This window comes from Trachinotus anak, unplaced genomic scaffold (assembly GCF_046630095.1).
Source record: "Trachinotus anak isolate AG129_WGS33_773 ecotype Australia unplaced genomic scaffold, CSIRO_AGI_Tana_v1 ptg000016l, whole genome shotgun sequence".
NCBI classification, from domain to species: Eukaryota; Metazoa; Chordata; class Actinopteri; order Carangiformes; family Carangidae; genus Trachinotus; species Trachinotus anak.
This window is the reverse complement of record NW_027273867.1, coordinates 23,059,965-23,348,322: the sequence shown is the minus strand read 5'-3', so window position 1 is coordinate 23,348,322 and position 288,358 is coordinate 23,059,965. Positions and strand designations below refer to the sequence as shown.

The 288,358-nt window shown below is 40.9% G+C and overlaps 1 protein-coding gene and 3 long non-coding RNA genes across 5 annotated transcripts; 1 reads left to right on the top strand and 3 right to left on the bottom strand.

Annotated features, from left to right (window-relative positions):
• The first annotated feature begins 56,674 nt into the window (after nucleotides 1-56,674).
• On the top strand, nucleotides 56,675-266,272 carry grin2da (glutamate receptor, ionotropic, N-methyl D-aspartate 2D, a). 2 transcript variants are annotated; one of them, XM_071500199.1, is made up of 20 exons: nucleotides 56,675-57,805; nucleotides 138,903-139,557; nucleotides 140,743-140,818; nucleotides 141,931-142,068; nucleotides 148,247-148,513; nucleotides 155,321-155,508; nucleotides 160,316-160,456; nucleotides 191,836-191,950; nucleotides 203,716-203,921; nucleotides 208,138-208,306; nucleotides 214,030-214,183; nucleotides 229,632-229,757; nucleotides 232,258-232,370; nucleotides 234,985-235,101; nucleotides 235,729-235,889; nucleotides 240,071-240,140; nucleotides 240,840-240,957; nucleotides 252,853-252,914; nucleotides 254,305-254,475; nucleotides 261,289-266,272. In XM_071500199.1, exons 4-20 carry the CDS (start codon nucleotides 141,988-141,990, stop codon nucleotides 264,481-264,483), a joined length of 5,454 nt encoding a protein of 1,817 aa, XP_071356300.1. In that variant the 5' UTR covers nucleotides 56,675-57,805; nucleotides 138,903-139,557; nucleotides 140,743-140,818; nucleotides 141,931-141,987; the 3' UTR covers nucleotides 264,484-266,272. The 2 variants fall into 2 exon arrangements, with proteins under 2 accessions (XP_071356300.1, XP_071356301.1); XM_071500200.1 differs by lacking the exons at nucleotides 56,675-57,805; nucleotides 138,903-139,557; nucleotides 140,743-140,818; nucleotides 141,931-142,068 and adding an exon at nucleotides 146,295-147,407.
• LOC139634506 (uncharacterized) lies at nucleotides 111,868-123,824 on the bottom strand. The gene is made up of 3 exons (XR_011693970.1): nucleotides 122,125-123,824; nucleotides 116,576-116,659; nucleotides 111,868-115,663 (listed from the first exon to the last, which is right to left on the bottom strand). It is a non-coding gene; the product is annotated as an uncharacterized lncRNA (long non-coding RNA).
• On the bottom strand, nucleotides 132,585-139,157 carry LOC139633998 (uncharacterized). The gene is made up of 3 exons (XR_011693878.1): nucleotides 139,026-139,157; nucleotides 137,710-137,794; nucleotides 132,585-135,163 (listed from the first exon to the last, which is right to left on the bottom strand). It is a non-coding gene; the product is annotated as an uncharacterized lncRNA (long non-coding RNA).
• LOC139633999 (uncharacterized) lies at nucleotides 192,819-195,706 on the bottom strand. Its single transcript, XR_011693879.1, has 3 exons — nucleotides 194,889-195,706; nucleotides 194,335-194,406; nucleotides 192,819-194,226 (listed from the first exon to the last, which is right to left on the bottom strand). It is a non-coding gene; the product is annotated as an uncharacterized lncRNA (long non-coding RNA).
• Nucleotides 266,273-288,358: the final 22,086 nt, after the last annotated feature.

The window sequence follows — 288,358 nt, the reverse complement described above, 5'->3', positions numbered from 1 at the left end:
CACACACACTCGCCTCTCGCTGAGTATACCTCATCCAGTTTGGTATGCCCCATTTGCCATCTCATTTGCCCACCGAACCACGTCTCTCTGTGTATTGTGTTGTTCTTTTTCACAGGCTCTAATTAATGTTGTGTTGCCCCTGAGAGTCGTTTGCCTCTACATCACCGCCGCGTGCTCTGTGGCTAATTACAGCGGCATCATGGCGCAATGATGTAACGGACGAGCGATGCAGGTCAAGACATTGTTTTTAAAAAAAGATCCCACTGTCTCATTTGCATATTGCTGCTGAAAACACTTGATCACCAAAAGTGTCGTAGCATCAGAAGGAGAATTAAAGCAGAGTTTCTGCTTGATGTGAGTGTGTCGCTGCACTGAAAAGAAGAATGTAGGTCCTGAAGGAAATACCTGGAAATCATGTGTATTTGCACATTGTTTTCAGCATCTCTCACAGTTTACTAGCAGATCAGGTCAGATTTCTATAGTATTTTCATCTTTCTGGTCAAACTACAAGATCATGTCCAGATTTCTTATTTCATTTGTCATTTTTCAACATGAGTGAACTGTAACAGCTCTGACGTTCATGGCCAAATCTGGGTTGAAACCAGCTCTTATTCTGTATTATTTATTTTGTTCCATCTTAACAACAACTCTTTTTTTCCTCCTCTTTTCCCTCCTCTTTCATATTGATACAGCTGGAATAACAGCTCTGTAGAAAGTCAGCCAAATTGTCTTGTACTGTCCAAAAACATTATTTTGCATATGATACTTTTTTTGTGTTGTCAGTGGAGTAGTGCAGAGTTAATGCACTCCTCATGTTGTATAGAGGAGGTGCCGGTGACTGATTGTGCAGACGTCAAGCTGTGGAAACTCCTGCAGCTGAATTAGTTGGGAGAGATGTCAGTTACAATTCCCAGGAAGCTTTGCAGGAATAAACATCCAGTCACTGAGCTGCTGGCGTATGTCACTGACGCTGAGCTGCAGCCAAAGACATATTTGAAATACCTGATAAAACGTTCAGCAGTTTATATCAGTTCACTTTCAGATTTTAGGTCAGTTCTGGAAAAATAATGTTCTGAACTGCTCTGATTTTTAATTAATTTACGTATATATTTAACATTCCCAGTGATTATATGTTACATTTCATACTGATTTTATATTGATTTATTCTTTATACTTCTCCTACATTTTTGAGGATCGTAGAATAATAATACAAAATATAATAAACAAATAAATGATGTTAAATTGTTATAGGTTAAAATGAGACTATATTGAGGTTTTCTACACTGTGGTATTGCTTAAGGAAAAGATAAGTGTTTAGCACTTAGCGACTCAGTGTACACAGATTATTGTTGGTATTGCAGTCATGTGATTTATGTTTAATACATTTCTGTTCTTAATAATACTGAGGTTGAAAAACAAATCTTGATTTAAATGTAAAAGTTGTCTTTCAGGTGGGGACATCAGCAGACTGTCGTCAAAGACACGTGTGCTAAGGAGACTTTTCTCAGAGGCGAAAAGGCCAAAGGTTTTCTAGGAAAAAGGGACCCTGTGGGTATGTTACATCACATCATGGAAAACACACACACACACACACACACACACACACACACACACACACACACACACACACACACACAAAAGGCCTCTGTTTTATACTAGTTTGCCTTACCCTCTTACATCACAGGTTTTACCCTTTTATCTCCACCCCTTTATTGACTGAACTCTCTCTTTCTCTCTCTCTGTCTCACCTTCTTCTTATCCTAGAATTAACTCGACCTTTGACCCTGACATTCCTTCTCCTTCCCTGTTCTCTGTCTCTCTGAATTTATCCACATCTCCTCTCCTTTTATCCCCTTTTATGTTTCATGCAGTTATTTCTTCCTTCCTTTTCCAACCTTTCCTATAGATCATTACATCCCTCCTTTCCTTCCCGCTTTCCTTCTTTTCCCTCATAATTTGTCCTTGTTGCTCCTCTCCTCACGCTTTTTCCTACTCCCTTCCTTTCCTTGTTTCCTTACCTTTGTTCCTCTCTTCAATCTTCCCCCTCCTAATTTGTTCTCATTCCTTTATCTTCTATACCTTTCTACACTTCTTCTCCTCCCCTCTCCTACTCTCTCCTCTCCTCTCCTCTCCTCTCCTCTCCTCTCCTCTCCTCTCCTCTCCTCTCCTCTCCTACTCTCTCCTCTCCTCTCCTCTCCTCTCCTCTCCTCTCCTACTCTCTCCTCTCCTCTCCTCTCCTCTCCTCTCCTCTCCCCTCCTCTCCTACTCTCTCCTCTCCTCTCCTCTCCTCTCCTCTCCTCTCCTCTCCTCTCTATTGGAATTCATCAGCCTCCCTCTCCTCTAAAATGCTTCTGGCTGTTTCTCTGCATCTGGCTGCCGATTGGATGTTGTCATGGAAACGCCTGTTGAGGGGGGTTGTTGGTGTTTGGGGTGTGTGGGTGTGGGTGTACGGGGGGGCGACGAGGTGATGCTCTGTCATGCATCAGCACGTGTACATGCCTATCTGTGTGTATGTGAAGGCTTAAGTGCTCAGGCATGTTTGTACTTGATGAGTGTGTAGAACTTTGCTGCACTTGACGCACACGCACAGTGTGTGTGTGTAATGATGCATGTGAAATGGATTTCTCACAGCGAGTATGTGTGTCTGTGTGTGTGTGTGTGTGTGAGACAGAGAGATAATTAGATAATGTTTGTTCATTCACCTTGCATGACATGTGTGTAGGCATTTCCTACACCTCTGAATACTATTCTGTGTGTTTGTGTGTGTGTGTGTTTACGTCACGTTTGACAGCCTTTACATTAGTATTCTGTTTCATGGTGAGTGTGTGTGTGCATGCTGAAGAGCTGTTTTTGGACACGTGTGTGTGTGTGTGTGTGTGACAGCAGCCCACCTGTTTCCACATCAGTATTCATGCATGTCAGAGACAATGCTGTGCAATGTTGAATTTCCACCTAATCATACTTTCTGCATGTGTGGGTGGCATTAGCTAAAGGCAAGATGAGCTTACACACACACTTAAGCTCCTTCTCCACATCAGGGAGCAGCTCAGCTGGAGCTGGACCTGTGTGTGTGTGTGTGTGTATGTGTGGGTGTATGTTTGTGTGTATCCATGCCCTTAGCTGCCAATAAAGGGCCACAGGAATGAGGTGATCTGAGGAAAAACAAGGATGGATATAAAATGCAAATTTGGCTAAGACTGGATTGTAAAGAATTAAAGAGAGCATGGCGGCACCACTCCTGCTCTCTGCTGGATTAAAAGTGACATTTAACAGAGGAACAACAACAAAAACATACTTAATCTTTATAGTGAGGAACCGTGTATGCAATACAATAAAGTCAATAAAGTGGAAGCATTGTGAATGATAATACCAAGACCGGCCATATTTTTAAGAACTTAACAGGATTGTCTGGAGGTAAAAGAGTAAAACAACATCAGTGAGTATAATATTTAGATGAATTGTAAGGTCCCTCTGAGGGAACGCAGCAAAGAAGAGGAGGGGTGGGTAAATACGTTAGATCCTGTCTTCATCTTTGTTGATTACTTGGCTTACCTGTGTTTAAAGCAGCAAATCTGCAGGTTAGAGATAATCTGGTTCACAATCACAGTAAACTAGAATTACAGCCTCGTGGCTGTATCCCTTCACCACTCAGATGAGTTTCAGATTACATCCCTGTTTATCCATAAAATATGAACCATTTATGTGAAATATATCATAATTGCTCTGTGAAGTCTTGAGTTATGGCTAAAAGGTGTTTTGTGAGGTCACACTGACCTTGACCTTTAACCTTTGACAACCAAAATGTAATCAGTTTGTCCATGAGTCCAAATGAACATTTCTGCCAAATTTGAAGAAATTTCCTCAAGGTGTTAAGGACATATGGTGTTCACAAGGCCAAAACCACGTCGTGTGAGGTCACTGTGACCTTGGCCTTTGACCTTTGATGACCAAAATCTAATCAGTTTGTCTGTGAGTCCAAGTGAACATTTGTGCTAAATTTGAAGGGATTCCCTTGAGGAGTTCTTGAGATATTGCATTCACAAGGCCGAATATCATGTTTTGTGAGGTCATCTTGAGCTGGACCCTTGACCTTTGACCTTTAACTGGGATTTCTCCCAGTGTGCCCAGCGGTCAGTTTGACGAAACAGGCTTTAATGCAAAAACAATAAAATCAGAAATGGATTTTCATTGTCAGTGTTTGTGCTCCTGTGACAGTAGAGCATTAATCTTTATATTGAAGGCAGGTTGCTGAAGTTTATAAGTGTTTTGGCCGAGTGGCTCTGTCCATGGTACTGAAAGGGGATTATGTTAAATTAACTTTTAACCTGAATGATAGTTTTGTTGTGTATGAAGCTGCGAAAGCATCACACATACACTCATCTGTGTCCCAGTTGTTTCCAGTTTAAAATTTTTCCTTGTACTTGCTGCGAAAGCTGCTTGATTGGGAGGGGGGAGAGTAGGTAGAGGGGTTGTGGGTGGTGGGGGGGTGGAGTACATGCTTCATTAACTTGCTGTGTTAAGTGGCAGATTGCTCTGTGAGCATCTAAATTAGGTTCACGGAGAGAAAAAAAAAGCATATTTCAGACTAAGCCTCAGTGAACCCTTTCTGCTCTCCTGCCATCGCCCCTCCCCCTCCTGCTCTCCTCGTGTTTTTTTGTGTCTCTGTGGGGAATCAAAGAGTGATTAGAGGGAGGTGATGTTTCCCGTCTTGTTTGGTTTCGGCGGTGCAGGCGCCATCATCACCGTCATCATCGTTATTATGAGCAGCGGTGGTGCAGCGCGAGGCTGCTGGGGTTTAATTGGCTGCTCCGCTACTCGAGGTTAGCCTCATTTGCAGGCCTTGTTATCTGTGCGGGTGTGTTTCTGTTTGTGTTGTGTCATTGAGGTGACGCTGTGACAAAGTTGGGAGTGAGAAAGATTGCCAAAACAAAGTTTGGCCATCTGGCTGGTCGGCCATCGCGGTGACTGAGAAGTTAATGGACAGACTGGGCTGATTCACAGGATGATTCAAGACCTTTTGCAGGGAGGGAACATGCTAGAAAGAAGGACCTGCAGTGTACAGTGAAGGGGGACCATGTGATCTACTGTGAATGAGTTCAGCTTTTTCAGACTTCATCACATAAAAACACAGGATGGAGCCTGGGAGCAGTCGACCAGGCTTCAGACTGACAGTGTGCTTGAGCTAAGTAAGGCTGGATTACCAACCGGGGACAGTGTGAAACAGCCCCGAGGCCACAGACCCTCAGGGGAACAAAAACCCCCAGGTTCGTTCTTCTGGTTTCAATTGCAAATTACCTCTGTGGGAGACAGTCCTGACACTTCAGATAGAAAGGTTTAGAGAAGCGACTGTGGACTGCTCTTCACTGGATTTGGGGAAATTAATCAAATATGTGTTTGACAAACCTACAGATTAGTCACCATCTTTAAAACCAAATCTTTAATTCACAGTGTAAGAAAGCTGTTTTAATGAAACATAAATCTCCCCTTTGTGTGTTGCCTCTGCTCTCCAATCCTCCACTTGCTGCTGTGGACAAAGCAAAAGCAAACACACATTTATTAGAAGCATGTCGAAAATGGGAAGTGTGTGTTGTTGGGTGGCCCCTGATTGCGATGATTCATATTTCAGGATATGTGTGTCGCACAGGGACCATGCATGAGTCTAATGCCACATTACTCCCACGTGTCGTCACTTTACGACTCCCGCAGAGTCGTCTCACATGATTCTCGCTCCATTTTTGGACTTAGGTAAACTACAGGGACCTTGACTGACTGGCCCCCTGGATGGCTGGTGTGTGTGTGTATGTGCGTGTTCTTGTAGTGTTTCTATTGAGAGCTGATTATAGTAATAAGACCATCATGGGATTTGGTATATGGAGAGAGGATCCAGTGGCTGGGAGCTGAGCCGCACTGCTGCTGGCTTCAGAGGAGATTTACGGGTCTGTGTGCTTTCAGGGAGAAGGCAGGAGGTGTGTGTGTGTGTGTGTGTGTGTGTGTGTGTGTCCATCTTACCACCACTTTCCTGCTGTTGTGATCCACAAAGTGTCTCCTGTCTCTGTGTTACTACTACATCCCGTCATGATTTTGCCATTTCCTCTCAGTCCCCCTCCCCTCGTGGTGACTCGTCACTCTTCCCATCCCCTCTCATCACGACGCCTCATTAGCCTTCATCTTGAAGGCCCTCCTCCTTTCCCAAAACCCCACTTCAAGGGTTTTACCCATTGTAGCCAGATGTCAAACACATTTCAGATGCTCATTACCCGTGAATGGATAATTATTTTCTCTGTATCTCTCTCTCTTTCACACACACACACGCACGCACACACATACACACACACACACTTTTGTCTCTGTTGGGAGGCGGATCATTACGCCTGAGTGCTGCAGTGGAAACAGTGTAATTACTGCACGTCCCGTTCAAGTACTTTCACTGTTACTTTACTGATAAACGCATTTACAAAATTCATGATCATATTCAAATGATTGTAAAAGAATTAAACACAGGTTGAAACAAGACTAGTCCACAGTCTGGAGCTAATACCGACATGCTCACGAGTACAACTGAAAAGAAATCATTCACCTCCGGCACAAATCGGGGTATTGGACATGCCAACTTTTAGAGTTTGCAGAAATTTGATGGCGCTCACTCAAAATTCACCACAGTGATTAGAATTCATCCTGAGGGAAGTGTGACTGTCTGACACAGGTTTCATGGCAACCCATGCAATAGTTGCTGAGACATTTCCTGTAAAACTGCATAGAGATGAGAAGGGAAGGTTTTAATTGGTGAACTTCGGCTGTTTCCTCCTGTGTGGAGTGAAGATCATTTTATTTTAAAACATTTAACAACATTTTTAGCGAATGATTTGTTGGCCCACTGTCAATAACGTTCCACAGGTTGGGAACCACTGTTCTAAAATAAGCTGAGCTCCGGCTTCACATAGAACGATCAGATATGAGAGTAGTGGTGATTTTCTCATCTAACTTTCGAAAAGACAAGAAAGTGAACAAGCATATTTCCCACAAAAAAGGGTGTTTAGAGTTGTTCCAAATGGCAACAGGTAAAGGTGGAGTGAAAGCCTGCAGTCCTAGTGTACAAGTATCTTCCAACACATTCTGCCCAAATTCCGTCGACTGAAAAGTGTGGCTGGAGGTGGTTTCAGATGCTATTCCACGGTCCTCTTGAAACTGACAGCTTGACGGTGTTTTGTTTTTCTTGTTTGCACTAAAACCTGCCACTGGGGTTTTCAGATTTATTCACACTAGAGCTTTAGCTGGCTTTGTATGGACGTTTTATTAGAATAACCTCCAGCCCTGCATGTACTTTAAATTATATCAGCATGCAAACACATGCACAGCTACACTATTTGCATCTATCCATCCATGGAAAAAATACATCAGGAGATTTCTTTCTGATAAAGGGAAGGCAGCAAGGGATCACCTGCACTTTCTTCTTCCACTCTCCACTCTCCTCCCGTTCTACCTGCTGCTGAGATACCTCCTTTCATCTTCCATCCCCCTCATTATGTCCCCTTTTTTCTTTTTTTTTAAGACTTGAACACCAAATTGCTCCTTTCTGCTCCTCTCCGCTCTCTGTAGTGTTCTCCTTTCCATTTTCATTCCTTGCTGTCTTCTTCACTCCTCTTGCTTTCAGAAATAATCCCTCACATGCAGCTCTTTTACCATCACTCTCCCCACCTCCAAACCCTCATCCCTTCCCCATTCGGCTGGATTCAGCTGAGATGAATGAACAGTGAGTAACAGCGGTGCAAATGACATCCACTTATTTAATATGGAAATAAAGGCAGAGCTGTGTGTGGGTCAGAGTGGGATCAACTGGCAAATTGGATCTTTTGTTCCTGGGATTTCAGAGCCGAGATACCTGGCATCTGAATAGGAGGCTGCTTAATCCTCTGTATTGTTTTCATGTCTGCTGTGTTACTGTTGTTAGTCATGAACTATGCTAGTAAACTGTAAGTTACTGCTCCTGGCCCAGAAACAGACCTAAATATAACCACCCAGGTCAAACAAAAGAGATATAACATGTTAATTGGTTACCTGCAGAGGTGGTGGGAGGATTTAACCACCTTCGGACAGAGCCAGGCTAGCCCCTCCCCTCATTTTCTCAGCTTCATGCTAAGCTAAGCTAACAGCTGCTGGCTGCAGCCTTATTTAGTGGACAGATGGGTATGAATGGTATCAATCTTCTCATCTATCTCACGGTTAAGTGTTTTTCCCAAAAATATCAAACTTTAATTAAAGTTGATTTCTCAAATATGTGTCTTTGACATCTTTGTCTGCAAATTTCATTTTCACTATGATAGAATAAATGGACAATCATCACAACCTGTGCGGCAAGAAACTACATTTGGTGGCAGAGAAAACTTATCCCCTTTAAAGTTAAAACCACAGGCTACATGTAAATTGTCAGTGCTTTCGGTTATTCTTTGCTGCTGCATCCCTCAGCTCAAGTTTAATTTTTCTGCTTCCTTTCCTTTTCCTTCGTCTGATGTTGTCTCATCTTTGGAATGAGAGTTTTGTTATTAACACAATTAAACTGTCTTCATCTCGGAGCACTTCTGTCACACATTGTTCTGAGGAGCCGCTATGATTGGATTGTGCTGAGACTGATTTGATTGCACTGCAGGGTCCTCCACAGTGCATCTGTCTCTCCCTCTTCCCCTCTGACATACAGTCAACACAATCTTCGCTGTGCATTTCTTCTGCTGCAGCCGTCATAATTTCCCCGACCCCTCTTTGCATAAATTCTGTCTAACCCATTTGCTTACTAATACGCTGCACCAGCCTGTGCATAATTGTGCTCATTTAGGCATTTCAGAAGCTACGCTGCCTTCCGCCCTTCCGTCTCTGAAGTGCCTCTGTCTTTAGAGATTTCTTATTTCAGTGCAGTGAGATATTCTACACGTCGACAATCGGGAACATTTTAGTATGTAAATTATCCCCCCCTCTCTCCTGCAGCCCCCCTGCCTACCCTCCTTATTTGCATTGCTAACTGCAGCTGAATAAATGTGTGATGAGTGTGTCAGTGAGGTTGTCATTTCAAAGCCATTAGCCAGCCGCTAACACGCTGATTGAAAGGGAGATGAAGGTGCTTCGCCCTCCCTCCTGCCCTCTGCTGAACTGTCCGCCTCTCTCTCTCTCTCTCTCTCTCTCTCTGTCTCGCCACAAATTCTACATTTTATCACTTTGGCTGCGCTTTAGATGAACCATGATCGAGAGTGTTTTTGAATGTACTCAACATCAATGGTCCAGTAGCATAAACCAAATAAGAAACACTTTTGTTTTCAGCTTTCAGAAACAAAGGAACATTTATTTCTGATCAATTTAAAATCCCCAGATTTTGGAGATGCGTGGATTTCAACAGACAGCAGTGATTTGAAGGGTTGTTATCGAAGGTTTGCACATCCAGCAGACATGGAGAAACATTAACATTCATTCAGAGCCATATTTCTGTCCACCTGATGAATTTAAGTCCAATATTCACTCTCTTTATCTCGGTTTGGTCTCCTCAAGCTGGAATGTACACTTCAGTGGAAATACATGTGCAAATCTTTGCAGAGAAGGGTGTTACTGTAGGTTGCAGCAGAGCGGAGATGCTCACTACCAAAACGTGGATTGTAGACCTGCTCATAAAGCAAGCTGACTGGCTGATCCAACATGCTTTGCTTCTGTTAGAGTTTGGGCATGTACTTCAGGCCTTTTAACTGATCATAGAAATTGGTTAGCAGTTGGCAAACAGTGTTGAGGTGAATCGACTGGGGTGGAGTGTGAATCAGGGAATGCTAACCTGTGGAATGCCACACCGCCATGGACCAGTTGTTGTATAAATGGAACCACATGTGAGTCCACACGACGGAGAAAAGTCTGCAGCTACAGACACAGACAGTGTGTCTGTGCCTTAAAACCTGCACCAATGCAGCCCTAAAAACTCCAGCTTTAACAAACTGGTTCTTCTGCTGCTTGATCTTCCACTTCCTTCACCAGTGAGTGGTTAATTTTGTCTGTGGGTTTGTTGAGCAGGTTCTGTGCAGTGGGTCTTTCAGGTGAAACAACGCTGATGAGAGAACTGAGACTGAACGAAGACCAAAGCAATGAGGTGATAAATGCAGAGGAGACCTGCATCATCAGGATCATTATCCGTGGGTTTGATCTGCTGGAGCTTTAACTTTACTCACTTACTAAAGCTTTATTTAGGAATCTGCTCCATGTGAGCAGAATTAAAAAAACACTTAAAACTAGATTTTGACGCCAGACTCCTGAACAAGACGGGGAAACATCCTCAGGTGATAATGCAGGACCTGCTTGTGTTGCCAAAAAGCAATTAACGTAAAGTAAACATGAGAGTGGGGGGAATGCCCCTGCAGAGCCACCAGGACGCTCTGTCCTCTGCTTTTCCCAGTCTTTTAAAATTTCCCATGTGGTCACTCTCCTCCTCCTTGACTCCTTCACTTCCTGCCTCCATCTGTCTGTCCTCTGTCTCTCCTCTCTTTGTGTGTTTCATCATCTCTGTAATGTGTCTGGGGCCTCATGGACCCTCAGCACCAGTGGCGAACATCAAACATACCCCCCCCCCCCGTCTCATTTCTGCTATCTCCTGTGTCTCTGTATCCCCTGTCATCTCTATCTCTTCTCTACAGCTGCTTTCCTCTCCTCTGTCAGTCTCTCTTGTCCCTCTCCGTATTTCTCCTCTTTGTCACCTCTCAGATTGTCAGGCATCAGCCTGGAAGCCAAATCTGGCATCGGCCCCATCCTATCATCCCATCTGTTAGAAGGAAGGTGGCTGACAGCAAGATTGAGAGAGAGAGAAAAGTGTGTGTGTGTGTGTGTGTGTTTGTGCCAGTGTCGGTTTGTTGCCACAGTGCACAGATGTGGACGTGTCAGAGTGTAAAAGTCACTCACACTGATGCACTATGTGTGAGGAACACATGGGAAGAGACTGGCGGCCTGTAATGTATCAATGCTGGGGGGGGGGGGGGGGGTTCAGTGTGTGTTTGTTTATGTATTCATGCAGGAATATGTATGAGTGGAGATGCAGAGGGTGCACACATCTTAGCACACCTGCCCAAACAGAGCATACAGTAGACATCACACATGTGAATAAATATAGATAGTTTTGTGTGTGTGTGTGTGTGTGTGTGTGAGTGAGAGAGAGAGAGAGTTAGAGAGAGAGAGAGAGGGAGAAAGAGATACCACATGTGAGAGAAAGTTATGTGATGGAAAAGTAACTTTGCACTTACCTTTATGTATTCAGGACTCTCACATAGTTATGGATTGTTTGTGTGTGTGTGTGTGTGTGTGTGTCTCTGTGACACACACTGTCCCACTAACGAAACGACAGCCCATGGATCCTATTTCCAGCGTCTCTGCAGCACAGTGCTGCCACCCTCTGGTGTCTTCTCACCACTGCAGAAACCAACACAAAACAACAGACCACAAACCTTCATTTTCTTACTATTACACGACACTTTTTATGATCACGAAAATCTATCTAGTCTCGCGCTGGACAGTTCTGAAAGTTCTTGATTAAAGTCTCCACTTCGCCACAGAAATACACTGTAATCTGAGTTTTTCTGGACTATTTTTCTGGACAAGAGTAAAGAAGGTGCCAGTGCAGCAAGAATGATTATGTTTACATTTTCTTGTCTTAATTATAGTGGAACTAAAGGTCTTATTCTTTCTTTTACCAAGACAGAGACACTCATTTCCAGAAAATTGCTGAAATAAATTGATTTTTTTTTTCTGGGACTCATTTTCAGTATCTAACTGAATACATCTAACTCATGCACAATGCATTATTCAGAAAAAAGAATTAAATAATCTCTCCCCCATGAGGAAGAAAATGTGGTTTATTTAATGCAATTTAGCACTGTAAATTTTAAATTGGACATTTTCTCCATGTTGTTGGGAGCCCCTGAGGGTCATTAAAGGACCTGCCAAACACACCAGTAGGGAGGTTGATAAAACTTTAAAACTTTGTGGAAATACAATCAACATATTACAGCATATATCACATAGAAATCTTAATTTCATTATATATTCCGAGTTCTCAGACCTGTACTGTACCTTTAGAGAAAATGTGGATGCACCTGCTTTACACTCTTTTGACAGAAACAGATTTTTTTTGGGTCTCAGTTCTTGAAAGACATTTTAGACGCCTGATATACTGTGTTAATATAACAGTGGCTAAATGCCCAGAATCTGCTCGCTCTGTCCCAAAGACTATGTTTCCGGTCTATAAATTTTGCATGACAGTTACAGTGTTAATGATATTACAGCATGCTCGTTAAATTCATGAATATTTATTACCACTGTGACCATCTGAAACTTGAAAAGCAACCACCAACCTTTTCCCAATCCTAGAATAATTTATTCTGGTGATGCAATATTGATGTAAGGGTCTAATATCCAGTAAGTCAGAGGATAAATGTAAGCAGGCGCTGTACTGCCTGTTACGTTCAGGGTTAGTTCCTCTTGGCAGCTTGAGGTCTCTTACAGAAATGTGTGCCAAACTAATATAAAATAAAGCACCTGCCTGCGGCTTGGGATGGGCCTGTTTTTTAACTTTGTTCTATAAAAACATCTACAACGAGCCGACGTGGACTCTCTGCAGTTGGCCAGGGTTACACACAGGAACAGCAGCAGTACGTACACAAAGGTGTCCTGCTGAAACACAAATTTGCTTCAGAGAAAAAGAAGATCTTTGCAGCTGAGAAAAGGACCTAAAAGAATTAATAATAGAAAGCTATGGGAGCCTGAGGATCTGTTTTACTTCTTTCTTTTTTCTTTTTTTTTTTTGCAATTCTAACTCCAATTCTAACTCGCTGCAGTACAATGTGCAACTGTAAGGAACTAGTACTCATTCCAGGTGAACCTTTTGATCTAACATCTCTTCATTAATAATCACATTAGCAGTTTATCTGATATCATGAAGAGCAAATTAAGGATATTTAAGGGATTATTATTAACAGTTTTAATGTCAAGGCTGATTGTACAGGATCGAAAAAAATAATATCCCCAAAAAACAATAAAGGCACCCTGAAAAAAATTGCATTTTTCAGTAAAGGTGCATATTGATGGTTGTTATAGTGAAACATTGCAAAACATAATTCTTTGAACGTATGAACGAACGGGTTTGAATTAAGATAATAACTGGTGGTCCTGCAGACCACACTTTGAAAAAGGCCGGTTTTGTCTGAAGTTTTTTTTTTTCCCAGAAAGAATCTATCATTTCTGGCGGGTTAAAATCAATTTTTTGACTAATTAAGGGGTGTGTTCAAGCTAATAGCACCCAGTGTTTTTCATTTCTTTTAGTCCCCACACTTCCCCCCTTTAACACAGGCTTTCTGTCAAACCTATTACGAGTCCAGAAAACCCCATTAAGGCATAGAGGACATTATACAACTGCTGTAAAACCAGGGAGTGCCCTTTTAAATAAATTGCAGTAAATGTATTGTTCTACTTACCATCCATGAGCTGTGTCCTTAATAAAGTTGAATTGAAGTAAAGTTGTAGGTAGGTACAGTACTGAAGTAGATAAATGTATTTAGTTACTGTGCATCATCTGTGGTTTTACTGGGATGCATCAGAGTGTGTTAAAGCAACCTGTGCGGTGCTTAAAATCCAAGCCGACTCAGCAAACCTTAGTCAGATCCTGAACGTGGAAACCAATTTACACGCCTGGTCGATAATGTGGAATAAGATAACATTTTGGAAAGCAACGTTGAAAACACCCAAAGCAGCAGAGAGCCTCTTTCTGTTTCTTTTTTTTTTTGGCAGGAGAGCGCTCTTCACTTGATCACATAATCACCGCCTGATTATTTTCAGATATGAACAGATCAACAGGATGCTAATGGGAGATGATAGCTTTGTTTACCAGAGGACCAGAGTCGGGGAATGTGTGTTGTGGGTGTGTGTGTGTGTGAGGGTTTCTGTTTGAATTAGACTGTCGCCACAGGATAGTGTGTGCGTTTGCGTTGTGTTGTGTTTGTTGCTTATGTGCGTGTATGTGCACATTAACTTTTGAATCAAATGATTGAGATAATGATCCTCACTGTTCGCTGCATACAGATTTCTCTGTGATGTCTTGCTTGGAATGATAAGGGCACTCGAGTTTTACAAACATCACAGATCTAAGTTTGACTGTCAAATAATTAAGACCTCCTATACTTTATTTCTAATTTCCCTGTCCTTAGAATTTCAGTTAAAGTTAAATCTTAATATCTTGATAAATTGTAATTGCTAATATATCAACTTCAACAGTGACACATGCAGTTAATCAGCAGGGTTGCCAGATTTGAGTCACTTTGTTTCATTTTGTGGGTAAAGTGGTTTTGGGCAGCTTGTGATAATTTAGGCTATTTTTTGTATCATTTGGACAATTTTCCTGAAAAAAAAGGTATAGATGCAGTTCGGCATAATGGACAAACATAGCACTAAGTGAGCAGAGGCTGCCAATGAATGCAGTCATGCACTCATGCAAGTGCTAGCATCCGCTGTAATAATACAGACATAACAACAGAGAGGGCTGAATGTTGTAAAGGGACAGATACAGCATTAATGGTACTATGGGTTCCTATTGAAAAAGTAAGCCAAGCTGTGGTGGTGGAAGGAACACTTTGAGGAACTCCTGAATGTGAGGAGCAGGCAGAGTTTAAAGACTATCCCTTACAGAGGTTGCTGAGGTAGTCAAGAAACTCCTCATTGGCAGGGCACTGGGAGTGGATGAGAGTCAGGCTCTGGACACTGTTGGGCTGTCTTGGCTCACTCACCTCTTCAATGTTGCATGGAGGTTGAGAACAGTACCCATGGACTGGCAGACCAGGGTGATAGTTTCCATTTTTAAAAAGGGGAACTGGAATGTCCTTTCAAATTATCAGGGTATCACACTGCCCAGCCTCTCGGGGAAAGGTTATAACAGAGAGCTGGAAAGGAGGCTCCAACCGATCATCAAACCTCCAATCAGGAGAAGAAAGGCAGAATCCATCCTAATCATGGAACAGTGGACCAACTATTTACCCTGGCAAAGCTGCTTGGGGGTCATAGGAGTTTGCCCATACAGCATGTGCTTTGTGGACTTGGAGAAGGCCTACGACTTGGTCCCTGAGTCTAGTGGGGGATGGTGTGGAAATATGGGGTTCTATGAGCAATGGTCCATGTAGGGAACCCTTCAGGTTGGGATGGAGTTTCTGCCCCAGGTAAGGGGTTTAAGTATCTTGGATCTTAATCACAAGGGAAGTTGTGATAGTTCGGGAAATTTACTTGTGGATGAGTGCGACATCAGCAATAAAGCAGGTACAGGCTGGACTATTGATGCCCACTGTGATGAAGATGGAGCTGAGCCGGAAGTCGATGTACGCTCTAACCCTCACTTATGGTCATGAGCTCTAGGTAGTGACTGCAAGAATGAGATTGCAGATTCAAATGGCTGAAATGAGTTTTTCCCCTGCAGGGTGGATGGGGTCAGTTTTAGAGAAAGGGTAAAGAGCTCCAACAGGTTTCTGGGTGCCTTCCTTTGGAGGTTGTGTAGCTGGTAGGAGACTCCAGTGTAAACCCAGAACACGCTGGAGAAATTATATATCTCAGTTAGCTTTGGGAACATATCCCACAGAAGGAGCTGGAAAATGTTACTGGGGAAAGGGATGTCTGTGTTGCTATGCTTAACCTGCTGCCACCGTGAAGAAAAGTGTCAGAAAATGGAGGGATGGACAAGCATCTGTGCATCTCAAGGTAAATTTTAGTTTAAATGTGTAAACTAGAGCATGTGTTCTCGCTTTTTGGGCCAAATCATACCAAAGACTTGAAATGCAGCTGCCTGTCTGCTCAGCCCTCATCTTTAACACGCATTGATGGGAGATGGGGGAGTCGGGTAGCAAAGAGTAAACTCGTCCCTTAGACTGACATCCTGTCAGATGCAGCGTGTACATTGCCTAAATTGGCCAAAATGTCATCTTCTTTTAGTTTGAGAACTCCTGTCCTCAAAATATGGTTCATTAAAATGTCTCTGGATGTCAAAACATGTTCAATAAGCTGATCCAAATATATTTTAAATGTACTTTTTATGGTTTTTATTAGTAATAGTAATGATATAACCACCATCTATATATGGTAATGACAAGCTTTCTGAGAAAACCAGTGAACCTGAAGTGATTCTGCTAACGAGAGAGAAGTTTCTGGCAGTCTCAGAGAAATGTCAAATGGAAAAATCAATCTTCTGGTGCAACTGAATTGCAAAGTGGCTGCATGAGTAGCAAATTGGGACCATTAGTTGACCTTTACAAATTAATTTCACAGGCATTTCAGATGTACAGTTCAAGAAGTGCTTAATGAAAGCTCTACAGCCTCACAGGCACGTCCACAACTTCCAGCAAGAAAAACACACGGTTACAGCCACAGGAAACTGAACCCTTACCTCTGGTAGTGTCACTTTATTCCTTCACCTGCTTAGCTACAGAGGACACCTTGATAAATTGCCCCTGAAATAATCTCCTGTGAGCCGTCATGACATGCTGTTGGCAAACAATCACCCAGCCTCATTAGCATTGTGTACTGACATCAGTGCAAATCTCAGCTGAGAGCATTAGCATGCTGTGGAGTATTGATGTCTTGTAAATCAACATTGGTGGTAAATACAGCAGGTAGGACAAGGACTGTGAGCATGACTCACTTCCACTGGTGTTCAGGGACATACATCAGGGAGGAGAAGAAACACTGAACTGGAAGGGCAATTTAATGAGACAACCAAGCTCTTCAGACGCTGTGAGAAATTAGCCTGTGCATCATTTGACGAGCAGGGTCCCAGCATGGCATTTAAATCCATCTCCATCTTGCTCACAGATGCCTCTTGGTGGTTGTTGGTAGACGCAGCAACTATTCTTTTAAAATTTAAGTGCAAATGATCTTAGCAGAGTCTTTGCTGGTAGCAGTGGTGCTAATATTGCAGTGCAATCTGGGGTGACTGTGCGACACAAAACTAGCAACCACTAAGAGTCAATTTGGAGTGTTTTCAAGTGTAACTTGTCTCGGAGAGCTACTTACAGCAACATTTTTACTGTAGCAGCCAAATTCACATCATGCTTTTCACTTTGTTTTCTAATTATCTTAAAATATCTTAACATAGCTCATGAATGCAGTGTTTTTTTATCAGTGAATTCTCATGAATTGAATGTTGGAGCATTGAGCCCCTGAGATTCATTCAGCCTGAAAACACCGCTGTGACGATCTGACGATGGTGGCAATTATTTTGTCTTTTGCTGGTGAAGTAAACAGTAGAAATAAAGCTTTCTGTGTTGCTTTGCTAGAGCCCTTTGCGTTGTGGCCCCCTCTGCATTTACTGGCTCCATTCAAAATCAATGACAGGGCTAAAGTTTTTTGGTTTTTTTTCATGCAGGGCTAAAGCCAGTCTGATCACGGCCTTATTTTTATCATGTCCCTCTGGAAACTGAGAGAGAATAAGAATATCAACTTCATAAAATGTCACAAAATGATAACTCCTACCAGAGTCCCCCTGAAGTGGACCTGAGCTGCACAGTGGTTAAATGGATCAGCGACGCCATGTTGTAGTTGTGTGCTTGTTCACCATAAATTTACAAATATGTGCAGAATGGGTAAAACGCTCGCTCTAATTCAAATGGCAGATGTCTCCTTTTGCAGTGAAACTCTTCATTAGTTGTGCTTGTTGAATGAAGTGATTTTGATTCTGTGTTGCTGCCTCCTCTGGGCTCGGGGCCTGGGGCAGCTGCACTCATTAACACACATGCACACACACACATGCATGCACATCCGCCCCTCCACTTTACCTGGAATGACCATTTTCAACAGATTTGGGGGAGTCCCCTCAGAGGCATTTTCCCTTTGTCACACATGTGCAGAGTGTTTTTGTCAGCTGCTGGGCACAAAGATGTGGACTGAAGGATGTTATTCGAAATTTAAAGAGTAATCAATGAGGTTTAAACTGCCCCTCAGCTAAAAACAAACAAAACAGCCATAGCTGTGGGGGGTGATGAAATTCCTGACCAGAAATCTGCTTCACCAGGTGCTGATAGCGCCTGGTATTCAGAGCTCGCTTTTGGCTCCATTCTCCATTTTGGAATAAACTTCTTCCCTGAGCTGCTGCTGTCAGTGAAGGAAAATAGTGTTTTCATTTCCTTAAAATTAAATTTGCAGCATTTAACTACTACACTGAAGTATAGTAACTGTATTTTTCTATGTTCTTTTAGTTTTTCCTTGAATTGATTTTGTTTTTACTCATACATTTATATAGTCCAGGCCCTGTGTATCTGGACAGTTACACATTTGATGTTCTTCAGACTTTGTATTTAATTGGAAATAAAATAATATATAATACATAATACTATATTAAAGTGCCAAGTCCCAGCCTCAGGTTGAACATTGCATCAATACAGAAAGAACTGTGTGGGATATATAAACCATTTAACACTTGGTGCCCAAAGTTTAGTGCCTGAGAAGTAATTGGACAGATACTCATGAAGTCAAACAACAACAGATTTAACATTTTTGGAAAATCCTTTGTATTCAGCGACAGCCTTAAGTCTTTGACCCACAGACATCAGCAGACACATCCTCCCTGGTGATGCTCCCCCAGGCTTCACTGCAGCCTCCTTCAGCTCTTGCTTGTTCTGGGGCCTTTCTGCCTTTAGTCTGGTCTTCATCAAGTGGACTGAGCTCAGGTAACTGACTCCACCAGCCTCATGTTTACTGTCCTGCTGAATGAAATGTACCTCAGCATTCATCCTGTTGCTTCTGTCAGCAGTGAAATCACCAATGAATGCCCAAGCTGAAACATACTGTATGTCTGTTTGCCACTATGTTTCTGTGAGAGGAGCCATTTGTAAGTTTTGCTATTGCTACGTAGCCAACATTAGCATCAACAGCTGTTTACTTACCGGTCTAGAAGAAAAGTTGTGAGTTCAGCATCAAACTTCACTCCTTTACTCTCCAACAGCTGTCTCCAGAGGTGGAAATCAACATCAATGTTAACTCTTGTCTCTATCATGTCTTTTCTTCTACTGAAATTAGCATGCTAACCAGCTAGCCCCAACCCATCTGTCAGTTTCTGATCGTGACCCACTGTAGCCTCCAATCTCCTCTGAAGAAGTAGCACTGCTCAGAGGGTGTTTTAAAACTGTTGTCTTTCAAACACAACAGTGACAAAAGCTCTTGTCAAGTGACGATCACCACCACCTGCTCCTGATGAGAAAACATGTTCAGCGGCAGAGAAGACTCACAGGTGACCCCTCAGACTGCAGCCTTTATGTTGTCGAGTCTTGCCAGGTGTTCACATGTTGAAGTGAATTCTCTGAGGTTCAGGTCATAAAGTCGTCTCTTGATCACTGAAAACGAAACGTGTCATGCAAAGGAAACATGCAAATGATTGTCCGCACATCCACAAGACTCGTGCTCCTTGGTTTACCAGGTCGTTGGCCATTTTTCAGTTTTCCTGTTAGCAAATGCTGACATTGAAATAACACAACTGCCCAAGAAACCTTAAGCAGCTAATGTCCAATTACTTCTAAACCCTTAAACTTGGGGCACTATGTGTTCAAAGAGCTTTATGTCCCACACAGTTCTTTCTATATTGATTTGAACTGACTCAAATTAAAGCTGAGACTTGGCGCTTTAATGTACTTTTCATTGATTTATTTTAAATTGAATGGGTTGAAACTTAGAGCCTGAAAAACAAAAGATGTGTAACTGTCCAAATACTTACAGTCTGGTCTGCATTCCTTCTGTAAAGCTCTTTGAATTGCTTTGGTGTTTGCAAGGTGTTATACAAATAAACTCTCCTCACCTCGACATTTCAGAAGACATTTCTGCTTCAGAAACCAAAAAGTGTTGAACTTGGCTAAAAAAGTCCTAAAACAAATGACAAAGCAGTTACATTACTCTGGTATATTGCACGGTGATGTATTATCTCTCCACTAGACATTCCTCTAATTCACAACTGTTCTTTTCCCTCTTTTGAAAATGTGACTTTATTGATTCTATTAATTAAAGGTTGTCATACAGCTGGAGGAGATGTGAGCTGTGGGATAGAGGAGACTTACTGTGTGTGCGTGAACTGTATCATCACACACTCAGACCTCACTGAGGACCGGGGAAAATCAATATAATAAGTCCTGGGCAGAGCTGTCCAAGTCAAGTGTGAGGTCCTTTATGGGAACATGTCAGTCCAACGAAAGGCTTCACAAGCAAATTGCATGTTTGGTTTTGTTGTATTGACAACATGATAAGATATTATAATATACAACATGACAGACTTTGTCAGGGGTAGAACAATAAAGTCCTGGTATGAAGATGAAGGTGTTAAATTACTTGGCATTTCAACATTTTCCTTCCCTTTCAAAGAAGGTTTAATTGTACGAAACCGAGTCCTCTCAACACATAATTACATTTCAAAGGTGTGGAATTTTACTGTTGGTATTTTAGTAATTGTTCTGAGGTTTTGAGGAAAATTGAAATGTTTCGGTTACAGGTCTGTTGTTTAAAATTACAGTAACTGACCGGTAACAATTGGTTAGCAAGTTGCTGCTGCAAGTCCTACCACCTTAAAGTACAGTAGTTTTAATGTAATGTAATAAATCGCTGTTTATGTACAGGTACCATAGAAGTAATTTCAGTATTTTTAACACTGGTACTGTAAAAGATTGTTAATTTTCCCCAGTGTCCTTTTCTAACATTTCGTTTCCATCCAAATTCAGCACAAATTTGAACAGAATTTTGAGCAAATTGGGAAATGACAATTAATGCATCCACTACTGTAATGTGAATATTAGGAGGTGGTTCGTTGAGAGAAACAGTTGTGTGATACTTAAGTTTTTTGTTCATCAGGATAATCTTCACTAATGAACACAGCTTTGTGATTTTTGAAGCCTAAATACAATCATCAGAAAAGTTAGTCCATAAACAAGGCACACCACGGTCGCATGACTTCAACATCACCAGTATTAAACTTCCAACTAGCTCTGACCTCCTCTACAAAAGCCTTTCCTCTTAAAAATTAGTATCAGTTTGCAAATGTGGAAGTATAAACACAACAAGGCTGTGAAGGTGGACTGGTGAATAGATTGGTTTTCGTGTTCGGTGTGATGACATTTAATATCCCTGACAACCTCTGTAGTCTCATCTAGTCACTTGTTAGCGACCAGCCTTTTTTGACAGATGTAAAAGCTTAAAGAAATCAGGACTAGGGTATTTACAGGTGTATTTTATGTTGTACAGTTAAACACATAGACTTGAGAACGAAGGAAGGGGAGGTACTAAAATGCCAACAAAGAGTTTCAGGACTCACCCCTGCAGCAGTCGATATGAGATTTCTGTTTGCTTCATGACTCAGTTTGAGAAATGTTAGTCTCCTCTTCGCTCCACACAGATTTGATATTTTTCTTCACTGAAGCTTTTTGGTTTGTGTTTAAAAAGGGCCACCCGTGCGTGTAAAATGCAAACTGTATCCCCACCCTTTTGTGTTTGGATTCCTCCAGAGTTCTGTTAACTGCACGAGACAGATGTTTGCCTATGTGACTTTATGGTGGAAGAGGATGCTTGTTGCAGTCCCTGTCTTTCACTGATAGAGGTTTATTAATGTCATAAACACAGATGACACTTGTCCTTAAATACCCCAGATTTGTATTTTTGTGATAAACAGGCTTGGAGAGCTGTTTTATGAGGCCCAGCAGATTTTGAACATGAAAACAGACCACGTTAATGAGTTATGAGTAAGGGTTAAGAGGCTGCAGCCGCTCACAGCAGCTCATTCCCCCAAACACAGAGAACTTATTATTCCTGCCACAGAACAAAAGATCCTTCAGAGGCCAGAGAAATGTTGTGTATAGGATTCATTTAGCTCTCCACATCAGCACTTTCTTTCTGTTTCTCTTCCCTGGATGAAACGAGGGTATGTACAGGAATGTGTCTCATTTGGTTTACCTCTGCCCAGAAGAGGTAATAATGCGCTCCAAGATGCACTGCAAATGAGAGATTTTTATCCTCTTGTGAAACGCCATGAGGCGAGCGAGTGTTGAACTTGTGTTCAAAAAAAAAAAAAAAGAGGACAGAAAAGACGTTTTATTGTTACAAACTTTTGAACCTTTGGAGAATTCTTCTTTCCTTTGCTTTTATCCGAGAAGTGCAAACCTCTGCACAAACCCGCTGAACTCAAAATATACCTGTACCGTCAGTCTGTGGATGGTGTTGCTTTGTTGTATATGTTGTATAATGTATTAGGTGGAGGAGCTGGTGGAGGCTGCAAGGGAAAAGGACGGCCTCTGTTCTGCTCGCCCTTGTCCAGACTAGCAGCATTAATAATGAATTAAAGATGCACAGATGGATGGACAGTTTTAACAAGCATATGCTGTAATACAATGCTTCACCTCTATTTTTTGTAAAGGCAAAATTATCTCAATAATCAGCAGCAATCACAGCATGTTCAACTTCTTGTAAATGTTCTCTACTAAGGCTGATTATCAAACTTCAATACCATTATGTACCAACCAAAATGGTTTAATACTATTGAGGATTGAAAAATGCCCGGTCATTTGGTACCAAATTGATACTACAGGAGTAAATCTCAGTAAGAATGCAGCATGTTTGGACCAATATCTTATAGTTCTGGTTCTGGCTGTTTATTTACACAAACACATTTGAGTGTATAAGGAGGCCGAGCTTAAAGATAAAACTAAAGTAAAACTCAATGTGGCCAATGTGTGCCATTTCCTTTTTGTTCAGATGGATTTGATGAAATAGGTATTGAAGAAAGTATCACTGAGAATTGGTCTCCAAGTCAAGGTATTGGCACGAGTACCAATATTGAAAATTTTTTAACAATACCCAGCCCTACTCTCCACCACCCTTCAACAACCCCGACCTGAAAGTAATCAGTCCCTGTCTTCAAATATAAAAAGACCCAAGAGAAAAATGTGTTTTTCCAAGTTGTCTCAGAGAATTTTGCCACAATCAGTCATTCTGAAGCAGCTGTCAGATAGTGCATCATTACTGAGTGAAACACAGCAAACACACTTTTTAAACTGATCCTGATTCTGAATGAGCAGCATTAAATTTAACTGAAAGAAAAAAACAACTGTTTTTATCTACAGGATTAAAATGGTGAGACGTTATCAACTGACAACCGACAAAAACTTGACTCTTTGCAACCCTGTCACCTAAAAATGATGTCCACATATATATTACTGAACTGTGGTGGCAGAAGTATCGCTGGCTGGATTATATTCAGAGGCGACGTAGTTTTTGAGGGAATGAATGCAGAGTTGCTGGGAGGTGTTTGGGTGGATGGTGGTTGAATAAAGTGCAGGACTGTGACAGCAAAGACAGGGGTTCACTTCCAGAGTCCCATCCGTGTTTAGGTTTAAAAACACTTTGGATAAGTCAAGGAAAGATTGTTTTCTGTGAATATTTTAGATATAAATGACTTTCCTGAAATGTAGATTAACAACATGTCCTCATTACATTGATAGAAAACATTTTCCTACAAAACATATTTGCTGATTTGAGTTGTATGGAAACATATATTCCAGGAGACAGGGTTGTTTACTTGTACATCCAGTATCAACATTTTTGCAACTTCCCCTATTACATATCCTCATTATGTTAACAGAAAACATAATTTGGTCTGGTCTGCAGTATGTTTCCTTCAAAGCAATGAATTTTGTGTTCAGTAATGCCAAGGAGACAGAGTTTCTCTGGTTCACAGGGTCAGACCTGAGCTGGTTGTACCGGCTGCAGAATGAATCATGAGTTAGAAAAGAAATTTGGCTCATTTTAATAATGATGTTGTTTCATCTGTTTGCATTTTGTATGTCACCTTGATAATCATGTTTTTTTTCTGTAAGAAACTGAACAGATTTCTAACTTCTAACCTTTTATTTCTTGCTTGCATCTAGGGCTGAACGATGTAGTGATTATTTTGGCAGATATTGCGATTGCAATATGAGTCACGATTTCAACTGAAATAATCAATTATGCATTTGAATTTCACTAATGGTTTTTGTTGGGTCTTGTGCCAAACAAGCATATTCCTTTAAGTCTGGAGAATATAATTTGCAGGCCGGGGCGTCTCTGTAGCATCACAGTGCCATTTGGATATTGCACTTGGCTACAGTGACATTTCAATAATATAAGTTTTAACACAAAAATAATGCAAGAAGCTTTAATGTAAAAAAGAAATTTCTGAAACTGAAATTAAAACTGAAATATATTCTCATTAAGATATATATAGCCTGTGAATATTCTCAATTGTCCAGGTCATGGTATCTCAAAGGAGTTTTAAATCGGAAGCAACGACGTTGGACCAGTCCCAGCCTGGTCAGGTGCGAGAAAGAACTGATGAAGCCTCTTGGATGAGAGGTGAAACGTCTTCCTAGACAAATAACCAAGTCCAGTTGCTTTCGATTTAAAACTCCTTTGACATATATATATATATATATATATGTCAAAGGAGTATATACAATCCAAACACAATAATACAACAAAGAATATTTTCTACAGACAGACAGGCTGAGCTGCATAAGGTAATATATTAGATGATATATAAGATATTTTAAAAAGACTTTTCTTCTTTCCATGTTCATCTGTACAAACAATTGTACCCTTCTTATTAGTCATTCAGTATGAGAGCATCAGCTAAAGATTAAACCTGTCACTGGATTAGCTATTCTACCTGAAGTCCAGAAGTACAACAGCGCTTTATTAAATGTCAGAGCACAGCTTCACAGCTCTTTGGAAAACATGATGAGTTTTATTTTCCTGTCTTCCCGATGTTCTGTCATCATGGCTTCAGTGCAGCCTTTTGTTGGTTTTTGATGCTACATGTTCAGAGGCTTTTCCACACTGTAGAGCAGTGCAAAATGTGTGCACAGAAATGTTCACTGTCTTGTCACATTTATATGAAAATGAACACATGGTGCCTGAATCTGAGAACCAGCCGACATATATCAGTCTAAAACGGTTCACTCTGCCTTGCATGACTAAACACTTTCCTTTTAATGACTCTAATAGATGTGTTAGTACTTCTCCTCTTCCCTTTTAATCTCCTTGCTCTCTGCTCTTTCCTCCTGTTATCCTCTCTCTTAGCCAGGGGGGAATTGATGGAGATGTGTCGGGGGTCCAGAACCACAGGTGTTTGGGAGCTAGCCGGTAATGAATGGCTTCCAGCAGCATGTTAATCATGATTAACAAGTGAGAACGGCCCAGGAGGCAGCAGTGCCTGACAATAGAGCGAGCGACCAGGCGTGGCAAACGGTGGCCCTGGCACAAAGTCCTCGCAGAGCTGCATGGTGGGGGAGTTCGGCCAGCCAAGGACGGACACGTTGACACCCTTCCGTATTTCAAGAACCATGGACTGTCTCTTTATGGGGCCTGTAAATCTGTTTTCCCACTGAGGCAGCAATATGGCGGCCTTCATTATTTGTCCTCATGGGATGAGATGAAGAATGTGGTAACATAAGACTGTATAAAGAGTAAAAAATATATCTGCCTGTCAAGTCGGGGTGGATCTGTAGGCCACAGTAAATGTCACATTTAAAATGATCTACACTGTAGAAGAGACTGTTCGTGGTTAACTGAACACAGAAGCTACAACTGGACCTACAGTGGCTGCAGAAAGTTTTCAGACCATTTCACTTTCTCAGACTTTATTGTGCTGTAGCTTTAATGTTAAATGGATAAAATTACCACTTTTGACTATCAGACTCCACTCAAACATATAATGGCTAAGAACATGTTTTCACCTTGTCATTCAGGGCTATTGAGAGAAGACTGATGGGAAAAATGGTGATTTTATCCATTAAAATTAAATTTACAGAACAATACAGTCTGCAAAAAGTGAAGAGGTCTAACTACTTTCTGAATCCACTGTATTTATTATTGAAACTTTGTGTTCAAACAGTCTTTATCTGTTTGTAATGAGAATGTAGCTGGAAAAAGCAGCTTGTTTTTTAATAATCCCGTCTGTAAACAGTTAGTGGAGCCACTTCAGCTGAGTTTCACTGTAAAGATGGAAACAGACACCAACAGAAAAGAGTGACATCAACTAAATCATAGTCTGTATTTAAGAAGATAAGTTGAACCAACTTATGATTTAAATTATGAACTTGCTAATAAATTACTAGTAACTCATTTTATTTGTTGCATCTCTGCAGTTCACACCTCCTCCATGAAGTATAAAGCAGAGTAAAACTCCTGTGAAAAATTAGCAAAATTATATCCTTGTGTAAGTCCTTTATCCTCAGTGTAAAGTAGTGGTGGACAAAGTATTTAGGTCATTTACTCTGAAGTACAAATGCATCACTATTATCATTATTATTGTTACTCATACATTTAAGCAGCATTTAAGAAAACAAGAGATCCACAAGTTCCTAACATCTGCCCTCACTATATTATCAAATGTGTATTATTAATATGATGTCAATATTTCATTTTTAAAATATCACAGTTATTGTCAATACCAGTATATTGATCGATCCATTTATTATTGGATTTGTAATCTGTAAGAGAATAGAGAGAAATGCTCATCCACATCACCCAGAGCTCAGAGTGACATCTTGAAGTGTCTTGTTTTGTCCAAAACCACAGTCAAAACCTGAAAATGACTCAGTTTGCTAAAATGAAAGTACGAGTACTTAGGCTTGCACATGTATTTACAGTAGACTTTATATGATATGACATGTTAAATGTGTGCATGTATATGATTAGTAGATGAATCACAAGTATATGCATCTATATATAAAGTATAATGTAGAATGAGTTTCCTCCTCTCACTTTTTCTTTGCGTATTTTATTTATTTATTAATTTTTTGCGTTGCATTTTTGTGTATGTGTCTGAAGATCAGTAAACTGAGTGAGAACAACTTGTTTGCCGCCTCTCTGACAGATAACTTACTAACAGAGCAAGTGACTGGATTTGGACACTTTGAGAATGCAAACGATCAAACCTCCTCATGGCATGTTTAAAAACAAGCAGCAAATGCAATGAGACAGTGTTTCAGGTCCAGTGTGCAGATCACATTCTCAAAGGCATCCATGCATTGTTTATTTTTCCCTTCACAGGAGGCCTGAGGGGGAAGGAAATTACCTTGTTGCTCTTCAGCGAGCTGCTATAATAGCTCCGTGTATTGTCCGTATGGCAGCAGTAAACATGGACGCCAGAGCGAGAGCTGCTGTAGGCAGGTGGGACAGGTGCTCATGATAATCAAGTGGGAGTGTGTGTGTGTGTGTGTGTGTGTTTGTTTGTGTGCATGCAGGTAAGTCTGTGCTTCTGAGTGTTTCACTGAACCATCTGGGTGCACTTTCCTCCAAATGTGAGTGTGGAAGTATTCCTGTGTGTGTGTGTCACTTCACATTTTTACTTACATCCAACTTTGTGTGTGTGTGTGTGTGTGTGTGTGTGTGTGTGTTAGCATCATACCAGCATGCTAATGAGAGGGATTACATTTCCACGCCGCATTAGGAGCCTAACCCGGCGGGGTCAAAGGTCAGGGATATATTTACTGAGGGCTGTTATTTGTGGCTGTCGATCTGATCGACTTGTCTCATCTGTCAGAGCCCACATTAACCTGCTGACCTCTCTGCCTCTACACCCATTTATGAACATGTTTGACTGTAAGTCTGATTGACTTTAGGGGCACCAACAAAGATTTAGAAATTTTTTTAAGGACATGCTCTTTCTCATCAGGGCTACTGAGATCTTCAGAAATACACTTGCCTTGATGCCAAAAAAAGGTAAATACAAAGGTCTGCACATCCTGTGTGCATTGCCCTCTTTTCTAAATGTCATACAATTAAAGCTGAGTGTCAAACCCCAATACTTTTTTTTGCAGCTGTCAGGCTGAGTATCTAAATCCTGCACTGAATGCTTACTCATGTTCAACCCATCCTCGCTTATCAGTTTTTCATTAAAACATAATTTTGGCACATTTCGAGCTGCGTTATATTTCAGCAAAGTTGTCGCAAGATGTAACGTTTGAGAAAAAGTATTGACTTTTAAGAAATGATGAACAGATTTGTCTTAGAAAAATGTTTGTCAAGGAATCAAAAAACTAATTGTTAGGTATATTATTTTACACTGATCATCAGCATCAACATGTACTATAAACTGTACCAGAAGCCACTTGATATGTCAACTGATACAAATGCAATAAGCCGATATCTGTATCAGTTTATACTGCATGTTGGCCAAAATGTAACAAAAACACGAAGTACAAAAACAGCATCAATTATTTTTGTATTTGGTGTTCGTTAAATAGTTTCTGTGCCAGAGAAAACTTACAACGTTACTGTACAACTGCAAAACATCCCGATCAATTCTCACATTATAAAGCAGCTATTTGTTTTGTTAGTTTTGCTATCGCTATATAGCTAACATTAGCACTAACTGTTTACTTGGAAAACAACAACCTTGTTTTGTTACTACTTCTATCACTTGTTTTTTCCTACTCAAGTTAGCATGCTAATCAGCTAGCCCTGGTGTGGCCGTACTGCCTCGCCACTTTCTGACACCGTGTCACCGGGGTGTCCAGTCTGCCCTGAAGAAGCAGCGCTGCTCAGAGGGAGTTTTACAACCTCTTGTGTTGTAAACGTAAAGATAGATGAAGCTCCTGCCAAGACCGAAAAGTAAACAGCTGTTTATGCTAATGTTAGCTATGTAGCAATAGCTCAACTTACAGATAGTTTATTCTAAGTGTCTATTTTCCATCTTAAATAGTGAAAAAACACCAAACCACAACACCAGCAAAGCATTAAAAGCATTCATAACTTAAACTACTTGTTTTAAGATCTTTGCATCAAAGAACTGAATGTGAATGTTAGTGAATGTTAAAGTCACCTGTGTTACTTCAGCAGTGAAGTAACACAGGTGCAGGTAGCATGCTAACTAGCTAGCCCCAGCCCAGTTATTGCAGTGCCCACATTCTCCACCATAAACTTAGACTTTTGATAGATTGGATACTTTTTAGGCTTTATGGGAAACCAACACAATCTTAAATTACATATAAACAGTTTCAAATTTAAAAAAAATTGAAGTTATCTTACAGTTTAGCAGATTTTCAGTTTATGAAAAAACATCTTCATATTTGCTTTCCAACATTCGTCAATGAGTTTAAGTGGACTGGGATTCGGTTCCAGATGTTGTGGACTGTTTGATGCTGCAGAGAGACGTCCAGTGCTTCATCTTCCTCTTCTTCCTCTTGGATCCGTCCCACTTTACTTCGTACACAGAACAAAACTTTACAAAAGACTCAAATGTGTCCAAAACCAATAAAATATCAAATTCCTCTCATAAAATCTATCCCACCTCTCGAACGCATGTTGAAGTGGGTTTAAATTTCAGTTGTTATGACAACGCCAGCGTGGCGGGCAGCATGGTTGCAGCAGTGTGCGACCAGCAGTCTGTCCGTCTGTCTGTCCTCTCTGCTTCTCTGCCCATGTGTCTGCCTGTTCGCCCTCCCTAATTATCCCCTGAGGACAACAAAGATTGACTGAACCGAACTCTGCGGTTGGCGAATGACTGATCAGCTGTCCGTTGCCAGGGTAACACGGTCTCACTGTATGCAAACCTGTCGACCTTTGCAGCTGTCTGTCTGTCTGCCTGCCTCTTAGAGTCCGTCAAACCCTCTGCCTCCCTCCCATGGCTCCATCGCCTGGGTGTCGCTTTGCCGGTTTTCCTTTGCGCTCCATTAACGTCCGCCTGTCTCTCCGTCCACATCTTCAGTTACATCTCTAACTTGTCTGCCTCTTCCTCAGCCCACCCGTCTATCAGTCTACATGGCAGGATTTGTTCATATTGAATTCACAAACTCCAGGGTTTTTTCACAGGCAACATTTGAATTTTTTTGCTTTCTTTATCACAGGCCATCTGAGAGAGGGAGGGAGAGAGGGAGAGATAGCAGAAAGTGATTCATCAGGAGCCAGAGCCTCGATTCCTGAATGGGGATCCTAGAAAACAGCTTTCCAGCTTATCGCTGGCTGATAGCAGATCTGTGATTGGGAGGTTTGGAAAATTACATTTTCAGTGACAGCTTTGCCAGCTGGAAGTCTTTGTGAATGAAAAGAAATGATGTTTCCAGCACTGTGGTGCACAAGCTGCCACAATAATGTGTCACACGCTCCGAAGGCCTTGGATGGTGGTTGTTTGGCGTGACATGAAACTGTGATCATTGTTGTAATCTCCATGTTTGCACATTTTATAGCAGTGTTGCAGTTTCACACTCAGAGGTCAGCTCAGCAGTGTTCTCCATACTACTCCTCTTTTCAAATAGTAATGAAGTATTGTAGGGCCACATGCAGGCAGAGGGAATATTGATTTGCATGATTGGACTGTTAAAGGAACACGTCACCTAAAGTCTCCTCCAAAAACATGTCAACATGCAAGAAAATGTCTATAACCTTTCTGCAGTCCACTTCTACTGTTCAGTTAGAAACAAGAGTAGCTTCTTCACTACATCACAAAATACACAAATTCTGTTTCAGTTGAGCAAGTTTTTTTAGCCTTAGCTTAGCATTAGCTTTTTTAGCTTGTTTGTTGTGTTACGGTTAAGATGGTTGATATTTGTCCCTATACCTTCGAGGTTTTGATGGATTCACTTGGTTCCTCGTAACCCAGATCAAACTGGGGATCCTAGTCGGGTTACGTTTTGACGCAGTGATAAAAAGCAGTTTTGACTGCAGTTGCTTGATGGTTTGTGTTGGTGTTTCACTTCTATAATATATTAATTACTTACTTTATTATATATAATATATCGTATGCATATTTGTTCATGTATTTATTATATATAATATGTATACAGTGACTTCTGTATTGAAAAATGCTCCAGATGTAAAATAGCTGTGGTTGCTTGCCTGCTCTCTGTGTGACTGGGACATATTTACCTTAGATTAGCGGTGGCTGTTATTTGTGCATCAGTAGTCATCATGGGGTCATTCAAAAACACTAATTTTGTGACTCCTTTCTATTCAGGATGCAGTATTTAAAATGTGTAGGTAAGTCACAGGCGTCTGGTCATTATAAGAGAAAAACAAGACACACGCTGCACACTTAGACACACATTTTCTATCCATTAAGCCCAAGTAAATGTCGTGAGAGAGCTTGTTAGGGCCGTCGAGTGCCTTAATGTGCTGGGGGACGACATGAGTGATGGAATAAAACAAAAGAGGGTTGGCATCATGCTTTTTATCCTCTTGTGTGTTTAGTGGCAGACATGTTATTAGTTTGTACTCTGATTAAAGACGGGACTTGTCTAAATGCCCGAGAGTCACTCATCCTATTAGCCCTCTCAAGCTGGTTAGCGCTTTATTCAATCTCTACCTTATTCTTTTTTTTTTTTTCTGATTACTCTGCAGATCACAGTGATGGCTTCATTGATTAAATGAATATTCATTCTTTAGCTTATTCCTCTCGGCACAGAGGCGACATTTGTTCACTGTGTTATCAGGAGACTGGACTGTACAACCTCTTCGACCTAATTTTATCAAGCTGTAATTAAGAAAAGGATAATGTACCAAAGATGGATATCTGCACATGATGTAACTATCAACACAACCCTTCCAAACCATTCCAGCTGTTAGGAAAGTAAATCTGTTTTATGTTGTAATAACAGTGCTGTAGTTAATGGGTGAGGACTTACATTACTTCCTTTCCTTTGCTTTTTAAAGTACAAGAGGCACAGTTCCTACAGCCAGAGGCCATTTTATATTAATTACAGGTAAGAATTTACAGAAATGTTTCAACCCCCCCAAACTGTTGTTTTTACTTCTTTTGGAGGGTAAAAACAGTCAGGAGGGTCAGACCCCCCTAATCCAACCCCTAATTCAAACCCTGACTACTTGCACATAGTAAACAGTGTTAATGGACTGATTAATATAAAAGAATAACATGGAACTACATCATGTGGAATCATGTAATATGAGCCTGTGTGCTCATTGCTGTAAAGACGTCGTCATTTCTGAACAGTGCAGATTTGACTTTATCATCCCCGAACAAAGCCACAAGTTTTTTTTTCACTTTGTACTTGTTCCCTGAAGCTGCCTGGTGATAAAGTAAAAAAAAAAAAGCATTTGAATCTTTTTTTTTTTTTTTAAGAAAAAAGATGTCAGAAAACGAGCAGATAATGTCATCACTCAACTCATAGCTGGGGCTGCTGGGAAGATTCAGCAAGAAACAACATTTATTTCATCCCAAAGACGTCAGGAACAATCATGCTGACTATGATGATGAGAGAGGTTTTCACAATGGCATCAAACCTGATTAAAATTCGTTCCACATAGGAGGACGAGAGAACAGCGAATGTGTAAGGCTCAGATGTAGGTGCACTTGTTTTATTCCTGTTTGTCTGGTGGAGAGCTGTCTGCCCTCATGATGGCTGTACGATATGAACAGTGTCACAGTGATGCTAATTTCAAGAAAACCAAACCTGAGGAACCGGGTGGTGAGTGTGGGCTGCAGGACGTCCATGAAAGCGTAGAAAGTTGACCTTATGTCCTTGCAGCCTTAATTTGCTACTTGCATTTTATACAGACAAGTACCAGTTAAATGGTGTTAGAGCCTCAGCAGGTCGGTTAGTGTGGTATCAGTCTGTACCATACGGTATTCTGCTCTGTAGGCAGGAGATTATGTGGAGCGCTTTGAAGATGAAAACCTGTTTTTAGAAAATAAGTTTTGGTTAAACAGAGAAAAATATATGTATATATCAACACAGAGTTTTGTTACTGAGCCCTAATGATTTTAATTTCACGAAAAAGAAATCTACCATCTGTGTGAAATCACCTCATTATTTTCCAAACACAAGTCTATTAGTTTGTATTAATTACAAAGCTGAGCATCACTTTCTTGATTCTTGCGCAGCAATCTGCCTTAATGAGTCTGGTTTTATAATATTAATTTCCACTTCATTCCTGAAATGAGAAAAGAAAACCTGAGTGATTACGTCACTGTGTTTGTCCCTTTTTAACCAAAATGATTGAAGAGTAAATCATAGTGGGAAACAAACTTTTTTCTAGCAAGAAATTGCTGTATCTCAATTTCATACTTAACACTAATCACAGTTACAATTAGCCTGTTAATAGTAGTTTTACATTTTGAAATAAGTGGTCCCTCATTGTCTGAGTGCTTCAACTCTTCGCTGCAGCTCCAGGACAGGACACAACCTTTGTTAAAAATATTCCTATGCCTTAATGTTTGTCTTATGGCTACATCTCTACTTTAAATGTTTCCAGTGCCTTGTGGGTAATTTTACTTAAACTCTAACACTTGATGTCTTGACTTTAGAATAATTAACCCGCGGGGGGTGGAAGTAGCCTGCGGATACAAACACTGGCAGCTCCAGGGGGTAAGGCAGAGGAAAATTTGAACTTAAATACCCAGAAATCCTTGTTTTTTGATATTTCTATCAAAAGAAAACAGACAACATGAAGTGAAATAAAAGATATACTGTTGGTGGAGGGAGCACTCAGTGTTTGGACTGAGGACACACTAAAAGACTTTCAATTGAGCAATTAATCTACAGGGTCTTGGAGGTGGTGGAAAGGTGACGTGATTATCAATCTAACATAATTATGCTTTTAAGAAATTTTAAACACAGAATAATGATGCTGAGGTGATGATTTCTCCTTTTTCCTCCTCCAGGTTGATCCACGATGTTTGGGTGCTGAGCTGACAGAAGCCTGCTGAAAACCAGACATCCTCTTAAGAGCAGCAGCTCCTCCGGTAATCTCCCCTTTATTCACCGCTAATTGCGATCATTATTCCGCAGAGGCAGCAGTGATTCCATTATAGCCCTCGCTCCAGTCGAGAGTCCTCCACTTCAGTTGCTCCCGTCTGAATCCCCCTATGGCTGTCAGATCCTGCGCAGTCCCCTCAGATCCCCTCAGATCTATAAACATCCCGAGCAGCAGCGACAGGGGAGCAGGCGACCAAAGACTGGAGAAGAGAACAGCGCTGGGCGACTTTTTTTTTTTTTTGTGGAGAGGAAGAATTGAACGAGACTACAGGAGTGAAATAGCTGAGACACATGCTCCTGAAGGGAAATGCAGTCATCTTGCACGTGTCTTTTTTATTTTTTATTTTATTTTTTTAGGAGTCACGTCTTTCTTTCATCTGTTCTTTCTGGTTCAGTTCATCTTTATAAAGTGGTCACAGAGGTTAAGGAGGTGGTCTTATCACTGAGAGTGAGTCTGTTTGAGTCCCACAGCAGCTTGGAGAAAGTAGGTTGTTCGCAGTAAAAAGCTGCCGCAGTGCTGCTGAGCAGGGAAATGAAGCCAGGAGACAGTGATGCAGCTTCAGGGCAACTGTGTTTAAACGAGACTGCAACAGCAAATATGTCGTGTAGGAAAGTGCGTCAGGATTATGTTCTCTGTAAACGTAGTGAGGATATGTTCTTTATGTATTTGGCAAGTCACAAAAACGCCGATACTGAACATGTCAAACCTAATTTTTTCAGCCAAAATATGCATTTGTAGTGACTAGAGCATTATTAAACTGTTTTGTGGTTATGATTAGACCCTTACGGCACTTGGTTAAGGTTTGGAAAAGATCCTGGTCTGGTTGAATACAGACAGTTCACAACTACCGTCAGACTGCTCATTTGCAATTGGACACTACAGTGACTTGATATCAGAAATTGACGAGACAGTACGGCCACACTGGGGCTAGCTGATTAGCATGCTAACTTGAGTCAAAGAAAAGAAGTGATAGAAATAGAAACAAAACAAGAAGGTCGTTTTCCAACACTGGAGACAGCTCTTTGTGAGTAAAGAGTTTGATACTGAACTTGTTTCTTCAAGACTCGTAAGTAAACAGCTGCTAATGCTAACGGAAGCAAAACTTACAAACAGCTCCTTTAAAAAACTTTGCCTTAGCCTTAATTCCTATTGATCATGATGACATTTTATTTACCAGCTTCACTGCAGGACATCAATAGATTTAATCGCTAGATATAGATTTAAAATGTCCACCAGTCCATGAAGCACTGAAATATGAGTTTTAAAAATCCTGCTGTTTCCTTCATGTTTCCCTTCTAATTAAATTCGGCAAACCTTTGACAACCTGCACCTATTTTTAGCGAAATGTTTCAATGTTCTAAGATCTCTGCAATTAGTTTGATGAGGAAAATGTTATTTATAAGAAACTTCTTGTAACTGCATGTATCCACTCTGGTTCAGGTGAAGTCAAAGGGACAGTTACAATGGCCAATATATATATATGTGTATATATATATATATATATATATGTGTATATATATATATATATATATATATATATATATATATTATTTTATTTTATTTTTTTCTTTAGTGAGCATGAGTTGTACGGTGAATGAACACCAAGATTTTCTGTAGGCTGGTCATGGCAGAGTCCTATTTAGAAAAGAGGATTACTCTGCAGCAAGCTGCAGCCATTTTTTCGGACCACCAACCACAGTTGGACTTTTTACAAGTTTTAAACAGGAAAAGCTACAAAGGTTACATCGGTTGACTAGTTTAGTAAATGGAACACAAAATGCTGTCCTCAAAATGTATGCAACAACTGTAACTGAGCATCCAAAAAAGTTCTAACACAACTCTCGGGTGTATCCAGGTAAAAGCCGTGATCCCTAGTGATGCAGATAGAGAAGAGAAAATCAGTTAAAAGACGGATATTAAGCCTTGAAAATCAGGTGAGGCTTTAATTATGCAAAGGCAGTGATAATCAATACAGTGGTTGCATCCCTAATATATTTTTTCCGCACTGTCTGACTCTGAAACAGCTTCAAAAAAGTCCATGTATCCACTTACAAGATGAGACAAATCCAGTGTGCCTCATGCTTTATTCAAAATGTACGCCAGTGTATTTTAGCCCGAGTCTGGACTGGATCCACATCTGTGACCACATCTTGGCCGAGTACTACAAAAAGCATCGGAGCCAATCTGTCAGGGACACGACCACTTCATTGGAAATCAAATCCATCATCCCTGATGTTGGCTGGAGGGGAAAAAAGGGAGTTTCATTAAAGTGGAGGCAGCGCCATTGGTTAATTGACAGACACTGATGGAGTTTCCTCGGAGTGTAATTGTCATACTACTTCTCATTTTTGCAGCATCTAACATCTCAATCACACACACACACACACACACACACACACAAACACACACACCCTTTAGCTTGTAATGGAAAGATTAATTGACTTTTTGTTTAGGGATAAATCCTGCTTCCCATTACATTGTTGAAAACCTTTTTTTTAATCAGTTATAGATTACAGTGACATACTTCCACTCTGACTCTAAAGCCCCTTGATGCTCACTACCAGTCTGCACTCAGGTTCATTACTGGTGATGTTTATTACACTCATCTTTGCATCTTGTACAAAAAAGGTCAGGTGGTACTCTCTCTCTGTGAGACATGATTTGTACATGTATTTGTTTATTTACAAGGCCCTAATTGGAAAACTGCCTTCAGATATTACGTCCATGCTATTTCGGTCCACTGGACCAGATTACACCAGGACTAATGACTGGCATACACTCCGTGTCCCTCGAGTTCATACTGAGCTTGGAGGAGCTGCTTCTGGCTTCTTTGCAACATCCATCTAGAACTCACTACAAAGCACTTAAAAAAATGAATTCAATAATTAATTCAGTATCTCTTGGTCATTTGAAATCCATAACTTATAACCTTTTATCTTCTGCTTGTACCTGCTTTAATTGATTTTGTTGTTACATTATTTATTAATTGAATTTATATTCATTTACTTGATTGTTCTTCTTTTATCTTTTACCTTTTATCTTCTTGTATCTTAATTATCTCGTACCTGCAGAGTGAGAATTATACAATAACAATCAGGGGGTCAACGAAGGGGAGCCTAGTACAGCACAGACACATGCTCCAGTGAACTGAAGTGTTATAGTTCTTATAGTATCTTATTTGTTTAACTTAAGTTTTCAAATACATGCAGTGGAGTAGAAAATACATTTGGCTGACCCATAAATTTGATCACTCAGTCAGTGATATACACCATTATAGGGCTGGACCTGTTGTTGTGGTCCATCCTAAAAGGTTAAAGACTATCTTAACCAATACAGCCACACAAAAGACTATTAAAATGAAATAATAAACTCTATATCAATGTCAAAACGTATTTCTGCAACAACTAATCCTCCTTTGTCACACTGCTCATGACTGAACACCAGTGTTTGTTAAAATTAGATAACACATAAGATTTTATATTGCTAATGAAATGTCAAGCTAACATTGGGAATGGAAGGGTGCGCTGTCAGCTAAAAAATATTAGTTAGCTAAAGTGTAACTTAAGGCTAAAGTTAGAAAACTAGCTAACATTAGTCTTCATTTGTGGATACTTGACTCAGTCCAATTCAGAAAATTACTGAAGGTAAGAAAGTGTATCAAAAAAACTAGGAGGTGCTTACTGCTACTTACAATTAGCTATGTCTGCTTAACACACAGGAGCAGAGAGTCGAGGATGGAGCCGCTGATGGAGTGAGGCAGACAGATGAGACGTTCAGCGAATGTTAAGGTTAAGAAATGGTACGTTCCACTTTAGGGGTGTCTGAAAAAGTGTAACAAGATTCTACAAGATCCAGGCATGAATATGGAAAAAATATTGTAATTACAGGTATGTATGAACTTTGTTTTTACCTCTTTTACCACCTTTTGGGGGGGCCTTAGTCTTAATCACAGAGCCAAATACCCCCATAATTCAAACCCTGTGCTCGATGTCATTGTAATATGGACATAATAATCATCACATCCAACCCTTTCTCTGACCTCAGTCTAAACCTCACTCTAATTCCCTGCAACACAACTGTGTGAACAGTTCACATCCCCACATTGTAATCTTCACCTTCAAACCACATCTAAACAGCACTTTGATGGAATTAGGACTCCCATTCCAAAAATGTTCTCATAAAGAAGTACACAAACACACACATATAAACCCTTAAATCAAAGGCCATGGATTAAATTTTCATATTTGCAAACGGCACCCTAATTGCCTGAATACCGTTTTTAATAAGTGTGAATGCATATTGGGATTGTGCAAGCAGAAACACACATGCCAGCGTAAAAAATCCTCCTGCACATAAGGAAGTAATTTACATATCATTTCTTTACCCGGACCCAAGAGAAATCAATAAATTAAAGCACAGAGCTGGTGTAAAGTCCTGAACAGAAAGGAGAATATGGAGAGGAGGGATAGACAGAATACACAGGAGACGAAGCAGATATGTAAATAAGGAAGGCGAAAGAGAGGGATGGATTAATAACTTCAGGAATTAAGAATGGAAAGGAAGGTGCCGTGAACAAGGTAAAAAATTGAAGTTGATATTGAATTTACAAATCTGTCAGCCCACTTAGAAAACACACAGCATCTCTGCTCCAGGACCTCGTCACGTTCGGTGAGTAAAGTAGCTCCGAGCCCCCTCCACATGGTGAAATCACAGTCAAGCTGGAGAGAGTTGTTGAAGCCATCTGCCTCATTAGAAACGCCCTGGCATGCACGCCAGACGCACGCCATGTCCTCCAAGACTGAGGATTTAAACGACATCCTGCAGTACCTGTGGCATGAGCACTTAAAAAAAAACAAAAAAAAGAAAACCTCCTGCTCCAAATATTCTGATGTTCAGGTCCTTGAAACTTATTAAAGAAAACCTCACCGGTAAACTTCTAAAACACACAGGTGTTGGTGAGAGAAATTAGATTTCCTTTGATGCTTACAGAAACACTTTCTCTAGATACATGCTTTTCATCTGCTAACCATGATGTTGATTGATCTGTGTTGACTGATTGTGGTGGAGAAATCCCGACTGAGGATTTATGAGGACAAAAATCTCCCTCTTTGCCTGGAGGGAATCTCATTTCGCAGGCTGGTCACAGGTCCAAATCAAAGTCGGCTGAATTACAGGCTCTCTCCTGGGTCTGACTGTATTGAATAACACTGATCATACACAGGTACTGTATGTTCACACTGCAGATAGATTCTTTTCTTATCTAAAGAGGATTGACTGAGCATATATTTACTTTTCTAGTGCGTGGCCCTGCTTCGCTCTAACACAGTTAGGGCGCCTGGGAACAGCCTGGCCTTGCACAACTGTGTGAAATGACTGATGAGTTGAAATGGTAAGCGACATGTATTGTAATAGATATCTATATCGCATTCAGAGAATGCCAATAGAAAATTCTGTATTTGCATAACACATGTTGTCAATTTGCAGAATGTGTTTTCATAATTCGCTTGTGTTTTGTCTGTTTGCGTGTTTTCTTCAGCTGCAGTTGAGCTCGCTTGTCCGGTGTATTTAGGGGGAGGTTCAAGGTGCAGATTAAAAAGCTCTTTTCTTTGGTGCATCTCAAATTCAGCTATAGTTTAATTTTCCAGCAAACAAACATAATTTTAACAAAACTTAGTTTAAACGATAAATGTTTTTATGACACAAACAATTGGGAATGGCTCATTGACGTCCTGTTATTAATCACATATTTGTAGAATATTACATTATAGAATAGAATTCTACAATTCAATTCAATCTTTAATTCAATTTTATTTGTATAGCGCCAAATCATAATATACATTATCTCAAGGCACTTTACAGGGTAAGGTCAAGACCTTACTTTCAATTTGTTACAGAGAAAAATCCAACAGTTCCCACAAAGAGCAAGCGCTTGGCGACGGGGGAGGAAAAACTCCCTTTTAACAGGAAGAAACCTCCAACAGAACCGGGCTCAGGGTGGGGGGGGTCTGCCTTGACCGGTTGGGTTTAGGAGGAGATAAAAACAGAACTACAGAACTGGGATTCCCCTGGTGGACCCTGATGGTATTGGAAGCAGGCTGACAAATAATTGGCAAAACAGAACAATTTTAGTAAAAAAAAAAAAAAAATTTAAAAAAAGTAATGCCAGTCGAATTTTTTGTGTTGTTGCCGGCCGGATCTCTGTGTTGCAACAACACATCATATACTTATTTGCTGTTTGTGCACGAAATGATTCAACCATAGCAAAAACTGGAGCATTAAAATGCTTAGCTGGTTCGCAACAGGAAGAATCAAAAGGAAAGAGAGTCAATAGGCAGATGGTGAATTGACAAAAGTTCGCTCCTCTGTCGAGCAAAAAAAAGAAAAATTGAGCTTACTACATGTTTCCTCTGCTCTCAGTTCAGCCCTGAATGTTTGATTGTTGCCATTCAAATAAAAAGAGGAGACAGTGTTTGGCCTCCGTATTATTACAGGGTCGGATGTGGGCTGCCGCCATTTTTGAGTGGTGCATGAGTGGAGAATGACTACATTTTCCAAAAAATGTAGAAGAAGAAAGAAAAAGAAGAAAAAATAAAACACGCACAGTGGAGACGAGACATTACTCATCTCATTTAACATGACGGTGTCAGTCATTAGACTTGTCGCTGCCACCATTTCCCTCAATCGCCATTGCTCCACTGTTTTTTGCGTTTGACAGATTTTTCACATAGCAAACAACTGAAGAGGCTCATCATTTTTCTGCTGTTGTTACGTATTTGTTTATGTGTAAAAACCTCACTTCACTCTCTGGATGAAACGGGAAATCAGAGCTTTGCTTTTGTAAGAATAATGATTTCTAGGTCGACCGATGAACCACAATGAAAACAATCTACAACTAAAGTGAAGAGACTAGTTTCTCGGGCTTAATCGGCCTCGCTAAAATAAAAAGAAAAAGAAGAAGAAAAAAGAAAAGTTGTTTATTTTTCCACTTATTTAGATGTACTGATCCTGTACAAGGTTTATAAGAATTGTGATTACTCTCCACGCTCACTATTTTCTCTGTTCTGTCTGTGATTTGATGTCAGTTTTTCTATTTGTTCCTTTTTGTTGTCATCTCAGTTGCAGGTTGAGCTAAATGTGATCTGAGACTGTACAATATATTGCACCACAGTCATGAGCTTCACTCAAGGACATTTGGACAGAATCTAATGAGTTTGGTATGAGTAACAGTGCAGATTTTTATGTCTGGTCTGAGATATGAATCAGTCGTGTTTCAGCCTGTTCTGTGTTCTGTTTGTGAGATCCAGTTATTCTAATAGCACGTGTGACACCATGTATGTCACCAGTCTGCCAACACCACCAGATTCCTGTGCTTTTATTATACTTGTTAAATGAAGCATTTATGGCTCCGAAGTTCCTTCTGTGCAGCTGAAGCCATCTGTGGTGTGTCCTCTCTCAGCTTGATGACCTTCAGCAGCCAGTTAGTCATGACACACAGACTTCACAAACCAGTCCACAAAGAGACACATGAAATGGAAAATTGAATGTTTTCACCTTCTCAATTCAAAATATAATAATAATATATATATATTTTATATAATACAAGACATATCATGAGAGAAATCAGTCAACACCATGACTGAGTGTTTCCACCTTGAACTGCAGTGAACCGATCAAAACAGATTCAGGCAGCCAGGGATTCATATGTCACATAACCTAAGGAACCAATCCTGTCAGTACAGAGAGCGAGAGTTTCTATTAACACAACCACTAACACTGTGTCAGCCACTGCCCGTTACAAGCTAACAAACAACATAAACAAATAAAAGAGGCTAACTATGCTAACTGTTCTGATCCGTCTGCTAATCTCTGATTCTGGTCTCAACAGACTCCTCATCTGAGTCTGGGTCTGACTGAGGCTCAAACCTGTGGCTGAGTCTCTCTGATGTTTCCTCCTCTAACCATCTTCATCCTCTCTGCTCTTTCACCTGGAGACCTGGAGCAAGTAGGTGGTGGGCGGGGCCTCAAATGAAATATTATTAAAACAAAATATTCATTCATATCATAGCAGAGTATTTTACATTATCGTCTAGTTTAAAACATGTCTAGAGAGGAACTTTAGATTGTGTTTTACTTTATTTATCAAAGTAGTTATGGAAGAAATGCAATTCATAAAGGGAAACAGGCAACTTTAAAACAGATGATTTTTAATTGAGACACATTAGTTGTATTGGAGACTCGATTTAGATTCAGCTTCAGCCTCCTGTGCTGCTGATAATGTCAGTCAGCTCTGTTGAAGACAGCTGGTGAGCAGGAGTTAAGGAGTTCACATGATTTTATCCCCTATCTGCAGCCGAGAGTCACCCTCATCAACTTGCAACTCGCTGCATGAGCTTTAAGCAAAGATCAAACTCCTTCAAATGTTTCTGAGTTTAAGTGGCAAACCTGGGGCAGGTTTTATGATGCACTGGGTGCACTTACTTTAACCCAAATCACCATCTTGTCCTAAATCTAACCAAGCCATAACCATTACTATAGTAACCATGGCGACCAAGGTAGGTACGCTGCTTTAGGTACAGCCGTATGTTAATTATTATAACCATGACAACCAAGGTCCAGTACGGCTGTCACCCCAGGGGGGTGCTATTTAAGTACAAGTGACGTACTAATGCACATGTGTTGGAGAAGTGTTAGTTATAAAAGCACGGTATGAATGTGTGTGTGACCAGGTGAATGAGACCTGTAGGGTGAAGCACTTCGAGTGGTTGTTCAAAGGATTTATTGCAGGCCTGTTGCGTCAGACTGGATAAATGCAGCACATTTAGGTGTAATGTCTTTCTTCAATCAGTCAAACTTGATTTCTATAGTGGTCAAATGCATTGACTTCATCCTCAGCGAAGAGCTGTACAGGTGTCTCATTAATTAGCCTAATGAGACTGTTTATATGTACAGACTGAAACAACGGAGGCCTAAAGACACAGAGTAAAAATTAAGAACAGTTCACCCTGTTAATGTGAGGTAAATACCACCATATAATCTCAATTTATTGTAAGAATGTGATTAATCAGGTCACTAACAAGATCTAGACGCTGAGTTTCTGTCCGGCCGCCGTTATTCACATCCTGCTGTGGCTTTTTAATTGGTTCAGTTCAAGTGGAGTAATTACCAGTGACCAATCACCACCTGATTGCAAATACCTGCTGAATATAGTGTGGTCACAACATTTTTCCCACCTTTAAGCGTAACCACTGTTGCCTGTCATTATTATTGATAACACCATTACCGACACAGCTGTTCCTGGTCTCTCTCTCTTCTCTCCTCTCTCCTCCCCCTCCCCCTCTTTCTATCTTCTCCTAAACCCAACCGGTCGAGGCAGATGGCTGCCCACCCTGAGTCCGGTTCTGTTGGAGGTTTCTTCCTGTTAAAAGGGAGTTTTTCCTCCCCCCTGTCGCCAAGCGCTTGCTCGTTGTGGGAACTGTTGGGTTTTTCTCTGTAACAAAGTAAGGTCTTGACCTGACCCTGTAAAGTGCCTTGAGATAATGTATATTATGATTTGGCGCTATACAAATAAAATTGAATTGAATTGAATTGAACCTGAGCACTGCCTGAAACAACTGACTGGTGTATCATGAAATGTAGGATACTGATGAGTCCAAAAGTTACACTGGTTGTGCTTAATCTCTGCCACATGTTTAGGAACCTTTAGCTTTGTATGTTTATTTATTTATTGAGCCAATCACAAATCTGCTTGCCTAATACAACTTATTCAGTCTAAAAAACTGGACTATCCTTTTTACTATAATGGAAAATATGGATGTCATCTTTCATCACATCATCAGATAGATATCAGAGATAGAAAACAAGTTCACACTGTGATCCAGACCTTATCATTGGCTTATCACAGTGATGGGTCTTATGTTAGGAACCACTGACTTAAGCTGAATCCCTGCATATCTTTGCACCACTCCAACTTGATTAGGTCTAATCACATGTAACTGAAAACAACGGTTTGGTTATGTGAGACCTTTCATTTAAAATAATCCTATTTGATAAGTTGATGATATGTTTTGAGTGTAAAATTAGCAGTTCAATAACTGTAGTGAAATAGAACGATATTTTCCTCTGAATTGTAGTGGAAGAAAAGTATAACATGACATAAATTGGATGTACTCAACTAAAGTAAGAGTACCTCAAAATTGTACTTAATTGTACTTCCACCTATGCTGAACTGGGAGACAGTGCTGGAGGATTTCTCTCTCAACAGACCAAAACAACACCAAGTGTTCAGAGCAATGAATAGAAACTTTAATGAACTGGATACAAATCGAATCTCTTTTGTGTTTTATCTGCTGCAGAATCAAAGTGGACATGATTTTACATGATAACATCATAGATTATCACTTTAAATGACATTTGCCATTGACAAGACAAAAGAGGAAGCCTGGAGTCAGTCTTCATCAATGCAGCTGATAACTGGTGTTCAGCTCTGCTGCTCAAAGTAGAAAAAAACACAATCCATCAACCAGCAGCTAACTGACATTTTCCTCATTCTGATGACGTTTCTATAGATCAGAGCTGCACGGGTTTGATCTGGTGAGTGAGCGTGTTAGTGATGGTGGTATTCTTGGAGTTGCTCCCTTGGTGAGTTTAAAATGATTATGAAGGATCTTGAGGCAGACTTTGACGAGAATCTGCCTGTGTTTGCTTTGGCCGGGACATGTTTCGGCTTCATTCTGCTGCTCCGCTGCAGCCTCCCTGAGCGCTGACATGCTGTTTTCACAAATGGCTTTTTGTCACTGATTTCTCAGCCAGGTCTGTCCTGATGAAGACTTTCATACTCAGGGGAAGCACCCAGATGGCAATGAAACTGCTCCTTATTTTCATTCAGACTGTGATGTTTGAGGATTTATAACCTCTGAATAATTACTTGACATCCCATTAGGACTTTTAAAGTTCAACATCATATAAAAAGATTTGATCTAAAATGACATTCTTTTGGATTCATAATGTACTCTGAATAATTAAAACTAAAATTAAATTAAAATATGTTATAGATTGTGTTGAGGGTTTTTAAGCCCTTAACCAAAGAAAAACGATTCTGAAGGAAGCAATAATTGTACATTAAGTGACAGAACATAAACAATTGTGATTTGGGCTGGGTTTTGAACTTCGATACTTTTATGGACTGACTGATTTGGTTTGATACTATTGAAAATGAAAAAAAAGCCTCATCATTCGATACAAAATTTTGATATAAATTTTGATTTTGATAATGAGCCAATCAGCATGCAGCATGCAAACATCTAATAATCCTGGTGATTGGCTGTTTATTCACACAAACACATTTCAGTGTGTAACACACCAGGACCATAATATGTGTTGCATATTTCTTTTTGTTAAAGTGGATTTAAAGAAATCGGTATCCAGAGAAATATTGTTGAGAATTGGTATCCGAGTCAAGGTTTCGGTATCAGAACTGATATCACACATTTTGGAACAATACCCAGCCCTAATGGTGATGCAATGCAGTGCAACAAAACTCAAAACACAAAACAAAACAAAACAAACAAACAAAAAAAAAAACAGTTTTGCAGATGTTTTACAAGATTCATTCAACACATTTGTGAGGCCTCAAAAATACACACAGTGTGTTTGGTTAAGAAACATCAAATGTGAATTTAAATATCACTATGATGTTTTGAAGGATAAGGCTCAAGAAATTCCATTAAAAGATAAAACAAATAATTAATTGACCCCACTAATAATTATTGTATCTCATTCCTCTGTGCCATAGAGCTCCGTTGTTTTCTACACATTAAAAACAAATACATGAGCCACACTAATGAGTTGCCTGACATGTTCCTTCAATACCATGAACACATGCTATTGTTTACTTTAACCAAATCTCACTACTCCAACCTGCTGATCCAAACACTTGCTAGAGCACCAAATGTGGATTAATCCGCAGCTGAAAATAGTCCCCAATAAATACACTATTTACTCCTGTAAGATTTGCTAAAAAATTACAATTTCCAGCTGTTTTATGAAATTTGAGATTTTTTTTGTTTCTGTATTTTTGTTGTTGTTTTTTTAAAGTGAATGTTTTTGGCATTTTTGCCAAAATATTGTTGCTGCTATATAGTATACAACTTTACTACTTGGTAACTAATACCAAGACAATAAGAAAACGCTCTTCGAGAGAACATTTAACCGTAAGCTCACCAACATTGGTTTCTTCCACTCTTTAATATGTCAATAACACTGCTAACTGCCCATCTGTTTAGCTCCAAACCAAATGTGATTATTTCTGCTACCACAGCAGCTGTGTAAGCAAATCTCTAAATCTGCAATATTAAGAGGTAAACAATGAGGAACTTCATGACTCACCCCAAAGTGGAAACAGAGGAAATGGTTCTGTAAAACAGACCTCAAAACAACCCCCTTGCCCCATGACTGACGTTAGCATTTCAATCACAACAAATTAATGGATTATTGACTAAATTAATCAAATGAAAAGAGAGACTAGGAAAAAAAACATCACTGCATTGTAAGAGGATGAGGCTGCACAGATATTTAAAGTGTTCACTGAGCCTTTTAAGTGAAAAGAAAAAAAATGCAAACACTGTTTTAATTTGTATACTGTAATCCTCCATATAGATTGAATATCCTTTAAAATAGGACAGGAGGACATTCATGTTTTCAGTGGCAGAGTTCCAAGTTAATTCATTCCCCCGTTAGTCGAACAGATCGTTTTGACTTTCACTGTGCTGTTGAAATTTTCAAGATGATAAATGTGCAGCTTTTGGATTATCTTATGGTAATGTGATGCTTTTATTCATTACCGACAACACACACACAGAAGTAACCCCTGCATTCATTAAATGCTTTGTTTGAACCCAGTTCTCATTGTGGAGCACAGGATCCAGATAATAACTTTGAGTTGTTTCAATAAATTACACTTAAACAAAGTGCTGCATCTCCCACCGCGCCCGCTGACCAATAACAGATGAGATGTTATGGCCAGTTCTCGCCAGCTTTTTTGGCCCTTGTTTCAGGCAGACCTGCAGTGTTCAGGCTACTTTTTTAATATGTGTTAAGCCACATGTGAGGAGTTCTTGTCCAAAATTCAATATTATTTCAAATGGCAAAATAGGTAAAACATTGTTCAGTTGGTTGCAATCTGCAACCTCACCACTAGATGCCACTAAATTTTAAACACTGGTCCTTTAACTTGATTTTATATCATTTATGTTTTCTTATACTACTTATGTTTTCTTGACAGTTTACAGTATAAATATAACAAATATATGAATTTCAAGTCACAAGTCAACAGGTAGCAACAAGATTTGAACGAAAGAGGTGAATTTTGTACCATGACAGTTAAACGCTGCATTTTTTTTCTTTTTACTTTTTTTTTTTTTTTTTTTTTTTTTAATACCTTGGCAGATTTTCACCCTGCTGACATTTCACAAACCCCATGGACATCATGTCAGTGTCAAAGTCTCAAAGACTTTTTCCTGCTGTCAGGACAAAGTCAATTCTTGCGATGCTAATTTCTTCTACACTTCAGTTTTGTCCACTGTGGGACAAACTGACAGGATCGTAAATGTCACAGAAATTGCAGGCAGGGCCGCAGGGCCTTGTGCACTTGTTTGACAGAGTGTTTCCACAAGCTCAGATTTCCTGAGTAAAAAATAAATACATATAAGAAGAAGAAAATGAGAGTTGACCTGATAAAGTCTCAGGGAACAAGAGCCTAATAACACCTGTTGGTTTCAGGGTAAGAACTGAAATTTAAATATCCAGCCTCAGTTCCTTACAATATTAAACGTTATGTCATCTGTCATTAAGGTTTAATTCATTCTCATGGTTCAGAAGAAAAATGTTGTTCTTCACCCTCTTCTTGAATCTATCACTGTCAACCTGCCTTGACAACTTCTACATTTACTGTTACTACATTTCCCAGCATGCATGTCATTTTCCTGAGAGGTTATACTGCACTGAAAAAAGAAATACAGGCAGTGTAACAACATACAGAATCTTCCCTGCATATCAAAATCTCAACAAGTCCTCCAAGGGTTTGTAATTCCCCTCCTTTAAGGATGGTTCAGGTTCAGGCAAAGCGCTAGATTAACCACTTGGTGGAGGTTTGGGAAGGATCACAGTCATGGTTAAAACAAGACTTAGGATTCTGCAGGCATGTAAGTGGCTCTGTTCTCAGGCACAGTGAAAGGTTTTCAGACGGTCACATATGTAACTGTCATTTCAACAAGCTTTAAAGGACTGTATTTCAATATGAAGTAACCATAAATAATAATAACTTCATATACCTTTTAAAACTGAGTAACAAAGTGCTTTACAGTAAAAAGAACAAATAAACATAATAAATCATAAACTTAAAACACGATAAATAAGAACAATTGCAACAAATATCATAAATTAGCCTTAAGAGAAAAGTGAGGTTTAAGGAGAGATTTAAAAGAAGAAGCTGAGTTTGTTTTACATCCTCAGGCAGTGAGTTCCACATCTGAGAGGCATGAATAGCAAAAGCCCGGTGACCTTTAGTGACAAGTCGTGATTTTGTAAAGGCTATTAAAGACCTGCCAGAAGATCTGAAACTGCAATCAGGCTCATAGGGAATTAGCAGATCACATATATAGACAAGCCTGGCCATTCAAGGCCTTAAAAACAAGCAGGAAAATATCAAAATCAATTTAAAAACTCACAGTGAAGGGCAGCGAGGCTCAGTGTGACGAGGCTGATTCTCTTAAAACATGTAAAAGCCTGTAAGCAGTGGTTTGGATCCGCGGTACTCTTTTAGAATCAGGAGTTAAGGGTGTTGTAATAGTCGAGTCTGGAGGAGATAAAAGTACGGATGACCTTTTCTGGATCTGCAGATGAAAGACCAGACTTGATCTTTGTGGAATATCTCATTTGTACAAGACAGGACTGAACAACTTCAGTCACCCGAGTACTGAAGGACAAATCTGAGTCAGAAATGACACCCAGGTGATTAGATACAGCACAAAGATTAGAAAAGAGATGGTTAATGCTGCTAATGCCGGGGTGGTACAGCTTTTTCAGGGCATACTGTTGCTTATCGTCAATATCATATCTGCACATGTATATAGTAAACAAAAGGAGACCGAGAATAGGACCCTGTTGGACACCACAACTGAGAAGCAGTCCCAGTGCTCTGCAGTGAGTGAAAACCAGACTGAAATTTTTCTAAAAATTGATTATTAAAGAAATAAGTTGTAAGGAGAAATTGTTTTGTAAAATTTAATATTCTGATAAAAATGGCAGTTTAAAGATGGGTCTAAAATTACTTAAAACAGAGGGCGTCCTTCAGAGGGGATAAGTGCATGCTTAAAATTACAGGGAAAAATGCCAGTAGAGCCAAGGATAAAATATCTGAAGTACTGCTTTTAAAAGTGGGAGTGCTCCCAAGTGGGAGCCCAGGCTGAAGGGCAGGTGGATGATTTCAACAGTGCCTGAACGAGGGCAGAAGATGGGAAGGAGCCAGCATCATGCTCTCTGAATTCAGTGTTAATGTGCTGTCGGATCTCCACTACCTCATAATAGAAATAATGAAGACATCCTTCACAAGCCCCTGGGGAGGATTCAGCCGGCTGGATAAGTAAGGGACCAATCACAGAGTTTATGGTGTTAAAGACATTTCTGGGATTATGACCGTGTTTATAGCGATAAGATGTGAGAAATAAGAGCTCACACTGATAAGTGGACATCAGATGTTTAAGAGAAGCAAGGGGATCAGTTTGTTTATCCTTCTTTCATTTCTGTTCTGCCTTTCTTTATTGTCTTTTTGAATCCCTTATTTCCTCATTTAACCAAAGAGGATTTTGACTTTTTTTTTTTATTCTGACAGGAGCTATCGAAGCTACAATATTTGTGCAGGAGCTATTACAAACACAGCAAGGTCCATAGGTAGTAAAAAAAAAGTAGCTGAAGAGAACTGCTTTGTGAGCAGAGATGGCAAAATCAACAATCAAATCAAAATCTTCCACTCAGAAACCACAAGAGAGCAAAAGGTCGAGTGTATGCCCTTTATAATGGCTGCGATGCTTGACATGTGGAGTGAGATAAAAAGAGTCTGAAAGTTTGATAAAGTCAGAGGTGAAAGAGGAGGAAGGTCTGGAAATTTCTGAATGAAACCAGAGCTACTTTTAAGACATCTGTAGATAAAATGGACAATGAGTGAGACTGGAGAAGAACAAAAATGATTTATGTGTATCACTGTGAGCCCCCATCTTGACCTTCAATCAATCAATCAATCAATCAATCAATCAATCAATCAATCTAGACTGGTGGAATATTAAGAACTCTGGGGGATGTGACTCAATGGGCAAGGGGCATATTCATGCAGAAAAGGGGTTTCAACTGAGGGGATGGAAGAAGTGTGATTGTTTCTGTGTGGACTGTGAGTAAATTCTGGTTTTACACACGACTATTCAGAGATCTGACAGTAAGATGTGTGAGATGGGCGAATGTGGGTGATAAAACCAGCAGCAGCAGGACCTGGTCAGGACTATGAAGTCCAGAGTCAGGATGAGTGGCGGGGTTTGTTTTTCTGCTCCTGTGCTGTTCCTGATCCTGTCAGATCCTGTTTGGTCCAGAAGGAACCAAATTTACTAATAAAGCCAAACCCAGTGTCAGTTGGCTCGGTGGAAACTAAAAAAGATGGTTGAATAGAGGCTTTGTCTCTCTCTTCCAGAAGTCCTGACAGGCTGTGTGCATTTCTCTGTGGACTGAGGCTTTGATACTTTCACAGTATTAATATAGAACCTACCTCCTCACAAACACATGGACATCTACCTTTAGACTGGATGGGACCTTTAACTGGTTTGTCAGTTCATGTCAGCACAAATGATATCATGTTCAATCACAGTTTGGACAGATGGGGGAAAGTCAAGGAGAGTCTGAATTACCTCTTCCTGCCTGAACGACAGCGTTTTATAGCTCCTAGGAGTTTTACAGGCCTAATGATAGAGTCTCCAACAATTAAAACCACAAGCTGCTCAGTTTCAGGGTTTCCTCTGTACACTGAAAACTTTGGATGGAGCTGTGGGCGAAGAGTTAACAAGCTGGTTGGATGGAGCTGAGCTGGGTGATTAAGCATCTGAGCTGATGTTTGTGCCGGGGGAAGCACAGGTGGTTGTGGTGAAGAAGTCAAAGCAGGTGAAGTCGGGGTGAAGTCAGGATAGGAAGTAGGTCCTAACTACATGTTGAACTATAGTTACTGAAATAATATGGAAACAAAAACGAACCAAATATAATTTTAACCTTGATGTATAGAAATTTTCCACTATTAAACTCCTCTGTATCTGCTAGAAAAACTGGATGTGATGTGAATTATTACACTGTTAGATTCATCAAACCCAGAAATCTAAAGTACTTCAGCAGGACCTGTTTCATTTTAGCAGCTTTAAACCGTGTGCAACATCTGTACTCGAAACCATAAGCGAGCGAGGAAACAACCCCCTGAAATACTGTATCTGTGGTTGATAATGAATCTCCCCAATGGCTCCTGTTTTGATCATTCATCACAACAGGGTTTTAATCTTTGCTCAGGTCACAGGAGCTGCGTTCTCTCGACCTTTTCCTCTGCCAACAACCACAGATACATCATCACCTGTGGGAGCATTGAAGAACCCATTAGAGCGGATGTTATCACAGACCCGTCCTGCAGGTCAGAGGGAAAGCATGACACACACGTGACAATGGAGGTTTCCCAACATCCAGACCAAATGAAAGTGATGATATTGGCACATTAGTTTTTGTCTTACACACACACACACACACACACACACACACACACACACACACACACACACACACTTCTATCTTTGTGAGGACACTCATTGACATAATGCATTCCCTAGCCCTTTACCCTAACCTTAACCATCACAACTGAGTGCCTGACCCTAACCCTGACCCTAACCTTAACCTAAACCTAATTCTAACCATAACTCTAAAAAAGTCTTAACCCTCAAAATGTGATTTGAAGGTGTCTCAAAAAGTGAGGACTGGCCAAAATGTCCTCACTTTCCCAGAATGTCCTCACTCTGTTAGTAAAATACTTTTTTTGGTCCTTACTATGTAGCAAGTACAAGTACACACACACACACACACACACACACACACACACACATGCACCAGTGTTTCCTCTGTTTCCTGTAGCAGCTGTGACGTTTCGCTCTGTTGTCAGAGCCGTGTTAAAGTGCAGTTCTTTCAAAACTTTCGAGCCCAAACTTCAGCCTGTCCTTGTTTGTGTTGTGCCCTAAGTCGACTGTGATTCATTCTCCCGGTTCCTCCGGAGGTAATTTTCTCACAGTTGTAGCCCACAACTGCTGAATGGAAGTGGGAAAGAAATGCACACACACACACACACACACACACACACACACACACACTCTCTCTGCATGGTAGAGGCATGATGCAGAGTAACAAAGCATCAGCTTGTTGAGTGCTGTTCAGCCTGTGGGAAACCTGCTCTGGGTCAATGTGAACTTCCAGGTGTTTTGTTTCTTTGTGACTATTGGATTGTTAAAATGTTGTTCGGAAGTAGATTAATAGACCATAAAGCAGGGGATGCATTAGGGCGGGGCCACTGTGTGATTGACAGACTGTACCACACACAGCCATCCCTCACTCCTCACACTTTTCATTCATTCCTCAGCTGTAGTGTCCAGTTTGGCGAAGATGGTTGAGAGGAGATACTCTCATCACTTAAAGATTAGCCAATAAGCTTAGGTCAAGAAAGGTCTGGACATCTGTGTTTAAACTGGGTTAAGGTGAATGATCTTTGAACATCTGGTGAAGGAAGTGAAGCAGCTCTGACATGTTGAAATATATTGAAAACTTTTGCCTTTTGAACAAATGCAGTCAAGTTTTAACCCGCACATGTAGATGAATGTTGACCTGATAAACACAAACACCATCTCTACTGCAGAATGTAACCATCAAACAACAAAGCACGCCACTGTGACACAAGTGGCAGAAAAACCTCGTCCCATTACAGAGAATGTTTTCATCTGTCTCAACCTCTGCTTGTTTTATGGACGTCTACATTACACAATACCATTGTTTTAACAGCGTTCAGTGTGATATGAGGATAGAAACTGATTCACAATAAAATAATGTGACAAGCATGTAGTAGAGACAGGTCTTATGTTACTTCACTCACAGAAATTTTGCTTTTCAGCCAAAGTTTTAAAACGAGACGTCTAGACGTGTTTTGACCTTCAAATGCCTAATGGGATGCTGGGACTAGTTCTGGGCCGACTGTGCAGCAACAGGAGGGAGACATGATGATATTAGTGTGAAGCTGTATCCTGGAGGCAGAGGTGGAAAGTAACTTAGTACATTTACACGAGTATTGTACCTGTGTACAATTCTACTTTTACTTTGAGTACTTCATAACACTTTTTGACAACGTAAGTTACTTTGAAGATGAAGATTTAAAATACAAAACATATGAAATCTTATAATATAAGACACATTGTTACATATTAAACCACTCAACAGTAACTGAAGTAGTCAAAGGTCCCATATAGTATAAAGGTATATGTCCATGTGTTTTTTGATTATAAAGAGGGTCTAGGTTCCTCAGTCCACAGAGAAATCCACACAGCATGTATTCAGAAACTCAGCCTTAAAACAAGCCGTCAGGACTTCTGGGACTTTGTGATGTCACAACAAAGCAGTCACCGTCCACCTGCACCCACCATCCCACCTTGCAGGATTTGGTTTCTCTGAGTGTTTACCTGAAATCTGCTATATTTTTATTTTGTCACTCAGGAAACAGTCAACCAATCAGAAGAGAGGGTCAGATTCTCTCCTCTGATTGGTTCACCAACCTGCTGTTACTAGAGCTGCAGAGAGAAGCCTGAGAGAGGAGATAAAACTGCAATGAGATGGTTTTTGGTTCTTAAAACCACAAATATATCAACACTTCCATTAAAAAGTATGGAACCTTTAAAAGTTTTTCCACTCAGGTAGCTGCACCATTAAAGCAATGCTCACACTTTAATAATGTATTGTAATAATTATCCAATAATGAAATGTTACACATCCCTCTAATGAGAACTTTTACTTTTGGCACTTTAAGTGAATTCTCAATTCTCCTTTTACCACCGCAGGAAGAAATTACAGCTGAAGAAATTACAGCTCTAATCACAGTGAGATTCCAATGACAGGAAAAGATTTAAGTTACAGCGAGTGATGGCTTCGCTTTTGTGGTAAGAGTGTGACTCTGCATGTAAGAGTGTGAGCTCTGTCTGTTCACGCAAAAGGGTGTGAGGGTGTGCGTGGTTTTATTTGTGCATGTCCATGTAGTGTCTTAATCTGAGGAGTGTTTTTGTGCGTGAATGTGAGCGATACCCTCTTTGTATTATCCCCAACAGTCTCTCTCCAGTTTATTTGCACTCTGGCAGGCAGACAGGCGACAGGCTTTTTAGAGCCCAGAAGTCGATTCCCAACGTCCAATTTACAACAGCAGCACGGCAGCGTAAACAAGAAGGAAGATGGCCGCCTGTCTGTCTGTCCGAGCCACCCTCTGATAATTAGGGCCTATTTTTAAATGTCTCCGAGCCAGCTGACCGGCTGCTGCTCATCTTTTCTATATTTATGAAGAGAAGACAACATGTACCCTGACAGCCGGGGAAAAAGAGCAAGTGTTTAGAGGGAAAGAAGGGAAACACACACACACACACACACACACACACACACACACACACAAACTGGCAGCAACATCTTTTTCTGTCTTTATCTTTCTCACACACACAAACACACACAGGTCCATTAACGATGATGCACTGGTGGAAAGTAAAAGCAAGGTTTAGGTGAAGGTTTGAGTCTTGATGAGAGAACATTTTTCACATTTTAAAGCTAGTTTCTGTTTGATGCTGGGAAAACATTACAAATGAACTCCAACCCTGAAAATTATAAAATCTTAAAAAGTAATTCCTTTTGAGCTCTTGATTATGAAGGTGAGAGCAAGAACAGCAATGTGGTTTCCATGCAAACGTCTCCCGATGAGAACGTTTTGTGTTAATTACACATGGAGGAGAGTCATTTTGACAACAGAGGAAAGTAATAATTTGCAGAGATACAAATGATTTTAGATTAAATTAATTGGCCAAAAGATTTTTTTTTCTCTTTTTGAGAGCTAAATCTGAAACTGCTATTATCTTCAGCGGGACAATGTGAATGGAAGTTGGCAGATTTGGTTGTAAAGAACAAACCCCGGTGGTAATTATCGTCCGTCCCCCTCCGGGCAGGAGACAGAATGAAAAGTTCTGCTGTTGCCACAATTAGAAGACAAACTTAACAAAATGTGGATCTGAGAGGAGCCGTGAATGCTGATTCAAAATCAGCACATGAAACAGGAAGTGTATTGTTTCAGGTGACAATGTGTGACAGCGTAGTGAAGGCTAACAAAGAAAAGAGGGAGAGAGGGAGGTGAAGAGGAGGCGAAAAGGAGAGAAATTTCAGTAGAAAGCAGAGAGTAGAAACTTTTAGCTTTAAATCTACAGAATTTCTCAGCCTCATGAACTAAAATGATAATAAAAAATGACAAATATCCATCACAAGTTACAGGCTGACAGTTACAGTGCAGGGTTTGTCATCGTTTGCAGTTGCTGTCGTAGACTGTAAATAAAGGTGGGTATAACCTCCATGATGTCACCCACAGGTTTCTGAAGAAGCTCAGAGCGGGCTGCTCCACCGTCGCCATCTTGGCAGTGCCTGAGTACACCTAACAAAGAGGTGGGGTGTGTGTGGAGCTGAGGCTTTGGTGCGTGCTGGTTTGTTGCAAGCACACAAATTCACCCCTGTACATGAAGCTCTAGAGACCCAAATCGTTTTTTTTACCAGGCTGTAAACATGTTTATTTCTGCTGTAAAGTTGAACATTTTAACACTGGAGTCCATGAGGACTGACTCACTGTTGGAGCCAGACTCTCGTGGTCGTTTGAGGAACTATAGTTTCAATTCACTTCAGTGTTGGCTTCATTTTTCAGAATTTGCTGCTTGGTTGCTATAAGCATGAGGATGAGAACATGTGTACACAGGTTGATGAAAAAAACAAATTAAACATTTTAAACTCCACCTGTCCCGCTGCTGCTTCACTGCATGTTGCACATGCTCAGTGGTGGAGGACGTGCTCACATCCTGTAGGTAAAAGCAGCAAAAAGACTCTGAATATTACAAACAACCTGCTTTCAAAATGTTATTGTAAAACTACTCTACATATATATTACACGTGAAACTGGAATAGAAAACTGTAGCAGGTCTACTTTTATAATGAAATATCAAAGTCTAACCTTTTTTTTCTCCCTTAATTATGTCTTTGTCTCTGTAAATGCATTAATGTGTAGCTTTACACTATGATATATTTATACTGTTACTGACTGTTGTAAACTTATGCACTGGGCTCTGGGTTAATAAAAAGTTGACAGGTCAAAAATTTGTGTCAAGATGTTTAAATAACAATGTGTTAATGATATTAATTGACACAATAAAGTATATACAGTATATACAGTGTAGTATCTGCAGTAAAAGTTTTCCAAAATGGCTTTGTTCATAATTATACATTATATTTTTGAATTATAAGATTGGTGTATGTATTGTGTAACTGTAAGTAGCATTTTAAATGTATACTTGGCCAGTTTATAATTAAATGTATCTCCTTTACAAACAGCTGGATGGTTTAATATAGTGGTGAATCATATTCTAGCAGCTCATGTGGTTTGTCAGTGGTTTGTCACAGTAGAAATAAAGCAGCATTAAATGGAAATACACAAATAAGCATAACTCAGTGTTCACTTCTGTGATTGTGCTACATGTTGCACAGAAAGAAGCCACCTCAAAGTCTTTCTTTGTTATTTATTGGAGGTTAATGAGCTGCCAACAACAACAACTAAACTTTATTTTATGGTGATTCAAATCAAAGAATCTCTGAGTTTTTTCTGAGAGTTTTTTATGATGCAATCAGCAGATGCACAGTTTAATACTGTAAAATAAATTTCAGAACAATAGACCATCAGCTACTTGTGTACATTGTGTACATGATTAAACAGATTTTATTTTATGTTCACTTCACTTCAGGCTTTGTCGTTCACAGGTTAAATAATGTTTCCTTCCTTTTTCCAGTCATTTCCTTCTCTTTGTGCTTTTTCTTGGATGTTGACATGTCCTGTCAAATCTGAGAGGGTGGAGACAGAAAGCAGAGGAGGTGAGAGGAGGAGAGAAAACAGAGGAGCAGGGATGGATGGGTGAGGGAGAGAGGGGATGTAGGAGATATGAGAGGGATGAGGGAAAGTGAGGGGAGAAGAAGGAGAGAGGAAAGGTGGTAAGACATCCTTAGGGTGGGATGGAGAGAGAGGTGGAGGTGAGAACAGGATGGGTGGATGAAGGAGATGAAGAGAGATGAGGAATGAAAGAAAGAGAGGGGAAAAAAGAGAAACATTCAGGTAAAGATACAAAAAAACACATCATCCCACAACAGGCAACTTAGTTTAGCATTCAACACGTGTAGTGAGGAAGTGATGAGGAGAGAGAGAGAGAGGGAGAGAGGGAGGAGGAGGAGAGAGAGGGAGGGAGGTAGAGAGACGTTGCTAGGTGACGGAGCGTACATACTGAATTTTAACAAACTAACGGGAGAGGAGAGAGAGTGAGGGGGACAGAGAGGGAGCCGAGCAGTCAGCAACATGTAGCCTCTCCGAGCGGAGGACAGGTCGACGCTGTGTGTGTGATCCGCTGCCTTGTTGTTGCTGTTGTTGCTGTTGTTGTTGTTGTTGTTGTTGTTGTTGTGGTGAGGAGGAGCAGGAGGAGGAGGGGGTGTGATGTGTGTTCCTTTCACCCGGAGGAGGACATTACCCCGCAACAGTAGAATCGATCAGGCTGTGTGCCGCAGGAAATGTCCAGCGGAGGGATGGACGGATGGATTGTGGTGCACGGAGAGAAGCCGCGGAGAGCAAAGAGAGAAGAAGGAGAAGGAGGAGAAGAAGAGAGTCGGGCTCCTGAGAACAGTGAGTACATGCTCCTCATGTCTCCGTCTCCGTCTCTCTCTCTCTCTCTCTCTGTCTCTCTCTGTCTCTGTCTCTCTCTCTCTCTCTCTCTCTGTCTCCTCCTGTCTTCTGCGCTGAAGGTGAAGATGTTTCTGTGTCTCCGGGTTTGTCCTTCACAGTCCCGGTGCCTCTCGCGGGGCTCCGGTGCGTGTTTCCCCGCCGCCTCGCGCTGTGGACGGACAGCACGCAGCCGGCTGGTGCGCGAGGCTTTGACCCCTCTGTCATTGATGCGCGTGCGCGCCGATGTGGCCGTGCACGGCTGTCTTTCAACCAAGACGCGCACACGCACACACACACACACACACACACACACACTTGTACATGAACACCGGTGCGCAATCCCTCCATCCCTCCACCGCGTCCTCTCACACATGAAGTCTGAGCACAAGTTGCAGCCAGTCAGTCAGTCAGTCAGTCAGTCAGTCAGTCAGCCAGTCAGTCAGATGCGCGCAGCTGTGGCTCAGATGTGACATTTGTGAAAAGCCGCTACGTGCCTGCGATTTACCCACCGGTTGTTGCGCATATGTGCGTTCTCTCATCTCTCCTTTCCCCTCTCCTCCTCTTCTCCCAAAACCTCCTCCCTCCTCCCCCCTCCTCCTTTCAGTATTATTAGCTGTAGGGCAGTTATCAGATCCAGGATCAGTCCCCCCCCCCACCCTCTGTGTGTGTGTGTGTGTGTGCGCACACATCAGCAGCTGGTGCAGCAGCAGCAGCAGCAGCAGCAAGCTGTGTGTGTGAAGATCACTCCCCAGGACAGACAGGGGAAATTGGGATTCAGAGCTAGGAGTGTATACCCCCCCCCCCCCCTCCTGCTCCACCAGCACAACAACACACACAAACACAATTCCTGAAAGCATGGTGAACAATAAAACACTGCTGGCATTGATGAAAATGTACTTTCATTGTGTGTGTGTGTGTGTGTGTGTGGGGCTGATTCAACAGTTTGCCTGTACCCTACGCTTCACTTGCGGCCCCCGCTGTGAATTGAATTTCCAGTCATGTAGTGTAAACGTATGTAGTGTTTGTGCTGGAGTGCGGTTGAGCCTGTAATGGAGTTGGAGGCTGATGGTCAGTGTGACATCAGCGGTGAAGTACATGCATGAAACATGTGGCTGGGTGCGTGGAGACGGTTCCCGCCCTCGCTGCGACGCCTGCAGGTTTCGTCCCCTCCTCTCCACTGAAAAGCATCAAACTGAGACACCACCTGCTCTGATGGGTAACGTCTCTGAAATATGAACTCGACCGACTATTTCCCCTTTTCTCCTCCAGTGTTTTCTCAAACAGTAGCTGTGCAGTGGCTCTATGGAAAGCGGGCAGTAACCATGCCAACTATCTGTCTTGTGTGTTGACTGACGTTTTGGACATGTTTGTGTGACCTTGTGCCCCAGGAGGAGAAGTAAAGAGAGGGAAAAAAATTCATCTGTGCTGCACTGTTTTCCTGCTTCCACCATTTTGAGTCCACCGACTGCTGAGGCAGCAGAGTTTTCCCGATGCTGTTTCTGAGGCCAGCAGACTGTTTGGCTCAATCCAGGCATTTTATCTCTTGTTCGGTGCTTAAGCTGGACAAGGTGCGGTGGATAAAGATGATGGCCTCCTGGCTGAGACTCTCAAAGGCTGCGAGACTTATTCCATATTCACTCTCACTCTCCCCCTTTTTTTCTCATTTACTGCCGAGGCATCATGTGAGCCTCAGGTCATTCACACAGCATTACTTCAAAGGTGATGTGGATGAGGATGGCTTTTTTTACACATCAGGTGCCTTAAAGGTCCCATATAGACTAAAAGGTAGATGTCCATGTGTTTGTGATTATACAGCAGGTCTAGGTTCTATATTAATACTGTGAAAGTATCAAAGCCTCAGTCCACAGAGAAATGCACACAGCCTGTATTCAGAAACTGAGCCTTAAAACCAGCCGTCAGGACTTCTGGAACTTTGTGATGTCACAACAAAGCAGACACTGATCTCAGCCATGCCATAAGCTCAGCCCACCTTGATCCACAATCCAACCTTGCAAGATTTGGTTTCTTTGGAGCAGTGGTTCTCAAAGTGGGGTCCGGGAACCCCCAGAAGTCCTTGAGGGAGTTCCTGGGGGTCCCCAGCAAAAAGGAGACTGTAATTCCATCTATAGTTAATACAATGACAGAATGTATGACTATTGTGGTCAAACACTTTCAAACACTTTACAGAATAAAATGATAAAAATCTTATCACATGGGGGTCCGTGGTCTAATTTGTGTCAGTTTAAGGGTCTTTAGTGTGAAAACGTTTGAGAGCCACTGCTTTGGAGTGTTTACCTGAAATCTCTTACATTTTTATTTGATCACTCAGAAAATGGTCAGCTAATCAGATGAAGGCTCAGAGTCTCCCCTCTGATTGGCTGACTGACCTGTTGTTACTAGAGCTCCAGAGAGAACCTGAGAGAGGAGATGTGAAACTACACTGAGATGATTTTTGGTTCTTAAAACTACAAATATATCTTCTGATGGAGATCAACATTTCAAAATAAAAGAAATATGGGACCTTTAATGTGAAACAAGGGGATAAAGATGGCTGCTGACAGGTTCGCCGTGGGTTTGACCATGACAGACACAGTGGTTCAGTAGAAAAATAATGATACATATGAAGGAGCACATGTTGATCTCTGACGCTCGCCTGTTGAAATGACCCTGAATCTGTCTGCTCACTCTCAAAGCTGCCGAGCTTCTTCCCCAAAATCTGTTATGACTTCCGTGCCTGTGGCTCAGACTTGACGTAAATATAGAAACATTCAGGAGCTGTCAGGCAGCTGTCAGGCGTTTAAAGAGTGGGCATAACCACCTGTCACTCATCTTGATTATCATTATGCACAAAAGTTTAAGATATGTTAAAGAGTCTGCTAATTAAATGCGGAGATGGATGAAAACTAAGTGAATAACCTTGAATGCAGATGCTTGTATAGAGGAAACAAGGGCTCACTGAACAACCCAGTATTCAATCTACTATGTGTATTCATGGTTTAACTCTAACCATTGTTTGTTAACCAAAACCACAGTCCTTCCTCAACCTTAACCACAGAGTATTTTCCATGTGCATATAATGTAGAAAGTGGGATTTTGCAGAATTGTTTAATATTAATGTTCTCGTCTGCTGAAGAGTTGCACTGAATTTTTGGACAGTTATCTTCTCTCCGTTGCCACTACGACGTTTCCCAAGTGATGAATTTCCATGCACAGTTGTTCTCAAGTTGTAGTAGCTCCTTAAAGTGCGATCATATTGAAGGGGGAACATCGTTGACTGCAACAACTCCTGCTACAACTGTGCTTACAATTCCCAGCAGAGTCCAAACAAGCACAAGTGGCTGTTTTCAGTTTGTTGCTGCGACTGTGTCAGAATGAAGAAATGTGAAACAGTCGAACCTTCTCCAGGTTGTGCTACTGGGCGACTTTTGTGCCTTAAATTGAAAGGGCTGCCTGTTGCACCCTCAGTGTTTGGTGTGTGAACTGTTGCGAATCATATTCTTTGGCCCTTTAAAGTCACCAGATCTCAACCCAGCTGAACATCTATGGGAAATATTGGAACAAAGTCTCCACCACCACCATCATAAAAACACCATTTCCTACTCTGAATATAGGTATGTGCTGTTTCTAAGGGTTGTTGCTAAGCTAACTGAGGATGCAGGCAGACAGTGGCTGCAGATTATACAAAAAAAAAAGAATACAAAAGAAGGAGAGCAGGGCCCGAGACAAGACAAGGACAAATCAAGTCTGAGGTTTTTAGTTTCAAGGTGAGCGTCGCTGCTCCACCCCTGCAGAGTCATGATGTCCAGCAGTAACAAATTAGCAGTCATTCATTCCTAGAATATTCATGCTTTTTACAGTGTTGCTGCACCAGAGCATGAAATTTACAGTAGATGTCCACAGGCGCAGGAATCTGTAGGCAAAGTAATGATTACTTTTAACTGAAAGAGAGCACGACAGACCGAGCTTCAAATAGTTTTCATTTTTTGTGACAATGGCTCCACTTCTGCCAACGAACCTGTCATCTCAAGATGTTTGGGGAGGACCTGCTGGTTTTCGAGCTCTGCCAATGTAACATAAAAGACTTATAACTTTGAAGAATTCTTTACATAGCTGACATTACTTGTGCTGAGATATGAGACATAAGGGAACAAAGACCTCACTTTAATTAGACAATGATTCAGTTGGTGAAAACATTACATTATATTATAATAGATAATATTACATTAAATGGCCATTGCTACTACAGGTTTCTTTTCAAAGCAATGTAGATTATAGTGACATTTTTTTGCTGATTGACTGAGCAAACAGAGGTTTTTCAATCATAATATATATGTCAATATCAATCACAAATCATATGAATTATCAATTAGATTAATGTAAGATTTTTCTTTACCTGTACATTCTGGTTCAGTAGATGCAGGGCTGTCACTTGGTGCATGTTAAGGCCAATAGTCAATAATATCGATAATATTAAATATCACAATATTTCCTACATTTTATAAAAAACCCTGAAACATAAAATAAAACAATATAATTATATTATAGCTCTCATGATAATATCTTCTGTTGCAATATTTGGGCTGCATTAATAAATTATGGATGTCACCAACGCCTACTTAAATGGAAATATAATAGGACACCAATGCAATTTGTGAATGTGTTACAGACCCGATATTTTCCAAAGAACTACTGTGAGTTTATGTCAGTGGATGATTTTATAATGTTTGTCCTTGCAGAAACACTGAAAAAAACAAGTCTGAAGGGTCAAGAACCACAAAGAGTCAGATTTTTAAACAGATTAGATTTAATTATTTATTAAACTGGTCAAACGTATTTGTCAGACAAAACACAGGTAAACTGTAAAATTCCCACCCAGACGTTCAGTTGTGAAGAGTTTACGTACTCACTTCCTTCTATTTCAACCCACTGTTCTAAACTACTTGTGTTTGGACGCAGTTCTTGTGAGCGCTTGGATATTACTCTAGGTTTCACCTCAGAATAAAATGATTGACATCACCTGACTGTCCCACTGCTCCTGTTCCTTGCCCCCCCCAGGCTTCGTGTCAGTGATGTTGCTGTATTCCCAGATCCTGGAAATTACTTTGGTGGTTAGCGCAACGTTATCAATAAGACCCAAGTTGCTCTAAACTGCAATTATCCTTTAAACTGCAATGAAGCTACTTAGCCTTTTGGCTTGACTCTGTGAACAGATTGTAAAATTAGTTTTAGGGAACCGTAAAGCCAACAGGGTTTAACAGCATCTGGTAGCTTGTTAGCTGAGCACTCGTGATGTATGTAGCTGGATGAAAGGCTGAGCTAAGTGTCTGCTATCAAACACCTGTAAAATGAAGGGGGGAAGGGGGAGGGTTGTAAAAAAGGTGAGAAAAGATGGACTGAATTTAATATAGAAGGAGACAAGCGAGGAAGTAAAGGACGACAAGGAGGGAACAAAGGTGAGAAGACGTGAGGGAGGACAGAAGCAAAGAGGAGAGAGGAGGAATGAATGAAAGTGTGCAGGGATACGTCTGTGAAACCTGCCACCTGCTCTGTTGTGTCTCCCTGTGTTTGAATACGACAGTAGGAGTTGTCATGTGTCATCACTTCCCACAATCCATCACAGCGTAGTGGCGGTGAAGCAGAGCGACAGGCAGACAGACAGAGAGACTGAAGGCTGACGCTGTCCGTCTGTGTCTCTCTCTCACTCTCTCTCTCTCTCTCCTTCTCTCTTCCTGTTGTCAGTCTTCCTCGCTCGCCCTTCGTCTCTTTGTCTCTGAACCACAATCACATATTTAATTGTGACACTAAGCTGTCTGAATATTTCATTTCATTCACATAATCCCCCAAGTGCTGGTGAAGCACACTCTGTCTTTCATGTGTGTGGGAGTGACATCACATCCATTGAGAGGCTGCGACAGGCGAAGTGAGTTCAGCCATTTTGGGACTTTTTTTTTTTCAGCTAGACTTTGCTCTTGTTTCCTTTTGTTTATTCACTTGGTTTCAGCTTCCTTTCCTTTTGGCCTTTATCCCTTCCTTTATTTCTCGCTCCCTTTGCTCCTTCTGCTTTGTTTTACTCTGTCCTTCTGACTTTACTTCCTCATTTTCTTCCTCATTTCCTTCTATACTTCCATTCATTTTTTATCTCCCCTTACTTCCTGGTATGAATTTGTTTTTCTTTTCTATTTTCCCTTTTCTTTTAACTCTTTTTGTCTTTTTTCTCCACTTCCATCCTTTCTTTATTCTTCTTACTGATTACATTCTGGTGTCTTTCCTTCCTGTATTCCTCCACTTTCCCTAGTTTCTTGTTGATCTGCCACTTTGCCTCTTCCTTCTTTCTTTCCTTCCATCTTTTCTGTGTTCATCCTTTTCTTCCTTTCTTCCATTTTTACTTCCCTGGGCTCTCCTTCAATCCTGGATTCCTTCCTTCCCCCTTCCTTTATTTGGTCTCTTTCCTTCTGCTTCTTTTTGTTGGTTTTTCTTTTTTGTTATTTATTTATTTATTTTTTACTGTGTTCCTCTTTTTCTTTCCTACGTCTGTTCTCTTTTGCTCTCTTCTTATTCCCAGGTCTCCTCTCGTTCCTTCACTCCTGTTCTTCTTCCTTAATTCCTCATTCCCTTTCTTCCACTTGTTTCTTTCTGCTCTTCTTTCTCATTCTTCATGCTTCTCAGTTCCCTCTCGTCTTGACTTCCTTCCAGCCTCCACTCTTCACTCTTTTATTTTTCTTCCTATTTCCATTCCCTTATGGTCTCTCATTGTGCCCATATATCCTTTTGTTTCATTCTCCACTTCCTCTCTATTCCTCTCTTCCATTGTTGATTCCTTATTCCGTTTCTTCCCTCTGTTTCCTCTTGCTCTTCCCTTTTTTCTCTCTCTCCTACTTCCTTCCTTGTAGTTTTCCTTACATCTATTCTCTTTTGCTCTGGTCTTTTGCATTTTCTTCCTCCTTTAATCTGTCAATTTCCTCTTCCTTACTTCATTCCTCCTCATCCTCTCCCCTTCTTTCCTTTACAGTGCAGATCCTTATTTCTTCCTCCATATCTCACCTCACACCCGTCCTCACTCGATCTACCTTCCTCCCTCTTTTATTCATGTCCTCACCTTTTCCTCATTCCTCCATTCCCTCCTTCTCATGGCCCGAACATTCATATCTGATTTTTTTTTTTTTCATCCTCTCCTCTTTATCGGCACGCTCCATCAGCCTTTGTGAATGGAAGCCTCAGAACAAGGGGATGAATGAACCCGCATTCATCGCTGGGTGTGTTTCATCACGCTCGGACATGGACCCCCCCCGGGTCCCAGCCCCCTCCCACACACACACACACACACACACACACACACACTCTCCTTCAGCATATCTGATGCAGGACTCAGACCAGTGTCAATAGTGTGGAGAGGAAAGTAAGTGGAGCAGCAGCCTGCAGTGTCAGATCAGGAGCGATTGGTGCTGAGGAAGGAGGGAGAGAGAGGAGAGAAAAGGGAGGGATAGAGTGATGAGGGGAGGATGTTAGGGAGTGGGAAGATACACGGAGGAGGTTAGGAAGAAGAGAAGAAACGAAGGAAGGAATAAAAGGGAAAGGATGAGAAAAAAAACTGTAGCAGGGGAAAAGAAGGAGAAATCAGGGGAGAGGAAATGAGGAATCAATAGAGATGGGATGGAGGCAAGATATAAAGAGATATAGAAAAAAAGGAAGGACAAGGGAGGAGTGAGACAGGAAGAGACGAAAGAATGGAAGGAAGTAAAGGAAGGATGACACCAGGGCAAAAAAGAGAAAGAATCGACTGGGTTATAAAAGAAAGGAGGATACAAAAGAATGAGGAAGGGTTGGAATACAGAGAAGATGGGAAAAAAATGAAGGAAAAAGTGACAGAAGGAAAAAGAGATGGGGAAAGGAAAGAGTTAAAGAGCGGACGAAAGTCAGAAAAGTGAGAAATAAGGAAATAAGGGACGAAAGGAAAAAACTGTGGACTGAGTACTGGAGGAAGAAAGGGAATTAGGAAGGCAGGGAAGGAGGGAGGAGAGAGAGATGGGAGATAAGAAGGCAGAGGAGTGGTAGAGGAGGTGGAAGGGAGCCAGTGGGTGGGAACCATGAGAGACAAGATGCTGCAGTGTCAAAGTTAATCGATGCACGCCGAGTTAACATATGCCATTTGGTGGACGCATTGCAATGTCAGGAGCGAGCTGGTCTCCAGCAGCCTCGGACTCAGTGGGAGCAACGGGTGGAAAAAAAATAAGATGAAACAAGATCAGCATCACACACATTTGCAAACTTCATTATTTTCCCCCTGAACATGAATATGTGTCGATACGAAAACATAACCAAGCTACACCGCAGTTTTCCATGCACCTCTGGGGTAAGGGTACTCCTGGTCAGGAATCAACAATCTTCGTTCTAATATACCTACATTTGTCACCATGGTTACTGTAATAACAGTCATGGCTTGGTTAGATTTAGAAAAAGGTGATTTGGGTTAAAATAAGTATTTCCTCAACATTAGACAACTTTGTTGTCATGGTTACAATAATAACAACGAACGGTCATGGATAATAGAAACAACATAAACTGCTACTTTCACATGGGAATCGAACACCGCTCTCCTGTGTCATATTCATCCATCCACCCCAACCTCCTCCTGACGTGGACTTTGTCGCTCCATAAACTACGTCACCGCACTTTTCCCTTTGTTCCTGTCATAATTAGAATTATGGCCACTAGATGTCACCTAGCAACAAAATGTAACTATGAGTCATAATAACCTTCACAGCTTCACAGACAACCTATGGGCTTTTTTGTTTGTTTGTTTTTACAGGAGGACAATCTCTATTTCAACCTTTAGCTCCGCCTCTTGATAATTTAAAGATCACCTTCAATGAAAATAAAATTTTTAACTTTGTTAACATCCATATGATGTTTTTTTTTATGTTATACAAGAGATGTCATGAGTAAAGTAATCAGTTAACACGATGATTGAGTATTTCCACCTTAACTACAGTGAACCAATCACAATCTCATAAAAACAGATCCAGACAGCCAGGGATTGATATGTCATAACTAAGGAACCAATCCTGTTAACTTGTGGGGATGGGGGGCGGGGCTAAATAAACCGGAACCCGTCAGTACAGAGAGCCAGAGTTTGAATGAGCACAACCACCAACACTGTGTCAGCCACTGCCAGTTACAAGCTAACAAACTACATAAACAAATAAAAGATGCTAACTATGCTAACTGTTCTGATCCGTCTGCTAGTCTCTGATTCTGGTCTCAACAGACTCCTCATCTGAGTCTGGGTCTGACTGAGGCTCAAACCTGTGGCTGAGTCTCTCTGATGTTTCCTCCTCTAACCATCTTCATACTCTCTGCTCTTTCACCTGGAGACCTGGAGCCAGCAGGTGGTGGACGGGGCACCAGTCCAGATTTAGAAGTAAGAATAGATTCCAGCACCAGTTTTGATTTTTTTTTTCCCCCACTTTTTATGTGGGAAAACCATGTTAAACAAAATATTAATCACAGCAGAGGATTTTTACAGAGTTTAAAACATGTCTGGAGAGGTTGTTATAAATGATGAAGGATCCTTAAGAATGTGCATTCACAGGCTCCTCTGAGGACACTGGTGTTTTTCTACTACATATGCCATTATTTATTTTTTAGCATTTTCTCGTCTTTGACAGAGTGACAGATTAGGGGAAATAGAAGTGAATAACATGCAGCAACATTTCTGGGCCAGATTTAAAAACAGGACATTACATTTACACGGTGCATTATGTGCCTTCACCAACAGACTCCGACTGTGTTTTATTCAGAAAAACTGGTGGATATGTAATATATTTCTGCATAATATTTAAAGCTATTTAGGGTTTTTGGCTCCTGGCAAATAAAAATTCAGCTGCTGCTGCTGCATTACCTACTACTTAACATAAGATACGATAACAGCAAAATGAAATGTGTTCTTCGAGGAGAAGGTGTCTAGTCTCAGTCTGCAGGGTGGTGCCGCTTTCCTCCGTGGTTTTTCTTACTGTCTGGGTCAGGTGTCGCACTAATCCCTCACTTGGGATTATGCAAGCAGCTACATCAGATATGTGAAGGAAAACGTGTCAGAGATCAGGGAAAAAGGCAACAGCAGAAGTAAGAAAAGGCAACAGCAAGTGAGACGTGACAGAGGCAGCTTGAGAGGAGGAGGAGGAGAAGGAGGAGGAGGTGGTGGAGGAGAAAAAACAAAAGGACATTCAGCAGAACATTCTGGAATTGAAGTGAACTAACCAGGGGCTCACCGGGCCGGCCTGTCGCCGTAAATCTACATCAGCGGATTAATGTGACTCGAGCCCGCCGAGGAAGGAGGGAGGGAGGTGAGGGAATTGTTCGGTGCACCCGTAACCCCACCTGATGTTGCGCTCAAAGACAAGGGCACCGGGGAGCTGCAGAGGTGGAAAAAAAAAAAGGATGAGGAGAAAAGGAAGAGATGAAGGTGGAGAGGCTAGCTGCACCTGTAGCACTGCATCACCTGAGGATTGTTTGCAGTCTCTCTCTTTTCTCTCTATTCCTCCACCTTTTTCTGCTCATTTGTTTCCCCCTCCGCCTCCTCCCATATTACCTTGCCCTTTGCTTGCTCTCTCCTCTCCTCCTCTATCCCTCTCCCTCCTTTTTTCCTTCCTATTCAGCCAACCAGTCAGCTCAGCTCAGCTCAGCTCAGCCTCGGCTGCCTATTACCCTGCAGCCAGTGTACATTTTTGACTTTGTAGGCTATTAGCCCGCAGCCAGCCTTTCCCTTCCCCTCCTCTTCTAAAATCTGAGCTGAATATTGTTCGAGGGGCTTTGGAGAAGGAGACAATTTTGGATATGCCGTTGAGAAAATGCCTGCGTGACTCTTCCCACTGTCAGAGGTTCAGCACTCGCTTTAGAAGAGACCCTTGCCTCGCGCCGCCTCTCAAGGTTGCAGTGACTATGGCGCAGTGAATGCAATGAAGTCAATTAGGCGGGGTTCGAATCCCTGCACGGGCCTGGTGTGGGAAGCTGGATGAGTAACACTTTCCCTTTGCTTAAAAGACCACTGCCAAGGTGCAGACACGCCAGGCACTTAGCCCCCAGCTGCTCTGTGGCTTACAAGACACCTGTGGTTATACTGGGCCAAAATGAGTGCAGCTGAATGACAGCGTTGACATAAACGTCCAGGACACAGCTCTGAATTTTCTGTGGGGAAAATGCATGTATAGGAGGCTTTTCAAAGTCAGACCTGTGTGTGTTTTTATCTCTCTAATGGAACTAGGTGCATCGATTTCTGCATCTCCTTTCTCGTCAAAGCAGTGATTTCGCCAGTGGCAAGCTAAACACTAGTGTAATTTGTGTCACTGCCGGCAAGAGTCATCGCTTTCTTTTTTTTTTTTTTTTTTAAACACTGAAGACAAAAAATGAGCAGAAGTATCCCAGAGTTAACTTTCATAAAGTGATCAATAAGAAGATCTTGCTTTTTCATAAGCGGCCACATGATTAAAAAGAAAAAAAAAATCATTACAACAGCGAGCTGACACAGTGACGCCCACTGCAGCGGCTGCCGGTGACACAAATTATACGTCTACGTAATTGTTCAGCGTTCTGTTGCTCAAATGACTGTTTTGACTTGAAAACATAAATTGATGGACTCTGTGCCATTAGAGAGACACATTATAGAAAAGGTTAAAATGTCCAGTCTGTGCTGAACGATGGTGCAGACACAAATATGAGAAAACTCCCATTAATATCACCCTTGCAGATGTTGCTTTGCAGCCACAACTCCACATGTGGGTCAGACTAGTGTCACATTTAATAATGAGGCATATGTATGATATATGGACTTAGTAGGGTTTGGTGATATAAACAATATACTCGATGTATCGCGGCTTGGTCCATGCAGGATATTGTAAATGACTTTATCACAAACATTAAAGGGGCTTTTTGTAAGTTTTCTCTGCCACTGATTGTGGTTTCCTGCTGGGAGTGGGTGGTGGTCAGTGTCACTTTAAGAGAGCTTTGGCCGTCGTCTTTATAATATAAGAGGTTATTATACGCCCTCTGAGCACAGCTACGTCTCAAGGGCAGATTGGAGGCTACAGCGACTCGGTATCAGAGAGCGACAAGACAGGTTAGCATGCTAACCTGAGTAGAATAAAAGAGGTGACAGAGACAAGAGTTAACATTAATGTTGCTTTTCACCTCTGGAGACAAGTGTTGGTGAGTAAAGGAATGAAGTTTGATGCTGAATGTACGTTTCTTCGAAACTGTTAAGTAAACAGATGTTAACGCTAAGATTGGCTTTGTAGCAGTAGTAAAATGTACATGTTGCACCTTTAAGGACAAATTGTCCCTGAAGTGAAGAACACACTGGCTCTGTGGTATCAGTGTTTCTTTGACATAAATATCACTATTATATCTCACCTTGAGAAGTGATCTTGTCTTTCTGGATGTTTTTTTTTTTTTAAACTTCATATGGCTTCATATGTACAACACTGGGAGATAATGCAGGGAAGTTTCCTCGGTCTTTAGAAAACATACATTCTCCAGTCTTACGCTGATGATGCACAGTTGTGCATTTTAGTAGCGCGAGATGAAGGAGATGTTTTAGTTACTCAATTCTGAGTCGTTCTTTCTTAAGCTGTGGTTCCCTCAAACAAATCAGGAGCTACAAGCGTCTGTGTTTTCCTTGATATAGTTTGTTCACCAATGACCACAACAGCGTTCAGAAAAAAAGTTATCATGGCACGGAGAGCTCTGTTACATGGACAGATCCCAAAATGTGAGTTAAAAGTTCTAATTTGACATCCAGGATACCAATGATAAGCAGTCGATTCTGCTTTGAAATCAAACCAACATCCAGCCAATCAAGTTACACTTCATTGGTCATATGACGGACATTCATGTTAAATGTGGTGTTGAGACACACTTTAGGTGATGCAGCTGTAATTTAAAGACGTGTAGGATGCCAAAAGTCAGTAGGAATTTATGATATACTATACCATGTGATGTTTCCATTATGAGTGGTTGAATTGATTTTTATGGAGGGTATTATCCATTAGCCTCTTCATAATATATGTTATGATGAGCTGGATAAATACTCAGACAGACTGATAGATGGATGACCATGGTGCGCTGCCAAATAATGCAAATAACTCACATTAAAGTCAGCAGCAGAAGAAGTAGTCCCTTTCATCGCCACATCTTCTTGTGGCATTTGTTTCAGCAGATGAGAAAAATTGATTTGACATTTAGAACACATACTGTACATACTGTAACTTTAAAACCACAGAAGAAGAGAGCACAGCAGTGTTGCACGCACCATGTTTGTTCAAGTGGCTCATGAGCCTATCTAGAGAAACAGTGATGCAGCTGCAGAGTGATATTTCATTCATGGAGAAAAAAAAAATGGCTTCCTGTAGACGTCGCTGGTTGTAACTGTAATTTAATTTCAGTCAACCTCTTCCTCTATAGCTCCAGAGCCTCTTGCCCAAAGCAGTTTCTGACCCTCTATCTGCCCACAGTCCAGCAGGCTAATGGGATGATAAGCATCATTTGCTTGAGAAGATCTCTTCACTTCTACCTAAATCCCTTCTAATTTGCTCATTTTGCCCACTTTAGTCACACCCTTTGTTCGCACCAGGCACAGATGAAAATGGTATTGCACAATCAATCAGCTGTGTACGATTGATCATTACATTCAGGCAGAGACTTTCCTGCCTCTTAGACTCTGTACTTTCTCCTTTTTTCATTACAGCTTGGAAAATGGATGTTCAAGGTTATTTTTACTTTGCCTTCCCCTGCTGCTGATGTGACCCCTGCACTCTTGTATAACTGGCTCCTTGTAATATTAGTGAATTATAAGCTTATTATTCTGCTGCTGCTTCTGCTGCCAGGTGCTTCGGATGAGTGTCGGCTATATGCCTAAACCTAAAAGTGTTGTTGTCATATTTGCTGCTCGTCCTGCTGGTGAGAGAGGTATTAAAGTCAACTGCTGAACTGTTTCCTTTAAATCCTTTGTTTACACAGGGAAGATTAGCTGAACACTGAGGTTTTTTTTTCCAGCAAGACCTAAATTGCTCACAGTTTTCTGCTGTTTGCCAGCGAAGCACATAGTGCTCATGCCACCATTATTTTCTGTGTAGCAGCACTCACTGGTGGCAACTTGATGCGCATCATTACAGGTTGGGCAGCAGTTTTCTCAAATCTGCCCAGCAGGTGCATCATTTGACACAATACTGAATGATCCTGTCTTAAGAATTTGGGTCAACCGGTCACAGGTAACTGGATCTGAATGCAGATGCTGAAACTCTGCAGGTAGGGCTAAAAGGGAATTAACTTGGTCTGACAGGCTTACAGCTGGTAAGGCAGCGAGGCAGACAAATAGAAGACAGAGCACGAAAGGCATCAGTAACATGATCAAGACAGGAAACAGATTTCAGGCTTGTGGAAATGCTTGCAGACGGAGATGGGTAGTGTGTCAATGCCAGGATCCCACCGGGAATCTGCCTGATAACGGTAAGCTCTGACAGATGTGGGGCAATGGGAACAAAACTGATGGTCAGGCACAACCAGTGGTACAATCCTGTAACAGTCTGTCACCGCGAACAGCTGATTCTGCATCAAGGAAACCGTACAACAGCCTCACAGGAAGACTTTCACATCAGGAGTTCAGCTTCTTACTCAGTGAGGAGGGTTCTTCATGTAGTCCGGAATTTAACACGTCATCATGATCGTCTCATGAAACAGTTGCAGTGCAGTTTGATCCAGGTGTGAGGCACAAAGACAACACAGATATAGAGTATTTTTTATTTTATTTTGCAGATTCATACAGTCTGCTCTGCTGCTGAGAGCCACCATGTCACTGCTTTTCTTACTGTACATTGTACAGTAACATTGGCATGTAACAAATAAAACTTTGAACTGCCGTTTAGTGGCAGCATCACTTATACTGAAAATTAAACACAATAATACACACACACACACACACACACACACACACACACATACAGGCTATATATATATATATATATATATATATATATATATATATATATATATATACACACTACTGAATACCACCAACTGCAGCAAAAAAGAGGAAGAAAAAACAACCCACAATAATGTATATCATGGTATTTGGGTTGGACTGTATCGAGATTTTAAATTCTGGATTTTGCCCCAGCCTCGAGCAACCAGTAATTGCCGTGGAGAGTCACCAGTCAGCAGGTTCTCATTCCAGTCAGAGTCCATCGACTGATCATCACTCCCTTAAATAGAGTGGGAAACCACCTGCAGACCCTTGGCTTTCATTAGCCACACCTGCTACGCTGCTGACTGCTGATCAAGGATTCAGGAGAAGCTTCTGAACCGGTGACTGAATCAGGTGATGGACTGAGACAGGAAACTCAACAGCTAGTGAGCATGTGAGGACCCAGGCCCTTAAAAACAAGAAGGTCTCACTGTGACGTAAAAACATTTTTCTACAGAAAATGCTGCTTTCTTTTCTGCTTTAGTGTTTGTTGTCAAGGTCTCTGCACTGACAGCTCCTATTTTCAAACCTCTGGTTTAAAACAAAAAAAAACAAACAAAAAAAACAAGACCTTGTTAGTTTGTGTGCTTTCACGTGTGTCCTGTGTCCTGATGAGAGAAGATCCAGTGAGATGATCTGGTGCGTGAGGTAAATAATTCACATGTTCTCAGCCCAGCAGAGCAGCCAGGTGGTTGTAAGGCAGCTCCTCAGTGAGAATACCCTGTGTAGCAGAATTTATAACTGTGGAGACAGATAGTGCTGTAAAATGAAGCAATGTACTGGAAAGATACAGAGAAACAAAAGAAAAATGTTCACACCAATTCTCGTAACATCCCTCTCTTCATGTCTGTTATTATTCACATGACTTCAAGGAAGATGTTTCATGTCTGTCCTCGGGTTGGATGCAGAGAAGATAAGAGTGTGGAGTTTGGGCATCTGCCTTCAACATCAGTTTCGAATGGGTTGGGTTTAAAATCTTCACCTTTTCATAACCTTTTGTTGTAGTTCTCTTTTGTTCCCTTTAACAACTTTTATAAATCTGCCAAAACAAACATGGACATACAGCAAAATCCTTCCTTTCTTTAAAGACGATCAAAGAAAAATCAACATTTCCAGTGTTCACCAGTGAAAATGAAACAAACTGATATTTGTCTTCCAGGTGTGTCGGTGTCCTTTACTTCGTGTGTACCGGATGCAGTCTTGAGCTGGGCCTCTATTTTTCTGAGACTTGTTTTTCAAAGCTTCATGTCTTCTCCTGTTACGTCTGCCTCTCTTCTGCTTCTTAAGTCCCTCTCTTTTCTAACAGCGAGAGACAGCGAATGACAACAACAGACAGCACAAAGCAGATCATTGTCCCCAAATCACCCACGGCAAATCTCTCTCCTCCTTCTGCCGTTACCTGTCTTCCTCTCATCTGACTTTGTTTCCCGCTCTTTGTGTCCCGCTCTACCTCTCTGGGACTGACTCCCTGTTTTTGTTTTTTTTCCTCAGTCCCTCTTTCAGCCTTTATTTATCCAGTTAAGTGTTTCGCTGAGCTTGCACACTCTTTTTCTGAAGCTGTGCCCTTTGTGACATAGAGTCTTAAATTTTTATGACGTCTTTTGATTTTCAAGAGCAACGGGTGCAGTTGACTCTCTACTGTCTCTACAGGTTTAGAAAGAATGCAGAAAGAATCTGGTTGTTTCAAGTAAAGTTATTCTACTTGAGGCAGCAATATCAAACCCTTTAGGAAGCACTGATACGTTTGATAGGTTTGCAAAGTAGCAAGATGCTAGCTTTAGCAAGTGGCTAAATGAGAACTGGCAGGTTTTAACAGCCCAATTACATGGACTCTGTGCTTCAGGTCAAATTCTCTCCACTGGTACTTTATGTGAGTATTAATATGTTTGAGACTTTCTGCTTTCCCTTCTGCATTTAAGAGGAAAGTTTTCTACTTTTTATTCATCTGCATTCATCTGACAATTTCTTGTTCATTTGCAGTTTTATATTTGAATAATATTATAGCCTCATAAAATATAATACATTGCTTTATCCTAACAGTATTAGGCTGTTGCCCCACCTGGACCAACTACAGTATTAAAACCCTGCCTAAGGGTTAACACATAAGTAATTTAACACTGATACTCTTCACTATGAGTACTTTTAATTTAAAACAAAAGTCGATGGATTTTTTTGTCAGTACATTCATACTTTAAGTTTTGAGTGATGCCAAGCTAATTTTGAGATAAGACTAGACTGACATGGCTGTTTACTGTTAATGAAAATGTAATGTGGAAAACTGATGAGTGCAAATTGGAGTCATCAATCAGGCTTTAAAGCTTCCTACTGAAATTTTAATCAGGAGAGATCATTGAGAGCATTGATGACACAAAGTAGATTTGGATGAGATGAACCCATCACAGGCCTGCAACATCAGCTGGGTCATCATTAGTGTTAATCTAGTTGGCGTCATGTACTGGCATGGAAAGTGGAGGTCAGCATCGCCGCAACTGCAGCTAATTGGCTCCTGTGCATGTTAGAGGAGAAATGGTAGTTTTAGCTTTACTCATTACACAGAGGGAACCAGCACAGAGACGAGTTCTGAATGTTAAGTAGAGAGAAGCAATAAATCTATGAAATTTGGATGATCTCTTTAGCATGCCTCTGCATGAAGCTGCTTAATATCCCCCTCATCCTTTTCTTAAACCCCCCATCTCCACACTCAGTGGAGTGTTGTATCTTCTTCACATAAGACCACCACCCCTCCCCCACCCATCCGCTGCCTCTTGAATCTCAGTGGTTTTACTGTAACTCCTCATCTCCCTGACTGAAAATATTTCATTTGGACTGAATTCACCGGAGGGTTTTGTTGCCACATGAGCAACAGGTTTTGTTTTTTTCTGGGTAAATTAAGTAGGTTTTCTCAGTGGGGTTTGGCTTAACCGTCGTCCCTGACAGTAATTCTACCATAGTGAGAGGTTTGTTTTTTTGTTTTTGTTTTTTCTCCTTACTGGATCTTTTTATACTTCAGAGACTATGATCTCCATCTGTATGTTTAATGAAATATGAATGTCTCTTGAAAATATTCTTAAAATCCTTTTACTCCATTGGATTCATTTCTATATTTATTCCAGTACAGTTTCTCTCTTTTTATCTGACAACCCTGGGGTCTCCAACTACCACACCGCAGCCTCGTACATTAGCTGCAGGGTTGCAAGAAAACATTTTATTGTTCAGCTTTTCTTTTGCTGAACAATAATTAAATAACTCTAAAGGCTATATGTGGGGCAATTTCCTTATGAAGAAACGCAGCCTTTTTAAGAAATTAAAATTTGTAGGAACCAATGGGCTTTGCTTTGAGGGCTACAAACAGGATATAGAGGTCTAAAGGACTAATACATTATCCTTTTTGGTTTTGCTATAGGACCCATATTGCAAAATGGAACTTAATATGGCCCAACATATGCCTGGATGCTCAGCTATATACTTCAACACCTGGGCAGATTCTGGCTGTTATCCCGCCGAAAGATTTCTGCATGTGTGCCAGAATTGGTCCAGATGCGGAAGTATTGCCTGACTATCATGCTGTATATGGGCCAGATTCGGACCGTGGAACTGGGCACATACTGGGCCAGAAGAAAACATGTGGCCCAAGAATGGGCCGGATTTATTTTGCTACATGGGGATTTGTTGATGATAACAACAAATTGACATATGTTGTGTTTCCATTACCGCTGCAATTAGCTAACAGGACTGTAAGCAGGTCAAATCTTTGACCTGCTTACAAATGCTTCCAGTTATCTCCATGCACCGACACGTCAAAATAAAATCAGTTCATCAAAGGTTGGGGCCTTTTGGTTTAACAACCCACAAAATGTCTGCCCCATTACCTCCTTAGTTCAAATGTCCAACCTTTATTGACACCCTGTAAAAAACAGCCCAGTGACTTCAGGCCACCTGTGCCCCTTGGTTTCAACAAACAGAACTAAAATATTGCTATTTTTAGCAAAAAAAAAAACCAAAACAATGAAGGATGAACGCTTCAGAACTGTCCGCTCCAGAAAAATAACCAGCTATAACTCAAAATGTCATCTCTCTATATCTCACTACTCCCATTTCCTCTCCCTATATCATTTCCTCTCCCTATTCCATATCATGTCTCCATTTCAGCTTTGCAGCAAGGAGTCATCCTCTTTGCCTTGTCCCCTTTTTTACTCCTCTGTCGATTCTGTATCTAGTTCTACTCTGCACAGTCCATGCTGGACATCATGCCTCACGATCTGCACCCTTTCAACTGCTTATTTCACTTTCAGCTTTTTCTAAATATCAGCAAATCTTTTTTGTTGTCTCTTTCCTCCTGCCCTACATCTCCTCCTCCCTCAGAGACTCAAGATAATGTTTACACCATTCTCAAGCATTCACGCCACGCGAGAGGTCCTTGAATGTACTCAAACTTTGCAGCTGTAGCATAAACACACCATGGCTTCTGAGATAATCAGTATATCTCTGAAACCCATTTTCACAATGGCCAAAAGAGTGCTCGAAACTACTGAAGAGGATGCTCCCACTGGACGTCGAAGCTAGTCTCATAAATTTGCACATAAATAGACTCACATATAAAGTAGACAACTATACGCCCTACACAGTTTGGAAAACTGGCTGAAATGCTGAATGTCAGACGAGAGACGATGATTTCTTTGGGGGCACTGGAGGTCAAAACTGCTCGGGATACATTTTGCATACAGCTCCATGCCATTCAGTTAGAAGTGCAACACATTCATGTCCCCAAAGAAATCCAGTTTCTCATTTTTTTCCTGTAATGGACACATTCTTCATCTAGTGGACATACTGAATGAACTTGGCATCAGGTTGAACTGTATCACAAAAAGGGCAAATATAATTTAAAACACCAACAAACATTTTGCAAATTTTGAGCAATTGTCACATGATTTTCCTGATTCTTTCCACATTCTTGACCTTGGAAATACTAGTTTGCCAATGACAGAAGTCAGTCCCTTGACTTGATCCTAGGCAACCTTCTTCATCAGTGGGTAGATGTGTTATGGTTGAAAGGCCTGAAAAAAACAGTAGCTAGACCTTGAATTAATTGTTCTCTCAAACTCCTGGTTCTATGGTCAACTAAAATGAACTTAAATCAAGAATTCCTTAAAGGTTTTCTTAAGTTTTGCTATTGCTACATAGCTGATGTTAGCAGTTCAGAATAAAACTTCAATAACAAAATTTACAAGTAGCTCCTTTAAAGTGCCACCAGTTCTTGAGCTTGCATGTCAACAAATCCATCTGACAAATGAGCAAAATGTATTGACTGATAAAGACTATGCAATACAATTAATGCTCAAAGAAACTAGTAAGGACCTTTAGTTTCATCAAAGTATCTGGCAAATGTCTTTTTGGCTTTAAAAGTATTTACACCTTCAAGTGAAACCTCATTCTCAGATTTAATGAGTGATGAATAAAAGACATAAACTACCTGCCAGGAAGTATTTTTATCTCACCTCCTGGGATGAGACAGGAGACGATGAGTTCCGCGGCAACTCATCCAAGTCAGCTTCAAACATTGCTGAGAAAGGCGGCGTCCAGTGGCAAGGTCACACTCAAAGACAACATCACTTGATTGCCAGAGACAGAGTAATTTGCTTGGCTCCTGTGCTTGCAGTCAGCCGAGACCTCTACTGTAACGTGCCCCCAGTTAAGTAAAAAAATGAAATCTTTACACTTTAGACTCTTTAGACTTGTTCATGTATGTAGCTGTGTAACTGCAGAAAAATCATCATTTCTGACTGCTGTGTGATTTTCACGCAGCAGTGGTGTTTCCTGGTTCTGTCCCACATCTGTCCCTGTTTTAGTCCCATTTGTGGTTCTAGTGCAGGTTGATGTGATGAATTTGTTTTTCTTTTAATGCTTCATCATAAACATTAAAACATTAGAATTTGACCTACCTTTGCTTTAGGGGGAAATTAGTGTTAATTATATTGTTATATTAATTTGATGTACTCTTCAGCAGTGTGACGAATGTTCTTGATGCATTGAGCTGCAGCTGCACATAGGGAGGAAACCTATTCTTCATTAAGAGCTTTCTGTCTGAGGTGGTCAACCTATGCTATAGTTCAGCTAATGCTAAGTTTGCTAACAAGCTTGACTCATAACATTCAGATTTAATTGAAGCGATGTGTGCTGAGCTGTGGGCTCATAACTATGCATGAAGGAGCTGTCTGTTTGTCTGGGCTACACAGGAGCATCCAGGGGATTTTAATCAACAGCATTTTTCAGCCTCAGGTCAGCACCACCAGTGATCGCTCAGGTGTTATAACACCACCTTTGTCCAGAGGAATGAATGTGCACTTTTACAGTAAGCCCTGTTTCTTCATGTTCACATCTCCAGTCACAGCACAGTGCTCCTGCCTTATTTATGGTTTATTATAAACATGAACATTTTTCTACAAGTCTGTGAGTGAACAGGATGTTTTGTACTGGTGATCTTATTATCACGTCCTTGTTTCACATGTATTCCCTGGAGCCAGTTTGGTCAGATGGTCAGTTCACAAAGGTGATGTAACATGGTAAGATTTTTTATCACTTTATGAAACCACTGACCAGTCTCCACAGGAGTAGACACAGGTTTAACTCAGAGCTACTACAACTGCTTTCCACATCTGCCAGATGATGTTACCTTAGAGGTTTTTGTTTTTGTGTTTGGTTTTGGTGGTGTTCATAGGGTTAAAGTGGTTAGATCATCCAGCAGATATGTAGTTACATTAGCAGTAATTTGTTTGTTTGTCCACCAGATGAATAAAAGTCTTGTTTCAGCTCTGAGAAGAACATCTGGCTTTTTAGCAGCTAAATGCTCCACTATGTTTGCTAAAGTTGTCTGTATGGCATTTTTTCCTTCTTTAAAACTACCAAAACGATAACATTGTGCCCTTCAAAAGCAAAACAATGAGCTGAAAGATGCCCAAACGCCCTGTAGAGCAGAGAACTGCCGAACTGAGTTTCATTACATGCCTGCCCTTTCACATCGCACACAGTAACTTGACACTTTTTTTGAACCTAAAAATATTGACTAGTGCAGCTTTAATTTAGGGATTCAAGCAGGGTGCCATTTTTAATACTGTTCACCAACACTGTGTAGTGATCACCAAGCAATTTGACAGATAATGCACCAGCTTCCACCCTTCAAATTGCTCCTATCAGGAATGAATCAGGAATGAGCTCAGTGCTTACTTTCATTTCACGGTGCTGTTCATACCAGGTAACATCATTAGCCGGCATGAACAGGTGCCATAGCTTTAGCTGCACTTTATTTATGGACATGAAAATACAAAACAGTAGGACCTGTAATGTCGCCTTTTTAATTCTTTTTTTCTACATGATGCTTCACACCTCTCCTATACATCTGTCTCCATGATGATCATTTCATGGTAGCAGGAATATTCTCATGTTCCTGTGGCTTTGACCTTTATCCAGCCTTCTCTACTTGATGCTTGTAATACTGGTGATGTAAGAGTTGGACCCTCCACTGTAACAGTCTGAACATGCAACACCTTTTGCATTAACGAAGTGTGCAGAGGTTTTAATTCCAAAAACTTTTGTTGTGTTATTTTGCTAATTGCCTCGGCTCCGGCGCGAGTCCCCACCAGTGTTTGTGGTGTCTCTTTGCGAACGCCAAGCACAAATCATCCCAGATTTGGTGTGGTTTCCTAATTAGTGGAATGGTGCTGCAAATCAATGAATGCCTGTATTGCAGGAGGGCAACTTTCTCTTCAGGGGGAGATCAGGAGGGAATTAAACAACTGTTATTGAAAATAACTGAGCCAGTATTAGACAAAAGACAATTTGCACTTTGTTTCCCTGCTGCTTACTCCACACTATTCAAGGTGTTTCAGAGTAAGGAGACCAATAACATTTAGATAATTGTTTGGGGTTTGTTTACCCGTCTCTTTGTTGGTGCTGAAGGAGCCCAGGGCTTTTGTGGTGCTTTAACTTGGGTGGTCCGCTGACACCACCACAGCCTATACTTTGAAACGCGGTGTCTTCCTATTAACAAATGTCACTACACCAGTATTCTCCATAGGCTACATCTATTGTTGGACATTGAAAAGAAAAGTACGTTTTAACAACTTTTTATTTCCCTCTGTTTCTTTTTTATTTCCTTTTTTGTCTCCCTCTCTCTTAAATATGTTAAATAACCTTTTTTGTTTTTTCATGTAATGACTCAAAATATTGTTAAACTACATACCTTTTAATTCAATCAAGTGTGTTTTGGGGCGACCAGTTAACCCCACCTATCACATACGACCAGAATTGACCTTTTAGCTTGTACGTTGTAGTAGTTAATGCAGCAGCGTCATAGATGGGAGGTGTGTTTGGACACTTTGTTACACTTCCAAAAATGCCTTATGGTTTAATCATTATTTTGGTGTCAAGTCAACAACACATCACAATTTAAAGGTAGCTCAAAATATTTGCTGAGTGCCTACTGCTAGACTCAGACCTTACTGCAGTGGCCCGGGTTCCGGTCCAGCCCGAGGCCCTTTGACATCCGCCCTCTTGCTTACTGACTTTCCTGTCTATAATAAAGGAAAAAATACCAAAATAATACATTTTTCTGACTTGAAAGCAGCAAAGGAAATTCTTTCTGCTTTGTTCATAAATTAAACAATGAGCTTCCACTTTTCACAGTCCTTGAGTTTAGAGATGTCAGTTGCCTCTGTAAACACGTTTAACTTGATGATTTAGTCAAATTGTTATGTGAATTGCTTTAGATAAAAATGCAGAAAGATACACTGTGATTTTTGATATATAATTTAGATTACAATTTTATGTGAATTTAGTGTGGCAGGAGGGATGGGTGGGGCATTAGTGCTTATTCTCTTTTCCTGTAATTTTACTTCACATTTCATGATGTTTTTGTTTTATCTTGCATTTATGTGTCAGTCACTTGTGTAAATGAACGCTTCTACTGGTCACAAAAAAAACTCAAACAGTTGAAGTCACAATGAAAGTGCATCATTTGGTTTTGATGTCAATCCAAATGGGCAGTATTGTGTAGTTGTCCAAAATCCTCTGTAAAAATGGCCAAATAAGAGCCATGAAACTGCAGCAGCAACTGGACAGAGTGCAGGGAAAGTTTAGGTCTCCACAAATCCAGGGTAGCAGCTGACATCAAACGGCACAGCTTCGCTCTGGATCCCCCCCATGGCTCCTCTGTAATATCAAAGCTGTTGACAGTTCTGGCTCTTGTTCAGACAGAACTTTAAAATTTAATGATACACGTTGCCTGCTTTGGTTTCAGAGCTTTTTTTTTTTTTTTTTAACTTTCTTTTTGACATATCATTAATTGTGCATTCATGTGCTGTCGTCTTTGCTGGATATAGAGATTTCCTGCCTTGAAGCAGCACCTGAACGCCTCTCTGTGTTAGACTGTCTGGATGACATGGTCCAACATGGCTGACAGTGTGTCCAATTATAACTGACTTGTGCCTCACCACCAATATGTAACTTTTAACAGCTGAGAAAGAACTGCATCAGGTGCACTTGAATGCATCACCAGTGCTCTGAGCATTAGTGTTAGATGCTGTTTGCTTTGGACAGGACCATGCTTGGAGAGCTGACTTTGCTTCTATTTCTTTGTTTGGTTTGTTAAGGTTCACACTGACTGATTACAAGCAAACCAGAGCCAGTAAACAAAACTGGCATTAACTGTTTTGTGTACCAGACACAGTTTGGTGACCTGTCATCCTGCCAGGTTACAGAGTTTGGTAGCAGAGGGAGTCAAAACAAATCAAGTCATTCTCTGCTGTAAGCACATGAGCATGAGTCGGGGCTGCGGAATGACCTCAGTTTATTTGTTTTGCTTTCTTTGCAAAGGAAATCTGGGCATTGGGTATTGAGATATTGTAGCCTTGAACCCTGTTATAAACCCTGAAGTTTTTAACCTCGTTAAAATGTCCATATGTGGACTGTGTTTTATATAACATAAGACATATCATGACCGAAATAAGCAGTCAACACCAAGACTCAGTATTTCAAGCTTGGCCCTGCAGTGTACGAATGACATTCTCAAAAATTGGAATAGCAGTTGTGGCCTGAAAAGGAGTTTGGTTGAATTTTTTCCTGGAGATGATTTTGTTGTTTTATATTTCATCTCTTTATCTGAATTGACTCACATTGTTTAATCAGTTCAGGCAGTTTATGTGAAGCAGATTATTATGTGATATGTGTGAATATGTTCAGAGCTGATATTTAACATCCAGGCTCTGACGTGGTCCCTGCAAGGATACACCAGGCTTGGCACAGCATAGATTGGGGAGTGACGATAATAACTTTGCCTCTATAGGGCATACATATGAAACGCTATATGAGCTGCAGCAGCATCAGTAGCTGGTACATTTCCAGCAGTCACATCAGACTTTTATGGTGAGCAGTGCAGCAGCAGGCACCATACCTTTACTCAGTTTAAATGCCCTGTGGGGATGCATTGGATTGGATATACTGTGTTTTGCAGTGAGTGGTAGCTACTGCTCAGCTTCTCTTAGAGGCATAAGTATTTTTGAGGGGATCTAAGTGATATTTTTAAGCGCCATGTTGAATTTGAACGATGCTTTCCTCATCGAAATGAACCAAACTGAAGCAGAAATATCTCCGGAGTTGAAATAAATCACTCAACACACGCTCGGTGTGAAGGCATCCTGAGAGGGGCGACACGCAAATAAAGCATCGACTGTAAATCATTACTGTACAATACATTACTGCATAATGACGAGCATCAGTTCGGCTTCTATTTCTGCTGCAATCCCAGTTTAATAACCGCCCACTGAAATTGAGTCTACACTTTGCTCAGCAGGGGCTCCGCTACATTGTCATACCTGCACCCAGCCCCAGTTTCAGGTCATACATGCACAGCCGCCCATCTTTCCCAATATCAGTGCAATCAGCTGAGCTGCCGTGGCCAGTCTCACTCAGTCAGCGAGCGATGTGTCATAGGCTCAGATTAACTCTGCAAATGCACTGAAGTACCCCAAGCTGTTTTTCTGTGTTGTCTTATCCTCTCTCCATGTCCTTTGACAGGCTTGTAAATAATGCAGGAGGACTTTGTGATGATAACTCGCTTGAAGGCAAAGCATGTGCGCGTGCACACACACACACACACACACACACACTTTTTTTATGTCCCTACTTATATCACTTTCTCGAGCTGCTGGAGTTTGGCTCAGTCCAGCTGTGTTTAAATTTACTCTCCCTCCCCGGTCACAGTTGAGACCTCATTGCCCTGGTCACAGGTACCAGCACACAGACAGGCAGGTTGTCTGCGTCACACTTAACTGTTACTTTGATCACACCAGCTCACATTGAATGATGCCATGGCGCTTCACAATAGGTCTCCATGTCTATGAATGAATAACAGTTGTTTTTTTTTTCCTTGAACATCCTAGTAGAGTTGATCTGACAGAGCACACAGGCCCCTGTCCTCATCCAGAACCAATAACCTTGCTGTTAATTGATTTTTTTTTCTCTCCTTTTCAAACAACTGGATACGAGCTCTTTGTAGCTGGGTGAGGGAGATATTTCCAGACAGGAAGGGGTCCATTAGAGGACCCCCAGAGGCTCCTGTGGCTCCTACGTTGTAAAGAAGGCCTAAACCATGGGTGGGAGATAAAACAAGGGGAGAAATATTCTTCCAAAAGGAGTACTCATTCATGCTAGTGATTTATTCAGACTAGTTGTCATTGAGTTTTTGAGTAGAAATCCAAGGACAATGCACCATTACGCATGAAAATATGATGAAAGCAGCATCATCATCTTCTCTGACTCTGAAATACCTTTTGTTTTTGTGCAAAAATTAAAATTCAATAAAATCAGATCAAAACCAGCAAATCCTGTATGTAAATGTAATATATGTACATATACTGAATTTCCATGTATGAAATATATCTGTATGTAACAAATATGCTCACAATGTGTTATACCATATACAAATGATCAGATATTTTAAACATATATGTATACGTAGACAAATTTTACTATATTTCATATATGTTATAATGAAATATAGATGATGTATGTGATAATAACATATCCCCTTTCAGGTGGCATATATGGCAACATCACTCTTGATAAAGGGACATATATAGTATGTTATATTACATTTGTGTATGTGGTATTATATAAAAGGAAGCTAAAATCTTACATTTTTTAATCTTTTTCCATCAGAAGGAATTTGCATACATTAATATTTCTGACAATGCTGAGTAATAAATGCACTGTACAGAAACAATCTGTAGTTGCGGGGCTCCTGTCCATCTCTGGGGAAATGAAACATGGTTAGCAGCCGTTCCCAGATCCCATGGATACACATGATAGCAGGTAGTGCGGGTCTAAACATGCTCTCATATAACAGGGTCACAGCCCAGTGGACTGATTCCACAGATGAAAAAGAGCGGCATGAAGCAGCTGATATTGGCTGCTGCACTGCCTGGTTTGTGGACAGAAGCACAGGAAAGATTGGCAGAGAGAAATTGAATCCCACAGGTTTCTGATGTGATCAACTCCAGATTCTGTCCACAGGAAAAAAAACAAAAAAAACCCCACTACATTTTGTAAAAAGAAATATATGGTTGTATGATACTGAAAGAAAACAGCAAAACAGTTGCATCTGCAATGTGATGAAATTATTAATTATTATTACCATCAACTCGCACTTGAGTATTTTGGTCTCTGACGGTCAGAAAGGAGCATGAACCTTTCAGCAGAGTAAACTCTGTGCTGAGGGAGGCTCAGAAGATTGTGAACGACCCAACACATATTTGACATACTGTCCTCAGGTCGACAGTTCAGGACGTCAAATTATAGACTGAATTGCTCGTTCATTCCATCTTCCATCAAGATATTAAATAAGTTGTTTTGTATCAGTTTTGTATCAGTTTGTACACATGGTTTATGTATTTGTGTGCATGTGCACTGGGACTGGTTTGGAGCCCAAGACAAGTTACATAAAGTGTACCCTACCTTACCTTGCCTTTCACAAGACAACGAACTACTGGTGCCTGTGAGAACATCTGTACTTGTACCTAAACAAACATCTGTTGCTGTGAGATTTGGAGCTGAAAAGGTCCAATGAAAAAAGCACAGAATCTGATCCAGATCCTGGACGGGTGGTCTCTCAGTCCGAGAGAGTCTGTGCAACAGTCCACACAGGGACTTAGAGATGGTGTATCTTTCGTGGGCGAAACACAAGTGACATGATTGATTGCCAATGTCAGTCACAAATTCCCAATATGTTTAAAAAAAGCTTGGTGAGAACGACTGGCGGCAAAGATTAGATTAATTAATTAATGAATTAAGATTAGAGTCTTTACAGACCATGATGAATATGATTTTATCTGCAAGCTGTCAACACACACTGACTCAGACTGGAACAGACCTGGTCCAACTTGGTCCAATCAGTCATCGCCCACCTATCATATTGAGGATCAACTCAACACTTGTACAGTGTGTCTCAGATTGTTGCATTAGAATCAAGAACGACTTCACTTTATTCTAGAAATTTCTTGCAACAAATCGATTTGAACTGGAAACAGCTTAAAAACTACCTCTCTGTTTAGACAATTTCTTACACTTGTTTCAAGAGAATTAAACCTTTGGGACTCGGTAACGACAAAGTACTAGATAAGAGATGTTTGCAGTCTTGTTTTAGCTCGTTCGCCCTCTACCATCATTAAAGCGGAACGAGCAGATGAAAATGACTGGTAGATTATCCATGTTTGCCAGCAGAGCACAGCTGCAGAATATTTGGCTGCTGTTAATATCCCGGCCTGTGTGCGAGGAGGTCCGAGGCTGTGTCAAACTCCTTTGTGTGCGAATGCGACTTCCTCCAAATTACAGCATTTATGTAGGTGTTACTTACAGTACGTTGCTGCGTGGCCAAATTGATTTTCCTCACCACAGGCGGACAGATGGGTCACACAGAGAATGAGTATGATGTTGTTACAGGTAAAGCAGGTGTCAGAGGCAAACACAAAACACATTGTAAAAATATGCCGTAGTTCTCTAGCGTCACGCAAACACAAAGACGCAGGCACATGCAGAAACCCACACACTGCATAATCCCCTTTGGCTCCTTTTGTCACCTTTACCATCTGGTTCAGCTGTGATGGCGAGCCAGCCGTCTGCCACCACGGCGGTTGGAGAATCTTCAAGGATGCGGTCAGTGGTTCTGCTGCTGCAGCCCTCAGGGACATGGAGGATTTAACCCCCCCCAGTCTGTGGAGGCTGTCAGGGCAGGAAGAGCATCCAGCATCGCAGCTGTTCTTATTTACTGCTAAGCATTAGCATGTCTGTAATGTCTGATTTTGTGGAAAGAAAATTAAAGGATATCCCATGCAACAAAATCATAATTTTTTACAAATTTAACCCAACTTTTCTTTGAAATTGGTCAAACAAGTTAAAAATGCTGTGGTGATTTCTTCACGTCAGTTTCTTTGGAGGGATGCAACATTAACGAGCATTTAAACAGCAGCAAACAGGTTTAACGAATCACCTTGCTGCAGTGATGTAGACGTGTACTCCAGGGTGTGTCAGTACACTGTGACATCACTGCTGGGTGTGGTTACAGATGCAACAGAGCACATTCATGACCACAACCGACCACACCCAGGTGTTACAGACACATAGAGGTCAGGGAAAAGCCTGGTTTTCAACCTGGCCACTTTTTAAAGGTCCCACACAGTCTAAAGGAAGATGTCCATGTGTTTGTGATTATAAAGCAGGTCTAGGTTCTATATTAATACTGTGAAAGTATCAAAGCCTCAGTCCACAGAGAAATGCACACAGCCTGTATTCAGAAACTGAGCCTTAAAACCAGCCGTCAGGACTTCTGGAACTTTGTGATGTCACAACAAAGCAGTCACCACTCTCGGCCACGCTCCAAACCCCGCCCAACTGGACCCACCATCCAACCTTGCAGCATTTGGTTTCTCTCACTGTTTACCTGAAATCTGCTATATTTTTTATTAGATTGCTCAGAAAGCATTCAGCCAATCAGAAGAGAGGATCTGAGCCAAAAAAACCACCTGGCACCGAGTCTCTCTTCTCATTGGCTGACTGATCTGTTGTTACTAGAGCTTCAGAGAGAAGTCTGAGAGAGGAGATGTAAAACTACACTGAGCTGGTTTTTGGTTCTTAAAACTACAAATATATCTTCTGATGGAGATCAAAAGTGTGAAATATGAGAACTTTAAGTGCAGCTCTTTTGCTTCTGCTTAATGAGAACATTTTGGCTTTGCTTAAAGTTAAATGGCGACACAAACCAAAAAAGTCAATTTGCATGATTGCACAATATTACCTCACTTTGTTTTCTTTGCCCAGATTCATTCGGGGATTCAACCCAACAGCGTTTCCGTTACACATCCTGCGGAGAAACCAAAAGCCTGCAGATAACCACCAACTGCTCCTGTTCAAACAACCAGCCTCGAGTCGTTCATCTGCGCCAGAGATTGGCAGCGTATGGCCTCTAATGGGCTTGTTCTCTGACACATGTGAACATAAGAGGGCTGTAGAGCACCGAGCAGATGGCTCCCCTCCTTTGTTTGAACACTGCGTTTTAATCGGGGGCCGTAAATCGCTTATCGGAGCCACAGTTTGAACATTTGGCTAAAGGCGCTGATCGTAAATACCCCCCCACTCTTCCTCTGGCTCTTCTCTTCCTGGATGTATACGGCCTTTTCTTTGGCACACTTTGGTGTTTAATGGCACCAAAAGCTGATTTTTTTCCTTCCTCTTAGAAGAAACAGGCAGAAAATATCACTTCCTGTTGGCAGGTACCCGCGTTTCGATTCGACCTTCTGTGAAGCATTATCGCTGCCGTCTCATAACTCTTCCTCCCGCCGCTTCCCGGATCAACTGCGTGTTTCCTCAGACATGAAGGAGAGTTGAGGAGGGTTTGTTGCGGGGACTTGGTTTCTCCCCCCCACCCAAGCCCCCCTTCTCTACTGAGTGCCAGGTGGTTTATTGGCTGCCCATTTTTTGACTGGCAGCCTTGCGGGCAAATCTGACAGCAGGACGATGAATAGTGTTGAATGATGAATCAGTCTCTTTCCAAAAGGTTTTTTTTTTTTTTTCCATTTCTCCTCAACCTGAAAGACGGATGAGCTGGTGGAAAATAGCCGCTGCAGCACGCAGAGGACGTGTGGGGGGAGAGAGAGACGTCAGAGCGCAGAGAGGCAGCGACTGTGCCGACTGTTTTACACAAACCGAAATAGCAAAGCTGTTGTTTCCCCCTCAGGATTATTTTGTTTTTCCTCTTCACTCGTCCTCTCCATCACTCTCTGCACACCATCCTTTCATCCTTACTTCGCTTCCTCGCTGGCCTCACTTCTTGCAACCTTTCCCTCCATCTTTCCTTCACCTTTTACTGCTTGCATCACTCCTTGTATGCTTTCTTCTTGTGTTGTCTCCTTCCTTCCTCCTTCCTCCATCCCCCATCCCTCCTTTGCTTCCTTACCATCTTCACACCTTGCAATCTTTCCTTCAATCTTCCCTTCACATTTTTCTTCTTACTTCTCTCCTACTATGCTTCCTTTCCTTTTCTTGTCTTCTCTCCTCCTTCATCTCTCTCATTCTATCGCTTTTATTGTTACTCTTTTTTCTTCCTTCTTTCTTTCCTTTCTTCTTTCTCAACTCCTTTCATTCTGCTAATCTTTTGTCCCCCCCGTTGTCCTTTCTGTCCTTCCTTCTTCCTTTCCTCCCTCTTTCCCTCCTTACTTGCTTCCCTTCTTCCTACATTAAAATATTCACTCCCTCCTTCCTTTTTTTTCTTCCATCACTCACTTTTGCCCCTCCAGCCTCCTTCTTTCCTTCCCTTGTTCTTTCCTGCTCCCACTCTTGTCTCTTTGCTTCCTCCTTCACTTCTTCACCTCACTTCCCTCCCTAACTCCCCTTTGAGCTCCTTACTCCATCCTTTCTCTTTGACTCTTCCTTCCTCCTGCTCTCTTTTGTCCTTCCTTCCTTCTTTATTTCCTCCCTCCCTTCTCACTTCACTTTTTTCCTCTCCTAACTCAATTCTCTCTCTTCTTTTCGTCCCTCCTTTTGCTTTCCCTCCTGTCTTTTCATCATCCCTTCTTTGCTTCCTTTCCTTTTTTTCCTTACTCCTCCTCCATTCTTGATTTAAATGTATTCCCTCACTCATTTGTCTCCTATCCGTCCTAGTTTTCTTCTCTCTTTCCAGCTACCTTTAATTTCTTTTCTTCCCTTACTCTGCTTCCTTTCATCCTTGTCTCCCCCCCTCTCTGCAGTAGATGACAGAGATTTACAAATTGTTCCAGCCTCTCTGTGCGTTTACAGCCTGCTTTGTATTGACCTGCCTCTTCCACTCAGCCCTCCTCACTGCAGCACAAACACGCTCGGCCCTGCACACGTCTCCTCGCTTCACCATCTTTAACACGAGCTCGATGGCTATTTGCAATTCATACATTTTGCCCTTAACGCACAAACACAGCTATTTTTAAGTCAGAGCAGGAGCAGATAAACGCGGTGCAGAGGCACGACATGGTGCCATGTTCACAATCACAGAGATGTTGTTGGTTGTGATGCAACAGGTGTTTAATCTGAAGCGATGTGATGGCTGTGATAAGTTTGGCTGCAGGTCATGAACTCTGGTTACTTATTTATTTTTCCTGAATCTGAGCATTTTAAGAACCACAGTGTCAACACATGAGTACAGGAGCTTTCTGAAGGCTGGTGTCAGAACTGTGTCTTTAAATTCTGATGAAATAAAATAAAACATTAACAGATTCAGTACTACCACAAGAATTTATGCCTTTGGTGAGAAGGCTTTGAATAAGCACTGACAACCTTCCTGTGGGGAAATAACATTTACAGCAGGGCTGCACAATTCATCAAAATATGATTGAAACTGCAGTATGGCCAAGTGCAATATCCAAATTGCAGGAGCTGCACATTTTTTTAAATTTTTTTGGAGGAAAAATGTGCCACAAATTGTTGTGCATTGTTAGCACCGTAAGAGTTGCAGTTTTTTTTTTTTTTTTGTAAAAAACTGCCAACTGAAATCATTAAATTTTTTTTGCATATCATCCAGCCCTAATTTACAGTAATATAACTGTATAAACAGTAAATTAATTAACAGCAACTATAACATCATGCTTAGATATTTTTATGTCTGGTAATATCTTTCTGGAGGTGTTGGAGTTGGGGGGAGTGAACTTCACCATGTGCTTTGCAAACAAGCCCGAGCAGTCAACATTAAAACAAGTAACAGTTTTTAATGTGACTAATCAACAGGTTCATATTGAACTGGATCAAATGAGCTTTTGCTTGTTGCGCCAAACCCACAAAGAAGAGGCCTGCAGCTCTGCGCTCTTCCAGCTTATTGTTTTGGTTTTACGGTCTGACCTTTACTGTGTCTTTCCAGCTGTGGTAGACAGATGTTTGTAGTGAAAACGCTCTGAAGATCCCGCTATGCACCACCTGGTCATCACCAAACAGCAGACAGACGACGTTAGTAACTGGTTGGTGAACATAGTGGAGCATTTAGCCACTAAACAACCTGATTTCCAGGTCCTCAGTTTGTTTTATTTGGTGGAGACGAAAACAGAGCTAAAGGAAGAGAGACTGTTGAACTTAAAAGCTCTAAATAAATGCTAATATTACTGGATTTGCAAACAGGGGATTGTTTGAGAACCACTAGTGTGAGGTAAAGTCGTTTGTTGCTATCAGAGTTTTATATTTGGAGATGAAACCAAACCTTTGTTCATTGTGCTTCATTCGTAGAGTGGAACACTTGGTTTTATCAAGTTGACATATGATTGAGTTTTAGCTGAAACAAACTTCCTCTGAGCACTTAGCAAAAGCTGCAGCAGCTTCAATGAGCGATCGGCTGCTGCACTGCTGCGTAGGTTTGCTGATAAACTCTAAGAAAATAGATTTGAAATGTGAAACACTTCATAAAGCTGTTGATTAAAACAGAAGCACAACTGTTCTGTCAGATGCTCGTGAGATAAATGACAGAAAAACAGAGCGAACGTTTCCTCAGGGTGTAAGAGTGAAATCCAGGCCAGTTGTTGTGATGTGACATCTGTCCAGGTGACCACTGGCCCCTCCTTCACAACATAACCCAGTCATCTTAACATATAACATAACATAACTGGCCACGCCCACATGATACACCCTCAACAAAGGGCAAATGAGTAATTATTAAAACACAGTGATCCCTGTTACAATGATGGAAGATTAACTGTCACAGAAATGTCTAATTTTCAAGAAAACAGTTTTAGTTTGTCAAAGAGACACATTTCTTTATGTGTTTAGTAAATTTTAAACCCTGTATGTCTCTGTCTCTTAACTACATTTGAATTCAGCCAAATTTTAATTATATTGGGGCTAAATTAAAACAAACACACTGGCTTTAATCTGTTAAACAACATAAATAGGGAAGAGAAGAAGTGGTGCGTGGTGGGATAGAGGGGTCATAAATTCCATTAATTCATTTATTTTGTGATTTAATATGAAAAATCTGCAAATTGCAGCTTAAACTGCAGCAAAGAGACACTAATAAAAGACTGTAATTGTAAAATAATTAGGTGTGATAACTCTGGTTACTGTATAAAGACTGCAGTAGAGTTCATTAACAGTCTGCCCTCTGAGAAAGTGGCCTGTCAAAGTAATTTAAACCCAGACCGCAAACAAACACACACACACACACACACACACACACACACACACACACACACACACAGAGGGGCTGATGCTCCATGAGACCTGTAATCTTGGCTCCCCTGAGGTTAAAGTTTCGCTTCCCGAGCTGCATAAACACCAAGTCATTAAGAAAACAGAGTCAGAGAGGAAGAAAACACACACACACACACACACACACACACACACACACACACACACACACATCTTCTCTCTCTCTGTCTTTGTCTCTTCATTCTAGAAATAAAACTGTTATATTTACTCACCTTGACTTTGTCTTCCCTCCCCCTCGTCACCCGTCCACTGCACCGTCTCTGAAATTACAATTAAGGTAATGACCGTTAAAAATGGCAGCTGTAAGGTCACCGAGGAGCTTTTGTTAATTACTTAGAAGACGCTGCAGGAGACAGAAGCACTGCGAGCGTCTCATGAATCCTCATCTGTCTCCTCGTGCACTGTGTGGGATTTGGTTGCAAACCTTTGCTGTGACAAACTCTTTCAGCTTGATTTTGAGCCTTTTTTTTCTAGCACTTTTGAAATGTGCTTGTCAGCAGAGGTCTGATCAGACACTCAGTGAGAACACCTGTGTAGGTGTGTTCAAGTGTTAGTAGCATGTGTCAGCTTTTGAAGAGGTCAGGGAATCATATTTTTTTTTCCATTTGTGATTTTTTCATACACGTGGAAACAACAGATCATTCAGGACACATTTTTCATTTTGTTGAATCTTTTTTTTTTTCACCAGCACGTCTCTTCAGATAAATTATCTGTTTTACAAGAGAGACCTGATCAAAGTGAGTCAGCTCAGAGCAGTCACATGAAGCACAACAGGACACATATCAAAACACATTCTTTTGAAGGTGGTGCTTGAATGGACAATGTGATCGAAAAATGAAGTTGGTCCTGCAGATTAATCTAAGGCCAAATTGTGTTTTGTGAAATTACAATTTTGAAATGAAGTGTTTCTATTTCAATGAAATAGAAACTTGTCAGAAAAAACATATTTCTGTGAATGAAGCTGTGTAGATCAAGTTTGTGTTCTCAAAAGAAAGAAAACACAAATCCGATAAACACGGTCACCTGCATTAAAGAGCGACTGAACACCAGCTGAAAATCTTGTTTTGCAGTGGCGTCAGTACGCTGTGACATCACAATGTTTACAGGTGCAACAGACTTAAATTTTAAAGGTTCCATTTTTACACTTTACCTGTATTTTTCTGAAGTGTTGATCTCCATCAGAAGATATATTTGCGGTTCTAAGAACCAAAAACCATCTCAGTGTAGTTTTACATCTCCTCTCTCAGGCTTCTCTCTGGAGATCTGAGCACTTAACTGAAACACCAGGCATTGTGTTTTGCTGTTTTTACTTCATAGTAAAAGACCAATCGCAGCTTTAAAAGTGCTGCTTTTCGCTCTCATTAAACACACGTACAGGGAGGAGATTCTCTGCGACAAGGCAGCGAAGCGACTTTATCCGTCTACGGGAGCAGAAAATGAACCAGTTCACAATGTAGAGCGAGATATGTTGAGATCCGAGTGAGTGGAACAGCGCTCACTTTTTCTCCACAGCCAATAAAAGACAGCAGCGATTTAACCGTTATGAAGCTTTTCCATTCTTACCACTGAAATAGAAAACCCAGTTTCAGCATGAGAAGAAATAGCACCACACATAGAAACCTAAACCTTGTCAACAAATGTTGTGCTGCTTCTGCCCACATTGTTTGACAGGTAAAAACTGCAGAACAAAAATACCACAGCGATTCAGACATAACACCAATAATTTATCTGCAAAAAGGAAAACAAGATTCAAAAAATGACATAAAATGTTTGGACTGAATCAAAACTTGCACTTGAAACCTCTTGCACACATTATTACAATAACAGATCTTTGTAAAATAATTCAAGTTATTCACAGACACAGGACGACTGTGGTCCTACAGGGCTGCTGCTTGGCTGTTGCACTCTTGATACATGTCGCCATGTTTGAATGAATGTATGGGTGCTGTTACAAAAAATATTTATATTTATCATCACTGTCCAATGAAAAACTCATATATCCGCCTTTTCCCTTTTAATATTTTTTCATATGTTAATGTGATTCTTGCCTGTTCATCTTCACTGCACTGTTTGCGTGTTGTGTTTATTTAAGCATGCACATCTGCCCGTCTTGTTTAGAGTGAATCTGTGCAGAGTGCCCACTTATTTGTGTGTTTTTATGATTTGTGTATGTGCGACCCACTCCTTGGCTGAGATTGATTCAGAACCCATCAGCCTGGCAGCCTTGTTGTCTGCAAACCAGAAAATAAAGAATTTCACCACCGACCTGCACCGGCATCCATGTATTTGGAGTTGGCCAATTATTTATCTGAGTAGATATGTTTTTCTCTGTGTGTGCATGGCTGTGCCTCCACCAAACCACTTTCATTGGCAAAATTGGATCCACGCAAAGAGGCTGAAAACACAAGAAGATGCATGGATGCATCTATTTCAAGGGAAAACCTCAGAGCGAAATGGAAGCAGAATGTGGAGGAAAAAGAAGTGTTTAAGTCACCGGGTGAAACATGCCTGCAGGGATTTTCAGCCCATAGGCTAATGATTGCCTGTCATCAAGATGAATATGGGTGGCATTTACGTTTAAAAGGCTTAAAGTAGCCCTGTGCATTACAGTGCAGAGGATTAAAAATCACTGAAGCTCATGAATGAATTAAAGAATGTCTGTTCATTGCGGAGACGGTTACAGCGATTCACCTCTAATCTCTCCCTTTTAAGACATCCTCATTCATCAGTCATGAAATTTTAGTGAGAATCCACAAATATTTACTTATGAAATTTTCTATCAAGATGTTTGCTGCATCTGCTGAAGATTTGCAAATCTATTCTATAATTTGTTGTTGTTCTCTCACAATCAGGTATTTCCTGTGGTTGCAGTGGCAGTTTTATGGCACTTAACTGAAACACTTGACGTTGTGTTTTGCTGCAATGTAGAGCGAGATATTTTGAGATTCGAGTGAGCGGAGCAGCGCTCACTTTTTCTCGACAGCCAATAAAAGACAGCAGCGATTTAACCATTATGAAGCTTTTCCATTCTTACCACTGAAATAGAAAACCCAGTTTCAGCATGAGAAGAAATAGCACCACACATAGAAACCTAAACCTTGTCAACAAATGTTGTGCTGCCTCTGCCCACATTGTTTGACAGGTAAAAACTGCAGAACAAAAATACCACAGCGATTCAGACATAACACCAATAATGTATCTGCAAAAAGGAAAACAAGATTCAAAAAATGACATAAAATGTTTGGACTGAATCAAAACTTGCACTTGAAACCTCTTGCACACATTATTACAATAACAGATCTTTGTAACATGTTTCCCAGTTTGTTCAGGTATTCTAATGCTGCAGCTGTTGCAGATGGTGGCACCTGCATCACACCACCATAGGCACCATGTTAGATATTCACCAGGTATTTAATAATGTAGGCTACTGTCTGTAGCAGCAAATGAACTCATGTTTCATAATCAGGTTTATTTACTGTGACATGTTGTCCTTAGGCTAACTGTTTACCTGCTCAGCTGCTCACCGCATAAAGAAAGAACTCACAGTAATAATCCCTCCTCTTACTGTTGTGTTTTTAGTTCAAATGTGAAGGAAACGGTTTCATTTCCTAGGAATTTAATTTAAGTATCAGTGAAGGTAACACACTGTTAAAGACATTTTACAGTTACCTTTTCAGATGTTCACAGCAAACTCATTATCCCAGTTTAATTCATTGTTGATCTTAGATTTTCATTTCTAAGCTACCAGAATCTTTTAATATTTATTCTATTAATCTGTGTAGAGAGGAAGACGAAGACAACTTTTAATAAAATAAAGACTAAGATAATGAGAAGACAGGAAAAATGACGTTCTTTTGTAAAATATCCCCAAATCCTGATTACTTTTGGGACAAGACAGACCATGAGTGGGCAAAAAAAACCTAGAGACAATGACGTCAGGTGACTTACTACATTTGACTAACTTTCTTTTACAAGCATGAAAGGACAATCATGTCGCCACAAATTCATATTTATATATGTAAAAAAAAAAAATTCATTTAAATATTGATAAGGTTGATATTTGTAATGTTGTCTCAGTGGATGGGAGGTGTACAAAGTGCTGTACAACAGGCTTTGCATCCTGAGCACTTCCGTCAAGGTTAGAGAAACACTGTGGTCTTGGTTAAATTTTATAAAAGTAAAAACATTATATCTAGTGCAAAATTCCTGAACTATGGCTAAGTGGTATGGGTCACTAACCATGACCTTGAAATAGTTTTATCATGCTTTAGTTGTACAAGCAAATATTGTAGGAAAAGCAAATGAAATACAAGTGAAAATATTTATTTTTACAAAACAAAATCCAAATGGCAGGGAACATTCTTCTCAGCTGAAGAAGAAATGTTCAGATTTAGAAGTCTCAGGCAGAAGTATTTATTAAAAAGCTGGATGCACCAAGGAGGAAAAGATGAGTGGTACAGTGCTAACAAGTGGATCAGAGTACAGCCATATACAGGTCATATATATTCATATAGGTGTCACATGGTTTCCACACCTTACTTACATAAGGCTATAGTCTTAACCTATATGTGTGAAGATATAACTCCTGTCCTTTTTTACCTACCTACTGTCACATATCTCATCCATCCTGGAGCTGGATTTGGACAGTTATGTTCTTTCCCTACATCCTTACCTATAAGTCTTTGGCTGACCGAGCTTCAGAGGATATTGGTGTCTCCAGCTGGACACTACCAGTCATAACTGTGGCTAAGAGAAAATTGTGTAACACTATGAGGTCTTTGTGACCTGCAGTCCTGTAGTGTGGATGTGAGCCTACAAAATAAGAAAGAAGGCTAGAGGGAGAAATATTCCTTTACACAATTTAGTACCACAGTACACCGTGATTTCTAGGAGACCGGTTTGAATGGAACAAAACACTATAAAATCCATTCTCCATTTAAACTGGGGTGAACTAATGACTAATACCATGCAGCTGTGCAGGCTGGTGAGGTTTCCTCTTGCATTTTAATATGATTGTTGCCTGCAGTCATTTCTTTTTAAAGGTCCTCTCCAGACATGTTTTAAACTCTGTAAAAATACACTGCTATGATAAAAAAAAAATGTTCCCACATAAAAAGTAATAAAAAATAAAGAAAACAGAGGCTGGAAGTTCATCTACTCTTACTTCCTCATTGAGAAATCTGGATCAGGCCTTGAGCCCCGCCCACCACCTGCTGGCTCCAGGTGTCCAGGTGAAAGAGCAGAGAGGATGAAGGTGTTAGAGGAGGAAACATCAGAGAGACTCAGCCACAGGTTTGAGCCTCAGCCAGACCCAGACTTAGATGAGGAGTCTGTTGAGACCAGAATCAGAGACTAGCAGACAGATCAGAACGGTTAGCATAGTTAGCATCTTTTATTTGTTTACGTTGTTTGTTAGCTTGTAACTGGCAGTGGCTGACACAGTGTTGGTGGTTGTGCTAATGCTAGTTGACAAGATTGGTTCCTTAGGTTATTTGACATATAAGGGTGTCTGGATCTGTTTTTATGAGACTGTCATTGGTTCACTGCAGTTCTTTATTTGATTATTTCATTCATGATATGTCTTGTATTATATGGATGTTAACAAGGTTAAACACTTCATTGTGACAGGAGGGGATTTTTAATATTTCTTTGGAACATTCATATGGGTATAGCATTTCCATCCCATAATTAATTACATGCTATTCATACAAACTTTGCAGTAAGATGATACTGTGAAAGGAAATGACAGAAGAAATAAAGTTGACCACTTGAAATGAGGCCACGTAGCATCTTCTCTGAATGTATTATTAAGCAGTATTCACTGGCTGAATGTCTCATTAACAACCATCAGCTCTATTCTGTGCAACAACTTATAAAATGAATTCCGCATCAGTTTGACTAATTCAAGATGCCAGAACAAAGTTAAGACTTGTTCCCATCTTCATATAGCTGTCAAACTGCTCCCTGTCTTCATCTTAAATTGTTTCCCCTCTGGACTGCTTTTGATGCGTTCAGAACCAGACCAGTCAGCTGGGAAATCTGGGATTTGCGGGCAAATGAGCGCTGCTACTTCCAAACTGAGGCAGACGAAAGCAAGAGGCTGGAGCTACATTTTCTCATTGTCAAGCTGCATCTCAGTCGTATTTTGGCTAATTTGCATTTTCACTGTGATGTATTTAAGATAAACACATTTAAAGCCAAATGTCCATGTTAAAGGATCTCAGTGGGATAGATGTTCCTTTAATACAGACCAAGCTGCCTTTATTACAGACAGGGCTGTAATAAATGCAGACACCATAAACAGCCCCCTGTCATTTCTCTTCTCTGTGCTTTATGTACCTTCCATCTGTACTGCAGTGGCCACAGCAGCCTATTCTTTCTCAAGTGCTGCAGAGTCAATATAATAGTCATATTCTGACATAAAAAATTGCATCTCAAATGGCAGGTTCCACAGCTTTTTTGAGCGTTACTTTAAAATTTTCACCCTGCAGAGCAGCTGAGGAGAAGTTGAGTCTTTTTATCCTGCAGACGCAGAATCATCAAACATGATGCGCTGGTGCAGCATGGGGTGGCAGTAAGTATGCCTTACGTGATATTAAGACAAAAGATAAAGTTATTAAATTACCTTATGTGCTAAGTGGCCTTTACAAGGAAAGCAGCTCCATTAGAGTCTGCTGTCGCAAAGAAACATGTCTCAGACCAAAATGGAGCCGCAGAGCTGAGGAACTGAAGGCTTGGCGGGATTAAAATGTGATGTTGTTTTTGGAGGACGACGAGGAGGGTTTCAAAGCCACAGATGTGACGTTGTAGGCAGAAGTGAAGCCTGTGCCCGGACCCAAGAGCACTTTGTTGCAACTAAATGAAAAATGCATAAATCTGCACAGTCAGGGTGGACATTAATGAGGAGGTGATGTGTGTTTTAACTGTCCTAATGCTGCTAAAAGCCTTTTTATACATTACACAAAGCTCTTAGATTCAATCAGCAGTCTGGATGTAAGCAATGTAACAGGATGGGTGGTCCATGTGTAGCCTCAGAGTAAAATACTAAAGTGTCCAGCTGTACTGCATCTAGTTCTTTAATTTGGTCATAAAGGAACTGCAGTTCTGATACAGCAAGTCGCTGAATTTACAGGTATACAGGTTGTACTCTAATGTTAGCTAGAGTTACAATACAACACCTCCTAATTAGTTAGTTTGGGGCCTAAGGGGTTGCTTAGAGACCTTAAAAACAACAACATATACTTTTAGATGCTCCCTGTTGCACTTGGCACAAACGGAAAGTGACAAAAGTCTTTGCCTCAAAAGAGTTCAAATCCTGCCAAACTCAGACCACTGCTTTCTGGAAGTTCCAGAAAAGGCCGTAGCCATGTCTGTTACGATATCAGAAAAGTGTGGGACTGGGGTTTTCAGATAGGGTTCAACACCTCAATAAGCGACCGAAAGTCCAGGGTGGCCGGGCTCAGCCTTAGAGATAAGGTAAGGAGCTCTGATATCTGGAGGCAGCTTGGATTAGAGTTGCTGCTCCTTCACATTGAAAGGAGCCAGTTGAGTTGGTTAGGATGCCTTTCGGGCACCTCCCCCTGGAGGTTTACCAGGTACATCCAACTGGCAAGAGGCCTTAGGGTAGACCCAGAACACGCTGAAGAGATTATATATCTCATCTGGCCTGGGAAGGCCTCATTATCCCCTAGGAAGAGCTGGAAAATGTTGCTGGGGACAGGGATGTCTGGTCTACTTTGCCTGACCTGCTGCCACTGCGACCTGACCTTGGACAAGCAGAAGAAAATCAATGGATGGATCTCATTAAGTACTTTGTTTGAAGTATACAATTGCCTTTAATCCTCTAACATGTCTACTAGTGCCGTGCTCTACTGATTTCGAGGTACACAGGATTAAAACAAAATGAAATGCAACTATAACTTGTTCTTTTTAGCGGATGCTCAATGCAAACCATCCAGCAGCATCATCATAAAGTAGATGGTCATAAATTGCAACCACTGTCTACCTCCTGGTGAAGACAGAGTTTGATTCCCGGGGGGGAAACATCTTGCTGAGACACCATTAGGTGAGTTCATGGGTGGGAAGAAAGTGTAAGATCACATACTTGCCCAAGCATGAGCAACTCCTACTTGTTGCTTGTGTCACCAGCACAGTGAGGGAGTGACAGCTTGAACCCATGTGTCACACCCTCATGGTCAAGCTCTGACAGGTGAACAGAAGTCACAGGTGTCTCAAAGGTAAAGGATGTTTGTGGGCAAACAGTATAATTAACACTGAATGGGACTGAAGTGCAGGGGTAATTGGTCTTTCTAAACTGGGAGAAAACAATGAAAATGTCATGAATAAAATAACATATTTAGCATGTGGGACTTCATGAGACAAACTATCGGTGTTTATGCCATGCCCGACCTTTTGAGCAACACCACAAACACATGAGATGACAAGTGGCACTAAATCAGTTTAGTTCGCATAATGACTGAAAGGACAAATGTATCATGAACACAGTTTGTCATAATTGCTGGCACATCTGTTCATTTCAGTTACTTGTGTGTTACATTTGCATTTCAGTGGCAGCATCAAGTTGTGAATTGATGGTAATACATATGCACTTGAGACTGTGCTGTCGAGTTAAAACAAGAAATGTGTGCAAAAGTTTCAAAGAGACTAAAATGGATCTTCTCATGATTTCATAAGGTTTTCTCACCATGTAAACATTGTTCTCAAGTTGAAAAACCTCAGACATTTGCAGGTTTCTGCATTAACATGGACCTTCATACAAGAGAGACTGTCCTGTAAAAGCCCAAGCAGCTTATTATGACCCATAAATACAGGACTTTAAGTTTATATCCTGTTTGAGGTCAATTGTCGTCATTCTTTCTTTTAATCATCATTGTTCCACCACTGTGAGTTTCAATGAGTCCTCCAACCTGAACAACCGTATAGTACCTCTACGGCAGCTGGTTGTCAGGGTTACAATAATACTCGACCATTATCGCTTTGGTTTCAATAATAAATGGTTATGGCTTGGTTATGTTTAGGCACAAAAACCACTTGGTGTGGTTTAGGAAAAGTATTAGATGGTCTTTGTTGTCATGGTCACAGTAATAAAAGAAACAACATAAAATGCTGTTTTCATATGGGAATGGTTTCCTGTGTGAAATTCCTGTGTTTTGTTGACCCATCCATCCACCCCAACTTAGTCCTGATGTGGACTTTGTTGCTCTTTATACTGTGTCACTGGACTTCTTCCTTTGCTCCTGTCATAATTACTGTGGCCTCTAAATGTTGCCTAACTACAAAATGTAATTATGGGTCATAATAACCTGCTGTGCAAATGACCTATGGGCTTATTATTAGCATGAGGCCTGTCCTCTGTATTTATTATTGTAGCCATGACCACGAAGGTCTTCTAACCTTAAGGAAATACCTTTTTTAACCCAATCCATGATCTCTGCCCAAACTGGTGAACCCAAATCAAACCATTTCCATTCCACAAGCTTTGTTTATTTTTATGACCATGAAGATGAATGTCTGGTTCGCCTGCTGCCTTAGGGGAAGTACTTCAGGTTGAAGGACTTATAATAAGAATAGATCCACTCAGTGATTCTTCATAGGGAGTTCCGGCCCCCTGCGGGTGCTAAATGGTTTTTGGTGGTCGAAAGATTATTTAATGAATGAGAGAAATAATATTTCAAATATACACTCATATCCTTTGTAAAAAATCCCGTTTACTTCTCATATAATGAGTATTTGCACCCTCTAGGTCTACTCTGGTAATAAATCAACTGGAGTTGCCAGAAAATGGGAAACAATGATTGGTTTTGGTGTCTTGTTCCCTAGTCTTGTCAGGGGGGTTGCACACAGTCATTAGACGCCAGTCAGTTTCAGAACCCCCTGCATTACAGCTGCAAATCATGACTGAGACAGCATTCCCACTTGTGCTGTGATGCTGTAATTTCCATCAGAGGTAAAGTTTGAGAAAGATGAAAGAAAGAGAAAGAAACAGCAGGAGTATCTAATAGAACGCAAACATTTAATATGTTGTTCATTCTTTTGAAAAACCCTTACATGAAATAAGAAACTTGAGTGATCCCACAAGTTAATCAGCAAAAAGCAAAATATTATGAACTATCTCCAAGAGCTATTAACACAAGATATTAACAAAAAATCAAAGGGCAGGGGAAGAACGTGATGTCGTTGGAGAAGGGACAGCAGCTGAATGTGAAAGTGAGCGACCGAGGTGCAGAGGTGTTCAGAGACAGGATGATCGGAGGCTGAATGTGATCAGTATTTATGCTGATGGGGTCAAGAGGGCTTTGAATAGTTTCAAGAAGCTGTGTGTGAACGTTTGAACTCTGTGATCCGTAAATTAAAGAAGAACAACTCCTGACCTTTTTGTCCTAGGCTCCAGTCAATGTTCACATACTGATTGATCTAAAGTGAGGAAGCAGAACATGACAATCTGCTTTAATTGACTGAAGTGACACAAATGGTGTGTTAATTATCACAGATAACGAGGAGATCTGTAACCAAAGCTGCACACAGAGGCCAAGACTCTGTCGCTTGGTACTTGTGATATAATGTAGGAATACAGTTTGTCCACTTTTATACAATTTACCAATGATGGATTTATGCTTCATTAATTAGTGCACATGTTGCCATAGAATACACAGCAGCTATTTAAAAAGCTTTAGTAACAACAGGTCGGTGACTGTTTTCTGAGTGATCAAATAAAAATACACCAGATTTGAGGTAAACACTCAGAGAAACCAAATCCTGCAAGGTTGGATGGTGGGTCCAGGTGGGCGGGGCTTGGGGTGTGGCTGAGAGTGGTGACTGCTTTGTTGTGACATCACAAAGTTCCAGAAGTCCTGACGGCTGGTTTTAAGGCTCAGCTTCTGAATACAGGCTGTGTGAATTTCTCTGTGGACTGAGGCTTTGATACTTTCATAATCAAAAAACACATGGACATCTACCTTTAGACTGTGTGGACCTTTAAATAAATAAATACAATTTTCAAATAAAAATACTGCATGAGAGAAGTATCTGTGTCTTTTTCAGCAGCTTGTTGTGTTGCAAGTAATGTTTTAGAAATCTAAACATGACTCGCTAACATCACCACGCTGTACTAATGCACAGCAATGATTAAACGCTAACTGCTAAAATCAGCATGCCGTATGCTACATGGCATTGCTAACATACTGATGTTTAGCAGGTGTAAAGTTTACCACGTACACCATCTTAGTGTTAGCACGTCTCAGACCTGTAGTACTGCACCTGCCCACTGGATTTCCCCAGACTTTCTTCCTGCTCACCTGTTTTCCATGCACACAATCACTGGAACTTCCCCACCTATCTACACATCTGTTCCTCATTTCCCTCATCTGCTTCCTGGGTTTATACCAATCCTTTTCTCCAGTCAATTGCCAGATCATTTGCTAATGTCTCTGTGTGTTTCCTGCTGCGGACTAATGTTCCTGCTACCTAGATAAAGTTACCTGTTGTCTGCACCTGTCTGCCTGGCTGTAGACCTGGTCCTCAGCACTTCATCTCTTTAAGTTCCTTCATTGCATCTGCCTTGATAATTTGAATTGCACTTTAATTAGAGGCTGAAGTGAATGTCATTAGGTTTGCAGGTATTTGGTTATCAAAATAGATAAATAAATAGATTACTGCAATAACCAGCATCATGAAAAGTCAGAGGTTTTAGTAAATAACATCCTCAACCAAGCTATAAATAACCAATGAACTGAAGCATTACAAAAGCTCTTGGACACAAAGCTCTTGCTGGGATTGTTTGAAAAGCTCGGCTCTGTCTTCAGTAAAGTCTCAGATTTAACACTGCAGCTTCTGTCAGCTCTACTTCACTGTAAAACAAGCAAAGCTCAGAGGATGAAGCTGCAGGGTTGTCAGTGGCCAAAGAACCAGCTGCTGGGGATAAAGTCCTCAATATAAAAGTTAAAACAAAACCTTTCTTTCCTCCTGTGGTAAAAACTGCTGATGTGTCCTTGAGCAAGGCACTAAACCGTGATACTATACGCTCCAGTTGTTCAGTGATGGCAGTTTGCAGCTGAGGTGGCAGATCTGCTCTGTCGACCGTCTTGGATAAATGAAGGTTTAAAAAAAAGGGTGTGATGGGTCAGAAAGCAGAAACGTCATTATGTGTCTTATTGAAACCAGAGGAAGACTTCTTTTACTGCATGAAATTTCCATTTATGGCAGAGATGCAGGAGCATGAACATCTATGAAAAGCAGTTTGCTGTGACGAAATTGAATTCCATCTGTCAGTGTGTGTGTGTGTGTGTGTGTGTGTGTGTGTGTGTGTGTGTGTGTGTGTGTGTGTGTGTGTGTGTGAGAGAGACAGAGAGAGAGAGAGGCTGAGTGTGTAATGCTGGATGTTTTAAATCACTGTGTGACCTTCCATGTGTGATATTATGTGTGATTGTGTTTCTGGGGGAGGGACTGGTTTGCAGTTGTCTTGGTACATTATTGAGGAGGAGGGGCTGGTGGAGGCTTTTTGGTGTTTGGGGGTCAAGGAACCAGATGATGGATTATGGGATGTTTTGCTCTTTCCACCAGCCAGCTCACGACAGTGATGGCTGTCGTTCTCTGCACTGTTATTGGCTGTGAGTGCATGTGTGTCTGTGCTGTGAGAGTGTGTCATTACAGTGTTGGTACACAGATATTTAAGTATATCTGGAAGTGTGTGTGTGTGTGTGTGTGTGTGTGTGTGTGTGTCTAAGCTTTCCTGAGTGAAAATCATTTAATTAATAAAATGTAATTAATGATCTGTTGAACGAGTACTCAGTAGTTATTACTATATTATTACATGAAGATTCACGGGTTGAACCACTACACACCTGTAGAGTTGCATGGTGCTATGGTGAGTCAGCAAACAGTCGTTTATTTACACATCCAGCAGTTACGGAGCAACATTATCATTCATTTGGAGTCATGGTTCTGGCCATGTAGTGATATCAGTCCAGTGTTCCCTCTCTTCTAGCTCTGTGTTTGGTCTCCACCAGCCCCAGAGGGAAATCTGTGGCTCTTTAGCTGCTAAATGCTCCAGTGTGTTCACCAGCTGGTCTCTAACTGTGTCCGTCTGCTGTTTGTCTGTGTTAGTGTTTATGTAAAGTCTAAGATCCAGACATCACAGTTCAAATATGAAAGCAGTGTCAGAAACTCCAGGCATTAAAACACCTGTCAGTGTATTTGATTTAGATTTCTGCCAGTGGGACAGTCCACATGTAAACAACAGTTTCCACTCTGACCCTCATCAGAGCAGATTTTTTTAATGCCAAGGTCACTGGGCTCTATGCTCTTGTGTTTACTTCTCCAACAAGTAGGAGAAACCACAGAATATTAATAGTTGAGACAAGTATTATTTTGAAAGTGCTCTGCAGTTTTATCAAAGTAATGGATAAGGCCAATCACAGGTGAGTGTTCTCTGTAACCATGGCGTTAAAACACAGCTGATATGTCTCAGTATTCTATAGGTGAGTCTTAAATGTCTGTATCTGTCTCTGATTTATTATACATGAACTTGTGTGTTGTGTATGTGTGTGTGTGTGTGTGTGTGTGTGTGTCTATCTGTACATGAACACATTTGAATGTGTCTTCACACATGGCTGCCTGAGTGTATGTTTGTATTTCTGTGTGTGTGTGTGTGTGTGTGTCAGCAGGCAGGCAGTGCGACAGGGCAGACAGCTCCTATTGCTCTTTTTGGATGAGAGCAGAGCGTCTGGCAGCGCGTCGACAGCCTCGACTGGATATCATCACAGCGGCTGGGTGCGTCGGTTCAGGCCTCAGAGTCACGTGCGTCTTGGCCTGATGTCTGAGTGCCTGCAGTCAGACAGCAGCTTTAGGACGGCCGGATGTTAGCTGTTATTTGGTTTTTTATTTTTTCTTCCATCCTTCAACTATCTTTATCCTGTGACCTCGGGGGAGGAGATCAGTCCTGGAGTGCAATGTGACATCTGGGTTTTTTCTACAGTATTATGCATTGTGTGTGTCTGTGTGTGTGCACTTCATATGCTCTTTGTGGAGTTTAGTAATTCTCCTAAAGACAATCTGTGTATGTGTGCTTCTATTTGCATATAATGAATGCATGGGAACTGTGTGTGTGTGTGTGTGTGTGTGTGTGTGTGTGTGTGTGTGTGTGTGTGTGTGTGTGTGTGTGTGTGGGGCTTGTACAGTGTAGCCTTCCTGACTGGTGCCTGGCAGTGACGTGGCTGCTAGCAGAGACAGAGATGGATAGCCATGCAGCAGTTGAGGGTCAAGGATACAGTCGGCTCAGCTCAGTGCACCAGAAGCACAAACACACTGACACTGGAGGCTGGAGGACACTCCTTCTGAAGAAAGAAAAAAAACAGTCCACAAAGATGCAGATTGACTTTCTGGTGGGAAAAAGGTGATTGTCTAAGAGTTCAGCTCAGTTTAGGATCATTATAAAGGACGGCGTGTTGTGGTAATTCAAGGCTGCCCCTCCTCCCCCCAAAAAAGAAACAAACTAGAGGTGTACATGTACGTTCAAGCCAAAACTAGGGCAGGTGCTGGGCCTAAAACAAACCAACGAAGAACAAAGAAGAGCAAATGTCTTGCACACTGCAGGGCTCCAGTTTTCACTTAATTTACTACACCAAAAAAATCAGTGACGTTTCGAGCCCCCCTGCTCTTCATCAGAAAAAACAAGCGGCATCGGTCATTTGTTCAGATGCTTCAAATGAGCCATTGGTGATTAGTGACTCTGTCAGTGGTCAAAGACACATGAGCTTGTTATAGCAGCGAGAGATGAGACGAGCCCACAGGTCGTCTGTGCAGCCGGTTGTTTTGACACATAGTTAGGTTTTGTTGCTAGGCAACATCTAGTGGCTGTAGTAGTGATGACAGGAGCAAAGGGAAAAGTGCGGTGACGTAGTTTATAGAGCGACAAAGTCCACGTCAGGAGGAGGTTGGGGTGGATGGATGAATATGACCCAGGAAAGCGGTGTTTGATTCCCATTGCTCCGGTTGGAGGAAACTCCTGAGGAAGAGGTTGGAGCGGACGGTTGGACCCCAACACATGACTGAACCTCAGAGGTCGTGGTTCACATCCCATCTCCTGCTAACACTCAACATCTGGGTCTTTACACCAAGATAAACTGAGCAGTGTTTGTTACTGCAAGTCATGTCTGAAATGATGCCACTGAGTCATGGAGAAGCCACTGATGACTTTGTTTTGTCGTTCAGGTGTGAAGACAAACACGAGTTGCTGAATAGTCTAAGCTGGCTCTGTATTAGCGTCTAGGATACAAGGCGTTGTCTCCGAGGCTCAGTTGACCTGAACCAACTACAGACTCATTTAATTACCTCAACAACTACCAGACCATGTAAACGTCACAGTCTCTGATGATATAACTGGTGTTGAGACCACTTTGTGACTTAGGGCGATTTAAAGAGAATCGACTTGACAACACGGTCTGCCAGGGGAAATAAAGGTAGACAGAAACAACAAGTTTTACAACATGTCACTCTTATTTGTCGCTGAGGATCTAACTGAGTGAAGTGCAGTGAAGGTGTAGCTGCTGTAGACATAATAAGTTTTATCACACCTGGTTCATGCAGGGTAATATTTTTTTTAAAATAAAACTTTCTGCGTAATTAAAAAAATTACATTTGTAACCTCGTCTGTTTTGAGTTGCCCTGCTTCATGCCGCATTCTTTAAGTGACACAACATATACTTATATTGGTTTTTCTTGGCTTTTAAAAGTAATTCGACTGTGACTCCACAGTAGTATACAGTAATTCATTTAGTGAAGGAAGTGGCAATGAATCAGGGCTGGGGAGGGATGGTAGAGGGAGCTACTGAAAAGAGCAAAAAATTTAAAAAAAATAAAATATGAATGTGAACTAGTTCATTTTCACTTTGAGTCAGCTCCTGTGAGGTGTGAACGCTGACGTCAGTGGTAAAAGCTCGTACCATAGAAAACCTGTGAACAGCAGTGGGTCAAAACTGGAGCAGAAAGTTGGTGCATGAATATAATGGACATTTACGACAGACTGGATAACAACTTAAGAGCCAGGTCATATATAACAATAGAGTTTATGATTTTCTATTATTTTCTGTAGTAAAGCTGTAGTGATATGATATAATATTGTTGTGTTTACATCTGAGCAGACAGCTGATAAATCTGACCAGCAGTCAGATTTATCAGTGCTGATATGCTCAGCTCCACTCAGCCATGTTTATTGATTTCTGTAAAGACGGCCAAGTTGTGCGTTGAGAAAAGCAGATCAGCTTTTCACTTATCTTTACTGCCGGCCCAGAGCTGAAGGAGGATCCCCAACATGGCCGCCAGAGAGTTATTACCTCACCTTGAAGCCCTTCATTATCCAAAAGATAATAGGAGCCCAGACACAGTGGCAGCGAGGGTTAATTATGTTGTTCACTGAAACAAAAGAACTAACAGGATGAGTGTGAACCGCCAACTTAACAATTGACTTTTTGCCAAGTCTCTGTGTTCCCTCCGATGTGACGGGAAAATGAGTCTAATTTCTGTGGCTCAGTCTGACAGACAGTACAACTTCAGTCACTGATGAGCTGCCGTGTTAAACAAACTGTGATGTTCAACACCTCTGGGTCACACCTGTTGTTTCCCATTTTCCTCATTCCCCATTTCAGAGTCACACCAGGAACAAGACAGACTTTAAATCTAATTACGAGGAACAGATTTTAAGACATAAAATGTCACTACTTTTCTTTCCATAGGCAACAGGTTGTTCATCAGACTTTTCTGCAAACCACAGACAATTTTTAAAGACATAAGTTTTGCAAAGTGATTTTAAAAGATGTTGGTGGTTCCTTCCCCACCCTTCTTACCCTAAGGCAGGAAGTTCTAGAGCTGAAGGGCCCAGACTACAAGAGCCTGATATGTGGGAGACTGTAACCTGTGTCTGTTTAAAGATGGTCTTTAGATCTGGCAAAGTACCCGGGGAGCCTACTGGGTTCAGGGGTCCCCTAAGCCGTCCTGAGCCTCTGATTTCTGGTAGAGAGTTAAAGGGCTCAGCTCACTGCTGGGCATTGAGGATACTGCAAGTGTGCCAATCATTTGCAAAACAGTACAATTTTAGTGAAAAGATGTAACTATAAAAAAATATATCATTTTTCTAAATGTTTTTAAACACTTTTTAAATTTTTTTATTTATCACTGTGTTGAGCCAATGATAAGAACTTTTATGTCATCAGTCCTGCAGTTTCGCAGCTGGACCTCATTGTGTACTTGTTTGCTGTGTCTCAGCCTGATTGACATCCATGGCCAGAACTGGAGAATCAGAGTGGAAATCTGGTTAGCAACAGGAAGACTTATAAAGGCGAGAGAGACAGATGGTGAATCAACAAGTGATCCCTCCCCTGTCAAACAAAAAAGACAAACTGAGCTTCCCCTGCCTTCAGCTCAGTCCTGAATGTTCGATTGTTATCATTCAAATAAAAAGAGCTCTGAGAACGCTGTATTTGGCCTTCAAATTGTTACAAGGTCGGATGTGGGCCGCCAACATTCTTGTGATTTTCAAGTTGCCAAATAGGCAAAAGAGGTTGTGAGGAATTTCAAGAGACTGGGTCTGGGCGTTTTTCAGCCAATCATATCAGATTATCTACCTTGATCCCCTCTGCTCTGCACAACACTCAGGAAGCCTTGTGTTTCTTTTAGTCTGCTGTAGCTTGAGGAATCATCCTAAGCACAAAAATAATGTGCCTCTCAGAGGATTTAATATTGAACTGTCACGCAACATCAACTTCTCAAATAACAGCCGATCCCGTCTTCCCCTGCCGATAAACAAATGCACAAAATGATGAATCTGCTGTGGCCTGGAGGCTGGTTTCCAAGATTTCTGGCTGCGGTTCAAATAAGACAATCCAGAGAAGTGATTTGAATGAAGTGATTTGAATGAAAATTAGGCAAAAAGATAACAAGAGTCAATGAGACAGTGAAGATGTTTATGCAAAGCATCGAGTATCAGCTGCTGTTTTGTTCCTCCTCATGTCCTCTTTCTTCTTCGTGATGTTCTTCACTTTCGTGTGGTTTTATCAAAGTGTCAATGTGAATCAATCGCTAAAATGGAAATTGATCTTCCCACGAATCTGACACATTTCTTTGAACTAGCACTTGGTAGGTAATTGGGGTCAAGGGTGGAGGGAGGTATTGATTTCTGTTGGAGCCCCCTTCCCTCTGCCTCTGCCATTTCCACACACGCACACACTCACACACACCTTTTATTGTTTTGTCAATGGCATGAAGCCTCACTTACACTTTTTTTCCCGTCATATATCTCCGCGTGCTTACACATGTTCATGCAGATCCTGAAACAGCTGCATCAGCGCGCGGTAAGGAAGCTGTAATTCATCCTGCTGGCTGAGGTGTGTTCGGTTTACAGCCGGTCCCCCGGGGATTCTGGGACTGTTGGGTGTGTGTGTGTGTGTGTGTGTGTGTGTTTGGGAGTGTTCAAACAATGGGGTTAACCGTCCGATATGTGTGTGTGTGTGTGTGTGTGTGTGTGTGTGTGTGTGGCTGGTTAAAGTGAAACGCAGCTATGGGCTTGGGTCGAACAGTGTGTGTTGATTTGCTGCTGTCTTGCAGGTGTTTGTGTGTCGCACATGACCGCGCAGCTGATCTGTTAACTGTAGCTGCTGCTGTTGAAGCTCATATGCAAACAGGCTAATGCTGATCAACCCAGGCCACTCAATACGCTCGCAAATCTGTGTAGCGGTCAATATTTGGACAGCAGCACGGCCTGATGGTCACAGCCTATCCTGTAACAACAACACCATGGGTTTGATCATTGATTAATCTCTTGATTCCAGTTCCAATAAATAAAATTGTGAAAAATTCCCCAGAGTTTCCCCAGAAAATCTGACTAAGCGGAAAGAGACTGTAGGTGTAAGCCTGCAACTGGGCGCCTACACCAGGAGGTGTTCTTCCCCTTCCCATGTTTCCCATTTGCTGCAGGAAAGAACAACAATCTATACGGCGTGAAAATGGCAAGTTTTGATTTGGATTTGGATCCTGTGTAGTCGCACAGTGGACATACGTCTTTACTGTTTTTTGGGGCGTTTTCTTTGCAGGGAATCAGAAATGTTCCCCCAAACAAGTTCCCCTGTCACTGCATCCTGGGCTCAGTGCCACCAAGTACGATTGTGATTGTTTTTTTGTTTTTTTTTTTTATCCCTATAATCCTCTATCCATCGATGCATAGATTAACAATTATGTCTGAGGCCTGCAGACATCCATGAAAAGAGCTCCAGAAGATGTCAAGTACCATCAGAGATATCATATTGAAAGCCTAGCTCCTATATAGTGACACATCTGTCAAATGTCCATTATATATATTATTCGATCTGTGGATGTGAAGAAAGTCTGATTATGAAAAAGTGAATTAATGTGACCTGGATATGCATAAAGTACACATTTAGGAAGTAATCTGCAATTTATCTTGCAGGAAACAGCTGACTGAGCTAAATACCAAAATATCACACACACACACACACACACACACACACACACACACACACACACACACACACACATACACAGACACAGTGATATTTTCAACCTGCTGTTTCTTTTCAGCAGGCAGCAGTAAATACAGTGGATTTCATTTGTGTACGTTCTGTTTGGAAATTCAAATTTAGACTGCCTTATGTCGGAGTAAATGGAGTGTGTTAGTAGATGCAGATGTGGAGGCAGAGGCTGCAAAGTCATTGTTTGCAGTGATATTAAAAAGTCTGAAGAGGCAAACAGAAGAAGACTCCAACATGTTTGACAGAGAGCTCTGATATTATGTTTTTAATGCCAGATAAAAATCCTCTTTCTTTATTACAACCAATACTGAGTTACTGGTTGTGTGTGAATGTGTAGGTTTGCAGCACATGGACAGTAACAATAGACTTTTTGTGTTTGTGGCTTCATTTTCATGTCAACATGATTGATTTAGTTTCAACCTGAATCTGTTCTGAATGAGCTGGTGTGTTTTCACATTCCACTAATTCAGACCCATTGACGTAAAAGCACACATTAGTCTCTCAGCGTCCTCTCCGGAGAGAAATTGCCTGAACTTTCCAACCTTTCTGTGGTAAAAGCAAGTGGCTACGCCTCTAATGTACCGCTGAAATTGAAGGTCACCAGAGGCAGGGCCAGAGGGACTGGCAGAGGCATCCCCAGAATCTGAGTGGCCGCCCCTGGTGCCACCTCTACTAGAGTAAGAAGGTTGTGAGTATTTCAATCTCTATAGGAAGTGACAATTCTTATTGGAAATTCAATCAAACAACCACAGATGGATGCAAAAACACCACAGAATGATGTAAAACCACCACAAAATTATACAAAAAGACCACAAAATGATGTAAAACAACCACAAAATTATTCAAAATGACCACAAAATTATGTAAAACAAAGTCAAAAAGGCACAAAACAACCATCAGATCATGCAAAACAGCAACAAAATGATGCAAAATAACCATAAAAAGCTACAAACTGACCATAAGGAGACACAAAATGACCATAAAGAGACACAAAAACATTTTCACTGATTTCCCAAATGCACCCCCATTTTTGAGTCACATTCAGAAACCACCCCAGTTGCACCAAATCAGAACTGGGACCTGCCCAGTACAACCACAGTAGTTCACTGCTGGTCAGCAGCTGAGAAGGCACCGTCTGATTTTTGTGAGATGAAAGAAAATGATTTTTCACTGCTTTCACCTGGTCTGGGATTTGAACCTGCAGCCTTCCAGTCACAGACCTGATGGTAATCACCAAAACCTGCTGCAGCTTGAAATGTAATTAAAGCCTGTTCTGATAAAGTGTCAGGTCACCAGCTGGTTTTCACACTGATCGACTCAGGAGGGAACGGCTGATTATTGGCAACAGAATCTCAAGCTGCACATTCAAACCGAGATCATTAAGTATGAACTGTGATTATTCATCGCAGTGAATTAGCCAACATTAGTGTGTTGCACTAATATTAGCATCTTGACTGTTTTCAACCACAGCAGCTGTGAGTCAAGTGAAATGTAATATTTCTATGAGGCAGAATTCTGCAATTACCAATTATGCAAACTAAATTTACAATTTACATTTTCACAAATCAATTGTGCAGCACTGTGACAAATGGAATGTATAATGTTGGTATTCATCAGCCCAGAACATATTCATAAACTTGGACCGTGGGCTGCCAGAGCCTGGAGCCAGACAGCTGGCAAGATATTGGCAAGATATCTCAGCTGTCATTGGCAGAGCTGAGGAGGTTTCGAGCGTCATAACCAAAAGGGTAATTGTAATATGTGAAACTGTGGGAGCTGAGCAAGTATTTATATCCTAATGAGAATTGCTTTGGGTTTGGAGACAATCATGGGAGGGTATAATGAGGAAGTTAAGCCAATTGGGTTGGTCATGACGTCTGCAGGAGCAGAAGTAGGCTTTTTTAGGATTTCGTTTTTGTTTATGCTTCAGGAGTCCGATGCCAGGACTGACCTAAGACTGCTTTTGCTGTTGCATGGAAAAATCTGTGACAACATGCCTTCAGCCACTCTTCACTTTGATCCTTTCTTCCAACACTTCCCTGATAGCAAATATGCTTTGGCTGGAGTTTTGTAAATAGCTGCACTGCGGTGCTGCTAATATCACTACTATTTCCTGACTGTGAAGCCAACCCCTTGTTTTTTATCAGCACACTAACCCCATTTACACTTACTCACTTCATGCATCTTGGGTAGACTGGTTAGCTACCTAATCCCAAAACATGCTGTTGAAAACATGTCAATGCATCTGCCTTTCCGAGCTGCATATAAATCATTTCTGCTCTTATAGTGTAACTATGTCCATCTGAAGAAATATCCACTCACTGCCTGATTTTCTGGGTACATCCATGGTCTGTCTCTGCAGCATAATTATAATGGAACTTTAGTTTCACAGGGCAGTTAGCCGTTGTTATGTGTCTCATTAAAGGAGCTATTTGTAAGTTTTGCTATTGCTACATAGCCAACGTTAGCATTATCAGCTGTTTACCTACCAGCCTTACCAAGAGCTTCAGCCATCATTGCTTTTACAATAGCAGAGGTTATAATATGCTTTCTGAGCAGACTGGACACTATAGTGACTCTGATTCAGACAGTAACGAGATGGGCTAATTGAACCGGGGCTAGCTTAATAGCAAGCTAACTTTCTAACTCGATCCTTGATCATTCCATTCACTGAACAATATGTGTGGGTGAGAGAGCATTGATCGATATGGGAGAGGGAGTTTCCTGAGTTAGAGCTGTGAAGGCAATCAATCCTTTCTGACTTTAGTTCATTCATTTAGTTCATTCATGTGTTTGTTTCAGCTAATAGATAGCTGTTAAGTAATGCTGGCTAAACTGTTGCTGCTGTAACTAAACTGCTGAGGTGCACAAGTTCCTCTGATGTTCTTCAGGTGCATTACAATGTCCCTCTGGAGGAGGTCTGACCCCAGTTTGACCCCTGTGATTGGGCTCATATGGCTGAGTGTAAATGGACCTGGTTTTTTGTCTGGATGCGAGACACTTAAAATGATGTGAATGTAAATGGTGCTATTGATCCATTAAACAGACACATGCAGATTTATATGATGACTCACACAATTTATGTTTCAGTATTTTGTCAACAATCAATCAGTGAATGGTTGAGTAACAAAGCAGTGATCAGAGCAGAATCAAACCTGCAGGAAATCCACATAAGAGCTGAATATTTTGATTTTCAGTAATAGTAGCACTTTTGTTTAGGTGTATTTGGAGTTTTCATGACAGTCATCTTCTCTGGTGTCTCAGTTTGTTGATGTTCAGAAAGACCCAGAACGCCTTCACGTAGACAGGTCCTGGTGTCACTCCCCCCACCGGCTGCTGTGTGCACACACTGTAGGAGCAGAGATTTTCCTCAGCGTATCCTTAAGTGACAGTGCCACCTTATCACAGCGCAGAGGTTTACATGCCTCTTTGACCCTGAGAGCTGTGTGGCCTTAAGCATTAGCTGCTGATAGAGTTTCCCAGGACACACTGTTCCTAGGAAAGAGGCAGACAAAGAGCAATTGAAAGACCTTCATGGAAAGCCAGTCTTTTCAAATTGAAGGAGGAAACTGAAAGAAGCTGGTGAAGGGGGGGCAACTGATGTGATGCCAGTCAGGCAGAGCATTGGCACAGCTTTGATGTGAACCCTTTTAAAATGAGGTGCAGCTGCAGTGTTTAAGGAGAGACAATTAAAGCTGATGTTAGTTTTTCTGTGACAACGGATAAAGATACACCCCGAGGATGTAAACATGTCACACATTATCATACGTTTATAAGTGTTGTCGGTTTCCAACCATGACAGTGCCTCTGTGCATGAAGTCCATGCAGAAATTGTTTTGGTGTTAAACAACTTGACTGGCTTGCACAGAGCCCTGCGACTGACTCCTTACACACTGTCAGGGTTTACCCGCACAGACACACAACTGCAGGGAGCAACATCATCACATGTGGTTACAGAGCACACACATACACAGAAGGAGACAATATCTACACAGATTCAAAGAGTGAGCTGCTTGCCGCTGCGCACACTGGTAAAAAAGATCCATCACGTCTCATCCTCTGGTTACCGCTCCTCTAAGTATCAGAGCTTAAGTGTGAGACGCTTCAGTCGGTGATTGTGTGTTTTTAAAACTTATTTTCCTGGTTACTGGTTTAACAGTGCCATGCTGGGCAGGTGACAGCTCTGTTTACAGTGTGTGTGCTCTGAAAAATGTGACAGCACAGAAAATTAACGTGTTCACCCGGGTGTTGTGTTTACATCACCGCCAACTGGAGCTGAAGCTGATAAATACCCGTCACCACTGCACAGTCATTAAACAGTCATAAAAGTCACTAAAGAGGTATTAAGACTGAAAACAGGCCTGTGTGAAAAACATGCATGGGGCAGCGTCAGTGGGAGTGTGTTACCTCAGGTAGAAGAGTGGCTGAAATATGATCCAGGAAGTTCAGTTTGGTCCAGGACATGCATCATGATTGAAGACCTGTCAAATGCTAAAACATGCAGTGAATATTCAGAAGATGTCACATGACAAAGCCAAGTTCAACTCTTTTGCAGATGACTATGCATTGTTTTTTTTCTTTTGTTTTCTCTTTATTTTAATGGAGTCGTCTGCAACAGCATGTCTCCATTTAACTGATGTCAAATGCTGTGTTTTGATTTTTTCATGCAGGGCTGAAATTTGTCTGTGATGCTGTTGAGGCTGAACAGAAGCAAACCTCTGCCTGGTTCCAAAATCGGGTGGAAAGTCTATCCAGAAAACTGGAAGCTGCTCCAGCAGCATGTTAATGCCCATGTGTTTGGAATGAAATGTTCAGCACTCACATATGAGGGGAAAAATGAATGTATATGATGTAGTGCTGAGCCTACATGAAGGTTAAGACTTATTCATGCCTGCTGACGTTGCTTTCATGTTGTACAGGAGAGCTGCTCTCGGGCAAGCACAGTAGAAATACCTCTATTTAAATGCAGTTAAGGTGATTTAAGCCTGAATCAAATGGTATGTTGGAGAATGAATGGTAAATATTGCAAGGCTGCAGTCTTTGTGGTCAGAGGTTAGGCAATGAATGCAGTTAATTATGTCCCTAATGATTACAATATTACAAACGCGTGTGTATGCAGTTTGCAGGCCTGTGGGTCAGCTCCTCGTTTCAGCCGTAGTCTCACACAGGATTCACTGCAGGCACAGATCTCAAGGCTCACAGAGATACACAACCCACAGCATATAGTGCACAGGCTTCTCACACACACACGCACAGTGACACCAGCCTGGGAGCCAGGATGCTCCATCTCATAAACACACACTCACTCGCTCATAGTGTCTCATCACGCCGGCAAGTCAGGGGGAAACCTCACAGTAAACATGCGATGGATAGCAGTTGACAGCCAGCAGGAGACGAGTAACTGGTGGCTGTTTTTGTTTTTTTTGGGGGGTGGGGGGCTTCATGCTGCACTAGGAAGGTAGAATGTGGGAGTGAATCAGCATGTGTGGTACACTGGCAAATTGAAAATGAAGGTCATGGATTCACAGTTGATTTCCATTGCTTTAAAGAACACATTAAAAACGTTCTAGGAGCGATGAAGTGATAAAGTGCTTTTTTTTCCCTCACTTCCGTACCCACTCTCCATCAACCTGCCTCATCCGTTTCACTTTGAGCTTGTTGTTTCCTACGTTTCCAAGCAGTAGAAATCAGAAGTGGTGGTTTCCATTACAATCTTCCTTTAGTTCTCCCTTTGCTGTTCCATGCTTTGAGCTACAGCTGTAAACCAATACTCTGGATTCAGCTGAATTTAAGAAAAAAGAAAGATTTTTAAAAGTCATATTCAATTGTGAAAGAAAAGCAGCACCACCACATCCGTCTGTCTCTCGACTTCTCCCAGTTTTGGATTAGCTTGGATTAGCCCGCTCTCAGCTTCAAAACTGCTCCTCAGAAACCTGTGGGTGACGTCATGGAGGCTACGTCCATCTTTATATACAGTCTATGGCTGAAATGAGCAAATACTTCAACCGCAACCATGTGGTAATGATGGCAGAGAGTTCACAGCCCAGTTCGGCCACAGAGAGTGATTTGCAGTGTAAAAATACTCTGGGTTTTGGTCTGTAAACAGCAAGTGGTTCCAGTGGTGGAAGCTTTAATGCTGAACCAGCTGCAGTAAATGTAGAGTTTGCATTAGCACCAGTCAGAGTAGATTAGCACAGCAACGGCCTAATTTCATTAAAATGATTTTAAGGTAATTGTTTCCTTTACTTCTACTGACTTAAACAAAAACACCTAATCTGCTTTGGAGGAAGGCTTATTAGACGTTACAGTCTTGCTTCCTTTAAAATCACAGTTAATCAGGATGAAAACAGAATTTTTTGTTGTTTCCTGAGGCAGATTTTTTTTTTTTTTTGTTAGGAGCAGCTGGGACAACTTATCCCCCGAGAGATTATGTTCATTGCAAGAAAATTCCCATTATTTCTCATTGACAAAAATAAAATGAACAAACAGACTTTACCAGAGCAACTGAAGAATAGATAAATCTCAATTACTACAATCTCAAAAAGAATTCATTTACATGAAATGTTGCAGACATGTTTAATTCAGCGCTCTGTGTGATATCATGTCCCCTGTGGAGGAGTGGCGCCTCCTCACTCAGCTTTGAAGGCATCCACCAGAGAGGCTGGATGTCATCTGTCAGGACTCACTGAAGCCGTTTGGGTGGCTCTTGTTAGCCCAGTGTCCTATTAAAACCCTTTAAAGTTGGGATTTTCAGGGTTTTTGGCAGGTATATCTTTCATGCTTTCACTGGCCTAAGGGATGCTGCCATATTGATTAGCTGACCTACTTCCCTCTTCTTTTTTTTTTTTTGAGGGAACTGAATAACCCAGAAAACTTTCAAACTGCCACTGGCATGAAGGAGATGGACGTGGACCCAGACCAGAAACAAGAGTTATGAGATGTGATATTAAGAGATAGTACCTTACAGTTACAGTTAAAGTTGTGTATTTTTGTTTTTTTTTACTTTTATGACTACTGTAAAGCTGTGTCCCACCTCAGGGGCTGCATCCTCTGCAGGACACAGGCTTTGAAGGTGTGGCCCTTAGTCATAGACCACGAAGGCCGAATGGAAATGAGACGGTCTGGCCTTTGCAGGATTTTGGCTTTGCGTCACCAGCTGTGCCCAGCTTCACTTTTGCGTTGCTACTGTTGCCCAGCAACCTTGAAAAAATGTAACTTTTTTTCCACAAAAACTTGCATTTTTAAGACCCCATGGTTTTAACAGTTGGCTGTTGAACTGAGCTGAAACCCAATACATTTTAAAAGTATAATACTCAGGCTCTCTGTTGGTGTTGTTTTCTTCCATTACAAGTGCGCTATGAATCTTGGGATAGGTTGGGGCACGTATGCCCAGGGAAGAGGGCTGCATTTGAAGGAGCCTTTGAAATGTGACAGCCTAGCTGTGCCACTGTGACACAATTGGTCTTGAAATGCAGCCTGCAGATCTGGGACAAAGCTCTTGTCTCTGAAAACTTTGGTCGCATTCTTTCAGAGAAAGTTCAGATGTCATTTGGTCTCCACACCAATATTCACAGGAAGATTGGCTGGCAGTGCTGCTAGTCCCACCCCCTCCTGTGACAGATCCTATGTAATGATTATATCTCGCAGCTTACAAGCCTCATTTAGACCCTGAATAAGAAGAGTTAGATACTGAATATTATCTCACACTGGCTGCAGCAATTCATGTGACAGCTCCACTGTCCTGCTTCTCTGCAATGGTGGAGCTTCCTGGACCTTGACACACATCTTTGTATACTTGTATACTTTCTGCGTGATGTATCAGGTGTGTGTCAGGTGACATGTTTGGCTAAACTACCATCAAATTTGTCTGCTTGTTGTTAACAGTTAAAAAAATTAACAAGCTAGCTACATAAACAGCATATAATATATTTGTGCAAGATGATTTAATAACTAAGGTGATGTGTCAGAGCCCTAATCTGTTTACTTTGGCATATCCTTGTTAAAAATTTAGTGCTTTAGCAGTCTGTCTCTAATTTTGCCCTCTACCATCACTGCACAAGATGCTTCCTCTTCATCCTATCTCCACCTGTTTGTCATTATTTATCACAAGCAGTTGATTTGCATACTAATAAAATTAATAAAGCTCATAATAAGCTCGGTCTTTGTGACTCCAGAGAACATAAAAAGGCACAGAAGTTGTAAAGTGCAGCATTACCTGCTAGCAGTTACAGGAATTACATTTCCCCGTGGGTCCATGATGTAAGATAATATCATAAACCATCATGGCAACATGACAATGAGTTACCACAGTCATTGTGAAAACTATCCTACAGTGACACTAAACTGTTTGGTTTCCCATGATACCAACTTTTTAAAACATCTTTGGTTAGAAAGTGTCAGATTTGATTCTGCTGCTGCAGTTATCATGATTATTTTATCATACCTGTGTAAGTGAATATAGATTAATTATACATAAATATAATTATAAAATGCACAGCAAATTCTCCTATAGAGTTGTTGTGCTCTTCATGCATGTTCATGCATCAAGTGTTAAATTAAATGACCGTGCATGTGGAGTTGTTCTAAAACCAGAAAAATATAAATTTTAGGGTGAAAAACACCAGATGCAGAGTGAGAATTGATCAGAGGAGTCCATGATTTCCTGAAGTGTTAAATCCTGAGAGAGTGTGACTGATAGCAAAGTAAAAGTTTTGCTAATGCTACATAGCCAATGTTAGCATTAGCATCTGGTTATATACCAGTCTTATGAAGAGATTCAGCCACTGGTGCATTTACTGTACAAGAGGTGATGAAGCGCCCTCTGAGCAGCGCTGCTTCTTCAGGGCAGACTGGACGCTACAGTATCGGAAAGCAACACAATGGGTCAACTGGCCTCATGCTAGCTGGTTAGCATGCTAACTTCAGTAGAGGAAAAGAAGTGATGTTAATAGAACCAAAACAATAGAGTTGCTTTCCACTGCTGGAGACAGGAGTAAAGTTTGATGCTGAACTAGCAACGTCTCTTTTAGATTGATAATTAAGCAGCTGCTAATGCTGCTAACGTTAGCAATGGCAAAACTACCAAATAGCTCCTTTAAAATGTGTTCTTTGTCAGTCAGAGCCTTTCTTTGGGTAACTTCAAGCAGCTCCTATGGCCACTTACAATTACAGATTTAGAATGATTTTTGGACGCCAGATCTTTTCTCTGTGTAAACAACAATTACACAGATAATCATCCTCCTTGTCTTCAATAATTTACAAGGGCTCTCCAGTAACTAGGATCAACAGACAAAAAAAAATGGCCAGAGTGAAATATTTACTCTACTGCTTGAGATGTCTGCTGGTCGACTGCGGCTGCTGCTTGATTGGAGGTGGTGGTGACCCGGCAGACAAATGTATTTTTACAGAAGCAGAAGTGAAAACAACTAATAAAGGTCAGGCCCAGCAGTTGTGGAAGGCCGCATTAGGAAATCCATCAGCCATTGCAGTTCTGCCTAATTAACTTGCTTTTATAATGACGGTCGACTGTGCGCCGCTGGCAGTGATGATGGGTATCTCATTTAGGAGCAAGCTGGTGTAAAAGCATTTTCCATTACAATATGTGCAATGAGATCATCCATTGTGTAGTGTATGTGTGCGAACATGAATGGAGGAGTGCTGCACTGTGGGCCACACGGCTGTCTGATAAACACGAGGCAGCGAACAAGGTGAAATGACAGGAGAAGAAAGCAGGAGCGTGGATGTGCTGCCTTGGCTACACGAACGTCTCCAAAGCTGTTTCTACATTTGTTTGCTGCCTAATGTACAATGAGATGCAGTATTTCTGCAGAATAATCAAAAAGCAACATGTTTACAATGAGATACTTAAACACTGTGTGTGTAAATTGCTTCAATTTAGCAAATACTCAAGTGTTTTTGCAAGGGAATGACACACCCACACACACATTCTCTCTTACCGTCTCCTCCCCTCATGGCCGACAGCTGTATGAGCCTTTTAATATCTGCCTGAATAATGCGGCAGTGTTTCACAGACCGGGAGTCGTTCCTCCTTCGCCTCGTTCCAGGCCTCGCCGCCTGGTGCAGACTGAGATATCAGGAGCATTTCTTTTTCCCCGGTGCCTTAATATCTCTTTTCTGCCCCTTTCTCCTCCCTGCCCTCCCCACCTCCCCTTTCCTGTATCTCACTCCTGCTGCTGCACTCATTACTGTATATGGTGCACTTATACTGTAGTTTATTACTCCAGCGTGTCTCTTTCTAGCTCTTGGGCTAAAACCCTCTCGCTACAAAAAAATGTGATCATGTGCACACGCTCACCACTGCTCTGATTTCCTCTCTCAATCACTCTCTCTCTCTCTCTGAGGCTCAGGATACATTAGCCATTTTTTGTTGTTATATTTCCACCAAAGCTGCATGGCTACAGAACATTTCTTCTCATCTGTTGAAGTTAGCTCTCTTCATTCCCGAAATGAGCAGTTTTCATCATCCTAATCCCCCCCATCTGTTTCCTCACTCTGAAGACTCCTCACAGGCTGGAGAAGAATCAGGGATGGAGGGATTCGGAAATGGAATTAGAGGGAGAAAACAAGAGAAGAGAGGATTGGGAGAGGAGAAAAAGAAAGATGAGGAGAGAAAGAGAGAGAGGAAGGCAGAGCGAGCATTACGTCAGACTGCTTTCTGGCTCAAAGCTATGACATTAGTAAGTGATGTTTGGAAAAACGCAGCCAATCTGGGAGGAGGGAGACAGTTGTGGATTGTGTGTGTGTGTGTGTGTGTGTGTGTGTGTGTGTGTCTGTCTTTGGACTGTAACTGCACCTGTTACACAAACACTTAACATTTCAGGTAATCTCCTGTTATTACGATGTTACACTTTTGACACTAAATCCACCTGTGGTAACTTGGTTATCTTGTAATAATGAACTTCTTGTTTCTCTTGCAGCAAACTGCCTCAAGCTACAAAAGAAAATTGCTGTTATCAGACAAAAGAACTGATCAATGGTCTGAGTAACAATGACTTACTAAGACTCTTTAAGCTACGACTAAACTTTAAAACTAGGAAGAACTTGTTGAAAGCAATGGAACTTCAGAATTTCAAGATATTTTTTTTGCCCATACGAGTGCCATTTTTTTTAAAAGGAGCCATTTGTAAGTTTTAGCTAATGTTAGCATTAACAACTGTCTAGAAAAATGTTGCTTGCTCATCAAACTTCATTCCTTTACTCGAGTACCAACCGTGACGTCACCCATTGGTTTGTCAGCTGCTTTTTTGAAGCCTCAACTCTGCAGTTTGGCTGTCGCCATCTTGGTTGTTTGAAACCAGAGGAAACGATATGTGGACGAGAAAGTGGAGCTGAGGAGGAGTGAGGGGCGGATCTGACCTTCTCTGTACTCTCTGTACACGGCAGTCCTGCCCTAATGCATACCCTGCTTTATGGCCTATTTTCCAACTAAATGGCACCATAATTTAAAAAATGAACATGTTGCATTGAAGAAGACTTGAAACTAGTGATTGAGACCATAAACTCATCAGGAAAATGTTTACTGAGGTAATAAATCAAGTGAGAAGTAGAGACATTTTCCCATAGACTTCAATACAATCAGACTTCTGTTTAACAACCAGTGGAGTCGCCCCCTGATGGTCATTAGGTAAAATGCAGGTTTAAGGCTCTTCAGCATTGGCTTCACTTTTCAGACCCAGAGTCTTTTTATACAGTTTATGTAGAAGCTGTAGCTCTGCTCAGAGGGTGTATTATAACCTCTTGTATTATAGAGACAACAATGCAAAGCTCTTGTAAAGCCACAATCACCACCATCTGCTCCTGGCAAGAAACCACGTTCAGCAGCAGAGTAAAGTTACAAACGGCCTCTTTAAAGCCAATAAAATAACCTGTCGTCATCTGATGTCAACCAGATCTAAATATAATAGAAGAGTATTGCAGGTACTTGCAGGACAAATTTATTAGTGAGTAGATTGAATATGCTACTATGACACCACAGGACCAGGCACCATGAAACAAGTTGACATGATATTTTTATCTAATCCAAAGATTTAAAAACATAAAGTTACTTCAGTTACTTGAAGTTGCTTTTTTGCTGTGTGATGCTGATTTCTAGAAAATTCTTTGTTTTGCAGTATGGAGTGCAAATGTATGTATTATTTTATCTTTGTGTGTGTGTGTGTGTGTGTGTGTGTGTGTGTGTGTGTGTGAAAATGCTTAGTATTTAGTAAGGAAAATGTGTGCGTTTCGGCACCTTGGCATGCATTTGTGCAAACCTGAGGGGAGAAGTGGGGAGGTGGGGGAGGAGGGGTGGGTTAATTAAAGAGAGTGAATGGAATGAGGGAGTGTGTAACGGAGGGTAGTGAGGAAGGAGGGTGTGTGTAGGCTGTGTTTGAGAAGCGTGTGTGTGCATCTGGCGAGCTCACTGACTTGAGGAAGATACATTGACTAGCGTTGTTTACATCTCCGTACGCTCCTGTATGCTGAGTAAGGGCCTCAGTTGGCTCACTCCCTGGCCCATATTTCATTCACACACTGAGATGAATGCACACAAACACACACCATCCTGAAACATAAGCACATACCTAAATGCACAACATCGCTGTAAATGAACTGTTCAGTGACAAGAACGCAGACGGCAAAATTATCCAGGTGCATGATTGGCTCCAGAGCCTGACACTCAGCAAACTGCCACACTGACAAATGACTGACCTTTGAGATGAGAAATGGCTTTTGGTCATTTTCATCACATGGCCGGTGCTTTTATAATCATAAAAAGAAAAAGTGGTGTGAACAGTGTTTTCTTACAGCAGACAGCTGGACTGGCCGCAGCAGGAAAAGCACAGGTGGAGCTAATAACATTAACGACGGCTCAGTTCCACTCAGTCACGACAGAGAGGACGCATGCACCAGAGGACGGCTCTGGACCTGGAAAATCTTAATGGATCTCAGCCTTGATGAATGTTATTCATGACACCTGTGCGTAGAGTGCTGCAGGAACATCCTGCTCCCTCGTACTGGAGTCTGTATTTTTTTGAATGGGTTTTTGGATAGACGACTGAAATAAAGTCTGTTGTTAACACAAGCTCAAGACATTTTGACGTTTATTCTACGACATAAAATGCCTCAGTAATTACTGCAGTGGTGATCTCTAAAAGGCTGGTTGCTAATGTGGCTAAATGAGACAGAAAGCTGATCTACTCACCAGTCCACCTTTACAGCCTCATTGTGTTTCTACTCGCACTCTTTCAAACTGTTACTAACTCTGTAAGTGGAAAGGCTTTTGTAAAAGGGGTCAGAGCTAAATCAAACTACAAGTTGAAGTTCAGTGGCAGTGACATTGAATTCATTTGACCATGGTGTAATTTGTTTATAGCCTAACATGAGCTTTTTAATTCTGCTGATTGTAGTCAGGCTTCAGACTTCATAAAGTGGTGTCATTAGTGAAGATTATCCTGCTGAACAAAACATGCACGTGTCATAAACTTTTGTTTGTCACAGAGTTTATTTTCTGCAGTAATTCACTGTCGGCTTTTGGTTTTACTCTGTTGCGATTCCACAATAATTACGACCTGACCGAGGTGTAAATTCACATGGATGAGCAGGTTAATCATTCATCGTTAACTGAATGTTTGAAGACCTGTTATCCTGCATTAATGTTGCCAAATGGACCCATGTGTCAAAATCAAAGCTGGCAGGAAGCACCATCTGTAAAGTACGTTTGTCCTGTCAGGACCGTACTAAAGCTGTGTTTAATTTAAACATAGTTGCACTTTGTAAATTGAATTTATATTTAACATAAGCTGAAATATTTCAGCAGTGTGCCTCTTTTCTTTTAGGTGTAGTAAAGTCAGCAACAGTCCTTTTTCACAGCAGTTATTTTGATTTGGAAAAGCACTGGTGTTAACAATTAACAGCACGAGTCGGTCCTGTTGAAGTGTAGCACTTAGCCATGACAGTGTAACAGTTACCCAGCATGCACAATAACAGGATCAATGAAACCGAAGCAGCTACATGGAACTCAGCTCCTTCAGTTTATTATTCACACCTGTGCTTTTCCCTCTGTGACATGTCAAAATGTCTCCTGTGAACCTAACAAACCAAGAGCTTCAACACAATAGCACAAAGTCGAGGTGGTGAAGGGGCTACCGCTGCAGAGCCGTGTTGTCGTGAAGGTACCGGCACAGCAACACTCAGCCCAGTTATAAAGGTCGACGTGCACCTTCGTGAATATAAATGGATTTCACTTGTCAGCTCGTGGCCAAGCTGCTGATGAATGAGTCGCTGACGGTGATGATGCCAATCCCCAGATGCAAATGCTCTACCTCAACTTATGCAATGCTTCATTAGTTTGATATATACTTTGTGTCCAGCGAATGAGAACTGTAAGGTTACTGTATCGCTCTTAAACATTTCTCAACAGTAGAAATCTTAAGTCTGCACAAGTCAGCTTTATAGTGGTACACACAGCGTGCACGGCTATAATTCACCAGCTACCCAGGATTTCTCTCTGCACACACACTCAGAGCAAAATCATTATTTGCAGAGCATGTGTACAGTAGAGGGACCTTAAGCTCCCCTGCTTGTTATGAAGCCAGGAGTCATTTGCTGCAAATGTACAGAACAGGACACACAGCAGGTCGCTGCCTGTAATGATCGCACTGCTCACGGCGCTCTACATGTGTCTGTGTAATGTGTGGGTGTAATTGCATGTTGTGTGTGTGTGAGTGTGTGTCCACGTTCACGCTTTGTTTCATGCCCTATGTTCATTTGTCCATGTCTTTGATATGCTGATATGTATGCATGCAGTGTGTTTTCTGTAGGGTTTTTCGTGTGTGTGTGTGTGCGTGTGTGTGTGTAGAAGCGTGTAGCCGCAGATTTATAGGCATGCCTCCATGCTCTCCAATGATGTGGGACTGAGCCATGAATCAGCTCAGCCTATAATGAATTCTGATGGCCCACAGGAGAGGAAGAGGAGGAAGAGGGTAAGAAGGAGGAGGAGGAGGAGGATGATGGGAGGCATGGTAAAGGAGGAGAAGAGATTAAAGGAAGAGGAAAGGAGGCAGGGGTAGGGCGGAGAAGGAAAAAGGAAGAAGAGCGGAGATGTTAGAAAATTTAGGTTAGAAAATGGGAGGAAAGAGAGGAAGGAAACAGAGAGGGAGAGATGAAGGGAGGAAGGAAACACATTGTTTAACAGTGTGGGTTCATTGAGTGATCATGAAAAACACAATTCCGTCCTCACGCTCAGGAAAATGGCACAGTTTACACTCTGCTTTGCTTTGTTAATGGAGATTTTTGCTAATAAAATGTGATCTTGTGCCATATCTGGGTTTAAAGGGGCTATTTGTAAGTTTTCTCTGCCACTGAATGTCTTTTTTGGGGGGAGAGCGGCTGCTGGTGCTGGAGCGCTTCAGCCATCATTGCATTTATAAAAAAAAGAGGTTTTAAAACGCCCTCTGAGCAGCTTCTTCTGGGCAGATTGGATGCTACAGTGGTTTGCTACAGAAAGTGACAGTGCTGGAGGAGCTAGCTGGTTAGCATGCTAACTTCAGTAGAAGAAAAGAAGTGATAGAAATAGAAGCAAAACGGGAGTTAACATTGGCGTCGCTCTCCAGTGCTGGAGACAGCTCATGGTGAGTAAAAGAATTCAGTTTGATGTTAAACTTGAAACGTTTCTTCTTGACTGCTAAGTAAACAGCTGTTCATGCTAAGGTTGGCTATGTAGCAGTAACAAAACTTACAAACAGCTCCTTTAAATACATCCTTTTCAGAGAACAGCTTCAGATTTGAGGTGGTTATTGTTACGGGTTAACTCTTCCCCTTGATGCATCGGGCTTAAGTCAAATGTTTCCAGTCTCCTGACAAAATTTCGCAATATTTCCATCGCAGCTTTAGCTTGCTGTTGCTCAGTAGATACAAATGAAACTCTACTGTGGACCGGTCTGTGAGCTTTCTGCAGTCTGTCTGTGCTGGCCAAAGATCATTTGTGAGGGAACAACCTCCACTCTGTTACACCACTGTACTGTAACCTGAAGTATTTTTAAAGTGATAAATCTTTTCTCTAGCGGAGTGAGTCACATTCTTCAAATTAAACTTTAATTCATATCATGTCGAGAACTTGAACTTTATAGTTTTGAACCAGGACCTCTAGTATTAGTAGCTAGTGAAATTAAGTAGGTTGACAGGTGTAATTTCTCAGGATCACGGAGCCCGTCATTAATCAATGTTTGGATAAAGATAAGTATCAGATCAGAATTGGGATGGCAGATACTCAAAGCTAAGCCTAAACCTAACCACACACAAAATGTGAACCCTGGTCTCTGGTGTCCTGCCCTTTGTACCCCCCCCTTCAAACTCAGCCCTCTTCCTGTGACTAGTTTGCAGTAAATAAATGCAGCACTTCCTACACTAAAAAACAACCTCAGAACAGTTTCTAGGAGACAGGCCTGTGTCACAATGAAGAGATCATCATCAATCATTATAAAAACATCGCTGGAATCCCTCTACAGCAGCTCCAGGTTTCTCAGAGATCAGCCTCGAAAGGTAAAAAAAAAAAAAGCTGTAATTTCACAATGAATAAGATGTTCTCTCTATCCTTTAAAACCCGCCTGACTAGTCTCAGAGATGTAGGCAGAACACTGCAAAGCTAATTCATATTGTCGCAGCACTCGGTTGGAGGAGGAGGAGGAGGAGGAAGAATGGGCTGTGGTGCCAGCATGAGAGCAGCATGTTCATAAAGAAGAAAAACATACAGTAACATGAAACTCCTGGGTGCCATAAGCAGATGTAATTAATACACAGGGGAGTGGCCGCGCCCGCTCTGCCCTCGGAGCAGGAGGATGAAGCTCCCGGGGATGTGTACTGTACTCCACTTTGCGGGTGAGCTGACCTAAATTGATGTTGATTGATCACAGCGTAGACTCCCGACCGCTCCCTCTTCCCCCCACCTCATCCACTATTGTAGCTGTTGATGGTGGCCCCTGTGCGCACACACGCACACACATACTGCATCACGTTCAGGCACTATGAAGAAATAAGAAATGACCTGTTAAGCTTTGTTTGAGCGCAGCTGTTATGTTGTTTACGCAGCAGATTTTCAAGTGTTTAAATGTATGTGGTTTGACAGTTTCTACAAAGGGTTTTTTGTGTTTGCTTTCACCGTTGCAGATGTTTCAAATGCTCCAGGTCTGGTGCGTCCCCCTGCACCTCTGATTGACGATCAATCATGCATTAGCAGCCTTCACACAAGCACAGAAGAAAAAAAAAAAAAAATCAATCTCACCAGCAATGCAACGTGCTAAACTCAAAATATGCTCCAGCATCTACCCCATGAGCAGCCCTTTCTGACAGCGTCTCTTGTTCTAATCCCTCCACAGGGCGTTTGTGTAGGATGCATTTTGTTTTTTCAACAACAGTTTAATTCGCGTGCAGGTTTTGACTCATTCACTGCCACCACAGCCATTCATTTCAGATTCGCCATGCTGGTTTTGATTAGGACCCATTACACATCCAGTTCAGCAGCCTAGACTCTTACAGTCACCATCAATACTGAGCTCCACACGAATGTCCAACATCTCTACCTCACCTTTAAAGTCATAAATCTTAAGATTTTCATTTCTGATACTATTTCTGACTGGAATTTCAGGAACACGTCATCACGGCAGCATTTAAAACAGCAACATTAGAGCGAGAGAGACCTGGAACAGCTGTATATACAGTTGATAGGTACATAGGTAATAGTGTTATCAGTAATAATGATAAAGAACAGTATTGGTCAGTTGAGATACATGTGTCATTTTGAACTGAACTTTCTATACAATTAAAACACACTTGCTGTCACATCAGTAACCAGATGTGTTGCTGAATTTAACCATGGCAGGAAAAAAGAATATGTTCACTACAAACAACACCAAACTACCAGGTCTATTTGTTTTACCACAGATCATGAAACCTGCACCATTCATGGACTTGTTTCCACTTTTTCTCCATTCTGATGTATCTCAGTAAATAGTTGTGTCTGGCAAGTGCACAATGTCCCAGCACAGTACATAAAGAGTGATGCATGCATGCAGAATTACCTTCAAACTAATTCACAACTCAGCTTAGATTAACCCACCCCTTAGTTCCTGTAAGGAATTCAACATCTCTGCTGCATGAACAAGGTGCCAAGAGGGAGCAAATCTTTTCACTAGTTCTCACTACACAAACCGACCCAAACACTCGTGTTAACTTTAATCGATACAAAGAAGATAATCTTGTCCTCTGAAAAGATAAGACAACATAAAGCGAGATGAGATTTTAATGATACCGGTGGGAAAATAGGTCACAGCAGCAGCAAAAAGCAAGATTTGTGAAGAAAATATAACAAATAGAAAAACATAACGAAGAACCTTTCTCATCATTAATCAAACTGACAGCATCAGCCTAATATAGTTTTTATTTACAAAACAAAATTTATTTTCTCATAAGACCCTGTGTTTATGGAATACACCAGTTTTATTTAATGTACAGGACAAATTATGTTATATAAAAGCCCAAACAGGCGAATAAATCGGATGCAGCTGAGCTTGCTACATCCACTACCCACTCTTCACTCATACCCCGTGTATCTTCAACACGAAGCACACAAATGTTTAAATAATATCAGGACAGTCTAGGTTTTTACTGTTTCCTCTAAATGGAGATCCAACCACTGAGGCTGAGAGCGTGCCAGTGCCTTGCCAGCTGTCTGGCTCTGCTGTTTGGCAGCCTGCACTCCTCAGACTGCTTCGCATTCTCCATGTATCCGTGGCTGATGAGTGTCAACAGCTTGAGCCTGCACAGACAGCACAGCCAAGGCCAACGATATGACTAATGGCTGGTATTAAGGATCCGTAGCATAACAGGTATGATTCACATGCAGGCTTTCTGTGCACCCTTCAGCCTTCATTACACTTTCATCCAGATGGACTCGTGATGCTGGACATACAAAAAAGAGGTACAGAAATGTATCACTTTCTTATCTGTAGTTTACCCTTCTTTCTTTTTGTGTGTGTGTTTTTTGTCATGGTGCTCAGTGGGACCCGAAATTGCCTCACAGCTCAATTTTAATGTTTTGTGAATCAGCTTTGTGTTTAATCAAGAGTCAGCTGGATGATAAGATAATTCAGGGATTTGAGTATTCATAGACTTTAAATAAAGATGGCCGTAGCCTCTGTGACGCCACCCATATGTTTCTGAAGAGCAGGTTTGCAGCGCTGAGTGAGCTGCTCCACCGTCACCATCTTGGCAGTGTCTGACTCCACCTAACTCCCCGCTAATCTAAAAATGGGCAAAGTAATGGGGCGTGTGTCTATGCCATTTTATTAACTGAGGCAAGCATACGGTTCCATATGCACCATTACAGCTAGGTAGAACCCCCCCCCAGTGTTCAGTGTTCATGAAAGAGGATATTAGCTATACCATTTTTTGTTCCAGGCAGTAACATGTTTATTTCTGCTGTAAAGTTGGACATTTTAACATGGGAGTCTATGGGGACTGACTTGCATTTGGAGCCAGACTCTAGTGGTCTTTAGAGGAACTTCTGCAGTGGCATCATTTTTCAGCCCTGGATGTTGCCATTTGTGAACGTCATGCCAGAATCATGGGGTGTGCCTTTAAGTGCAATGAGCGCTTTATAGTGTAACTGTAATGCAATTTAATCAATTTAAAATCCTGCACAAACGTTCTTCCAAAAAGAAATGAGGGATTATTTTTTCTTTAGTCACACTTGTGGTGACTATGTGGCTACAATATGATGCGACATAATGATATTCAGTTTATTATTCATAGCTATCACAGCCCCAACTTCTCTGGGAACACTTTCCATGAGATTCTGGAACCTGCTTCAGGGATTTGATCCCATTCAGCCACAAAAGCCTGAGTGACATCCAACACTGACGTTGGGCGATAAGGCCTGGCCCAGTCACTGTTGCAGTTCATCACAAAGGTGTTGTTTACCTCTAGTTTGTAGTCATGGTGGAAATTTCCTGACTAAGATATTCAGGAACATTATGGTGAATGGAGAATGGAGAAGGATTTTTATAGCACCTATGCTTTCTTCAGTGCAACAGCCTGGTCCTCTGACAATCCAAAACTCACCTCTTTAAACAGTCTGCTTGAAGTCCAGCATCCTCAAAGTGAGCAGTGAAGAAATCCATCCATCCATATTCCTCAGCATCAGTTAAAGCAGTTGTGGGAATTTCTGCAGGCTGTCTCTCATTTTGATCTTCTACACTCCAACAAGCAAGTAAATGTTTCATTGTCACCTTTGCATCGCATCAACCCTGAAGCTGCATGCTTACTGCTGCTTAATCTTGGAAAAGTTTTTGAGTGATTATATATTTTCAGATGTTATATATGCTTTATAAGGTTTTGAGACATGCTAGACTCTAGCATTTTAAAATGGCCACAGAGGATGAGTGTACTGTACTGTATGCTTTTATAGAGTGCACCCTCTATCTGCATTAGAAGAGCTTTGACATCCTTTAAATAGGTCAAGACTGCAAGATGGAAATAGCTGTTATCTCCCTTTTTCCAATGCACTGAATCAGTAGTTTACAAAGGAAATGACATCTTTGGTAGCTGCTTGTTTTGGAGCATTTTTCATTCAGCAGCCGCAAAACACAGAAACACACCAGGAGAAGACCACAAAACAAATGTTTTATGTTTTATCCTCACATTAACCAATTAAGACCTAAGCATTGTTTAAAACAACTTCATAAAATCTAAGGGTTTTCTGAAATAACTCAGCCTCTGAATCAGATGGAAACATGACATAAATTTAAAAGACTTGTTGAAATCATTGGCTTCGCTTTGGATATAGGATATGGCTGGAAAAACAACAAGTTTTTTCACTTTAATCATTTAAAAAAAAATGTTGATCGATATTGGGACAAAGACAATGATTTCAAATCAGTGTCAAAGGTTAAAGTCTCGAATGGTTGTTATTTCACTTTTCTATCTGCTTCAGAGGCTGAGAAATAAAGCTTCTAGTGACTGCATTGCATCAGGTCAATCTTTACCTCTGGTTCGTGGTGATACTTGCTCTAACCTGCTGAAATCCTCTTCCTCCTACATGTCTCTCACCCTGAGCCTTGGCCTTGGTACGTCAAAGTCTCTTTCTAAGTCATTGTCATTGTTTTCATTCAGGTAACTGCTTTAATATCACTCCCCTTGCTCAGGTCATGAGCCATTGTCTAAACCATGACTTTAAAAACTTTTTTGCAGGGTAAAAATTTTTGCCATTGTGTGACATTGTCTGGAAAAGTTTCTGTTTGCTCGTCTGATGTATCTAACACCAAGGTTTGTGCTTCCTGATCACTAGAGGTCCGTCAGCACACAATGAAATCCTCACAGGGAAATGAAATAGTCCAAGGCCAATACTGAGTTGAGCTGCAGTTCAAGGTCATAGATGTTCAACTTCTACATATTGTACATCAACAATAGGCCTTGATTCACTTCTGCTTCTGTTATTTCATCCATCTGGGAGCGGCACATGGCTTTTTCTGAAGCTGTAATTTGATTCCACGATCTCCTGCATCAGTATTGCACCAGAGTCAGGTTTTACTGTAGTGGCTAAGATCACAATTTCTCTCTCAGCAGTAGCTTTAATAGACCAGCATGATGTCTTCCTCTAACTGTGTTATCATCACTTGATTAGCCCCCCACCCCCCAAATTTTAAACCTAAAGCTGAAAACGACAAAGATGTTTCACACCTTCTGTGGATGTTGGAATCAGATGAAGTCACTCACCAGATGAGGTTATTCGAGGAGAAAGTGGGCACATCCAAAGAAGGAAATAACAAAACTAATTAACTTCTTGAACATAATGAACATATCCAGCTGATGGGACTTGATAGCATAAAAAGATCTGAGGATGGATTTTTCTTTTAAAGATACAACTGAGACTATTATGCTCTCACTCAGAAAATATGCTCTCACACACATTTCAGCAGCCCAGTAACGCATTAATGTGGTGCCTCAGCGAATGTGCCTTCATATGGAATTAATATTTATTGTGCGTTTTCTCAAAAATGATGTTTATAAGTGTAATAACATATAAGACATGGGTCACAAAACCTGTTGATTTCAAGCTTCTTAAATTGATGCTCTACAGTTTGCAATTTAACCACTTTTGGATAATCCTACGTAGCCGATGTTACCCATCAAATACTGTGAAGTTTGTTTTAATGTCTGAGACTGGTACATTAACATTTGGTTAAATTTCTTCTCTATGTGTCACATGGTTTTACATGATTGAAGCTCCTCTACAGACATGTTTAAAACTCTGTAAAAAAAAAGGTAAAGGTAAAGGAAAACTGGCAGTGACTGACACAGTGTTAGTGGCTGTACAAATATAAACTGTCCCTCTATGTACTGACAAGTTTTCAGGCTTATTTAGTCCCGCCCCCCATCCCCACAAGTCAACAGGATTGATTCCTTAGGTTATATGATGTATGAGCCCTGGCTGTCTGCATCAGTTTTTGTTTGAGACTGCCATTGGTTCACTGCAGTTCAAGATGGAAATAGTCAGTCATGGTGCTGACTGATTATTTCACTCGTTATATGTCTTGTATTATATAAAAAAACATCATATGGGCGTTAACAAGGTTAAACACTTGATTTTCATCGGAGCGAGTCTTTAAAAACAGGCAGACAAACATACTCAAATCAAGTAGACAGGTACAGTATTTATAGAAACGACAGTAATGAATGAATAAGTATCAACTATAATAATACCAAAAAAAAAATTAATCAATTGGTTCTTGACGTTCTGTAGCATCAGGTCCCATGTGCAGGCAGTTCATTACCTCAGCCTCTTTACATGTAGGGCACCCATCAGCTCGCTCAGTCAGGTCTCAGACTGGGGATGTGAGTCCAATTTCCACAATTTCAGAAGGCATCTCTTTGCAATTACCACACCACAGACCAGAATCCCAGTTGAGGTTGGGTGGTTTCTGTCGACTGTACAAAAGGTTTCTGAATGACAATAACAGAGTCAGAGACAATTGAACTTCTTTGGACAGATAATGAAGAGCTATTCAGATAAAGTATCTCTCAATAAACTTCATCATGTCTGTCGTATGTGGATAATATTAGATATTAGTGGTTAGTTGTCTGCTGAATCTTTTCTAACATATAATGTGACATGACATCCATCAGTCTTTATATAAGCTTTGTGCTGCCAAATCTATTTTTCATATTGCGTGTTAGGGTAAAGTAAGTTTCACAGACCATGTGGCCTCATTGTGTCTGTGAGGTTACTTGATGGTAGCTGATGAGACAAAAATCACAAACACAGCAGAGCACTGAAGTCCTGCTTGCATCAGCTGTTTTCATTCATGCTCTACAACTACTGGCTTATTTACTTATTCACACCGTTCATTCACAATCTGACACATACTGATGTGTTCATGCTAATACTCCAACCTCCACCTTCTGTGTCTCCTTGAGATTTTGATATTGTTGATTTAAGTAAGATTTAATGTCCAGATATGTGTTATGTGGGAATTAGTTTTCTCAGCAGAATCTACATCCCTGCTTGAAGAGAAGAGCTTTTTCTGTCCAATCTGACTGCATAACAGTCTAACTGTGAGTGACGAGGGAAGGGCTTCGGTGCCTTACTCAGGGACACTTTATTAAAACAGTGTTAGAGGGCCTGCTGCAGAACAGTGTCCGTTTCCTCCTTCAGCTTTGTCCATGTGCACGGAAGTCTTCAGTGCAGCTCAACACTATGTGCACAGTGTTATTAAACTGCTGTAACATTTAATCTGAGTGTGAAAAAAAAGGCTTTCTCCACTCCCTCAGCGTCTGTTGAGATGCCCTCAAGCTAGTTGCTTAACCCTGAGCAGCTAACATTCACTACGTGTTTGTGTAAGTGCTGGACTGCTCCCAGATGTGTGAATGTGAGTGAATATTTACACCCGGGACACACTGCCTGCATTGTGTGTGTGCGATGGCTAACTCACTGTACTCCACACTGCTAGTATATCTGCTGCAGCAACGCTACTACTGCCAGCCCTGTCTGTCCACATTGAGTTTGGATAATAGCCATCAGTAATGTTAAATAATGTTTGATTTCTTTTCATTATAAACCTTATTAATCTTATTTACCCGAGAGAGAGAGAGAGAGAGAGAGAGAGAGAGAGAGAGAGAGAGAGAGAGACTTCTCAGAAACCTGTTAACATGGGTGCAGAAATGAAAATGTTTTGCGACCACTATGCACCACATAACACAGGGAGTGAGTCCTGGGCTTTATGCTACTGCTGCTGCTGAAAACATAAATGCAGTACGGTCCTGGTCCGGTTGACTTGCTCTCCTCCAGTTGCAGACAGTCTCATTGTGCACCTGTATGTGGAGCTGTGCTCAGGGTGTGGTCATTACACTTTGACTTGATGGTTACATGATGATGATGGAGATGACCATGAGGTTTTCATTATAGTGTCATGCAAGTGTCCATGAATTAATATAAACCACAGCCATAATGCAGTGCATTCATTTTGAGGGTAAGTTTGCACAAAGTTTACAAAGTGAGAGACATCATATGTACATATGCCAAAGAGTCAGTACTTGTCCAGCTCGGAATTATGTTACACTTCAAAGTTTTTGAGATTGTTCCACTTATTATATATGTATTTGAAAGCTTTAGCTACTGTAAGTGTAAAGACTGTGATGTTTCTCAAGTCCAAATCCCAGAGATCAGCTACAAATCAAATTATATCAAGCTGCACGAGTGGCACCATCGTCCAGAAAAAGCTCTTAGAAAAGACACCATCATCTGCATATAGGTTGATTTAAGTCATATTATATTTACTGGTGGTACAGCTGCAAAATAAACATGTTTTTATATTTAAAAAGCTGATGATTATTCATTTCAATGAGAGTTGAATTCCACAAGCGTTTACAAATATTGCAGTTATCCAAAGTAATTAGTATGGCTTAGGCTAAAAACTACAATGACTTGAAAGTGTGTATCATCAACATTATAAACCACCAGTTGTGGGAAATATGAAGATAAGAAACATAATTTCCCAACAGGATTCCTGTGTAAAAACAGAGCCATGGAGAAGCTGTTGCTAACATGTTTTCTGAACATTTTAAGCTCATTTGGAACCTTCTGAACTTGCCCACTATGTAAATTTTGTGCACAAATTGCCTTCCATTGCCATCATTATGTACATGCAGCAGAGTCCCATTGTTTAGATTCAAATGCACTGCATGTCCATTTTTTGCACACACACACACACACACACACACACACACACACACACACACAAATACTGTCACGCTCTGTATACCTTCCTTACACCCTCACCTCTGTTTCCTTTTCATTTTCATACATATGCAGGCCTCATTTTTTTTATTCTTTGTCTCTCACCCACAAACAAACGCTTCATCTGCCCTCCCACTGCAGTTGAATCTACACTCCTCTATCTAATCCTCTCTCTCCCTCCCTCCCTCCGCCCCTCAGTTCATCTTCAGCACCTGCAGGTCTTTCTCTGCTTCCTTATTCTGCTTGTACTCACCATTTATCCTCTGTGGTCCTGCTCCCGCCTGTTCCTCTGAGCCCATCCACACACTGGCATGCTGCGACTTAGACCTCAGTCTGTGCTGGATTGTGAAAAAAAAAAAAAAAATTGTCAGAAATGAAAACCACTTTACCGAACTTTCTGTCTCATGGGAGATGACCTGACCTGCATACTAGGTCCATGCTTTTTTTCTTTTCTGCTGACTTTTTCTGCCAGAAACATTTGCTGTGCCTGAATTCCATATTACACTCCATTAGTGCACAGTGCTACAGGAATACAGTAGGTGCCAAACTTTTGTGCAGCTTGAACATAAGAAAGCATTTGGCCTGAAAAGTGGACAAGAGCAGTTGGGGAAGGTGATAAAAGTAAACTCTTACTCAATTTGTAGCTGCATCATCTCTGTGTGCAGGAGGTTACATGAGTATACACTAAAAAAATGTCATGTAAAGTCCTACCCCTCTCCTGAGATATGTTATATGTTTTCTATTTTTGTATTTGACAGCTTTGAAGGCAGTGAGAATTAAAACACACAGTAGGCTACTGTACTTCACTGTTTTATACTTAATGACATAACAAGAATGCATTTATTGGACATATAGCTGTAGTAACAAATGATGTTACTTAGGTTATTACAGAAACTTCTTATTTTAAGCCTTAAGGGTCCCAAATTGTATAAAGTGGGATTTCCATGTCTTTCTTTCTGTAATAAGGCCCAAGGTGCTTATAGGAGCTGGAATAAAATCTGAAAAACTTCAGACCCATCTTATTTGTACAATGTCATCAATTAAAGTTTATTTTGATTTAGGCATTGTATTTGGTGATAAACAGCATTCACTGTGGAGTTTTTGAACTGCACTCTGTTAACAGCAGGTAGGTATTTGTTATTAGGGATGCAAACAGTATTAAGAGTGTGTGGCTTCTGCTCGGCCGAAATCCTTTTTGTGTTGGCTGATTTACAGGAAGTCTGAGTAGGAGCAATAAATACAAGGATGAGTAGGTGTGTGTGGGTGTGTCATTTATTTACATTGTTTACTGAAGAGCAAGTGCTTCATAATGGCCACATAAATTAACTGTCCCACTCAAGATAACACGTACACGCAAATGACGGAGAAAACGAAGTGACTGGTGGTTAGAGAGGACTTGTGACATCAGTATGATGACGCTGTTTCTCCTCTCTGTCTCCTCTCCAGCGTCTCCGCTCATCAGGTGAAGCACTGTGAGCCACCGACCCTCCCCCAACCTCTCCTCCCTTCCTCCTCCCCCCACAGACGTCACCCACTGTCCCCAAATCCCTAAACCCTACCTGGCCTTACCTGTCAAACCCCATCCGACAGCTGCCACTGGCCCTCCCTTTACCCCATGGTGGCCCCAAGGCCCGCCCTCTCACTGCTATTGGCTGTCCTGGCCTGCACGGGGCCCGCACGCCCCTCGCCCCCCCTGCTGCTCCGGCCCCGGGAGAGAGAGAGGGACTCGGGTGGTGTCAACATCGCCGTGGTCCACTCGTGCTCCTCCCTGCTCCCGGAGACGGCGGTGGTGGGAGGCGCGGGGGTCAGCGAGGCAGGGCCGGGGCCGGGGCCGGGGCCTGGGCTGGGAAACGGTCCAGGAGGTGGAGGAGGAGGAGGAGGAGGAGGAAGGGGAGTAACGGATACAGCTTCGTTGGCAGGAGCGGCTGCGATGGCCTCGTTTTCCTCCTCCTCGTCATCCCTGTCACTGGCAGCGCTCGTGGGGGAGACGGTGATGACGCCATCAGGTCAGGCCAACGTCATCTACCTGGCTGTGAATGAGAGCAGCCCGGGCAGCCTTCTCCTGCAGCTGTGTGAGCTGCTGGCCACCACACCACTGCAGGTAGACATACACAGCATTACCTTTAACAAGAGGAAAACACAGTAACCACAAAGTTTCTGTTATTCCACAGGTGTTCTGGGACAATAGAACACTTTAAAAGCATGTGTATCCATATGGTTGTGAAAGTAATACTCCCTTAACCCATAACACACACCACTATACAGACAGAAGTAGTAGTAAAGGTAAAATGTGCCCATCTGGGTAGGAAGTATAATAAAATTGTACATTTCTGAAGGCCCGTCTGCACTTAAAGTAGGAAATGGTACAACTTTGACTTTGACTTTGACTTGCAGCTTACATGAAAAACACCTGTTAACCTTAACCGTCAAAAGTTGTGCGTTCTCCTTATTGGATCTCTGGTTCCTACCTAGTTTGAGTAACTTTTCACAAATGGTTCTGTACAACACTAGCCTCCCACAATGCTTCAGTCATTCCCACAAGGTTTCAAAACTTTCAGAAACTTTTAAATACCGGTTATAATTTCTCACCTTCTCTCATAAAGGTCTGCACAGATTGGTCTCCCTAACAAAACGTTACCAAATGCTGCGACTGTAACTGCAATATAACATTTAGAGGAGCTATTTGTAAGTTTTGTTACTGCTACATAGCCATGAGCTGTTTATTTACCAGAATAGAGGAAACATGTTGAGTTCAGTTCCTGTCTCCAGCAGTAGAAAGGAACCCTCTTGTTTTGCTTCTGTTCCTATCACTTCTTTTTCTTGCACTGAAGTTAGCATGCTAACCAGCTAGCCCCTGCCTGGTTTGCCCGTCTCATCACTGTAGTGTCCAGTCTGCCCTCAAGAAGTAGTGCTGGGCGCAACATAACTTCTTGTCTTGTAAATCCAACAGTGGCTGAAACTTGTGGCAAGACTGCTAAGTAAACAGCTGTTAATGCTAATGTTGGCTATGTAGCAATAGAAAAATTTATAAATAGTCCTAAGATGAAATTTTCTCTAAACATCTGAGGATATTATGAATGAACTTGCTTTCCCAAAAAGTTTCTACCTGGGAATCATTCACATTGACTGTATCAGACCTTTCACGTGTTGTTGTCTGCATGGTTTTCGTGTTGGTTCCTTTGTTCATTAAGTTGTTTTACAGAAACCACAAACTCTCTGTTGATTCATTCATGCTCATTGTGTGAGTTTCCTCCATTTGATCATTCATTCACTCATTCCTTCGTAGTATGACACTTGCGATGGGAGCAGATCTGAGTTTGCAACCTCATCTCTGAGAGCTGCTTGTGATCATACTGACGGAGGTAATACAGCACACTACATGTTATACTCTCTATTTATTTGCTCATTCATTTACTCATTAATTCATCTGTAGAACTATACATTATGCATGTATCTTGTTTATCTAATCTGTGTCTAGCTGTCTATCTCTTGGTTCATTTCCATGTCAGAACAGTGGAGGGGTCTTGTTATAAATGTCTTCGATCAAATATGATATTAACTCTTAAGTAACACTTGCTATCTTATTTCCAGGTCCTGTCTGTAGTCTATTTGCATATCAAACACTTCCCTGTGAGAATTGAGCTGTCAGCTACACTTAGCTTCAATTTGCTTCCCTGAATCGCTACAAGAAAACAAGCGTTAAGTCATCAAGCTGGCCTCAAATCACCACAGCTCCTTGTCCTATCATTACATAAACTAATGGCAGTAGCCAGAACGTCAAGCATTTATCCTGAGTCCATTAACCGTTCTTTCTGAAAAGGTAATCACCAAAAAAAAAAAATTTAGTCACCAGATCATTTGTGCAAAACGCTGCTTCCTTGCAGCTGTATGGAGCAGCCACACCTGTTTGTACGCCCAGTAGGAGCTGAGCCCATAAGGCAGGAGCTTATCTGCTGTTTCTGTGTTGTGAAGCAACTTAAGCCGTACAGGTACAACACACACTCTTCTTCTGACAGGATGCCAGTCCACTGCAGGGACTTAATTCTGATTTTATCTCTGTGAAAAATGATTACCAAGCAGAGCAGCAGAGCAGTCCCATTTTTAAAAGCACGCTCCCCACCCCTCCCTCAAACACGCACACACACACACACATACACACACACACACACACACACACACACACACACACACACACACACACACACACACCTTCAGATCGTAAAGTCTGTAGTAGAATATAAGCTGTTATCTTGCATACGGGACATGAACAGACTCATTGTTCCAATATATTTTCCTCACAAGTTCAGCCTTTAATTCATTCTCAGGGTTTGGTGCATAAGAATAAAAGAAACAGCAGCTTTGATGGATGAAAGTCTGATGAGGAGCTTATGAAATTGCGTCTCAATGAGGCTGATGTAACTTCTTTTGTCTGATTTGCTTTGTTTTCATTGTGCAACCTTTGTTCTACTTCCAGGGTTTGGTGTTTGAGGAGGAGAGACCACCGCCGCCAAACCGCGCCCCTCTGGCCCCCATGCTTGAGTTTGTCTCTGCTCAGACAGGGGTTCCCGTGGTTGCTGTAGGGGGAGGAGCCAGCCTTGGTCGAGAGCCACAGGTAAAAAATAGATTTCTTAATGTTGCATCACCAACCCTTTTAATTGCATTTAGACTGAAGCAGAGGCTATCTGTGGCTTAGCAGAGGAAACCCAGACTGTAAGAAATGATGTGTGAAGTGACTGTAAAATTACCTCTTGACCTCCATAGACCTGTCTGAAGTGGGATTTCTGGGATGTCATTATTTTACATTCACATTAGAAATCAGGGGCATTCATTTAAAGGGTTACAGTTCAACGGCTAATGCTGCCATTGTGTGTTCTGCAGTCCATCACTGGATGGCAGCTCGTTCTTAATGGGGTGTTTCTTTATGAAAATTACATTATTGACTTGGCAAGTTTGTTTTCTATACTTAATAATTTGTTTGATTCAGAAAATAATTAAGCATTAATTAAACAAGAAACAGACTGTCCTATGTGGAATAATACACCGCCTTCAAAATGAAAGCATCTTTAATTGACTTTGGAGGCTGCACATGAAGCTGTAAACACATTAACATAGTAGCTGCAACCAGTCCTCCAATCTGCAAAACCATATAGGGTTGTTTTTTTCAACCCCCTGATAGAACCCATCTCCTGAAATAGTGCACAGGACTGTACAGAGAGTGGCGTACCTACCTTCGTCGTCATGGTTACTATAATAACAGTCATGGCTTGGTTAGGTCTTGGAAAAGATGGTGATTTTGGGTCAAAATAAGTATTTCCTCAACATTAGATGATCTTTGTTGTCATGGTTACAGTAATAACAGTGAACGGGCATGGATAATAGAAACAACATAAACTGCTGCTTTCACACGGGAATCGAACACCGCTCTCCTGTGTCATATTCATCCATCCACCCCAACCTCCTCATGACGTGGACTTTGTCGCTCTATAAACTACGTCACCGCACTTTTCCCTTTGCTCCTGTCATCATTACTACGACCACTAGATGTCGCCTAGCAACAAAACCTAACTATGGGTCATAACAACCTGCCGCATTGACAACCTGTGGGCTCATTTTTTACAGGAAAATCGTCTTAGTAGTTGCTTTTTTACACAAGGTGCGGATGTGGAGTCACAATTACATCTATTTTACAGTTGCTTTTGTGGCCACCTGATCTAAGAAAGTCTGATATTAACTCTCCTGTTAGCTCTGTTTTGGTCTCAACCAACTGCTGAGGGTAGTATTTGGCTCTTTAGCTCCATTCTGCTCACTAACTAGCTGCTAACTTTACTCTGGCTGCTGTTTGATGCTGGGAAGGCAGTGCACAGTGGATTTATGGCAGCTGTGTTACCAACTGCCTGCTACAGTTTGATGAGAGCAGTGAGACCAGGAAGTTTCTGGCTATAAAACCAAGACAAAGAGCTCAGACGTTGCTCATCACAATAGCAATGTGCATTTCAAATCTGGATGTGACCAATTTCCCTCAGCCTGTGAGTAATATGGACATAACACTCACCGAGTGGAGAATCTGTCCCTTCTAGGATTCAGTTATTTTCAAATTTCTAAACATTTCTGAAAACATGGTGCTCCGACTTCATCATGAAGCAGTTATGAAGAAGAGGAAAGTTAAATTTTGTCAGAGTTGCTCCAGTTCTGTCAGGGCTGAAAAACTCATCAGCATCAGAATTGGTTTTCTTTACTGGGTAGAGGAAAGTAGAGGAAATGTGCTTGTGAATTTGACATTTCTAATGCACACTGTGAGAGCACCCAGAGTACTACTGATCATACAACTCTGATGAATTACATTAGTAATTGCAAAAAACATATTTTCCTATTTTTTTTCAATATTAGTGTTAATGTTTTATCATTTTTATTTCTTAGCTGGACCCAAACCAGAGTTTCTGTGGCAAAATTCACCATCTAATTGATCAAGACTGTGTGTGTCACCTTGTTTTAAATGATGCTTGCCTGCTCATTGCTATGGACTAAATTAATAGGTGTCATCCCTCCACCTGGGCAATTTGTGTGTGACAAAAGGTAATATTTTGCTGACGGACATTAGTGATAAGTAGATCATGTTAACAAAGCAGTTTGGGCTGACAGGTGCGATATTTAATAAGTTGGCCAATTTGTTTTAAGCGGATTCCCTTGACAGTTTGATGTGGTTATTGTAATTTTACACGACTGTAACTTCAGCTACGGTTTCAGGCGATGTGAACACACTCAGCTCGGCACTGAGCTGCCAGCGCCAGAACATATCATTATCAAAAGCAGCTGTTTGTGGTGGAGGTTAGTTATATTTGAAGTAGCATGAGGTGCAGGATTACTGCACTCGGTAGACTCAATGAAGTCTCTTTGATTACATTTCTATAACTCTATGTGCTTCTGCCTCTACATTTAAGTAATAAGTCTAAGATAAGATTTTATTGGAGAGAAACTGGAATTTTCATTGGTTGATTAAAACCTTTAACAGACAAATGCCAGTTTTCTAATTGCCAGTTAGACAACAAAAAAGAAGCTAAAACAATATACATCATGCACTATTTTTATGCCCAAAAATAAAACAACAAATTAAACATAGGAATTATTTTTGGGTTGTCTGTCCGTCCATACATCCCCTCCTCATGAATGGGATATCTCAGTACGAAATTTGTCAGATTTGGCCAAAACATTGCTTGGACTCAAGGGTGAACTGATGAGAATTTGGTGAAAAGGTCAAAGGTCATGGTGACCTCACAAAACACGGTTTTGGCCTTGTGAACGCAATATCTCGGGAACTCCTCAAGAGATTCCCTTCCAATTTGTCACAAATGTCCAGGATGAACTGAATTAGATTTTAGTGATCAAAGGTCAGAGGTGAAGGTCACGGTGACGAATTGGTCCACGTCACTGTGACCTCTATATGCTAATTATGACACAATTTAATATAAGTGTCTAATTATGTCCAAATGGTCAAAGGTCAACTTCACTGTGGCATCATAACATTCTGCAAAAACACTTCTGGCCATTATTTAAGCTGTAACACAGGAAGAGGAAATTGTGACCTATTTCCTACAACTGGTTGGCTGAGACATACAGCCACCACAAGCTAATTCTAGTTTTCATTTGGTTATATTCTTGGAAGGTTATCTGTTTCAGACAAAAAGCTACAGATTAGCTTGAATTTGTAAAACAGCTGCTCTAACTAGTAACTAACTAGATAATTTACCATAAATAGACTGCCAACAGAGCACTAGGGTTTAATCTGTCTCCTGCCTTTTCCACTGTGATTGTTAATTGTTACTTAGTTAGAAAAGCGATTCTTTGACCCTGCCCATTGGGGCATTTTTGGCTCCAGAGTAATCTCTGCATTTGAGAAATATTTGTATAACTAAACTCTAATCAGGTCTAATTGCCTTTGGGAAAATGAGTGATGCATGTTTCCTGAGACACACCAAGAATCAATCAACCTTGTGTGGACAGTGCTTCTAAAACTGTGACTTGGGACACATCATCAGTCATTCATTGTTTCAGGTGAGTGCTCACCTGATGAGAGTGCTGGTAGAGTTTTTTTTTTATTTTTATTTTAGCTCCGGCCTCCAAGGGGGACGCTACAAGTTTGTTTTGTGTTTCGTGCTACGCCACCACCACACTGCACACTCCCAACATATTCCCTGCACGCTCCACTCTCAGCTGGGTTAAGAAAGCAGACAAGCTTACATCATAAGTATGATGCTGATGCTGGTTTGATATTTGACCCAGTTTGGTGCAGCATAACCTGAGGTGAGCCCTGTCGACACAGGAAGGCGCCGGGATATTACCTGAAGTTTCCTCTTTGATCATCTACGTATACACACAGATGTAGGTTCTTGATGATTATTTTTATACTCTCTCTTTATTTTCTGCTCAGAAAGAGTGTAATAATAATTCATTGTCAACAAAACTGCTTAAAATATTGGACAGTGTCAAAAAAGTGATAATTCACAGTGAAATTTTATTTCAGTGTTAAAGCTCACATTCGTCACAGCTCTCAACCTATATGGATTTTTCCAATCTCATTCTTTGTTTTAGTTTAAAGAAAAATACAAAAAAAAGCCAATAAAAATGAAGTCGCCTTTCAGCCAGCGAGTGACGCATCTATCCTCATTAAATGTGACCGGAGCAGCAGTGAGACAGAGTATCATTATTTCTTTCATTTACACTGAAATCCTCATTCACATGCCAAGGACTTTTATGACGGACATATTGTGTTGTTCCTCCGAGTGTTCGGAGGCAAAGAAAAGAGCTGAAGTGGATGAGAGCAGCATTAACTAGCTTAGATAAGTACTGTATAGACGCTCTCGCACTATTACAGAACTGGTCTCAGTTCACCTGAAATAAGCAGCGTGCAAGTGAATACCAAGTGTTCAGTACAGGAAATTATGTAAGCAGCAATACGGAGAAAGTGAGGGTGTGGTCAGCGTGGATCTACATGACAGAGAATTCATTCTCAGATAAACAAGATCCCATTTTCATGTTTGTTACAGCCCTGTTATGTTATTGTGGTGCTGGTCAGTGTGAATTGCAGATATGTGGGTGGATTTCTTGTTTAGCTGCTGTTGATGTTACAACCTGCAAGCTGAGGGTCATGTGTCTGAAGGAAACAGCGTAAGGCCACAGCAGGCTACTTAGGCTCGATTTCCTGTTCAAGAGGTTAACATTGAAGGAGCTCATTGCACAAGTGTCCTTGGGAAAGAGTAAGACTCTACAGAGATGGCAAAATGCAGTAAAGCTTGTTAATCGACCTGCTGCAATTTTAGTTCAGTCAAACTGTGATTGAAACATATTATGAAAGAAAGAAAGTGAAGACCTGTAACAAGCTGCTACCCTTCAAAATGTGCCATTATATCCATTGTGAATAGTCATGTAAACTTCTGTTATAAACTACATTATCCTTTCATTATAAATTACATTTTTACTACTGTATTAGTTTTTCCTCAATTTCACCCAGTAAAAGACTTCTACCAGCTCTACTCAGAATGACTGGCTGGAGAGGTCAATAATAAAGGAAAGAGATCTTAAATATTTTTACCGCTATATCCGTTGCTACTGAAATGTGTCCACTGAAACATTTTTCTATCCAAATAAAGACAACCCACAGTTATATGGTCTACTAGATAAATTTGTAATAATAACAGATTAGCTCCCTAGCAGCAGTGCTAACTCAGCTATGTGTGTTTGTTTGCAGGTCCTTTGTCTTAAGTCTGTTCCCCTTTTAAATAGCGTTATGCAGCTGTTAAATGGTATTTCCTGTACAGTGCTCCTCCTCTGTGGCTAGCGTTGGAGTTAAGGTCAGTGTATTGCTAGGTGCAGCAGAGATAACTGGCGTGGCTCAGGTTCAGGAGCCGAGAAGACGACTGGATCAGGAGAGGACTCCGATTTTAGAGAAATCTCAAAGTAATCCACCTTGTACTAAGTATTCTAAACCTGTGAGCAAATGTTGTTAATGGTCTGTGCTGGCTGGTGTTTAATAAGCATGTGTTTTGGTACGTATATGAAGCTAGCCATGTCTGCGCTTTAGCTAGCTAACGATAACCTCTCCGTCCCGCTGTAGACTTCAGCCATTTTCTTCCATCACTGTTGTTGGCATTGAAGCATTTAACTAGGAAGCTCTTGGTTATTCTGTAAAGTCTGACTGTTTATTCAATCATGGAAAGAGCTCAGTTCATGTGACAGCTCAGATACTTATTAAAAAAACATATTTTATATAGAATCTAACTTCAATTTGAAGTATTGGTCAATGAGATAATTTAGCTGTCCTGGGATTGTAAAAATGATTTGGTCTTGTTCATACTTTGCATTTAATAATCAGTAAAGACTGAGTTAAAGTGGGTTTCTTTATCACTCTCTGCACACCATCACTCTCTGTTTAATGGTAGTGTGTCTAACTGTTGAGCTGGAGACCAGAGTTTCTGTCCCATCATAGAAGAAATTTAGGATTTTTTACAAACCTTAATAGGACAAATGTGTTTTATTAGCACTTAGGTTTTATTTTCACAGGTCTGACTATCGATTATATTAGTTTTGGTAAGAGTTAACCCACTAAAGCAGCTGAAATCTTGAAATGCACCATAGATCCAATTAAGCAACAAACATGAGTTATAATATGAGTTGGTATCAGCCTGTATTGTGTTTTACCTTTGTCCATATTTTATAAACTGTAACACAATAACATTTTCCAACCTGAACATCCAAATGCACTGATGGCTTCATGCTCTCCGTCTCCCTCCTTTCAGGAGAGCGGCTCCATCTACCTCCAGTTCACCTGCTCCACCTCGCTCCAGCTTGAGGTCATCTTCGAGGTGCTCGAGGAATACGACTGGACCGCCTTTTCCGTGGTGACCACCCGTCACCACGGCTACGAGGACTTCCTGGCCATGGTGGAGGGTATGACGGACGGTTCGTTCATCGGGTGGGAGAAGAAGAGTGTGGTGATTCTTAACGTGACAGACGACCCTGGGGGGGCGCGGACCAAACGGCTGCTGAAAGACAATGAAGCCCAGGTGAGGCTGAATGACAGCGTCAAGGGGGAAAAATAATTTTTCATATATCAAGTCTTATAATTGCAATTTTCTCAAAATGGCAATATTTGTTATTTAAGCTGTGAAATCAGTGTTTCTGTGTAACTCCTGTCACTCATTTCGATGAGCTGTCTTTCGTGAAATTACTTCTTTGTAGCCTGAGGCTCAGGTATCCGACATCTGTAACTGCTCCACAAGTCTTGAAGAAACACACGGTGAATGCAGAATACAACCAATGTCCAATTTAAAAAAAAAAGATCTCTCCCTCTGTCACCATGATCTCTGGCTGTCAGCTACTAGCTGTACCTTGAAAGTCTACCATCTTTTAGTTAGTCCAGAGGATTTTATTATGTACTACAAGATCATGACTGACTCATTTTGGTTATATAATAATCTACAAAAACAAAACGGTGGAAACATACAAGAATTGGAGTGAGAGAAGAGTATAAATCAAAATCCTGGCACTACTGTGCAGCAAGAGGATATTAATAAATTAAAAAAGAAGGTAAATTAAACATGAAAAAATTATCATCTGCAATGAGTTTTTTAAACAAAGTAGCAAGACCCTTATGAAATTGATTAAATTAAAAAATGAAAATATGTTATTGGAAATTGTTTTGCACAAAGTTCTTCTTTCAGAACTAAAATCACACTGGAAACAGTTACTTAAAGTCCAGCTAAATGTCATCAACTAAATGTCAAAACAAAAGTGATCAGTTTTTCTTCTGTTAAAAAAATGATTCTTTTATTAGAAATAAGGTCTTTGGAGATGGAAATGCTCCTTCAGCCTTAAGGATAACATTATTTTAGCATCTAATCTGACCAGTGTTGACATTAGCAAGTAAGTTTTTAAGCTGTTCAGTGTCCTATAGCCTGCAGGTTGACAGATTGTAGAGCACTTTGGTTTGATAGTAGAGCTGCAAGAATTGGTTAATTAATCAGTTAATTGAATAATTGAAGTCAAAGCAAAACTGCCAAAACATTTGATGGTTTCAGTTTCTCAAATGTTAGATTTTTTTTTAATATTATATTACAGTAAATAAAATATCTGTAGGCTTTAGACAAAACAAGACATTTGTTATCATCAAAATTACGATGGGGATTTTTCAGATTTGTGTTCTGTGGACAGAACTATTGATTGATTAACTGTGAATGAATTGTAACCTATTTGTTCTTTATGGAATTTGTAGATCTTTCTGCATTGTATTGTCTGACTGTTGGTCAGTGTCAGGATTAGACAACGAAACTGTTTGTGCTTTTTATGCAAACACATGATTGTCTATGTGCAGATAAACAATCAGATCCTGACACAGATATGCAGCAAGATCATGAAACAAAAAAATATAAAATATGAATTTCTCCCTCTGCTGTAGCAAGACAAAGAATCCCCAGGCGTACAGTAAAAACATTATTGAGGGGAGGTTGACTGAGGACACACTATTCATTTATACCAACATCCTTGGGGACCACTCACACACACCCACACTCACCATCACACACACCTGGGAGCTTTGTAGTATGACATCAGTGTTTAACTGTTGCATGTCTGCACTGAGCTTCTGAAATATTAAGCTCAACATGCAAACACAATACTGTCAAAGATTCACAAAGCTGCTCAGTTCATATTAACATATACAGTACATGAGGGCTGGATATATGTATATATATATATATATATATATCTGAGTGTGTGTGTGTGTGTGTGTGTCTGAGACCACTTTCCCATTCACTTGAATTCACATGAATGTTAAAGTAGTCTGACTCCTCTGTAAATGTATCTGTTCTTTTTCTGCACATTCAAGCCTCTGCTTATAAACTCAGCTTTCCTAAGAGGTATTTACTTGTTTTCAAAAACCGTACCAATCACAGGGGAGGAGAGTTTAAAGGTTAATGACATTGTTATTTACAATGGCGACAAACTCGAGAAAAATACAGAAATGACCATAGACAGAAAGAATACATCCAGGTTGGTGTGTATAGACTTTAAATATTCAACATTTGCTCCTTGACTTGGGATCTCAATAACTTATTTCAAGCTAAGTGTAACAAAGCTCTGGGGCCTTGATTAGAATACTTGAAAATGCCTGCAGAAATCAGACTGTACAGTGATCCACTGCCAGGGAACCTTTTCTAACCTTTAACAACATAAAAGGTTAGAAATGAAAATAGTCTTTTTCTGCATCATCGCTGTTAAAGTGCAACATAGTCTAGAGGAAATGGACAGTAAAAGCAGAATGAACATCATCTGAGGTGACCTCAGACACGGTCTAACACCTCTGCTGGAGAGGAAGAGGTTTCTGAGGACACGGGATCTTCTCACTTCCTTTTCCACAACCCTTGTCTTTATACGCAAGCAATATCTCCTCCGTCTCGCCATTTGGCACCGTAGTCTTTTTATTCACATTAATTCCTTGCTCTCATCACTGTTCTCATTGTAAATGACCTTTGTCAAAATTAAGTCCATGAAAGGGAGCGAGAAAAAAGGAGAGAAAGAAAGAAAGACAGAAAGAGGGGGGTAATAGAAGAAGAGCAAAAAAGGTCCAAAGTGTACATGATGTAATGTAATGAAAGCGATATGAAATGCTGAATAGTGAAGGTATGAATAATGTCTCTGCAGGGCTTTAGATGTGGAGATGTACACCTTTAGATTTTTTTTTTTTGCATTTTTAAAATCTGGGTCCAGGCATGTTTGAAGAAGCATGTTGCCCTAGCCCGATTGGCCTGTCTCGTCACTTTCTGATAGCAACTCACTGTAGCCTCCAGTCTGCCCTGAAGAAGTAACGCTGCTCAGAGGACGTATCATAGCAAGAAAACGTGGCTGAAGCTTTTATCAAGCTCCCGGCAAGAACCTGCGTTCAGCAGCAGAGAAAACTTACAAATAGCCACTTTAACATGCCGGTGCTAAAATTCACTTCTCAGCTCCGGACTATACAACCGCAGCGGATGCTGAATTATTATTAAATGCCCCCAACTAAAGTATCCACTTCCTCACCAGCAATAGTAAACAATAGTCAGGGTTTCACAGGGCAAGTTCTTGGACAGTCTGCCGGATGGATTTCTTAATTCACTGAAATTCTGCCCACTGGTTATCCAGGGTCAGTATTATTTATCTGAATTTGGTATTTTAAACAGCAGTAATATTTGCACATTTAGTTGAAAAAAACAGCTTATTGCTTCTGCATTTGCCTTCCTACCTTACAGGCCAGTGTGCTTTGGAAGCAGCCCCAGTATAAATGTGAGGGTACATCTCATTTGCCTCATTTGATTCTTGGGCGACCCGGAAATTGATTTGGTCTGTCACTGTATAACAAACTACGTTCTAATGCTCCTCGATCTGCTTTGGAAGAGCAAAGATCAATGAGCGAGGAAGCTTGAGTGAGGAAATACCACAGCAGCCTCTGCAGACGTCTGTTATCGGGTCCACACACACACCTTTACTGGCATCTGATCGGGCTGCTTTAAAGCTGCAGTGTCATACTTGTGTCGACAGTCAAATATTATTTTGTTATTTTTCCTTTTTTTCTGAATGAAACTACATTGATATCAGCTATCATTATATAATTTCCTTTTAACATTTGACTGCTATATTATTTCCACACATTGAGATAATCTAATTATAATCCGATTATTGAAATAAAATACACTTAGTGACCACTTTAATCTGTTATTATCCATGTAGGAAGAAATGTTACAGGACTGTGATCATATGAGCTGCTGTCATCAGAAACTTAACATCTAATGCCTCGTGTCTTTTTTCACCAAATGTGTGTTTTCTTGACTGCTTTTTTTTCTTAGTTTTAAATTCTCTTTCTTCCATGTGTATTAATCTGGAGTTATACTTCTGCAAAAATGCATGTGTACATCTCTGCAGACCTTTTCAGAGAGGGAGCTATGGGATACTTTATTATTGTGTAGTGTTCACACCTTGAAGCTGGCCTGTTCTGAAGTGCTGCTAACAGGGTTGCATGCCAATTTCTGCCTAATTCTCCCATGATGCTCTCTGCCTTGGAAAGCCAAAGGGTTCTGTTACACAATGTGCCTATAGCAGCTTTATGGTAGAGGTTAAGTACTGAATCGTATTTGTGAACAGGACAAACACTGCATCCATCTGTGAGTGTATGGAATCATTGATTAGCCGGTTCAGCCTTGTCTGTGCTGTGAGTATAGATTCAGTAAGAGAAGAGTCCCTCTGTCCCTCTCTCCTCATACATTAACATGTCTCACAAACAGACGTTGTCTGGATGCAAACAGCCTGTTTTTCATTAACATCTGAAACTAAAATTAGCCTCCAGTGCCCCAGCTGAATTCCCCTGACCTTCGCACAACACAAGTCTGCCTTCCTGACCTGACAACTTTCTGTTATACAAAATAATTTATCTTACATCTGTTTTATGCATAATCTCGGAGGCACCAGGAGGCTGTAGTGCTGCGTGGTCCACTTATTTTACTTCAAAGCTTGCCTTCACCAATTATCATACCACAGGCATCAGCTGATGATCCACATCTTGGTGTTGTGACTGGTAAGCAAGATAGCCAGTGTGTATGTCTGAATAACTTAAATTTATCATTACAGGAGAACAAATACAGGACAAATCAAGGAGTGCAGCAACAGAAACTAATTGTGTAATGTGATTTTTTTTTTACTTTTTCATTCAGACTCTGATATTAAAGAGTCAGAAAGCAGCTCTGAAGTTTCAGTGATTAACATCGAATGTGGGCGGCTGTGGCTTAGGAGGTAGAGCAGGTGGTTGACTAATCAGGTCGTTGGTTCGATCCCCAGCTTCTCCAGTTCACATGTCCCCAATTGTCCCTGATGTATTATCTGTGTCTGACTGTGGTTAAGTTGTACTCATAGAACTGTATGAATGAATGGATGAAAGGCTTGTAGTGTAAAGTGCTATATAAGTGCTCTATACTACCATTTAATTTCAGAGTTGAAGTCTTAAGTGAAATACAAATCAATCTGGACCCGACCATGTATCAGTTATTATGTTTTGCATATTGATTTGTAATTTCTTATCAAAGAATGAATGAGCAAGATTATGAACCAAATGTTTGGTCAGCTTTTTATACACCTTTTAACTGTGGCTTGGTCTCCACCAACTCCTGGAGGAATTGCCTGTATCTTTAGAAGCTAAATGCTAGCAATTTGCTAATTGTCCATCGGTGTAGTGTAGCCAACTTTTGCTGCCTCTTGCTGCTGCAGTTGCTCATTTGATCCACTGTTAATGTAAACATTTTAGTGCAGCTTTAAGTTATATGATTGGCGGGTGAATGCATTATGTTTTTGTTTTGCACAATTTATTGACTTTCAGTCATGCAGGTTTGTTTTACATTAAATTCTCTGAACCTGTCTTATTTTGAAAATACATAGCTACCTGTTGAATAAAATGACACTGGGTCTAACAAGAATAATTAGTGACATTAAATTAAATTAAATCAGCTCCTGGTTTTCTTCTAAATTATGTATTTTCCGCCACTTTGGAAAGACACTTGTTTCACTTCAGCCTGTAAATTGATGCAGCTCAGCTCTGTCATGATAAAATATGAAGACGCAGGGGGAAACTAAATGAAATGTTTTCTTCCAAAATGAGATGGCCAACATTTGAAAAATGAGACACCTGTGCTAACGAAGTGACTGATTGCACAGAATCATAACAAATTATGTCTCCTTCTGAAGGGAGGCAGGAAGCAGGGAACCCAGCTCCCTCCTCCAATGATGGGAGGAGGACTGGATCATCTTTAACATATAGAGCTCATGAAATGCCAGTGCTATAAGTATAGAGGTCTAAATATACCCTGACTGCTGGGAGGATGTGAGTGACAGGGTCTGAGCGTGAGCATGGACCTCACGCCCACCCCGATCCGCTCTCCTATCAGCTGAGGGGGAGGGATTGGCATCATCTCACTGTCCTTCCTGACGCGTAACAGTGGTGAATGTGCAGCGTGCGACAGGACGCGCACACACACACCACACGCCGGCTGGTACAGTGTGTTAGTAAAAGCTTTTCACACTTTGCTTTTGACTAATTTCAGTTTTATAACGTCAATTTTCTTACTAAACTGTGGCGCAAATTTTCCTCAAGTGCTTCCTCAGTGTAATCATCTGAAGTACCCTCAGCGTCAACTGCACACACACACACGAAAACACACACACACACACACACAGGCACAAGCCTCTTTCCTCTCTCTACTTTCACTTTGTCTTTTTAATCTTGCTCCCCCATTCAATTCCTGGTTTTTAATAATGTATGAAGGGGAAATACAAGCAGACCAAGAGGTACCATTTTTCAAGTGCAGCTCTCAGGGTAAAAAATAAATAAATTAAAAAAAAAAGATGACTATTAATGTAGAACTTCACCAAATGCATTGAAGTATAAATGAATGTAATACATAATTGTAAAGGAAACATGAAAGGGGGCTTTATGGGACCAGAGAAGATGAGAGATGGGATGGAAATTCACTATTTGCTTCTCAGTCTCCACATCCATCCATCCTTCCTCCTTCTGCACCTCTGTCTCATCCTCTGTCACTTTCATTGTTTCCCTCCCTCCTTCTTTCCTCCCTTTCGTTTAATTGATTCATGTCTCACTCTCCCACTTGTTAAACTTACTCCCTCTTTTCTTCATCCATCAACTCTCTCCCCGCGCCTTTAATCCCCCTGCTCTCCCTTACGTATCCCGTTTCATTTCTCCTTCCGTCTTTTCTGCCTTGCTTTCTTTTCTGCTAAATAATATTTATGTTCTTTAACGCCTTTGCTCCCCCTCTGCTCCTCTCCTACTCCTCCAGGTCCGCCTGCTGTACTGCTCCCTGGAGGAGGCCGAGCTGATTTTCCGGGCAGCGTGGGCGGCAGGTCAGGCCGGGCCCAGTCACATGTGGTTCGCCGTGGGACCCGCCCTGTCCGGTTTGGGCCTGGAGGGCTTGCCCAAGGCCTTGTTCGCCATCCGACCACAGGGCTGGAGGGACGAGCCACGCAGGTATGAGCAATGGCTTTTAAGGGTATTAAGATTTGTTACATACAGTAATTTAAAACATTTTTTAATTGGTTTTAATACAAAACAGGACTAGAACACAACACATCGTATCTGCTTTACTAACAGAGGAGGATGTGATGTAGCAAAGGAGGCCTTTTGCTGAACAGTGGCCACAAGTGGCAATCACAGGATAAGTTTTAATGCTTTAAAGTCAGAAAACACACTGTTTAACTCCATTTACACCCAAACAGAACAAACAGGTTGCCGGCAGGTTTCAGCTGTAAGCCATTATCAGTTCTGGTTGTGGGAAGTTATATAGATCCAACTGTCTACTATATCTCCATTTACAGCCAGTAATTCTGACCCTATAGCTTCTCTATATTGTAAAGAAAATGCCTTGTAAAGTTTAAGTGTAAATGGATCAGGATTTGAAGGTGGTGTGATCGGATCTCTGCCACGTCTAAATGCAGTTTGTAAATATTTAAGAAGAAAGTTAAGTTGAAAGATGAGCTAACCACTTCCTGCTACCTAAAGTAAGCATAACAAAAAGCTATGGCTAGTGTTTTTCTTTGCAAAAGGAAAATAAGTAAAACACTAAAGTTGTAAATGCAAAGGCTCGTGTTCAGATGTCATTATGCAGCGATTATATACAGATTTGAAGTTTTAACACAATATTTATGTACCATATTTGAGACAGACTTCTAAACTCAAAGTTCACTTACTGAGCTATTGTCAAAGGTTTCAGCTGAATTCCATGGCCTTCAGGAACATCTTAGTATCTTATATTATTTTGTTATATTTTCAGTGGTATTAAATCAATTTCCCAGAAACGGTGCAGACATATACTCAGTGAACTCTCACTTTTCTCAAATAAAATGTGAAAATGTCAAACACAACTCAATGAGCACTTTAAAACTTTTCATGCTGCTCATTTGTAAAAACTTTTTAAGATGTCTTTCCATAACAGAACAGAAGGAGAAAAGGTGCTGCATCATTTCCTGATGCAGAGTAACGTGCACAGGTTGTTGTTATTACTGTTGCTGAAGCCTCTTTCGTTTCTCTCAGTTGAATAGAGATTTCACTCATATAAAATGAGTTCTGCAGTGCTGAGCCTCAAAGCTGCTGAAAACCCAATGTTATGATTTTAAAAATACATGAGGATCAGACAGAAAATAAACATCCCCCCCATGTGCACAGGGGCACACAGTAAAATTTTACGACCACCTGGTCGGTCCACGATGTATTATCTGCTGCAGGGATGATCTGATTTCACCCCAGGGATCATTAAATTTTCATCTAATCTAATCTAAAAAGACCGACCAAGTGAATCCAGGTGAAAGGTACGATCCTCTATTGATTTTGACTATTAAATCCACCTCAGTCGTGAAAGGGGATGCAGCAAGAGGCCGGATGGAAAGGATTTTTACACTTTATGAAGACAGTTCAGGGATGCCAGACTTAGCAACTGTGAAATAACTTTTGTATTTTCCTTTGAAACATTGGTTCAAAACTGATCAATATACAGCTGTTATTCCTAAATTCAATTAGATGTGTTTGGAGACATAAAGACACTGAGCTCTTGGTTATGACTCTTTTTTTTCATTATCCCATATATCACCTTGGGTTCTGCCACATCACCCTCTGTTCGGCCATCTTTCGTGCATTAAGATGCAGGTTTCCTTCCAGTTTCCCAAGCAACACTTTTAACTGCATCTGGTTTCTATGCTGGTGAAATTGGTGTCCATGCTAGAAGGAGAGCCCAAGTGAGAGACTGTAAAAAGGTCGTCTGTGTGGCAGATTATTGTGACCTGTAGTTACCTTTTGTTGCTAGGTGACATCTAGTGGCTGTAATAATTATGACAGGACCAAAGCGAAAAATGTGGTGACGTAGTTTATAGAGCGACAAAATCCATGTCAGGCGGAGGTTGGGGTGGATGGATGGGTCAACAAAACACAGGAGAGCGGTGTTCGGTTCCCATGTGAAAGTAGCAGCTTATGTTGTTTCTATTATCCGTGACTGTTCAACAAAGTAGTCGCTGTGGAAACAGCCCAAATTCCCCAAACTCACAGCCTCTTCCCTGCTGCTCCATTCCTTCTTTTTAGCGGGGGCTAATGCTAACACCTGTTTCTTAGCACTGGACAGAAACATATTTGTTGCTGCCCTCCACTCTAAACACAGCGGGAGCTTCCCGCATCATAGTGACGTGTCCCACTAGAAGTTTTGAAAAGTTCACCTATGTTTGCTCTTTCCTCTTTGACCCCCCCGAACAGTGCGCTAACCCGAGCGGCAAGTAAATCGCAAATCACACTTTCTCTGAAAGCACCTTAAGAATCGCCTTTCAAGCTCAGTTATAAAAGGTTAAAATGCTGCCTGCAGGTTACGTAATAATTGTGAAGAGTCTAATATAAAATAAGACTAATTTTGCTGATAATAATTGTACCTTTACACTTTGATGTGCAGGACTTTAAACTTTAGTGGAGGATTTCTACATTGTGGTGTGGCTAGGCCTTCTTCTACTTTTTTCGCTGCTCCATCTTGTTTTCATCTCTTTGGTCTATTGGAGGTGAGATCCCAGTTACTGGAGGCAAATACCTGGTAAAAAACAACTTGGCCATGTTATATTTCCTGACTTAATGAGTTGATTACGATCGCCTGAACTCACCATTATACAGCTGACCGGTTGATGGTGGATTATTGGAAACTGAGGAGTGCAAAGGATACATCAGCTGTGTCCCTCACATTCCTGCCTCCCCTCAGCGGTATGTGTGTGCTGTCGCTGCCTCTTGCTCTCTGCCGCAGTGTTTTATGAAAGCTGCTGCTGATGGATTCCTCAGAGAGCCTCTCTAGACATTAAAAAAAATGATGTTTATGATTCGGACCAGTAGTTCTTGTGAACATATTAAAGAAACGGCGCTGCACTCTCTGCAGTGGGAGTGGAGTCTTACCCCACTGCACTGCTAACAGCTCTTTCAAGTCACATGTGAAATTAAATTCAACCTTGTTAACTGCTTCAACACATCATAACATGCAACATGCAGTTTCATTACCTCTGCTCCCTGGAAAGCAGCATATTGTACGAATCATTTGACCAGAACATGTATCAGTGACAGCAGCTTTCAAAGAGTCACAGGAAGACAGCAGAGACGTGACTATAAATCAGTTCCCTGTGAAGAGAACAGAATTTTGCGACAGCCCAAATTTATGCACAGAGGACTTTTGAACTTTTGAACTCTGTTCAACAGTCCTTTCTCACTTCATGTCCTGGCCCACCAGCTTGTTTGAAGTGGTAATGCCCTGAATTATGGAAGCAAGACTCCATTGAAATGCTTTATGAATTTGGGATCATTAGATATGGTTTCCTGCCTTGCTGGAGCCTTATCAGCAGGACTATAGCAAGAACTTACTATTGGTTTAAAATGTACATTTTACATAATACATCTTAGCACCATGTATAATAAAATGTGAGAAGTGTTTGGTGTTGTTTTTAAGCAGTGAATTACAAGTGTGAGTTGAGTTTACAGTCATATTAAAAAGCGGTGCCTTTTTAAATAGTCTCTTGCTCTGTAAAAACCTTCCTGCAGATCAAAGCGTGATCTATTATTAAACTGTCCTGAGACAGACAGAAAGAGAGTCTGCTAATATTTATTTTTTGGAGCAGAGGATTCTTAAATGAATTTGGAAACTGGATGTTGGGTGTCGCACTGAAGTTGTGCCTGCATTAGCTGATTGCCATCAGCTGCTTCTTCATCATCTGAGCCACAGTCATCAGCTGCTCTAAGCCTCTCTTCTGATTGGCTGACTGCTTTCTAAGTGATTGAAGACAGGCTGGACAGTCTGTACAGGTGGGCGGGGCTTGGGGTGAGGCTGAGGGTGGTGACTGCTTTGTTGTGACATCACAAAGTTCCAGATGTCCTGACAGCTGGTTTTAAGGCTCAGTTTCTGAATACAGGCTGTGTGCATTTCTCTGTGGACTGAGGCTTTGATACTTTCACAGTATTAATATAGAACCTAGACCTGTTATATATTATCAAAAAACACATGGACATCACATTTTATACAATATGTGACCTTTAAAGACGGGACAGTTGTCTGTAAACCTTTGCAAATTTGATCAAAACCCAGGTGGTTCGTGGATGTATTGGTGGATAGCCTGCTAGCTAACAAGACACAACATTTAAATTATAACATTTTAGTCCTTTTTCAATATTTTCTCTTTTAATAGAGAGCTAGCTGTAAAGCTTTTACTCAGTTTCAGGTCTTTGTGCTAAGATAGTCTAAACATACCCAACCATACAGAGATCAAAATAATATTATTATTCTTCTCTTAGCAAGACAGAAAACAAACGTATTTCTCAAAACGGGAAAATGTTCCTCATCTTCTTTGTGATGAAAGCAAAAACGACAGGGAGAATGATCTATTGGTGGTGAGTCCAGTTTTTGAGCTGATGAACCGACACTTCACTTTCTGTGTGCAGAGAAGTGCCCACACCCACACTACAACCTCATTTGTAGAAATTGAGCAATTCTTCAGTGTCTCAGTCACTGGAGATGTGCCAAGATGGGTCTTTAGAATTTGGCCAAGTTCAACTCAAAGTTATCGTGGAGAGGAGTCCATTCTTTTTCCCCTGTGGACTCAGTGCTATTAAGTTTGAGTCTTGCTGCATTTTCTTTGTCACTGGATATGCTCTTATTCAAGCAGCAACTACTGTCTTCCACCCAGATTCCAGTGTTCTTTTTTCCCCTGAAAAGAAAAGACCTTTGAAAGTCCCACTGTCTCTGTCTCACATTGTACTCTCCCTAATCCTGCAGGCGTATTGCCAAGGGCGTCTCTGTGCTCACCCACGGAGCGATGGCTCTGCGGAGGGACCAGGGGGCCACCAGCCGGTCGCAGTACGCCGGCAACTGCCAGAGTGACGGTAACCAGACCCACCGAGTGCAAGACAGGATCAGGTGAGAGGGAGGGGGAGGGACGGAGAGGGTGACTTTGAATTTTGATGTCATTCCTACCGGCTTCTGACATGCAGCAGAGTGAGCGAGCAAACAGCAGAGCAGCGCGGAACAGTAAATAGTGCCCAGCAGCTTTAATGAAGCCTCCACATTCAGAGCAAATCCAGAGAGCTGAGTCATGCTGGCATAAAAGCAGCTGTAGTGTTTCTATGCTCCGATTCTTACAGGTGAAACTCTGCACAATTGCTAGTGATGGAAACCTGGTCTTGGATTTGCTAAAGCTACAGCTTCATAGAGGATTGATTATAATGATCATAAGGTTGAGCAAATGTTGCCTTTGTATATTATCATTAGACCTTTATATAATGAAAGACCTCCACACTGAAAGCATATTGATTTTGCTGCTCAGCTGTTCAGGGTCACTTTCAGCACTGCTGTGACAAAGACATACAATAGATTATGCTGCATTCAAGTCCTGCAGAACAACACCAATGCTAGTTGCTACTGCAGTGAATGCAGTTGTGTGTGTGTCTTCTCATAATTAATGTGTGTAGACTTATTGGTATTTTCATGCCTATATCATCTTGTTTTTTTATTACCTAGATGTTTTAATGTATGTGCACACCAAAAGCAGTGACATAGATGAAATGCATGCTATGGCGCTACTATTTTCACAAAATACATTATGACTACACTTCACCACTTTACCTGGAACAACTGGAAATGTGTCAGACACCTTTGTCCATGTATCATTTTTTTATTTAACTCCCTGTAAAGCATTGTAAGAGATGGGGAAACCACCGCCACAGGTATCAATGTGCTTGAGAACAAATGTTTGATGTGAACAAAAGTTTACATGGTTGTGTTCTCTACAGCGAAGCCACGTCATAGCCCATTACCATGAAGCTGCCCACCTACAATTTTTCTGATGCTCACACCACTGCTTTATAGCATTTATAGTCACCACTGCTGTTCCCCGCTAAGAGATCCTGGCTCAAATAGAAAATGAATGAATGCATATCACTTTGATGATATAGATTCAGTAATATCAGCTTTTTCCAGAATTCGGGGGCTGCTGCCTGTTGAAGGACGTGTTGCACACAGATACATCCTCCAGAGGACTCGAGGCTAATCTTAACCTGCTGTAGATTAGATTGTTTATCGTCACAGAAACAAATGCGTCCATCAAAGAGCCAACAAAACAGTTACACCAGTGGGGAACTTTGACAAGGAAAAAAAAAAACACACTCACAATGACTGAACATGGCGTGAAGGGTGCAGGCGTTTCTTTTTTTCATTGATGCTTCTTTTCAAATTGCCTCACACCTGCTCAAGATGTGCATGTAATTAAACCCCTCAGCTGTCAAACTGAGGGGTATAAAAAATGTCAGAGCTCACATTACAAGTGGAGATGTTTTTACTTAAAAGCTTGAGGGAATGAAGAATACATCCATATAACCTTAATTGAGTCTGTGATCCAAATGTAAAGGTGAAGACCAGAATTCAAAATGCAACAGGTCTTTACAACAGCTGCTCTAAATCTGATTCTGACTGGCCTCTCTGCTTGAATGTTTCAAGCCACTTTCACCCATGACCACATAGGTAAAAGAGCCTGAGGATTAGTCTTTTAGATAAAAGTATATGGTTTCTGGCAAAGATAAAAGGTTGTTTCTTCGATAATGTAATAATCCAGCGATAAATAACACTCATGTTTTTGATTATTATCATTTAAGAGGCACAAAATCCATAGTTTTCATAAATAAATCAAACTCTTCAGTTGTGTGAATATAGTGTCCTGACAACTTTCAATTTTCAGGGAATTGTGGGCCACCGAAGGCCATAAAGGATATGCTGGTTATGTCAACAATCAGACAAAGGGATTCATATTTTTTCTACATTATGACACCTTTATTCTAAATGTAGACTTTCAAGGAGCCAGTCCCTGAACTCAAACAGAACAAACATTCAACCATAAATTATTATAACCTGAAGCAAAATCTGCTCACTGCAGTGCAGTTCACCTCCTGACATTTACATGTTACTGTTGCTACAAGCTTCTGGGTTGGAACCTGATGGCCAGCTAGGGTTTGGAGTTTGCATGTTCTCCTTGTGCCTGCATTGGTTTCCTCTGAGCACTCTAGCTTCCTCCCACAATCCAAAGACATGCAGGTTAATTTGCGACTCTAAATTACCCACAGTAGTGTGAATGGCTTTTTGTCTCTACATGTCAGCCCTGTGATAGACTGGGGATCTGACTAGGGTGTACCCCTCCCCCACCTAGCCCCTCCATGACCCTAAAAGGATAAGCAGTATGGCGAGTGAATTAAGTTTTACATTTATGTTTTTGACAATTTGCTCTTCTTACCCAGTGGAACTTTAAATGTCTGGACGGAAAATGAGCAGGATTTCAGATGTCAAACTTTTAACTGATCCTGTCTGATTGACTGCTGCTTCTCTTTGGCACAATCCGCTCTAGGAAGTGTTTGGAGGAGTCAGGTTTTGCTCTGTTTTCAGGTGTCAGGGTTACCGGAGCTGTCTGATAAACTGCTGGTAGACTGGCTCTGGAGATTTGTGTTCCCATTTACCGATTGGTCGTACTGTGTAAAATTCACAAATTAAATGTCTTTGTACTCTGGGTTCTATTAAGTCAACTTTTCAGCAGAAACCTGAGTAACCTGCAAAACTAATGACACCCTGATCTCAGCAGATAATGTCAAAGTGCCTTTGAGCAATGCTTCATTTGAAGCCTTTCATACTGTTGACCATCATATTTTAATCTACAGATTGGGCACATTTCCGGAACTGCACTGGCGGGGTGCTCCTACTTTACAGATAGATCTTTCTCAGACTCTGTAGGAGAATTTTTTCATCAGACAAACTTTTATCAGAATGCCACTAAGACAAACTGTCAGGGCTTTTAGCAACATCTCCCACCATTTTTATGCTGATGACATTCAGTTCTATTTTTCACTCAAACTTTGTGAGCTCCATAAACTCTTCATAATGACCAACTATTTAAATGCAATTAAGAATTGGATGCAGATTTCCTACAGATAAAACTGAAGTCCTCATTATTGCTTCGATCAGCATCCAACAGAACCTCAGTGACTTGTCCTCCTCCTCTCAACCCAGTCTGCATAATCTTAGTATTATCTTTGACCATTCCGTGAGCTTTGTTGTACACATTAGGACACTGATTAGGTCGTCTTTTTCTGTCACCTAGGGAATATTGCCGAGCTCAGGTCTGTGGTGTCATAGAATCAAATGGAGATTTTAATTCCTACTTTTATCTCATCACGATTGTATCAGTGAAACTCTTACCTGTCTCATCAAACCTTCCCCACAGCGCTTACAAACTGTCCAAGATGCTGCTGCCAGGCTTTTAACCTAATCAAACAGATGGTCACATATTGCACCTATTTTGACATTCATTTTAAAATTTTAGAGCTCACTTTAGTGCTGCACATGGCCAAGCCCCAGAACATATTGCAGAACTCCTACACCCTCACACTACAAGTCCGGCTCTTAGATCCTCTACCCTGGGTCTTCTAAGCGTACCACCAACACAGTTAAAGACCTTCCAATCCACAGCTCCCAAGCTCTGGAATAGTCCATGAAGTTTAATGTCCTTGGACTAAAAACCCATCTGTTCAAACAGGCTTTCAGGTAGCATGTGGTATTTTATGCTTTCATCCTGTGTCCTGTACCTGTTTTGCCTCTTGTATATTTTATCTGGTCTTTTTACCTTTGCTTTTATTTGATGTATTTTGATTAGAATTTTTTCATTTGTTTTTATGAATTAGATTTTATTCATTTGATTGCTTGCTTTCAGGCCTCATGCTGAACTGAACTGACATTGAATCCAAGGTTGCTCTACGTGTATGTAGCTGTGAGGAAAAACATTATCACATGAATGCAACATAATACCATAAAATGTTAACATAGAGCTATTTCACTTTCTGTATGTGTACTGAAAGGCATTCTGGGAACTGTAGCAAAGTTCTTCCTGGAATAAACATAGATGAGGCAGAATGAGGCAGAGCAGGCACAACGAAATCTAAATTACGCAGTAAACAGCAAAAATGACAGATTGGTGCAGATATGACAGATTGATGGCGGCGTCAGAGAAATGTTCCCTGCACAGACAACAAGTTTGACTGCAGATGGATAGTTACCGCAGGTTGCCTGCCTGCACTCTTTAATGAAGCGAGGAGGTTCATTTTAAACTCGGCAAAACATTTCATGCCCCTCAGAATCTGGCTTTTTTTTTTTTTTTTAATGTTCTCAATCAGCAGCAGGGCTGTCTGTCACGCTGACAGGCGCCGGGGCTCGTGGGACTCTCATCGAGTGGCAGTGATAGTCCTCGCTACAGCGGCATGAATGACACCTGTAACACGTGATGGATTTTGCTCCCAAGGGAGCTGAACACTTTCCAAAAATGGCTCTGCTAGAAATATTACACAACCTGTTTGTGCTTTGAACAATTTTGTGGCCTCCTTATTTTGGGAACACTGGGAGCTTCTGAAGTGACAATAATTTGTAAATACTCCAATCAATTTACCAGTTCATATCTGGATAAAACAAAGGTGTGATTCAATACATTTTAGGTTCATGTTATGTCTTAATCTACAGACCGAACTGTGTGTATTTCAAACTGTGAGTAAGTCACACAGGTCTTAAGCAAGTGAAGTGGAGTACCTGCTGTAAGTCAAGCTAGACAGGTCAAACCATTGCCCAGGTCAAGCAAGTCATTAAGCAAATCAAGTTATGTGAAATTCTGACAGTCGACCCCAGTTTCAACATTTAAATCAGTGGAAACTGATTTGCGCCAGTGATCACAAGTGGTGATAAAAAGTTTGGTTTGACTTTCAACATTGATCAAAACTGTTGCAGCTGCTTACATCGTATAAACCTCCTAATATTTGACACGTTGTGGCACTGTCCAGATCTGTGGCTGCAGCCACCTGTCCCCCACCTCTGGTATTTGGACAGTTGCACATTTGTTCTTATCAGGCTCTGAGCTTCAATACGTTCAATTTGATATGAAAGTGGCAAGAGTCAGCTTTTATTGAGTAGATTTACATCAACAAAGTCGATGTCAGAAGTTGAGGGCTTCAAACGTAATTGGACAAATACACATGAAGTCAAACAAAATATTCATGTTTGATATTTTGTGGGAAATACTTTGCAGTCAGTGATCGCCTGAAGTCTTCGACCCACAGACATCAGCAGACGCTTTGCATCCACTCAGGTGATGCTCTCCCACAGCTTCACTGACACCTCCTTCTGCTCTTCAGTAAGTGTGATGCAGTTCAAACAGATTGAGCTCAGGTAACTGATTCTGAGGATAACTGAGGATATTCCACCTCTTCACCCTGAAAAGCTCTTTGGTTCTTTTATTGTCCTGCTCAGTGATGAAATGTCATCCAGTGAGTCTTGATGCATTTGGCTGAATGTGAGCCACAGGATGCTTCTCTAAACCACAGCATTCATCTTGTTGCTTCTGTCAGCAGTGAAATCATCAATAAATGCCAGTTTACCAGTTCCACTGGAGCCATTGGTGCCGGAACAGAACCAGCAATGTGTTTGACAGATGAGGTGGCAGACTAATGCTTGGGGTCATGAGCTGTTCCTTTTTTTTCTTCTTTCAATCATCTTGACATTGGTTGATGTTTGTTTCAAACTTTGTTCCAGTTTCCTTTTGTATGTGTTTGTGAACCATAGCCTGACTTTTATGTTTTTGTGGTTTACCACTGGTTTGCATCCTGTGGTGAATCTTCTGAGGTTCTGGTCATGAAGGCTCCTCTTGATCACTGACAAGGAAACATGTCTGCCTACATCCTGGAGAGCGTTCTTGACTTCCTGTGCTGGGTTTTCTTCACTTTGTAAAATATTTTCCTGTCATCCACAGGACTTTTGCTCCTCGGCGTACCAGGTTGTTTGACATTTTCTAGTTTTCCTGTGAGCACCTGCTGTTCTGTTTAGAATGAACCCAACTGTTGATTTTTGCAAACCAGCAACTGTTCTGATAAATATTTTTAGCCTTTTGAGTGAACCATCCAGGTATTTACAGCACACAGCATGTTGCCATACTTGTCAGTGTGAATGCACTTACCTGTATGCACTCAGAATAACAACTGTGAGTATGGAATTACAAAAATTTAGACACAGCCTAAATAACCAATCAGGTCTGAAAAGTGCTATCTCCCACACAGTTCTTTCAATATTGACCTAAACCAACTCATATCAAAGCTCAGATTTGTAGTATTTTTATTTCAAACTGAATGTGCCGAAGTATAAAACCTGAAAATAAGAAAATATGTAACTGTCCAAATACTTATGGCCTGGATGATATTTCGATGGTGGTATAACAGTTTGTTATAGTCAAAACACCAGAAAAATAAATAAGAAGAGCTAAAAAGAGTTTAGCTAACTTGCGAATAAACAACTGAATGACTTGCAAAGATGGACATATCCCCAAAAAAAGGATTTGCTCCCCATTGTTAACCCTGACTCAGGTGTGAATGCACTGGACTGGGATCCGAACAAACGCTCCAACGCCTTTACACCACCTGTTTTGAAAATTGCTGGAGCTGCGTTCTTCATCATTATGTGTCATTTCGGTTGCCATTAACACCAGAGGAAGAGCCTGAAAGTGGCTACTTCCGGAAAGTGTGTAGTTACACTTGAGAGGAGTAAAGATTGCTTATGCAGCTTGGAAAGATGGTTGGATTCACAGCTTTCCTCATTTGGCTTTAGTGATGGATGTCAATTCATCTCTAAAGCTTCCTGGTGCTTTTTTCACTTGGCTTTACAGTAGATATCAGATAGTTGAGCTGATCCACCCAAATGACATGAAGGGCTAATGTGTAAATATGGTGAAAAAAAAAGTTTGAATTCACAGCAGCTGCAATGAAAAACAGAAGTCCATTAAAAACAGTATGATATCGTTCAGTTGATGTTCCACTCCTCCACAACATAAATGCACTGCTTTCCTGTCATGCTATGAACTCCACGTGGCTTTGAAGCTCTGTCAGAAGTGGGATATTTATTTATTGGTAAGGGAACAATAGTTTGAAACAAAGTGATCAGCAGTGGAGAAGTGGATTATGGTACCGGAGCCGTTAAAGGACGTCTTGATATGTTTTCTGCCATGGTGCTGGATTATCACCAGAGTCTCCTGCACACAAAAAACACCTGAAAACCTTACTAGAAAAATTCTTTAAACTAGTGTAAGCATTGAGTTTTGTTCCAAATCCTGGGTTTCGAACCCTATTGCCAGGCATGAACTTTGATATTGGATGATTTTGCAAAACCTTAGATTCTGCAGTATCTGCACATGGCAACTACAGTGTGGTTGAGGTCAAGGAAACACTGAGATTATGGCAAATAAATACAGTTAAGGTATGAGTCAGGCAGCTAAAACACTTGGGTAAGTTAGGGATCATGATTACAGACGATAGAAAGGATGAACCTTAAATCCCAAGTCTGTGACTGGTGGCGAACGTTGAAAGTCTGACACACTACACACTATACTGCTGTGATATACATCCCAGCTCAAATATCGCAATATAGGATATTATCACGATGATCGCGATAAACAATAAATGATTACATTATTGTATTTAATGTTTCAGGCAGGAAATAAAATGATATTCAGTATTATCTAATCCACCTGCACACCTTTACTTTCAGTCAAAGGACACACTACTTCCTTTGTCTGCAGCCAAAAAAATAGACTTTCAGTCTTGTATTCTTTTAAGTGGCAGTTGAGTTTTGTACCAAATTCTGATTTCAACCTTGTCTTGATTCTGAGCTCACAAAAAGCTGCTTATTATGCAGATTAAACTCATCATTGATGTTACTATCTTTGTGAATCCCCTGTTATAAATGGTTCCATGCAGCTCCCTTGATTTTTGAAAAACTGAATCAGTTTGCTTTTCAAATCCACGGCATCGTCTTTTACACTGGTGTTGATGAATGGAGCTGCACCGGCAGTGCTGTTGAGTTTGTATTGAATGAGTGGGAAGTGGTGCAAATGCACACTCAGCAAATCTCTCCTGAATAGTTAGTCATTAAGATGTTAAAACAAAGTTGATATCATTAATTATCCTGTGGATTTATGGACTTAATAATTAGGAAATACTGAGAATGGAAAATGAGATGGTGCTCCTCTCCACACAGCTGTACACTACAGCACATAAATCCGTTACAATGAGTGTGGACAGCCTCACACAGACATCATGTATTGTGTTTTCATAAAATGAGAGACATTTGAAAGCAGCAGCAACGCAGAGGAAAAGTCAGGGGAGACAATACACATTTTAGGGCTGTTTTGCTTCCTAACGATCTCCATTAGTCAGTTGTTCTGCTCTGTGTGCTGACAGCTGAGACAGATGTGTATAAAACACACACACACAAAATAAAATGATAAAATAAAAGTTGCATGACTGCATCCACCAAGAATCCTCTGAACATCCAGCTGCTCACGTTTACAGACTCTGGCAACACAAATATCAGGATGAGGAGCTGAGGAGACAGGAAACGTGTGAGATGGCGGTTTGGCAAGCAGCGCTGGAGGAGTGTTGAGAGAGATGGAGATGGAGGGAGAGAGTAAATGGAAGATGAAAATGACAGGAGACAGAGGCAGAGATGATGACGAGGACAACGGTGACGATGTTGGTGGTGGTTTGGCTGTCTGCTTAGGAATCATTCTGCGGCTTCCAGCAATCAGATTTCTAAAAGCAGCAGCAGCAGCACAGTGTGAACCCGAGTGATGAAATAAAGGAAGATTTGCAGCAGGACGCAGGAATAATAACAAACTCAGAGCTGTAACAACAAAGCGTACCTCAAAACCAACAGATTTTACACTAAAAACGTGTGATGTGATGATTTCACAAAAACACCTGACATCATGTACTTCTGACTTCAGTATTTATTTAAAAGGTTGAATTTTCTGGATGTGAGTTTTGTTAAGATCAGGTATGGCCTGACCTGGTGGACGGAGCTGGAATGAAGCCATCAATGAGAAAGACTTTTCAATGAACATATCTGAAAAGTGGCAAAAATATTTTTGCTTGCAGTAACTAAAGCATGATTAAAGTTTGGTTAAGCAACTTAAAGCACATTTAACCATAACCAGAGTGTTTTGGGAGCCTAAAGATAAACCACAGGCAGGTCCAGGACACAAACCCCTATCTGCTGTGTCTCCATCCACCACAACCAGCATCGTTTGTAGGAGGCAGTTACAGCTGGTTTTCATGGAAACAGCTGCCTGACGTCGGCTGCCACTAAGAGCAACACCTTTAAACATTTCACAGTCATGTGATTCAGTTGTAACATAAAAACTACTGATTTATTGGGTTTTTCCTGAAATTACTGTCAGTGTTAGCTAACTTTTTCAGATTATAAACATTGAAATACAACGTCCAGTTCATGCTTTTTTTTTTTTTTTTTTTTTTTTTTTTTAATAACACCTGTTTAAAAGGAAATAATTGTCAGACACAAGGACTCTGAGCAGGTGAATCCACAGTCACATCCAGGTCTGAACGATAGACCCACCTCATTCATCAGACAGGCAGCTGAAGGAGGAGAGACAGCTGAGACACAGAGTGAATCATAACTGAATAAGTAAAATGTGTGGACTGACAGGAAGGATGTCGGGACACGAGGAAGACAGGGAGACAGGAGGACTAGAATATGACAGGACTACAGGATGTAGTTCAGTGTAATAACAGGAATCAGAAAATGGAGAACATCTTTTCTATTTGACTGCTGCAGTTGTATTTTAAAATTTAAAATTGTGCGTTGTAATTCTCTCTGGATGGAAGCAGAAGCTCAAATATAGAAACACAGTGATGCAGAATGTAGGACAGAAGGTGCAGGGAGGGAGGGAGACATTAGTATTAACTGTTAATTACAGTATTGAATATTATTTTTATTATCTCACATGATAAAGCTTCATTTTAAAATGCAGACAGAGCAGAGGAGAGGAAAAGACAGGAAGGGGTCAGAAGAGGGAACGAGGATAAAGGAGGTGACGGAAACAGGAGATGATGAGGGGAAAAAAATGGAAGCAGAGGAGGAAGAGGGGGGGAAATAGCAAAATGGAGAAAGAATGAAAGGGAAATGAAACAGAGGAGCAGGAGGAAGATAAGGCAGAAAGAAAAAGGGAGACAGAGGAGGAAGAGAGACAGACTGAGCCCTCAGGGGGACAGACTGCTCATCTGGAGCGGAGGAGTGTCACACCACCCGCTCCCTCACCATGGTGATCGTCAGTCAGGACAACCGGAAAACCCTCTGCACCTCAGAAACCATCCAACTTTCTCCTTTATCCCTCTTTTCTGTTCATTTTCGATGATGCCATCGCACAGCAGGGGAGCCTCGGTTTACATGGACTGCAGCCATTAAGTGTACACAGTGTTATTGCATCTGTAGTGTGATCTTTTGGAGTTGGACCTGAATTAAATATTAATGCTACACTTTACCCGATGGTGCTACCAGCTAACAGCGATGTTCATCAAGTGTAAACAGTAACAAAAATACAAATTTATTTGAAAATACTGGTGAGAAAAAGATTGTGGGCTTGTTATTGAGTTTCTAGATCTCCAACACATTGAAACGGTCATTTATTGAGCCAGAGATTTTAAATGACATTCATATAAACTGCTTATTAAATACGTGTGATTTCAACTGACATAAACACCATTTGTATTGTTTTCTGTCACATTGTTGTCAAGGTCAGATCCACCCACGTTTCACTGGATCTGATTGATGAAATCCTCATTTCTGGCCTCTTCCATCTCGTGTGAGTTTGTGCCACTTGTTTTTAATCAAAGAACATGATTACACTGACAGACAGGAAATATAATCCAGGAGTGTCAGGACTCTGCGTCCTGTTACGGTGCTTTTTCTCATCTGTCATTCTCTCTCTTTCCTTCTCTCTCTCTCTCTTTTTCGCACCTTCCCACTTTGCTCATCAACATGTCTGCTTGTCACCCTCCCATCTGTTGCGTTTCCTGGCGTGGTGTTGGTTTGGGTTCCCTCTCTCTCAGTCTTTTGGCATCCAATGGGATGTTCACCCTCTTTCTTTCTTTCGATAGGAATTGTCACCAATGAAACATCCATGTCTCCTCTGTTGGGTTTAAATTTGACATAAGAGGCTAGGAACATAATAATAACTATGGGATGCCAAGAAATGGTTTTATTATAATGATAATAACAATAATAATCAATAGTGCTGTGACAAGATTAAAAAGATATGTGTGGTCATAAACATTTCAAAACGGCAATGAAAACATAAGAAAAATAAACACATCATGAAACAGAAGTTAATCACACGAAAATATAATTTGTCTGTGTAGTGGGGAAGATTCATAAAAGCTTTCAGTTAAAAAAAATGTTTAAAGAAGTTTTAAAAGACACTAATGATGCTGTCTGTCTGCTCTCAACCTGTAGACTGGTCACCTTTAGTCATTAGCCGAGACCAAGGAATAACCAGCAGAGCATCCATCAATCTAAGTGAACAGCATGGCACATGTGGGGTTAATAAGCCCTTGATGTAATTTAGAGTACGGCCTTTTAATGCTTTGAAGGTGATATATAGACTTTTAAAATCAGTGTGGGACATAACAGGCAGCAAGTGTACAGTTTACAGTATTGGAGTAATGTGTTCACATCACTTGGTGCTGGTTAACATCCGCGCTGCAGCGTTCTGTTCCTCGGTTTTCTGTATCATAAAACAACCTCTTGCAGTACAGTGCAGTATTTTGTCAAACAAGTGACTTGTTCACCTGTGTGTAGAGGTTTCCTACACACTCTTCTGACAGCAGGATCCAGTTAAATACATGGAGTCTGAGAAAGCTTCTCCAGTGTCTGAGTCCTCAGCATGTGTTGCCCCTGTGGTTCTTTCTGTTTTCCTGAGGCTACTGTTGCTTCTTTCTGCCCGTCTCTTGTTGCCTTCTCTGATTCTTACTTGTGCGATGGCAAAGATGTCGGTACGAAAACGCCTGATTCTAAACAACTAACACCAAAAACCTTGATGTTTGTCTGTCTTGAGTCAGACGAGGCTGCTGTCGCTCCCTCTCTCCCTCCATCTCTTCCTGCCTCTCTGCTGTTTCTCTCTTGCTGTCAGCGCTGACCCGCCATGTTGCGTCTCTCATCTCAAACATACATGAGGTGTGTCCCCTGGGAGTCGAGTTAAAGTTACATGACTCGTGTCTTAACAATAAGGATAATTTACAGAGACGTTAGGAGCCAATGGGAGGGCAGGCAGAGAATGAGTTTTGTAATATGTGCTTGGGGGGCTTTAAAAAGGGGGTTCGACTTTACTGCATAATTATGCCAAGGCTTTGTTAATGGTGCTGCCGGGGGTAATGGCCACTCTAATGCTTTCTTTCCCCTCATCTGCTCCGACCAGTGATGTGACAAGCTTCCAAAATACACGCCTCTCTCAGTCCTCCTGCAGCACTCTGTCTCTCTGTGTCTCTCAAATACAGCCAAAAACAAATAAAAGTCATACAGCAGATTATGGAAATTATGGAAATAACCATGTGTTTTAAATGGCTTTAGATTTAGGGCCTTTTTGTGAACTTTCACTTGTTTTTGCTTTGAGTGAACAGTTTTTAATTTATGGCCACGATACACAGAAAACAATACAGATTATTATGCATAATGGCACAGATGCTTGTTAGTTACACACTTTCACATAAAAGCATTTCCCTGTTCTGGGCTTCACTTTGCAGAGTTGCCTCTGCAGCTGTTCATGCCTCAGTGCTGGTGACAAATGTTGCAGAGGCATTCTGTTTTTTGGGCCAGTTGTCTGTCCATCCATCCATCCATTCTTGTAAACGCAATATCTCAAAAACAACATGAGGAAATTTATTCAAATTTGGCACAAATGGCAACTTGGACCAAAGAGTGAACTGAATAGATTGAGGTGGTCAAACGTCAGACGCCAAGGTCACTGTGACCTCAAATCCATGCCAGTCTTCTGAAAGCAAAATCTCATCAACGACATGCTGAGATTTCTTCAAATATGGTATAAACGTTCACTTGGGAATCACGAGCCACGTTTCCATTAACCTGCTTAATGTGCAGTTTTAAATTGCGAATAAAAAGAATGAGTAATGGAAACGTGATTATGAAAAAACTCTCAAAATGTATGTGCTCACATCAGGTGGTTTTTCAAATTAATCAACTAAGCAATATTTCGCAATGGACCCTTTTTTAATTAAGTCACATGACATGAGTAGTCACATAACATCCAGAAACACTGCAGACATTTATCTCCCTAACCCTTTGGTTAACTACTACAGTGGCTATTGTAGTGGATGCTATTGAAAACACCGTCCCAACACTAACCAGATGCTGGAAACCTGTTTCTATGTTTAATTGCAATGATATCGCCAGGTGAGAAAAGCCATCTGTATTTGCATAAGATCACTCTGTTCCCTATATAGTGTACTTATAGTATAACATAATGCGCACAATGCATCATGGAAAGTAGTGCAGAAATGACGGTCACTAACCAAGCATTATATACCATAATGCATTGCATTTGTGCTAAAAAATAATGAGTAAAGTTGTGTCCAAAAGTGTTTTTTTCATTTAACTGATGAGCTCCCTATATAATCATCTCTATAGGACTCCCTGGATGCTGAGTGAGGAGCAGTGAATGAGTGAATGACTTTGGACACAACCTTGCACTCAGGGATGAACTAATTATGTGGATGTCGTCAAAGGTCATGTGACCTCACTAAAGTCCTTTTTGGCCATAACTCAAGGAGTTATACACTAATGATGATAAAACACCCTTAATATCGTTTACTAAATTCCTTCAAAGTCTACATACATGCGTCTGGACAGACATGGAAACTACAACTTGGTTGTAGTTGGTTGGTTGGCAGAGGTGTACAACCACAAGGTGGTGACTGTAGTTCTCTGCATAATCTGAGCTTTTATATATGAACTGTTTTGTCATTGATTCTGGTTCAAAACTCTCAGAGCTACATTTTTTTCATAGAAATCTACTTCAAGTGTAGGATTCATTCATTTATTAATTCATGCATTCATTCACAGAAAGGTTCTGTTTTTCTCAATGTCACATTTATTTTGAAAGAGTTACTGAACACTGTGATCATTCTTCCTCTCCACATCGGCTGTGAGATGGTTGGAGCATGGCTCCAATAAAAAGAGATGGGGGACGAAATCCTTGTGCCACGCATAAATGTATTTCAAAGTCCAGCTGAAGCTAACACAAGGCTTTGGGAGTCTGACTGAGCCAAATAGAGTGGGTTTCTTCCAGAGTTACAGCCTTTTTGGTAGAAAATTCACTCTTCCAGATTACCTGGAAAGCATTTCCCCGTGGAGGCCGACTAATACAAGAGAATTTCAGTGAACAAGAACTCTTTCAAGGGACATATGACCATGAAAGACATCCTTTAATGAGCTGATTACTGAATGAATGAATCATAGACTAGAAGAAGATTGATGCACATTGATTTAAAGAAACTCAGCTCTGACAAACACATGAACTAAGCTGGCTCAGAAATAAGGTAAGAGAGGAAGCAGAGAGAAGAGGAAATGAGACCAGATTTATCTAACAAAGGGAAAACTCCATGAAAAACACTTTGCAGCTCTGAAGTGCCTCAGGGTAAAAGTGAACAAGAGAGATCTGGGAACATGGTGACATAGCTAAAAACACACAACCCAAAACCGTTTCCAGTTGCATATGTACCATAATGATGCTACAGTAGATGAAAGCCAGTGATATTTATCAAGGGTATTAAGTTTCTCCATCACCTTCTTTTCTCATCCAAATAAATGTTGCTAAGCTGAGAGTTTATTAAACCTGTCCAACCATCTGACGGGTGTTCCTGTGTTCCCAGATCTCTACAATTACCTTTAGATGAGTCAAATGCTGCTACTCACAGGAAATGGTGGTTAAAACTACCAAATAAGACCCAACTTTTGCAATCAAAATGTTGATTAATCAATTGATTGATTGATTGAGTCATTCATTCAATCATCCATTAGCACAGTCAGTTAACTGGGTGTTTGTCATTCAGTCCATCACTCAGTCTCTTATTCAATCAACCAGCCAGGCATTCGCCATCAATTTGTCTCTCTACTCCTTCCCTTCATCCCTCCCATTCATACACAACCCCCCCCCCCACCTCCCGCGGCTCTCCCCTCCACTTCTTTATCTCTCTCATTTTTCATTCTTCCCTTCTTGCTTATTAAATCAACCCCTCCTCCCCTTTCACTCTATCTGGTGCTCCTTCCATCCATCCAACTATCTGCTCCGCTCTCCTGCCCATCTTTGTCTCCCATCTCGGCTCCTCCAGGGACCGTGGTCACAAAGGCATCTGATGTGTCGTTTTGCATGTAAATTGGATAATTGGATTTGGACGCATAATGCACGGCGGCAAGCAGAAAGGAAGAAGGAGAGGTGGGATAAAGGAAATGAGAGAGGCAAACAAGAGAGGTGGGAGTATTGAAAGAGACGGGGAAAGCTAAAGATTTATGTGTCTTCATACGCTCACAAAGACATGCAAATATATCCACACGCAGAGGCACGAACATGTAAATGCTCTGACACAAGTAGACACTCAGCTAAACACACAAGAAGCTGAGGGAAAGAAGCATCTCAAACAGACACTCCACTTGAGATTAGCTGGAAGCTTAATTAGTTGATCATGCTCTACCTGTAGTGTGCTCGGCCAGGTGAAGTGCCTGGAGGCGGTGATGCCCGCCCAATTAAACTCCAAGCTTATGTTTAAGGTGATGCCGGGAACATCACCATGCAAACGAGGAATTACCCAGCACAGACTGGAGGCATGACCACTGCATCTCTTTAAGGAGTTTGTACCTGTGAGATTTGGTGCAACTTCCACGGAGAAAGATTTGTCTGTGTCCAGTGAAGTTTCAGGGACAGACAGTTTTCCATTTTATGAATATTGAAATATTGTGTGAGGGCAGTGATTTGCTGTGTATCCATCTTAATACATGTCAGTTACCTTTCTAGTTTAACAGGCAACAGATACTCAGCCTCCTATATAAACAATTTGGATATGAAAATGTTACATATATGTACAAGTGCAGTACAATGCAGGTATATTTGATTTTGTGACATTTATACTGTTTTTCTACTTTTCACCTCATGATTAATGTAATGAAGAATAAAACTGCACAGTTGCAGTAGTAACTGTAAAGTCTTGTCTCATAGTGTTACAGACCCATGAACTGTTTGGTGTCTGATAAGACTTTAAACTTGTGGCTTTGTTACTGAATTCAGTCTTATTGAAATGTATTTAATTATCCCACCGGTTCTTGAAGCAACACGCCCACACTACTGCAGCCCCTTGTTATTCTTCTGTGCCGGCGGCAGCCAGTGGTGACTTGGACTCAAAGATGATTTCAGAGTGATAACATTTTATATCCAAATGGTCAAAGGTCAACTTCACTGTGACATCATAATGTTCTGCAAAAACACTTCTGGTCATTATTCTATTCTGTAACTCAGGAAGGGAAGATTGTGACTATACTTCCTGCAACTTGGCTGGTTGGCGGAGGGATACAACCGAGAGGTGTTGATTCTAGTGTTGTTTTAACGCGGGGCTGTTTTCCATCTGAATATCCTGTTTGCTTAAGCAAGTAGAGCATATTCAGTCAAAGTCAGTGTTGGGTTAACTCATAGTTAAAGGAAGTTGGCTGATTCCACGACTGTACAGGAAAGTGTGGGCGTGTTAAGACAACATTTGAATGACATCTCTCTCAGTCTCATTTTTGTGATTCCTGGTGAGCACAAAGTTTAATGAATTGAGTAAAGTCTCAGTATGACTCAACCAACCTCCAAGCTGCTGTCGAACGCCTGTAAATTAGAGAAATGCTAATGTCAAAAAACTAGAGTTTTAGAATCTTAGTTATTTAATGTGATGCATATTCTGCTGAAGCTCAACGGCTGGTGAAGACACCACAGGGAACCATCACTCTGATCTGTAAACCCATTCCAGCCTACGTTCAGGGAGTCGTAGTGACCAAACAAAAAAAAATTTTGCCCTGGGACACCCTCACAGGTCAGTCTGGTCATGGCCACACCTGATGTTGTGATTTTATTTTTCAGAACCTCTACTTTCTTACACTCTCTTTAGAGCTGTGTCCCCTACAAACCATCTCTATCACAGCACAGTTTGCCTTTTGCTGTCATTCTCACTTGAGACATTTCCATGACCCCGCGCCGCCATGAAACGGACTCTGACCCGACTATGGAAGAAAGAGAAAACGAAGATGCCGCAAACAATCACATTACCTGAGCCGTTATTTAATCTGCGACGGTTCGTGGCTTGGCTTCACCTGCAGAGAGTAGGTGCTCCCGATGTGCAGCCGCTTGCTGCATTTGCTGCATGCTAAATTAGTGGTTGTCAGTAACGGCGAGCGGATCTCCTCCAGCTCCGTGACTTCCGCTGCCATCGCAGTGAAAGCTGTCAGCTCTGTCACACACACACACACACACACACACACTCTCTCACACTCACACACACACACACACTCCCCTGGTATCCTTGTCGCGACCTGTCCTATCAGTGCTAATGAAGGCAGTCACGTCAGCGTGGTGATGAACATGAGTGTGTGTGTTTGTGTGTCTAATGCAGAGCTGCCACTCCTGCTTATAAACATGCAAATGGAGCAGTAAAAGGAACATTAAATTCCCCCCGATGTTGTTTGATGTTGAAATAGCTGCTCTTCTCCACTCACTGCTCCCTTCTCTCCCTCCCTTGTTCTTCCCTCCCTCCCCTCCTCCTCCACCATCTCCCTCTTTAATTATCTCTCTTCTCTTCTTGGCTCTCCATCACTTCTTGTTTCCTCTGTCTCTCCTCTCTGGCTTCCCCATCAGCTGTTTCCTTTTCACCCTCAGCCTCTCTTGTCCTTCCCCCCTCCTCTGTCTGTCCTCCCCTCATTTTCCTTCATCTGTCCATCCTTGTCCCTCTCTCTTTACAGTTGTCTCCTCCTCTCCCCCTCTGTCTCCCCCTTTCCTACCCTGTACTGTTACTCTTAGTGTCAGGGCTCCATTTCATAATTTTTTAATAATTATGCAAATTGCACCTGATCTGCAGACAGTTAATCACGTTGTTACAACATGCCATTTAATTGGGTATTTATTTCACTTTGTTGACGGACTGAATTTGATATTTTGACCTTTACTTTTCTCTGCACAAGCTCCTCACAGTGAGCGATGGGGTCTCTACATGATCACACTGACAAATATTTCCTGACAAACTCAGTAGATGAATGATTTTTGTATTCGTGTTTTTGTCCTTGTCCTTTTATTTGTGCGTAACAATTGCAGTTTCAGTTTTATTTTAACCAAACTTCTTACAAACTTAAACTTTGATTGTTGCTCATTTGGTCATGAAACTTCCATTTTACAGAGAAATATTTAAGATTTGAAATCAAGAGGAAAGATCATGGTTTGGGTTTTGTGCTTTGTTAAGGTTAGAGGACATTGTTGTAATGGTTACAGTGACAATCTCAGGACACTTGTGGTCATGGTGACAAGAAACGTCAGCTGTCTCTCAATTCAGGGGCCGCATCCTTCGAAGGCTGCATTTGAAGACAGATTACGTCGCTGTGGCTGAGAAATACGTCCTTCTTTTCCCACACGAGGTTCACTGCACATCAGTGATGAATCACTTTTCAGAAAGAGAATATGGCCGACTCTGACAATAAAGTAGCGGCTGAGGATAAATAGGAAGTCTTCTGCAGACTCGACCATCTCTTTTCAGACTTCGTGGTCTGCACAGTCTTCAGAGGCCACAACTTTGTAGACAGTGTCTTCTGAAGTGTTTGGCCCCTGAACTGGGCACAGCCAGACTGTCACTTTGAAAGAGATAAACCAACAGTGGTCTCCCACCTTCAAATTATTCGTTTCCTCGTCCATGTGTTGTGGATTTCCTGGACACAGACACAGAAATAAAAGCACAGACAATGATTGATCCAGAAATTAATATAAAGATTATTACTGATCAATAAGGTGACAGTCACACAAAGCTGGTGAGCAGAATCACTTCCTCTCCCATCAATACAGAGTCAGGCTGACCTTTTATAGAGCAAGAACAAATGAACACATTGGTCAACACATACACATCAGCTCATGATTACAACCAATGAACACCCACAAGATACACACACACACACACACACACAAACAAACACAAACACACACATACACGTCTGCTACGTACGTACTGTATATGTCTGAAGACACAAGAGACCTGTAGGTACATAAAGACCCAAACCATGTGCAGCATGAAGAGGATGAGGAGAACATAAAACCTTCATTTCTAATAAAACAGTCAATATCAACAGAGAAAAACATGAGTAGTGGATGAATGAGCTTGTTTCCACATGATAAACCAACAATTTAATCTTTTATGACTTTCACACACATCACAGCGTCACCTGACTTCCTCCTTCGCTCCCGTTATGTTTACATCAGCCACCAGGGAGACTGTCACCTGAACGGAAACATATTTGGCAGTTTTAGCTGAAACAACTGATGCTGTCTCGTGATGCTTCACAATAAAGCCTGGCTGTGGGCTGTGATAAGGATCCTTGTTTAATGGTGGGACCGAGGCTCTCCAGGTGACAGGGCAGAGATTTAACCTGAGGCTGATCACCACACACAGTGTGGACCAAAGCAAATGTGCTGTCATCGGCGGTTTCCACCAGGTCATAATGCAAATAGGGGCCTTTAATATTTTACTAAAACAGCTGTTATTACATCATGAGTGTTTCATCTCTCTTTTTTTACCACCATCCCTCTCTTCTCTTCTCTTTTTTTTCTTCTCATTCACCCCCCAGTTAGGACGGAGCTGCATCAGACAGGCCTCTAATGGGCAGGCTGACAACACATGTAATGCCAAGCTGCACACATCACCATGACAACCCTAACGGGATGAGAGGGAGACGGGACAAAAGACAGGGAGTAAGACAGAGATTGATAGGCTGACTTGGGTAGAGGAGATGGAAGGCAAGAGATCCAAAGAGGAGGGATAGAACGAGAAAGGAGAAGAAGCAGAGGGCAAAAAAAGAAGTTTGGAAAAGAAAAGGGAAGTTAATGGAAATAAGTAGAGACAGAGAGAAGAGGGGGAAGTTAGTAATGTCACAAATGAAACAGAACAGTGTAGTGAAGTGAGCGTCTCCATTGATTCGCTGTCTGTTTTCATGCTGTTGAAAAAGCCAAATACTTTCAGCCTTGCCACACAGAGTAATCAAAGCCCTGGCCGGATGAATAATTTTTTATTTGTCAGCACAGATTTTTTCTTTTTTATGTCCTGCACCTCGTTTTTATGTCCTGCACCTCATTTTCGGTCCAAAACATGAAATTATTATTTCAATTATTATTCTGCTAGAGACCAGAGACCAAGGGTATATGACTCGTATATTCTTTTCATTCAGCGTTTCCTTTTTTATTTTTATTCTTTTTCTGTCCTCTCTTATGTTTTCTCCCTTTCATTTCTGGAGCGCTGCCTCCTCTCCGCTCCGCTCCTCCTCCTCCTTCTCTTTGGGAAGACAGTAACGGCTGAGCTGTGCGTCTTGATCATACTGATTTCGTTTCATCGTCGTGCACTCTCAGCGCCCAGCTCTCATGGGCTCAGAAGACACATCCATGCATCATTTGTAGAGAAGAATCATTCTCTACACAAGCTCAAGCTTCAGACGTCAGTTATGCTGCCTCCCATGGGACTTGGAAAACCTTGAAAGTTTATGGATTTTGAAAAGTGACTGGATAGCCTTGAAAGCACATGTTTTGTCGTCAGTATGTCTCAGTGCGTCCTGTCCAGTGATCAACACTTTATCTCCACCCCGTGATGAAGGTTTGTGCTGAGACAGCAACGGTGTTTGAAAGATCGGGGATGAAAAATGACTCGACCACAACTGTCCCAGTTTTGAATCCTTGGATTTTGCCCATCAGCATCTTTGGTGTCAACAAGAATTCCTTGAATATGTTGCTGAACCCATATCCTGTACGAATGGCTGAATAAGCATGGTGACTGAGCATCCAGTAGAAAAATAGAAACTTATGTTTTAATAAATGGAGTTTGTCAAGGTTAGTGCAGGTCTGAAAGAGCAACAGAACATACTTCCTTTCCCTCAACCTTTGATGGACGCCCTGTCTCTCTTTGTACACCCATGTGGGTCATTACTGCCCCCAACAATGTGGATGTGTTCAGACTTAAAGAGCCTGAAGGCGTCGGGATCTGCTGTTTAAAAGCAAGAATGATATTAGGACAAGGTGTGTGTATCAGGGAAACACAATAACGCAATAATAATTATCTAACAAAAAGAATTCAGAAGTACAAGTCTAATCTCACTGTACAGGTTGTTTGCTCACTTTACCTTTAGAAATCTTGTTGTCGTAGTTTGTCATCTGTTTCAGAACGGAACTGTTCTTGTGGTTTCATGCAGGATCTTTTGAAGAAGAAGAATTATTTTGTCATTAATAGCTGTTGTTCAGTCTGTGATGACTCATAACGAGGGCTTACCGAAGGTTAAGGCTCACTGATCTCTGCATTGATCAGCACCGACCGCACACTGTGCTTATTCACACCATGTTGTGTCACTTGCTTTAATCGGTGTTCAGTCATTTGCTGAGGTTGTCAGAACAAAAAATCCTCATTGAAATACATTCACACATCAGTGCATCAGCGTCAAGTCAGCTGTGTAGTTTAATAGGCCTGTTGCTCAGCAGACATTCTGACTTGTCATAAAGCAAAACTGTGTGTGATGCCTCTGTCTCATTCAAGTGTCCAGTAAGACGTGCAGTGGTGGTGGAAGGATTCAGAGGTCTTCAGATCTTTTGCTTACATAAAAGTACCACATGTACCCTGTGTAAAAATACTTCAATTCAAGTAAAAGTTGTGCATTCAAAATCCTATTATAGTATTAGTATTCAGGATAGCATGAGAGTTGTTATGATGTCTACACTAGTATCAGAAATGCCTGCGATACTGTCAGTGAGTACACAAGGCTAAAAATAATTGATTTCCAGTGAACAGTGTAACACAATATTTTTTTATTAAAAATATTTTAAGTCCAACCAGTGAAAAGGTGAAGTGTACAGTACGCAAGCCTTTAATTTGGAGGGGTGGCATCAGTCTTAGGACAACTAGTGTAGGATGTGTTATTTACTCTTCTATTTATTAAGCTTATGTTTTACAGTCAAAGTAGATAATAAAAGATCTGTTTTGTTCCCTCGAGATCCTGATTCCAAAACCTGAACTTGAGCACAAATCTGATACCATTGTGTTACAAAGCATTTTTAACAGCTATCCACTACAAACCCTGTAAGGATGTGATTGCTATGGTTGAATGACATGGCAGGTTAAACCCTTCAACGTGAACAGATACGTGAACAAAACAGCTGTAAAAGGCTTTTTAACACAAAGGTATCAGACTGGTGCTCAAGTTAAGTTACTGGAATCAGTATCGTGAGGGAACAAATGGTGTCAACACGTTTTGAAGCAGGGTGGATGGATAGATATTCGCTATATGACAGACTGTCAGTCCTCTCAACAGCTTAAAATACCTCACAATGAATCTTGTGACGATTTATGAATATTAAAGAGCCACATGCAGCCGAGTCAAATCACACATAACAGATTCTGTGCTTCTTCAGTCTCCTTCACTGCGGCGTCTCTGTGAGTCACAGGAGTCATGACAGCCTTTACATCTCTGTCAGACGCCCCCCCCCCCCCCCCCCCCCCCCCCCCCCCCCCCCCCCCCACCAGTGGTCATGGTCACAAGCCTTTCATTTGTGTTGTGTGATTCCACCAAAGGCCTCATACGCTGTGTGCGTGCAATAGCTGGAAGTACAAACATTATCCTTATTGTTTCTGCTCGTCCATAACATGAGCTTTTATTTCCTGTGTCTGATAAAGGGAAGGTCTTGGCTTATGGCGTAAAGACGTGATCTTTAAAGGCTTGTATTGTTTGTTCTTGTTATTTATACATTCTGCTTCCTCTTTTTTCTGTAAATGTATTATATTCAATAATATATAATTCAACTTTAATGGAACATCAACATTCCTGCATAAAAATGAGGGTGAGAGATAAGAGGATAGAAAGATGAAGAGAGATGGAGAATAAGTGCTGACAAATCCCAGACTTTCATTACATGAAGCATGAAATGGCTCTTGATCATTCAAACTAACTTGCCCACATCTCTCTCTCTCTCTCTCTCTCTCCATCGCTCTCTTTCTTTTCATCTCTTTCTGTTCAACTCCCCACCATCTCTCGCACTCTCCTCACTTTTTAAGAAGTTGTCATGGTTACGCAGAAAGCTTTCTTGTAACAGGCAGCAGCGAAGAGGCTGAATGTTTCCACTGATGGAAAAATCACACACTCGCATACACACACTGGCCGGTGAGATCTTTGATGATTATTAGAGCAGGACTGTAAACCATTAGTACAAACTGTGCATCAGACGGACGGGCAGGCAGGCACACATCCAGTCTCCTCCCCTGAATGGAGCCTTTTATCTTTCTGTCTCTGTTGTGCAGCCCAAAGTCTGTACATGAATCTATACCTTCCAACGCCCAGACTTCTGTTTCTCTGCTGCAGCATTTCCATCAGAGTTGAATGAAACTGTATTGAATTATAAATGACAAATAGAAATGGAAAAAACATATTTCATATTTTCGTTCCTTATCAGTTGCAGAAGGTGGATTTTTCTAGTTTCATTTCAGTTTGTGACAAAAAGGGATGGATGTGCTTTTTTTTTTCATATGAAAATCTTTTGCAGGCAAAGGTTCTCTTGCGGCATGATGGATTTAAATTTAGGATTCATGGATTAGCCTTTTTGCAGTTCATGAATTCATGGATGAACTTACAGTCACGTGTTAAGCATCATTAACCATGTGGGAAATTCACGAGTCCAGTAGATCTGCTTGTTTATATTTGTTTCTGTTCATCCAGCACATTAATGAGACCAAATAAAATGATGGCCAAATGCTGCTTTAGCCAACACACAGGCTCAGTATTACTGGCTCCTCTCATTAGCAAAAGCAAAACTAATATTACCATTTTGTGGTTGTTTGCCTCTGCCAACCAGCCAAGTGGCAGAAAATATGGTGATAATCTCCTTTCCTGAATTACAGCATTGAATAATGGCCTGAGGTGTTTTTGCATTATGATGTCACAGTGAAGACCTTTTACCATTTGGATACAAAATGTCATCACTTCATTTTATCCTATAGACATTTGAATTAAATTGTGTCCTAATTAATGTATGAATTCATGAGTTGGGCTAAAAACTTGTTGACCTTTGACCTTTGACAACCTCGTTCAGTCAATGTTTGTGCCTCAGCTAAACAAATTCCCTTGCGGTGGTCTTGAGATACCACATTCAAGAGGTGTGAGGTCACAGGGACCTTTAACTTTGACCTTTGACCACCAAAATCTAATCAGTTCATCCTTGAGTCCAAGTGAATGTTTGTGCCAAATTTGAAGAAGTTCCTTTATTGAGATATCGTGTTCATGAGATTGGGACGGATGAATGAAAACCAAGCTCAGGTTGTCTTATTTTGAAATCAAAATAAGTCTGGTTTGAAATAAAACCAGTGTGAATGTGAAAGTCATGTGGAATATGGTTATTACAGCCTGACAGACAGTCAGCAGTGGGTGTGGACGCAGCGAGCTGTCGCTGTCTACACTCAGAACAACACACTCATCCTCAGCCAGGTGAGCTGTTTCCTTCAGATGAGTCACCACCGCAGGATTTCCACAGACCACTGTCACAAGGTTCTCTCCAGACCTCCTGAGAGCTCAGGCAGATGGCCTTCTGGGTAACTTTATGCCTGTGAATGAAAAGGTGGATTAAATGGGGTGAGCAGAGTTTGTATTCCCATTGTACCCCCCCAAATTGTTGCTTTCAGACCCCGGTCAGTCTGTTCATTACTCTCCCTTTGGTCAAATCCTCTATTGCTTCTCCTCTGCCTCTCAGTTCCTTTTATCTCCTATTCTTCACCTGTAATTCTCTTGATATCTAATTTTTCTTCTCCTTCTCTTCTCTCCCAGTCTATAAAGTAATAAAGCAGGTACTAATTCCACAGGGAACTTTTCTTCTTCTCCCTCCTCCCTGCTTGATTCACAGCTGTCACGTGTCTCAGTAATGAATTCAATGATTAAATCAGGCTCCGTCTCAGCTCTGCTGTTGTGTAGGTTATAATACAGAATGAGAACAGCATCTCCCACTGAGCCGCTCTCCAACCTCCTGCCTCACTCTCACTCACCCTCTATTTCTGCTCCTCTCTCGCTCATTCCTCCCTCAGCTCTCTGCCTACAAATGACTCTACCTCCTGCGTTACAAGAAGAATTTAAAGTAATAATCTATGATATTTTCATAAAAGATAAAGCCATGTTTTTTTAGTGACTGATGCAATAGTAGAGGGAAACATCTCTTGTAGAACACTGCAGCCAGTGATGCTTTTTAATAGCTGCAGCCCACATCTCTGATTTGTTCAGTGATTCAGAGAGGGTCTGGTGTTGTGCTCATTGATGACTGTTTCTCCCAGAGGGAATAACAATCAACCAATCAGAGCCAGAGGTGGGATTAAAAGTGTGGACGTCATCTTCTTGTGTCCAAGCCAGAAAAACAGCTGCACCCATAAAAAAAACAAGGTGACCTACAGAAACAACGGCACCCTTATTCTTTGGTCATCATGAAAATGCAGATTTAACTGCTCCTAAAAACATCTGTGTCCACTAAAAATGATCTCAGCAGGACAGATACATCACCCACCACTGATTACAGGTTACAGCAAAATGAAATACTCCTCCTCCATTTCCAAAATATGAATATTAATATGAACATGATGTAGGACTGAATGAACCAACAGGAAAACTCAGGTGAGCATTTCAATGCCAATGTGAACATCTTGAGTTGGTCTGGAGAGAAAACTATCCAGGTTTGTTCAAATGCATTAGGAGATTTAAACATCCACCTCCACCATTCTGTCAAACACAGATAATAGAAGACAGGTGAAGTGAAGTAAAAGGTATGGTACCTTTTACTTCATATATATGAATATACAACAGTTGGAGGCTTTACCTCCACCACTTAAGAATGGCCAAAACCAGGATAACCAAATAAATATACCAAGACTGAGTGCATTGTGTTGAGGGCTGCAGTGATCATGTCTGTCTGTAGTAACAGCCACTGATTCAGCGTAGCGAACCTGTCTGATGCTCTCAGTGAAGCAGCTCTTGTTTCTGTGCAGAGCAACAATCTCCTGCCTCTCATTTTCAGGGTCCCACAGTCTCTCCCCCGTCTGCACCTGTCTCCCTCTTTTGTTGCACCCCCCCCCCCTCCCCCAACGCCCCCACCCCCCCACCCCCACCCCCCCACCCCCCCGCCCATCTCTCTCGGTGTCTCTTTGTCTTACTCTTCCTCTGTCTCTTGCAGTCTCTCGCTGTCTTTCTTCCACCTTCTCTTTTCTTCTCTTTTGCTCTCACAACCTCCTCATCCGCCTGCTGTTTTCTTTCCACTTTCTCGTTGCTGTCACCTCTGGTTCACTGCTCCTCTCCACTGTACAGTACCTACCACGGGGGGGAGTCAAGAGAATTTGAGATAGTAGGGTGGAAGAAGGAAACAGAGGCGGAGAGGGGTGGTGAAGAATAAAGGATGGAGGAGGTGAAGTCGGAGACCATGGTTCTCTGCCAGAAAACAGCTCATTGCCCTCGTTGGGTTGGGTGGAGTTTCTGCCCCGAGTGAGGGAGTTTAAGTATCTGGGGGTTTTATTCACGAGTGAGGGTAAAATGGAGTGGGAGATGACATTAACCATCAATTTTCATTCCAACCCTCACCTACGGGCATGAGCTTTGGGTAGCGACCAAAAGACTGAGATTGCGGCTGAAATTGGTTTCCTCTGCAGGGTGGCTGGGCTCAACCTTAGAGATGGGCTGAGGAGCTCTATCATCTGGAGTAGAGCAAGTAAGATGCCTCCTCAGTGCCCTCTGTTGGAGGTTATCCAGGCCCATCCAACTGGCAGGAGGCCTTGGGGTGGAAACAGAACATGCTGGAGAGATCATATATCTCATGTGGTGTGGGAACGCCTCAGGATCCCTCAGAAAGAGCTGGAAAACGTTGTGGAGAGGGACATCTGAACTACTTTGCTTGACCTGCTGCCACCGTGACCCGACCTCGGAGAAGTGGAGGAAAAAGGATGAAGCAGAGGGGGAGTGATAAACGTCTGACTTGTGCCATTCTAAACCTGAAGGCAGATATTTTTCTCTAGGGTTAAAACCAGGTGAAAAAGAAACACTTGAGTTCTCACTGGCTTTCCAGATGTCAGGCAGAATCAGGCAATCATGAGTACAACATCAGATTGGCAGTCTCCTTCTACAACGCTCCTGCCAAACACTCTCCAGTCACAGAATCTGTGGGCATGAATTCAGAAGCAGAGACACAAGCACCTTTTTTTGTCAAAGTGCCCTCAGAGATTGCATGGTGTGTGAGGTTACATCTGTGGCTGACGCACTGATTGTTCTCTGGATTGATTTTTATTTCAGCCGCTGCAGGCCAACATGATTACACACGCACTGATATTCCAATATTACTCTGACATAATGGTCAGTGTGGTGTTTATCAGTGTGCTGTGTAACCACCAAACACTTTATAGATGTTAACTTTCCTGTTGATGCTCTATTTGCATGTGTTTTCCAGAGTGCAAGGTGCAATTTCACCAATTTCACGATCAATTCACCCCCAGAATTTCTGCTGTATCATATTGTTTGTTTATAATAACAAGCAGCCATAGCTATTCCCGTCTTTTCCCCCGAATATATTGCATATCAAACAATGCAGTGCAGTCTCTGCCTCGCATATTCTCCCGGACCACATCAGTAGATCATGAGAAATGTCAGTTTTCTTTCATCCAGTTAGTGAACTGACCATTTCTTTTAAATCTAAAGTGGCTGACAAAGAGCCGACAGTTTCCCCCTTTGGGAAGTGGAATCAACTAGTTCAGTGAAGACTGTGACTTTGCAGTCAGCTGCTCCTGTAGCAGCTGAATCTCATTTCACTCTTGGACCCTAAGTCCTTGTGAAGAAAAGCTTCTGCTTAACACCTGAAATGAAAATATCCATATTCAGAATACTAAACACCATATTTCATGTACAATAGCAGGGATAAGCTGATACTCTTATTATTAGAAAGCAGAATATGATATCTGGGACATGCATATAATATGCTGATTCGCTGCCTCTGTAAGCTGCTTTTTAATGCTGCTCTTCATTATTTCTACTCCCCACTGCATTTGATACATAATGTAAAGCCAACACATGACTGGAGGTATATTTTCCGCTCTAATCCCACCATGGACCAATGAGGACTATGGGCCCAAGTCATGATGGTAAATAGAATGTTTTAATGCTGTACAGGTATAAATTACAGGTTACAGATGTCCCCTAAATGCCTCAGACTCATGCTATTGTTAAATGCTATAATTTACAGATGTCCCCTAAACGACTCACACGCAGACTAAAATGGAAACAGACTAACTGTAATAGACATTTTCTAACACTTCTGCACTTTCAACTTTGATCTTATAACCTCACAAAAAATATATTTTAGTAAGTAACAGTGACCTGATTAACACTTTCTTTTAATGTAATAAGGACATGCTGCTAATTTACATATGGCAAGTTCTTTAACCAAAGTGGTTTTGTTGTGTAGACCACAGACAGGACTTTGGATGTTCCTCAGTCTCTGGTGCGACAGTCACCACCTTCCTCAACCATTAATAAATGTAGAGCTTCATTCATTCAGAAATATCCAGGATTGACAGGGTTGTGTGTCCAAAGCAGGTTGTGGACATTTATTGGTTTTGATGAAATCTGCTCGGGGCTCCTTTTTCATGTTGTGGTTTTGGTGTCTTTTATTTGTGTGTTTGCTTTTTTCGTGGTTTTGTGTCAGTTGTCAGTCAAACAGTGACATCTTTTTCCTGGACATGATGATTTTAGATTCGTCTTTCTGCCGTTCTTTCCGTTCTTCCTCTGTCATTCATAAATCAATCCACTTATTTTTTCTTGTAATATTCAAATAAGATACTTGATACTCTCAGGAGAGAACATATAAAGCTCTCCTAACCTGGCTGTAGGTTAAATCTCTCTAATGTTGAATATATCAGCAATACACAGTGTCAACGTCTTTTTTTTCTTTCTTTTTTTAACATATGAAATCTGCTAGTTTAGCGCTTGAAGAATATATAATGTGTGCTCTTTGACTACATAGCCACTGTGGGCACAGCTGTATATCTGTGTTTTTTAGAGGTGGTTTCTGCAGTGCATATTTTCTGTTTTGAAGCTGATTGCAGTTGATTAAGTGTTATTTGAGGACGTTGTTGAGATTTTCTCTCAGCGAGGTCGCCTGTCGGAGTGTGTGGGATGGTTTCATCAGGATGCTTTGATGTGTTTTTTTTTTTCTCCAGATGCTTTTAAGGTAGATATTTCATTAAAAGACATCAAAGGTAAAGCTCTCTCATTCTCCCTCACACCCTCACTGCTTTTGTCTTTCCTGGTATTAAGTATTCTCAAGTATTTGTCCTCCAGTGTTTACTCTCTGTAAGCTTTACTTGCTCTGCAAACCTCCCGCTGTTGCATGACACAAGAATTCGGCTGAAGACAGGGAAACATTTCAGTGAATTCTGCTCTTTGCCTCATGTCTCCTGCCTCTGCACCTCAACGATAAGATTTCCTCTTATATCAACAGAAATATGTTTTGTCTTTAGCACAGGATCCCTGATGTTAGGTCCCTGCAGTGAAGGTCTCACATCCGCCTCAGCTTTGATAACTTTACTTGATTCCTTTCTGTTTAGTTTTTTTTTTTGTCTATGTTAACAAATTGACTCACCAGAAGTAATTACTAGTTCAAAAACACTTACTAGTTCTCCAAAAACACTGTTGCATCTTGTGTCTTTCTTTGACTCTCATCAGTAGCACCAGTTTGACCTGATAACAGTGGGAATGAGCAAGGACAAAAATCTAAAGAAGCGTGAATGTGTTCAACAATAATCAGGGAAATCAGACAACTGAAAGATGAGATACTGAAATGTTGCTGTGTGGTTCCAGAGGAAAAGTCAGGAACTGTTGAACAAGACAGGGTTCATCTTCTGTGGGACATGTCAGAGTCAGATTGTCAGACTTAGCTCTGTTATAGTATTCCATCTATTTGGCTACTTTTGTCAAGCTCACCTCAGCATCCATCAGCTTCTGCTACACTCAATCAGTCTCTGCTCTTTATTGTCAACTTCAACATGAGACTGTTTCCCATAAAAATCAACCCCATAGCTTACTGTGAGCTGTTCACTATGACCCATAGTTGCATTTTGTTGCTAAGCGACGCCTAGTGGTTGTGTGAGACAGCTGACACAGGGAAAACTCAGGGCTTAGTTCAGGTACACTCTCACTAAACCAATGATGTAGTTAAAATGCCTTCATTGCTTAGGGTATATCTAAGTAAAAATTATCACAAAAAAGAAAATGATGACCAGTTTTGACCCACACTGGGTCTTCCTTAAGACTGGGAAACGGAGTAAACCCTAGCTGCCCTAGAGGAACACCCTGGGGCCTCTATAGTAGACCCACTTAATCAATTAATGTATTGAATGAATTTGAAGACATTAGTGAGTTCCTGTCACCCAGTGCTCGCTCACTGTGGGGACTTTCGGGTTGAGATGACTTTGAGTTAATAATAACATGGGTACCACAACCTTATAGGTGTAACTTCAATGTACATGCATCACATTAGGTTACAATCACTTTGCAGATGTGTTTTCATCCAGTGTGACTTTCGACCTGCACTGGAACAAGAGCTAAATTTCAGCCGATGCATGTAGTCAAAAGTGATCAGCTAATCTCCAGCAGACTAGAACAGTTTGCAACCCGTTCTTACCAAACCTCTTAATTATTGACCACATCTCAGATTTGTCAGGCCGGCTGTGTCTGCTTGTTGGAGAAAGAGTCAACCAGTCAGATCTGCGGGACTTGAAGAGGCAGAATCATCTTCCTACAGTAACTTGCCTGCTGCTTTGCTACATTTATGGAAAATAGCAACAGGAAAATGGTGATAAACATGAATGAGACGGACGGAAGGAAAGTCAATTTTGAATATTCATTTGAGAGAAATCATCTGCTCTGAGTGACTGTAACTGCAGCTTCTGTGTTGACTGAAAGTCCAGCTGACTGAATGAGATGAATATTAGTTACACAGGTGACCGGTGCACCTATTATCTTTGCCCCGTACGTGGATTTTCCCTCTTGTAGGGCTGTAAAGACACGTCTCTTATTTCACCTCTCTGCTCTGCTCTCTCCACTCACAGGTACTTCACCAACATATCTATCGGTGGGCGGGATTATTCCTTCAACAATGACGGCTACCTGTCCAACCCGCTGCTCGATGTCATCTCCTACACCAATGGGAGAGGCTGGGAGGAGGTCAGTACACAGCTGCGCCAGTCAGCACTAATTATCATAGCGTGCTGGCTAACCACAATTTCACACCTCATCAAACATCCTAACTCATTGCTGCTCAGTTAAACCTTCTTGCTGTCTCACTGTCTCTGCCCCCCCCCACAAAAAAAACCTCATTAGATCTCCCCTACTCCCCATCTCTTCGTCTCCCTGCACTCTTTCTTGGGTTTGTCAGCCTTGTTAGCCAGCACTAACTCTCAGTCCAATATCGTCTCCGTCAGGCTCCATGTGTGGCCGTTGTACAGTAATAGCTCCAAATCCAAGGTTGCCCCTTCGAGGGCACTTTCAATTCCACGAGACTACTTCTCAACCTGAGAAAAACAAGTAAACCTTTTTGTCTATCCTGCTGTGTTCCATTTGCTCCTGACCTTTTACGACTCAATATGTTTACCACTGAATGCAGACTCGAGGCTCCCCTCATTTTAGCAATGATAACCGAAAAGGAAAAAAAAAAGAATCATTTCAGTGCAGCATCAGTATAAACCGCTGGACTTCAAAGTGTTTGTAGTTCTTCACCTTCCTGTCGAAGCTGAACTTCATCCTGAAGGTGGTTGGCTCTATATGAAGGATTTAATAAAGGATTCAGATTAAAGTGCATTAAGTAGGATTTAAGGAAAAAGTAAACTCAATTTAGATCAGACATTTCTCTAAGCAGGATTTCTAAGCACTTCACACCTGTATAATCAGGAAGAATGAACACTGCATGGCCAAAAGTATGTGGACACCACTACCTTAACTGGACAGGTTAAATTCCCATTAAGGTCAATCATAATGTTACATCATACAGTGGTATTTTAGACAGAGGTGTTGTTCACTATTGTTTGAATGGGTCTGCACCTCTGTACAAACCCTAGTCCATAAAGACATGGTTTTATAAGTTTAGTGTGAGAGATCTTGACTGGCCTCTCTAATATGGGGAGTATGAATTTTTAATGCTGCTTTAGAGGCTTAAATTAAAAAACAAAAACAGAGAAGTGTCAGCGTTGTGAACCGGAGCAGCTCGTAGCACTGGATGTTGACTGTTGGTCTCCAAAGGCAAAACTCATCAGAAGAGAATTTTCAAATCTAACATGTGAGGCCCATTATACTGGTTATAATTATGTGACCATATTTAGAGGTCTCCAGCTCATTGTATGAATTAGCATTGACTAAGCACTGACCTACAGATCCTCCAAATTTGCTTCAGAGACCCCCTCTGATAGAAATTTAATTTTTAACCTGGTTAACATGTCCATATGATGATTTTGATATAATACAAGACACAATATCAGTGATGAGTCTCTCTGATGTTTCCTCCTCTAACCATCTTAATACTCTCTGCTCTTTCACCTGGACACCTGGAGCAAGCAGGTGGTGGGCGGGGCATGACGTAGGATCCCAAATTGCTCAATGAGGAAGTAAGAGTAGATTTGCTACCAATAAGCAAACAAAATATTTATCATAGCATCAATCATAGAGTATTTTTACATGGTCTGCAACGTGTCTGGAAAGGAACTTTAAACTCTGACTGAATGAAATACTATGACTGAAAAATTCTGATCTGTTTGCATTGTGCTTATTACACAGTATCATTCGTCGCAGTCTGTTAGCCTGTAAAATGTGAACGAATCATCAAGGAGCTCGTAAGAAACTGAAGACACTGGAGGGAGAAAACAGCATTTTTAGCTGAGACACTTTTGATGTCAAATCGGTCATTCTAGCATCTCCTTTTTCCATTTTTTTGTCACCAGTTTCAGTTTCTTCGCTGTGTCTCATGGTGAATCTTCGAACCGAGCTGGCCTCCAAAGCCATCATTTGTCAGTTGTCAACACTTGTGATGAAAAGCATTAACTTGACAATGCGGCATAACGTTTCTCCCTCTAGACTTTCTATAAAACTCTGGTTTAGTGTTGGCAATTTGCATCTGAAAAACCTCAGAGTGAGTGGTGGTGTTTGAGGGAGGGTTTTGCAGAATGTAACACATCAAGTTTGCAATGATCTGAATTTGACCCTGGTGGTGTTTTGCAGAAGATAACAAGCCTCAGAGAAAGATTGAGATTAGGCGAAATATTAAAGTTACTGATGATACTTTTGTTTAAACTGTGACAGTGCTCATGAAAAATAAAGGAGCTCCCTCTTATCATTTGATTGCTGAACAAGGGGCATTTATTTTTGGCGAGTGTCAGCTTCTTTATTCGTGTTTTTAAGTCTCCTGTACCTCACTTTGTCACACATCCAGCCTGCATTTCTTCTGGCAGAACCTTACAGCAGAGCAGAGAATTACAGTGGTGCAAGAGGCAACGAACTGAAGTACTGCTCATCTGTGAGAATCATAGTGGTGTTTTCTGCCCTTTTCTGATGCATCTCACCTTTACGGTATTGAATTTTTGCTGAATGAAGACTGCCGGAGGAGATAGGTTACTGTGTAGTACTCCATGGGACTGGGTGAGATAGAGGAAGAAAAAACTGACAGATAAGGCTTTACTTTGCACTGCTGCTCTCAAAAGATCACTCCTGTGCTGCTCTTTTGTGTCTGATGTTCAGATGAGTTTAGGAGGAAATTGTCATGGTAGCCATGTCAGGTTTTGAACAAGAAACCTCCCTCAGGATTTCACAATATTTATTTATTAATTTTACACTATATATGACTCCTCTCCAGAACCTGCAGCAGCCAAACTAATCTTATGGTCTGATTCATAAACTCCTCAGGGAATGGAGCAACTTAAAGCTGCTACAATCAATATACATGTATTAATAATGGCTCTACTGAGTTTCTGCATTGTTAAAAAACACAACCAGTCCTCCAACCTAAACAACTATACAGGTCATTTTGTCAACCCCCTTTGGCGGCATTCGTACCAAACCTTGGTTGTTATGGTTACAATAATAAACATGTAGACTGTGCAGAAAGCAGCATACCTACCTTTGTCGCCATGGTTACTAAACTAACGGTCAAGGCTTGGTTGAGTTTAGAAAAAGATGGTGATTTGTGTTGAAATAAGTACCTCCTTAACATTAGACAGTCTTTGTTGTCATGGTAACAATAATAACAACATGGTTAAGGTTGTTGAACAGGTCACTGCTCTCCTGTGTGATATTGCTTTGTTTTGTTGACCCATCCATCCACCCCATCCTCCTCCTGACGTGGACTCTGTCGCTCTATAAACTGCACCATCACATTTTTCTCTTTGCCTCTGTCATAATTACTATGACCACTAGATGTCGCCTAGCAACAAAAGATAACACGGGTCATTATAACCTGCTGCACAGATGACCTATGTACTGATCACCTAAATAGTGGTCACTTATCGTGACAAGTAGTGAGAATTGTTACCCAGCGCTGCAGGTCCACTCAGCTCTATTGAGCGTTTCAGCATCTTTCAGCTCATTGCTTTGATTTTCTGGACCCGTAACTTTACGGTTTAGGTTCACTCTGTCTTCTCTTGTTACCGTTTTTTTCAATGAAGAAGCTCTAAAAAGCCACACTGCTTGTACAGCATCAAATGGCAGAAAGACAAAGTTAGCTGGTGAGTGTTTCCTTCAAGAGTTGGTCGAGAACAAAATAGAGCTAAAAAGGAAGGAATATTGGACTTTGTTTCATCATTTCATGCCTCCAAATGAATACTAATGTTATATGAATGTATGTATGTATGTATGTATTTCCACTTTCTCAGCTGTAAATTCAGGTCAAAATGACAGTCATTTGTGTTTGTCTGCTATAAAATAGGTTGTACTATCAGTTGTGGGCACAACTAAGCAGCACAAGTATAACAAACATTCAAGAAAATCCTTTAAAATATAGATAGAGAGACAATCTGGAAGTAGATTTGGGACAAGTAGAGTAAATTTGCAAAATTTGAGTTCATTATGTTATTTAATCTTTCCAGGCTGAGGTTTACAGATTTAAAACAGGCTTTGAACTGAGGGCTAATGGAAAAATAGAGGGCAAATAGTGTCCATACAACTCCCTCAGACATCAGCACTTGACCTGAACTATCCAGTAGTTGCTCTCCAACCTCATTTGTCTGAACATCCCCATTTCCCAGGCGTATATTTGCTGAATTAACCTCTCCTGAACTGAATCATGGAGTATATTTGCAGAGCACAGCAACCTTAGGGCAGCTGAACAGGAGCTGACTGTAGAGCTTGGAGGGAGATCAGGGACTATATTCATATAGAGTCTCAGAGATGGAAAATTCCCAGAGATGAACATTCAGTCTTGATATTAGGAGAAGATATTTGGTGAACTGTTGTAAGATCTTCTTATCTTTCTTAACTAAAGGTTAATTACTACAGAGTGTATAAAATGTTTAACTTTTGATTCAAAGTAACCTTAAGTCTCCTCAAACCAGTTCAGTTACCAGTTCTCTATAAAATGCCTCAATCCACTAAATTGTGCAAATTTTACATGAAGTATCTTAGTACTTCAAGCAGCCTACAAAGTGAATCATTTCTCTGCTATTAAACCTGATTTCATAAGAGCAGGATTTTACCCAAACTGGCTTAATTTCTGGATATTTTTAGTGACATTAATATTTTGCATAGCATGGTTCTATAGGAATCCACACCACAATATACATACATACACATGTGCTTATGGATGCATGATTAGTGACACTGCATAGCAAAACACAAACCATGAAGGCAGGCCAACAGCTCCATTAGAAATGATTATTATAACAGAGCCGTATTCACATTTTGTGTTATGCTAGTGTTTCTGCATCAAATTATAATTTGTTAATTTGTTAATGTGTGTGTTTGTGCTCCAGTACAGATGAAATGAAAGGCTTCTTGAGTTGTTTGACTGTTGTTGTTCTGCAGCCAGCTTTTGAACATCTCATTCCTTCAGTTTTATGAAGTTGTGTTGTTACATGATGCAACGATACAGCAAGTCGTTTTACATTTGTTTGTTGTTTGAGCTGAAGCGTGAACAGAGCGGTGCACAGAGGCTCAACAAGCGAATCAGACAAGAAGGCAGGAGTACAGGTTTTAATCAACCTGGCAGGGGAGGTGGAACCCACACAAAAAGCTGAATCCCATCTCAGTTCAGTTTAAAGGTGCAGTAAGAGTTTTACAACCCCACAACATAGGATATGATCACAGTGCATCAGCAGGAGGGAGTTGATGGGGTTGTTAATCGATTAAAATGATTTAGCCTGTACTTCATAAGGAAGCAGGCTTTAAAGCTAACTTCCAGGCCTGCACTGCTCTGATGGGCGACTTTTGTACAAGCAAATAACACAAGAAATTTCTGCTAAAGAGCATCATTCTCAAATTGAAACTTAAAGGTCCCCTATTTTACAGTTTTGAGGTTTTAATATCCATGAGAAGATATATTTGTGGTTTTAAAAACCAAAATCAAATTAATGTAATTTTATATCTCCTCTCTCATGCTTCTCTCTGGAGCCACTGTAACAACAGGTTGGTGAGCCAATCAGAAGAGATGTTTGTTTTCTGAGTGATCCAATAAAAATATAGCAGATTTCAGGTAAATACTCAGAGAAACTAAATCCTGCAAGATTGGATGGTGGGTCCAGGTGGGCAGGGCTTGGAGCGTGGCAGAGAGCAGTGACTGGGCGGTGACTGCTTTGTTGTGACATCACAAAGTTCCAGAAGTCCTGACAGCTGGTTTTAAGGCTCAGTTTCTGAATACAGGCTGTGTGCATTTCTCTGTGGACTGAGGCTTTGATACTTTCACAGTATTAATATAGAACCTAGACCTGCTTTATAATCAAAAAACACTCATGTGCATCTCACTTTATACAATATGGGACCTTTAACATTAATTTGGACTCTTGTGTTGGGTGAGCACCGCTGTAGCAGCTTTGATTTGAAAACATCAATATTTTAACCCTCAATTCATGAAATATTTTAATATCATGTAGGTGGCAATAAAACTAGAAGACTGATGAGAAATGTTGATAATGTTTCTAGTGATCGGTGATCACACACATAATCTGCCGAGATCAGACATTATCGAAGACATATATTAAACTGAGGGAGCTGCAGTGTAGCCAGGATTTTTAAATTTTTAAAGTTTAATCCTCATAATACACCATTTTGGAGTATGCTAATTTGTCACAGTCTCTGCTATTGCCCCACTTTAGAATAAATCCTGAGCTCATGCAGAGGGTGTGACCTTGGGCTTTTAAACTGCCCATGTCTCCATTTTTAAGTGTGTGGCACTCATTGAATTCATGTTTCCATATTTAATAAGAATTAAAAATACAGCACTTTAACACCAGTCAATCAAGTCAATGTGAATCAGACTATATTGATTAAATAAAACATTTAATCAAACTTTATTTCCTTTCGGCTCATTTGACACCATTAGCTGTCTCCCCAGATGGAAATTAGCAAGTAGCTACAGCTGTTACAAAGAATCTTTCTTTCTTCTTTTTTGAGGTTAAATTTTGTACATGGTCCCTGATATAAAAGAAAACACTAAAGTAGTGATGAATCCACTTCTAGCAGGAGTCCCCTGAACAAACACAGCCTCATTGATGCTTCACTGTCCATAAAATGGTTGCCACTCCTACAGTAATTATTACAAGTGGCTGTATTTTCATTCTCTCTGTTAGAAGGATAAGGCTGCTGTGTCCAATCCTTTTACCTCTGACATTTCAGTGTTAGAGTTTGAGAGCTGTAACTTTTTAGCATTCAGGGAAACCACAAGGTTAAATATTAGATGTGTTGTTAAAGAGCCTTGACTCGTCTCCAGATGAGCGACATCATTGGGAAACCGAACAGAAGCCAGGACACTACAAGCCTGACCGAAATAAATAATGACTCATCTGAAAAGGACAACGCTAACAGACAGCGGGACACTCAATAATAATGATTTGAAAAACGACATTTATTAAATAGAACTTTATATTCAATACTAAAGGTTAAAGAAGTAAAAAATGAACATCAGCCAAATTTCACCATAACGTGGTGAAATTTGGGCATGAGTCAGACCAAATCACCATAGGACCACAGCCAACTTTAAGTATTGTCTAATTAATCTGACTTTTAACAAGCAACAAACATGAAAAAAAACCCAGAAAAACAAAACAAAAAAACCCCCCAAAAAAACCCACTGCAATACTGTCCAAGGATTGAACTCATGTTATTATGTTTATAAAAGCTACTCCAGAAAATTAGATTTGTGTTTTGATAAAGATGAGTTGGATAAATAATGTACAAACTGATGCTGCAGAGGTTCAAAAATCTTGACTTTTATTCAGTAATAAGCAACAAGCCTGAAAAAAACTGGATCAAACTCCATGCCCTCTGCTTCCTAATATAAGCTTTCTGAAGCTTGAACTCCATACAAGTTCTATTTCACTGTATCATAATCACATAGATTCTTGTTTCCATATGATGTTAACCGTCTGGCCCCTCCCTAACCACTGTTTGTGAGGTCTCAGAAGTTAAAGGAAAATTTTATATTTTAGCAATAAGATTACATTTATTATATTGTGAAAATATATATTATATATAATATTGTAAAAATATATACTTTGCACTTAACACAAAAAGCTGTGGTTCCACCAGGGCCAAACTTATTCATATTGACTCACTGTTACACTCAGCCCTTATTTTTGTGTGGTCCACATCAGCGGGGCCAGGCCTATAATCGTGAAAATCTGTGACTGACTGACTGGTCAGCTAAATGTCACATGACTCAGTTGGAGTTTCCCTATTGGCTGTTGCTCTTTCAAAATGAATTAGTGCAAACAGGTTCTATTTACAGCCTGCAGAGTTGTCACCTCAGTGCATTTGTTGGTAGATTTAGAGACTTTTCTTCCAAAAAGTAACTAGAGACAAATCAAGTGACTTTTTGGACAAACCTTGGGTACTTAGAAGAGACAGTCATGCCATCTCTCTCTGTGTGGAGAAGCTGTGCACTGCAACAGAGAGATCATTTTACAAGTAAATACAGCTGAAATCATAGCATAGTCTTTGTCTTTAACTGATGTGTTTGGTGGTTTTGTCCAACAACATGATGCTTATATAACCAGTATTTTAGCAGCAGAGCAGCAGCTTGGAAATGGCTTGAAAGTTAACATGTAGTCTATGTTTCAGTCACTATTTCATACTTGTTACATTGTCTGACAACAGAAACAGAAAAACATGAAAAACAACTTTATTGTAAAGTCAGCTGTATTAAAATAATGTTTATATGGGCACAGAGAGGACGAGATGGTTGAAACTGTCCTACACAAGGAAGATTGCAAATATGATGCAATGATGTCAGGTATTTACAACTGTTTTCAACCATGTCCTCAATTTCACATTGACCATGTTGTCCAGTCATATACTGGGTTTTGACCAAGTCTTATTAAGAATATTATTTTAGTATTTAATTTTCTGAATGAAAGAACGTGTTTTGCTCCCCTCCTAAAAGCAGACCACTGTAACCATGAATCAGCTTATTGTTATTTTCATCACTGCGTGTTTGGTGTTTGTCTGTAAAGGTCCTCTGGTGCTCAGAGAGCGGTGCGTTTTACCTCTGTAGCAGCCGAGGTAGCGGCGGCGGCGATTCGTTTGTAATAAACAGAAGAAGAGCTGTGTTAACAATGAGCCAGTGAGGCTGAGCAGACAGAACAATATAGAGAAAATCAAATATTCCTTTCTAAGTTATGGACTATGTAAAGCAGCTGGTGGATGATTTGGGATAATTAGTGTCAGATTATTGATAGGAGGTGAGTAGAAGATCAAGTTATTGATTCTACAGAGCACTTTGGGAGCAATGACTAGAAACGCAGTGACGAGTGTTGATTTTGGTAGTAATACATACTGAATTATTGATTCTACCAGGTTGTGCCCCCACCCAAAGTCCTGAGTCTACTGAGCAGTGCACTTCAGATTATTGATTGTAAAGGACATATCAAAGATATATATAATTTCTTCAGGATGATACCGATTGCAGTCAAAACCAAAATTACATCATGTGTTGTTTTTTACTGCAACATTTTCGCAAGGCGGTCAATAAACATATTATAGAACCTGTTCTCTTTGTAGTATGTGGCTGTGATTTTTAAAAAGAAAAGTAAGTTGGATTTAATGTTGGTGTTTTCATTCAGTCTCATAACATTTTGATAAAGATCTGCAGGTCTGTCTGAGCTCCGTGGTAACAGAAATACAAAACATCCAATCCTGCCTTGTTGCTGCCTTCTGCTGTCCTGGCAATCCAGGGATTCAGTGTTGGTCTGGGCTGTGTGTGTGGGTTTGTTTTACTATATTTGTGGGGTCTGACATCTTTATGGGGGCCACAATGTTGGATTCCAGAAGTCTGAATGACTGTTTGAGGTTTAAGACTTGGTTTTAGGGTTTGTGATCGTTAAGGTCTGGTTGAATGGTGGGTCCCCACAAATACAGTAAGACAAGGAACTCTGTGTGTGTGTGTGTGTGTTCGCACTCTTGCATGCATATGAATGTGAGTCTTTTTGTCTTTAAAGAGCGGCAGAAAGCATTTACCTCAGTTAATGCAAAACATATAAGGGAGTGAACTGGAGGACAAATGAGCACAGCAGAGGAGATTATCATGTTGCTTTATAATGAACTATTGGATCTGCTTATTACTATTTATGCAGCAGCGAGACTGAGAGAGAGGCAAGCAGAGACACGGTGAGACAGAGAGTGCATAAATGATACAATGAGTGAGGTTGGTCCAAAGTGCCAGGTGCTGCAGATTTACATCGCTCTCTTGTTTGTATCTCTGGCCGAGGTTGTGTTAATGTGTTAAAGTGGGCAAGATGAATAATTATGAATAACAATGTGGATGTGTACCAATGTACCTATTTGTGTTTTTGTGCCTGTTGTGTCTATGGGTTCCTCTGTGTCAGTTTTTGTGCATCTATGTGTCCATGTTTTTTCTGAGTGTTATGCTTTTACCGATTCGTCGTCTTGTTGTGGTGATATCTGTGTTCACAGCACATCATGAGGACTGACCGCTCATGTGGGGACACAAAGCTGGATCTTGTTTTAACATATGTTTGGAAGAGATTAGTTGTTAGTGATTATTTACACCAACTAACTGCCAGGTGGACCTGGGGGGTAACTGACCGAGTCAACTGAAAACTAAGAAAAGGTGATTTAAAGGTACAGGTTTTGAAGTACATTTGACCCAAAATAAGATATATTGCACAACCTGAAATTACAAAATCTGATGCCAATAACATTAGAAAATAACCAGTTAGTTTTGGTTAGGTTGTGTAGTTTGGTTTTGTATCATTGTCGAACAGTGAAACAGGGCTGCCCCTTACAGTGAGAAGGTTCTGTCTTCCAACCTGGACCGCTCCCAGACCCTCCAGGAGGGAGCAAAATTCTCTGTGGGGTTTTTCTGTACTTTAATTTTTTCCACAAGATTAATCATCTGCTTTTCCTTTTCGACCTGGATTTAAGGCTAAAATTATGTCAACATGCCGTAGTATGTATAGAAGTGCAGCTACATATGCATAAAAAAAAAAAGTCATGATGGTTGGCGGAGGGAACATTGGAGACTTTCATACTGTCTTGTATCATGTAGGAAACACAATACGGACATGTTAACAAACTTGTTTTTCATTGGTGGGGGTCTTTAAGGTGAAGGTAAACCTGATGTCCTCACAAATGAGAAAAATGTGTGTATATGTGTGTGTTTGAGGAGGCACCACCAGGGTGATCCACAGGAGAACTGGTAGTAAGCAAATAACATCTAAATATTTAACACCACAGCTAGAAAATGAGCAGAGACTTCACACATCGCAGTGTTGCGGTTGCACATCCATCCAGTCGAAGTGAACATCCTCAAAGTGAACAGATTTGTTAGCACGTGTGGGTCACTGCGACACTGCAAACTGTCTCAGTCTTGGTGTTAATTTTTATATTTGAAAAAAAAAAAAACATGTTGCAGCAGGAAAATATTTAGCTCAGTTAACATAAACAAACTGCTCATTATACAGTAGAGACACGTTTCGTGGCTGTGTTATGTTTCCTCACAACAAAAAATGTCCTCCCCAGTTTACTGTTCATGTTCTGAAGCATAACTGTGCAGGAAGAGACATAAGGTTAGATGCTTCAGTTAACAGACTCGCAGTGATAATCCACAATAAACAGACAGATGGGCTGAGGTACCTGTGGTCCTCATGCAACACACTGTACTATGTTGTTATCCGAGTTGTTAGATCCCTGTTATCCTATGATGTGTAATGTTGTCCCTTGAGGCTTTCCATACAGAGGTTAGGATAAAGAAATCCCCGGTGGAGACAACAAGACCAAACACAGAAGAATAACAATAATAGGTAACTGACAGTATTATCTGCAGTTTAGGAAACTATTACCTGAGTCCTCACCCATGAGGATGTCAGTGTAAGTGGAATATCAAAGGAGGATCAGCCGCGGCTACGTCTCTGTGTTGGCAGGCGTGTGGAAGCAGCACAAGGCACCGAGTACATACTGGAGGAGCCTGTTTTGAACATCTAATACAAACTTCTTTGTTGTTCGCTTTTGGGATTGTGGACACAAATGAAAGTGAAGGTGTTAGTCACCATGGAAACCATCTTTTAGCTTGTCATTAAGCATATATTTGTTGATTTGCAGGTTCAGGTGTTAACATTAAAACCAGGCTGAAATTGGTTGAAAAGTGAATGCATTTGAATATTTACAGGTGGCCACTGTTTTTACAGCATTTTCATAACAAAATTTCATTAGGCAGCATCTCGTTTTCCAGTGCGTGTTGCTGTAGAAAAGTTTATGTGTGTGTGTTTGTGTGTGTTTTCCAGGTTGGCTGGTGGGAGAACGGACACCTGCGTCTACGTTACCACCCCTGGTCTCGTTACGGCTCCTTCCTGAAGCCTCTGGATGACTCCCAGCACCTCCGAGTGGTCACCCTGGAGGAGAGGCCCTTTGTCATTGTGGAGCCTGCTGACCCAGGCACCAGCTCCTGCATCCGGGACTCTGTACCCTGCCGCATGCCCGTCAACTCCAGGTAATCCACTGCCAACAACCCCTGGATATCAAACACCTTTAAAGGTCCCAGATAGTCTAAAGGTAGATGTCCATGTGTTTCTGATTATAAAGCAGGTCTAGGTTCTATATTAATACTGTGAAAGTATCAAAGTCCAGTCCACAGAGAAATGCACACAGCCTGTATTCATAAAATGAGCCGTCAGGACTTCTGGAACTTTGTGATGTCACAACAAAGCAGTCACCAGCCTCTAACTGGCATCTAAATTATGCTCACATGCTCTCCAAACATACATGAAATCTTCAGGATTAAATTTAAATTTAGAATTAGAAAATATTTATGCAGACTTCTTATTAGCCAGCTCTTGTTATATTATAAATTGGTGGTTTCTCAACAATAGTTTTCAACCTCTTGGCTTTTAACAGCAGTCAAACTGCCCATTATGAACATTGCATTAGGCAAAAGGCCACATTGTTCATCACATCAGTGGGAACCAGTTCATTTTCTGGTTTGCTCTTGTTTTTTGTTTAACTCACTGAGAGCAGCAGGTTTAAAATGATTTAGTATATCACTAAAGTAAAAATGAGAGGAAAAACAAAAACAGCTACAATGAAAATAAGCGTAAACCATGGGCGTAGGTTTGTATATGGACAGCAGGGACATGTCCCTATGAATATTTGAGGGAACTCATTCACACTATGATTCGAGTAAAGAGATTAGATAATTCCAATGTGCCCTCCCAGAGGCTTTGTTTGCAGGACGACTGATCTAGGCATCCTAGCATTTGATTGGCTGAAAGGAGGGGGAGTGTCTGGAGGCTCACGTCATGTGAGGCTCATGTCAGGCACGGAGGAGGCGACAGTGGATCAGTGTGCAGCAAGTTCTCAGTGCTGCTGGTCCAGACCTAAGTGAAGTTTCAGACGACTCCCTTTCTGCACAGCACACATAATTTCATTTTGTTCTTTGTATCATGCCAACAAAACCTGAAAACCTGCCAGGAAGCCTACTGCCTACCTAATGTAGCGAGCCTTACATGATGAGATTGTTACTGATGCATCACTGGATTAGCAGCATTTTACTGTTGTAGAAGTCAAAGTTGGAGCTCGGTGGAGGAACTGCAACACTTGTACGACCACTGAATATAAAAGTGCTAATGTTGGATGCAAAAATGCAAAAATATAGTTTGTTCAGTCTTTTTTTAAGTAATTTCCTGAAGTTTAATATCTTTTAGTGTTTGATCTGTTACTGCGTATAGTTTTTAATTAAATGTAAATATTGATCTTATATTTTAATAAACCAGTCAGCTGACAGCATTAAAAAGTCCTCTTTGTTTTGGAGGGGTTGTGGGGTTGTTGTGTCTCTACCAATGTTGAGACCAAACCTTCGCCCTTGGTGTATACAGACTTGTAATATATCGTTGTAACTCTTCAAAGATTGTGTTTGGACAGGATGAGCTGCAGTTTATTACGGCCATAATCAGGGAGGAACAGAACAATATAGATGTCACACTTTTCTGTCTGAGAACAGAGCAAAACACTTTTCCACACAACAGGAGTCTATATATAACAAGTGATTTCTAACCTTGACGTCTCCCAGTGGTTTCTCCTCTAAATCCTTATCACTCTATCAACCTTAGTAGAAAGTGGAAAAGAAGTTTCAAAAAATGGTTTGATAGAGATCATCCTGAAAACATGAAACCAGGAGGCCTCATGCTCTGATCTCTTGAGAAATTGAGATGTCTGGCTAAGCGTCCATGAACAAGCCAGTAAATCTTTACCTTCTCCATGTGCCGTGCACAGGGACGGAGGGGCTTAAAGAAAGACTTTCCCTCTGGGGTCAATAGAGTAAAACATCACCAAATAACCTAATTATCCCTGAGAGAAGGTAAAGTTGCTTCACAGCAGCTGTAGATGCATTAAAAGTCATATGGCACCACATCAAAACACACAATTAAGAGCGAGAATGATTTTGTTATAGCCTAAGCATAAGGGGAACTTGAAACTGCAGAGCAAAGTGAGGTTAATTATCTTTTAATCAATCCAGATAATAAACAGCAGGAATAACTTTCACATTAAATCAATAGACTTTTAATGATGGAGCCAGAGATCCCTGCTGCATCCCCACCAACATCTGAGGAAAAAAACAAAACAATGTGAATCACAGCACATGTGGAATGAAAGGGAAAGGCTGTTTACAGTGAGTTGTACCTTACTCATAAAATGATATGTATTAAAAGATAACAGCAACATGACACCATATTTCTGATTACTGAGGAGAACTTGTATTTTCCTGTATCTTGTGTCACATGGTTGTATTTACAATCTGAATCCTTTATGATCAGTTTCTTCTGTTATATGTACAAGACTCATTTCTGGCAGAAGCCACTCTAGGGGAGAAAGAGAGTGAGTGTTTGTGTGTGTGTGTGTGTGTGAATGTGTGTATAGTTTGTGTGTGTGTTCTGAGCTCCTGGTCGAGTCCAGATAAGCTCCTTCCTGCCAACACATAACCTGGCCAATAGGAAGATAACGAGTTCATCCTCTATCAGTTTTATTGGCTGAGAGAGGAGTTTACTCTATTGTTAATAAGCTGTCATTGACCCCTGTTTTTTTTCCCTAAAGATTTTTTTTTTCTGATTTGCTCATCCTCCTGCTCTCTTTCCTATTTAATTTACATTTTATGTCCTTACTGTTTAATTTATTTGCTGTGTTGTTTTTTTTTTTTTTACCTGTCACACCTTATTTCTTGCTGCAGTGCAGGAGCCATTTGCTAAAACATGCTTTTACCACCAAGGTCATGATTAGTTTGTTCAGTGCTTAAAATGAAAACACATAATTAGCAGGGCACAACCAGGCATTTAAACCTAACTGCTTTACACTATGAACATTTCTTACCTTTTTGAGGGCCACACATTTTAATGTCATACACGCTACCATGTAATTACATGGAACTTACTGAGCTTTTGGACTTGACCATGATTTGTTCGTTTAAAAATTTGGAACTGACTAATAATAGTTTGACTAATAAAGGAAAAAGGTATCAAATCAGTCACTGGGAAAAAGTAGGTTACCCTTCATCATTCATATAAACGCTCCCAGTGTGTAGTATTTTAAAAACTGCTTCAATTTATTGGCTGTTTTAACATTAACAGTGAATCAAATGACTACTTACAATGTAAAATGAGTCAGTTGTATTTTTTCAATCATTTCAGTATAGAGTGGAAAAAAGTTTTTATTAACTCACTGTAGCTTGCAGGACCTGCCCAGCACCACATGACAGACGAATAAAGTTAGCAACAAGCTACTGAACATATTGGAGCATTTAGCTTCTGTCAATAAATAAATGTGATTCAAGTCTGTTAATTAGCTGCTTTCATCAAATCTGTGGAAAACGCTGTTGTGACATTTGCTAATAAGCACCTGAACTGCTAGCAGAGCATGTGTTAGTTACATAAAATCCTTTAATGCAGTACTTGTGTTGTCAAACATCATGTTAGTAATGTGAATTTACTGGCACATACACACAAAGAGAATCATAGCTGGGTCATGACAAGTCACACTTGTATTTCTTTCCCTTTCTGCTGTGGCTTAATTTCATTTGTTGGCAAAAACATTTTTTTTAAGTTTGACCTTACTTTGGCTTGAAATAAAAACAATTTGACAAATGTGGTAGTTGTGTTGCGAGGCCACAGCTGAGTGTCTGAGAGACAACATCAAATTGGCACTGGAAAGCTGATGGAGGACGCTGCAGCCACTTGACCGATAAGTCATCTAAATGCACTTGGATTCCCATATGTGTGACCTGCTGGTGATGCTCTTTCGGGGGGAAGTGCTCACTGGATGAAGTGTCGGATGCGTTTGTTGAAGACATCCAAGAGCACAAAATGGAGTTTGACTCTGTTTTAATAATATAGCACTTTTCCTCCTGAGCTGTCTGACCTGTCGAGCATTTCCTCTCCAAACACAACAGCTCAAACTGCCGCTATCGATCCGCTTACAGTCCCTCGCCAATAATTCATACCTTCCTCGCCTTCATCGGTGTCCTGTGTCTTCCTGTGTCTCTTTGCTGCTCATCTGTTTGTTTTCTCACTCCCCCAGCAACACTCCCCTTCTTTTTTAATTTCTACAACACACAAGCAGCCTATCCAGGTCAAAGCGTCCTTGATAAAACATCTTAAAACCTCACAAAAAAGCATTTTCACTGCATCACCTATCTGTCTTCTCTCACATTATCTCCTCAGTTTGGTGGTGGATGGCGCCGGGCCCATGAAGCACTGCTGCAAAGGGTTCTGCATCGACGTGCTGAAGCGTCTGGCCAAGATTGTGGGCTTCACCTATGATCTTTACCTGGTGACAAACGGCAGGCACGGGAAGAACATTGATGGGGAGTGGAACGGCATGGTCGGAGAGGTTAGGTTGTCAATGTTAATTATCATATGTTGATTTAATAACAATGCCTCTAAAGCTTTAGGTCAAGGTTGCACTGCTGTCTATTACAGACAGGCAGCTAAGTTACAAAGATGGTTAGCATGGTTTTTATTGATAAAAAAGAATGTTAGCAATTTAGGAATTGACTATCACTCTATGTTGAGTTGTAGTTGCCACAAACATCTTAAGCTCGATTTAAGCATTTTTAAAACTTTGAAAGTTTAATTGTATAGAAAATGAAAAGGAATCTCAGTGTGATTGACTGTAATCAAAGTGTAGTATAATGTAATGCACTGTATAATTGATTAAACATTTTGAGTAATCAGTAACTGTAATTAAGAGTCAATACATGACCAGAGGTCCATATATATGAAGATGATACCACAAAGCGAGATAGGTGTGTTACAGTGAGTGTGTTATTGCTATTATGACATGGTCAAATTGTGACCCATTTATTAAAGATTGGGTCACATTGTCACATTGGGTCATTGTTGAGTTTAACCGGTGTTCATACCCATTTCAGTTGTGTACTTACATTGTCCCAAATGCAATTTTTAAACCAAGAGAAATCCATAATTTTAATCAAGGTAATGATCTGTTTTATTTGGTCACCTGTCAGTAGCATCATATCCATTTTGAGTACATGTCAGCGTTTTTATTGCTTGCTTGAAGCTTCAGAGCTTTTTATCCAGTTTTAGGACACATTTTTACAATACACTTCTTAAATCTTGGTGGTTTGGATCTGAAGTTATCTTTCATCAGCTGGGATTCAAAACAGAAATCCTGATAAAAGATTACTCCAGGATTTTTGGCTAATTCACAGATGTCTTCTATGATTTGTGCTCTTTTTGCGGGTGAACAAAGTTCAGTGACCTCAGATGTGTGATTTAATTGTAAGAAGTTGACTGACATCCAAGACGGTCATGGAGGGTCGCTATGTTGGACTTGTCACCGGGTCTGATTAGGAGATAAAGTTGTGTGTCATCGGCATAACGGTGAAAATGAACGTTATATTTGAAGATGATGTCACCAAGAGGGAGCATGTAAATAGAGACAAAAGAACCCACAGCAAACAAATAAACATCGCAGTGTCAGTAACATAGTTGAGAGATTAAATGCATGTTTATAAAAATGTTTGTTCAGTTGAAACTTGAGAGAAGACACAGCCCTGAAGACAGTGTTTCCTCTGGGAGTTTTTTTTAAAGTTTAGCAGCGTGTATCACAAACACACCATGACCTCTTTTTTGTGTGTGTCTCAGTGAGATATTGTAGCTATGTTTTTAATTCTCCATTTTCCATGTACAGTTGCACTGTATGTCATTTTTCCTAGTCAATTTTTTATCTTTTGTTGTGTTTGCAAAAAACGGGGTTTGATTCGAGGGCTACCGTGAAATTCTTTTTATCCTGCCTCAAATCCTTTAAAACGTGACCCAGCATGAGAGGATTGGACCCGAATCAGAGAAGAAGAGAGAAAGTATGGAGCGAGGCTGTCGGAGAAGATTAGTGCTAGAGAAGCTGAGAGAGAGAGAGAGAGAGAGAGAGAGAGGGAGGACAACACAGACTGAGAGACCACTTGTACATATCTGTGCGTGTGTTGGCAGATATTCTGCTGTTTCCATGATGCCAATCCCCCTCTGGTGGCTGGATTAATGAAGTTAGTTTAACGTGGAATTAAACAGAGGATGCAAATTATCACAGTGTCTGTGTGTGGTCTTCAGCTTCTATCTTTGGGCAGCAGTTTCAGTTTTGGTGAAGATATTTTTGGAGAATGAGGACATTTTTTTTGGTCCTCAATTTATGAAAAGTTTAAGTTTAAGACTTGGTTGTTGGGTTAAGTTTGTCTGATCCAGTCTGTCCATTTACTGAGAATTAAATATCAGCACAGAGTCTGTTTGTGGGTTTACACGCCTGCTGTGTGCAGGATTCTCAGTTCCTTCACAGGCTCCAGTTTTTGATCCTACACACCTGTCAATAAGACTTTATGTCAAGCAGGAGATGTCACGACACACAGTGACAGGATCCACATTGCATTGCAAATCCTTTTATTGTTTGATCGGAGGGTGATGCTGAACTTCAGTGTGGAGACAGGGTGGTTTTTGACTGGGACTGGCACAAACCAGTTGTGTCTGTAAATATGAGGGATCAGGCCTTGAGACTCAGTAAGGTTGGGTTCAGACCAACAGGAGCCAGTAAAGAGAGCAAAAAAAGTGAGACCATCTTCCTGTAAAAAATGACCCCATAGTTTGTCAGTGCAGCTTATTACGACCCATATTTATGTTTTATTGTTAAACGACATCTAGTGGCAGCGGTAAATATGACGGGAGCAAAGAGGAAGTCAACCAAACACTGACAGTATCACCATTGGCTAATAGTCCCTATGTTGCTGTTTACAGGGCTCCTGTCTCAGATTGTCTCTGTCTGTCTCTCTCTCCCTCTCTGTATTTGTCTCTCTCTCTCCATGCCCAGCTGCCTCCTGCCCAGCTTCTGTCAGCGTCTCATTAAGCTGCTTAATTACAGCGGTAGACAAACATGTGTGCACAGGAACAGCTGAGTCTGTGTGAAAACTGTTATACCTCACACCGTCCTGTCCTTGGCTGTTTCCTGTTACATTACCTGTGACAGTAATTGTTTTTATCTGAACCTGGAATTTTTACTGCAAACCTTCAGAAACACATGTTCTCTTCTTTGTCCCTTCACTGCCATTGTGTTCTTCTCTCTTAACTCAAACCCTCACATCAGGACCAAGCTAAATTTCACCATGGCTACTGTATCCACCTTCCTCACACTTGCTCTGTGTGCTTGCAGCTCACATTGAGGGCCTCCACCTTCACTTTGATTTCTGCTGTTTCTCCAACTGTCATTCAGCCTTGCACTTGTTGTCCTTCCTTACATGAATACTTCGCAGTCAGGAAGTAAATTCCTACAGCGTTAATATTTTCTCATCCTCATCTGTATAATATTTGTTGTTCCCACGGTGAAGTATGTACAGTGACGAAGCACTTCCTGAACAGAAGTGTCACAGATGTCGCTTTCAGACATAGCTGCCTTCAATAAATTTGAAACGGCCTAGCTGAATTAACTGGAAGAATTATCCTGGACTGATTGATCTCAATGAGCAGAGGAGCAACTCCTCACACAGTATGAAAATTGTAATACCTGTGCGTCATCACACTCTTGAAGAAACACACTTAAAACGCATCTGGAGCCTTCAAACACAAACTATTGATTTTACATTGTAAACTTGAAAAGTTTGTTCCTCCTCTGCTGTTAATCCAGAGCACACGTTGTTGCGACAGGATGTTTTTCCCAGCATTCTCCTCTGTGCCTCACAGCCAGCCATTCATTCCTATTAATCTCATGATTGCATTAGGGTTTAGTATAATGATTCAATATGATGTGAATAATGATATAATATTCAAAGACTTGAAATTTGCTTGAGATAGGTAATCCATCACAGTGAACATTTAGTTAGATTTAATGATGTTATGTAATTACATTATGATGTTATTTTGTGGCGGTGAAAGTCCTGAGATCCATAACTTGACCATCAGCTGCCAAACACCATGTTGTTAATGTAAGAGATACCAAACTGGTCATTATCCTTCCTGGCATGCTCACTTATAGATTTCTGTTATAGTTTCCAACAACGTCACCTGTAACTGCAACAACTTTCAGCAGCAAACTTTTAATTTCCCAGAGCTTCCCAGTAGCATGTGAATGTATCACACAAGACTTATCAAATAAATTTGTACTATTTATAGCAACTGAATAACTTAAGTAATGAGACCGTCCTGGGTATCTATCACTGGCCACCAACATCGTTACACATTGATATTTGGTTGAATGTAGGTTGTGAGGTCAGGTGACCAAAATTCAATGTCAGGACGACGTCTAACGCCAAAATCAGTCTGACGTAGAATACTGACGACAGCTGATGATATTTTGTTGGTTTTAAGTTATGTTGTTAAATAAAACAAAATACTGACATTATGGTCATGAGCAAAACTCAATGTCTGCTAAATGTCAAAATGTCAGTTAGCCAATGCTGGGTTTTGACGTCAACCTGATTTTAATTTCCAACTAAAATTTAACATCTGTCGTCTGTAACATCTGTGACGTTAGAGTCGTTAGAGTCCAGTGTCTTTCTGACGTTACATTGACGTCTGGTGCATGCTGGGTAATACTTATAATAACCTCCCACATTCGTAACATCTATCAACGCTGTCTTCTAATGCCATTTTTCTGCCTTTTTGATTGTAATCTGTTTTTCTCAAAAGTCAGACACTGGTCTTACTCGTGATCTTATCCAGACATGTGAAGTAAACCACATGACAAAGTGACTTTATAACAAATGTCATTGTGATTTTAAAGGTTTTCTTACTTCTGGTTCTGGTTTCACTGTGGCCCTGAAGCAAAAGCCATCATGGCTGAACAGAGAAAAGAGCACCACACACAGAATCCCAAAATTCATCAAGAGAAGAATCCAAACATAAAGACATCGCCCCGCTGCCGCTGCTCTTTGAATGACTGGTGATTACTAGGAGGTGCAACTCAGAAACACCCCCATGCATCAGTGAGCACTTATGATGTCAACAGAGAAAGAGGGAAGGGACTTTAAGGACTGTGACTTTAAGAGTGTGGTGAAAGGTGTCTCTGTGGTATCTGCTGAGGGACCACAGAGCCTTTTGTCTTTCACAGACTTTCGGTGCCAAGCCAAGACTCAGACTAATGAACTGCTGGTTGGGAGCCAGCTCCTTTAACCTCTGCGGTCCCCCCGCTGCAGTCAAGCAACCTCTGTTTCCTGCCAGGCGAAACACAACAGAGCTGTGAATCCCCTCACTTCTTCACCTTCTGACCACCTGAGCCTCATTTACAGCTGTCAGAGCAGCTCTGAGGAGGGATTCATGCTGAGGACTCAGTCTTACCTCCAGTTCATTGAAGAAGCCTTTGAAGTATTAGTTTTTTGAGGAAGAGAGCTTTAGATTTTCCTTATCAAAGACTCTGCTCTGTGCTTCGACGAACAGCTCAGTCTTAAGGCGATGGTTTGTAAGAGGGTGTAAACATTATAGCGTTTTGCAGCAATTAAATAAAAAGGATGCACTGAAAAGAGCAAAGAGACAAAGTCAACTCAGCAAAACAACCACAGGGATTTGAACCGAGACTGTCCCATCGGTCGTCTGTGCAGAAGATTGTTATGACCCATAGTTAGGTTTTGTTGCGCGATGACATCCGGCGGTAATGATGACAGGAACAAAGGGAAAAGTGTGGTGACACAGGAGAGCGGTGTTCGATTCCCATGTGAAAGTAGCAGTTTATGTTGTTTCTATTATCTATGACTGTAATGATGAGGAAGTAATTATTTTAACCCAAATCACCATCTTTTCCTAAACTTAACCAAGCCGTGACCATAATTATAGTGGTGTGCTGCTTTTGGTACACTCGTCGTCATGATTGTGTGCCTGCCACTGTAGGGGCACTATTTTAGGAGACACGCCCCTGGATCGTATCAGAGGGTTGAAAAAACAACCTGTGTTGTTGTTCAGGTTAGATGACTGGTTGTTTAAACTCATTACAGTGGATTTACTGACAACAGTATATTGTCTTGATTGATTAAAACACTTTTTAACTTAAACTTTTTTTTTTTTGACTTTTTTAGTTTTTTGAATCACACACATGGTTCTAACTTCAGGCGTCCTGTTTCCCAGGTGGTATCCAACAGGGCTGACATGGCCATCGGTTCTCTCACCATCAATGAAGAGAGGTCAGAGGTCGTGGAGTTTTCTGTACCGTTCGTGGAGACCGGCATCAGCGTCATGGTTTCCCGCAGCAACGGCACCGTATCTCCTTCTGCTTTCCTCGGTGAGTTGCTGTCTTGAGTTATATTCACTGGAAATGGGCATAATTAAATGGTAGTGTAGAGACAAAAAAACACAAACAGTTTAATCGTAGCTATAAAAATAAGTCAGGATGAGTAAATTACACTTTTAATGAGTTTAGCTGCTTATGTGACTATGTCAGATTTGAACTAAACACACTCTTACATGCTATTTCCAAGAGCTGGTAAGCTATCTTACAAAGTACCACAGGAAACTCTCCCTCCTGGGGAGGTGTGCCTCACATTTTGAAGTTTATTTGAATAAAGAGGCTCAACAAAAAGCCAAGAGTAAAAACTGAGATTATGTCTGCAGCTTAAGAGTTTGCTGAATTTGAAAACCCTTGATTATACATGTGCATATGAGTGTTTATTCTTCAGGTACAACTATGAAAAAGAGGATGTAGAACTCTATTATCTTAAGAAATAGTTTATTTTTACTCCTCCGAATCATACACAACATTAATAAGGGATTTGCAGACACACATCAGCTGCTGCCAAACCAGCCTGAGTTTTCAAAGAGGACAGAGACGGTGAAACTCCCACAAAAAGCTGCAAATAATAAAAAGGGAGAAATCTTAGAGAGGCAGTTCAAAGCCTGATCCCTCTCTTAAAGTGAAGCATTAGTCCATTATGATATATCAAGAAAATATGTCCATTATAAAGCATAAAGTAAATAATGTAGGAACACACCTTGATTTAGATCAAGATGCAACTCTATGTGCATTTATTTCAGCTGTAAAATCCCACTGGGTTGTTCCAGCTCACTGATTTACATATTATACTCTTTCTCTCTGTCCTACTTACTGTGTTTGTGTTCTTAAAACAAACCAAGAGGGAATTTTACATTTTTTATTTCCATCATTGTTGTGGTGTTATTTTCTGTCCATTGTCAAAACTAAGTTCAACCAAATCCAACTAAAATAATACACATATATCTGACATATGCTGCCAAAGAGGGGATGTTTAACTGCAGAAACCATCATGAGTCAGAAGATGAACCTTAATGACATGATGTAGCAGCAGTTGTTACAGAGGGATAATGGTACAGAACACAGTGATTCCAAAGTATTGACCTGCTGTTATTTTACAGCTGGTGAGGGAAATCGTACTAAAACCACTTCATTGCCCAAGTGTTTACAACAACCAGAGGATTGTTAGTACAAAAGATGCTTGAACCTAAAAAGAAAGAAAACTGACTGTAAGTCAATATCTGCAAAAACAACTCTCTTCATGACACAACAAATAAAACTCTGACAGTTTTGTCTGAACTTGCATAACCTACAAATTATAATGAAGCAAAAGCTTTAAAGGTAAAAGTCTTAATGAGGCGATTGTTAATGACTACGGTTCAGACAGAAGAGATGTGAGTGATTATTAATTAATTATATCTTGGGGGTTATGAGGTGTAAACTTTGCAACACAGCCCTGATCTGCACCACATGCTTTTCACAGAGCCGCACATGAGACAAATACAGATGAAAAATCCCCATAAGTTCTCGTCTATGATTTATTTTCAGGGAGTTATTTTGATCGGTCAGTGATTATCCTGCATGTACATTTCCCTGAATACCCTTTGACAATGAACAAGCCAAGAAGTGGTGGCTGTCCAACACCAAGACTGATAACTATAACGATAAGCGTCAATGCCACGTCGAGCACACGCTGCACACTCCAGCTGTGTCAGAGATATCTCATGTGATATCTCAGGAACGCCTTAAAGGAACTTCTTCAAATGTGGTACAAACATTCACATGGACTGAATGACAAACTGATTGTAAAGGTCAAAGGGCAAGGGCACGGTGAGCTCACAAAACACGATTTTTGTGAACGTGATCTTGGGAACTCTTCATTGGAATCCCTTCAACTTTGGCACAAATGTCCACAGGGACTCAAGGATGAATTGATTAGATTTTGGTGGTCAGGGGTCAAAGGACAAGGTCTGTGTGACCTCACAAAACACTTTTAACTCATAATGCAAGACTTCACACAGCAATTATGATGAAATTTCACACATGGTTTATATTTATATGATCCTGCATAAACAGGGATGTAATCTGAAATCCTGTAAATTCAGATGCATTTTGATTGGCTGCTATTGTTTCCATCATTCATGTAATCGCTCTGAAAGCCTTCCCAACGACATCATTCACCACTGTCGTTGTCGTAGTTGTGGTGAGGAGTCGCCGTCCACTTAAAATGATATATATTAATAGTTATGCCTCTTAGTGTGGACGGCCTTTAGGTGTAAACGGGGCCACCCTACAATCAGAAATGTTTGATTTGACCAAAAAGTGGGAAGTAACATGTGAGCATTTAAAACATTAACAGCAGGCAGCAAAATGAAAAGGAATGGAAATGTAAGAAGCATGACCAGTGGCTGTTGTGAAGTGTTTTAAGAGTATATGTCTCAGCTTTAATCTGAAGATGTGAACTAATGTTTTACAACAGCCCTGATAAGTTACACAACCCTGTAGTGTGTTGTAAATGATCTTCAATTATGCAAAAGGCCTTCATTTCACGCTTTTGTCTCCCACTTGAAAAGGTTCACACTCGTGGCTTTGCATCTCAAAGCAAAGCTGCCAACGCAGACTCGAGATTTGATATTCTCAATATTCAAATGAGCTCTCACAGTGAAGTAGGGTGATTTTTTTTCTTTAAATAAAGTATATGTCTCAGTTGGCCTCCTGTAAAGTGACACCTCTTAATTTACAAATCTTCTCAGACTAATTTCAGACATTTCCAAGCAGGAAGAGATAGAAAGATGAGAGGAGGAGAGCTCGAAGGCAGAGGGAAATGAACACAAAATAAGAGAGAAAGAGAGCGGGTTAGAGAGAGAGAGAGAGAGAGAGAAAGAGAGAGAAAGAGAGAGAGAGAGAGACTTGTCATGTACCGATATAAACCAAACACAGACAAGAAAGAGAGGTTGAGTGGCTTTGATAAAGAGAGCAACAGAGCTACATCAGATACTTTCAGATGGTTTAATCTGAGCAGCGGCTGGTTGATATGCTGTGTGTGTGTGTGTGTGTGTGTTATGCAGATGAGACAATAACCAAACCAAAATTACTTTCAACTTTCATTTTTCACTTTTCAAGGTTTGAATTTGCAATTTGAAGACCTGAAAAAATCAATAGGTAACACAGTCAGTCTGAAATTGGTTAATTAACTTTAATGTTTAAAATAAAATCAGAAAAAGAAGAAGAAGAAGACAGAATTTAAAAAAAAGAACATTATTAATATTTACTCATGTATATTACTAAAATCTAAAATCATAAGATAATTTAGTTCAGCAACATGAATCATCCTGCCAACAGCTGCACAGTACTAACTTGTATGTTTATTGAACAAGAGTTTTATACCATTCATGAATTACATTTACATGATGACCTGCTTTGAATGTGTTGTTTAAGAAAATACACTCATTATAAAATCAGTCAGTTTAAGTAGAAAGCTTCAAACTCAAACACTTCATATCACAAAAGCAACATTACAACTTTAGATTAAACTCAGTAAAACAGATGAAATACACTAAGATCATGATTAGTATGTTAATAACTAATGTAGATAAAAGTAAGTACTGATCTTCGAAGGCAACTGATGTTTTGTAACAGTTAATGTTAGCATTAACAGCTGTTTACTTACCAGTTTTGCCAAGAGCTTCAGCCATTGTTGTGTTTACATCACAAGAGGTTAAAAACTACTTCTTCAGGGCAGGCTGGACGCTACAGTGACTCGGTATCGGAAAATGGCGTGACAAGCCAAGCCGGTGCTAGCTGGTTAGCATGCTAAATTCAGTATGGAAAGGAAGTGATTGAAATAGAAGCAAAACAAAATGGTTACTTTCCAACACTGAAGACAGCTCTCGCTGAGTAAAGGAATGAACCTTGATGCTGAGCTCGCAACGTTTCTTTTAAATGGGTTAGTAAACAGCTGCTCATGCTAACATTGGCTATGTAGCAATAGCAGAACTTAGATTTAATGGTCCCTTACTGAATCTCATACTAAGATATAACTTTTTGTACAAAAAATTAAGCTGCCTGCCTTCTGGCAGTAGCTTCACATTTACTATACAGACATGAAAATGGTTTTAATCTTCTCATGTAATTCTAAGTTTTTTTTTTCAAGAATGGTCTCAATGTTATTTCTTGTTAATTACATTTTTCCAACCACTTCAAACTTCAAACCTATTTTTTACATTTACTTAACAATTTTCTTTTTAAGGCACATGATTTGAAAACAATTTCACCTCACCTCCACCTTTCACCAAAATGTAAATCGTATTCTCTCTTTACAGACCTTATATTTTCCTTCCACTCCTTAAGGGATCTATTTCATACTTACACAGCTGCAGTAGTACATCTATCCATCTGTCAGAGGAGATTTAGGAGACAATCTGAAACACGCCATGGTTGGACGGAGATGCAGCGCTCCCAAGGCCATTTTATCTAAAGAGTGCTGGGCCACTGGGCTGACAGTGACTCCATACTGTAGCTTTGCCTCTGTGTGTGTGTGTGTGTGTGTGTGTGTGTGTGTGTGTTTGGTGAGTGGATGGGTTGCTGTGAAGGTAAAAAGAAAAAGAGATAAGCAAGGCCAGAGAATGGTAAGCAGAAACAGAAACAGGCGAGGGAAAGGTCAACGGTGAAAGAAATGATCAAGTGAGAAAGAAGATACACTGAAAGCCATGAGTTATATACTGTTGTTAACCTAGTCACTCTGAAAATGCCTCTATTAGAATACAGGCATATAGTATAACCTCAGTGTCAACCACAGATTTCTGCAGGACTTCTTTCTTAAGCTTTGACTTTGACCACCACCAGCTAGAAAAGAAAGAAGCGCAACAATTTGAAAATTTAACTGCAACTCTCCCATCATGACCAAATGCATGCAACACGAGCAACACAGCAGCAGCCATTCAACATGGCCACTCTCAGCCTGCTTTCTGGTCACAGGAAAGATTTGGTAAAATCTGAACACAGAGCCAAGAGGAGGTGCAGACGTCCTGTTTGCTCTTAGACCACTTCAATTACAATATGCTGAAAGGTGATTTTTGCCCATTGACACTAAAATATCACTGTCTACCTCAGCTTTAAGGATGTAATTTACATACTCAAAGTAAATTTTGTGTCTCCAGTGTTTGATTCAGTACTTGAACAGGAACTAGGCTTGACCCAGCATCCTCTGGGGACAACAACACATACAGAATGTTACAGTGATGTGATTGTAAGACAAAGCCTCTCTGCTAGCAACTGTTTATTGATGAAGACAAAGAAGACTGACATGATGTATTTTACTCATTTTAAATGTATTTTCAATTTTAAATGCAAATATTGGAAATGAAAAAAAGAATCAACAATAAATTAATCTAATTAAATATAGTTAATTACCATAAATAAAATTTAGAGAGCATGACAAACTAAAACCTAATGGCCCATAATTCCCTCTTATCATCTCAAAATGAATCAGTAGATTCAGCTCTTTGATTTCAGCAGAATAACAAGCTTCATTCAGATTTCAGTCACACACTCTGCTTCTGTCAAGTGTTGAGTTTTGAGAACATAGAAACATTTTCTTAGGACTGTTAAAATATTAAAGAGTCTTTTTGGGCTCCCTGTCCTCCAACTTGACATTTTGTGACACAGTTTTTTTTTTTCTTTGGCACTGGACAGTTGTTGATGACTCTGTCTGGTCTAATACTGCATTCAAGACACTTGAGTTTTGTATTTTGTTCCATGGAAGCAAAACAACATTACATGCAAAGTCTGCATTAGTAGCATGTAAATCGTAAAAATCCAATAATGCCTTTGTGATGCACTGCTTACACTTAAACCATTACATTATTACATTTTCACCTTGTGTCCTGCTTCATTAAACAAGATGAATTCTTTGTTCACTCGTTGGCAGAATGAAACTGTTTCTAATGGTGATGAATTCTCTGAATAACCTTTATCACCTTGGCGCTGTGTTAAAAGCCATTCAGAAGTTTCCTGTTCAGCTCTCCGAAGAAAGACAAAATAAAAACAACAGATTTTTATGGATGTCCATTTCAAAGCAGGGACCTCAGCTGGCTTTAGCCTTGGATCATATCTACCTGAACCTGCAGGCAATGCAGGTATGAAGAACATCAGTATGAGTTTAGGATGTGGGTGTGTGTGAGTGTGTGTGTGTGTCTGTGTGTGTGTCTGTGTGTGTGAGTGTGTGTGTGTGTGTGTGTGTCTCTGTGTATTTCTTTAGGTTTGAGAGACAGAAAGTGTAAGATGTTTGAATTAGCATGAGAAAGCCAACCCATTAGAGTGTCTCCTGAATAGCGCCCCTACTGTGCCAGGTGTACAGTACCATGGTTGTCATGGTTACAATTATAAACACACAGACTGTACAGAGAGAGATGCACCTGCCTGCATTGCCATGGTTACTATAATAACAGTCATGGCTTGGTTAGGTTTAGGAAAAAAATGGTGATTTGGGTCGAGATAAGTACATCCTCAATATTAGATGATCTCTGTTGTCATGGTTACAATAATGACAACGTGGTTAACTTTGTCATGGATAATACAAAAAACATAAACCGCTACTTTCACATGGGAATCGAACACCGCTCTCCTGTGTCATGTTCCTGTGTTTCGTAGAGTCATCCTTCCACCCAACCTCCTCCTACTACGTCACATACTTTTCCCTTTGTTCCTGTCATTATTTTTACGACCACTAGATGTCACCTAGCAACAAAACCGAACTATAGGTCATAATAACCTGCTGACAGACGACCTGTGGGCTAGTTTTTCACAGGACAGTCTAAAATATGAGTTGAGTGTATTATATTGCACAGCAATTAATAGAATTGTTAAATATGGTATTGCACATGAATAAATAGCAGTGTGAGATAAATAGATGATTACTTTAACAGAATGTATATGTTTTTAATTAGCAGCATAATATAATTCTATCTCAATCAATCCTCTAACACTTCAGTACACTGAGAAAATGAGAGGCCTTGTTACAAACACACAGAGACCCAGACAGAGCACGGAGCTAGAGAGTCGAGGCAGGATACAAAGTCTAAGCCTGGATGATAACAAACACTCAAACTGTCAAGGGACCCAGTGAAGAGGGAGGTGAAAATTGAACAAGTGAAGAGAAGTAAAAGGGGAGAGTGTGTGTGTGTGTGTGTGTGTGTGTGTGTGTGTGTGTGTGTGTGTGTGTGTGTGTGTGTGTGTTGGGTGTTCAGCTGCAGTAGCAGGGCTGTCGCTCATATTAGATAAAAGTCTTTACAAACTGAGACAGAAGCCAAACTCTCACGACACTGTTGAACTGAGGCGTCCGCAGCCAAGCTACTGGCTCTGTGGAGCTGCTGTGGTTACCAGGTGTGATGTTTACCATGTTCACCAGTTTAGCGTGATAGCATGCTAACATTTGCTAATTAGCACGAAACACAAAGTACAGCTGAAGATCTTGGGAGTATCATTATATTTGCAAGTGTTTGGTCATAAAACAAAGTACTGGACAAACTGAAACTTTGGATTACTAAAGTTAAGACTATTCAATCTGAGTGGATGAATGAACCAACTCCCCCAGCTTACAAATGAACCATGGGGGCTGTTCAGGTGTCACGTCACAGATTCAAAATGTGGGATATTAGCGGTCAAGGTGGTAACCAGAGACTTGAAATCAGAGGCTCCTTAGAGTGGGACTACTGAAATGCTTTTAAATCAATGTTACTTTCCAAATAAACATCATATAACACTATATATTTTACAGACACATTTGATTTTACTGGAGTAAGGTTCCAGTTATACATACATTACATAGCTGTAGCGCTTTTTCATCCATAAAAACTGTTCAGTCTAACTCTGACTATTAGTTTCCACCACATTTTGGAGTCATTCCTCCCGTTCATGCTGGCTATTAAAAGATCCCTTCCTAATGTGCTTTCAGTGTAAGTAATGGGGGCAGAACAGAATTCACAGTCCTTCTATACAAGAATGCATTCAAGAGTTGATCTGAAGTGAATATCATTTTCTCTTTTACTATCCCTCCACATCTCAGCAACAAAACACTCTCAGGGGAGACGCAAAGACAGACATTTTTACATAAAAGACTGTAATAAAGTTATTCATCTGATCCACGTGTCTAACGGCTGAAATCTCATATGAGCATCAGATAAACCTTTGAATTGAATTGAGAACTGCACACTATGTCCTCTGCACTTAAGTTGAAAGTGAATTTGGAAACATCTTTTATTGGCCAGTAATTAATAGGCTCATTACAGGTTCATATGGGCACCTGACCATTGTTCTAAGACAGTTTAAAGGTTCTGTATTGTATAAAGTGAGACTTCCATGTGTTTTTTGATTATAAAGCAGGTTCTATATTAATGTTGTGAAAGTACCAAAGCCTCAGTCCACAGAGAAATTCACACAGCCTGTATTCAGAAACTGAGCCTTAAAATGACAGCACTTCTGTAACTTTGTGATGTCACAACAAAGCAGTCACCAGCCTCAGCTGTGCCCCAAGCCAAGCTATATTACTGTTGATTTTAGTTTCGAATATTCTCATGATCGTGCACATATAAAAATATCTTTTTAAATGCATCTAAATTATGCTCACATGCTCTCCAAACATACATGAAATCTTCAGGATTAAATTTAAATTTAGAATTAGAAAATATTTATGCAGACTTCTTATTAGCCAGCTCTTGTTATATTATAAATTGGTGGTTTCTCAACAATAGTTTTCAACCTCTTGGCTTTTAACAGCAGTCAAACTGCCCATTATGAACATTGCATTAGGCAAAAGGCCACATTGTTCATCACAGCAGTGGGGAACAGTTCATTTTCTGGTATGCGCTTGTTTTTTGTTTGACTCACTGAGAACAGCAGGTTTAAAATGATTCAGTATATTACTAAAGTAAAAATGAGAGGAAAAACAAAAACAACTACAATGAAAATAAACCATGGGTGTAGGTTTGTATATGGACAGCAGGGACATGTCCCTATGAATATTTGATGGAACTCGTTAGCAGTATCATTCAAGTAAAGTCATCAGATAATTCCGATGTGCCCTCCCAGAGGCTTCGTTTCCAGGACGACTGGTGACAGTTACTATCCTTAGCCATGCCCCAAGCCCCGCCCACCTGGACCCACCATCCAAAATTGCAGGATTTGGTTTCTCTGAGTGTTTACCTGGAATCTGCTATATTTTTATTCAGTCACTCAGCTGCAGATCGGAAATGTAAAACTACCTTGAGATGGTTTTTGGTTCTTAAAACCAAAAATATATCTTCTTATGGATATCAGCAAAAGTGTAAAATGTGGGACGTTTAAAGAAGCTGTATTTCAGTGTTTTAATCACTGCCTCACAAAGAGCTATGAACAAAATGTAGTGCTAGATTTCTAATGCAGCTGTCTTCCAGGTGTGCATTAAATTACATAATATACAGTATGCGCATAATATTTGCATAATAACCCCTTCCAGAGCACACCATGGTAGCTTTATGACAGAAAGAGGAGGGAGACTATTCTGGTTGTCGTGCGTTCCATATGGCGACAGGAATATTAATGATATCCATGTAAATGTCTTAATTGGAGAATATCTCACTCTAATTACTGGCCATGATTACATTATTATGTTAATGCAAATGTAGGCAGTGGCATGTCATACAGACGGTGCCCTTTCTGCTCCAGTTCTCACTGCAGAGATCAACTTGCTCAGAACAGGTTTAAGAGCAGCAGTAACCCAGAGCAATGTGCCTGTGCTCCTGAGTCCCTGAACCTGCGGGGAACATGTTGGCGAGCAAAAATGAATAAGTAACGCTGTCACTTTACTGAGGAACTGCTGCTAAAATGCCCTCGAGGAAGGGCATGTAAACCTCATTAACCTCAACCTTAACCCCATCTGCTCCAGTAGTTCTGCTCAGTGGCACCAGAACCAGACTGCAGTGGCACCTGGCAGCTCGCACGTATGGATTATTAAAAAAGTCCCGTATTTTGTACAGTTTTCTGGTGTTTTATTTTAAGTTTTATTCTTAATATATCCATGGTTTTAAGAACCAAAAACCATCTCTGTGTAGCTTTACAACTCCTTGGTAGAGCTTCTCTCTGCAGCTCTAACAACAACAGGTCAGTCCGCCAATCAGAAGAGAGGCTCTTTTCAGATTGGCTGACTGTTTTCTGAGTAATCAAATAAAAATAAAGCAGACTTTACATAAATACATGGAGAAATTTAATCCTGCAAGGTTGGACACTGAGTCCAGTTTAAAGAGGGCATCGTTCAGACGGCACATGTCTTCTCTTGCCAGGCGTTGGTTAAATATGGGGATAAAAACCAGATCTACTGTTGTCCAGAGTGGATATACAACTAGTGGGACTCACAGAGAGAATCTGTGAATGTAAAGTAAAACAATAAACTTAACTCAAGACTGATAGCAATTTCAAAAGAACACACAGCTGCTTTAAACTCCTTGTACCCCCCTCCCAGAAAATAAATCAAACGCAACCTTCAGTGTTTGCAGTACACCATGTAATTATTTCTACACTCCCTCTGCCAAGGCCATTTTGATTGAACCACAGGGTTATACAGTGTGTGACTGGATTCAATCCAACAGACAGTCTATCTACCAGGATGCAAAATTATAAACAGACTCCACCTGTCAAGAAAATCAAAAATGAGCAGACTCGTGTAGGTCGATAAATCCAGCGCTGCTTGGAGATGACAGTTTAAAAAAAAACATCCTTTAAGAGCAACTGGTGTTTAGTAAAGGAAATTATAAAGCAAACAACACCTCTAGAGAATGTGTGTATTTGCTATTTGTCATGGATCATATGTAAGATAAGCTGACGGTGGCTGTGTCACTGCTTCATTTTCCATCTGTGGTCAATGTTTTTGCTGCTTTTCAGCAAACTGGAGAGCTCTACGGTTATAAAAGGCTTCACACACACACACACAAGACAAAGACGCTTGGCATAATACACATTTCACCAAGAAAGAAAGACAACAAAAGTCAAATTTAAATAGCTGATATAGTTAATAAAAACCACTGAATGCTCAGTAGACTTTATAACATAGATGAACATGCCACAAACATGTTATCTATTTGTTATAAATTTAACTACTCAGGGTGCTGACACATTGATGCAGTTGTACTGTTTGAAAAAAAATAAAAAATATTATAAACATTGTGTTACTAGTTGATGAAGTGCTGCTGAAATCAGCTCAAAGCAACCACGCCCTCAATTAAACATAACTTTAAGGCTTAAGAAAATCCAAAGAGGTGACTTACATAAGAATTCACTCCCCATACAGTTTTCATTTAGGAGGAAATTAGCTTTATACAGAGTGTAATTTATACAATGACAATCAGGGTTGTCAACTTTTAGTACAGTGCATGCACATGTTTCAGTAAACCGAAGTCCTTACACTATATTGCTTGTTTAAATAAATTTAAATAGATTTGCCATTATAGAGCTAGCCCCGCTTTGTCCCGCTTTGTGATCCAGCCAGAAAGGTCAAAGACTAACCAAACCAACCAGAGGCACACAAGAGACTATTCAAATGATGTCAAAATATTGATGTGTACCAGTGTTTGGGTCCTAGACTTAATTGGGGGGTTCCTTAATTCTGCCCCATTATTCAAGCCCAGGCTATACAGACTAAAGTCATTTTTTGTACCAGGCTGTAAACATGTTTATTTCTGCTGTAAAGTTGAACATTTTAACATGGGAGTCTATGGGGACTGATTTACTGTTGGAGCCAGTGTCAAGTGGCTATTTCAGGAACTGCAGTTTTCACTTCAGCACTTCGCCATTGGCTTCATTTTTCAGCCGTGGAGGTTGCAGCTTGGAGGTTATTCATAATGTTTGATGTCAACCCATCTCTTGTGCCTCACATGACACTGAAATGCAGAGAACATCAGTTCATGAAGTGTCTTTGTCAGGTGACATCAATCAGAATCAGAAAAGTTTTATCGTCCATCACAAGACACACAGACAACAGGCATTTTGTGTTTCTCCATATGTGATATCATCCACAGAAATACTGAACCTGTTTAACCCAAACTTTCATCCTCTCAGTCCTCGTGGCACAGTCTGACAGCCCAGCCCTAAAAGCACATTAACCCTGTGCTGCAGTAAGTATAATGGATAAATCCCGAGCCTCTCCACCTGTTCCTCTGCTGTATGTCTCTCTGCAGGGGAGCATCAGTAAAAAGCCTCATATGTAAACAGAGCTCTTTGCCCTTTTGAGTCTGAGTTAGAGTCTCTCACACTAAGAGGCGAAGGCGCTGATGAGTCGGTCCCGCAGCTCAGCCAATCTCTGCAGTGCTGTTTTATTAGTGTTACAGCTGCCACGGCTGCTGTCATCGGTGTCAGCAGCAAATCCCTCACTCATTTGGTAAATCTCACAAGCATCTGCTTCTTTCCTCACTCGCCAGTTTAGACCCATTTCTTTAGCAGGATGAAGTTTTTACCCCAAGTGTTTAGTATGAGGCTGCTCATATGCTTTGTCATTGCACTTAAACAGTGACACCAATTTCTCAAAGCAGAATAAAAAGTGAGTTTTAGTTTTTAAATCCCAAAGAAAGATAATGTGTCCATTTCATACATAATTTAGCAGGTGTTGTGTATTTAAAGTGTACATAATGTAAATATTCATGTCAGACTATGGGGCCTGTCCTTCCAGTTGTTTGTTAGAGCTGTAAAATTACAGCTGCATGTAGCTCTCAAATGTTCACCACTTCTATTTTGGCTTAAATAAGCTGCAACAGATATAAATTTCCATATTTCTCAGTTTACTGTCTGACCCCTCCTGGTTTCCTTGTATGTGAAAACATACTTGGCAATAAAACTGATTCTGATTCTGATTCTGATTCTGAAACACGTCTTATTACCACAGTCATTTAGCAGCTTGTATTTACTATGAATCTGATCTGACATGAACACAGTGTGACCAGCAGCCCAGAGTGTATCTGTCCAGAGGATCTTTACGGTTTTCAGTCTATCTTCGGCTCTCTCTCCATCAGATAGCTCCTCTGTTTCTTCTCATATCAATCCATGAAATTGGCTTCCTGTTCAACACATTTTCACTCCCAACTCATCATGCACAGACACTTGGTCAGGACCCTTTAGCATTACTTTTTAAAGCACTGGGTACCCCTTTAGTGTCATTTTTCAATGTGCAAAGGCAAAGTATTTTTTGTCTGAATGAAGCTCTACATTTTTAGTGTATACAAAGCACATGCATGTCACACCAGAGACCATGGTTTGCATCTAGAGTCCTGTCTGTGGTGAGGTTAGGTGTATTTCTTTACCTGATCTCTTACCTGAAGCTGTAGTGTTGTCCCTCACTTGTAAGTCGCTTTGGATAAAAGCATCTCTCAAGTCAGAAAATGAAAGTGTAAAGATTGTGTTGCGATTTAATACAGAAAATGTTCAGCTACTTTAAAACCACAATGCAGTCTCACCCCATATACATCAGCAGATAACAGACTGCGGTCTGCTTGACTCGTGTCAACCTTCAACAACACTGGAAGTCTATCAGACTACCTACACTTTTTTTTTTTTTTTTTGATAATGATTTTTTATAGTTTGAAATCAGTCATGCAATGTACGGTAAGCAGTGATACACAACAAGGTGAAGAACTTGTCAACACAAATCAGACCAAGGCATTTCCTGCCAAATCCTTTATTTTCTTCATCAAGATGTTTGTGACTATATTATCAGTCTATGTCTAGGTAACTTTCTACAGACAGAAAGAGAAACTCATCTGTCCCCATGTTAATGTCACTTTTACCAGGTAACAGTTCACAAGTCACTGTAGGACCTGTTGTGAGTTCTGTTGCTATGCAACCTGTTGTTTTGAAGTGTTAAACTAAATGATGTTTGTGTTCCTGTTTAGTGAATTTAAAGGCCCTGAATACATATTTTCTCAGTTTGTTTCTTACTCTGAGCGAAGTCGTCCTACATGAACACTCTGTCAAGACTGAAGCAGTTTTAATTATCTCACATGAGACATTCTTCCTGTGCTGTTTTGTCAGTGCTGTAATTATCCATTTGAAGTGGGCGGGGTTTAGAGGAAATCAAAACTTGATGGCAGTTGTGGGTGTGTTTGCAGCTGTCAATCAAATCAGATTAAATCACACCTACGCTGCCCTAATGAAGCTGATTTGCTCCTTATTAGTTTTAAACACTCATCAAACTCTGACTTTGATTGTTGCTAATAAATATTTAATGTTATATTTAAATACTTAAGTTTTGAATCTAAGTTTCCAACCAAAGTAATTGTATTTTGTTAAAAAAAAAAAAAAAGGCAGAGTAGTTTAAATCTACGTTATTTAAAGGGCCCATATTTTACACTTTTCCTCTGGTTTATTTGAAGTGTTGCTATCATAAGAAGATTTCAGGTAAAAACTCAGAGAATCCAAAGACTGTAAGGTTTGATGATGGGTCCAGGTGGGCGGGGCTTGGGGCATGGCTGAGAGTGGTGACTACTTTGTTGTGACATCACAAAGTTCCAGAAGTCCTGACGGCTCGTTTAAGGCTCAGTTTCTGAATACAGGCTGTGTGCATTTCTCTGTGGAGTGAGGCTTTGATACTTTCACAGTATTAATACAGAACCTAGTACTGCTTTATAATCAAAAAACACATGGACATCTACCTTTATACTATGTGGGGCCTTTGAGTGGAAGTAATCTACATTTTAACATAATAACGTATCAAATGATAAAGTGTCAGGTGTCGCTCATAATGATGAACCTACAGAGAATTAGAGAATAAGCTGAATCTACAACTTCCTGCTTTATAGAGCTTCATAGTGAGTTTCAGCTCATTGTTTATCTGTCCAGGCACAACCTCAGTGTTTGAGTTCTCTCACTGCTCTCCTAACATTGTTTTCGGCTGCAGCAGGCAGCTGCTTTCAGCCAAAAAGCTGTAAAAACCTACTGTGCCCTACCTGTTCCCCACCAAACAGCAGACAGTGTCAGTTAGAGACGAGCTGGTGAACATAGTGGAGCATTTAGCCTACATTATTCAGTGTGTAGCAACACTTCTGGGATCTTGTTTTTTGTACTGCTACCTGCCTCAGTAAACAGCACCTGTCGTATCAGCCAGCGCCCGTAGTGCTTCCTTTCTTTGTAGACTGTTAACATTTTCTGGAATTTAGTCAAACAGCCTTTCATAGTCAGGACCAGATAATCCAGTCCATGCTCAAAACAAGTCAGACTAGATATTAAATCTGCATTTAACTTATTTAAATTAAGAGTTTTTGCAGAGTTCCCTCAGTAGCTGGTGGAGAACAAAAACAGAGCAAAAACCTTCAAATATTCTCATCAAAGCTTTTTTAACTTGTCCACAGTCCAGTCTTGACATTTAATAAAATGCCACTCTACAGATGACAGGCAAACTTGTGAAACTTTATCTGATATTTTGCGTGTGTGTTTGTGTGTGTTGCAGAACCCTACAGCCCAGCGGTGTGGGTGATGATGTTCGTGATGTGCCTGTCAGTGGTGGCTGTCACTGTCTTCATTTTTGAGTTCTTCAGCCCCGTGGGATACAACCGCAGCCTGCAGAGCGCCAAGAGTAAGAGATGGACTCACTCTGGCATCTGCATGCCAATCAACCCCACCACCAGTGCTCATTTCACAGCATTGTTACTGACTTGTCATTTCGTCAGTTATGCAAGCAGGGGTGGGGGGTGGTGGAGGGATGGTGGGGGGGTTGATTTGAGGAGGGCGTTTGTTCAAATTATGCAAAGCGTCCCACTTTTCTTGACTGCACGAGTCAAAACAATCACTCCACACCCACCATCCGGCTTATTTATATTTAATGAGACAAACACTGATGCTGGTGGTTGGTTTTGACACTTCTACAGTACTTGTCAGTTCATCATTTATTCCAAATGTTTACTGGCTGCTCCTCTGTTCAGCTGCATTCATTTTCAAGAGCCATTTAGAGAAGTTATTCATTACTTTCTAATAAACTGACACAAGTGAAATTATACTGATCTGGACTGACAGGTTGGTGTTTCTTCATCATTGGTTGTCAGTCCTGGAGCTTCTTCTGTGCTAAAACTCTGCTTCTGTCTCTCTTTCATTTCTAAACACACTGTTTTTTACAGTCCATCTTCTATTCACATTTGTCTATTATTCTTTCCAGAGCACAGCACACAGCATCTTGAACAAACATTAATATTCCATGAAATCCATGGAACTCTCTGCTATAAAATTTAGAGGTGAGGCATTGATCAGGGCAAGAGCATAAACCCATTTAAAGCTTTGTGTGTTTCTTAGGAGCACAATGGCCATGATAACTGTGAAATGGAAGTTTGGAACCACCAGGACTCTTTCTAGAGTCCAGCCAAACCGCATAACCGGGGAAGAAGGGCCTTTGTCACGAAAGTGACCAAGAATCCAAGTACTGAGTTAGGGTTTCAGGATACATTTTGTAAAAGAGAAATTTCAGTTTTTGATTTTTAGTAAATTGGCAAAGCTTTCTAAACATGTTTTCACTTTGTCATGGTGGGTTATTGGTGGCCAAAAATGTAACTTTTATCCATTTAAGATGAAATCAGCTACACAAAGTGCAAGTTGTGAAGAGTTCTTTCCAGAAACCACACTGGACACATTTGTATTTTGAAAGCATCTTGGTCAAACTGACCCAAACACATCATCATTTTATACAATTCTGGTAAAGACATTTACCAACACATCAGTGTTTCAGCACTTTACACCTAATCTCATGAAAAGCCAGAAAATTTCAGCCAAGGAAAAGGACGGTAATCAGTATTTCAGACAATTCAAAAGCAGAAATAGGTCAAACTGACCAGCAGCTTGGACGGTGTTGAATGGGTCAGCACATAAGGTTACAGACAAGATCAATCTACCACTTGTAATCAGGTGAATTTCTTTACTATAAAGTTTCTAAAGGTCACAAATGAACTATAAAGCTGGTGTCTCTATGCTTTCAAATATCCATTCAAGATTTCTCCCTCAACCCCAATACAATTGAGGGACATGGATTTTCATTTGTGGTACTTTGTGGTACGTAACAGAAATTGACATTTTTCAGTGGGACTTCTTTCAACTGAAGAAGTAGTGGAGTAATAATTATACACTGAATAAAAAAAATCCCTGCATGAATAGATGCTGCCAGAATTACAGTAAGTGGGAAACGGGTTCACCCTTCCTTTCATCTCTTTTAGCTTTCAAAGTTTTAATGACCTCTTAAGCAAAATTATGTTGAGTGTTGGTTTTAATAGATTCTTCTCTTCTCTCTATTCCCTGCATCTTTTCATCGATACATTGAGAGTTTAACTGCCATTTCACTGCAGAAAAGTTGTCAACTCTCCCTCCATCCCATCGACACCCTCAGAGTATAACAACTCTCTTTCCAGTAAGAGATGTACCCCCACATTTCATCTTCATTAATAACAATTCTACATTAAACACAAGGGAGTCTGCAGACAGCTTTAATCTTTGATAACTCCATATAGGTCTTTGCTCTACCCCCCTATTTAACTCAGTCTCTCCTGTTTGAACTTTCAACATCAGACAGCTCGTAGATCACTGTGGGGCAGTATGTCCCTGCAATCACTGCAACCCAAGATCAAAAACAATATGTGGCCAAAAGTATGTGTGCATCACATTTTTCCATTCTGCTGTAAAACAACTGGACTGGTCTGCACAGAACCCTGACCTCAGGCACATCCAGGACCTCCGCAATGAACTGAAACACCAACTGCAATCATCCAACATCAGTGTTGGACCTCTCCAATGCACCTGTGGCCAAATGGGAGCAAATCCCTGCAGCCAGCAAGCCAGCATCTGGTGGAAAGCTGGAAACTAGATGAGGCTGGTGTAGCAGCAATTTAATACCTGTGGTTTTGGAAAGAGAAGTTAAACCCTCACATATGGATGTAATGATTGGGCTCCATGTGCTGTATTAGTTGCCTAATATCGCTTTAAATTTTAGATCTGCTAGGGCAAATAAAATACTGAGGAAAGTGTTGACAGTTTAGTATCAGTGACCTTAATCTCTTTAAAATGTAACTCCTCAAACTCTATGCTGCTCTCTTTCTCAGAGTCAGGTGGATCTAAGTTCACCATTGGGAAGTCTGTCTGGCTGTTGTGGGCGCTGGTCTTCAACAACTCTGTGCCTGTGGAGAATCCCAGAGGAACCACCAGCAAGATCATGGTAAACATGAAACCTGAATCACTCAGTGACTCACTGACTCATTCTTTGATGCTCTCACAGTATAAGTATAGATTCTAGACCTGCTTTATTATGAAAAAAGACATGGAAATCTCAGTTTATACAATATGGGAACTTTAAATCACGTAAAATCTTTGTTTCATCAGCATTTAGATTATTTTATTTTTTTCTCCATGTTGTAAACATCTCTATATTAAAATATAAACAATATAAAATGCTGTTATGTTTAACCTCAATGTCTAAAAATATCCACTTTTCAATCTCAGCCCAATTACATTAAGGTTTCTTACTCACTACAATGCTTAATGACTGCACTTCATTACATTTTTGTTAATAGCTCAGCTACTTAAGGGTTATTTGATTGGATATTGATTGAAACATTTATGGACAGGTGAAAATATAATACAGTGCTGCTCCATCTGTAACTTCTTGCATCATCCTGACTTTATGATTTCTAGTGTTTCTTCCCACCCAGTGACACATCCCTGATTTGCATTATAAAGAAAAAACTCAAACTTCGAAGCTTTATTAGCTGGTGCAATCAGTTCAAGAGTGTTCCTTCACTTGTTTCACCGCGGTGGTCTTTTTGGTACCTGCTGTTACGACATTAAAAAGAAAAATCAGTCGAAGGCTTTGCCCCCTCTACTGCAGTGTAAAGAGCCACGGGAGGCGAGCAACTCGAGGTGTCTTTTTTCTTCTGACTGTCTTCCCAAGTTCTTTTTACAACAACCCCAATCATCTCAAGAGCTCATTAGCTGCACAAAAAGCTTTTGTAAAAGTAGTCAGAGGGGAGAAGGAAAGCTGATTATGTTTGTTGTCGTTTTTGGGTAAACTTTAAGCTTACTGTATGTCAGCCTGAAGGTACAGCAAGATTAAACCCTTTCCTTTTATTCAATTATAGAGGATTTTATAAATACTCTACAGAGACAACTGTGTCTTTAAGGAAATATCCTTTTGACAGCAACATGGCTCTAAATCTGATCCACTTTCATTACAGCTAAGACATCATATCAGACAGTCAGAGCTAATCACAAGGAACAAAAGAAGATTACAAGATAACGTTAAGCTTTAATGGCTAAATGACTTCTATTTATTTGTTCATTGTTCATACCTGCTTAAGCCTATTCAGGGTCACCAGTGAGTATTCAGCATGTCCTGGATGGATAATTGACAACCATGTGTTATTGATATAATGTGTTAAAGTTTAAAAAGGTGCTACATCAGTCTGAGCAACGAGTCGGTCCTTCAACCCTCCTGTTAGGACAAACCCTCCTGCTGAAGCGTCCTTGAGCAAAACATTTAATCCTCATTCACTGGGATAATTTTTTTTAATTGTGCCTCAGTTGCCAGAGCTAAGAGTGTACATTTTTCATGTTATTCATTAAGAAAATTATGCAAATAAACTTTTGGCATAAGTACAGAGTGCTGCGGAAGCAAATAGCCCATGTCCATTACCAACTGCAAGTGCAAATTTAGAGCTAAGACTATTCCACATCTCTCACTTGTTTCCTGGCTAAATGTCAACAGCTCAGCATCTTTCAGCAATAAAAGCAGCACTTCTAAGCAGCCAAATGTCTTCACGCCAAGTCCTGAAACCACCTCTAAAAGAAGCTTTTATCTGTGCTTCAGTAATTTGGGTCAGCTTGTGTTATCCAGTAGTGGAAAGTATATTCAGATCCTTTACTATGTAGGCAGTACCACAATCATGGGCACTGGTCTGGTCTCAACATTGGTGGGGACACAACAACTTTGGATGGTGTATTAACATATAAAATCTGTATTTACCTGTAAATAAAAAAACTATATACAGTATCAGATTGAAGACTAAGTGTAAAATTTAGGAAATAATTTGTTAATGGAAAAGATAAAATCAGTTTTTGCACCCAACACCAATGCTTTTATATTCAGTAGTCCTACCACTGCTGCAGTTCCCCTCTTCCCCTTGAGTTCACATTTAAAACTAGCTCCACCTTGAGCAGCTGCAACAGTAAAATGCTGCTAAACCAGTGATTAGATTGTTAGATTAACAATCTAATCATATACTACAAGCAAAATGGACTTAAAGGACACAGCTGGCAATAAAATATTTTCAGATTGCATGAAAAGACCAAAAACAACAAATGGCCTTAACCTGATATTTCTGTTTCTCTAGAACTCCATCGTTGTCCAAAAGCTGTTAAAGCTGTTCTATTTCCAATCTCAGATGTCTGAGGCTTCTATTAGTTTCACAGGTTTTGCTGTAAACACCTTCTTCATTGTGGACAAACCATAACACAACTCAGAGATTTCTACCTACCCCAGAAGGCCAGTGTGTATACAAAGGTACATTGAGCAGTTAGGACTATGGCACTGCAAGCCACCATGTGTCATTTATGTCATCATAAATTTAGGTTCAAGTACGACAGGGACAAATGCTGAGGTTACAGAGATGTTTTTTTTTAGGTGGCTGACAAATATGACTCTACCCTCCAGGCACAAGAGAGCTTCTGCCGTGGGTTTAGCAATGAAATGCCAGGAAGTGAAAACAGTGTCACTGGAATCTTAAAATACTTCCACACCTGTCAGACTCGGCCCTCGTTGATCTCTCCTCCGTCAGGTGTTGGTGTGGGCCTTCTTCGCTGTCATCTTCCTGGCCTCCTATACTGCCAACCTGGCTGCCTTCATGATCCAGGAGGAGTACATCGACACGGTGTCAGGGCTGTCAGATAAGAAGGTATGGGATGGGATGAATGGATTGGTGAATGTACAGTATGAATGGATAGATGGGGTGATTGATGGATGTATTCATGAACAGGTGGATGGCCAGATGGACTGATGAGCAAGAAATTTGCATGTTTGCATAATGTCAAACTTACAAAGGAAGAACATTCAAGGCTTTTTTTAATCTTCAAAAGTAAATGGAAACAGATGAGACAGCAAACGAAAATGAGATCATCCTACAAAAGTGGTTTTCTTTCACGTCTTTCTCCAGAACAGGTGGGCGACTATAGAAAAGTTTGAGTTAACGAAAGTGAAATACTGTACATACCCCATAAAAATGTTCTCTCTCCGTGTTGTCTGCTCCTCTGTTATTTCTCAGTGCAGATTCAGCAGAACCCACAAAACTGTATCCTCCTGCTCTGACACTTTAAAACCTCGTCTGTTTTATCATTCTCACCCTTCAGCTCTTCAGAAAAAAACTGTGGCAGAGAGTGCCCCGCTTTGAAAGTTACCACTTTATAGCAGTGCATCCTGCAGCAGGGTTCAGCGCCTCTCCCCCTCTTCCTCCACCTCTCTTTAACTTCCTCCATTACTTCTATCGCTTTAATCTCTACCCACCCTTTCCTTTCTTCTCATGCAGTTCCAGCAGCCGACGGAGCAGTATCCGCCACTGCGTTTCGGCACGGTGCCAAATGGCAGCACCGAGGAGAACATTCGCTCCAACTACCCCAACATGCACCAGTATATGATCCGCAACAACCAGAAGGGTGTGGAGGAGGCCATTGACAATCTCAAGACCGGGTAAGGAGAGGAAAGGAGAGAGGAGGGTGAGGGGGCAGGAAGGTAGTAATGAGTAAGGAAACAACTACAACAAAGATAAGTGAAAGGAATTAGGTTATCAGAGAGAGTGAGTTTAAATGGTACACATGAGGAGGATGAAACAGTAAGTAAACAAGTCAGTGAAAGAAGAGAAACGCTGGGTTGGGGGAAGAGCTGTTGCAACTAAGCTAATGGTTAGCTCACCAGCTAGCAGTTCATCAGCTAGCCCTGCAAATAGACTGTGTCACCAAGCTTCCAGTTCACACCTATTTCACGTAGATAAGCAAATGACACTTTAGCTGTGTCTCAAATCAGGGGCCGCGTCCTTCGGTGGCTGCATTTTAAGTCCGATTGCATCACAGCGGCGCAACTGGGCTGTCACATTCTGACGTCTCCTTCAAATGCGGCTGAGAAATGAGGCCTTTCTCTGGACAACTCATGGATCTTTCGTGACCCAACCTATCCCAAGATTCATTGTGTGCTGATAATGGAAATAATATGGCAGCGTACAGCATCGACAGAGGATTTGGGTTTCAACTTCAACCAAAAGCTGTGAGAGGCTGAACACAACCATAAAACAGTTGCTGCTGGAGTCACTACAAGTGGACGTTGTATTGCAAGATCGGATATTTCGGTGGAAAACATAAATGTTGTCTGCAAACGTTTCACTTAAGTGTTCAGTATCAACAAATTTGCAACTTGCAAAATATGTAAGTTAACAACATATCCTCAAAATCTGGTCACAGTTATGTTTTCTAAAAAAATTTCTTGCTGTTGGAGTTCAGATGTATTTGTAGGAGACATGGTTGGTAGTTCACAACATATAGAAGAGGAAAAAAAGAAAAAAAAATCAGCTTATAAAATATAAAAAATGCACAGACATACATCAGAAGTGCATTTCTTGGAGTTGCTGTGGACTCAAACATTTATAGAACTGTATCTGTTCATTGAGATAAATGAGCAACAAATGTAAAACACTGCAGAAACACTGGTGATGTGGAAGGGCCAAAAATGGGAAATGGTGCAACAGGCTTAAGTGGAGCAGAGTGAAATATGTTGCATTACAGTCAGGGAGGAGAGTCAGACATTGTTACGACTGAGAGCAGCCAGGCAGCATCCATCTTGTTACTGCACATACACCTCTGCTGTCATCTGCTCTTTAGCTTAACAAGAACTCTTCTTTCTGCTAAGTTCCTCCCAAATGGATACGACCTCTTCTTTCTCCCCTGCTTTCATATATTTTTTATATATAACTGGAGGCTACGTTGTCGTCCGCACCCCGTTTCAATTACAGGACTCAACCAGCTGGATCTGCTTTGCCCCGGGAGCATCAGCTAACTGTTGTAAACCTGTGCAGACTCATCAGGATCATGGCTACCAAACGAGACAAGAGAAGAAGAGTGGTGGGAAAAAAAATGTAGTTTTAAATAATACATGCTAGGAGCAACCGCAGTGCAGGGGGAACATCCCGCCATCTCAGCACCGGCTGCCACTCAGGCGCCGCTAGTCTTCAGTGGGGAGGGGGGGTGTTTATTATCTGCCTGTGGGGCCACAAAGCACACAAAGCACTCGCCATAAAATATACACTTGCTGATCGTGTTTGAAGTGGGAGGGGGAGGGCGGGGAGGAGGAGGGGGAGTGATGTTAGTTGATGTAGATAAGTGTTCAAATGTTTAATGGGACAAGCAAGTGTATACACACACGCGCACACACACACACACACACACACGCACACACACACACGCACACACACACACGCACAGACACACACACTGCAGTCCTTAGCAGATTTGACGTAGCGTGTTATTAAAACTCACACTCTTTTTTTATCATCCTTGTTCCTCTTACATCATTTCTACCTCTCTCTATCTCACTTCAGTGCCTCCGTCTCTCCACCGTCTCTCTCATTACCTGCTGTTTATCTCTCTTTTGGTAATATTCTCTCTTACCTCTCATCCTGACATTATTTATGGGGGAAACATTAGTTTACAACGTTGAAGAAAAGTGCTGTGAAGGTCCCTGTTTGATTTGGCTGTCGAGGTGCTAAACATCACCTCTCCATCTCTGTCTCTTTCACCTCTCCTAACTCCTTCTTTCTCTCCTTTATCCTTTTTCTCTCTTTCTCTGGCCTCTCCCTCCACCCTCATTAACTCTTCGCTCCCAGCTCATCAACTCCTTTTGCGCCTGCTTTGCACTTCCTTCCCTTCCCTGCAATCATTATCTCCAAACCCCCTTCCCCGCCCTCCTTTTCTCTCCTTTTCCTGTCACCCACCTCCTCCCCTCTCTTCACCTCTTTTCAATCTTCCATCCTTTAACACCGTCCTCCTCCTCCTCTCCTTCCGGGAAGAGCTGGGTTGTACAGTGCAGCTCCCTGAGCGTGAATATAAATGAATGTGAAGTGGAAGAGCAGGTGTCGTTACAAATCCATCATCAGATCCTCAGACATACATCATCTTCCATTCAACCCATTATGTTACAATGAGCTGTTGTAATTCATGTTTGTTGCACATCCATTTTATTCCACCTGCCTTCTCTGCTTCAGTCAGCGACTTCATCAGATTCAACTAATGACATTTTCTCATTATACTTTAAGCTCTTGATGATTTTTTTAATTAGTTAGTGAATTGATTCCTCTATTGTGAAAAATGTCTACCACTGCTTCCTTCTTCCAGCTTCAGATTTCCTGTTTTGTTTGACTAATAGTGGAAACCAGTAGATGTCCAATCTGAAAATAAATAAATGACTGAAATTATACTCCAATATGTTTCTGCTGATAGATCAGGGACAATTCATTTCAGCACTAATGATTTCCTTCTTTCCCAAAGTGTTTCAACAACTACCTAACTCAGCACTATGTCAGTGTCACATTGAGTGGGAAACCCTCTCACATCGGCTTCCTGCAGTGATTAGAAGGACAGTTGAGGAATTTCTGACTTGATGGAGAGTTTAGCAGAACTGCAACAAATTACTGTAAAAAATGGCTGCACAGTGGAAGCAAGAAATAATTCATTATTATCATTTATAGACATATCATGTCATTGTTTTACAAATAAATGTCCATATCAGTTATTCTGAGCCTATTTTAATTGTAGACTTTTTAAAAATGGGGATTTTCAAGTAATAGTTTAAGAGTTAATAGTTTTGTATGACTGTGGAACACAATGCATTGCATTAATACAAACTTTTGCATAAATTTGACATACTGTGATATTTAGTGATAAAGTGATAAAACCATATTGTGATTTGGATTTTAAACCTATCATCAAGGTCTAATTTCAAAACCACCACTGTATATACTGCACCATCTAGCCCAGACTTTTTAAATATCTGCTAACAAGACAAAATGTGTGTGTGAAACAACTAATCTCAGCTGCTCTTATATTTATGAGGTGACTACAGTGCAGGGCGCCTGTGCCAACACTGTGTGGCAAGAAGATGAAGCATACTGTATGTGCTGAAATGACAGAAGAAGAATCTTCTGCACAGCTTTAAGTCGCCTCATCAGTCGCCTGATTTTAGATTCTTTGTGACAAGAAACATTAACTGACAAAAGTACAGTGCACAGTGTGATACACCTTTCATATTTCTCAGTGTATTAACTTTGTGCTGCTGTAGCCTTTTGTTTATGTGACGCCTTTCAGCTCCAACCTAAGCCGTGTTTGAAGTGTGGCCCAACCCACTGACTTTTACTGAGAAGTGACGTGGGGGCATTTACAAACATGAGACACTGCCACACTGTATAAAGTCACCTACACATTCACCTAACAAGGTGCATTTGTGAGAGCAGCTGCAGATGGAGGTTACCACAACACCGAGAATTTTCCATCTGAGAAAAGTGAGATTCACAGCTCTTACCTGCCTCACAGCCCCCACTGCTGCTGCTTTGTATTTTGCTCTATTGAGACTATTGTGGGAGGAGAATTGACATGTTTGCCTCTGCGATGATGGATCTCTCGGCGTAACTGTTGAACTTTGGGTGGGAAATGCTGTTGAAAAAGTAGCCACTTTTCTTTCCAGATAGGCACTGTCTCAGCATCAGTTTTTCCCATCATCTCTGTCACATTTGTTCACCAGTTGCACTTTCCCTCTGTTGTTATTTAGCTCCAGGTCAGTGATTTCCATTTCTTTGTTGTAATTTTCCCCCCTGTTTTTCCCCCCTGCAGGAAATTGGATGCCTTCATTTATGACGCTGCAGTGCTGAACTATATGGCCAGGAAGGACGAGGGCTGCAAGGTACGAAATAGATCTCCCATTATTGCACAGCTCTGCACAGTGCCACACTCATACATAGTGACAGCTATTGCTGAAGTCCTCTTACCCTGCAGCTACTGTGCACCACAAAATGACAACACCTCCTTTGCGCTCAGCTTCTTCTTGTGGGAGGAAGAACAACAACAGCAGCACAACAAGCATGTGCCAAATGAGCACTTCTACAAGAGCTACATCTGCATTAAATAAATCAAACACATCCGATGCATTTACATTTGTCCCTCGCGGCCTGTAGCTAGTTAATATTGTCATTCTGGACAGCACTGGTGTTGATTTATTTATAAGTTTGCATTTGATACAGCTCCCACAGCGAGAGTGAAAATCCAGCCCGGTGATCATTTGTAATACGGTCGGTGGGAGGCCAGAGCTCCCAGCAGCCTCATACAACAGCCACAGTAATTATTACAGCTGATGCTGATCTATATTAATTCCTCCACTGAAACAATCTCTCACTCTACAGCTAAAGGATTTTGGGAGATGTCAATATTAGAAATGAGCCAACCTGTTTTGGATTTATCCATCATTGACAATCAACAAAATAAATCACAGGGTCTAATTTTCATTAGCTTACAGCTTCTGTGTCTTTGAATCTGACTGTAAGGATTTGTGATTTGTGTGTTTATGTGACGGTTATATGAATGTTTCTGTGTTTTATCGTGCAAGGTGATGACCATCGGCTCCGGTAAGGTGTTTGCCACCACAGGCTACGGCATCGCCCTGCACAAGAACTCCCGCTGGAAACGGCCGCTGGACCTGGCTCTGCTGCAGCTGGTTGGAGACGGTAAGACCGGAGGGGGAGGAGGTTTACGGGATTAAAGGGCGGTAAGAGCAGAGGGAGAAAGCCCCTGAGGCTACATCCACACTAATACATCTGAGTTTTAAAATGCATGCCTTTTGCAGAGTCCACAGTTCAATTCTGTCTGTAGAACTTTGTTGCATGTCTCTCTCTCTCCTCGTGTTTCCTGTCTGCCTCTTCACTGTTGACTACCACGTAAATTTATGCCCGGCCTCCATACTAGTCCAGAGTTTTTGAGGCCCTAAAATAGAGACTTTTTGACCCTGTTTCAGTCTGAAAACTTTGGGGTCTGCATTTTTTGAACTTACACTTTTGGACACAATTATGGAGACACCCACGTTCACTCCCTGATTGGGTCTTATCAGTTTCCTTTCATGATTGGTCACGTTCCTATCACATGACTCTTTTCCAGAAGAAAATAACAGTCGGCCTTATACTCGTGTTACTTCCTGTAACGGATCCACCTCGTCTCTTGTCTTGTCTTGTCTAACTTCTCCCCATTTCTCTTCCTCATTCATAATGCTTTATGCAACCAACTGTAGAGTAGATGATCTGCTTCCTGGAGTTTTCAGGCGTTCTAGTATGGATGGAGATTATTTATGATATGGAGCTAAAACGCTCACCTGGACAGAGCTCGTTATGATTTTAAAACGTCGCCCACTCTCACCTGATATCCTGCACCCCCTCCCCTTCATTGTCCACCATCGACAGAAGAAAGTCTGGCTAATCTAAGTCTAAGCAGCACAAACAGAATGCTTCAAACAGAAGGTTTTGAATGAAAGCCTGTGTCATGGTTCACGGTGCAGCACGTCCTGCAGACTGTCCTCAGCTGAGCAATCACTGCACTGGTTGTTTCCTCAAATGCAAACAAATCAATGTTTAAGTTGTCCTGACTGGTGTGAAATAATGATTGGACTTGAACAAAGGTGGAAAAATCATAGTATTGCTGAAGTCACAGAGATAACACCTGAGTGGACAGTTGGGTACACGAAGTGCCAGACTCAGTTTATTCGGTTTCTTTTCACCATGAAGGTCTTTCCTCTAACCTCAAACAAGTAGTTTTAGTTTCCCAAAACTTACCATAACCACAGAAGCAGGAGATGAGACAATGCCCATCAGAGTTGTTTTTGGAATGGTCACATCATTTCAACCCTCAGAGAAAATGTGTTCATATCATACTAAATTGTTTTCCCAATTATATTGTGGTGGCAACACAATCATGTTGGATGAATAAAGCGCCACATTTATTAGCAGCAGCTGAGTCGCCAGGAAGTGACTGGGGTAGATGGCAAGTGTACAAAGCACACAGCTGTCACACCAGGGGTTCACGGCCAGAGGCCTGTCTGTGGTTTAGGCAAATAATAATCATAAAATAATTATAAATACACAGGTTGTGTCTGAGGTCACTGTGAACCTTTTCTGTATTAAACCAGACCAGGATGGTTCTCTAACTTTAACCAAGTGCTGAGAGCAGTGGCCTGTAGTTAAAGTAAAAACAGGCATCAATCAGATACCAAAGTGGAAGTGATATCGCTCCTCAAAACAATGTTCTGTCCTATAAACTATTTTCATCCACCAGGCAGGAGTTGGGGATGAGGAAGAGAGACAAGGTAAAAGGCACAAGAAAGAGGGAAGGAAGAACTTATGAGGGGTGAGGATGAGGGAAGGTTTGATGGGATGGGTGAGGGTCAGCTGAGACATGACGGAGGAGGGAGGTTTGGAGAGGAGGGAGCGAGAGAAAGAGGTGGTTAAAGGCAGGAACAGGAAGGGAGGTGTGATCTCTGTTAAACATATTGGTTTTGTGTTTCTCTTTGTTCACACACTCAGTGGCACATCACACATTCTCTGTCTCATCTCTTTGATTACACACTTACAGCCTGACTTCCTCTGAATTTATTTCCCCTGTCTGTAATGTCTCCACGCCGGCGACAGCAGAGGACTCTATGTTGTCTGTCCATCCCTTCGTCTCATTCTCCTGAACACCATATCTCAGGAATGCCTAGAGGGAATTTCATTACATCTGGCACAAACGTCCACCTGGACTCAAGGGTGAACTGAGGAGAATTTGGTGTACAGAGGTCATAGGTCAAGGGTCAGTGTGACCTCACAAAACATGTTTTTGGCTATAACTCATGATACACTAATTATTACAAAATACACTTAATATTTTTTATTTACTTAAAAGTCACTACATACATATGTTATATGAGTCTGGACAGACATGCATTGCTGGAGGTGTAGAAAACAGTGATTTTAGTTTGTGTTTCAATGACATGTCTTTCTTGTCTTGTTATGTCATCATCCCTTCCTCTTCCTGCCCTCTGACTTATTATGCTCACTGCAGACTGTATTAGCTTTATTTGGCCATTCCACTTTTATCTTCACAGTTTAAATTGTTTTGTTTTTTTATGTTTTATTGAAGTGTTGATATCCATAAGAAGATTTGTGGTTTAAAGGACCAAAAACCATTTTTACATCTCCCCTCTCTGGAGCTCTAGTAACAACAGGTCTTCTGAGTGACTGAATGAAACTATATCAGATTTCAGGTAAAGAGAAATCAGAGATACCAAATCCTGCAAGGTTAGGTTGGTCCAGGTGGGAGGGGCTTGGGGCGGGGCTGAGGGCGGTGACTGCTTTGTTTTGACATCACAAAGTTCCAGAAGTCCTGACAGCTGGTTTTAAGGCTCAGTTTCTGAATACAGGCTGTATTCAGAAACTGAGGCTTTGATACTTTCACAGTATTAATATAGAACCTAGACCTGCTTTATAATCAAAAAACACATGGAAATCTACCTTTATACCATGTAGGACCTTTAACATATGTTACTATGTTACATATGGTGTATGTGGTAGTGTTTTTATGTTGTGTTTGCTTTTATATTCACTTTGTGAATTATGAGCTATTGTCTGGATTAATTTTGCAAAAGTGAGTTTTACAAGTTTTCAGTCTCAGACTTTATATTTAATACAGAAATTGAACCTGTTGTTCTTGAAACTGCAGCTCAAGGCTCATCATTTTCACAAGGAAACACTTCAAAAGGCAGATGACAGAATGTGTTTGTGTGACTAAAGGAGTTTGCACAGAGAGTCCAAATTTTTTACATTATTTCTATTAACTGTCGTCAAAGAACTTAGATTCTGAGTCTGATGGATTTGAAACAATTCCTGAAAAAAAAAAAAACAGGACCGGAAAATAAAAATTTTGTTGTTGTTGTTGAGAAAAGAGAGTATTCATTTGATCCTGAACAGCAGCTTGCAGTATGATACAGACACACACACACACATACACACACACACACACACACACCGTGTGCTACCTCCTGGAAACATTCAAGCTTTTTATGTGTAAGGAGAGAAAGCAGTAAAGAGAGACGCTTGATGGGAGGTAACAGTTTCAAACATGGATCAAAAATGAGGTTGTGTTTTTTAAACATGCCCCATTCACAAACTCAAAAATGCATTAAAACCCAGATTTCCTCTGGATTTCTAAACTAAAATGTTTCAGTCTTGATCTTACATCCAGAGGATACGTGTAGAAGAGAGGAAGAAAGACAGTTCAAATCACTCCAAGAAGGAAGAGGTGAGAAACAATGAAGAGCAGAGGCAGATGTGAGGGAAGATGGAGGAGTGGAGGTGCACACATCTTCTTCTGGTAGCTTTAATAGCATAATTAACTGACTGCCATTGTTACCGAGTCTGTTTATGCCTGTTTATATCAATCACAGCCTCTTTATGTTTCACAATCCTTCTTCTGTGCATGTTAGAAGGCTGAAAAACGATCAGAGGAAGGTTCAGGAAAATGTTACAGGGAAAAACCTAAATCCTTCAAGTTTTCCATTTCAACAGTCCCTCCTAGTCCCTTCATGCTGGTGGCACTCGTTAAATAGAACAGGATGAAGAGAGGAGGCAAACGCAGCCGAGAGAGATGGTGAATACATTTTACACAGTGACCTTGACAGGTTCCAGTAATTTGGTTTTCAGTGGTTAGGAGGACTCTCGGTATTAAAATATTACCCTGTCTTTTTACATTTCTGTAATGAAAGGAAAGCCATTTAGCTTCTGCTGGCGTCAGTGCTCTGTTACAGTGCCAGCTGTGCTACAGAACATCTGTGTTCAAGGAGAAAAAAAAAAGACAGCATTGGCACCAACGTTAATCTGAAACACTAAAGCTGTGAATGATGACAAAATGATCATGCATTCTCTTTGAGTGTACACTGGTATCTTGTTGATGTGGTCATGCATGCAGACACTTTAAGAATAATAATTAAATAATTATATGCTCACTCACATTCAGATTGAAACAAATACATTTAGAAATGTAAATAAATAAAAACTGAAAAGTTACAGAGGTAAAACAAAACCTGAATTAAAAAACACAGTTTCCACAAATATAGAAGCTATGCAAGAGGTCGTTTGTGCAGGCGCAGGTTATTATGACCCACAGTTCCATTTTGTTGCTAGGCGACATCTAGTGGTCGCAGTAATTATGACAGGTGCAAAGGGAAAAGTGCGGTGACGTAGTTTATGGAGCAACAAATGGACGGGTCAACAACACACGGGAGCGGTGTTCGATTCCCATGTGAAAGTAGCAGTTTATGTTGTTTTTTTGTTTCATGACTGATTGACAAAGTTAACCACGTTGTTATTATTGTAACTATGACAACGAAGTCTGTCTAATGTTGAGGAAATACTTACTTTAACCCAAATCACAGTCTTCTCCTAAAGCTAACAAAGCCATGACCATTATTATTGTAACCATGGCAACAAAGGTAGGTCCGTACAGTCTATTAGTTTATATTTGTTACCATGACAACCAAGGTCTGGGGACGCTCTTATGGGTTGTACCAGAGGGTTGAAAAAGCGACCTATATGATCTTTCAGGTTGGAGGACTGGTTGTTAACAACCAACACATTGAATTCAAATTTAAATCCTCATGAGTATCATCTGTCAAAGCCCAATCCAGCAGACACAGTTAAAATTCAGGCAGTGGTAAAGCAAAGCTGCTTCATCCTGAACTGTGAAGATAACTCAGTGGACATAGACATGACAGAGGGTTGAGAGGAAGTGGACAGAAACATCAAAAACACACATGTAAGAACATCAGAAACTTCAATAATGCTCTCATCGTTTATTCAGGGATGTGAATGTTTCATGTAATAACCTCACATTCACTTTTTGCATTTTGGGCTGTCACTGATTTGATTGAATGTGCTCTTTGTAATGCTGATCCCAAAACTCGACATGTGCCTCATGACCAACCCCAAAGACATCACATGAGTTCATTATCCACCGCATGTGCACTGTGGCCTTCAACAGGTCCTGTAATTGTTACCTCGTAATACGTCTCTTTGTCAGAACATTTTCGGTTCCTTTTTTAGCACATGAATGGTCAGTCACCAAATTGGCTCCTCTGGGGAGCAATTTAGCCTGTTCACAATTAGCGAGCTCAGGAAGAGGGTGGAAAACGCCTCAGTGGCAGCAGTGACAGGAGCTCCCAGGGGCAGAAAACACTGGAGGCTGGCAGCACGTGGATACTGAAAATGTTCAGTGTGAAAGTGTGAAATGAATAAGTTTCTGCTTTAAATGAGACATCTTGCTATTTGACAAGCCTGTTGATATGGATGAATACAACTAAATTTTTAAATGGATATGTAAATTCTCAATATATTTAATCCCTAATCCGAAACCGTAGCTAGAGAGAAAACCTGTAGAGAAAGACTTTTAAATGGGCTTCGAGACAGACCTTTATTCCTAGTTTCTTGCAGTTTTGAAAGTTTTATATTATATTACGTCTCCTTCCTGTTGTCTGCTGCTGTTTTAATTTGCTGTTGATGCAAACTCAGAGCTTCATCCTTGTTTATGTTGGTCTTGATATGAATTCAGGATTATGTTCATTTCATTTGGTTTCATTTTCATGGTATACTCAAACATGAGACATGTCTTTATTAAAAACATATAAGCCTAATCATTCATCATTCTCAAATTTCAATTGCTTCTACTTTGTTGAATTCTTTTATATATATATATCTTTGTTAAGCTACTGTCAATAAAACTCAGCACTTCCTGTATTTTCATATTAAAAGACCTTCGGCAGCTTCAAGGACAGAACCACTCTTTCTAAGTGAAATATGGAAAGTACCGACTGTACTAGGAGTTACTACCCATTGAATTCTCTTTTTGGAGTGCTGCTGACCCAGCATTTTCTAAAACATGAAGACAGCAGATGCACAGACCTGCTTTTGATAAAGGAAATCCTTGTTTGAAGATGAGGCAGTTGTGTATCAAGTCCCACTTGGCTCCAACGGATCCAAGAAATAAATTGTCTTCAAAGTGACAGTGCAAAGATGCAGGAATCTGATCTGTTACAAATGCTGATGTTACAACTGGACTCAAATCCCACAGCACCTTGTATCCAAAGTTTGCTTCTGCTCCACTACAACTTTGTGTCACTAGCAGTGATTCGTGCTGACTGTGCAAAGCCAATAAAAAACACCTTGCACACAAAAGCATGATAAAAAGAAAATGTGAATGGGAACAGCTAAGCAACACTAAGCATGGAACATACCATTACAGCATAGAACACCTTTGGGAAATTGATATCTTTTTTTATCGTCCCATTCTTTTTTGTTCAGATGGCTCTGAGTCTTCAGAGACCCCAATGTTGATTTTAATTTTATAGACTGAGAATAGAATTGCAGATATTTCTCTGAAACTGCAATTTTGTTTTATATTTAGTTCTACAATCAAACAAAAACTGCAGATCATATGGGATTAACATTGAAAAATGAATAAATAAAGGAAGAAACTAATGCTAAAAATGGCAGAAACCACCCTTTTAAGTACTGTCTCTGAGGACTCTCAGTCATCCAGGTCATGGTTATCCAAGAAAAGTTGAATCAAGGGCAACTGAATATGTTTCACCTCTCATCTAAGAGGCTTCTCCAGACTGGTGAGGAGACCCAAGTATTTAACCTCTATGGGGTCTTTGTCAAAGCTACTGATGTCACTTGATTCATTAGTTAAGACAACAGTCGATGTTGGAGTCACCTGAACCCAAGTGTGAATGCATTGACAGCATCATAAGGGGGGTAAGTGGTGTCATAGACCTCTTCCTCTGTGGAGGGATGGTTTCTCTACTTTAATGTAGATTCAAATCTCCTGTCCACCCTGTCTAAAATATGTTCATGGTTGTGATCGCGGGACTGTCCCTAATTCTACAGGTGAAGGTAAACTGCTGAGTCTTGGCCTGAAGAGTCGACCCTCCTGTGTTGAGCCATGTGTTTGTTAAGTGGCTGTTTGGTTTCACCCATTTAGTTCATAGGTCTTTGCATTCCTCACTGCCTTAAGCTGCAAAGACTAAATTGCTTTTCTAGTTGTGTAATTTTTGGATGGACCAGTTTTTAAATAGCATCAGTAGCTTCAGTAGATCCTTCAGGTGTTTGGGTTCCTTCTCTTAGGCCGGGGCACTTGTTGGTACATTATCGGCTTGGTGTTGCAGGGTTCTAATAGCTACTAGCTTGTGTTCCAGTGGGTTGGTGAGTCAGAGTCAAAGAGTAGGTACTAGTCTGTGTGGGTGGGTTTCCTGTAATATCCAATGTCTTCAGTGTGTACGACACAGGTCAAAAAAGGCAAGCTGTTGTTTCTGATGATTTTCAGAGAATAAAGGACTCTTAATCCTTATATATATTGCAATATTTTCCTTTGGATTTAATTTTGACACAGAATCTCAAAGATCTTTTCTTGTACTTTATTCTACTAAGCTGTTTAAAACATTAACCTCTGCTGGCATCTAACTGTTCCTTTGAGCAATGTAAAATGTTTAGTCTCCCAGGTCGACTCGAGTCCCCTCATGATACCTTTTTGTTAGAAGCAGAGTGGGTAGAATAAAAGATGGGACAGTTGTAAAAGTTGAAATTGTTCTGGCAGTTGGACAAAATGTTCTGGCACTGGTTTTTGGAAGTTTGATATCCCTCATAACTCCAAGTGCCTTGCAGAAGTACCCTTGAAAAGATTAATATTTTCAGGGATCTCTCTCCTTAGAGATCAATTAGACTTTAGTGCCTCCCTCACACAACCCCTCTCTCCCATCTCTCCAACCCTGAAAACACCTGTCTCTCGGGCTGGTTGAAGTTTTGACAAAACAATTTCTTTCAGAGATAGAGGGACACAACAGCGGGAATAACTGCACCTCACATAATTTATTTCTGTCACTCACAAAGGAACTGTTATAGGAACGTGAAATGTTTTGCTGTCCAATATTTTTCTTCCAGCAAAGTTCACTTTTGCTTCATCTGCAGTTATTTATATACTGAATATTGCTGCTGCCCAGAGTGTCACTGAGAATAAAATGCAACCCAATCTAAAAAGGACAGTTAAAAATAGATTATATATGAAAATAAACAACTTTGAAAAATGGGATGTGACCAGACAACAAGCTGGCATCAATTTCCATATACAGAAGAAATATGTATATAATATAATATAAAACAGCTCACACACAATTTTTACTTTTATTTGTAGATTGTGTGATGATATAAAATGCATAAAATGAATAAAATTAGTGCATAAAATTTGCATTATGGAGTCGGGGCGCGTACCACATGAGTGGATGCTCTTAGCAGGCGAGTGCTGGTTCGACTCGCGACCAGCCCGACTCTTTTTCTGGGCGTCATCCCCCTCTCTCTGCCCCTTCCCTGTCACTCTCTATACTGTCCTGTCAATAAAGGCAAAAAATGAAATGAAAAAAAAATGGAAGTTTGGAGTTGAAAGATTGAAGATGTTATATATTTATTTATTAAAAAATTATGACACACTCATACGTACAAATACACTTTTACCTCCACCCACATATGCATGAATTTATAGTAAACAAAACCTTGTGCAAGAGAGGCCTCTCCTTAAAACTCACAACTCAAGATGACTCCATGCTTACGACTGAAGCTAAAAATAATTTGCTGTGGATTCAGAATCCTGTCATTTGCTGATGATGTTGCTTTTTTTGTTAAATCACACTGTGACCCCCCAGGGCACACTGGGGTGGTTCTCTGGCCAAGTGTGGCTCAAATTAAACATTCATGATGAGGCTCAGCACTACCAGATCTGGGGTACTCTGCAGGAAACCAGTGGATGACCTCCTTCAAGTAGGGAGTGGGTTGCTGATTACAGTGAGGAGTTATTTTTTGAAACTCTGGGTCTTGATCATTGATTAAGAATTAGAATGAATAGGAGCTCAGCAGGCTGATTGGTGTTTCATTAGCAGGCATTGTTGGTGAAGAGGGTTTTGAGGCCTTAAGGGAAAACTCTCTGGTCTACCAGTTGATCTGCACTCTGATCTGTACCTAAGGTCATGAGGTCTGGACAAATTTTTTTCAGTGCCATCCAAACCAACAAGGACTAAAACTGCTTATGTATTTTTTAAAGTTAAGGCTTGGTTAAGAGTGGCCAGTTAAACCGGCAAGTAGCAGAAAGATTGCAGCTATGATCAGCTATCAGGAGAACATAAACATATCTCATTTTAAGCATCCGAACAAATCCTCATTCAAGTATTAAATTGTGTTTCCATAGGATGTCTGGGTTCATCCGTAAGGATAATACTCACTGGTAGCATCTGATGTATGACCAAGCACAAATTGTTTTCACTGCAGGTTCATGAGCCTCAACTCATCAGGGTACACCTAAAAAAATCTCAGATCAACACACCCACACTACTTTATCTTAGCTTCTTCATCCATCTGTTTGACACCTCTGGTGTGTTTCAGACATCAAATGACACAACGCTCCATCACATGTCAAATACATGTTGCACTTACAGGACAGGGTGAAGATCTCCAAGTGTACAAAAAGGCACCTGAGGGGGTTAGGCCTCCTTGTGGAGGAATTCCAGGTGATATAAAACTGCTGCAAGGCATAATACCTTTTCCCTTAATGTATTTTCCTGCATGGATTGGATAAAGAAGACATTATTTATAATGCTCCAGAGAGGATTGAAAGTAGGAAGGCTTTAACTCTTCATTGCTGACCAATGTAAAGCTATTAAGGGCACAGGCACAGGCACATTGACTATGTCAGAATAGAATTGAAGGAAACTGAATTGGATTGTACCCAAATCACAGCAAAAATCAACAGAATGAAACATGAATTCTATTTTAAGCTCTGGTTTTTCGTCCCTGTCTGCTCCTTTCCTTTGTGCAAACGAGTCCCCCTCTTTACTCGGTGGTATTTTCCTCCTCGGAGCAGGTGAGAGAGGATCCAGCTGAAATTCTGCCTGTCTGTCAGCTCTTTGTCAGGAAGATTTCTCCCCAAGAGCAGCTTTATGCGCCACTGACTGCCATGATTAACGTATTTACAGGGAGATAAAGGGGGAAAGGCGGAGAGCCGGACGGGTAGAGAGAAATCAGGCGAGCGCTCATTGAGACTCGATGAATTAGATTATGGGAGTGAGCCACACACAGAATGAACATGCGTATTAGCGTCTATTGTCAGGATCTGTGCAGGGAGTGGAGGGAGTGCAGGCGGGGTCGATCGAGTTGAGCCCCGTTTAATTCAGCTGTCAAGGAACGTTTGAATTCCCACACTTGACTGTTGGGGAAGTGAAATGTGGCACATAGTGAACATGTTGGATTGAGATTTATGTTTTGTTTGAGCGGATTTGACATTTCAGTCAACATGGCCAAGCTGTGGTGGTTTAATCTGTGTGGCGGGGCTTCATGCAGGGGTCTCCAGACAGTGTTAATTAACCCAGAGGTCGGATAATATTGTAACTGTGAGCACTGGGGATTGGAACTTCCTTTGACTGGGGCATCTTGAGAGTCTATGCAATCACACATTATGTGTGTATCTGCAGAACACTCTGTGTGTGTGTGTTTGTGTGTGTGTGTGTGCTACTTTAAAAGTCCCCTGCAAACCGGGTCGGTGCACATCTGTCTGCATCATTCTCTCTGTACATTTGATCCTGCTCTTCCTTCTCACTGCCTCCCTCATTCTGTGTGATTAATGCATTATTAGCCAGCGCTGAGAGTCCCATTACGCCGGAGCTCAGTGTGTATTATATATGTGTGCGTGTTTCTGACACTTTGAGCAGGATGTGTAATGTTTGTGTGCGTTCCCCTCTTTCATCTCTCCCATGCACTGTCGTGTCGCTCCGTCCTTGGCATGCCCGACTCAGACGGCTGGCCATTTCACAGCCTGCTTCAAAGCGCCTCTCCGTCTCCAGTTACTGCCTCTAATTCACAGTTGCTCTTTTTCGATTTGATAACTTTTGCTGCAAACACCTTTAATTTTTTTTTTCTCTTGCAGCTTTTTTCATTTCTTCAGGTCTCTCCCAGCTTTTTTAATTTTTCATTTTCCATTCATACTAATTAGTACAGGTGTAGAAACTCGGATGTAATTTTCACAACAGTAGACAAGAAACATTCTCTATTTACCACCAGTCTCCTTCTCTTCTTTTTTTAACATCATACCAACAAGGTTTCACTCTCTCCTCTCATTTCTCTCTCCCTGTGCTTTATTTCATCATCTGTCCCTCTCTTTTCTGCCATAACACAATAGACTTCATTCCTCCTCTTTCTCTCTTCATCTCTTCAGCTTTCCTTCTCTTGCTTCTTTCGTTCTTCTCCCTCAGGGGATCAAACACCTTCCTCTTATAACAAAGGGGTGGTAATCCCTTTTTATTTTTTCTTTTCTGTTTTATTTTCTCCTCTAGTGCTATTTTAACTCCTTCTCAGCCAATTGTCTCTTCCTCCCCTCATCCCTGATCTTCCCTTTTCCTTTTTCCTCAGACCTGTTTTTTTCTTCCCTCTTTCTTATCTTTCTTATTTCATTTTCTCTCAGCTTCTCCTCTTTATAACCTTTATCTTCTCTCTCCACTTGTTCTCTTGCAGATGAAATTGATATGTTGGAGCGTCTCTGGCTATCCGGTATTTGTCACAACGATAAGATCGAGGTATGATTTCTTACACCTTTTATCCATCAACTTGGCACACATTCATCCCATCCACTATTTTTGGAATGAATTCAAGGTAGTTGAACCTTAATTCTGGTCAACAAGTCAAGAAGTACAGTATCAAGTGGGAAAGTTATTGGTTCAACCCATCGGCTCTCACAAGCGCTGTCCATGGTGCTGATCCTACTGCAACCACAGACCAGACACAGGCACTTCCTCGGTAATGTTCTGGCTTGTATTCTGGCCAATAACCAGGTACCACTAACACTATTCAGCTGACTGAAGTAGTAGTAATAATAATAATGATAATCTTTATTTATAGAGCACTTTGAAACCAAAGGTATTTGACAAAGGCAGCAATAACATAGAAGAGATATAAAATCAATAGGTTTTGAAGAGAAGAAAAAGAAATAAATAATAAAACAATTAGGTGTATGAAATCCAATACAGAGTAATTTTAAGAGACATAAAACAAGTTATCATCCCGAAATGTGGAGTTTCTGGTTTTTTTGCACTCAGTCGCATCTAATCATCTAATCAAAAGCTTCAGTAACCCGCCATCTTCCCAGGTTTGAGATTTGCTTTTGTTCTGTATGATTATGCATCCACACCTCTGTTTGCCATCAGTCCATTTTGCCTTTTTTTGAAAACACGAGTAAGAGCGGCAAATCAGACGCTACCCTGCATTTTGCAGTTGATTCCTGTAGTTGGTTTAGATTATAACCTCGCCCCTAACAAAACCACACTGTGGGCCTCATCGCAGAGGGCCACGACTCACAATTTCAGGCGTGGGTGTGCTCAGTTATTTGGTGTCATCGAAGTTCAAATTACATTGCTCCGACTTAGCCAAACAACACAAACAAATGACGACACAGCCCTGAATACATGTTTGGGCTCACGCTGGGTGCAAATGCTCCCACAGGAACCAAAACCTTTGATATCAAGCATTAATAATTATTGATTGGAGAATAAATGCAGGCTGGCTGCAGGAGAGAGCCATGAATGTTGAATATGAATAAATTAGATTGCCTGAAAACCTCTTTGTTTGATGGAAACCAGATATTTTCTGGTGACTGACATGTTTTGGTCTTTGCATCAGTGTTCTGAGTGCAGGGGCTCTAAAGTATCACAGATGGGTGCTCTGACATCCACTGACAGCAAAGGATTCTCCATTGTACTGCTAGCTGTAATTAACTTTTTATCTGCTGTCTGGGAGACAAATTGGCCCTCGTTAGTAATAAATACACCCTCCTGTCTCATCTCGGCCTCTCCCTTCGGTCATCCTTTCCTTCTACCTTCTTCTGCTCTTTACTTCCCTTCACCTCCTATAATGTCTCCCATTCCTCTTCCTCCCTCCTGTCTTCACCCATCTGTCTCTTCTCCCCTCCAGGTGATGAGCAGTAAACTGGACATCGACAACATGGCGGGGGTCTTCTACATGCTGCTGGTGGCCATGGGGCTCAGCCTCCTGGTATTTGCCTGGGAGCATCTGGTGTACTGGAAGCTACGGCACTGTGTGAAGCGATCTGGTGGGATGGACTTCCTTCTGGCTCTCAGCAGGGTGAGAGAGGGCACCAAAGGCCCCCCATACACCAAAACAAGCTCCCCGGTTTATTGGCTCACCAAAAAAAAGGAATAAAATAGATGTTGTATTTAATTATCTAAACAACCACAAGCTGTGGTGAAAGGCACATTCAGCTACATTAACAATACAGTTAAGTCTAATTATAATATTATGTAACAACAGCAGAAACTATGGAGAAGACTTACATACAAACAATCAAACTGAACATGGGAAAAACAAGGGCTGGGTTGAAAAAACAGATTTTTTAAAATTCAAATCAATCCTCAAACAAAATATTTAAATTTTGGTCTTTTCCAAGTAGCTTTATTCTCTCTTTTGTTTTTATCTAACGTACGGGAACTTTGAGTGATCCAATCACTGATTCCCGAAGAGCAGTTAACAAGAACGTGAAGCATGAATGTAAAAAAACAACAGACACTGATTCCAGATGTAGAACTTTATATACTATCAGAAAACACTGGAGAGACTCGAGGCACACCGCAAGAAATATTTACCCTCTGTGATTGAACCTCCAGGGGAAACCATGATTCTCAGTCCTTTAGGAAAGATCTAAACCTCCTAATAATTATGTCTGAGCTGAAACGATGTTTCTAACCTCTCATTACATTAACTGTGATTGACTGTATCAAATGTAGCACTGAGTTCAGGAGGCACCAGAGTGAGTTCTGGTAAATCATGTGTACTGTCTCAATTGCATCAGTTTATGAGACCATTTGGTGTGAATTAGTGTGAATCAGAGATGCATCCAAGATATCAAATGAAAACATGTATCACTTGGAAAAAATGGGTGCTCTTATAGAACCATTTCTCAGAATGCCTTTCACACCACCTTCTGAAGGGGTGTGCATTTCTTTACGTTGGCTGCATTTTTTCCATAGATACATGAAAGAATACCAGAGATATGTTTTAACAAAAGGTACAAATTATTTATCTGCACCAGATATAAAAACATTTCAAAAGTACTGACAGGCGCTGAGGACACCAAAGGGAGTGAACTCTGAGGCATGACAGGTTTTAAAATTTCATTTCAGCACTTCAAACACTACAGCAGCTGATTTCACTGATTTGTTCACTCTCAACCTCAGACGGTAGAACTAATCAGTGAAATAAGACACAGTGCTTGAGCAGCATTGGTAAGTGATTTATGCAGGAGAAGATGTTAAGTGTACAAATGTAGGTTTGTGATCTTCTGTTCGCTGTATGGAACAGGAGGAAAAACTGAAGATCCCTCACTGATTGCAGTCAGGTCACTTCATTCAGGAAAATAGAGATATAGATGAAGAAAGGTTAATGAGTCATGTTCAGACACAATCAAGATATGGATTGCACTAGTAGGTGCCACTCACTTGTTTCTGGCACTCAGCAGGGACAAGGAGGTGAAGCCAAAAAAAGGGACATCAGTGGGATTTATCTTTGGCAACACGCTGGAAAGGCTGAAGGGTCCAGGTCAGAGTGATCACCTCGCTGTCACACAGTTATTCTCTTTTAGAACCAATAGAGTTTCTGTGAGTTCAGCTCACGACCCTGGAAATGTTTAATACAGGTCCTAACAAAGACTTAACAGGGGTTGAAGCGAAAAGCAAGGAGCGAATAGATGAAAGGAGATGAAAGTTAAAAGAGAAGAGAGGGGATGAAACGTCTGGAAAGAAGAGAACAAGGTAAGAGGAGGAGCTATCAAGACAGGGACTGTAAATAGATGAACTGTGTGATTGGGGAGGGAAGGCAGGGGAGAGAAACTTTGAGATAAGAAGAGGAAAAAAAAGCCAGCTGAGGAGACAGCTGTGGCTTTGGATGGCAGAGGCAGTGCAGTATAGCAGGTGTTGGTGGGGGGCCAGAAGGAGGTGAAGAAACTTCTGGACTGGGGGTAAAAGGGACGATGGATGGTGAGGTGGAAGGGAGGACAGAGCACCGGGGAGATGTTGTTTGTCAGAAGACGTTACGTTGGAAGACTTGGTGTGCACCAAGTTGACACCACCATGTGACAACAAAAAGACTGTGATTCATTAGCTCCTCCTGCCTGACGGAGCAGAAAAAATGGCTAATTTATGCAGAGCAGAAGAGGGCTCTGATTGCACTAAAAAAGTAGTGAGAGAAAATAACACTGCAGCTCTTACTTCCGACATTATGCTTCCAAAATATGAGGAGACGAATCTAGTCTAATTAAATCAAGCCTAATTTTAACCTGCAGAGCACTGAATTATTGTTTTTGCACGTAAAAACACATCAGCAATTCACATTATGCACCCAATAGTTCCTCAGCTTAGTGTCTCTAATGCATTTAATATTTAATTATACAAACATGGATTTTAATAAAATCATTAAAAAATATTCATGATATAAAACACAAGAATGTTGTACACAGATTGGTCAAAGCAACACAGGGAATGCAGAGTTTAAATTGTGATCAGTTAAACATTGACAGTGTACATCCAGCATGAAGTGCATGTGCTGTACACAGCACTCTGCCCTGTGGAATTTCAAATTAACAGCACGTTTAAAATATTTTGAAAGCATCAGACATATTTATAGTGTGTAAAAGATGATCAACTCTAATTAATCACAGGGAATCAATAAAGAGATAAATAATATTCTGCTGCATTTATGTGTGGATGAATGGTGGTCACTGTAAGGACTAAGCCTGAACTAATCCATCCAGGCCAGAGCCTGAATGTTTTAGCACAAACCAAAGCCAAGCAAATGTTTTAGCATTAAAACCAACTCTCTTTCTCTCCGTCTCATTGTTTCTGACACCCTTCTCACAGAGATGCTGATGCATTCTTCACAGACGTTTTGCTAAAAGTTATCAGCCAGTTGATCATAAAACATTACATAACAACTGAAGCAACAGAAAATGTAATGATGAACAGCGGTTACCTGTATATGTGTCGTACAAAGCAGTAGCTGGCCAGCTAACCATAAAAACCCAGAGAGACAAAATCCTTAAACCTCAATTAAAAGCACCTTGTGATTTTTTTAATGATAAAACTAAAAGCAGCTGCTTAATAAATGGAACCTGACTCACCAATTTGGCCTGATGTGAGATGAAGACAAAATTTAGCTGTTAAACAGGATCTTCACCAAGAGGTCAAACTGTCAAACAGCAGAATATACAGAGTTCTGTAAACAAAGTGACAACTGTTCTTTCAGGTTATTTTCTAATCTCCATAGATAGATAAACGATAACTTGACTCCTGCAGCTGGGTGCGATTTAAACATCTCTGTGAATAACCACAGTCAAACAAGTTAGCTGGTAAGTGTCAACTTGGTTTCATTATTACAGTTTTGATATGTATGTGTCACAGTTCTGATGCAGAGCAGTGTCAAGTTAAATTAACCACTAATACATAAAGGGTTTATCTAATGTTTAATAGTGATCTTAATTCAGTATGAAACCCCACCTGTATACAGGCTTGGGACTGGCTGCAGACTGACCTCTAGGTCTTGTGCATGTACTGATATCAGGCTGAAAGTCCATTTACTGAACATGCTGTATTGTTTTATTGATAATTTACGGTACAGTATATTGACCGTGTAGGTGAAAATCCACTGTGTCTGTGATATCCATGCTGATATTCCCTGCTGGGCCTCCCTGCAGAGCCTCTGAAGCACAGTTTCACCTCTCTTCATACTAGAGCGTAGCAGCATATTTTCTTGCTTGAGCGGACTCTACTCTTATCTGTAGCATTCCTAATTCTGAGAATAAAAACATCAATTCCACGCTAAGGGCACTCCCAAGACCAGTTAGCTTCTATCTCCCATGCTATATGCTGTGCTGGCTTTAAAGCCTCTGCAGCTGGCCTCTGTGGCTTGCTTTAACCCAATCAGTGACTCACCCAAGTTTCAATTTCACAGTGTGCTGCGCCCCATGCTCTGGAGACTGCGATAGCACTTCTGCCGCTGGGACTGCTGATTCATGTGTCCGGAAGGGCCATTATTACAAGTCTCTCCATCAGATCTGTGTCCCGGTGGGGAAGAGAGATTTACAGGAGGCCCCACACATTTTGTCATTAAGATGTGACAGATATCGGTGGACATTATGAATCATCTCCACATATGAGAAATAATAGAGTCTTTGTGATTTACGTGGCCCTCCTCAGTGCTGCTAATTGAACGCCATCTATCTACAGTAAGGTGTAAATATACAAAGGCGAGGAGAAAGACTGTCCATGCAGGCTCAGTAGAGACAGAGTTGGTCATCTAACAGGGTTTTATAATTGACTGCTTTCGCACAGGGTTCAAAATTTTAAAAGATGCTGTGAGGAGACAGTAATTTACACACATTTCTGACTCTTTCAGTTCATGTTTTATTCATATCAAGTTTTGTTGAATGTTGCAGCAGAGATGGAAAAAGCCAGACTGGTGATTAAAGGTTGTTCTCACCAAGCATGTTGGGAGCAGTTCATTAAAACCAAGTGAGGAAATCTTATTTAAACTCAAGTGGCAACAAATAACAGCACCAAGATATGCGAAAATGAGTCTGTCCTCGTGTGTCCAAGTCGGAACCCGAGGCACACCATCAGAAGAGGCAAGCCAGGCAGTTGCTTGGGGCCCCGAAGGGGAAAGGGGGCCCTCAATGGCCCTTCATATTGGTACATTTTGCAATGACAATAATAAACCCCCTTACATTAAGAAATATTCTTAATGCACTGGCATGTCCCTTGTGAGAAAAAGAAAATCATTTTAGGACAGTGTTTCTCTCCACTGACACCAGAGAAGAGCAGTCCACTTAAAGTTTTAGGAAATGCAATCAAAAAAATTCTAGGTTAGTTTAACATCAAAGGATATAAACATTTAATCTTAATTTGTCTACTGGAAGAAGACAGGCCATGGACACATGGAGCTTGTTTTTGTTACGATTAAGTAAGCAAGCTGGCAACCAAGAGGAAAGGTGATCCTCTTAAAATGCAGCATCCGTTTTATTTGCACAATGACAAAATAGGTTTTGCTGCTTTTGCTGTTGCCCATTGTTTTAGCTCCTCTCCAGAAACTGTATACTGCTTGAGCATGCGTCTACTCTACAATTGTTTTTGTCTTTGCTTTTGGAGAAAACACAGTCCTGTTCCAGCTGAGCGGGGCTTTGTTTGCTGAAAGCTTTGTTTGGTTTGACAATGTGAAAATTGACACTCCAAGTATCTTTGTAAACTTACTCCAAAGTTTTTCCAAAACTCTCATTAATATTTAATGGTCAGCGTTCCCTGTTGTCTGCCTTTATTGGAGACATTGGACACAGACAACCTGAGGTAGAGGGAAAACCACCTAGAGCAATTTCCCATCATGCTGAGAGAAAGAATAAAGATAAATTATTTTCCTGTTTTCAAAATTGAGTCTGTTTTTGTGAAATGTGTTGAGCCGACAAAGTTCCACACTCTGTGGCTATGCAATGCACAGAATAAAGATAAAGGAAAAATGAGTGGATAGAGAATGGATAAAAATACATAAATTGTAGCCCAGACAAATTTAAAGCCTCGCTTGATGCATCAGATTGTGACCGGTTTAACTGGATTCTCTGCAAAGTATTTATAGTGGCTGTTTAACAGACTGTGTCTCCAGCACAGCAGTCATATGTTGCTTTTCATAAAGCCATAGCCTACAACACAATACATTATCCTGTGTTTTTACAGCAACTAACTAAAATACACAACTGTGAACCAGCTATATTTGTAGTGTTGGATTATTGTTAATATATGTAGTAAACAATTTAAACCACCAGCTCCTTTCTTAAAACAAGCAGACTAGATGAACCCAGAATGCTTTCAGCATTCTCGTGAATGGGATGTCTCAGTAACACCTTCATCAAACCTATTATTCACAAAACATGTTCTTGGCCTGTGATTGTGATCTAACAAGACCACCCTGAGAAAATTTCTTCGGATTTTCACAAATGTTGTTTTGGACTGAAAGGTGGATTGATTAGATTTTGTTGGACAAGATTCAAGGTCACAGTGACCTCAAGTTCTTCTATATATCAGGAATCAAGGATGAACTGATCAGAATTTGATTAGAAGGTCAAGGTGATTGTGACAAAATATGTTTTTCAAGAATTCATACATTAATTATGACATAATTTTACACAAATGTGTAATAAAATGACGACATTTGATATCCTAATAGTCAAAGGTCAACTTTACTTTGACATCACAATGTTTTCCAAAAACAACTTTTGACCATTATTCAGTGCTTTAATGAAAAGGGAAGATTGTGACCATATTTCCTGCAACTTTATTGGTTGGCAGAGGCATAAAACCGCCAGGAAGTAATTCAACATGACTCTGGTGCATAATTACAAGCTCAATTTCTTTCTTTTAGGCTTATCACCAAAAGCAGTGTCTCAACTGTCAATTTTCCACAGAGTCATTGAATTCATCAGTGTCTTTTTGCACAGACCATAACTATTGGATGAGTGGGAACATAAAATTAGTGAAAAAATGTTTAGATGGTTCTGATACTTTCAAAACTTGTGGATATTTTTGACGAAATCAGTCAAGGGTGAAGCAATAAGGCTAATGTACTGTATTTATAAAACTAGCAGTTTCCTGATAGATCGCTTTCATATGGTTGGTGTAGGCACCAGATCACAGCTGGTCTGTAGCTTTCTTTTTAAAAATTGGTGATGTGAGGCTCTTTCTTTCCATGTCTCTCCGACAGACAGACAGACAGACACACACACACACACACATATACACACACACACACACACACACACACACACACACACACACACACACACTCCTTATCATACTTGGCAGCCTGCTGGTCTAATTACAATCTCTCTTTTAACTCTCCACCCAGGGGATGTACAGTTGCTGCCAGTTTGAGGATGAGACAGCACCAGGAGGCAGCAAAAGCTCTTTGCCCCAGTATCACACCGTGACCTCCATGCCTACTGCAGCCCAACAACACCTTGTTACAGCCACAGTAAACAACACAACTGCCATTGCCATGGTGCAGCAGCAACAGCAGCAGAAGCACCATCAACCGCAGCAACAGGGGCAGACCTATACTACCATGCTACCTGGATCACCACCAACTACAGGACACTCAGCAATGGCTCTGGGTCCCTCTAATAGCCCCTTGCTGGAAGGCCCCATGCCTTGCTCCACCTTCTTGCCTCGCCACGACCGTAGACTTGCTGTAGTGGATCGCTGGAACAGGCCAAAGCCAGAGAAAGTCATGAGTGGAGGCAGCAGTGGAGGAGTGGGCATTGGGGGGATAGCAGGAGGGATCACTGAACTCCAGGCCCAGCAGCAGTATCAGCAGAACCTTGGACAGCACTGGACCCTGCAAGGGGGAGTTGCAGGTGGAACAGGGGGAGGAGGTGACACAGGGCTAGATGAATATAAGCGCTACTATGGTCCTATAGATCCAGAGGGACTAGGAACTAACTCAGATCAACAGGCAGGGGGCCCCCAACAGACTCCCAAAGCTAATCCTCGAGGCCCCAAAGCTTCAGGGATGCCACGGCTGCCTCCTAAAGGCCCCCCACAAGGCCCAGGGCACTTAATCTCCAAGCCTCCTCCACCAATCCCATCGTCTCCACGAAGGCCTCCCTTCTGGCGACGAGGAAGCCTAGCTCAGGCAAGGAGAAAAGGCTCAGGAGGTCCCCTGTATGAGAATATACTCCCTCTAGGGAGGCGAGGAGGTGGGAGGTATGGAGCAAGCGATGGAGCTGGAAGAAGAGGGCGGCGTCTTCCTCCACCTCCTCCTCTACCTGTCCCACTTTCCTCCCCTACACACACTCCCACCACTCCCTCCTCCCCATGCCATTTCTACTCCTCCTGCTCCAGTGCCTCATCCTCTTCCTCTTCCTCCACATCGTCTTCATCCTCTTCTTCATCCTCTGTCTCGCTCTCTCGGTCAAATTCCCCCTCTTCTTGCTCCAGTGACAGCTCCTACAACTCCTCGCTGAGTTTCCGGTATCGAGCAGGAGATCGAGATTTTACGGTGGATGACGAGTATGACTCAGATCTGCTTACAGAGGAGTCCAGCCTCCTCCTGGGGTCACGGAGGAAGATTCGTTCACGACGCATGTCTTCGCGCTCACTGCCGTGCAGCCCACCACCCCCACCAGTCCCCCCACGGAAGCCACGTCCTCTGAGAGATTATGGCAGAGAGAGGACTGGCAGCCAGCTGGCCCAATTACAGGAGTGGTGGGCATCATGGGGAGACAGGGAGCGAGTGAGGGGAGGGACAACAAGCCGGGCTGATGGAGGAGTCGGTAGAGAAGAGAAGAGGCACCACAAAGAGAGGGAGCGTGAAAGGAAGAGGAGGAAGAAGGGCCGAAAGAAGAAGAAGAGGGAGGAGAGGGAAAGAGAAAGGGAGCGGAAGCGACGTAAAGCAAAGAAGAAGAGGAAGAGGGAGGATAAGATGAGAAAGAGAGAGCGCAAGAGGTCAGAACAGGAGGGAGGAGATCCTGAAAAAAGAGAGGATCTCAAATCAGGGACACCAGACTTCCCATCATACCCACCCCTTAGGCGAGAGTCCTTTCGGAAAAAGAGTGAAAGCTCGATCAGAAGCTATGGATGGAACATCCCAGGCGAAGATGAGAGGAGGGAAAGAGATGAGAAAGAGAGAGATGATGGAGAAGACAGCAGAGGAAAGGAAAAACATCACAGGCGAAGGAATAGCAAGCACTATCATGGCTCTAGCAGTAAGCATTCGACATCTGTCAAGTTCTGGGGAGGGGGTAACCCATCCTCTGACACCATTCCATCTGCCTTCCTGCCCTTGTTGCCTGTCTCCTCTAAAAGGAGGAAGAGTAAAAGCTCCGACAGGGATGCTGTAGGAATGGAAGGAGAGAGGAGGCCATTGCTGGGGCGGAGTGAAAGAGGTGAGATGCACTCCAAGGAGGGGTTGTCCTTTCATGAGTGGGAGTCTGAAGTTGAGGATGATGAAGAAGAGTCTGAGCAGGAGAGGAGGAAAGCGGAGCGCGGTAAGCGGCGTGGAGGAGGAAGGACAATGTCCGATGAGGAAAGGGAGCGTGATAAGGTAGTCGGTATATACTCTGATGATGATGGTTCTTCTGGAGAATTTGGGAAGTTTGAGAGGTACTGGGAGGATCATGAAGGCAGGGCAGTAGGAGGGATTGGAGGGGGAGGTTGGTTTTTCAGCACCTACCCCTCCAGGGATAAAGCTGGTAGCATCAACAGTAGAGATGACCTGTTCATGGAGAGAGGAGAGAGATGGGGGACAGCAGAGAGTGGGTGGGGGTCGGGTGGAGGTGGAGGTGGTGTTGGTGGAGGAGGGGCAAATGAAGGAGAAAGAGGGTGGGGATCAGGATCACACTGGCCCCCACCTCCTCTCACACCACCACCTCCTCGGCGATACTGGTCAGTGGACAAACTCCACATACAAGACGAGAAGAAGAGTAAAAGGAAGTCAAAGGACAAGGGGAGAGGGCACACGGCTTGTTCCTCCTGTCACTCCCCCCGCCACCATCCACACTCCCATTCCTCCAAATGGGCCCGTGTTACCTCACGAAGCCAGGAAGAGTTATACCAACACTGCCAGAGTTTTGGTGGTCCCCTGAAGCCCAAACATGACTCCTCCTCCTCGTCCAAACCTGATCGCTCACAGAATCCCTCTAAATCTGGGAGTCAGTCAAACCTCAGTATCCAGCAGCGGACACAGAGAACAGATAGGGATCGAGAGCGAGGAAGGCAAGCATCCCCGCCCCCGACCCTCATACCTAACTTGCCACCCCCGCTCCCTGCCCTTCCAGCTCCTCCGTCCTCATCTCACCCTATCCATGTTCCTCCCCCTACCTCGTCCTCCTCTGTATCCTCTCCCTCTGTGGTCTCATCCACCCCAGGGGCACCCCAGTCCTCCTCCATGGCTTCGGCAAGTGCCAAACTGCAGTACCAGAGATTGCGCTCTGTACCCCAGCCCCAGAGGTTTCCTCAATCTCCTCACCTGCCGCTCAAAACCAAGAGCCTTTGCTCAAGAAGGGGTTCGGCTCATTTTTCCAGTGTGGAGAGTGAGGTCTGAAGTTCATTAAGGTATCAAAAGTCATAAGAGAGCAAGTGATCTGGATCTGAATCTGCCCAGCAGCAAATATGGCTGCGCAGCCAAGTCAGTACCGTACTCGCACTGAGTCCTTTCCTGAAGTTCTGCACAAACAAACAAACCAGAGAGCCAAACAAACCCATTGGGGTAGGTCAAAGGGAAACAGGAGCAATCTTGTGCTTACTGATGTTTCCTTTCATTCCTCTCAGTATGTGAAAGACTACAACCACAGCAACAACTTCTATTCTGAACTGGTTCAACCAATTAACTTTAAGCAAATCAGACAGTACAGTGGTACAACTGAAGGAAATCCCTTTGCTATATACAGTGAAGGGCTTTGGATGTTGAAGCAGAGCAGTAGTTTGTATTCAGAGGATTCTTAATGCTTACTGAGGGCTCAGGAACTTTGTAGTACTGTATGCCTGCTGCTCTCGGAAGCCTTTAACACAGAACAGTGTTCTTATTTTTTTCCCTTAAATAAATCGCTTACCCCTACTTTCCTTTTTCCTTAACAAACTGTTTACACCCCCGCAGAACTGTGACGCCCACCCAAGGCACCTCTGTTGTGTATGATCAATACCTACTTGTTTAGAGGGACAGGAGGGTGATAACCACTTCTCTGTGTTATCCATGCACCTTCTCTTGTTCTCTTATGTTCTCTCTTATCTTTTCCTTCATTTTTATATACTCTTAACCCTTTTTTCCTCTTTCTTTCTTGGTTTGTTTTTCCTCTGCTTTACCTCCTTTCCCTCCCTATTTACATGTCTATCTTCTCCTCATCTCTCTTGTCATGTCCTCTCCTGTCCTCCCCCTCTTGGATCCTCTCCTTGATGTGATTATTCTGTGTGTCTGTGCTTTTCTGTGTTTGTATTCTTGACAACAGGGTAAGTCAACTGTGACTGATATTCTGCTGGCTTAATGAAAAGCTGAGTGCCAAACTTAAGTAGAGCTCGACATCAATCTGTACAACGTTAGCTGCTGTGTTTCCTTTTTATCTCTTTTATCTTCTTAAAAATTCCATCATCTCTGAAATATGTGCACATGCAAATACATGCTCACACAAGTGCACACAAAAACATGCTTACATTCACATGTAAGGACACACGCATCTAACAAGTCAGTTCATCTATTCTCTTTCTCGAGCAATACATTATCCACCATCTGTTCATGTTACAATTTTATACTTTAAAAGCTTTATTTTACCTCTGTGTTGTAGTTGTTGTTGTTGTTATTGATGGTGTTCTATATATCAAGACATGTCTAATACAATGTAAGCACTGTGCCATACTACTCAAGCTTGGGTGCACATGAAAAGTTCTCTCAACTAGCCTACCTAACAATGGAGGCAGTGTCTGTTCCCTCCTTGTATTTGACTGAATGTAAAGTCAGCCACCAACAAGTGTGCTGCAACAATTAAGACACTTGAAGATGGAAACTGTAGCATTTCTGATGGTTAAGAACAGAGTAGACTTCAGTTGATTGTCGACAGGATGCTAACTTTGCAGGTTGAGTCTTCAGTAGTTGCTGAAGTATTGAATCTGCGTTGGATTACAGTTTAAAATTGATTGATTGATAATCTTTCTGTTCATTTTCTCCTGTAAGAGGTTCAATTGGTGCCAAGGCTAGAATAGAGCAAATATTTGTAAAACTAACCAACCCAGGTTTGCTTACCATTAAGCAGGAGTTGTGTGTCTAACATGCTAGGTGGAGCTATACAGCTTTGTTAGACAAGGGGCAGATTGTTGCAGGGAAATAAATACTAATAGCCTTACACTAATTGCTCCTGCCATATGTTTTGTGAAAAGTATGACTATGAAGGTATGTGTTTTAAGTAACACGTCTGGGGTTAGCTTAATGCTAACAAGACAAGTGTGATCGGATAGGGAGGAATTTGATTGGTGCAAAATTAAATCTTGTGTGAGTGCCGTTTTGATGTCAACGAGACTGTGCCTATGTGGGATGCTAGCTAGTGGATGAGGCAGGTTTTGAAGAAGTAGCGCTGGATTTTAATTATGGTCTAAGAAAGACACAGTAGCACATCCTGTGCACTTTTGTTTTTTTGTTATTTTAAAGTATTTCTCACCTTGTAAATGTGTAACCAAGAGCGATAGCATTTTAATCCATGACTGAGCTGACACCAGCAGTTACACTCCGATGTCAAGCACTTAGCTCGAATCCAAGTAGCCAATTACATCCACCGACATTTCATCATCAGGACACTGGACATCGGTGGAGTTTTAGTGAAGAGGCAAGAGCCACTGCACACAACACTGGTTGTGTTTTTCAGTCGGTCGTAATGCCTGAGCCATCTCTACAGCCTGGTCAGCTCATGTTGTTTGCCTGGAACTGCATCTGAGCCATAATTTACTTCAGCTGAGGAAAACAAAAGAGAACTTAAGTTTTTAACATCAACTTGTTGTGTAGAGTTTGTCTGACTTTCTTTAAGAAAAAAATCTAGATATATATATCATATATATATATATATATATATATTTGTGGCGGTGGGTAGCATTAGAGAAAATTGTTGTTTAGAATCTTGACATTTGGGGATATTGTTTCTCATTTCAAGTCCATTACAATAATAATATAAATATTATGTGTTATCAGCACATATTCCGCATATTCACTGGCAACAGGGAAATTCTTTAGTTCAAATCGAGATTTGCTTTATAGACTGACTGTATCAAGCCAAGTTGGAGACAGTTCAGTGTTTTGCTTATTCAACAATCAACAGCTTATACAAACTTCAGAGAAACCAGGAAAAGTGTGCAGTAAGAGTAACATGTTTCTGTGCTTTCACACCGCAAGTAACTCAAGTCTGTTGCCCCAAACACAAATAATCTCTACAGCCTGATGAGATTCAGCATCCTTTTGCCTTTTAAAAGGGGGCTGCAGTGGAACCATCTGGTCTCACCTGCCCTCCTGAAACACTGCAGCATCAGTGAGCTAGCATAAAGCGCGGTAGCTGCTAGCGGTGTGAACAGACAGCTCGAGGCTTTCTTCAGAGAAATGAGCCACCCATCCTTCTCTCCCCTCACCTTTTTTTTCCTCACGTCTATCCATTGTGTTGGTGCGTGTCTGCAATTGTAAAGCTGGTCTGTTTTCAAAAAAGAAGAGTATCTGTGGATATATTTATTTCATCTAAAAAAAAATAGCATATCTAAATATATATGATAGTATATTTCAAGACGCTAAGATCTATGTTATATAAGTTTGTCTACTAAATTTACGGTATTATCTCAATGAATATGTCTTTTTTGTCTGTTTGTCTGTCTCTCCTTGTCTCGAACCCCTGCCCAGCTCCCTACCCCCCAGCGAAAACAGAGACCAGTATGTAACTGTGTTTTTGCTCACTTAAGACCAACCATCCGCCTCCATTAGCTATCAACTGTAGCTAACGCTAAGATTTCAACAAAGTGACAATGAGGGGGGGGGTGCGCGAGTGTCTTATGACCGTGTCACTGTAGCAGTGGTGGCGTGTGTTTGTCTACCCAGAGGGGCCTTTATATTTGGTTTGGGCTACAGATTAACGACTAATTAAAACTTTTATGGATACAGCAGCTTTTACCACAGCTCTCACTTGTGTAGGGGTCACATTCTCGACCCTGTTTGGGGTCCACAGTGGACCCTGGAGTTTATACCGCAGTGTACAGTGAGGTGACCTCTTTGAAACACAATGTAGCGAGCAGCACAGGCTTTTTTTGCATCTTTTAGTAGCTGTATTATTATAAAAAAAACATGCACAGCTACCCCTGCCAACCAACCCACACGGTATATAGAAGAACTTTGATATACGTACATAGTGTGTTGTATCTGCCAAGCTGCTGTGCTGTAAAACAAAAGAGGAAAAAAAAGAATTATACACAACAAACACACTGTTTCTTTCTTAATTTTACAAAAATGGTAAAGCTAATATGACACGTCAGGGGCAGGGGCTAAATCTGCTCGCTAGCGTGGTTTCCACTAAGGCCAAAAATGGCCAAACCAGGGCTTTCTTTTGATAATCACATCTTCAAACAACTAAAACAGTCAGTATACCCACTTTTAGCAGCTGGGAAGGATTCCTAAATGGTCAACTTTTAGAAAATGGAAACAACACTGCCTGAGATAGGAGGTCTTCCCCTTGGCCGACTTACACTTTTACATGCTTATGATACATTTATTTAAATCAGCAAAGTCAAAATGAAATGATTTTTCAACACTGCATTTAGAAATATTTGAAGCATTTACTGGCCCTGAGCCCTGGAGAGCCCAGTTTTAGCCTGCAGTGGAAACACATCCACAGTTTCTGCCTGTACACCTCTGAACAATGCCTCAAGGCCTTGTGTTAATACTGTTGTATTGATTGACTGTACGGGATGATGGCTAGTTGTGCTACACTTTATTGTCAGCACCTCACACACACACACAGACACTCACACACATACACACATTTTCAGATCCACAAGAGCACATACACAAACACACACACACACACACACACACACAGATGAGGGTGGTAAGATACTGCCACCAGTGGGGACATTACTGACAATACTGTGCTGTACTGCAAGCAGGACAGAATTAAAAAGATGATTTTAATAAAGAACTGAAACATGTCTGAGTTTTTATTTTGCTGGTTTAAAGAGTTTGGATTATTTTTATTTGTATATTTAAGGAATCTGGCTGAGACTTTTGCAAGGTCATTTCAGGGAAACAGACAAGTTCAAACCTAAATTAAACAACTTTTACAATTCATTGCAAGACCCACACTCTCTTGCTGAATAGACACCATGCAAGTCTGTAATGGAGCAGAAAAGTTTCCATTTTGTATTTCTGGTCAAAGTTCACCAAGGGTGAAATCCATTAAAGGTCTGCACAGAGCTGCTTGGACTTATTTTGCATCCAGTGATAATAGTGATTACACTGATTTTGGGTAGAACCTCTGGTTCAGTATTTTTCCTCCATTTCAGTTTAACTTTTAATGACAGTCTCGGTATTATTCAGCATATTAAGATGTTCTGCCAGATAATGAAATGACCCTTTAGCTTTATGTTCTGACAACCAGTTTTAATTCCAAAAGTTTAATTTAAAACCCAATGTAGCAAGCAGTGTGTGTGTGTGTGTGTGTGTGTGTGTGTGTGTGTTTCAGCACGCTGTGCACCCGCCTATGTAGGCACATATTACTCTCTTGATAATGCACACTTAAAATAACAGTGAAGTATTTTACCATTAAGGACCAGGTTTTTGTTGGTCACTGGTGCAGTTACCTTTTGCTGCCTGAAGATATGTTTTTCTTTCTTTCTTTTTCTGTTTTAACAACATGGGCGCTGGGTGGAAAAATTAAAACTAGCAAAGACACTTGTGTTGCACTTGGCGCCATTTTCCATCAGGTGTACGATGGGGCTCAAGTCCCAACACTTTTATTTCAAGTTGAGAACAAAATATGAAATTTTAGCTGCTAAACTCATCCAAACTTGATCCAGAATCTAAAAGTAAACTGATTTATTATGAAGACTGTATTATCAGTTTTCTCCACCATCTAATATTTAGCCTTAGCTGTAAGTAGCACAGAGAACAGAATTTTTAGCTTTGTGATTGGACATTTCTTACACCACGAACACACTGAATGTGTGGCGTGTTCGTCGCTGTTTCTGCAGCTCTGTCTACATAGAGTTTGCAGGATACTTGAACGCTGGATTTCTCTTCATTTTAAATTTTACATTTCATGCCATCCAAACCACAGAAGTGCTCTCGTAACTCTATAGGAAAAATACATTTTACTTAGTTCGAGGCTCCTACAACTTCAAAACTCTGTACATGGAGCCGGAATTAAAAGCTGAAGTGAATGATTATGTAATGAAATGCATTTCACTTAATTTGTGACTTTTTACCAGTAGACTTTTTAGCTAATGTTATTTTAACCTAATGACAGAAATTTCTTTGTAAAAATATTGAGTTGTTGTTTTAAATAGCATTAAGAGACATTTTTCTGTTACATCCTCGACCTGTGTTAGAAGATGATGAGTGTGTTTTACAAGACAGTCTACATAACTCTGGTTTGAGGCCTTTAAAACAACAGTGCTTTTATTGTGCCCCTAAACCGTCTAGAGTAAGGTGAAGAAATGATGATAAGGCTGCAAATTAAAAAGGAAAAATACGACAAAAGAATAAATAGAAAAAAAAGGCAGAAAAGAAAAAGATAAGAAGTGACATAGAGAGGATGTGGAGAGAAAAAGGGAAGGGCTGGTTGGAGACAGCGAGACTGAAAGAATAAGGACTGAAAAGAGACAGAGAAAGAAAAGAAAGAAATGTGGGAGGAAGGAGAGACAGGGAGAAGAGACGGCGCTCAGTTCCCATGCTGTCTGCAGGGAAAGATAGAGCCAGTCGTCATTTCTGCCAACAATAGGCCACCACTGAGCGCTGCCTGTATTAGGAACACTGCAGATCTGGATAAATCTCACACTTTCCCTTCCTTCGCTCTCTTTCTCTCCTTCACTCAGACATATTGCGGCCACATAATCAGCCAAACACACACACACGCACACACAGCAGGAATTACCCTCTAATGCTCCCTCGGCCTGCCATTTTACAGTCCTATAATTAGACAGTAGGTTCAGGAGTTCAGGTGCGTTGACTCTAAATGAGATTTCACCACAAAGCACTCACTATAAAAGGCAACACCCTTTACATCCGCTGTCATGTGTGTGTGTACTCTTTGATTAATGTCTCCTCCTAATGTCTCTCCTGGGGTGTATACCTGCGCATATGTGTGTCTTAGTAAAACCCACAGCTCAATAGCTTCCGGTGTGAAGGGTAGTAAAATGTCAAGGTTGCAGTTCATCAAGATGGAGCTTTTCCCGCGAAGCACTCACTGTCACATTTACAAGACGGCTCGCATCGGTGTTAAACTGCTTAATGTGACAGTCGTTTTAAAAGTGCACAAGCACTAAATGCCAACATGTGATAATGCATTCAGAGCTGACCTTAGCAGATGTCTGAAGACAAAGAAAACACACCTGTACAGACAGTTTACATATACGTAACCTGATATTTCCATCATAACAACAGGTAGTATCTCACTTTTTCAAGGGAGACCTTTCTCCTTATTAGTTAAATGGAGGTCACTTGTTTCACTGACTGTTTTATAAATACAGCCGTGTCTGGAAGGTTCAGCTCAAAACTTGTCATTGTAACAAAACAGCAGAACGAGCAAGGTGATGATGAAGTCAGAGGAAGGATCCGTTAAATCTGCAGCAGCCCAAACGGCAGCCTCCAAAATGACCATAAAGTTGATTCAACACCAACTGAACATTGTGCCCTTAATGAAGCTCCAATGAATGGCAGGACTGTGGTAATAGACTGCTTTAATTTTAGCTAGATGTACCCAATTAACTGGCGAATGAGTTCAAATATTCATAATGCTGACTCTCTTCCTACTTTCAAATCCCTTCATAAAACACACCTCTTCACTCCCTCCTGTTCTGCCTGATTTTAATGTGGTTTTCTTAGCTGCTTGGTTGTCTTTTTGCAGCCATATTTATTACTGTAACTTATTTAAAATTTTGCACCTATGTGATGATACTGTTGACTATTTGCTATTGTGTGTTGTAGTTGTTTACTTATATTTTTTGAGTGCCCTAAAATGCACCCATAAATAAAATGCATTATTATTATTATTATTATTATTATTATTATTATTATTATTATTATTATTATATTCTATATTACCTTTTTTTTTTTTTACAATAACCAGATCAGGTAAATCAGGTAACTGACAAAAAAAATTAATAATCAAAACTAAATTAACACCCAAAAAGCTTGAAAAATAAAATTAATTAATTTGATAAAATAAATATAACAAATGCAGACTCAAAACTACTAAAACCTAAAGTCACAAGATGCCAAAAAACCTTGAACACATATAAACTGTATCAATTCACATATTTACACCATAAATTCCTCAATTTCTTTGCTCTTAATATATAAACGAACACGCATACCTCTAAATTATATCATCATACTGTATATAGCTAGATATTATTTTGTAGGAGTCAAATTCCAGTGTGAAATATTTATTGTTATTGCCCCATTAGATTTGCAGTGTTGTGTTTAATAAATAGGTTTATTGATATTGAATATTGAAATATGGAGTCTTGCTGTGGTTTACGTTCTTTACCACTCCTATATCACGGGAGGTGATCAGAGCTCAGGCAGACCCCAGGTAGAGCAGTATCATATCGTTTTTGACCTCATGCAATTGTCAGTTTTCATTTTATTTTGAAGGCTTAAAGAAGCATTTTTGTTTTCCAGTTATACCAAACTATTGGTGCTGTTGTGACAGAATATTCTTTGGTTTCAAAATAAATATTGTTCGTTTTTTCAAACCCTGTCTGATGTCTTTGTTCTTTGTTTGGACTGCACACATACCTGCAGCCTCAAGGCAGGCTTAGTTCATAGGATTGCCTTTACACGTAATATAGCATATTTATTAGACCAGCACACAGACAGTCCTGCAAAAGCACACACACATATAAATGCTTTCATGTGGCATACTGTATTTATACTACTAATACACTATGGTCAAAAGTCCACATGCATGGTTTCAGAGCTGTTCTTCATGGGTTTGGTCGGAGCCCAGACTTCAGCCCCGGCTGTAAAGAGCTGGACCACCAGCCATGAGTCAGGCCTCACTCGTGCTCTTGTGGCTGCAGCAGATTAATGTCCATGGTTCTGGTCGTAAAGCAGACATCAGCCTCGCTCTACAACAGTTTACTTCCAGGCTCCTGCAATACGCTTCACACAAACACACAAACATATGCATGATATTCCTACTGCGTATCGACCTTACACATTCACACTCATAAAGAGGGCATTTTTCCCATCAGCCATCGGTGGCAGGAGGGTTGGTTATCCCAGAGTCAGTTAAAGTGAAGAATGACCAGACAGATAGAAAGCACTCTGAGAAATGGCTTCACACACACACATATACACAGGCACATGCTACCTTGATGTATGAAATACCTCTCAAGGCGTCATACATTAGCGGGCGTTTATGTGTCTGATTTATGGGTGAAAGTTCCAGGTCACATTGATTTACTGCCGTGTGGTGTGAGTCCAGGTTCAATTCACTGAGGACACACACATGCACATCTGACCTGAACCTCCAACACTTTATACTGAAACACTTTACATATGAAGGGTTTGTAATGAGTGAACTTTGGCAGGAAATTGAGATGAATACACTCTGTGCACAGTCCATGTTTCAGCTCCAATTCCCACTGTCAAATACAAGTCGCTTCTCTTACCTGAAAAAGAAAGAGAAATAAAACTAAATAAAAGCTTAGTTAAAATTAACTCTGCATGTTCAATCTGAGCATACCTTGAAGTAGCTTTTTGTCTGTTTCTGTTGCTCTTATTTAAAGTTTTACTATTTTCCATGTGCACAGTGGCCTATTAAAGAGGCTATTTGCAAGTTTTCTCTAGTGCTGAGCATGTTTTTCTCCAGGAGTGAGTGGTGGTGATTGTTGCTTGACAAAAGCTTCAGCCATCATTGCATTTACAAGACAAGAGGTTATAAAACATCCTCTGAGCAGCGATACATCTTCAGGGCAGACTGGAGGCTACATTGAGAACTGTTGCAAAGTAACTTCAAGAGAAGAAAACATCTGATTGAGACAATACTTAAAATTTGTGTTGCTTTCTACCTCTGGAGACAACTGTTGGTCAGTGAAGGAATGAAGTTTGATGCTGAAGTCATCACATTTCTTCTAGACTCCTGAGTAAACAGCCATTAATGCTAATGTTAGCTATGTAGCTAGAGCAAAACTTACAAATGCTCTTTTAACCCTATAATGCCAAATGCATCAAATTTGATACAAGCATTTCTGAGACCTATTGCATCACCTTATGGTAAAAACTTCACTCAAAACCCTCTTGTATCCAATCTGATACTTGTCTTCCAACCCCTGGTGGATACCTTTATCACTACAATAATTCAAACTCAGTACATGGGACAATCCAAGTTGGCCACCTTCAGATAGTTCCCAACTCACTGATCAAGGTCAAGAAAATTGCGATTTTTACGATTTTCCAGTGACATTTTCTTTGAAATTCTTAGTAATATTCTAACATGAACACTTAATCTGTTGAAGCAAGTTATAATTACATAATTTCTTGAATTTTAGTATGTAGTAAAATCGTGTATAAAATTTGGAAAAACCTACATGCAAATAATTTTTTGTAATTTTTTTTTCAAATTTTGTGAAAGGGCCAAATAAAGGTTCCATATTCAAGAAATCAGAATTTTCTGTCCATTATTTCTGGGGTCGGGCATTACAGGGTTAATCAACCAGATTTCAGCTACAACCATGCTAGCAGCCCTGTGCTAATTAGCATTAGAAGAGAAAGTACAACTGAAGCTGATGGAAATGTCATTGGCTTTGCAGAGTTAGTCATCACCTAAAGTATTGGTGCTACATGAATAGTCAGGGATACCCCATGTCATTACAATTCATCCTGTGTGGACCATGAATGTCTGAACCAAATTTCATGGCAATCCATCTGATAGCTGTTGAGACATTTCACTGAAATGTCAACCTTGTGGCATGAGAGCAAAAGTCAGTGGAATCACCAAAGTCAGTAGGATCCATTGTCTTGGACCCAACTTGACGAACACTCATCAAGTTCAGTTTTGTTTTGTCAAATATACATGAAAATTGTTCGGTGGAGACAAGTGGCAGCAATTACACAAGGCAGCAAAGTATGAGCATCTTAAACCCTACACATGTGAAAATATAATCGGCCTAACGGTCCTTCCTGTCTTGTTGCCTCCCTCTGAGGTGGAACCTAGTAAACCCTTGGTGCTGTGCTGCAAACTGCAGTGTAGATGCTGCTGACAGTGTTTTTATATGCTCTCTTTAATCATACTAAAACCATAATTATTGTGGTGACGATTAATTGATGTGAAAACACTATATGCAGCACCTTTAAAAAATCCATCTTTACCCTCTCTCTTCCTGTATCTGCACCTCCCTTAATGTCCCCAAAGAGCCTAATAAACTGCTATCTTCTCTTAATAGGTGCAATCACAATAGCAGCAAACTCTGATCATCTGCTTGATGGAAACAGCATATGTTAGATTATACTGCCACTGTGCTGCCAGCTGTTTAGAAATGCAGTCGTCCCATTAAATGTTTGTGTATGCATTTATAATTCTTTTTTTTTTCTTTGCACATCCTCATAATGATAATCCAAACGTCTTCACACAGTCAGTGCTTCCACTACAGACTGTCAGCAATGCTATTTATACACTTCTAGACTCTCCACTCTGAGTGTGCTGCACCAAACGATTATCATGTTGCTCATTTACCTTTTTTCATAGATAAATACACGGATTTGTTGAACCTCCTAGTCCTCAGTGACCTGCTGGTGGTCATTAAATCATGCTGCCAGATGGTTTTCAAACACACACAACTTTATTTTCAATTCTAGTAAAGATCCCAAAGCTTCCAAAGATATGACAAGCAGGGGGGGGTGTTTAACTTTTTCGTTGTACAAGATTCTTCCAGGTATGAATTTGGTAAATATGTTGTAATATTTACAATGACAGGTAAGTAGAATATATAGTCAGCCAGATTATATGTCCTATTTACCCTGGACTTTTGTTTTTACTGCTTCTTTTTATCTCTGGGTGGTCCAAGTCTTAATTAGGGGGGTCAGACCTTCCGATTGCCCCCTCATAATTTGAACCCTGGTCAGGATGAGTTCATGTGCATAATCCGAATAAAATGATGCACAGGACATCTAGAATATTTCATTGTGGAACGGTTTATAAGGTGCACCGACACAGTCCAGTGTAATCCAGTTACAGCAGCTCTGCCATCAGTTCTACTTTTTTGAATTTTATATATTTCAGGTTTTGTTGACAGTTAGAAAGATTATAATCCCACTAAGACAGTGTTGTTTTGATTTTCAGGCCCACAACTCTTCTGATTTGATTCAGTCTCACTGCTCGCTGTAGAGATTTAAGTGGAAAAAGGTCAGTGGATGAAGTCAGTGTAAAGACAGACACAGTCAGAGTCACGACCCTGACCCTGAACTAGTTTTCTCCCTGTGTTTCCACCTCCCTGGTGTGTGTGTGTGTGTGTGTGTGTGTGTGTGTGTGTGTGTGTGTGTGTGTGTGTGTGTGTGTGTGTGTGTGCGTGTGTGTGTTAGTGGGCGTGGCTACCTCTCCCTGGCTGTAGCAGCTCTCCACACCTGTTTGCAATCTACTCATCACCTACAGGTCAAGTACTCTCCGCTCTCCCTCTCACTCATCACCAGCTTGTTCAGTCAGTCGACGTGGTAGTGACACTCAGTGTGATTCAGCCGAGTTTTTCTCTGTGCATTTTCTCGTGTGTTTTGTTAGCTCGTCTTCTCCTCTGCTCCAGGACTTCAGTTCAGACCTAACATTTCCCTCCAGTCACTGCCTGCCAAACCATCTCCTCCACCCTCACCACTGCGACCCCTTCAGCTCTCCTGCCACAACCCCAGTCTCTCCAGCCTGCTTGCCTCATCTTCTCCATTCATCTCCACACAATCTATTTACTATTAAAATACCTTTAATACCAATATTTCAAACAGACGTTAACAGTCAGAGAGCTGCTGGTGAACATCGTGGAGCATTTAGCGTTTCCCTCAGGAGCTGGTGGAGACCAAAAACAGAGCGAAACAGAGGGAACACTGGTCTCACATGTGCCAAGCCATGACTCCAAATAGATGAAAATGTTGCTCTGTAACTGCTGGATGTTTAGATATTACAGTGTTTCTCCCCAAACTTCATGGAAGTGATGTGGTCATAGCTCATTTCCCCAAAAAAAAGAGAAAAATCTATTATTGCAGCTTTAATGTCATCTGATTACCACAGTGGAGTCCTCTTATTAAGTTGACTTCTGTTTCTGTTAATAGAAATCTCTGAGAAAAAATGGGAGAAAATGCAAATGAACTTTTTTTTATTATGAGCCAGAGTAAAAAAGTTTTCTTTGCAAATGTCTGATTTTGACTCTCTTTATGTATTTTTTATTCAATTTTCACTCACTTTATGTAACTAAAATAAACACCAGGCTTTTTGCAGACAGATTTCTTGTTGTGTATAAAAGGAAAATAATGAGCTCTAACGCTGCTGTTTGCTTTTAACTCTCTGACACATTCTGCCATCTACAGTAAATCCATCATGTAAATGTTCTGTTCACTGCACACACACACACACACACACACACACACACACACACACACACACACACACACACACACACACACACACACACACAATTATATGCCTGTGTGTGCACTCAATGCCCTGCAGTTTGTGATGTCAACCACAGTCCAACAGTTCACACACATGTTCTGTTCACATCCAGTATTCATGTTCTTTTAACAGTCACAGCTTCTACAGTCGTGGTAGTGTGGTGTATTGACACACACACACACACACACACACACACACACACACACACACACACACACACACACACACATGAATGTAGTTAACAGTGTATTCAGTTTTAGGAGGGGGCTTCGTTTGTTCTAATGCAACAACCTGAGAGTCCTAGCATCTGGTGTGTGTGTGTGTGTGTGTGTGTGTGTGTGTGTGTGTGTGTGTGTCTGTGGCCATATTCAGCATATTCACCCTTTCTGTATGTGTGTATTTTCCACTTTGTGTCCTCTAGGTGTATGTATTTTATTGTGTGTGTGTGTGTTTGTGTGTGAGTGTGTATCTCTGTCCTCTTCTCAGTGTGTTTGTGTTTGTGTGCGCCCGCCCTTGATTGCCACACATGCAACACTCCAGGCTGCGTGCCTGGAATACAACGCAGGGCATGATGGGAGGAGAAGGAAAGAGATCTCTCCCGTATCCAGGGGCAACGCAGGTAACAGGAGGATAAGCGGCGATGACTCGGAGGACGCCTCTCCACTGCGATCCATAAGCCTCGGGAAGACTTCCACAGCCCTGAAGGATTTTTGAAAACACATTGCATCACACACATAATGAAGAGGTTTACTTGTCTGTCAGATTTACATGAAATCAGAGGGAAACAGATTCCACAGTGTCTGCTCTCACTTCCTGCTGATTTTCTTTACACACACACACACACACACACACACACACACACACACACACACACACACACACACACACACACACACACACACACACACACACACACACACACACACACACACACACACACACACACACACACACACACACACACACCAGCTGATTTCACTGATTAGCTCATCCTGTCTGGTTGACAGTGCATTCATCAGTGAAATCACCTGCAGCCCTGATTGGTTGGAGTTTAACCTGCAGATTGTTGGCGCTCCACGACACATGATTACTCCATCAAACTCAATATGGTAATGACAGTGTTTCATCAGTTTCTGGTAAATCTCTCTCAACACAAAATCCTACCTCCTTCTAGTAATTTGCTGATCAAAACATGTCTATAAACACCAGTGTCTATTCATACTTATTTTATGCAGTCATATTTATTTTAATTTATTTTGTATTTTATCTCTTGTACTTGCATTTTACCTTTTTTTACTGTGTTGTAAGCTGTCTTTGAGTGCCTTGAAAGGCACTTCTAAATAAAAAATATAGTAATCATAATAATGATTATGATTTTTATTGTTGTTGTTATGAATTGTAATATTTCAGTGTAGAGCAGGGCCAAACTGTACTGTAAAATCTGTTTTATGTTATTTGCCATGATAACAATTTCAAGTTGTTCGGTCTCAGAAACCTAAATTATCAGCCTTTCAAACAAAAATTGTTTTTATGCCAACAAACATGAGTGAGTCCTGATAACTTAGTTGGAGAAAGCAGAAAAAACTATTTAACTTATCCTCTGTACTGTAAAGTCTCATAATACATTATATTAAATAAGCTTTCCATCATCATTGACTCAGTGTAATTAGATAAGTTCATCAGTCTTAAGTTTAACTTGTCTAATTGTCACTTTCAAAAATTCAGTTGACTAAATGTTCAGTGGATTATTTACTAATCTCATCAAATTAACCTATTTAGAGACATTGTTAACTTATCCACATACAGTTCCCTGCGTTCACAGCATGAAGGTTTAAGTTCCTCAGAAATCCTTTTTTTCTCATGTGAAAAAAGCTGAATGGAGGTTTTCATGGGGTCTTTTACATATGTGTCTCATTGTTTTTGCTCTGATTAAAATTAAAATGATCAAACCATAATGAAGGAAGGTGAAGCTGTCATGAGATATAAAATGTGACACACATGATTAAAATAACGTGAACATGACGCCAGGCCCATAAAGAGTAAATGTGGGATTTAGCAGTAAGGGTGTTCTCTTTGAATCTGGACAGACATTTACTATTGACGAGCTGATTACAGATACAATACATCACAACTGATTGGAGCAGTCTCACTGGTCTTCAGTCAGGACCATCATCACTGCACAGCTGAGAAATGATAAATTATAAATATATATGAGTATTCCTGTGGATATTAGCAGCATGCCTATAATTATACCTGTTGTCCAGTGTGTTGTCGACAGTTGTTCAATGTGTACTTTCATCTGCCAAGACTAAAAGCTCAGTTCATGTTGGTAGAAGTATTCATTATGTTATCGGTGTCTAGTTTCTGTAGGTTTTATTTTCATTATCTAACTTTTCTTTTTTCTCTCAGATCCTTTGTTTTCTTTTGCTAATTTATATATTTTTATTTCCAACACTTTCTCCTTTTAGCTTTTTGCAATGGGCTGTTTGAAAGTGGGACAGTCTTCGTACAACACATCATCCAAATGAACAACACCAGGACAAAACAAGGACATGAGGAGCAGATGGTCTCTTTGTCTGGCAGGTTTTTTTTCCATATTTTTGCAGATTCTGTACCTTCGTCTGAAGCTTGCACCTGTTTATCAGTAAAGTTTGCCTTTGGTGAAACCGACTACTTCATGTTCGTATTGTCTTCTTCACCAAGACAAACTAGTATTAGTAAAGAATTACTCCATTATTTTGTGTTTAAGAGTTTTTATTCCTCAGTTTCACTTTTGAATTTTGGTTTGTTGTTCAGGCTTTTTGGTCCTGAATTGACTCTACAGAGCAACTGAGATGTCAAGATTTTATTTCCAAACATGGCAGTTATTATAAGGTTGGCTCAGGTAAGTCTGTGAAAACTGAGATTGAACCCGTAAACCTCTGAAACGTCCAGACAGCAGAGAAGCAACCAACAGTGAGCATTTCCCCTCTAACTGTCAGAAGCGGGAAAATCTGCAGGAAATCATCCCCAAAATATTTCATCAAAATCTGCTCCAATATTATTGGAGTTCAGTTAAAAGATCTAAGGTCACTCTGGAAAATCATGTTATCCAGAAAACGAAAGGTAGTATCAGTCAACCTGACTATGTTCCCTCAGACCAATTTCTTTTAATGCCCTCGGGCTGGCGCTGTCATGCACCCCTGAGGAAAACGAACCCCCACTCAAACTCCTTTATTCCTTCAGCTATTAGACTGTTAAATGAGAAATGGCAGGAACAGTAGCAAGTTTCTTATCTTGTTATATGTGAAAACCCATGAATATATATAAGGGTGTATGCTCACTGCTGGAGACCATATATCCTGAGCTGTTGTCAGTGACACTAGAACGTTGCTGCTGTAGTTGTATGGCCGTGTATTTACTATTTATTGTAACTGGGAACTGAATTTCTCCATTAGTGATAAATAAGGTTTTCTGAATCTGAATCTGAATCTGAAATATTCCAGTTTGTCCCCAGACTAATGAAACAGAAATATTCTTCCCCCCTTTTTCCTCTTCATCCCGCTCGTTTTTGTTGCAGAGGACAGTTGGTGCGGTCGCAGATTAAAAATGTATTTGAATTGTTCTCTGCTGTCTTTAATCCTCATCTCTGCATGAGATTCAAATTTCCACCGAGGCTTGTTATTTCAATTTTCATGGGAGCAATGAAGGTGATTATTGACCCTAAGTGAACCTGATCAGACCTTTTTTTTCCTCTAAGTCCAGAAATGAGCAGAAGACAGAAAACATCACTGAATCATATTACATCTCAATTTAAGCTCCCTGTCACTGACTAACCATTAAATTTAGACCCCAATTACTGTTTCTCGTCTCAGCACCGTGACCAAACTTAACTATAACAGCTGATACTCACAGGTCTATTTCTGCAAAACTGTCTGTTCAACTGAAAGCTGAAAGAGCAAAGGAGCAAGATGTTTTATTCCTCATCTTGTGTTTCCTGTGGTTTCATAAATGTGTTTGGTGCATCTTCTGTTTTCCTCATTGTTTCCAGCACCTGCACTAAGGTCTTAGAGGTTATCTGAAAAGCATCTTAAAACCTATTATTTCTTCTGTGTTTGTGCAGATCTTCCAACACTGTAAAATTATGCTATTAAATCCAATTTATCAAGCAAGATGATACGATAAAAGCTTGAGGGCTACAGTATTATCACCATCAGAAATATTTGAACTAGTTTTGTTAGGCATTATATTCTCATTTTAAATGTAAATTTGCATGATATTTTCCTTTTTCTAGTCATTGCTCACTGACCATAATCTTTAATTTATGCCAGTTTACCTCCAGGGGTCAATAAACTCATTTTCTCCATTGCCCCGTGTGCTTTTTTTTTTTTTTTCCATGTTTTTTATATTGTATTTATGTATTTTTACCCAGTGTAGTTTCTGCTTTGTACAGAACCACACAAATTATTCATGCTTTCTTATTCCACCTTACTACTGCACAGCTACACTGCACTGTACTGCAGTGCACAGCATCGATCCTGAGGATCACAGCAGCTGTGTCAGAATATACTGTGTTTTCATCTGTCCAGTACAGGCAGACATGTTTAATAAACTTACAGTGGTTCATGAGTAGAAACAGGTTCACTTCTCCTGCAACACTGCAACAAATTCAAGTAAAAAAAAAATGAAAATGAAAGCAAAAGTGTCACCTCTAACTTGTATCTTCATGAGAAATGTCAGCATAGTGAGTCTGAATTACAAAATGACAGAATGCAACGATATCTAAAGAACAGCATCCAGGGACTGATCAGCTTGAGGGGAAAGTTCATTGTTCAGGTATGTTGAAGCTGTAATTATGAATGTGGAGATTTTGACAGTGTGGAAAAGCAGAGGTGGTGGAGAACATAAAGCAGGAGGGGAAGATATTTTCCTTTTTCAGCTATTCCCAAAGCTTCATTTACACTGAATGAACTGACAAACTTTATGAGAGCATGAATGACAGAGACCTCTTTTTAAAGGAGCTATTTGTAAGGTTAGCATTCATAGCTGCCCTGGCAAGAGCTTGAGCCATGGTTGAGGTTATACTACGCCCTCCGAGCAGACCTACTTCTTCAGGGCAGACTGAACACGACAGTGACTCAGCATCAGAAAGTGACAAGACAGTCAGATTTACTGGTTAGCATGCTAACTTCAGCGAGAGAAAAGAAGTGATAGAAATAAAATCAAAGCAAGAGCATTGCTGGAGATGGATCTTGGTGAGTAAAGGAATGAAATTTGATGCGCAACTTGCAACGTTTCTTCTAGACTGGTGAGTAAACAGCTGCTAATGCTAATGTTGGCTAAGTAGCAAAAGCAAAACTTACAAATAGCAAAGGCATATTATCCTTCAATTAACAAAACAACTGCACCTGTACACATGAGAAAATCTAAACATGCATTTTAGCCCACCGGCATCTGACTGTGCAGCATGAACTGTGACAACTGCCATTCCTGTGGTAACAAATATATCTGACTAAATAAAGGACTTTAATGTGACTTACCTGCCATACAACTTGTCTGGGGGTGACTTTAAAGTCAGTGCAAACTCCTGTGTCTCATTTTGGTTCCCAACTCCCAAACCTTGTGCTGTCACCGGGCTGACAAATGTGGACTGAGGTGGTAGTACGGCCACATTTTATACTCAGAGGATACAAGCAGGATCGGATTGACAAATGAGACCCATTGGGTGAATCTAAAAGCTCCAAAAGTCCCTTTTCCATCGCTCTGATGTGACCTACTTTGTGGGAAATTGATGTCATGTTGTTTGCTGTTCCGACAGGACAGTTGAGGAGAAAGAGAGGGGGGAAATGTTTGCTCCCCTGGAACTGTTCAGGTTTTTGGGAAGATTTGACTTTGCTGTGATCAAACTGTGAAGTTAATGTCACGGACAGGAAGAAAACAGTAGTAGGAAAAACTACTTAAGGAGATAACAGACTTCATTTCTTTGTCAAAGTTAAATAAACTTTGGGAAAGTCAAAAAAAATCCAGTTGCAATAGAAATTCCAGAAATATTTCCCCAACAATATCAGTCAACTGAAGGTACTAAAGTCAGGTTTTCCAGCATTATTGTTACCATTATCTTGTTGAGTAAGTAATTTGATCTTGTTTGTAATAAGGATTTAATAATGAAACTTGTAAAGTTGAGTTCAGTGTCGCAGGAGACAAAGTAAAATCCTTGGAGGCCCCTTTTATTATGAGCCAAGGGCATAAAAATTCTAATGGTGATACTAATGATAGTGAATCTCATAAATATAGTGAACATATTCCCCACCTCCATTTCACCTTCATAATTATAATTATTATAATAAAAAGCAATTTGGCTGGATCCCTTTTGCCTACCTTTGCTTTTAGCTGTTGTAATTCTGCTTTGTTCTCCCCTTTGGTTTTTACCTTAAATATATTCAAAGTGATATGAAGTGATAAATTCAAACCTGAGACACCAGTTTTTATGGGAGGGTCATTATTGTTTCATTAAAAACCATAACTCTTGAGTAACTCTCCTGCCTCTTCCAGATTTCATTCTCATCATTACCAGATTGTGAAACCTCTGCAGTTGTACAGGTGCTCGTATATCTGAATATTAAATTCTTAGGTGCAGAATAAAAATAATGTATTGATAAGTTATAGTTCATTATTAAATCAGGCTCAGTTCTCTGGGTTACAGGAGGTCATAGACATTTTCACCTCAAAGTTGCTCCTCACTCGCAGTTTCCTAGATCTGTTGACTATTCAGGTTTCAGTTCTACAGATATTTGCTCTGAGGCAGAGGCAAACAAAACATCTGACCAAGTAACTCAGCGATGAACCCAGAGAAAAAGCCAAAAGGGAAGAAAAACATACGTTGAAACTATGAATGCAGCATCCTGATGCTGTGAAAGTCATCTGCATAACTTATCTGAAGGTGAGATCACAAACTACAGTTGTTGAGCTGCTCAGAAAGTTTATTATAACCTCTTGTCTTGTAAACACAACGACGACTGAAAATGGCAAATAGCTCCTTTAAGAACACTTTAATCCAATACACTGTCTGTGCCAGTACTCACCTCATTGAGTGGATCAGGTATAGGACTGATCCACATGAACTACAGTTTTCGTGTCACTATAAAATTCAGTTTTAAGTCACATCATTCAGTTATTGAGACCAGACCTACAGCAACTGCTGTTTAGGAAAAACAAAGCACTGTATTGGATTTGTTTTTTGGTTATTTTTTTGGCAGACATACTGGACCTTGGTTGTCATGGTTACAATAATAAATGACTGTACCGAGAGCGGCATCACCATGGTTACCATGATAACTGTCATGTCTTGGTTAGGTTTAGGGAAAGATGGTGATTTGGGTCAAAATAAGTACTTCCTCAACACTACAGATGATCTGTTGTCATGGTTACAATAGAAACAACGTGGTTGGCCTTGTTGAACGGTCATGGAAAATAAAAAAAAACATAAACTGCTAACTGGGTTTTGTTTTGTTGACCCATCCATCCACCCCAACCTCCTCCCGACGTGGACTTTGTTGCTCTATAAACTACGTCTCCTGACTTTTCCCTTTGCATCTGTCATCATTACTACAGCCACTAGATGTCACCTAGCAACAAAACCTGACTATGGGTCATATTAACCTGCTGCACAGACAACCATCGGCTTGTTTTTTACTGGACAGTCTTTTGATACCATCCCTGTAGAGGGTTGCGTCAGTAGGGGCATCCAGTGTAAAACTTACAGAATACAGATACAGAAGCAGACCAGCATACGCAGCTGTGGCGACCCCTGAGGGGAGCAGCCGAGTGACAAAAAAAGCGTCTCTTTTGGTGCCAACCGAACAGAGATAACAGGAAATGACATGCAGCAAAGATCCCTGGCCAAAGCTGAAAACATGAGAAAACGTCTGAGCCGAAGCCCTGATTCAGTTTGACAGCAGGTAAAGCTGAGCTCATGAGATCACAATCATTGTGCAACCCCAAGAAAAAAAGATCACGCAACAACTCTCCCCTGAATCATAAAAAAACAAACCTTTCTGTTGCTCTGCTTCTAAAAAAGTGACTAACCCCACAACCTCTTCATTGTTTCTGCCCAAATTGTTCTCACATCACACATACTGTATACTGGATGTGACAACCGCTGTATTTATCTCAGCAAACCATTGTAAAATCTGATTGTCAGTTTTGTCACATACTCTCAGACAGAAGACAGACTCCTGCCTCTGTGGCTCTATCTGCCAATGACAAAGTGTGCCACTAAAAAAAGATGACAGGTACTATGCTGCCCTTTTTTTTAAGAATGCTGTTTTGAGATGATTTTTTCCTAGCGAAGATATATTTATGTGCTCTTTGGATCTGATTTGGTGACATAGCGGAGAATAAAACACAAAGAAAACATGCAGTTCTTTGTTTCTGTCGCTGGTAGACAAAGTGGAGAGGAAATCAGGCCAAGGTGGAGACGGAGAGAGACTCAGTGAGACAGATCGACAAAGAACGAAGGGGAGAAAATGGAATAACAGAAATAAAGAGACCAAGATCGACCCACAGAGTTATGGGGAAGTGAGAAGAGATATTTTTGATTGTGAGAAATGACTGATAGACAGATATAGGCTGAGGCAAAGGGAGAGGGAGGACAGGTAGAGAGAGCGGACGATAGATTAAGATGTTTTTTCTCTCATCACTTGTTTAAATCCTCTTTATTTCTATTATTGCTCCTTATCTTTGGCCTTCTTCTCATCTCCTCCTTCTTTACATCTCTGTCTTCTTTATTGCCAGATTTTATTGCTTTACTCTTTACTACAGTATAAAAGAGATGTCAAGTAGCTGCCATTTGTGTCCTTTTAATGACAAAAGTGCAGGAAAGTATCTCCCTTAGTTCCTAACTTATTATCATCTTTGTCAGACGACGTCATGGTTATAAAATCAGAATACTGTATACTAGGTTCTGACTTGGTCTTTTTAAGACGTTTGTCTAATCTTTGCTTTTGTCTTTTTAAGTGAATGATATTCGTTTAATCATAAGTAGAGATTGTTTAGTTTTAGGGTTAAAACGCCAAAAAAGTTCAACAAACTACTAATTGAAATTATTTGGAGGTAAAACTGAAAGAGAAAACACTGTTACAATTATCCATTCCTTACAAAAAGCCATTGTATGTGTACACACAAGTAGGTGAAGTGTGTGTTGATCCATGGTGAACAGACTTGTACAGATGCACATACATGCAGCCATCTGAATCACCACCGAAGAGAACAATGCATTACATCATCTAATTCCCCTGTAAATAAACTGCATTTCAGGTTTGGACTTGTAAACACAACGTTAAACTGATCATTGATAAATACTGAAAGACGCTGCTGTATGTTCCCTGTGTACTTTGTCTTGATTATGTTCGCATTATTAAGCAATTGCTTTGCTGTTAAATTGTGACTGAACTAAAATTACACCAGGTCTTCACGAACTGTTCATTATCCAACTATTGAGTTGGGTAATGAATTTGGTAATTAGCCAGGTCTGGATTTTCAAAGAAACCTGGGGATGATAAACACTGTTTAATTAATTTATGATTTTTCTAATGAATTTTGTCTTCACCATCTCTTCAACTAAGTCTCTGAATGAATTTTAGAGATGCTTTGTGTCTGTGTGTGTGTGTGTGTGTGTGTGCGTGTGTGTGTCAGTTTTCTAAATGTCACATAATGTAGAATGAAGTTCGACTGGTGCAGACCGGTGGAGCAAATATGTAAAGATAAGACCTTGGAAAAGTACTGAACTTATTGCAACATTGGAGATGAGACACTGGAGAGTCAGACCAGATGAAGGTCTGGTGAAGACGATGAGATGAAAGGGGGAATGTGGGAGAGAATGAGAAAGGTAGATTCAGACAGAGAGCGAGAGAGAGAGGTTAGGTGCTCTGTTTCACACATTTGTGTTCGTCTCTATGGTAACTCTGTGAACCAGAACCTGATCTGAACGTTAAGCAGCTCCACTGACGGCGTCAAACATCCATCTCCAGCTGAGGCAACTCTCACAGCAACTGTTACGACTTCACATGGCAGCATCTGAATTTTATAAAACATGCAGCAGATTTCAGAACAGCACATTACTTATAACAGGCAGCTCAAATGATGTATCAAGACATATTTCTACTATCAACAGTGATGAGATTCCTTCAGTGACTCCAAATGAATAATATTGTCTCCTAGATGTGTCAAGAGGACACTTTTTGCTCAACTTAATAGGCTAATAATATATCACTCCCATGTTTACAGCCAAAAAACTCAATGAATGCAAGTTTAAAGAGTCTGTTAAAATTGAGATGCGATCTTACACTTGACTGAGAGATGTGCCAAGTTTAAAAATCTTTATTTTATTGGCCAAATGACAAATAATTTATTGGCAGTGTGGTTAGAGGTCATCATCTTGTAACACATTTTCTATCACATATGGAAAGATGGAAAATACATGAGGTGACATCCTGGCAACATTTTCTGTTTGCATTTGTTTGGTTTTTACATTTTTTTTTAACTTTTGGAGTCGAACAAGCAGCGCTGCTTCAATCAATATTTTCAAGAATATGTTTTCAGCTGTCCGTTCCA

Bases quoted from the DNA above. Each gene is read 5' to 3' on its own strand.
- grin2da (XM_071500199.1), top strand. From the start codon at position 141,988: ATGCTTGAGTTTGTCTCTGCTCAGACAGGGGTTCCCGTGGTTGCTGTA. The intron at 155,509-160,315 runs GTATGAGCAATG...CTAATCCTGCAG, and splicing joins TGGAGGGACGAGCCACGCAG to GCGTATTGCCAAGGGCGTCT. The intron at 229,758-232,257 runs GTAAGAGATGGA...TCTCTTTCTCAG, and splicing joins CAGCCTGCAGAGCGCCAAGA to AGTCAGGTGGATCTAAGTTC.